Source organism: Cnephaeus nilssonii, assembly GCF_951640355.1.
Source record: "Cnephaeus nilssonii genome assembly, chromosome: 7".
Taxonomy (NCBI): domain Eukaryota; kingdom Metazoa; phylum Chordata; class Mammalia; order Chiroptera; family Vespertilionidae; genus Cnephaeus; species Cnephaeus nilssonii.
Window position 1 is genome coordinate 97,169,993 of NC_137078.1, and position 283,178 is coordinate 97,453,170.

General features: G+C 49.6%; 7 protein-coding genes across 12 annotated transcripts; 4 read left to right on the forward strand and 3 right to left on the reverse strand.

Annotated features, from left to right (window-relative positions):
* Positions 1-35,219: 35,219 nt before the first annotated feature.
* UBIAD1 (UbiA prenyltransferase domain containing 1) lies at positions 35,220-47,507 on the reverse strand. The gene is made up of 2 exons (XM_079777545.1): positions 46,671-47,507; positions 35,220-37,730 (listed from the first exon to the last, which is right to left on the reverse strand). The coding sequence occupies exons 1-2, from the start codon at positions 47,197-47,199 to the stop codon at positions 37,243-37,245; spliced, it is 1,017 nt and encodes a 338-aa protein (XP_079633671.1). The 5' UTR covers positions 47,200-47,507; the 3' UTR covers positions 35,220-37,242.
* A 5,722-nt stretch (positions 47,508-53,229) lies between these two features.
* On the forward strand, positions 53,230-165,071 carry MTOR (mechanistic target of rapamycin kinase). The gene is made up of 58 exons (XM_079776770.1): positions 53,230-53,346; positions 55,596-55,774; positions 56,393-56,501; positions 57,193-57,425; positions 59,131-59,331; positions 60,083-60,217; positions 62,299-62,574; positions 62,657-62,765; positions 65,425-65,611; positions 66,782-66,910; positions 67,833-68,077; positions 69,119-69,334; positions 69,667-69,872; positions 72,537-72,659; positions 73,299-73,388; positions 73,512-73,604; positions 74,226-74,360; positions 74,609-74,738; positions 76,240-76,490; positions 78,847-78,933; positions 82,114-82,281; positions 82,757-82,869; positions 83,184-83,346; positions 84,471-84,563; positions 85,338-85,484; positions 89,649-89,791; positions 92,467-92,629; positions 92,768-92,913; positions 119,225-119,300; positions 122,246-122,385; positions 131,619-131,719; positions 133,737-133,852; positions 135,066-135,143; positions 135,327-135,434; positions 138,563-138,688; positions 138,789-138,920; positions 142,873-142,988; positions 144,154-144,271; positions 146,424-146,672; positions 147,286-147,386; positions 148,085-148,181; positions 148,483-148,581; positions 148,846-148,968; positions 149,156-149,338; positions 149,730-149,864; positions 150,084-150,258; positions 152,133-152,268; positions 152,900-153,047; positions 153,664-153,786; positions 155,501-155,583; positions 156,884-156,956; positions 157,438-157,512; positions 157,876-158,011; positions 158,702-158,767; positions 161,319-161,399; positions 161,671-161,751; positions 163,426-163,531; positions 164,172-165,071. Exons 2-58 carry the CDS (start codon positions 55,610-55,612, stop codon positions 164,185-164,187), a joined length of 7,653 nt encoding a protein of 2,550 aa, XP_079632896.1. The 5' UTR covers positions 53,230-53,346; positions 55,596-55,609; the 3' UTR covers positions 164,188-165,071.
* ANGPTL7 (angiopoietin like 7) lies at positions 96,567-106,572 on the reverse strand. Its single transcript, XM_079776771.1, has 5 exons — positions 104,187-106,572; positions 101,974-102,074; positions 101,258-101,452; positions 100,500-100,698; positions 96,567-100,033 (listed from the first exon to the last, which is right to left on the reverse strand). Exons 1-5 carry the CDS (start codon positions 104,554-104,556, stop codon positions 99,864-99,866), a joined length of 1,035 nt encoding a protein of 344 aa, XP_079632897.1. The 5' UTR covers positions 104,557-106,572; the 3' UTR covers positions 96,567-99,863.
* Positions 165,072-167,215: 2,144 nt separating the features above from the next.
* Positions 167,216-187,241, forward strand: EXOSC10 (exosome component 10). Of its 2 annotated transcripts, XM_079777206.1 has the most exons (25): positions 167,216-167,348; positions 169,662-169,798; positions 170,595-170,718; positions 171,766-171,870; positions 172,178-172,343; positions 172,498-172,612; positions 173,906-173,981; positions 174,197-174,307; positions 174,517-174,660; positions 175,167-175,357; positions 176,463-176,619; positions 176,898-177,046; positions 177,278-177,328; positions 178,197-178,308; positions 179,445-179,495; positions 179,629-179,707; positions 179,797-179,906; positions 181,583-181,678; positions 181,954-182,028; positions 183,180-183,267; positions 184,239-184,312; positions 184,828-184,999; positions 185,781-185,842; positions 186,261-186,337; positions 187,104-187,241. In XM_079777206.1, the coding sequence occupies exons 1-25, from the start codon at positions 167,223-167,225 to the stop codon at positions 187,132-187,134; spliced, it is 2,679 nt and encodes an 892-aa protein (XP_079633332.1). In that variant the 5' UTR covers positions 167,216-167,222; the 3' UTR covers positions 187,135-187,241. The 2 variants fall into 2 exon arrangements, with proteins under 2 accessions (XP_079633332.1, XP_079633333.1); XM_079777207.1 differs by lacking the exons at positions 183,180-183,267; positions 184,239-184,312; positions 184,828-184,999; ... (1 more) ...; positions 186,261-186,337; positions 187,104-187,241 and adding an exon at positions 182,448-183,146.
* Positions 187,242-195,302: 8,061 nt separating this feature from the next.
* Positions 195,303-201,692, forward strand: SRM (spermidine synthase). Its single transcript, XM_079777756.1, has 8 exons — positions 195,303-195,574; positions 196,161-196,281; positions 196,685-196,777; positions 197,635-197,788; positions 198,281-198,364; positions 198,460-198,605; positions 198,695-198,817; positions 198,929-201,692. Exons 1-8 carry the CDS (start codon positions 195,408-195,410, stop codon positions 198,947-198,949), a joined length of 909 nt encoding a protein of 302 aa, XP_079633882.1. The 5' UTR covers positions 195,303-195,407; the 3' UTR covers positions 198,950-201,692.
* Positions 201,693-205,524: 3,832 nt separating this feature from the next.
* Positions 205,525-220,030, forward strand: MASP2 (MBL associated serine protease 2; the record flags this gene model as incomplete). Of its 4 annotated transcripts, XM_079777304.1 has the most annotated exons (10): positions 205,560-205,883; positions 206,009-206,186; positions 206,846-206,977; positions 208,731-208,927; positions 209,001-209,148; positions 210,494-210,612; positions 212,161-212,239; positions 214,799-214,933; positions 215,435-215,509; positions 216,714-220,030. In XM_079777304.1, 10 exons carry the CDS (start codon positions 205,560-205,562, stop codon positions 217,475-217,477), a joined length of 2,151 nt encoding a protein of 716 aa, XP_079633430.1. In that variant the 3' UTR covers positions 217,478-220,030. The 4 variants fall into 4 exon arrangements, with proteins under 4 accessions (XP_079633428.1, XP_079633429.1, XP_079633430.1 ...); XM_079777302.1 differs by having other exon boundaries at positions 205,525-205,564; positions 205,655-205,883; positions 214,799-216,765; XM_079777301.1 differs by having other exon boundaries at positions 214,799-216,765.
* A 130-nt stretch (positions 220,031-220,160) lies between these two features.
* On the reverse strand, positions 220,161-226,356 carry TARDBP (TAR DNA binding protein). 2 transcript variants are annotated; one of them, XM_079777306.1, is made up of 7 exons: positions 226,273-226,356; positions 225,088-225,336; positions 223,913-224,076; positions 223,227-223,367; positions 222,452-222,622; positions 221,944-222,070; positions 220,161-220,942 (listed from the first exon to the last, which is right to left on the reverse strand). In XM_079777306.1, exons 2-7 carry the CDS (start codon positions 225,323-225,325, stop codon positions 220,875-220,877), a joined length of 909 nt encoding a protein of 302 aa, XP_079633432.1. In that variant the 5' UTR covers positions 225,326-225,336; positions 226,273-226,356; the 3' UTR covers positions 220,161-220,874. The 2 variants fall into 2 exon arrangements, with proteins under 2 accessions (XP_079633432.1, XP_079633431.1); XM_079777305.1 differs by having other exon boundaries at positions 220,161-222,070.
* Between the last annotated feature and the right edge of the window lie 56,822 nt (positions 226,357-283,178).

Consider the following 283,178-nt stretch of genomic DNA (forward strand, 5'->3'; position numbering starts at 1 on the left):
AGCACTTGCCAACACTCCATTGCAGAATGTGGCATGGCGGGAAAGGCTGGGGTTGTCACATTCCTTCTCGTAAAAATATGAAGCCCATTTTGCAGATGAAGAGACTGAGACAAGTGAGCGGAGGGGGAGGATTTGAACCAGAACTTCCGTCTCCACTCAGTTATTCCACCTTGCTTGTTGCTCTCAACAAGCCCCGGAAACAAGGACTCGGGACCTCCAGGAGCCCATGGTAAAGTGAATCCCATATGCAAAGACCTTAGGGGTTGGGGGGCCTGCAGCAGAGCCCTGGGGTCTGGCCAAAGGCGGGTCACGATTCCCCTCACTCCCTGTTCTCCTCTGTGGGATCACCACCGCTCCTTGCCCTGGCGCTGTGCTTGATGAAGCAGCTCTGCTGGGTCCCTATCTCAGTGGTCGGCAAACTGCGGCTCGCGAGCCACGTGCGGCTCTTTGGCCCCATGAGTGTGGCTCTTCCACAAAATACCACGTGCGGGCGCGCATGGACAGTGCGATTGAAACTTCGTGGCCCATGCGCAGGAGTCGGTTTTCGGCTCTCGAAAGAAATTTCAGTCGTTGTACTGTTGATACTTGGCTCTGTTGACTAACGAGTTTGCCGTCCACGGCCCTATCTGATCCACGTACCTGAGCCAAGCCAGGGACTAGCTTTCAGGAGCCACGTCCGTCTCCAGCTCATTACACAGCAGATACCCGTGTCTGGGTCCACCCGTCACAAGCCTGATCCATGTCTGGCAGCTGGAACAAATCCTGTGAGAAATTAAAACAGCCCCAGCCACTCCGACACCTGCAGGGAGGGCAAGCAGGGCGCCCGGGGCTGGAAAGCCAGCTCTCAGGGCAGCGCCCTCGGTCTCCCGGCTGCCCTGATTCTGTCTCGGGGACTAGAATTGTAGTCAGTGCATCAACCCGGCAGAGAAAGTGCCACACGGTCAAGAAATGGGGCCCAGTGCTGCCCCCCACCGCCCAGGACAGACAGCTGCCTCTGCTTCTGGCAAATGTTGCCTTTTGTGAACCAAGCCCGTGCGGGCTTTCCAGAATTCCGAGGCGGCTCTGAGCTCAGCGGGAAGGCGCCCTGTGATTGATTAGGGATGTCTGCCGCGACTGCAGCCTGGGAGACGGTGGAGCGCGGGCCATTTGTTCACTTTTCCGATCGTGTGACACTTTTCCCGATGGATGGCCTTTCGGGGAAGGACCCTGGCACGGTGTCACTCTGGACTTGGAGGCTCTCTGTGTGCGCGCACGTGTGCAATTTTGAAAGATACCCGTTTACAAAGCTGAGCATACATCAATGGCCCTCGAAACCTCTTTCTTCCTCGCCACATGGCCTGCGTGCCCTCCAGCGAGCACAGGGCCTTCCGGAGCCACATTTACAAAACAAAGATGAAGCTGTCAAGGGACAAGGTGGAATGGCAATAGAGGATTTGGGTTTCTGTAAATTACTATTAAAAAGCCATACATTCTGCAGACCAGAAACAGGCCGTGGTAAGCAGGGGCTAGAGCCTCGGACTTGCTGCTGTCCGGGTCCTGCAATGAGGGGAGCAGCAGGAAGTTCAGCTCCCCCAGGATGTTAGAGCCCCAGGACCTCCTGGTGCAGAGGAACCCCACCACCAGGACTCTGCAAGAGCACCTCCTTTCCTCGGGGCAGTAGACAAAGTGCTTACAGCTGGCGATGTGTCCTCCTCGATGGCCTCTCCTGCTACTCTCCCCTCCTCCCTCCAGTCCTACCACTCTCACCTCCTTGCTGTTCCTCAAACTCAACAAACGCACTCCTGCCCCAGGACCTTTGCACTTACTATTCCCGTGCCTGTGTCATCCCCCCTCCCTACCCCACCCCACCCCCCAGATATCTTTGTGGCTCACTCTCCCACTCCCTGAAGGCCTTTGTTTCAGATGTTACCCTATCAGAGTGGCTGGCCCTGACCTACTATCTTATATAAAACTAGAGGCCCGGTGCACGAAATTCGTGCATGGGGGTGGGGGGGTCCCTCAGCCCAGCCTGCACCTTCTTGCATTGGCTCCTAACCGCGCGCCTGCCTGCCTGCCTGCCTGCCTGCCTGATTGCCCCTAACCGCCTCTGCCTGTCTGCCTGATCACACCTAATTGCCTCTGCCTGCTTGCCTGATCGCCCCTAACTGCCTCTGCCTGCCTGCCTGATTGCCCCTAACCACTCTGCCTGTCTGCCTGATGCCCCTAACTGCTCGCCTACCTGCCTGATCACCCCTAAATGCCTCTGCCTCAGCCCCCACACCAGGGACGCAGGCTGCCCTCCTCCGGCTGGCCGCAGGCACCCGGGATCTGGGCTTCCCTCCCTCTGGCCAGCCGCAGGCACCCGGGACCCAGGCCGGCTTTGCCTGGGCAAGCACCCGGGACCGCGGGTGGGTTTCCTGTCTCGGGACCGGGACTTGGGCAGCTTCCCCGACACCAGGGCAGCTTCCCCCTGGCCGGGCCCCAGCTTTATCTGGAAGGACATCGGACATCCGGAAGATGTCTGGTGGATCCAGTCTAATTAGCATATTACCCTTTTATTAGTATAGATAGCCTTTCCTACCCCATCACTCTCCATTACTCTTATTTTGTCTCATTTTTTCATATATTTGTCTCTTGTCTGTCACCCCCGCTTCCCCAATCCCTAGCTCCATGCGGTTAGCAGTGCTGTCTGTTGTGTGAATTGCTTTATCTCCAGAACCTAGAACAGGGCCTGGCCCAAAGTAGGGACCCAAAGGATGTGTGCCCAATGCGTGAATGACGGCTGGGCATTCGATTTTACGGATGAAGAAACCGGGGCTTAGACGTGTTGAGTGACTTGCCCAATAGCCATGGCTGTGCTCTCTGGAGAGTACCCGGTGCCAAGCCGTGCGCAGAGCCCGTTCCATACACTGTCCCTTCAGCCTCGCAGCAGCTCTGGGAGGCTGGACAGCCCCCGTACACAGGTGAAGACCGGCCAGGCTGAGTCTTGTTCAAGAGCACACAGTGGGTCAGAGAGGGAGCCGGGTCTGATGCCAGGCTGAGTCTTGTTCAAGAGCACACAGTGGGTCAGAAAGGAGCCGGGTCTGATGCCAGGCTGAGTCTTGTTCAAGAGCACACAGTGGGTCAGAAAGGGAGCCGGGTCTGATGCCAGGCTGCGTCTTGTTCAAGAGCACACAGTGGGTCAGTAAGGGAGCCGGGTCTGATGCCAGGCTGAGTCTTGTCCAAGAGCACACAGTGGGTCAGAAAGGGAGCCGGGTCTGATGCCAGGCTGAGTCTTGTCCAAGAGCACACAGTGGGTCAGTAAGGGAGCTGGGTCTGATGCCAGGCTGCGTGGTCTCCTACGCCCCCACGGGCAGCTTCTTGGCTCCACGGCCTCCCAGGGCCTGAAATCAAGGTCTTCTGGCCCCACTGGCCCCGCAGACAAAGCAAAGGCGTCTGTGTCGAGGGAACCATTTCGTCATCCCCTCTCTCCAGGCAGCGCTACGTCTAAATCATCAGAATCTCTCCCGATTTTATGAACTCCTTGCCAAAGGGTTTCACCATTTCCCAAGTCTTCCCTTTCCAATGATGTTCCTCACCACAGTATGTTCTTCTTCCCGTCTAACCTAAACCCCCCCCTTGCTTTCCTACTAGAAAGACCTCTTTCTTCTGGTCCCTGCCTTCCATGGAGCTGGGCAAGGCCGGCTCAGGAGCTTCCGACATAGGATGCTTTGTTGAACTGGGAAGGGAGAGGAGCCACGGGCTCTGGGTCCCAGGAGTCCACGCAAACCCGAGAACCCCAGCTCCCGCGGCTGGCGCTGCATCAGCAGTCTGCCCCTCGCTCCTTTGAGGCCGGCCTTGCCAGGGTGATTTATGGGCCCTGTCAATCTGCGGGCTGAGCCACGGAGACAGCTGGAGGAAGCGGGGATCAGGAGCAGCCATCCGTGGGGCCAAGCCAGGATGGGGTGGGAGGGGGGAGAGGCAGACCAGAGAAGGGCTGGGGTGGGGCTGGGGGTGAGGGGGTATTAGGACAGAGACCCCGACCCTCCAGCTGAGAGGACACAGAGCAGGATGGAAAGCCCAGCAGGCGGTCAGAGAGGCCACCGCCCCAGGCCAGGCCCAGTGGCTGGGGGACAAAGACACAGAGCAGAGTGAAGAAAGAGGGCAGGAGGGCGGGAGTGCGCGGGTGAGTCAGCTGGTAGAAATCCACCTCGGGAGTTTCTGATTCCCTTTATTCTGAAGACAAAAGCACAATGAGAATGACTGACGGTGAGAGACTTTGGGGGAGGGGGGGGAGTGTGCTTTTCTGCAGACCGGGTGGAAATCACAGATTTGCACATGTCCCCGCATGTGTCAGAAGCCCTGGCAGGGACCTCAGGGACCTGCCCCACCCACCCAGGTGGGGGCCGCTCCATCCTCCCTCTGTCTCTCACCCCGGTTTACGTGTCCGTCCCTGCAGCTTCACGTCTGCCACTCCCGTTAGCACCCGACGTCACTGCCTTAGATTGTCCTGCTTGATGCTTTGTGGCCTCTTGTTCCTCTCGGGTGTTCTTACTCCCGGGGAGCCGCTCAGGGTCAGCCTCCCTGCCCTTTCTCGCGTCTGTCTAGCTGCCCCCGTCACTCTCTACCCCTGCATGGTGTCTCTCCCTACTTGCCTCCCTCCTGGCCTGGCCCCTGGGCCTCACCCTCGCACTGTCCTTGGTCCCTCGATCTCTGATGGCCACTAATCACAGGCGCCCCTGACCCAGCCCTGGGCAGTGGGTCCAGGTGGCCCGCCAAGTGGGAGGGGAGGGTCTCCAGGCCAGGAGTTGCTGTGGGGAGGGGAGCCCCCACATCTGTTAGCTGGGCAGCTGGGCACAAAGGCGCGGCAGCACCCCTAGACAGGGGCAGCAGAACAGGCAGCCGGCAGCTCCCTTTTATCCGGAGTGGATTTGATACTCCAGGCTTGCACACACATGCGCACACGTGCACACACATGCACACGCAGGACACAGCACAACAGATATGCACTGAGCAGCCTCAGACAGCCTGGCATCCCGACTCCCAAAGTCACATCTCCTCCCAGAAACCAGACACCGCCCCCCCTCCAACTTCACCCCATCATCGGACCACAGAGATGTCCCCCACACGAGTGCACCGGAACCCACATGTCCACTGTCCCCAGGGGAAAGGACAAGGGCCCCAGACTTAAGTCCTACCCCCTCCTGCACTGTGGAGTCATAGCCTCTCTCCCCCCTCCCCCCCCCCCACCCCCACACCCCCATCCCCGGCAGGAGCCAGGAGCTCAGAGCTGAGCTGCAAGCCCATCTGTTCCAGGTGATCTCTTTGTTTCCCACTCCGTTTCCATCCCCTTGATTTATGAGACCATGGGAGACATCTCTTCTCATTTGTACTTTGAAGCTGATTCGAATTGTTTCAGTAACAAATTAGTCTAAATAGAAAGCAAAGTTTCCATCTGTTTCCAGGGGGTCTGCTGGGTGGGCGGCTGCTCCCCTGACGGTTCTGGCAGGGAGGGTGGTGCGCCCTCTATGGGCCAGCGTGGAGATGGCAGTGCCTGCCCCTGGAAACCAGGCAAAGGGGAGCATCACCAGTGAGCACTACGCATAGCTAGTCATATACTCTATGCACCACATATACCCGATGTACAGAGTACATGCATTACGTAGGCACTACGGATACACTCTGTGTACTTTAAGCTATAGACGGACTGCCCCCCTCCCCTATTCACACGTTGAACCGACCCCCAGTGTGATGGCATTAGGAGGTGGGGCCTTTGGAAGGTGATTAGGTCCCACGAGAGCTCCCAGTATCTAACCCCACAGACTGTTCTAGACCCACTTCTCTACCTGCACCTCTTACCCAGGCTCTGCCACCTAAAAATGCTCACACAGGGCCCCCCAATCAGATATGGGGCAACTTGAGCCCCGGGGACCCAGGCAAGAGCCACCCAGACCTCCACCCGAATCACAGCGCCGCCGGTGTTTAGTTCTGTGACCGTAGGCAAAGTGGCTGCACCTCTCTGAACTGCCACTTCCTGGGCTGACAACGGGGATCATGGCAGCTCCCACCGTGTGAGGTCACGAGGATTATCCCATGGTGGCGGGGGGTGGGGGGCGTGGGAGTGAGTGAAGGGGCTCAGAGAAGAAATAACTGATGGGAGGGACCTAGAGCTAACATGATGCTGAGGGCCACGCAAGGACACCCCTAGATACATACACCCCCACCCGGCAGAGGGAGGCGACGTAGAGGAGGTGGCTGGAAGGAGCTGAGGGCGGAGCTGTTTCACAGGTACATGCGGGGGCCTCAGGTGCCCCGTCAGGAGCGAGGTGCAACCAGGGTGCTGTTTCTCTGGCACAGCACACGCTGCCCCGACAGCCGGCCCGACCCCGGGGCAGCGTGGCCTGGTTAGGAACCTGTAACTGCATTCTCTGTGAGCGCAGGACCGCGTGAGCAGGCCCGGGCCTCCTGCCAACTCCAGGCTGCGCCGAGGGAGGGAGGTCCTGGTTTTGGGGGGCCTGCCTGGGGGGTAGGGGCAGGGCCCGGGTATGGTCGGAGTGGAGCCGTCTGCAGCACCCCGCCCCACTTGGCAGCCACTGAGAGCGCCTATCTGCTGGGGACAAGAGATGTCGTAGGAGGTGACAGGGTGCTGTGTTTCCCCTAAAAATAACAGTGACGGGGGTTCTTTTCTTGTCAGGAGAGACAACAGCTCAACTTGGCTTCTGTCAGCAGCTCTGCCGCTTCTCGAACCCCACCCCTCCCTGCTGCCCACTCCAGGGCTGGGGCTCAGCCAGGTGCTGGCTGGGGTCGGAATCCGGCCTTCCTGCCCCAGCCCCGACGGCCGGCAGCAGCCTCCACTCTTCCCGCCTCCCCTCTCCTCCTCCTCCCTCACCACCTCAGCTTTGTTTCTATCCCTCTAGTCCCACCCCCAGGGACAGGAATCAAGAGGAGTTTGGGCCAAGTGCACCCTCCCCAGTCCCAGGGCCCTGCCGGTCCCTCTCAGCTGTGGCCTCTGAGGTGGCCGGGCCAGCCAAGGCCAGAGCTGGGGAGGGGGCATCCCTCTGCCTCCCCCTGGCGTGTGGGGTCCCCCCAGCTGGAGCAGAGCTCTCCATGGAGAGCCGTCCGCGAGGAGGGCCAGGAGCAGCCACAGACCCATTTATAAGCAGCTCCAATAAAAAGTGACGTTCCTGTCTTCTAGAAAATATGGTGCCATTTCCCCACTCACGTCCAGCCCGGCTTTGTGCGGAGGGACAAGATTCGATCTCCCTTGCAGCCGCCTCCCTCCCACCACCTCCTGGCATGTGCTCGGGCCATAATGAATAGGGAGCCGCCTCCCAGGGCAGCCGCCCACTGCAGGTGCATCCATCTCTCTCGCTGGGGCCCAGCTCAGGCTGGGAACTCCAGGCCCACCCCCACTTCCCTCCCCACCCCCACCTCCCATATTGGTGTATCAAAGCCTTAGGGAAGGGGAGAGCTGAGTACCCAGAGGGATGCCCAGGGGAGCCTCCCCCTGCCCCCCCCCCCGCCCCGCCCCATGGTGCAAGGTTCACTTATTCACTCAACAAACACTATGGAGCGCCTACTACGAGGCACTCACGGGTCTAGGCCCCGGGGTGAGAGCGGTGAACAGACAAGGTCCCCGCCCTCATGGAGCTGACATTCTGTCGGGGGGAAGGGAGTGTCGGGGGGGCGGGGGGCAGACCTGAAATGAAGCAGCTCCAAGTCAACAAGGTCATCCAGATGGCAGACTCGCAATGTTCAGCGCGATGCGGCCAGGACACAGGAAGAGGCAGATGGAGACTGCCTGGGGCGCTCTCACAGGGGTCAGGGGGCTCTTCCAGGAGGCAGCCTTGTGCTGAGACCTGAATGATGAGAAGCAGGGCCTCGAGCCGAGGAGAGGGTGAGCCAGGCAGAGAGAGGGGCAGGGGCAAAGGTGTGGAGGGGGACGGAGCCCGGAGCCCTGGCAGCACAAAGGCGGCGAGGGCCCGTGTGGCGGGCGGAGCGGGGAGGGCACACGGGATGGGAAGTTGGAGAAGGAAGGAGGTGCGGGACTCCAGGAGCACTTGGGGGGTCTTTGTGGGTGGAATCAAAGCCGTTGGAAGTTTTAAGCAGGTTGTTCTTTTAGAATCACCCTGGCTGCAGGGGGGAGAGGAGCAGGCAGGGTCAGTGGAGAGGAGGGAGCAACTCGGGTTGTATTGGGGGGGGGGCGTGGGCGGGGGGTGATGGGGAACTGAACAGTGCGTGCACGGTTGGGGGAGTCGTCAGTTCAGGGTGTATTTCAGGCCCCGCTGACGCATGGGCAGGTGAACTTGGCCTCTCCTGCTTCCTCCGGCCGGAAGGAGGCACGCGGCCTGTTTTCACAGCCACCCAGCTGAGGGCCATGTCTTCCTGTCTCTCTGCCTCCCCGGCTTGAGGCCGGCCCTCACTGCCAGCTGGGGCACGAAGCCACATCTTCCCTGGAGGCCAGAAGAGAGACCTGGGACCAGAAAGGGTGCCTGGCGGCCAGGCCCCAGCTCAGGGGAGAATCTGACTCTGCTCCCAGCACCACTGAGCAGCTCCACCCATTCTGCAGAGCGGAGTGTGACGGCGCCAGGGTTTGGGATATTCTTGGCTTCTGTGCCGGGCCTGGGACTCAAGCTCCTCCCAGCAGCACAGGGAGCAGGAAAGAGCAGGTAGGAGCTCAGACCAGGCCATCCGCCTGGGTGTGAATTCAGCTCCACCAGACCCAAGCTGTGTGATCCTGAGAAATGACTTACCTCTCTGAGCCTTGACTAAGTCCTTCGTTGATTCAACAAATATGTAACGAGCCCCTACTCTGTGCCAGGCCTTGTAGTGGATGCTGGGGAGGCTGCGGCGACAAGAGGGATTTACAGTCTCAGGGGGAAGACAGGCTACGAGTCAACAATTAGTGCCATGGCTGTGATCAGTGCCGGGAAGTGGGGGATGGGGTGCGATGGGAGGTACTAATTAGAAGGAGGTGGTGGTGAGGATGAAAGGAGATCACACGTGGAAAGCCCTCCGTGCAGAGCCTGGCACGTGGTAAGTGCCAGTGCCCAAGAGCCACTAGTGCTGGGGACTCGGGGGGGGAAAGGGAGAGGGCGTCAGGACTGGCCCTCAACTCCAAGCCCAGAGCTGGCCAAAGGGGAGCCTGCTTTGGCCCCCGGCACAGGTCAGAAGTCAGGCCTGGAACCTCCTATGGGGCCTCGGGAACAGACCAAGCCCTGGCTCTGGGGCTGGCGTTCGTGCCACGTCACTCCTGAGCAGGACGGCCAGGCCCTCCCGCCGATGTCCCGCTCGCTGGGCCACTCGCACAGCTGCCCCTTGGGGGGTTCAGCTGCCCTTCCAAGGCTCCAGGTAGAATTTACAGAACCTCTGCCGCCCCTGGTCACCCAGGGCCGGAAACCCCTCCGAGAGGCTTCCTGGGATAGTCGCAGGAAGGCACGGCCCGTGGCTGCGGTCACACAGACGGCTTAGACCTTCCGGGTGGGGAGAAGGTCCCCGCACCCCCTCCCAGAAGCACCGGGTGAGAAGGCAGGAGGGAGGAGCACTGGGCTGGGACACCCCAACCTTTCTTGATCTCCAGGGTCCCCTCCACTGCGGACACCCCCAGGGAAGGGGCCGTGCTAGGACTGTGCGGGACAGACACAGAGGAAACACGGCCTCCCTCTGGTCCCTCTGACTTCTCGTAAGAAGTTAATAAAAATTGCAGGCAAGGATGACCCAGAAGACATGATTTACTCGGGCTGGGGAAAGCTTTCATAAGGTCCCTCCGTAAAAGGCCATTAAGGGAGCGGAATAACCACAGGCTAAGGGGCAAGTGTTATGGGTTCCAGAGTGGTTTAAGCAGAGGAATTAAAGAGGCATTCGGAGCCTGGAGACGCTATTAATAACCACGCTGGGCACTGGTAAAGCCCTTCGTCCCAGCTGGCTTTGCAGGCACCAACTCCTGGCGCTCAGGTCTCTGGTGGAGCCGGAGGAACAGGCAAGCTGGGGGATCGGCTCCCCCCACTTCTCAGCTGGACAAGTGTGGGCTGGGTGGGGTCTTGGAGCACAGGGGTGCCTGGAAGACTCTGGGTGACACCCTCTCTAGTGGTGCGAGTGAGACTGCAGAGGGAAGGGCCAGCTCTGTGGGGAGGGCAGGACCGTGGGGGGGGGGGGTGGTGGTGGTGTGTGTGACATGGCAGCAGTGGGAGCAGAGAACCCACACTTCCCCTCCGGAGGCTCCTCTCCCAGGCCTCCTCCAAGCTTGCTCACGAGCACCTTTCGGGAGCCTGCACCGAGGCCTGAGGAAGCTTGAGTCTCACCTCCTGTGTGGGCCGCCCCATCCCACCTGGGTCTCCTGGGTGAAAAGTCCAATGTCCATAAGGTCCCACTCCCACCTCCTCACCCACCTTTCAAGGCTCAGTTCAAGCAATGCCTCCTCCGTGAAGCCTTCCCAGCTCTCACCCTAACTTTGCCCCTCTGAGCTGCATCCTCCCCCACGCCCTGCTCTCAGTAATGCAGACAAAGACCCCGACGAAGGGTCACGGAGAACCTACCCACGGGGCTGCCTTCTGAGCAGAGCTGCCTGGGCCCTCCATCCCCGCCCCGCCCTGGCCCGTCCTCCTCTGTAATTTCTCCCTCCCAGAATTTATCTCTCCCGCTGAAATTAGCATTCCTTTTAAATGTTTTCACACTCTCCAATCATTCCTCAAATGTGCATATTAACTGGGAAAATGACTTGCCTGAGCTCCTTCGCCCAGCCTCACATTAATCTCCCCACAACCCCATCCCACTGAGCGCGCCGGGCCTTCTCTGCTCAGCCTCCAACACCCAGGGCCCCTCCAGAACAGCCCCCAGTGCCCCAGCCGCAGAGGGCCAGTGCCACCTGGAGGGCCAGGGGAGGAGCCCCGCCCTGCTGGGCTTGCCGTCCACAGGCAGAGATGGCAGGGGAGGCTGCCCCCCTTGGCACCCCTTTCTGAGTTAGTATCAGAGCTTCCCCTGGCGAGTGACTTCCTCGTCTTATGGGAGAGAAAGATGGGGGTGAGAAGTAAAGTCACTTACTCAAGCTGAATGCCCTGGGCATTCTGGGCTCCAAAGCCCAAGCCCTTGGCCGCCACTCTGCTTGAGGAACGGAGGTGATGGGAGGGAGGTGGTCCCATGATGTGGCTTAGCCACCTATCGACTGTGTGACCTTCGACAAGGACAGTTAGGAGGTCAGAGCAGATTTGCATTTATAGCTCTTCATGTACAACTAGAGGCCCGGTACACAAATTCGTGCACAGGTGGGGTCCGGCCAGCACGCCTTAATTGGGGCCAGGCCAGCCAGGGGGAAGGGACGAAGGAGGTTGGCCAGCTGGCCCCGCCCCCAATCGGGGTGGGGGGGCCAATTGGGCCACAGTGTACATCAAAGCAACCGGTTGTTCCGGTCATTCCGGTGTTCTGCTCGCTTGGCTTTTATATATATAGACAATCATCAAATCCTCATCACAATGCTATGAGGTAGATACTATGACCACCATTCTATAGATAAGAAAGTTGGTGCACAGAGAGGTTAAGTAACTTGTCCAAGGACAAAGAGCTAATACATAGCAGAGCCAGGACGCAAAGCCGAGGAGTCTGCCCTCTTGAGCTCCACATTATATGGGTCCCTCCATGATGACAGGGGAGGCCCATCATTACACCACTCTTTCAGGTGGCCTCCCAACCATTAAACCGGAAAGTTCTTGTCCTGAGTCCAGTGTACCGTTTAGCTCTGACCGCATCTTTAGAGTCTATGCAACCTCTCATTTGGCCCAAGTGCAGATGGCAAAGAGAAGGGACCCCACACCAGCTCTGCCCTGCACCCCACCCAGCCAACCACCACTTGGTGACAGCCTCAAGGGGGGCAATGGCCATCCAGCATCGGAGCCTGCGTGGCCTCCTCCTGCTTCCTCCTCACGGGGATTCTTTGGGACTTCCCACCAGGACTGGGGCTCTTCCTTGGCAAGTCCAGTCGTCCACTCAGCATCAGCCTACGTCCAGGAGGCAGGTGAGGGCAGTGTCCGGGGGGCTCAGGCCCATTCCTTCCAGGAAGACGCCACAGGACAGGTGACCCAGACATACCCCTTCCCCCAGGCCCCTCCACTGCTGGGCAAATGTTCCAAAGCCCCCACATCAGGGGCTGCCAGAGTGCCTGGGACAGAGATCTCTGCCTTCCAGAGTCTGTAGACTGTCCCACCCGCTGCCCCTAAGGAGGGTCCTCAAAGCCAGGTGAGGATCAAACAGACGCCAGGTTCCTGAGCCTTGGCGGGCAGGCGGGAGGCCGGAGGGAGGCGGGCTGGCCAGGGTGTCACCAGGTCAGGGACGGGGACCTCACTCCCTTGCTAGGATACGGCAGTCCCGGGGCCTCCCTGATGTGATTTACCAGACAATGACAACCTTTACTGTCCGCTCGGCTATAATCTCCTTTATCTTAATACAATCTCTTCCTGTTGAACTCTCCAGAGCCCCAACCGCTTTTTCAACGGAGAGATTTTTTTTTATTATGACTTGATACTATGATTACTGTCGAACTCTCAGTCTTTGTGGAGGGGAAATTAATAAGTTTTTCTTAAGCACTCGGCACAGCCCCTGCATACCGATGAGGCCGGGCCAGCTCCCCCGCTGTGGGAGTCGATTATCAATCTGGCCTCTTGCCTGCTGGGGCCCGGCGGTTCTCACATCCGCAGGAAGCCGGTCATTAGGGGCCATCTCTGGTGCCAACACCTCCGGCAAACGCTGGGCATCCCACGAGGGGTCAGGGGCCCTCCCTGCTCCATTCCTGGCCGTGTCTTGGGGCAGGAATCAGGGATATCGAATCCCAGAACCAGAAGAGGCCTTCGCTTTCAGCTCATTCAGATGGGGAAACTGAGGCCAAGCAAGATGTGACAGCTGGTGGCCAGGCGGGGGCCGTCCCGCTGTGTGACGTCTCGGTTCTTCTGACTCTCTCTCCTCTGAGTCTGGCTGCCATCCCTCCTGCTGCCCTGCTGCCTTTGTCCTGTTCCAATTAGGCTGAAGGTTGACAGGTGACGTCTCTTCTCCCCGCAGGGAGAATGGATGGAGACACAGCCCGATCCCAGAACCCCCTGCTCTCCTCCTAGCCTCAGCCATGCTCAGCCTGGGGGAGGGAAGGGCTCCCTTGGGCAGGCTGCCAGTCAGCTGCCTACTCGGGCAAGCGTGGCAATGAACAAACAAAACAAACACCGCCCTATTCTCCCCCGACCAACCGTGACCATTCACTGAGCAAGCTTGTCTCAGCCACCCTCGGGAGACAGGGGAGGGGAGGGACTAGACTGGTGCCGTGACCCAAGGCTAGGCCAGGCTCGGGCAGCAAAGCGGTCACAGTGCCTGGCCGTCCTAGGGGTCTCAGGCTTGGCCTGGCAAGTGGAAGGACGCTCCTAGGTTGCCTCTGAGAAGCCAGTCCCCAACCAACTACACCAGTGGTCGGCAAACTCATTAGTCAACAGAGCCAAATATCAACAGGACAACGATTGAAATTTCTTTTGAGAGCCAAATTTTTTAAACTTAAACTTCTTCTAACGCCACTTCTTCAAAATAGACTCGCCCAGGCCGTGGTATTTTGTGGAAGAGCCACACTCAAGGGGCCAAAGAGCCGCATGTGGCTTGCGAGCCGCAGTTTGCCGGCCACGGAACTACACTGATGGCGAGCAATATTGGGTGCAACCTGAGGGAGTCGGGTTAGACAGCAGGAGACTGTCAATCATAAGGAAAGTTTAGCCCTTCCCTGGGGTCACCAGAACAATGAGCAGTCAAAGGAGGGGCCGGTTGAGGCTTGAGCCCCCACTAGAAATGGAGACCTGGGCTCCTCTGGCTGCGTGTGGGCAGGCCGCTCTGGGCCTGACGTCCTGCTCCCCAGCCCCGGGGTTCAGATCAGCATGCTGGACCTCTGTTCCACCTCTGTGCTGGGTGACCTTGCATTTCTCAGGTGACAGGATGTAGACACCGGGCTCCCTGTCACCCATAGCCATCACCTGGGAGGGGAGGGGAGCAGGGAGACACACAGATTTGGAGAAGCCCCAGGTCCAAAGTCATCCTGCCTCAAGGACTGAGGCACACGGGGTGCGGGAGTGAGGCTCTCGTGTGTGCGTCTGGGGATGTGACACACAGAGCACCTGACAATGTCCCTGTCATCACAGATGCTCACGCTCCGGAGCAGAAAGATGCTCATGAAGCAGGGAACCAGGTAAGACGACGTCAGCCAGGGTGAGGGCTGCATGGGGATGAGACAGAGAGAGATGGGGTGGGGACAACTAGAGATCGGGGGCTCTCTCTGCCCTGTGCAGAGGTGACTTGGGGGGATGGGAGTGTCACCTCCCCAACTAGCTGAGTTTCTCCTTCCCAGAATGCATCTCTGCTGCTGGAATGAGCATTCCTTTTAAATGTTTAGTTGGTGGGGGACTGGCCTCAGCTCTCTACAGTGGGGTGGATAAGACCGTTCCTCCCTCCGCACCAAGGGGGCAGCAGAGAGGCCCCAAACTGACGTGGTGGTGGTGATGGCCAGGCAGGTGCCTGGGCTCAGGGGGTGCTGGGCCACCAGGGGGAAGGCTGCCAGAACCTGGATGAGCACCTGTAGGGGGAGAAGGGAGTGAGTGGACACTTGGGTTGGGTTCTGACAACAGATGACAGCACATTACTCTTACTAAGTAAATTAAACCCATTCATCATTGTAATTAGCACAACTGCTCCTCAGGCCTTCGACCGAGCTATTAATACATTGGCAGAGGCTCCCACCATGGACTGGTGACCTCCCCACAGCTGATCGGTGCAGGAAGGCTTGGCGGCTGGTTGCAGGCTTGGCAGGAGAAGGGTGGAGAATGGGGCCCAAGTACGCTGAGCAGAGGAGAGGCCGCTGTCCCTCCCCCAGGTCTCCTTGTGCCCGAAGATTTCTTTGAATGACCTGAATGGCCCTGTCCCACTGGCATGTAAGTGCCTTGGGGCGGGGACACTATCTGCCTGGTTCACTGCTGTAGCCAACCCCAGCACCTAGAAGGGTGCCTGGCACATAGTAGGTGCTGGAAAAGTATTTGTTGGTTGAATGAATGGATGCATGAACAAGTAAATTAATGAATGAATGTCTGAATGAATGAACGCTCTCTTGCTTCTGGGCATCTGTACACACTGATCACTGTGCTTGGAACACTTTGCCTAGCTAATACCTCAGATCTTTCAGGTCCCAGCTCAGCTGTCATCTCTCCCTGAGAAGACTTTCCGTCCTGCAGGTGAAGGTTATGTGCATCCGTTTTGCACCTGGAGTCTCCTAAGCTCACACCTGTTGTAGAATTTAACACACAACGTAATAATTGCTTGTTTATACATCCTCTGTCCCCCAAAAGACTAAATGCTCTGTTACAGCAGGGGCCGTCTGGGTCACTGTGGTATCTCAAGGCTTAGCCAAGTGCTCAACTAATATTTGTCAAATGAATGAGTCAGTGATTCAATGAGTAAGGAATAGGAAGCCAACTGCTGGGCTGCTCTGTCTCACACGCTCTTCCCTGACTGCGCTGGCCTGAGCGCAGGTGTGGACGGGGAGGGAAGGCGGAGCCTGAGCCCACAGTCCTGGATGCTGGGGCTCCTCCTCCATCCATTAGCATCTCCCAGGACCTGGGCTTTAATAACAAAGGTGCCCAGGGCCTCACAGACCAGGGCCTCCTGGTCTCCAGGTGGGGTCATCCTGTCAGGACATCCCTGTCTCCAGAAGCCTCTTGGCAAAGCATCCCATCCCCAGGGCCGGTCCCTTTCCCCGGGCCCACCCCTCAGCAGCCAGAAAGGCCGCACCCGGAGCGCCCTCTGGTGGCAGAAGGCCCTGAGGCTCGGCTCAGGCTTGGCCTTGCGCCTATGGCGGGCAGTCAGGGGTCCCAGGGAAGACGAGGTGGCTTCGGGGACCAGATGATGTTCACCCTTTGACGGTGAGAACCCGTGGACATGCTCAAGAAACTGGAAGCCGCTGCCAAGACATCAGTGGGAGCAGGGGACGTGGTATACGGTGAGGCTGCAGGGGGGCTTGGGGGGCTCTGGGATAGGTGGGCTGGAGGAGGGGAGGCCAGGACCCAGCGGATGAAATGAGATGCAGGTGAAGTCCCCCCACCCCGGGCGGGTGAGAGCTGGCTTGGGGCGACACTCTCCGCTTGGGGTGGGTCTCCGTGGCCCCCGGGCTCGGAGCTCAGGGCAGGGCCTTTGGAATCAGCACACCTGAGTGAGCATATTTCTGTTTACTTAACCTCTCTGAGCCTCCATGTCTTCACCAATAAAATGGGATACTAACACCTACCTGGCAGGCGTGGGGCTTAAATGAGACAGAGCAGGCGAAGCTCCCAGCACACAGCAAGTACTCGATGTTTATGTTACCCACGGAGCCCCCACCAACCCACCAGCTGTGGCCCTCCAGGCCCACACTGCCATATCCCAGGGCACGGAGCTGGGCAAGCAGAGCGTTGGATATATTTCAGCTCCCACACAGCCCCTTCGCTGGAGCCTTCGAGCAGCTGGAACTGACAACATCAGTAGCCCCCACCCTCCCTGTCACGAGGACAGACAGACCTGCTGGTGGATGAGGCCAAGAGAGACACACAGAGCCCTGGTGACATTTGATCCTAGATCCACCCCGGGACTCCCCTGTCACGGAGACAATAAAGCCCCTGATTTTGCTTAAGCCAGTTAAGTCGGGTTTTCATCGCTTGCTCTCTCCTTTCTTGGGAGCCTCCGAGCCTAGAGGCTGCAAACCTGGTCGTCTGGGCAATCTCGTGAGCCACGGGGGCTCAGGAAAACGGCTTTCTGGAAGGTAAAGAAACCGAAGTAGCAGCAGAGCAGACAGGGGGAGCTTTGAAATCTAGCTCTCACCAGAAATGAGAAAATAAGAAGGGAGTCCTTTGTTTGCTAACAAGAAAAATAGCAGTAATAACAGCACCTAGAACAGTACCTGCCAGAGAGACCGTTAAGACTGTGTATTAGCTAGCACTTTGAACATTGATGTGCCGTGTAGCTTATTAACGATGGATAATCATCACCCTCCCATTTGGCAGATAAGAAAACGGAGGCCCAGACTTGCCTATGATCACACAGCAGAAAGGGGCAGGGCTCGGGCCTCCTCATCCTAGGGCAGCCTCCCTTGGGCTTGACTTTGACTAAGTCACCTTCCCCTCCATCAGTCTTAGTTCCTTCATCTCTAAAATACAGCATCAACTTCAGTCCCTCTGCCCCCGCCCCACCCCCCTCCGCCCCAGAAACGCAGTGGGAGGTGAGCCAGCCAGGAAGCACCAAGTGGGGGGCTCTTGGGGAAGACAAACGCCCTCCAAAGGCAGAGAGCTGTTCATTCCGGACGGAGCGCACACCTGGGACTTCGTGGAGTCTTCGCCGTGTCTCACGGCCGACTTGGCAGAGGTTATTCACTCCGTTTTCCGGATGAGGGAATGCAGCCCTGCGCTCTCCCTCTCCCCCTGGTGTTGGTCACGTGGCTGGTCCAGGCAGGCTGGAGACGGGTCCTGCTTCACGCTGTGGTGTCAGCGGCCAGCAGACAGTTCAGGCAGCACAGACGAACATTCTGGGTGCCAGAGAGTGGGTCCCTGCTGCTCCCTTTCTCCTGGGCGGGGGTCCTCTCCGCTGGTTCCCTCTGCTTGGCTCTGCACCCCAGCCTCAGGTGTTCCTGCCCACCCACCCCACCTAACCCTCCCAGGCTGCCCTAAATGCTCAGACAGACTACCAGAACCAGCAGAGGATGGCAGAGAGCCGGGCTGCCGATGTGGCGGGCTGGGCCTCAGGATCCAGTGATGGTCACCTGCCGGCAGGCTCCCCACAAATCAGACTTGCCATTTCCTTCCCGCTTCTCTGGCCCCTGGAGGACGAGCCAGTGGGCGGGTGAGCCAAGAGGTGAGCAGCTGCCGCCTTGGCTGCGCGCTGGCTGTGGAATGAGGAGGCTCCTCGTGAGAAGCTTCCCAGGAGAACTCTCCCTCGGGAATGACACGCACGAGGACTTAGTTCCTCGTTGCTGGGCTTCCAGCTGAAGCGCGGGCTTATTTCCACTAAAGCTGGGGCAGGTGAACTCAGCTCACAGGTTTCAGCGAAGCCGCCCAAGACTCACATTCAACTGCATTTCCTGAGCACCTACTGTGTGCGAGGCCCGGTGCCCACGGCTTCGCCCACTCCATCCCACTTAACCTCATAACAACCCCATTCTACAGATGGCGAAGGACACAGCCAGCTGACAGCACTACATGTATTTGCCATGTGCCAGGTATACTCAACGAGGCCTACCCATGTTAACTCGTGTAATTCTCCCAACAACCCTATGAAGTGGATACTGCTCTTAGCCCCATTTTGCCGACGAGGAAACGGAGGCCCAGTGAGGTCCAGGAACTGTCCCAGGCTACAAACGTTTGTGAGTGATGGAACTACTCGGATCCAAATCCAGGCCAGCTGGCACCAGGGACCGTGGCAGAGCTAGAAACTGGGCCCAGTCCTTTGGGTTCGTGACCAATTCCTAAAAACCACAGTTATTCTTGGCTTGACACCCTTCATGCCCATGGGAGGGATGGGTACAGGGGGACCACGTCCAGGAACCTACAGGCCTCAGGAACTGAGAGGCAGAGTCGGCGGGACATTTCCCTAGCAAGCTACGGAACCCCGACTTAACCGGCTTAAGCAAAATAAGCGCTTCATTGGCTCCATGACAGGGGAGTCCAGGGGTGGATCTAGAGATCAAATGAGGTCACCAGGGCTCTGTCTGTCTCTCTCTTGGCCTCATCCACCAGCAGGTCTGTCTGTCCTCGCGACAGGGAGGGTGGGGGCTACCGATGTTGGCAGTTGCAGCCCTGCTCGAAGGCTCCAGCGAAGGGGCTGCGTGGGAGCTGAAATATATCCAACGCTCTGCTTGCCCAGCTCTGTGCCCTGGTCTGTGGCACTGTGGCAGTGCTGGCCCGGCGGGGCACTTTTGCTAATTCATCTGCAGGGGGTGGGGGGAGGGGCTCACCTATTCCTTATGCCTGTAAGACGCTGTAGAGGCCAGTGGTACCCCTTCTCCTGGTGCCTGAGGCCAGCCTCACACCAGCACCTGTCCCCACACATGTGACTCCATCAGATTCATCCTCTCAGCGAACATCTATGGGACCACTTCCACTGGCCCGGTAACTGAGTAACTCCCTGCCCTCCTGCAGCTCACATTCTGGTAAGGGATCCAAGGGGTCACAGCCACACTAGGGCCAATCACCGTTGCCCAAGAGGATTAGGATATACTGTGATTGGCGTAGCTAGCCATATGCCCACCCCTTGGGGAAGGTGGGACACTGGATTGACAGCCTCACCAGGCTGAACTGTGGCACAGGAGTGTGAGTGGGGGGAGATGGGGGGGGGGGTCCCAGGAAAATTGCAATCCTTCCCTTTCTTGGCCAATAACCTCCCCCATTGCATTGGGAGGTGCCTGGGTCACAGTACTGACAGGAGTGGGGCCAGGGTGTCCCTGAAGGGTTTAGCCATTGGCCTATCACAGGGGAAAACTCCCTCTGGCCCTGCTCAGAAAGGTCAGGGGTCAGGACTGTGTACCCAACATCAAGGCAGTCTTGACTTTCAGTCTGGGAAAGGAGAAAATGAGGGGGCAAAAGGGAGGGCGGGGAGCCCACGGCAGGGAGCAGGGAGTGCGTGGGCTCTTGGCACGCACTGCTAATAGAGAGGCACAGGAGCCCTGTAGATTCCAATCCTTTTCCTCTTTAATCTTGCTTTCACCTCCTCTGGTTCACAGGTTTCCTCATGCACCGCAGAGCTTCAAAAGATAAGCCCCACCACCAGAGATGACAAACTACCCTCCTCTGTCTCCAGCCGCAGCAGAATTCAGCCAAGCAGGGAACCCCGGCGTCTCTGATTGGCTCTGGGAGCTGGAGGAGCCTGTGGGTGTCAGGAACCCAGGAACCACCGCCCCAGGCTGTCATGGCTTTCAGCCACTGACTCGGTCCTGCCAAAATCCCACAGGACCCCTGGTGGTCTGGGAGCTGGGGGCCTGCGTTACCCCTGGAATGGCCGGGCCAGGCTGAGGCAGGTGGCCCAATGGGCAAGAGCAGGGCCTCTGAAGTCCGATAAGCCTGGGAGCAAATCTCAGCTCTGGCCCTTCCTCCATGCGCCCTCAGACAGCTGACTTACTGGCTGGGCACTCAGTAAATAGGAGTGGTCAGCAACAGGACTGCAGGTGACCCCTCCCTGTCCTCAGCCCTCCTCAGCCTTCTTCCCGTTAGACAAGGAACAAGAGCAGGGCAGGGCCACGCTGGGACGCTGTGCCACACCAGGACATGAAGCTATCCTCCAGAACAAATCCATGGTGTGCAATAAAGCACTTGGCTGCAGCCCGAATGGCTGCCCTGGCACTTCAGAGACAGAGAAAGGAGAGACAAGCTCAGGGTCTCTGGGAAAAGACCTTTAAACCTGCTTAGAAATCAGACTTGTCTGACTGCCGTCCATCTGCCCTCCAGGTTTGGATAAAGGGAAGGAACTCTGGAGTGCACAGGAAATAGTGGGTAAAAAGGGCAGAGTCTTGAAAAGGGGTGTGGCAAGGACACACAAACCTCTTCCCCTGACCCAGGGATGCTCTGGGGCAACGGGAGAAAAGAGTCCCTTGCTTAGGTTAGGATGAACAGACTTGAAACTCACAGACACAGGCCAATGAACAGCTCAGGCCCCTTCCATTCATCCAGGCCAAGCTCTGCCCTCCCCCCAGCTCTGCAGACTCCATATGGATCCTCTACCCCAGGCTGCCTTTGATGCTGGCTCATCTGTTCATATATTCATTCAACACCCTTACATAGAGCATCCTCTGGGTGCCAGTGAACAGGGAGGGACGGCAGAGTTGATTAATGAAATTCAAGTTCGAAACTACAGAGCTGATGGAACCCATCATTGCAGCTCAACATCAGGCATCTATTAAGAAATAGGGCATTTGGGGGAGACGGGTCCAAGAAGGTGACAAACACTGCCCGGGAGAGTCTGGGAAGGCCTCACAGAGGAGGGCACATTGGAGCTGGACCTTAAAGGCTGAGCAGGAGTTTATTGCAGATGAAAAAAGAGAAAGAGGAGGAGAAGCAGGCAGAGAAAGCTGCATATTCAAAGCACAGAGGTGGGAAGGGCAGGGAGTGTTTGGGAAGTGGATTTCACTTGAATTATGTGCAGAAGGTACATGGGGATGTCTTCCATCAGCTCCACACCCTGGTGTGAGATACCCCTGGCCCTGTCCTCCCATCTCCCTCCCCACCTGTATTAGTTATCCATTGCTGCACAACAAATTATCCCAACAAGGCCACTTAGACAGTAATAAACATTGATACCTATTATCTCTCCCAGTGTCTGTGGGCCAGACATTCGGGAAGAAGTTCACTCGGGGTCTCTCTTGAGGTTGCAGCCAGAGCTGTGTTCATCTGAAGGCTCAACTGGGGCTGGAGGATCTCCTTCCCAGATGGTTCACTCCTGTGGTGCTGGTGGTTGCCAGGAGGCTTCCCCAGAGTGAGTGACAGGAGAGGGAAGCAGGCAGAAGCTGCCATGGTTTTATGAACTGGCCTCAGAAGCCACATACAGTCGTTTTAGCAATAGTTTCCTGGACCCCCAGGTCAGCCCTTTTGGGTATGAGAGGAGACCACACAAAGGGGTGACTACCAAAAGTTGAGGTTTCTTGGGGGCCACCTTCTTGGGTAGCTCTAGGCAAGACAAAAGACCTAGTCTAGCCGAAACCGGTTTGGCTCAGTGGATAGAGCATCAGTCTGCGGACTGAAAGGTCCCAGGTTCGATTCTGGTCAAGGGCATGTACATTGGTTGCGGGCACATCCCCAGTAGGGGGTGTGTAGGAGGCAGCTGGTCGATGTTTCTCTCTCATCGATGTTTCTAGCTCTCTATCCCTCTCCTTCCCTCTCTGTAAAAATCAATAAAATATATATTTTTTTAAAAAGACCTATTCTACAGACTCTCAGGAAAGCAAACAGACTCCAAAGCAGACTCTTGCATCAGTTTCCATGAGGCTCTCAAGGGTTGGGTGAGTGTGGCATTGGGCAGAGCTGGTGCTGATCTTCCCTGGGGGAGGGCCTAGGGGTCAGGAGGACCATCTGTGTCTCTCAATTCAAGCCAACACATAAGACTGAGCCACCCCTGGCCCTTGTCCAACGGCACACACGGCTTCCGGAGCGGTTACCCTCCAAGGAGGCGCACAAATGCGTCCTCCAGAAAATCCCTCCCTGAGACATCGGATGGCCCACAGCTCAGCAGGGATCAGCCGTGCCAACGAGATCCATGCAGGGGCCTGGGACCTACTCAGGGGTTAGTGTGGAAGTTGGGGGATCCCAGGAGGTCTCTACATACCCAGCCCAGGTCCAGGGCAGCTCTCACCTGCCTGCCCCTCAGGCTGTGCAGACCTTATATAATTGGAATGCCAGGCAGCACCCACAGACAATTTTATCACACTCTGTATAATGTGTAAATACCATTAAGTTAGACAGATTTTCTCATTAATTCTCGGTCCCAGTGACAGACCAGGAATTAACACAATTGATTTTCCAGTCCCTACTCATTATCAATCATCCCCAGAACTTAGTCACATTTCATCTGTTCCACCTGGGCCCCGGCATCTATTTGGAGGCTTCAACATACATTAAACTAATAAAGAACAATGGGCACAGCTGTGTCACCCCTGGAATCTGGTGGGGATGATCAAAGAAACCTATCTTGGGCAAAAAGTGGGAGGACTGGGCAGACTATTTAAGGGCACAGTCCAGTGGGTGCTCAGGCAAGGGCCTTAGTCACTGTGTCAGCTCTGAATTGCTGTGTGACAAACCCCCCAAGCCTAGTGGCTTAGAACTAGTGTCTTATCTGCTCATGATTCTGTGGGTGGACAACTGGGCTAGTCCCTCCCGGATTCACTGGTGGGCATGAGCTGGTGGCTGGGATGGCCAAGGGGTCTAAAAGTGGCCTCGTGCACATGTCTGGTGGTTGGTGCAGGCTGTTGGCTGGACGGTCTGGGGACCTCAGCTGGGACAGCTCGTCTCTGCTTCCTGTGGCTTCTCACCCTTCAGGGGACTGGACGACTCCTTCACCTGGAAGTATCAGGTGTCCCAAGCGGAGGGAGCAGAAGCTGCAAGGCCTGTCGAGGCTGAGGCTGGGAGGTCATACAGCATCGCCTCTTGGTCAAAGTAAGTCAAAGTCCGCCCTAGCTGGTTTTGCTCAGTGGATAGAGCATCAGCCTGCGGACTGAAGGGTCCCAGGTTCGATTCTGGTCAAGGGCATATGGCCAGGTTGCGAGCTCGATCCCCAGTAGAGGCAGCCGATCAATGATTCTCTCTCATTATTGATGTTTCTATCTCTCTCTCCCTCTCCTTTCATCTCTGAAATCAATAATATATATATATATATATATATATATATATATATATATATATATATATATATATATATATATTTTTTTTTTTTTTTAAGTCAAAGGCCAAAGCAGGTTCACAGGATTGGGAAAGAGACTCTGCCTCTTGATGAGATGAGTGTGGGGTAAAGGTTATGCAAAGGGATATGCCACAGGGAGGGGGCTCCTTGCAGGGTACTACAATCACCAACCAGGCTCTCGGGCCCTCCTCCAATGGGCAGTTTCTTTCTGATCATTCATACTAACAAGAGCTGTCTCTCGCTCAAAACCCGACTCTGTTACCCATCAAAGCAGGAGAGAAATGTGCACTCCAGCGACCCGAGCAGCAACCACATCCTACAGGAGGGAGAGGGACAGGAGGGGGAGGGAGATGACCATGTCAGATTCGTAAGCCTCCCTCAGTCTGACTTCCCTGCCACGTGGAATGCTTCTGGGCCATCTCACCCCCAAGACTGAGTAGCATGTATTCAGAAATTGCCAATTAATTTTAATATTAGCAAGAGCACGTACACTTACAGAGGCAAATCTCTTGCAAACAAAGTGTGTGCTGTGTATAATGCCCTCATTCCAAGTCCAAGTTGAGAACAATGTGGATCATGCACTGCTTTCTGCAATCTGAGCCATCCCTCCCTGGCAGAGACGATTTCATTTCAGTGATATCAGTATGGAGGTATTAACAATCTCCCCTGGGCAAAGGGCTTCTGGGGTAAACATTTCACTGAGGTGTCATGCATGTTCAGAAGGGGGCACAGTTCTAAGTGTCTAGAGGTAAAGTCACTACACCTGTCTAATCTGTTATGAAACCCCATCTGGTCCCTCAAGGACAAGCACTCACCTAACTTCTGACACCATAGGTTAGTTCTGCAAGGTTATACAGGGAGGGGCAAAAGTAGGTTTACAGGTGTTTGTATGGAAAATAATACAATAATCCTTTAAATAAAAGCCTAATATGCTAAGTGTCAGGTCGTCCTGTTGGCCATTCAACCAATCAAGGCATAATATGCTAATGATATCCTAAGGCCGCTCAACCGCTCACTATGATGTGCACTGACCACCAGGGGTCAGATGCTCCGACCGGTAGGTTAGCTTGCTGCTGGGGTCCAGCCAATGGGGACTGAGTGAGACGGGCTGGATATGCCCTGGAGCCCTCCTGGGGTCCCTCCCTGGCTGGTCAACCTCCCGCATCCCTCCCGGGCCCCAATCGTGCACCAATGGGGTCCCTCGGCCTGGCCTGCACCCTCTAGCAATCCGGGACCCCTTGGGGGATGTTGGAGAGCCAGTTTTGGCCCAATCCTGCAGGCCAGGCCAAGGGACCCCCTGGTGCACGAATTCATGCACCGGGCCTCTAGTTAGTAAATAATAATACAAGAATAAACTGTGTTCACATACTCACAACTGTAAACCTACTTTTGCAGCATGCTGTATATTTGTAGGGAACATGCTTTAAGGAGGCACATCTGCCCTGCCCAGGTCCCACCTTGAGAGATGACTGAGTTGCTGTCACTGCCTTCAGGGCTACAGGAATCCCTGATCGGGGCAAAGAGATGGCCTTCCAACTTCTCAGGGCTCCTCTCCATCCTAAGTCCTCAAGTGTCGTCCTGAGGGCAAAGCCCTTCGCTCTAGAAACACCTCTTTGCCACACCAGATCTGAGCATCAGAGCAGGGGGAGTGGGGGCTAGGGGACCGAAGTGCAGGGGAGGGAAGAAGGGGCCACCACAGGTAAGCAAGCTTTGGGGGCTCCAGCCCATTTCTTTTCATTTTCTCCTGGATGCTGTTCCTCATCCAATCCCTGGTCACTGGGGAATGTGGGCAAGCTGAGGAACGGTGTGTTAATGCTGGTGTGGAAGTCAGGATTGCTGGCGGGGATGCAGTGAGGGGAGGGGGGGGGCTGGAAACATTGGGCAGAACTTCCTTAGTGCTTCCTGGAGCAGAACCAAGTGGGTGGGCCACAGGGCAAGGGGCACGTCCTCCCTCAGTTCTGGTACGAAGCCCGAGCTCACCTAGATCATCACTAGACAATAATAATCATTTTTATGGGAACCACTTCAGATGAATTCTAATGTGCTTTATGAGGTGACTTTTTTCGAAGTTCTACGGGAAGTGAAACAGGTTCTGAATACTAAGTAGGAAAAGGTTACGAAGGGCATCTCTGCCTGGTGGGCACTCCCCAATTAATTAGCTCCCTAATTCATGCCAGCTAAAGAGGGGATGACAGAATGGGGCCCCTCCACCCCCCACTCAATGATGAGGTTCTCTCTTCTCTCATCAAGGCTGTCTGGGTGGAGCAGGGCACCCTCTGCCCTGGGAAGCCCTTGCTGGCGGGGGGCCTGAGCTCACCTACAATCAGCTGCTCTGCCCCAGCGGGAGGAGGAGACAGGCACAGAGCAGGGTGAGGCGCCGTTAAGGCAGCCGGGTCATGGGAGATGGATGCGATGCTGGGGCCTCTGTCTCCTCCCCATCTCTGCCCCTGTACCCCACTGAGATGTGGAGGAGGACCTGTGCAGACGGAGGTGGCCCCATCTCTGAGCTTCTGGGGTTTGAAGGTCAGCAGAGCATAAAAAGCCCCCTCCTCCCACTCCAGCCAGGGGCAGAAAGGCTGGGATAGTCCTGTGCTCCTACACTGCCCGTCTCAGAGCAGAATGGGGCAACCAGTGACGTGTGGAACCAGGTCCTTCTCAGAACTAAAACTCCTAATTCTCCCCCTAAAATCCCTAATTCTCTCATACAGCCCCGCAGCCCCCTCCCAGGGCAGCAGCCCATGGGCTGGCCACTTCTCATCTCTGGGGCATCAAAACTTGCCCACTTTGTGTAGCATTCATTTTGGGCCCCATCCTCAGTTCTCCATGGTGACGGCAGATTTTTTCCCCCCTCTGTGAGTGCTTGTATATTAGCAAGGACCTTTGGGAAATGCAATGCCTTCGTTCGAAGGACTGGCTCATGAGGGAATTGGAGGCACCTGGGCAGGTCGCTGCAGAGCTATTGAGGTGCAGGACAGCCTCTGAGCTGCCGGTAAATCACAGCCACAGTGACCTGGTGTAAGAGCGTGTACTGTTCTTCCCGTAGAAAGTTCCCACCTGCAAACGAGCAAGCTGCTGCCAGGTGTGGGGCTACGGCTTTAAGAATGTGCTCAGCACACCCAGCCGGCATGGCTCAGTGGTTGAGCGTCGACTTATGAACCAGGAGGTCACGGTTCAATTCCCGGGCATGGGCCCTGATTGCGGGCTCAATCCCCAGTGGGGGGCGTGTGCAGGAGGCAGCCGATCAATGATTCTCAGCATTGATGTATCTCTCCCTCCCTCTCCCTTCCTCTCAGAAATCAATAAAAATATATTTTTTAAAAGAAAGAACGTGCTCAGCAGCAGACTGTTGAATGAATGCACGAATGAATCACAAACAAAAATGGGACTCAAGACCTTCATCTCATCAGCCCTTGACCTCATCCAACCTTCTAGACTCTGAAAGTCAAGGCGGAAGGCCCAAGGTCCCCATCATCCCTTCCTCTTACATCAGCTTAGGGTCCCCAGGTGGTGGACCTACGAGAGAACAAAGACCCCTCCTCCCAGAACCAGTCCTCAGCACCCAGCGGCCTGGACAAGGGGCCAAAAGGGTAGCTCCTCCCCCAGGCTGGCCCGGGACACTCAGAGCAGGCGGGGGAGGTCCCTCCCTGCACCCACTGTATCCCACACCCAAAGTCCCACAGGAGTGCCCGCTTCCGGAAAGAGCCTGAAATAGACACACTTCTCTGTCTCTCTAACCCCCTCCTGTGCTTAAGTGCCTGTTAGGGACAAAGGGACGGGAACAGAGGACAATAACATCTGTTTTTCCAACAAGCCAGGGACAATGCGGATCTGGGGGGTGGAGCTCGCATCAGCACTGGGCCCAGCTGCAGCCCTGCAGCTGCGGGAGCAACTGGCACTCTATCATTTCTCTGGGAGATTATCTCCCCATCAGCGGCTCCTCGCTTGTTTGCTTTATCCCTACCCGGGGAGCCAGCAGGATCAGGCCGCCTCGCTGCTGGCTGTTTACCTCTGGCATGGGCTGGGCGCGGGTTTCAGGAGGAACCTGGAAGTCACAGTCCTCCCATCTCGTCCTTCCCTCTCGAGGCCCGGACCGAGGTCGGGATGCTGGCCTTGCCACCGAGCATGGTGGAAAGAGCACGGGGTGAGGAGGCCACGCACTGGCTTCTAATCCCCCTTTGGCTCCTGGCTCTGCACCTTGGGCGGCGGTGTCTGCCTCGGGACCTTGAGAACAAGGGGTTCAATCTTGTTGCAAGAGCCTGTTTCCTCATCTGGAAGAGGGGAACTGTCATAACTCCAGCATGGAATTGCTGTAAGTCCCAAACGAGAAACCCACACAGGTGAGCCTAATCCATCCAGGTCAGATGGCAGAACTGAGGAGGGTGGTGGGGCGCTGCACTGTGGTTTCTATAGGCGACGCTGTGGGAAGATGCTCTCGCCTAAAGATGGTGTCCACCAGGCCCGGCTGGTGTGGCTCAGTGGTTGAGCATCGGCCTATGAACCAGGAGGTGACGGTTCGATTCATAGTCACGGCATATGCCTGGGTTGTGGGCTCGATCCCCAGTTGGGAGCATGCAGGAGGCAAGCGGTCAATGATTCTCTTTCATCTTGATGTTTCTATTTCTCTCTCCCTCTCCCTTCCTCTCTGAAATCAATAAAAAAAATATGTTTTTTTTAAAAAAAGGTGATGTCCACCAAATTTATAGGAGCTGCACTTCTGCTCTAGATTATTGATGGCTGAGGTGACCTCCACGTCAGACTGCACAAAGCAAACAGAATCACCCCCTCCTCAACAGGGAGGACCCTCTCTCTCTACCTCTTCTATCTCTCCTCCAACACCCAAGGCAGCCAGCACGAGAAGCCCCATGTGTAGGGGGAGTTCAGGGGGAGCTGAGGAAAGGGTGTTGGGGGGGGGGGGAGAGACAAGAAAGGGAAGAAAGGGGGAGGGAGACAATGACAAGAGAGGCAGCTGTGGTTCTTTCAACATTTTTAAAGAGATTGAAATTGAGATTTATAAAAACTAACCCATCATGCTTTCCCCCTTCTACAGAAAAGAGGAGTGTGAACATGGAAAGGATTGTCTACCAAATGAGTGTTGCATTCAGAGTCAGAGAGGAGAAGGTTTGGGTCGAGGTACTGCCATTCCGTGGCCAGTTGACCTTGAGCAAGTCACATGACCACTCAGCGTATGAAACGAGCTGTGCAGCGGCTCTCGGGGCCCTGGGGATGCCAGAATGAGAGGCTCTGGGAGAAGGGCTTGAAGCCCAGGTTGTGCCCGGACTCAGAAGACAGAGACTCTCACTGTGATCAAGGTTGGGTGATGTGGATGGACTCCCGTCCCTCCCTCCTCTTCTCCATCTGAGGACAGTATGGAGGATCATACTAGTTTTCTACCCTACAAGGCAACTACTCTCATCCTCCTTTGCAAAGAAGGAGTTGGAAGCTGATGAGGTTGCATCGCTTGGCTGAGTACATCCGGGTGAGGGACACAGGGAGGGAAGGACAGACACCTTCCTCGAAGCAGCCCAGGCCACCTCCAAGAACGGCCACCCAGGGCACGTCACCTGACCCACCGAGCGGGATTAGAAAACTAGCATGGAGGATCATGCAGGGCGGGCGGTGGGTCTCAGGGCAGGGCCTGGCCTCTCCTAGGAGACAGGGACCCTCCGGGGAAGCAGGTCTTGCTGGCTGTCAGGCAGAGCGACATTAGCTGAGGCCACGATGGCCCGGCCCGGTCACAGCACCCTTCCCCACTTGACTGATTTGGTTATCTGTGCCCTTCACCATCCCCTCACTGTCCCTTCCGGGAAGAGGAATGGCGCTTCTCAGCTGAGCAGCGGCCCGGTACCCAGCCTCTGCTCTGAGCTGGCAGGATAACGCCGCTCCATCTCCCTGCCTCTGCCCCAGCGGCTCCGGGCTCTCATGTGCTCACGGTCCCCGAGGTTTCCTTTTATCCTCCCTGGAATTGCACGGAGATTGGTTATCTGGTAATTGAGATTGTTTTACAAGGTGTCGCTCACTGCATTGGTTCCATTCATTTTCGGCGCTTTTGGTGCCCAGAATAATGACTGCCCTGTTGGGGAAGGGCTGGGGCAGGGGAGGGTGGGGGTTATAAGCGTCTCACATGTGCACGAGTGCACACACATGTGCACTCATGCCCGTGGGGAAAAATGTTTTTTAATGTGACAACCCTGGTCAAGCAGACTTCAGCCTCTGGCTGTCCCTTCCCTTGCTGGACTTGGCAGGACCCCAAGGAGCTGATGTTACCTCTCCCCAGGGCATAGTTGGGGACTAGGACCCCCTTAAAGTTCCCTTAACCTAGAGATTCCTGAAGCCCCTCTGAATGACAGGCCACCCACAACCATGGAGAAGCCACCCTCACAGTCTCTGTCCCCAAGGCCAGAGCCTCAGGGGGACTGGGCTATGGTGGGGAGAGGGGCCAGTTTGCCAGTCCCCGCACTGGGATTCTAATCCACACAACCAGGTCTGGCTCGCCCTCAGCTTCCTCACAGAACCTGCGTGGGCACCAGAGCAGACCCCCACACAGTTTCACAATGAAGAGTTCTTTTTCTTTTCCTTCTCCCTCACTCCCTTATAAGCTCCGTGAGGGCAGGGACCTGGTCTTGTTCGTCTTCTATTTTTAATTTTTTAACACAGTGACTGGCACTCCTGGGCATTCCATAAATGTTTGTTGACTGAGTGAATGAAGAACACCCCCGTGCCAGCCGTGTCCTCTGCCCTTCGGTGGGGAACCCTGAGATCACACAGAAGCTCCCACGTTCTGACATAGTCATCAGTGGGAGGGGGAAGGGGACTCACTTTATGAAGGGCCTGCTACAGACCAGGCACCATGCTAGGAACTCTATGAACAACACTTCACTTACACTCAGAACTACCCTACCAGGCAACTACTCTCATCCTCCTTTGCAAAGAAGGAGTTGGAAGCGGACAGAGGTTGCATCGCTTGGCTGAGTACATCCGGGCGAGGGACACAGCCTGGGCTTAAACCCAACGCTGGCAGCCTCCAGAGTGTTTCCCCAGACAAGCTCCATGAGTGGCGTGAGGAATGCCGGTTTGGATCTTTCCCCAGAGATTGCAAGATTCCAGAGGACAGGTCTTGTTCACCATTATACCCCAGAGGCTAATCAAGTGTTGTTAACATAATACTTGCTCAATTAACCGTGAATGGCAGACTGGCCTTGCAGCCGCCTGCACAGGGTGCCAGAGAGGATCAGAGGTCAGAAGACGAGGTAAGACAGGCCCTTGTCACCAGCAGTTTGGAACGATGGGGCCTGGAGAAATGCATCTCTGCCATCTCTCCCCAGAAGTCTTTCTCCCACAGCCCTTTGAGCTCTGCTATGACACTTGGGACGGCACCAGGGTAATTGATGGGTAGGTGATCTCTGCACAGCTCAGGGTGATTCCTTAGGGCAGAGGCGTGCCTTATCTTGAGTCCCAGGACAGAGATGGCCCAGAGCAAGCTCTCAGGAGGCCAGGGACCTTGGCCACGGAAAGCGACAGCTGAAAGGCCCTTGCTGCTCACAATTGGTGACAGAGGTGACCTCGAACCCCCCTGGCATCTCCCCTGAATCGGAACTCCTCCTCGCCTAGCATTCCCTGGCCTCGGTGCAGCCCACCACCGAGACCGTCTTCCCACTCCCCTCACAGGATGCTTCCCCTGGGCCTGGTCTCCCAGAGCCATTCATCTCGATTAGGTATCGGCAGTCTTGGCTGATGTAATGCCCCTCCATCCCTCCTGCTTGTTTCTCAGCAAGGAGGTGTCGGGGTTCTTCATTCTTCAGGCTTAGACCTTGCCAGTGGTGTGCTGGGTCTTCGCACACCTGCCTCAACGCCGAGGTTGCCTGTGCAGCCAGAGAGGTTAATTAAGAAAAACGTCCACGTTCTCAGGCAGAAATCAGGGATTTTCTCCAGCTGGGGGAACTGGAGGCAGCCGTCCACCGGCACCTCCGCTTTGAGGAAAGCAATCACCCTTCTGGCCATCTCTTCCTAGAAAAAGCCTTGATATCCCTGCTCATCATCACCTCTTCCTGGAAGCCTTCCTGATTACCTCCATCCGGCACCCTATCTCTAACCTCAATGCGCTGTGTTTATCAGTGTTTATTCCATAGTTAACATGTGCCAGCCCCCTCTCACGGAACCTAAACTGCGAGTCTTCTGTGCCCCAAACACGCATCACTATCACCTCCTGGTGCTGCTCCCCCTGAATGTGGGGAGGGGCTCTCCGTCTCCCCCAGGTGGCCAGCACAATCCTGATGCGGGCACTCTGTGGCCCGGTGAGAAATATAAGAAGCAGAAAAAGTAGAGGCAGAAAAAAGAAAAAATGGAGACAGGCCGATGGGGGAACAGGAGTAGAAATGTGACCTGGGGCTAGAGCTCCCGTGTCATTGTAGATGAGCAAGTGACCACTCTCTGTTGCTCAGGGATGGGCAGACTTTGACCTGAAACTTTAGCCCAGCCAGCCAGCCAAGGCAGGTTCGACAAGCGGGCTTACTGATCCCTATAGAGCCGGCCTCCTGGGGAGCTGAAGGGCAGAGGGCCGAGGGCCTGAGGGGCCTCATCTTGCAGACCAGAGGGCACAGAACCAGTGCCAAGGCTGAGGGCAGCATCCAGCTGGGCCCATGGCACCTCCTCTCCCTCCAACTGCTCATCTCCCCTGTCAGGTCTCAGGCTTGGGGTGCCCTGAGAGTCATACCACTCAGGGCTGCCTCTATGGACATGTTAGCATCATAGCAGGGCCCAGACCAACTTCCCTTTACCCCCGAAACCTGGCTGGGAGCATGTGACCAAGACCCTCACTGTCCCTTGCACACCTCCCCAGAGCTCCTGCATTCTGGAGGCAGGTCAGGGGCACTGAAGGGGGCTGAGCCTTCCAATGATAGCCTCCCCTCCCAACCCCCCAGGAACCTGTCGCAGGCCCTCCTGAAGAGCCCAGACTCGCTCCTCCTCACCTCTTCAGGCAGGAGGCCCGACTTGCTTTACACCCTGTTTGGCATCCGGGCTTAGTCACTCCCGGTGGGAGGGCTGTCCCAATTTGAAGAAGGGCAAATCACAAATGTCAACTGGCTGAGACCCGAGTGCCAGGTTCTTGCCAGAGGCACTACTCTTACACCAGCCTGCACAGTCTGGAGCCCGTAATGAAAGAGGTTGACAGTCCATTAGCAGCAGAGTGTCCGCGGGGCTCAGAGGCAGGGAGCTGTCATCCACCCCACTTCAAAGGCTTTTGACAGTGAAATCAACTGTGTGTGTGTGTGTGTGTGTGTGTGTCTGTGTGTGTGCAGGTGCACGTGTGTGTGCATAATCTAAAAAAAAAAAAAAATGGAATATCAACCACAACTGTGCCTGTAAAAATGGGCCGACAGACAGCAGTCTAAAACCAAGAAGAGGAAATGTCAACGTATTTCTTGTACTCTGTCCTCCCAACCCCTGGGGGCAGGTCTGAGACAATCCCTTAACAACAGAACGACCATATCGCAGGATCGGAAGACCCTGAGGTCTTCTCATCCACCCCTTCTCTGATGTCCAACTCTCCGCTGCAGTGTTCCTGGCAAGGAATCACCCTTTCTCTTGAACGCCTCCAGTCACAGGGAACTCACCGCCCACTGGGACGTGTCCAACATCTCACTTGGGATTCCTCTACTGGCTAGAAAGTTCTTCCTGTCCTAAGAGATTAAACTTGGGGCCATAGAACTTCCACCCATTGGTTTAGTTTTGCCTTTGAAGTCAAAGGCGAAAACATTGTCTCTTTTCCCCAAGACAGCCCTCTCGTGAGTCTCCTTTCCACACTGACATGGTTTTAAGTGCCCTCACCAGTCTGCCACGGGCAGTGGTCGGCAAACTGCGGCTCACGAGCCACATGCGGCTCTTTGGCCCCTTGAGTTTTTAGCAAAGGCCAGCTTAGGAGTACCCTAATGGAGTTAATAACAATGTACCTACCTATATAGTTTAAAAAACTTGGCTCTCAAAAGAAATTTCAATCGTTGTACTGTTGGTATTTGGCTCTGTTGACTAATGAGTTTGCCAACACTGGCCTAGGGCTTTCTGGACAAGATCCGGTTTGTTAATAACATCTTCAAAACGTGGCTCCCATACCAGGACATAAAATCTCTGCTGCACCTGTTCCCAGTGTGAAAACACATGCATGTGCACGTAGGAATCGAGTTCCCCTAACTGGATTTTCACTAATTCCACATTTCACATCATACTGGCAAACACCTTTCTGAAAGCCAAGTGTACTGTACCCACAGCATGCTCTTGGTCAACCACCATATTTGCTCTATCAAGAAAAGAGAAATAAGAAAGAAGGAAAGGTGCCCAGGAATGGATCCTGCTCCCCACCTGTGGCCCGACAGCACAGGGATGGGCAGGACCTGCGCCTTCATTGTCCTGGACACTAATCTATTAACTCCACCTCCGATCGCATTCATCTTCATGGAAGCCAGAGCTCACTGACTCAACTGAGCTTCAGGCCAGGTCACAGGCTCAGATTTTTGCTTGTTTGAATGCAGGGATAACAGAAGAGTTAGTAAGATAATAAATTATGTGTTTGCATCTTTTTCCTCACCCCACGCAAGAGGCCAGCACTGGGCTTCCAAAGGCACCCTGGGTGGGACTTTGTGCAAAGGTCCTGCAAGGGGTGGGGAAGGAGAGAAACACTGTGAATAGGGGAGGCAGACGAGGTAGGTCATGGAGACTGGGTGCTTCCCGGAGATGGGACAGAAATGGGGCTGGGGTGGCAGGGACTAGTGCCCTGCAGGCCCACGGTACGTGTCAGCAGAGGGCTCTGTCAGGGGCATTCTAACCCTTCCAGAGCAGAGTGTCCAAGCAGCAAGGGTAGGTTCCAGGGCTGAACCCCAGCACGGCGGAGCAGAGAAGCGACCGGAGAGATAGTGAGCAAATGGAGCAGGGCCCAGCCAACCTCTCTGGCTTCTTGCCCACAGAGGGCCAGGAGTCCTGGGATGGGGGCCAGCCTGAGAGGTGGCTAAGGTTAAATTTCCAGCCTCCCCACTGGATAAATCTGGATCACAGAAATAAAGGCATATGATGTGTATCCCAGAGTCATTAATAAAAAATCACACCCACCACATCGATTGTCATCACTCCAGGGATTTCCCCCTTTGGATGTTATACAGTTGATTTTTGGGATCCAAGTATATTGCTTCATATTTATTCATGCTAAATTTTTCCTTCGACACATCAAAGCAGCCTTTTGAGTTGTCATTTTATAAGCTCTTCCTCTAAGATTTACAAGACCTGCGATTTGGGCTGCCTAATTCCAATCAGTAACAACAGGTGTTGAACCCGGCCGGGCAGAGAGCAGAGGGCAGAGGGCAGAGGGCAAGGGACAGGGGGCAGGGGGCAGGCGCACACTTGCTGCCAAAGGCTTCCTTGCTGACAGTGACACGCTGATTCGTGAGCTCTCTCCCACAGCTTGTTCAGTCTCCCAGAAATTCATCCAACTAGACTGCTTTGTTCATAAAGATATATTGTCGAATGCCTCGCTGAAACCCAAATGTACTCTACCTACTACATGTTCTCAATCTATCAGCACAGACACCCTCTCAAGGAAAAAGAAACAGGAAAGTAGGGAAGGACAGAAGGAAACTCGGTTAATCTGGCCTGACTCTTGGTAAATCCATACTGGCTCTGAGTGGTCCCTACTGTCTTTTCTAAGAACTCCATCAAATCTGGTCCAATCCTACCCCAGCTCATCACTAAAGATCGTGTACCCCATCCCACCCCCACCGAATATCCCAATGCCCCTGTGCTGGTCTCCAGAGATTTATGAACCAGCGTTCACAATCAGACAATAAGACAAGAAGTAGGAGGAAAAGCAAAGAAAAACTGGAAACATAATTTTGATTTCATTTTATTAACAAGTCTAAAGAAAATTTCATTGAATTGGGGATACAATATAAATTATGGTGACCTGCATATAAAACCTGGCATCAAATTTGGCCTTTTAGAAACATTTATATATAAAAATATGCATTAAAATCTGCACCAGAACACAATGTGGAGGCTGACGCCCCAACAGGAGCGCCTACAAAGGTGGGTCTGGTCTGTGGACACAGAAGGTCTTGGTCCTACAGCCTCAGGCTGAGTCCGATGTGAAAACGCTCTGCTCTGAGGAGGGGCCCAAAGAGCTTGCCTCTGAAGGCAGGACCCTGTGAGCACCAAAACGCCACAAGCCTGGCATGACACAAAGATGGTGCTGGGGAGAAGGGCTGCTTCCCTAGTTCCTGGGCTCTAGGGTTCCAGATCTCTACACAAACCACCTTCAACTTTGAGGAACTCCTGCAATTTCCAGATGTTTTTCCCAAGTAAGCTAATCCCAACTCAAGGAGCCAAATCATATAATTAGCCTGATTTTCAGGACTAAGAACTAATTCTATGTCATTTTCTGCAGGTCAAGCCTCTGAAATAGCTAACAGAATGGCCATCATCACAACAGAAAAATATAACAATCTATTTCAGTCTTAGACCAAATGCAACTGAGCAAGTCTAGCCCAGAAATTATACTTCCCAGGCAATGAAATGAAAAGCAACCTTGACCCATGTTGGAATTCCCCCATTCTGGGTGCAAACTATCTTTGCACAAGGCAACGGGAGGCTCTGGGAGAGGCTGGGTCGATGATGCACATCTGTCTTCAAGGAGGATGATGCAGTTCCTTCCCTGGCAGGCCTGTCATCTGTCTGAACAGGGTCAGGTGGGAACTTTCTTTCTGCCCAGGGCCATTTGGGTATTTTTAACATCACTCGTGGGCCATACAAAACTACCAACTTAAAAATTAGCCCGCTATGTTTGGTCAAACATTTAATTCACTCATCCCTAATGCCTTGGCAGGGCCAGACCAAACAATTTAGGGCGGGACGTTCCCCACCCTGGTCTATTGGCTTATTCCTTCAGGGAGGAGCTGATGTCCCTGGCCTGCTCGCCCTGTGGCTCTGTGGCAAGTGGCAACTGTCCCGGACTCAGGTGCTGAGCTGCTGCCCACACGGTCAGGATGCCAGGCTGGGAGAAACACAAATGGGAACCTGATAGAAATGGAGGGTGGGCGTCAAGGAGCAACAGGAAAGGCAACTGGGTGGACTGTAAGTAGCTGGCAAGGGGAGCAGTTGCCTGTACAACCTCTTCAATTTCAGGGCTCCTAACAGTAACTGAAAGGGCTGAGAGTCGTCCATTCCTCCCCCTCCCCTCCCCTCATTCCCACAAAGGGAAACAGCGCCCTGCCCATTTCCATCTGGAAGCAGAGGTTTTCTCAGCTTCCTCCATGGGTGGGTCTTTTTTTCCCTTCCCAGTCCTCGCTGGGGTGTCTTGCCACAGGGTGATCTGACACTCTTCCTCAACTGTGGCAAGAAGTGAAAAGACAGATAAGCCTCTGAATCACAATTTAGGCAAACAGCCTGGAGGCCGTGAGGCTGTGAATGAGGGCTCTCTCAGGCTGTGTATTTCAGGGCCCCAAGGCTCCCAGGACGAGACAGGTGCTCTTGGTGTCACTGGGGCCTGACACCAGTCATTACCACGTGGCTCTTTTAGGACAGGCGGCCAAGCTAGGTGGCTCCTTCACAAAGTCTTAGGGCCTTTAGTCTACTTTAAAGTGACCTAACAACACCCTCTAGTGGAAATTATAAACAAAACAAGGGCCATGCAGCCAGTTCACCTTCTGATACCAGTGATTTCAAGATTCCCCATAACACAGAACAAGACATTATCTTTAACAACTTAATAATTTTAAAAAAGGCGGGAGTTTACAAGCCATCCTTAGGCTCCTCACTGTCAAATCACCTTCTCTCCTGAGAAACTGCTTTCAACACAGTCTCAGACAGGGCGGCACGCGGACGGAGGAGCTCCTGGTCCCCTTAGAGTTTGGGCAGACTGCCCGCTGGGGCCAGAATGATGCCAAACACGTAGAAGAGCCCCAGCAGGAGGTTGAGTTTGGCGGTCCTCTGGGGCAGTTTGTTGAAAGTCTGGCTCCGGAACTGCCTCTCGAGGGAAAAGGCCATGGGAATGGTGAGCAGGGGGAGAGCCAGGCTGATGCTGTAGTGCGTGGCCAGGATGCTGAAGATCAGGTAGGGCAGGAAGAGCAGCGTGTTGTAGAGCATGTACGAGAAGGTGGGGCCGATGAGGATGGCGAGCGTGACGATGCCCGCCTCCCGGTCGGACTCCATGTCCCTGGTGTTGTTGGAATGGAGAATGGCCTCGGTGCTGAGGGCGAGAGGGATGGCGTACACCAGTGGGAAGACCGCCAGGGACCCCACCTGGACGGCGTAGGCGAACATCACGGCCAGCGGGCCAAAAGTGATGAGGATGACGAGGTCTCCCAGGGCCACGTACTTGAATCCAATCCCTATGGCCAGAAAACCCAGAGAGCTGGTGTGAGATCAAGGACTGTTCATCCGTCAGAGACCAGCCACTTCTGGCCAGGACACTGAATTCTCAGGCGAGGAGAGTTCCTTCCCCTCCAGTGACCCGGAGGTACAGAGAATACTGACCTTTTAGCACTCAGTGTGGTTTCAGAGTCACACCCAACCTTTCCTTCCTACTGCCCCCAACTAAATCCTGCAACAAAGAGCCGTGGGTTCCCACCACACACAGCTCCACGGAAGAGCCGTGAGGATCTGAAAGGTCTCACAGTCCAGTTTTCGGCTTCTTTCACCCTTTACCAGCCCCTGCAAGACACCACCTCTGTCTGTAACACCGCGGGGCCAGGCCCTCACGGAATAGCCAGCCCCGTCTCTTACTCTTCCGCCTCCTTCCTCTACAACCTCTGCAGGCATCTTCTGGTTTTGAAACTCCCCGCCCCCGCCTCTCCCCCCCAGTGAATCTCAGTGAACCTGCAGGGTTCCCAAACTCCGCATAAAGAAACCTTCAGCTACACAATGAGTAAAAGAGCTACGATGATAAGTTACAAAGCAGCTTCCCCTCTCTGGTTCCCATCAAGTTAAAACTAAGTCATCCTTAACTCCTCCTCCTGTACTGCTAATCGACTTCAAATCCTGTCTAATCTACTTCCGTAAAACCTGCCCAGTTCTCTCCAACCCCAGCGGCACACTCCAGCCCACCTCACCCCATCTCCAAATCCAAGTAGTGGTCATTGTATGTCTAGAATACTGCAACAGCCCTAACTGGTTTGGCTCAGTGGATAGAGCGTTGGTCTGCGGACTGGGGGGGTCCCAGGTTCGATTCCGGTCAAGGGCATATACCTTGGTTGCGGGCACATCCCCAGTAGGAGGTATGCAGGAGGCAGCTGATCGATGTTTTTGACTCTCTATCCCTCTCCCTTCCTCTCTATAAAAACCAATAAAATATATTTTTTTAAAAAAAGAAATTTAAAAAAAAAATAGAATACTGCAACAACCCCCAAATGGACCCCTTGGCTTCCATTCTTATAACAACCTCCCCCCCCCCTTTCCTAATCTAATCTCCACTCTGCAGCCAGAGTGATCCTTTAAAACTATTCATCTTGCCGAAACCGGTTTGGCTCAGTGGATAGAGCGTCGGCCTGGGGACTCAAGGGTCCCAGGTTCGATTCCGGTCAAGGGCATGTACCTTGGTTGCGGGCACATCCCCAGTAGGGGGTGTGCAAGAGGCAGCTAATCTCTCTCATCGATGTTTCTAACTCTCTATCCCTCTCTCTTCCTCTCTGTAAAAAATCAATAAAATATATTTAAAAAAAAAAAAAAACTATTCATCTGACCATGCCCGCCCCCGCCCCCCCCCCCCAACATATACCTAAAAACCCTTATCAACACGTTGTCCTCAGGATAAAAGCCAGACCTTTCTCCTGGCTCCCCTCTGGCCTGCCCTGGCTCTCTCCTGCTCACCTAGAGCTCCCCCCTCCCCTCACACCTCTTTCAGTTCCTGAGGCCTGAGAACCATCCTCCCCCCTTTGCCTGGCTAACTCCTACTCACCCTTCAAGACTATAAAGGCCATGCCTCACCCCTTCCTTCACCCCTACACCACATTCCGTCCCCTTGCAACATGTCCCATGACCCTGACTTCTACTATCATAAACTTCATCACACTTCTCCTTATTTAATCTCTGTCTTTCCCAACAAACACTCAATTCCATGAGGGCAGGGCTGTTCACAGCTCGTTCCCAGCACTTGGCCCAAGGCTGAACTGAACACAGAGCTACAACAACAAGCACCTGGAATATGGGACCGAGGTCAGACGGACATCCCACTCAGAGTAAAGCAGCACGGAAAGGGAGAGAGGTGGCCCACGCATACACTGCCACAGGAGCTTGGGAAACCCCAGACCTAACTGCGGTGGGCAGTTAGACAGACATGAGCAGAACAGGACGATGGGCCAGGTACAGGTCACCAGGACGGAAAGCCCGAGGGGCCAAACAAAGAACAATTATAGGGGGGCCTCACCCCCAGGGTGGCCTTTCCTCCCTAGCATATGGTTGGTCATGAGGTTTGGACCCCCTGACCTTTCCTCCCTGGAGATAGCATTTAGGCCTCAGTTGTATTTCAGCTCCAGGCCCAGAGAAGCAGCCAAACCAGACCAGAGACCCCATGGCTGACCTCAGAGCAGCTGCACTGAGTAATGTCCCTACCCTGGGGCTACCAATCAACAGTGCAGATCCCAGCCCTGAAAGGACACCTGGGAAGCTGCTGGATATTCTACTGAGATCTTCCCCTGCAACCTCCCCTAAGATCACCCTTAACATCTTAGGATAAGGCCCTGGCTGGTTTGGCTCAGTGGATAGAGCATCGGTCTGCAGACCGAATGGTCCCAGGTTCGATTCCGGTCAAGGGCACATGCCTGGGTTGGGGGCTCGGTCCAACGTGCAGGAGGCAGCCAATCAATGATTCCCTCTCATCATTGATGTTTCTATCTCTCCCTTCCTCTCTGAAATCAATAAAAATATATATATTTTAAAAAAAAACAACACGAAAGATTGTTAAAAAATAATTTTAAAAAAATCTTAGGATAAGGACCCAGCACGCTCTCCCTCCCCTTCCCCTTTCCCTCACCTCCACCCAGAGTCGCCATTACCTCCCAAGCTCCAAGGGCCCTCCTTTACCTCCACAACTTGTGTCCTGAGCCCCTTTCTCTGAGGAGTTACTTCTCCTACCTCTGTGATTTATCAAACAAATGCTCTGTGACCGTGTGGGCCTACGGCACATCCACGCTGGGCCAGGTTACTCATTTCTGCGCACCCATAACCAAGCTACCAAGGCACAGCCTGCACAAGGAAACTGCTTTAACCACCGAAAACGACCAGGAACAATGAAGGTCTATAGAGGGTCTGAAGCCACGCAGCCAAAGAACAAGATTCAGCCCAAGGTCACCTTCACATAGTCGTTGGGCTTCTCTGATTTTTGTCTCCCCCGTCCCCCAGCTTTTTGCGATATAATTAACATATCACACTGAGTAAGTTTAACGTGTACATGTGTTGACTTGATACACTTATATTGCAACATTATTCAAGCTAACATCTCCATCTGTCACCTAACGACCCCCCTTGGTTCTTAAGAATGAAGCGCCCCAGAGGACTGAAGCACAGGCATGGCCCCTTACACCCACCAACACACAGCAAGCTAAATCTGTGCTCCCCGCGCAGCGCTTTGATAAATAACTTGGTTGTCTGAGGACATGCCCTCCAGGAGGAAGTTCTCTCAGGCAGAACATCAGCTCCGGTTCTAAATTAGTAAATCGATGTCTCCTGCAATCGCTCACATATTTAGAGGACTACAGTAATCCCCTTATCCTCATCCAAGACCCCAAGTGGATGCCTGAAACCACAGATAGTATTGAACCGTATACTGTATATACTATGTTTGTTTCATATGCATTCTGCACATACTTTCCACTTCACGGCAACGCTTTATGGCTTCTCTTTGGCACATCCCAATTGCCAGCATCACTACTCTTGTGATGTGAAATAAAGGTCACTTGAACACAAGCACTGCGCTATCTCTACAGTCAATGTGATAAGCAAGGCAGCTACTAAACAGGGCTAATGCGCAGGGAGCGCATACAGCGGGATATGCTGGACAAAGGGATGAGTCACTTCCAGGGTGGGACAAAGCAGACAGCACAAGATTGCATCACACTACCCAATTTAAAACATGAATTGGTTATTTCTGGAATTTTCCATATAATATTTTTGGACCACAGCTGACCACAGCAAACTGAAACTACAGAAAGTGAAAGCGCAGATAAGGGGGGACTGCAGTACCCCTGCTCAAGGAACATGAGGGCAGGAATACTCCCAGCAGATCTGGCTTCTCCACCAGCTGCCTGCTTCCCTGTGGCTGATGTTCTCAGCTCTCCAAGCAGAGTTAAGGGCTCTGACTATGAAAGAAAACACACAGCTCTAAAGCCCTGACCTCTGGCTTACCCAAGATTACCCAAGAACACCTCCTGAGATCACCGAGCAAAACAATGATGTGAGCAAGTTGAACAGAAACCTGTGCCTCCAAGCATAAGCTCCCACCTTCAACAGGCCTTACCCCAAAACCAACCGCAAACCCACTTTAGGGGTGAAAAAGTCTAGAACCTCCTACAGGATAGCTGACCCAAGAAAATGCCAGTGCCCTTAGGAGAAAGCCCAATGTCCTAAGTGTCCAACAGGTGGCACCCCTGCTCCAGAGATGTGGCCCACCTGGGAGTTTCCTTTAAGGCACACCCACCCCTCCCAACGCCGTTTTCCACAGTGAACTATTGGGCCCGATCTCCACATAGCGGCTGGAATGAATTTGTTAAAACATGAATCAAAATGTTGACAAGAATGTGGAGCAACTGAAACTCTTGCATATTGTGGGAAAGAACAGTACAACCACTTCAGAAAACACTGGCAACTTCTCATAAACATCATCTACCCTATGACTCAACAATTCCCTTCCTAGGCATTTACCCAAGAAAAGTGAAAACAAATATCCACAAACACTTGACCATGAATGTTCACGCATAATAGCCAAAATATGGAAACAAGTCAAAGGTTGATGACCAGGAAAATGGATAAACAAATTGCAGTATGTCCATCCGATGAACACTACTCAGCAATGCAAAGCAACTGCTAATGTACATCACAGCCTGGCAAATCTCCAAACTCTCATGCTGAGCACAAGAAGCCAGGCACAAGGACTCGTAAGGAATGATTCCATTTCTGTGAGGTTCTAGACCAGGCAAAACAAATCTGCGTAAAAGAAATCAGAACACTGGTTGCCTCTGGATAGGGATGGGGGGAGGGGGGTTGACGGGAAGCACCAGGAAACTTTTGAGGGTGATGGAAATGTTCTGTATCACGATTGGGTTTGGGTTATACAGCCATATGCATCTGTCAAAATTCATCAAACTGTAACACTTAAAATCTGTGCACTTCACAGTATGACTTTTATTGCTATGTAATTGACAGTGTTTAAAAAACCATAAAATCAGATTATGTTATTACTCTGCTCAATATATTTTATTATCTCCCCATTTGTTCATTCAATGAATACTAAGTACTGACTACATGCCAGACACAGTTCTGGGCACCATGGGTTCAGAGACTAAAATCCCTAACCCCAGGGAGTTTACAGTCTCAGAGGGAAGATAACTAACAAAGTACTTACTCATGTTAAAAGGTAGTATGTGCTGTGATGAAAAAGCAGAGAAGAGCAATAGGGCAGGTTTGGGGGGATGGGACACAGGGTGTATTGTATGTTTGTGTGTAATTTTATTTTTTTCTCAGCTGCTGCAAAAAGCATTGTTTTGTAACGTTAAGTAGGGTAGAAAGCAAGGCCTCACTAAACAAGTGACAAATGGGGAGAGCAGGTTAGAAATGGAATCATACACATAGAAGTGGGGGGAAAGTATTCTAAATCCAGGAAACGGAATCTTCAAAGGATCTGTGAGGCGGGAGCATTCCTGGTGTGTCTCAGAAACAGCCAGGAGGGCAGAGTGCCGGAGCATGTGCAGAGAAGGAAAGAAGGACAGATCAGAGTGGGGGGATTGGAGAAGATGGGAAGATAATGGCCCTGGGATCATTGTCAAGACCGCGGCCTTTACTCTGAACATGATGGGAGCCACTGCCCGAACGGGTGTGGAACAGTGGTTGAATGCTGACCTATGAACCAGGAGGTCATGGTTCGATTCACGGTCAAGGCATGTGGTCAGGGCACATGCCCAGGTTTCGAGCTCAATCCCTAGAAGGGGGCGTGCAGGAGGCAGCCAATCAATGATTCTCTCTCATCATTGATGTTTCTATCTCTCTCTCTCCCCCTTCCTCTCTGAAATAAAAACATATTAATAAAAAAAAAAAAAAAAGATGGAAGCCATTGGAGAATTTTGAGCAGAGGACTGATGTAACTGCCTGTTCTAACAGGATTACTCTGGCTGCTGGCTTGAGAACACTCTGACAGGGACAAGAGTGGGTGCACAGAAACCAGTAAAGAACCTGCCAAAACACTCAAGGGAGATAAGAGGGTCAGTGGTGAAAGGTCGTGACAAAGGTCAGATCCCAAACACATTTTTAAAGTAGAGTCCACAGGATTTGCTGATGGACTGATGCAAGATGCGGGACACGAGTTGGGATGATGCCTGTGAAGAACTAAAAGGAAGAAGTTGCCACTGAGTAAGCGGGGGAAAGCTGTGGAAGAGCAGGTTTCTTTGGGGAGAAAGAAGATCAGGAATTTGATTTCAGGCATGCTGAGCTGGAGATGCCTGGAGACCTCTAAGAGAAGTTACCGAGTAAGAAGCTGAGAGTCTGGAGTTTAGCGGAGAGATCTGGGCCAGAGGTATAAATTTGAGTCACCAGTTTAACAGATAGCATCTCAAGCCATGAGACTGGCTAAAATCACAAAAGGAGTAACTGGAGACAGAGGAAAGAGACCTAAGGATTAAGCCTGCACGCTGGGAATGAGGAGAAACCCACACAGAAGACTGAGGCCCTACCAGTAGTCGGTAAACTGCGGCTCAAGAGCCACATGCGGCTCTCGAGCCGCGGTTTGCCGCTCTGTTGACTAATGAGTTTGCCGACCACTGCGTAAAGCATTACCCTTACCCAGAAGTTTTGACTTCAGGTTGAAGACATTAGTACATTATTAAAATGTTTTTTAAGTGTTTTTCCCTAAGGCAGTGGTCGGCAAACTCATTAGTCAACAGAGCAGGAAACCACGGCTCGAGAGCCGCATGTGGCTCGAGAGCTGCAGTTTGCCGACCACTGCCCTAAACCAGCATGATCCAGCCCCCGCCTACCTCTCCAACTACATCTCCATTCTCCCTCTCGAACACATTGGCCTTTCAGTAGATCCTAAATGTCGAGCTCTCTCCCCCTCCAGTGCATTAGCATTTGCTGTTCCTTCAGTCTTGAAGGATTCGGCACCTGAATCAGACCCCAATTCTGCCCGAGGATGGCTCTGTATCCTTCAAGTCTTAGTTTAAGTTTCACCTTCACAGAGAGAGCCTTTTCCCTCCCTACCCCCTTATACATTCTGTTACAGCATCCACGATTCCCTTTACTGAAATTCCTACAAGTGGCTGCCAGGACACCAGTCTCTTGGTCTTCCTCTTTCTCCTCCAGATGCTCCATCACAGTTCCCTTTACCTGTTCCTTCTCTTCTCCCCACCTCTTTTTTTTTTTTTAATATATTTTTATTGATTTCAGAGAGGAAGGAAGAGGGAGGGAGAGATAGAAACATCAATGATGAGAAAGAATCATTGATCAGCTGCCTCCTGCACACCCCCCACTGGGATCGAGCCCGCAACCCAGGCATATGCCCTTGACTGGAATCAAACCCTCGACCCTTCAGTCCGCAGGCCAACGCTCTATCCACTGAGCCAAGCCAGCTAGGGCTTCTCCCCACCTCTTAACATCAGAGTGCCCCAGCGCTGTCCTGGTCCCCCTCACATCTCTATCAACACTCCCTCCTCTGCTGGTCTCACCCAGTCGTTCAACTTTATGTGCCAATGATCCCCAAATATCTTTATCTCCAGCTCAGACCTCTTCCTGAACTCACTCTTATATCCACTTGACATCTCCACTTGGAGATCTACTACATTAAGATGCTCTGTCAATTATCTCTCCCAAAACCTACCTTCAGCTTTCTCTATCTCACTTGAAATCAGCTCCATTATTCAAGTTGCTCAGGCCAAAACCTCTGCGTTATGCTTAATTCTTCTTTCTCTCCTGCCTCACATCCCATCTATCAGCACACCCTGCCTGACCACTTCTTCCCTCTCCACTACCAACCTGATCCAAGCCACCAAACATCTCTTGCCTGGGTTATTCAACAGCTCCCTTCTCCTCCACCTCCCTGCTTGTACCCTTGCTCACTCCCCTTTATCCATTCTCAATACTTTAGCCAGAGTGATTCTTTTACAACATTAAGGCCTACATAATCTTTGTGCCTCCCTGACCTCCCCAAACATACTTCTCTTACTTCACTTCCTTTCACTTTTTCTCTCTCCCTCACCCTGGACTCCATGCTGTTCCTCAAACTTTTCAGGAACATTCCTGCCTTAATGCCTTTGGCAATTGCCATTCCAAGATTTGGGACACGCTGCTCAGCCAACTCCCTCACTTCTCACCTCCTTCAATTTTTGCCCACATGTTACCTTTTGGATGAGGCTTTCCCTGATCAAACTACTTAAAATAGTCCGCTTCCTGGCTCTACTTACTATTTCTCTCCATAGCACTAATCATCTTTTCATATACTGTAATCAGGGTACCAACTCATCCTAACCTACCAGGAACTTTCCTGGTTTCAGCACCCAGAGTCTCACATCCTGGGAATCCTCTCAGTCCTGAGCAAACCAGGACATTGGTCAACCTAACTATAATTTACTATTTTTGCTTTGTCTCTCCTCATCACATATAAAATAACTTTCACCAGAGCAGGGATCTGTGACTGCTGTGTTCACAGGGAACAGTGCTGGCGCATAATAAATGTTCAATAAACAGAGCTTAGCCACCTGACCATCACCACCTTAATCAGCTGTACAATCGTGAGCTCTTCAAAGTTAATTCCACTAAGATTTGGAACTGTGGCATTGTAAGATATGGCCAACAAAAAGAAATTAGATACAAAGTTTCCATATATATGGAAATGACTCATATATATATATATGAGTATATATATAATTTCTAACATCCATAAGCCAAGCCAGGATCTTCTCAACCCACTCTTGTTTTCAAAATAACCCACATAACCCACAGACTATAGATTTCACATAAGTATACTGAGAAAAGAACTTTTGATAGCACTTTTTTGATACTCCCACACAAAGCAAGCAGTTTCTAGTACATGCAACTAAGACCTCCAGCACAGGGATCAGGCCAGTCCTTACCTCCTGTGTAGAGAAAGGAGCCAGACAGGCCTCCAAAGTAGATGAGAGCCAAGTGCTCCAGTTTCAGAGGGGACAGGTAGTAGAGGCAAGCGGCACAGACGCAGCCCAGAGTGTAGAGGAAGACTCCGAACCGGACAACATCCTGGGGCTCCAAGATCCGGTCCACCAGGGTCCGGTCATCACTCTTTTTGTGGTCAATGCCCTTGGAAAAGTCATAGTACGTGTTGACCAAGTTGCCAGCCCCATGCACAGCCAGGACTGCCACGGCACAGCCCACCAACAGCCTGGGGTCCAGGACGCCCTGGGATCTGTAGGCCAAGGCACTGCCCAGGGCCACCGGGGTGAGCGAGGCGCTGAAGCTCCAGGGGCGCAGGGCCAGCACATAGGAGGCGCACTTCTGCCTCCAGGAGCGCGGGACGGGCTTGTCCCACTCGGGACCGTCGTTCCCCAGCAGGTCCCTGTCCCCGGCCTGGGCTGTCTCTCCCGCCTGGATGCTAATCTTCTCCCCCGGGACCTGCGAGGCCGCCATGGAGGTGCACGTGGCTGAAGTCAACGTTGATAGTGAGCCACCCACAGAACAGCGACGGCGGTGGGAGCGGGAGGGGTGGGGCGACCAGCCCTGACCTTCCTTCGGTTCCGCCCCGGGGCAGGGCTGGGGAGGCAGCGGGGCCCCGGGGCAGGAGTGAGCGGGCCGGGCACCCCACGAGCCCAGTAGCACCGCTCGGCCTTCCAGTCACCTACGTGAAACCTGCCTCTGGACCCGGCTCGGCGCTAGAGCCCAAAGCCGAGAGGCGACCACCTCCCCGGAGCTACCGGGGCCGCCATCTTGTGCGCCCGCCTCTGGAGGCCGGCCGGGAAACAGGGGCCCCGGGCACTGGCGGGCCGGGCCCGGAGGGGCCGGGGCGGGGCGGGGCGCGGCGGGGCTGCCTTCTCTCCCAGGTGTGCGCCCCGCAGCTGCTCCCAGACTCGCTGGATGCAGCCTCGCTTAGCACCACACGATCCACCACAAATGCATGTGGCTTTTCGACTTACCAAGAGCTTTCAGGCACCGAAATAGAACGCATTCATTGTTCTCATGCAGTATGCGCACTACTGTACGCAGCAATTAACAAAACCAACTAAAATCAGGGAGCATATTGAGGAGACAAGAAAAGTATAATTATCCCCGTTTTTTCAAATGAGAAACTTGAAGCTCTGAAATGGAATGATGTCTAAGAGATTATTAGCTCTAATAATAATCACGACAGCAAAAACTCTCACTTTCTATTGTGCAACTTCCAGCGCCATAAACTGCCCTGCCTGTTCATAACACACAAATAACTGCCCTTCCCACCCTACTAGGTGGCCGGCTCCGTGTCTTCATTGCCGGCCCTCATTGCCCACCTTCTGGGAGCTTCGGGAGCTCCTCCTGACTGGGGAGAATTGGTTGTTAAATTTTTACGAGTTTTGTGAGCCAGTCACCAAACACAGCCATTATTAAAGATTAAACTACACAAACTTACAGTTAAGTAAAAATATATATATATATATTACCCTAATATGCAAATAGACGGAACAGCAGAACAACTGAACAACCGAACAACAGGTTGCTATGACGTGTGCTGACCACCAGGGGGCGCATACAGAACATGGTGGGCGTTGGCAGCAGATGGGATGGTGGAGCAGGTGAGCGGGGACACCAGACCAAGATGGGGCGCCGGTTGCTGTCATGGGGCAAGCCTCTGGCGGTTACTGAAAATTCTTTGCTCCTGTGCACTGCAGTCCTGCCTGGCACTTGCACCCGCTGACAGCACCGGCCTTGCTCGTACCTATTGCTGGCCCCAATCGCTCTGCATCATGAGCAGGATCGGCGCTGTCAGCACATGGGAGTGGCAGTGGTGGGAGTAGGGCTGCTGGCAGACAGGGGACCGGGGGCCGTGGCGGGAGGGGCCAGGCCGGGGCACGGAGGATGGGCGGAGACCTGCCCCTGAGCCCACCGCAGCCTCACAGCCCATAGTTCCTTTCAAGGTGCACGAATTCATGCACTGGGCCCCTAGTATTAAAATAAAAGTAACAAATACTCTAAGTTCATTACTTCCTCATTACTACATTTTACCATTTATGCTCTTTAGGTTATTCACATTTGTTTTTGTTTGTTTACTGTTTTTATTGATTTTAGAGAGAGAGAGGAAGGGAGCGGGATAGAGATATAGAAACATTCATGAGAGAGAAACATCATGGATCGGCTGTCTCCTGTACATCCCCTACTGAGAATCAAACTCAAAACCTGGGCATGAGCCCTGACCTGAAATTGAACCAGTGACCTCTTGGCTCATGGGTCCATGCTCAGCCACTGAGCAACACCGGCTGGGCTGTTCACATTTGTTGTCTCTGCACTGTGGAAATACTACATAACAGGATGCTACTGCTCGTTTACATCTCTTCCCAGCTTTCCATTCAGTGACATTCATTGGTAGTTTGGAATCTGCCATAGTGGGAATATTTATGCCATGCAAACCCGCAAATGCCTGATAATCGTTTTGTTCATCGAGACTACAATAACGGGGGGAAAAAGTTTATCATGCAGATTAAACTTAAAAGTGTCAACTCTATAGCCCTTAAATTTTGAATAGCAGCAAAATATGAGGAAATATTCTTCCAATATTGGCAAATTATTATCCAGTTCAGCAAAGAAGTCTTCATGTCATTGACAAACTAGTGAAATTTCAAGGTATCTCTTGATTGTCTCACTTTCCCCTTACTCATTAACATAAAAGAAAATATTGACCAACATTCATGTTGTAACTATACTCATTGGTCAACTGCAACCATAGGGAGACTACATGATATATATATGAATCCTGTTAGAATCAATTGGCTATATGTGATTTACAATAAGAAGTATTGTGGCTCAGTCAGTGTGGCTCAGTTGGTTGAGCATTGTCCCATGGACCAAGAGGTTGCCAGTTTGATTCCCAGTTAAGGCTCATGCCTGGGTTGCAGGCTCAATCCCCAGTAGGGGGCCTGCAGGAAGCAGCCAATCGATATTTCTATCTCTCCCTCTTCCTTCCTCTCTCTCTAAAACCAATAAAAATATTTTTAAAAGTATTGTATATTTTATTATTTGTAAGTTGTATGCTACATATCCTTTATACCAATGAAAGTTATACTAAAATATAACATATATGTACACATGTACACAGGACTGACTACATAATTTTGGTACCCAGTGCAAAATAAAAATGTGTGGCCCCTTCTTAAAAATCATTAAGAATTTCAAGACAGAGCATTATAACCTCACAGGTCACAACAGCCACAAAGCCAGCCCTGTATAGACATACATGGTCCCTCCCTTACCAGCTAGCTGGTTGTTAACTTGCAACTTCAGCACCCAGCACATACTAGTACTTGCAAACCCAAGTAACCTATACAGCCAAATGGGACACTGGGAAGAAGCAGATATTTTTTAACTCCTCCCTTACCAATTCTATGACCCAATCCTTCTATATGTCATCTTACTCATGGATAAAGTATAAAGTGGGGACAATACAGCCTGCCTTGTAGGAAATGTTCAGAAAGAACAGTAACAGCATTTATTGACTCTGCATGTGTCATGTAGTGTTTTAGGTACTTTATATGCAGTAGCATTTAACCCCTACAACTGTGCCTACCAAGGTAGTGTGGACGCTAACTAAGAAAAAAGATACCTACTAACAAGGGCTTTTGGTGGTCAACTGGGCTCAAATTTCCTTAAACACACACACACACACACACACACACACACACACACACACACACACACATACAGCCCAACAGCCAATTCTAAACTGAGGCATCTTAAGCAAACTGCACTTTGGGGAGAAGCCTGCATTAGGCTATCTGACTCCAGCACTGAACTGCCTGCCTGCAATATGCTCCTGTGCAGCTATATCCCCCATCAACATCTTCACTGATGAATCAGAACTGGTTCATTCTGACCAATCAGGACAGTGCCTTTTGGCCCAATCAAACTTTGAGGATTTGGAATCTTCATTTGCATGAGGACAGACCAATCAGGGACCAGAGGCAGGGACTTCTGTGTGTATGAGTTAGCTCCCCTCTGGCTGTGGAAGCACACTTTCCACTGAAGACTGTGTTTCCCTGGCTGCAGCTGAAACTCTGAAGATGAACCACTACTGAGCTGTTGGGCTGTTCGCACTGAATAAAAGCTCCTTCTTCACCACATGCCTGTTGACTGAATTGGTGCCAACAGCCATCCAACCCTTGGTTGTCGATGGGTGCATTGTAATCTTTCCAGTTCTTTAAGTAAGGGAATATGTATATAGACATTAAGTACTTGCTCAGGTAGTAAGTGCTAGAGCTAAGTTTCAGATTCAGTTAGTTTGACTCTACCCTGCTTTTAACCTCTATTCTATACTGCCCACCAGCCTGGTCCTTGTGGCTCAGTGGTTGAGCATGGACCCATAAACCAAGAGGCAATTGGTTTGATTCCTGGTCAGGGCATATGCCCAGGTTGCAGACTCGATCCCCAGTAGGGGACATGCAGGAGGCAGCTGATTGATGCTGTTTCTCTCACATCGATGTTTCTCTCTATCCCTACCCCTTCCTCTCTCTCTAAAAACCAATTTTTAAAAAACATAATGGCCACCAAAATGCCTGATACTTTGTAAACGCTCAATAAATATTAGTTATTATTTTAACATAATGGATAAGAAAGCTCTTTGTAAATTTGGAAAAGAGGCCTACAAATGCACTGGTTACTGTTACTATAAAAACATCTTTGATTGTTAATTAGAAAACAGCCTTATCATGTCTTACGGTGGCAAAAATCTCATATTGCTGGTGGAAATGAAAATTGGTACCTCCTTCATAGAGTTAAATTTGATAATACCCATCAAACTACACATATGTTGACCCTCTCTAATCCCATTTCTGGGTATCTATTTTGATCTAATGCCGGGGAATAAAATTATACATATATGAATTTACTGTAGCATCATTAGTAATAACAAGAATTTGTAAACAACACAAAGGTCCATCAACAGAGGACTGGAAAAATAAATGATGGTACATAAATGTGATGGAATACTATGCAGCTATAACAACTAAAGAACAAGGAAGCTTTCTATATACGAAGACAGAAAGATCTCAGAGATACACTACATTTTTTTAAAAGGACAGAACAGTAATATACTGTAACAAAATGGAAAAATAAAAATATATATTTATATTTGCTTACATTTACATAAAGAAATTCTAGGGAGACAGAAAAACTAAGAAAATAAGTGAAGGGACAGGGGTGAAGCAAGACTTGGTGATAAATACAATTTTATTTATTTTGAGATTTGAACAGTGAATACATTACATATTCAAAAATGTTTAGTGATTAAATATGGATATGTTGAACACAAGTGAGAAATGTGAAATTAAGAGGAACAACTATTTCACAGAAAAATCAATGCAATGAAGAGATCCTAAGCTTAAAGCAGTAATCATTATTTATTTATTTTTCAATCTGACAGAGTATTTTGTTAGCCACAGAATATTACCAAACCTCTTTAATTTGGCAGGTTAACACTTCAGGAAACTTCCATGTCCTCACAAAACATATATTTTTATTACACAAGTAATTGATGGTAATGTATAAAGAAAATAGTATGTCTTCCCCAAATTTCATTACATCTTAGTTGTACATGTTCCCCACGGTAACATAGACACCTAAGAAATACATAAATGTTTTTACTAGCAATGGTTATAGTATACTTACATTGTGTAATTTATATTTCTTAATAAATTGTGAACCCTCTTTCTTAACAAATATTCATCTACATTACCATTATTAATGGCAACATTTGTAATAAAAATGTGTTGTGTTTTATTTAATCAGACTCCAATTGTGAATTATTTAGGAATATTCAATATTTATTCTAATAGACGGTAGTTTTTTTAAAAAATTAAGATGTAGTCAAACTCTATTTTTGTTTTCTGAAAAGTTATTTTTAAAATTATGTTGAAATTATTGATTTAGGAGAAGCTCATTTAGTTAAAATTTGTCTATGGTTTCTCGTGAATTATCTTGGGAACTAGGTAATTTTTGGAAAAGTAGTAAATCTAAGTAAAAAACTTTTCAAATACATGTTAACATTTAACAAAAGAGAAATCACGGTCCCATGAACCCGAAAATTTTACGTCTTTTCCCCCAGTTGTGGCTCACACGGCTCCTTTCATAAATAAGCCGGGCGGGGTCGCGAACCTTCGCCTCCCACCGCTCAGTCCTATCCCGGGTACCCAGACAGCGGACTGAGACAGGGCCGCACCCCCAGTGCAGGGGGGAACTATAGTAGCGATGGACCGGATGTGTGCATGGAAGTGACTGAAGTCAACTCACGACCGATTGGTTCTCCCGAGTAGACCTGAGCCTCCTTTCGTCTGCCACTGGCCGCGTGGTTTGTCTATTTGAACAATCCCCGCCCCCTAGAGAAGCCGGGTCCCGAAGCTTCACTTCTCCTTCATTACTATTGGTCAGTGTTTCAGTCCATCGTCTTCTTACGCCTGTCGATTGGTCGTTAGGACTGGGAACCTGCCCTCCCTCCCGCGGCTTAGAGGACAGTAGGGAAGGCGGGTGGTAGGGCCGGGGGCCTGAGGCGGCGGTACCGGCGCTGTTGGCGGCAGCTGAGGCCTCGGCCGAAGCCGCACGGTGAGTCCGGAGCCTGGCACCGACCCCTCCAGGGCGGCGGAATGTCCAAACCCACAGCCGTTCTGGTCCGGGGTGGGGAGACGGGGAAGCCGCCCGCCGGGACGTGGGGTCCCCTCAGAGACGGCACCCTGGAGTTGAGCACCGCCTGAGCCCTTGACCTCCACCCTGTGAGGCAGCGCCCACCTCCTCCCGGGGTCCCGGGAGACCCCCGAACCTTAGAGTCCGCCGTGCGTCCGTGGCGCCGCGAAGGCCGGCCCAGCAGCCCCGGTCCTGCCGGGACGCCTGTGCGTCCCCGTGCGGATCAGCCACCACCTGCAAATTGTCTTCGGAGAGGACCAGCGTCGGTGTCAGCCCCTTGCCCTCCAGCCTGGAGGCTTCTGTAGGACCCACTCCCCGAGTCTGAGCTCGGTTCCATCCTCAGGTTCCATCCTCGCTGCCTCCCCCACTCCCGTCCCTAGTTCCAGCCACCCAACTTTCCCTTCTCCCTGTAAGCCTCCGCCAAGATCCTTAGGGTGTCTGACTTCCAGTATTTTAATGGAAATTCGCGTGGAACAGATGGCCCGTGGGCCTTAGACTGACAAAGATAGGCTGGCACTTGCCTGAGAGTGGAGATTTCTTGCTAGCCTCGCACAGGTGCGGTCACACACTCTGGAGTAGTTTTCTGGGTTTCCTCTCGCCTCAAGGATGACACTTCTTTTGCACTGGAGTATTTAAAAGCTTTCAAAACCAATTACTCCTTGTTTATTTATTTTTTTTCTCAGCATCACAAATTCTTTCAAAATAAGAATTTTGAAAAATTGGTTTTCTAATATAATCTGGACATACCTAGGAGATACGTGTTTATGTAGATATACATGTAACTATACACTGAGTGGCCAGATTATTATGATCTCTGAACACATAATAATCTGGCCACTCACTGTGTGTGTGTGTGTGTGTGTGTGTGTGTGTATTTTATATATATATATTTTTAGAGGCCTGGTGCATGAATTTGTGCATGGGTGGGGTCTGGCCAGCCTGGCCAGGGGGAGGGGACATGGGCGGTTGGTCCGCCTGCGTGCTGGTCGAACTCCTAGTCGAGGGGACAATTTGCATATTAGCTTTTTATTATATAGGATATACACTGAGTGGCCAGATTATTATGCATTCAGAGATCATAATAATATGGCCACTCAGTGTATATATAATACATATAATATTTATAATGCATATGACATATATGTAGATATATGTGATATATAATGTATATGAAGATATATAGATATATATATATGTTGGCTGAGCTCTATTATGGCTACTTCATTGCGGTTGCCTGATTATTTGAATTTACCCCTAGGTTGTAAGCTCATTGAGAGAAGAGACAGTACCTAATTCAGGAATGAATGAATGATCTCGGAATCATTTCGAGTATTAGTATTCTATAGAACTGCACTGTCCAGTGCAGCGCCACCAGCCACGTGTGGCTTAGAGTGCTTGAAATGTGACTAGTCCAAACTGAGATTGTTGTAGGTGTAAAATGCACGCTAGATTTTAGAAATTCGGTACAAAACAAGAATGGAAATATATCCATTTTTTATATTAATAACATTGAAATGATATTTTGGATATGTTGTATTAAATAAAGTTAATTTCACCCATTTCTTTTTACTTTTTTTTTACATGGCCACTAGGAAATTTAAAATTTGTGGTTTGTATTTTATTTCTGTTGGACAATGTTGCTATAGAATAATTACTCCCTTTAAATTGAACTCTTTGAGGAAAGAGGTAGTTGTAGGTATGATTTATTCTCTCTTACCTCCCCATTTTTAGTTCTTGGCACTATGCCATGTACATAGTAGTAATAATGATAATAATAGCTAACAATTTTAGGAACTTGCGGTGTGCCCAGCACTTTTTAACGTGTATTAACTTACTTAATCCTCACATCAACCCTATGAGTTAGGTTCTATTATTGCCCAGTTGCAGTTGAGGAAATAGACATTTTAAGTATTTTCTCAAGGTATGTAATTTGGGGTTGGATTCAAACTCAGGTAGTCTGGCTCCACGGCCCACAATTTGACTCTCTTACTATGCTGCCTCTTCTAAACAAGAATCGTTATTGAATAAATAGAGGCTTTCTACACATTCCTCAGCGAGGTCTCCCTACCTGACGTGGACAGGGCGGAGATCTGTGTTGAGGAACTGGGCCATAAATAAATTTATCGCCGTAGTTTGTTATCCAGAATATTAAAGGAAGCTTTTCTCCACAGAACCTCAGGGCAAGATGCTTGGAACCGGACCCGCCGCCGCCGCCACCGCAGCCGCCGTGGCCTCTAGCAATGTGAGCATCCTGCAGCAGTTTGCCAGCGGCCTGAAGAGCCGGAGCGAGGAGACCAGGGCCAAGGCTGCCAAGGAGCTCCAGCACTATGTCACCATGGAGCTTCGAGAGGTCGGGGCTTCTGGGATGTGGGGCCATTCGTTATGGATGTTGGGGCTAAGTGCACCATCCCTGGTTTAGGTTTCGTTTGACAGCTAAGTAAGGTTCTGTTTCAGAAAGGCACCCAGTTTCTCACGTCCCTAAAATATGCGGGTTCCTTTGCAGCGGTTACACATTTCTGTGGCCTCTCTGTGTTGGGACACTTTAGGAATCAGCTTAGAGTCAGCTGTTTTTTAATTTTTTTTTTCTTTTTCACACTGCATTCCAGACCTTTGAGTCTTTTTGCCTGATAACATTGGTTGGGGTGGGTGGGAAGAGCTTGGGGGTTTTAAAATAGAGACCACACTGGAGGTCAGGAATATTGTCTTGTTGGTTCTTACACCCGGGTACTAGGTAGAACGAAGGACAGGACCCTCGGAGCGTACTCAATAGTATTTGTTAAATAAATAGATGAATTGCGAGTTCAATTGCTCTGTAGTTTATAGAAATGGGCAGTTGCTTTGTTGTGTTCGGTTTAAACCGTACCTGCTGATACCTCTCCAGTCCTATTTTTTGGAAACCATGTCAACAACACCGTCACCATCATCAGGGAGACATCAGAAATTGTTCTGAGTACATCTTCCTTTGCAGATGAGTCAAGAGGAGTCTACTCGCTTCTATGACCAGCTGAACCATCACATTTTTGAACTGGTTTCCAGCTCAGATGCCAATGAGAGGAAAGGTGGCATCTTGGCTATAGGTAAGGACAGAGTCTCTGGTGACAATATCGACTGGGAACGATATTTGTGTCCACTGCACCCTGTATCTGCTGCTTATTAGATGCTTAGTTCATATTCGTTTATTGAATTTTAAGGAGCTCGGTGGCTTTCCGTGTTCTTATTTAGGTATTAATTCTAGCAACAGTCCTGACACGTAGGCAAAGCAGGTATTTTCAGATATGGAGTCTCAGAACCATTAAGCAACTTTTTTGGGCCAGACAGTGTGCCAGAGCTGAGACTAGAAGCCAGCTTTCGTTCCACCACCCCACGTAGCTGTTTGCAGGTTCTAATTTCTCTGAAGAGTATATCTGCCGTAGGGCTCATGAATGCAAAAGTAGAGTTGGGACAGTGAACAAAAGGCAGGTAATTTTCAACTCCCAGAGGTGGTCATCCAGCCTGCGATTTATTATTCAGTCCCAGTTTCTTCTCCTTTTCTTCTTGAGAAAACGAATTATATATACTAAAACGAAAGCATTTTGCTTCATGCAAATATCCTTGTACAAATATCAAATCTGTTGGTTAAAATGAAAATTATCTGCCTTGTTTACCATCTGGAAGTTACAGTGTGTACTCAGAATGGAAGGAAGGGGTCATGCCAGCTTTGCTTTCAAGGCAGCGTACTCACCTGGACAGCGTGTGTTCATCCTCACCTGTTGCCTTTCTCTTTTCCAGCGAGCCTCATAGGAGTGGAAGGTGGGAATGCCACCCGAATCGGGCGATTTGCTAATTATCTTCGGAACCTCCTCCCCTCTAATGACCCAGTTGTCATGGAAATGGCATCCAAGGCCATTGGTCGCCTCGCCATGGCAGGGGACACTTTTACCGCTGAGTATGTGGAGTTTGAGGTGAAGCGAGCCCTGGAATGGCTGGGCGCTGACCGCAACGAGGGCCGGAGACACGCAGCTGTGAGTGCCTGCAGGAGGAGCACAGCCAGCCAGGCCTAGAGAGCGATGGCACCGTGTCGGGATCCCTCACACAATGTGCTTAGGTCTCCGAGGGGCAGAGAATGAGAGGGGATGCTCCAGGCAAAGACCCTGCTTCTTGGTGGTCTTAGGTTCTGTCCTGAATTCCTTTCTGTCTTCACCCTGAGCTTTGCACCTGAAGAGGAAGCTTAAACGTTGTTTTTCATTGCTTGAGAGGCAGCCCTACGTGCAGTGTTTATCCTGAGCTCTGATTTTTTAGAATCAAAATTGCAAGAGCCATAGCAGGAGAAGAAGCCACAGCCAAAAGGCTACAAAGCCCCAGACAACTGTACTATCTGCATGATCCCTTCCGTGCCTTTGCCAAGGTCTCTGCATATACCGGGGGAATATGGAAGAACTGGGATTAAGAGAGGAGCCGGAGAAGTAGATACCTTCACTACCCGCAGTGGGAGAGTTGGTCAGCCTTTCCGGTTTATTTTGTAGACATTTGCTCATTGGTTGGTGCTTAGCCCAAACTTCCTCTTTTCCCATTGGCTGTTCTGCATTAGGGGGAGTGGTAGTTTATCCTCTTCTTTTGGGGGTACATCTTCCTTGGTTTTCGAAGCTTGTCCCTGAGGCTGGTTTGTTGGGCTAGGACGCCATGCTGTGAGATAGGAGAGAGTCTGTCTTCAAGAGGGAGAATTTGGACATGAATGTGTGGGGGTCACAGGTATCAGTCAGATCCTTTCCAGTCAGCTCCCTCGGGAGGAGGCAGCACCACAAGGAGGGAGAATGGTGTGGGGGAGGGGCCCACATTTGGACCCTGGTTCAAGTCTTGGCCTTGCCATTTTCTAACTCTGTAACTTGGGGCAACCTCTGATCCTTATTTTCTTTCACTGCCAAGTGAAAATAATAGCAAGGTTAGGTATTAAACAAGATTTTTCATTCAATAAATGTTTATTGAATACTTGCTATATTCTAGGTATGGGTCTAGGCCAGTGATGGCGAACCTATGACATGCGTGTTAGCACTGACACGCGTAGCCATTTCTGATGACACGCGGCCGCTGAGGCGGCCGCATGCCGAGGATGAAACATTTGCTGCTCCTGAGGATGAAACATTTGCAAAATAATGTTTTTTCCTCAAAGTGACACACTACCCGTGTTATGCTCAGTTTTTTGGCAAAGTTTGACACACCAAGCTCAAAAGGTTGCCCATCACTGGTCTAGGCTGTCAGTAGAGCAGGATACAAAACAAAACATGCCTGCCCGTCCAGAGCTTGTGTTCTAACATTACCAGCATCGTGTGTAAACACTCGAGGATAATGAACACGGATGTTTGAGCAGTTTTCCTTTACTTTCCTTCCTAGAGCCCCAGAATTTCCAAGTCTGCTCTTTTTCTAATGTATATAGGTTCTAGGAAGCCAGAAGCTATATTCCCGAGAGAACAAAACTGTGATACAGCTTGGCTGGTGTGGCTAAGTGGTTGAGCATTGACTAATGAACCAGGAGGTCATGGTTCGATTCCCGGTCAGGGCACATGCATGGGTTTTGGGCTCAATCCCTAGTAGGCGATGTGCAGGAGGCAGCTGATCAATGATTCTCATTGATGTTTCTATCTCCCTCTCCCACTCCCTCTCTGAAATAAACTTTTTTAAAAAAAGTTCCGTGATACAGATGAGAGTTCTGAGTGTGCCTTTTTCTCCTAGGTTCTGGTTCTCCGTGAGCTGGCCGTCAGCGTCCCCACCTTCTTCTTCCAGCAAGTGCAGCCCTTCTTTGACAACATTTTTGTGGCTGTGTGGGACCCCAAACAGGCCATCCGTGAAGGAGCTGTAGCCGCCCTTCGTGCCTGTCTGATCCTCACCACCCAGCGTGAGCCAAAGGAGATGCAGAAGCCTCAGTGGTACAGGGTGAGGAGATGGTTCCGTTCAACCACTAGCAAAGCACATGCTCGTAGAGTATCACGGGGCCTTGGGCAGCAACAGGCCCCTTGCCACACAGCAAGTGTCACGTTTGTTTTGGTCTCATGATTTTTTTAAGCTCGGTATAAATCAACAGTTAATTTATATCAATAAAGCAAAGATTCATGGATAGCATACCATTATTTCATGTTCCACCAAGACTGAAAACATGATGCCAATTAAACTGTGACTCAGTGCCTTCTTGTCAACAATGCTAAGATATCTCTTCTCAGATATCTTAAAATAGGGGAAAATGGATGTCTCAGAATCGATGAAATACGGTTGGTACTAATTTAGAAAGTGCCAGTTCTCTCTCTAGAACCCTGAGCCCTGTGCTGATTGCTCTTGACAAGAGGATTTACTAAGGAGCCTTGTACAACAAAAGGAGTCCTGAACATGGGATTGGAGACTTGGGTTCTAGTTTTGGTTTTGCTATGTGACCTGGGACAAGTCACGTAATTTCTTTGAGCCTCTATTTTTTTATTTATTAAAATAGGGCTGTAATGGTATCTGCCTCGTGGTATTGGGAGAGTTGAAGCTAAATTAAAGGCGAGAGCTTGGTGAGTTAGTATTGTCAATACTGGTACAAGGCACTGAGCAGGCACGCGAACCCCTCCGAACCCCCATATGGATGGGGTTTGCCTGTGTTCTCTCTGATTGTGGACAGTGGGTAAGTCAGGCATTCTCTGTCTCTGCACAGCACACGTTTGAAGAAGCAGAGAAGGGGTTTGATGAGACCTTGGCCAAGGAGAAGGGCATGAATCGGGATGATCGGATCCATGGAGCTTTGCTGATCCTCAATGAGCTCGTCCGAATCAGCAGCATGGAGGGAGAGGTGAGAAGCCACGTCAGGGGAGTCCAGCTTCTCCTCTGACACCCTGAGCAAGACAAAGCAAGGTCCTTGTCCTCACGGAGCTGACATTTTGTAGGGGAAACAGGCAGTAAACAAATTACTTTACCTCCTTTAGCCTCATTTTCCTCACTTTTGACAGGGATTTTTACCTCATTGAGTTCCTGGGAGGTTTCTTGATACATAGTGGGAATTCCTTAGAAATTTGCCCAGACATGTATAACGTGCTTTCCACGGTAGCCCAGACAGCTCTGGGATCTTTGTTTACTCCCAGTAAAACAGGACAATATCTCCTAACTCAGATTTAAATGAAATGCTCTTATTGTGGTACTTTGTAAATTACCAAGAACTATCCAAATGTAAGGTATTGTAATTTCCTAATACTGTAGGCGAGCTACATCATGTATATTAAGAGCTAGAGTAATGCAGCATGAATAAAACATTACATTCTAGCAGGGGGAGACAGACAATGCACAAATAAGTACATCTGTATAGTGTACCTTATAGCAGTGAATGCTATGGAGAAAAGTAGGGCAGGGAAAGGGAATAAAGATGCTAGCATGGAGTAAGGATTACCTTTTAAAATATGGTGATGTTTGAGCACAGTCATGGGAGAGGTGAGAAAAAAGCCATATGAGTACCTGGGGAAGAGCAGTCCAGGCACAAAGGCCCTGAGGAGACAGGAGTACGCCGCTCTATTTGGGAAGCAGCAGGATCACCATTGTGGCTGAGCAGAGTGGGAGGAGGGAGGTCGTAGGAGAGGGGGTCAGAGGAATGCCTGGGGCAGGATGGGGGCACATCACTTAAGGTCTCAGAAGCCACTCTGTCGACTTTGTATGTGAAGTGGAAAGCTGTTAATGGTTTTAAGCAGTGGAGTGGCATTTGACTCACATTTCAAAAGGATCGCTCTGGCCACTGTGGCTTATCAAAGGGGCAAGGGTTGAAGCCAGGGGTCTAGTTCAGGGAGAACGGCAGCAGTCTTAGCAGGGGACCTTTGTGACCTGGACCATAGTGGCAGCTATAGGGGTAACGGGTGGCTGGGTTCTGAAGGTGGGATTTGGAGGTCGATGGGAGAGGGAAGAGTCCAGGTGTTTGGCCTGGGAAACTGGAGTTGCCATTTACTGATGGGGAAGATGGAGATGGGAGGGGTAGATTAAACTGGCTACAGGGTAGAAGGGCATCTCAAGATGGTAGCTTCAACTAGCATTGGAGAAGAGAGAGCGTCTGAGAACCCGAGGTCGAGAAATGAGGAGCAACCATGGCGGGAAAGCTCTAGGTCCAAGAAGCCAAGTGAGGAAAGAGTGTCAGGGAGGAGGAAATAGTAAGTTGGATCAAATGCTGCAGGTAAGTCACATAAGTAGACGGCTGAGAATTTAGCAGCATAAGAGTCATTGGTGACCTTGACAGGAATAGCAGACAAGATTTGGCGAGGGGGGTGGAATCTGTTGAGAAAAGTTTGGAAGTTTAGAAAATGGTTTTATATCCTCATTTTGGACTGTTGAGGGTGAATTGCTAAGCAGCCCTTTGAATAGGGAATAGATGTGAGTTCTGTGCCAGCCAGCATATTGCACATCTCCTATGGAATTCCTAGGGTTCTTAGAAAATGATTTGCCTAAGTTTTTTTTACCTGGGTTTCCAGCCAGAAGCAAAGAGCAGACTGGCCTTAACAGGATGCTGGAGTGGGGCTGCCCCTCACCTTACCAAGAGACTTCCTTGCTGTGATCTTGGGTCTGTAGGCAAAGCAATTTGCAAATCAGCTTTCCCAAACCAACCTGGGTCGGGGCAGGGCGAGTCCTTGGCAGTTGCACCCTACTGCTTCTTTATTGTTCAGTAGGTGGTGCTCTTTTACCTAAATGAGAACAAAATTTTGTTCTAATTTGTTACCCCAGTAGGTGGCCTCCTGTAAGGGTCTGGGGAAACCATCATCCTAAAGTCGAAGAGTGGCCACCGTCCACTTTGGAGCTAGTTTCTTTTGGGGGAGGGCAGATGTGCTGCTCTGTAGGCTCACAGTGCCTATGCAAATGCTGCTTGTAAGTAAAGGTGGTGTTTTCCCCCCACATATGTAGCGCCTGAGAGAAGAAATGGAAGAAATAACACAGCAGCAGTTGGTACATGACAAGTACTGCAAAGATCTCATGGGCTTCGGAACGAAACCTCGTCACATTACCCCCTTCACCAGTTTCCAGGCTGTACAGCCCCAGCCGTCAAATGCCTTGGTGGGACTGCTGGGCTACAGCTCTCACCAAAGCCTCATGGGATTTGGGGCTTCCCCCAGCCCAGCTAAGTCCACTCTGGTGGAGAGCCGGTGTTGCAGAGACTTGATGGAGGAGAAATTTGATCAGGTGGGTGACAAGAGGCCCGTTCCCCCCTTCCAAGCTCCACACCTCCCTTTCCTTCGCCAACCCTGTACCCTTCCTCTCTCAGGTGTGCCAGTGGGTGCTGAAATGCAGGAATAGCAAGAACTCGCTGATTCAAATGACAATCCTTAATTTGTTACCCCGCTTGGCCGCCTTCCGACCTTCTGCCTTCACAGGTGAGGATGTCTGTGGAAGACGTCATTACCCACTGACGGGTAATTAAACAGAGAAGTGATTCCAAAAAGTTATGTCTGCTTCTCATTTGAAGCAATGCCAACTAGAGGCTAGTCTCTGGTTTCTTTGCCTCCCGTCCAGTTTCAGTCGTGTTCAGGTTTTCTACATACATCTGAGGTAGCAGCAGGTGTAGGCACAGAGGCAGTTCTAGAGCCGAGCAAGTTCTCATGCATGGAAGCCAACAGCAAGGTCCTGAACGGACTAAAAAGAGTCCAAAGGAAGGGAGTTTCGTTTTAGATACTCGGTGGGGCAGCGAGGACTAGGCGACTGTCCTGCTTCTGCCTCTGAGGAGGTCACTGAGATGCCTCTCCACTCAGGAAGCAAGGGCTGGCTGTCCCAGAGGCAGGTTTCATGGATCACAGACTGTGGGTTCCCATACTCCTGCCCTTTGTCAGCGGGAAGTGAATTCCTGGCTCCTGAAGGTGGCCCAATGCAGACACTGGCTTCCCTGAGGCCTTCCTGGATTACTCCAGCTAGAAATATTCCTTGCCTCTTCCATTATAGCCCCAGCTGTGCAAAGGCTTGTGGGTCAGACCTGGGGTGAATCCTGCCTGTCTGTAACTGAGGTTTTGGACAGTAATATTAAAACAGCGATCCCTGCATCACAAGATGAACTGCATTAATGCCTGAGCACCTGCTCTAAGTGCCTGGCTCAGAGTAAGCCCTCAAAAATGGAAGCTATTACTGCTGCCTCTAGGTACTTCAAATCCATTTTAGAAATTAGGTAAAGGTGACGATTACAGTACTGCTCCAGTTGCCTGCTCATGTTTATGTCCTGTTTCACCTCCGTATGTGCTGAGTGTAGAGGGCCCCTCCGGGACATGTCCTTGTACTTCACTGTGGTGCACATTGGAGCATTCAGGACCAAGTAAGAGACAGGAGCGTAAGTGGAAGGCCCGCCTGACCCTTGGCAGATGCCATTCCCTAGCACAGACTCATTTCACGCCGTCCCGCCCAGATGCAAGCAGGAGAAATATAGAGCTGTTGAGCTGTTAAATGTGCTTTGTGCGAGAACAGAACTGCTGCGTTGCGTAAGGACAAGACAATTAGCCACATAAAATCACTGAACCAGAGAGAAATGATATTAGGAAAATCACCCCTATTTTTTCAGCTTTCCATTCTTCCCACTTGATACCCAGCAGCTTTTTTTCTTTTTTAATGACCAGACATGCCCCTGTTCAGTAGAGCTATAAATGATCTTGGGTTGAAAGTCTGTGGTTCAAAAGAAAACCCGAATAACTAGGCCAAATTTGATGAAAGTCTGGCATGGCGTGGAAGCAGTTCCCTAGTATGTTCCAAAGGCTGCCGGCAGCAGAACACAAAAGCTCAGAGGGCCCCTGGGTTATTCTTTTGAAGTGGGTTTTTGTTGTTTTATTAAATAATATACTAAAATATGCCATTGAAATTCAGCCTGGGCAGCCTCCAAAGTACATGTCTCATCAGGAAAGTGCTGCTTATTTAAAGTTTGTAGTTTAGAAGTCATTGCTTGAATTTCCTGATGATGTCAGCTTTCTGAACATCAAAAATACCCTAAGATTGGGCTGGAATCTCTAACAAAGTCAGATTCCTAATCTCTTAGGGTGCTAAATCTAGAAAAGGAAATTCTCTTGAGTTAAGTCCATTTCCTACTGAAATGCTGTTCCCCTTTGCAAAAGCCTAGTTTTCCTTGTTGATATACTCTGGTTGTAGGGTCGTGTCACTGTGGTCTTCTGACTGTTTTCAAGCCCCAGCATGCTTTAATGTCATTTGCTCACAAGAGCTGTGGGAGAAGACGTGTCTTGTTAGAATAAATATAGTGATGTGCTGTTTGGGAGTCTAATGCACTGTCTCCTAACTGTGGCTCAGAAGCCCTTGACACCCCTAACTTTCTAATGGATGTGTGGTCCTTCCCTCTCTGCTGTTATGTGCTTCTGCTGCACAGACTTGGGGCCAATAAAATGGAAGAGAAGAAATAGAAGAGGCAAGAATCAAGAAATTCCAGCCTTCACAGGAGTAGTAACACTTTAGCCTAAATTGCCCAAGAATCACCTACCCATGCACATTGGCTTATGTAAACTTAATGAAAACACACATGTGGCTTTCCAAATTACAGACTCAATCTTGTTCTATTAAATATAACACTAACAGGAATCTCTAGGTAATGGCAGTGATTTCTAGGCCTAAGCTAAATGGAATGGTCTGTTTATTGCAAACAGTATTTAGTATTACTTTAAATTTTCAATATAATATAAAATAGTTTAGGTGATCCTCTCTTTGTTTTTAAACAAGATGTAACATATATTCCTTAAACAGGAGGATGTAATCTTTTCCTCAAAATATAACGCGAATGGAACAATTATGTGATGCTGTTTTTGGAGACCCTATAAGTTTTGTGGGTTTTTTTAATTAAAATTTTTATATTTTTAGTATTTCCAAAAGCTGTATTTGAAGAGTGATTATCAAGCATAAGTCTTTGGTTATTTAGTACATCCTCTAAGTTCTTACCATCTTTCTAACAGGCATTTTAAATTCTTAAATCTAAGTGATTTATGGGAACTCTGACCTTTGACATATAGACCAACCCTGACCTTGAGCCATACACTTTGTCTTTTCTGTGCTCAGATACCCAGTACCTCCAGGATACCATGAACCATGTCCTAAGCTGTGTCAAGAAGGAGAAGGAGCGGACAGCAGCATTCCAAGCCCTGGGGCTCCTTTCCGTGGCAGTGAGGTCTGAGTTCAAGATCTACTTACCTCGTGTGCTGGACATCATCCGAGCAGCCCTGCCCCCTAAGGACTTTGCCCATAAGTAAGCATCCCTGTTTTGATTTCCCCTGCCACCCTAGTTGGGAGAGGAAGGATGCACCATGCATCTCCATGGAGCTTAAGCCCGTTCTCTGCCTCCTTAACTTCCATGTCATAGCAAAATCTTATAAAGAACAGCCCTTCCTCATTTGAGCTCCAACCTTTTCCCAATGAAATGGCATTGATGTAAATATTTTGGGTTGGTTGAATACCCTGTGAGGATGTTAGGTGCCAGTGCTGTTTTCAGTATTATTACTTGGAATCACCTGGTTTTGCTCTTTTCTCTGGCTTTCAAAGGTCTTAATTTGATATAAGACTTTTTTTTTTTAAATATATTTTATTGATTTTTTACAGAGAGAAAGAGAGAGGGATAGATAGAAACATTGATGAGAGAGAAACATCGATCAGCTGCCTCCTGCACACCCCCCACTGGGGATGTGCCCGCAACCAAGGTACATGCCCCTGACCGGAATCGAACCTGGGACCCTTGAGTCCGCAGGCCGACGCTCTATCCACTGAGCCAAACCGGTTTCGGCTGATATAAGACTTTTAAAGAGAGACTCCTAGACTGGAACTTAGTTGGATGAGTTATTCCATCTCTTGAAACTTTCCAGTGAATCAGGCATGAAAACAACCATTAGCACCGTCAAGATGGATAGGCCAGGGTGACTTCTCTCAGTCTGGGGGGGTCAGTGTTAATTAGAATTGTGTCTTTATATTTTCCTGTATTACTAGCAAGGATTGTTCTGGTCAATTAATAAGCCTTACCCAATCTAAAACCCAGTAATCTCATGATAGGGAGAAGAATTTCTTTCCATATTATGGCTGCGCCCTGCACTTTATGGTCCCTAATGTACACATGTTCAGTTTGCTTCCTAAATAGGTATGTTGGCCAGCACCACACTAAACCATGTGGTGCCATTTGTGTGACTTGGGGAAAGGGGCCCCTTCCCTCAAGACACATTACTGCCATCTGCTGGATTGTTGTTTTAAATGCGTGGACAGATCTACGGTGACTCTGGTGTGATGGACCCCCTCGAATTGTGCAGTAGATAACCTGCACATGTGGTGTCCCTACCTGGGTAACTGGCCCTCCTTGCCCCAAGGCAATTTTGAGGTGGGACCTCACAGAACGTTGTTGTGTCTAAACTAGCCCCTCCCTGGTTCTCTGCAGGAGACAGAAGGCAATGCAGGTGGATGCCACCGTGTTCACCTGCATCAGCATGCTGGCTCGGGCAATGGGGCCAGGCATCCAGCAGGATATCAAGGAGCTGCTGGAGCCTATGCTGGCGGTGGGACTGAGGTGGGTGTCGGAAATCTCAGCTTCCCCTCTCTCTGGTAGGGTGAGGCATGAGCCATAGTATTGTGACTGTGTTGAAAGAGCGAGGCATGGTTGTTTGCACGTTAAATTGGATAGGTAGGATAATTCTCACTAAACACGTAGGCTAGTTTCAAATCCTAGTTTCAACACTAGCTAGCTATGTGATCCTAAGTTACTTTACTTCTCTGAGCCTCGATTTTCTCACCTGAAATGTGGGTATAATAGCATTTCCTGCTGTTTAGGGTTGTGGGGATTAAGTGAAAGAGTTCATGAAATAGTTACTCTTAGCACAGTGCCTTGCATATAAGAAGTGCCCAATTAATGTTGGCAGCTATCGTTTATATGTTTATTGGGAAAATTGCTTAAGATCTCTACACTAGTTCTCTTCATCTATAATGGATGGGGAACCTTTTTCTCCCAGGGGTCATTTGGGTAGTTTATAGCATCATTCGTGGGCCATACAAAATTATCAACTTAAAAATTAGCCTGCTATATTTGGTCAAATATTTAATTAAATCACCCCTAATGCCTTGGCAGGGCAAGCCCAAAGGATTTCTCATGCCTTATATGGCCCGCAGGCCGGACATTCCCCACCCCTGATCTATAAAATAAGGACAATGCTCTCAGTCTAACTCCCAGGTTGTTTATTGAGACTTGGTCTTCTACAGTGGTCGCATTATATTCAGCAAATTCTCTCATGGCAAAAACCAGAAACTCATTGTTTTGAAATCTGTGAGCAGGCCAAGAGAGTTCAGACCATTTATTCTGTAGTATCCTATCTACTTTAAAGACCAAGCAGTGAAGGGGCCCGATCCCCTTGCTGGACAAGGAGGATTGTTTCTTCCCAAGAACAGACTGAATGTCATGTATGCAGCCCATGGATAACTGGTGCCCTCCCTCTCAGCCCCGCCCTCACAGCTGTGCTCTACGACCTGAGCCGTCAGATCCCACAGCTAAAGAAGGACATCCAAGATGGGCTACTGAAGATGTTATCCCTGGTCCTCATGCACAAGCCCCTCCGGCACCCAGGCATGCCCAAGGGCCTGGCCCATCAGCTGGCTTCCCCTGGCCTCACAACTCTCCCTGAGGCCAGTGATGTGGGCAGCATTACTCTTGCCCTTCGAACTCTTGGCAGCTTTGAATTTGAAGGTAAGAAATTGCAATAGATCTTGGAAGATAGTGAGTGATGCTGGGAACCTTGAGAAAGGAATGCGGGTGTCTAGAATTCCTGGATCTTGCTAGGGGCTTTGGAGACAGGATAGCTGTGTCTGTAGCAGCTCGTCTTTCCTAGAGTCTTTCTGTATATTGTTAATTCCTACTGCTTGTTTCTTTGTCCCATACTGCGTTTTGGGGAAGATGGTGTTTCAGGAAAAGTGTGTTTTGGTCCAAGGAACTAATGCTTCAGAGATGGGAAAGTCAGAGATGGATCCCCTAGGCCCCCACCTCCAGGTAGCTAAGATGGTATTTAGTGCTTTAACAAGTGTGAGCATGGGCTTTGGGTGTTTGTATTCCTGTGGCTGTGTGATTTCTGAGAGTGCTATGCTGTGTAGTTCGGTTTAGAATTCCAAGCTGCAGGTAAACCCCACTAATTCCCTAGAAAGATTTAGTTCAGGAGAGAGAAAGGGATACTTTGAAATTTAAGATCGTGTAGGCGGTCTTAGTCAAGCCTATAGGGAAACAAGCAAGTACCAAAAGCCTGAACATGCCGTCTCAATACGGACAGCCATCTGTGTTTTCCCCATTGCAGTTCCTTCATCACATTGATTAACGTCCAGGACAATTGCTTTGTAATGAATAGAAAGTAGCTATATTTAAACCCAGCCTACATCAGACTCTCTTTTTGGTATTTAAATCAGGAACTAAAATAGACAAGGTAAATTTGATCAAGAATTGTTTTACTCTCTGGGCTTGGGTCAGAATAAAACAAAATGATTTATTCTCTGAAGGGAATAAAAGACAGTTAGGATCGGAGAATGCCTTTTTTCTGTCTCCCAGCTCCTCCGCCTCCCTTCTACCTTTCTAATGATTGAAGGCTCATTGTTAGGAAGAGTTCTGGGTCAATGTCTTGCTGATCAATATCTTGTTGAAAATTGAATTATAGCCATAAAGTGGAAAATGCAGCTAGCAAGTTGCAGACCTATTGTCTGAAGCAGCAGTGATTGTTCTGTTTTCTCTCTGCTTTATATCCAGGACACTCTCTGACCCAGTTTGTCCGCCACTGTGCGGATCATTTCCTGAACAGTGAGCACAAGGAGATCCGCATGGAAGCCGCCCGCACCTGCTCCCGCCTGCTCACGCCCTCTGTCCACCTCATCAGCGGCCACGCACACGTGGTTAGCCAGACCGCAGTGCAAGTGGTGGCGGACGTGCTCAGCAAGCTGCTCGTGGTTGGGATAACAGATCCCGGTAAAGTTTATTAGACAGAAGCAGTCTCGGAAAGTTTAGAGTTTTGGGGCAGTTTCATTGCATGGCCTCTCCAGAGACCTTCAGCCTCATGGCGTTCAGCTCTTTCTCTGCCAAGGCGTTAGGCTTGGCTGCTCCATCCTATTGTTGCAAGATAACCTGTCTTTAATTCTATTCTCTTTGTTTCTTTGAGTAGAGAAAAGAACAACAGGCTAGATGAGAGAAGGGTATCTGGAATCCTCTCACTAGGCTCACGGCAGTGGAGGGGACACTGGGGAAGGACTGGAAGGGTGAGCGCATTGAAGAGGTGTTCAAAGGCTCACTTGTTCTTGCAGACCCTGACATTCGCTACTGTGTCTTGGCATCCCTGGATGAGCGCTTTGATGCACACCTGGCCCAGGCAGAGAATTTGCAGGCCCTGTTTGTGGCCCTGAATGACCAGGTGTTTGAGATCCGGGAGCTGGCCATCTGCACGGTGGGCCGGCTCAGTAGCATGAACCCAGCCTTCGTCATGCCTTTCCTGCGCAAGATGCTCATCCAGGTAATGATATGACAGTCAAATCTAGAGGCACTGGGAGAGGACTTTCATCATGACAGCTGTTTGGAGAAAGAGAATTTAAAGATAAGATTGAGATACCTGGTAAAAGCCACACTTGGCTCCAAGGTCCACGTTTCCCCGGCTTTATAATTGGCAGTTCTAGTGTTTATCACCTCAATAAGTCTTTTGTCAGTATGACTCCAGGGTGCCTCTTAGTCCAGAGTAACCTCTCACACAGCTCTTTTTCCTGGCAAGGCACCAGCGATTCCATTTCTTGGCGCTCTTCGCTGCAGATGGTCTTCCCAGCACCTCTCTATCCTTCCAGGCTCCTGCTTTTCTTGCTGATGCTAGGTCAAGCACAGAGGCCAAATATGAGGTTCCAACATTGTTTCTCATAGTTATTGCTCCTGGTCTGTGGTCCCTGGCTTTCATTCTTAAACAGAATGAGATGCCAAACTAAGCTGCTTGGACTGGAGCCTGCGGTAAATTCAGATTGACATTGCTGGTAGATCCAGTAGGATTTTCTATTCTGGCTGAAACTTGTCTTGACCTACCCAAGTACGGTTTCTGGCCTCCTGTGAGCAATGCATGGTTCAGTCCTTCCTGCCTCCAGTTACTTCCACCCACCTTTTCTGGGTCTCAGTGTGGCTCACCCAGTCATGTCCTGTCCCCCCATTTCTACCCTGTCCCCACCTCACCCTCTGCTTCCTGACTCTCTCCCATGGTTTCTTTTGAAATAAACACTTTTCATAACATATAAAGAACTTAAACATAGAAAATCATTAATATATGTAATTTTTACCCTAGAGAAATGTCATTTATTCACAATCTGTCATAATTAAAGTAACCATAAATTATATCACCATTCAATAAATCAGAAGATTTTACAGTGGCACTTCTGTTTTTAGCCTAATTGTTTATGTATTTAACTGCTGGCTGGGCCTGTGTTAGGAATACCTACTGTTTTGTCTTTTAAAAATACTTAAGGTTTTGGGAAGGAAAAGAAATCATTGTTGAGCCTATAGTTCAAATCATGCTAAATAAGCTTGATGTAGAAATGTCTCCTAGTGAGAACAGCAGTGTGTTAATTCAGTTAACAGACCTTTGAGCACCTATGTGCTCCAAGATGTTCCAGCGTGCCGGGTGCTGGAAGCAGGGAACAGGCCAGGTGCGGCCTGCGTCCTCTGGAAGCTTACAGTAAGCAACCAGGCCGCCTCGCTGTCCTGGTACTGGGGAGCCTGAAGCACCAGCGAGTGCGCGTATCAGGACTGGACTTAGCCTCTGAAAGTCCAGAGTTTAAATAATCTTTCTTGTTTTGAAGATGCGAATTTTTCCGAGATGACGTACACATTTTCATGCCTTGATAGGGACATTACCTAAACGTGCTTCGGCCTTCCCTTGCTGCCTTGATCATCGAGGTGGGCATTGGGTGTTGTGATTAAGGTGCAGTGATGCGCTCTAGCTCTAGAGGTGGAGTTGGGGTACTTTGATTTGGCCCTGTGCTGCCCAGAGAGTCGTGCTCCCTTCACTGGTACCCATTTCTTCCCAGTCAGCCATCTCTCCTTGCTGTTGTGGGTCTGTTCTTAGTATTCCACTCCATCCTCTCTCAGTGCTGTCTGCTGTGACAGGAAAAACAGCCTGCTAAGGGGATCCAGAAAATCAGGATTAATCTTAAGTCAGTAACCAAGACAAAATATAATACCACATTGCAGACTCCTCTGGGTAGCAGAGTTAGCATGAGCTTTGTTTTTTCACTTTCCTCACTTTTCAGAGATTTCCTCTGGCAACTTCAACTCTTCAGAAGTCTGTCTATAATAAGTTCTTAGCCCAGCCAGCGTGGCTCAGTGGTTGAGCGTCGACCTATGAACCAGGAGGTCACGGGTTCAATTCCCGGTCAAGGCACATGCCTGGGTTGTAGGTTCAATCCCCATTGTGGGGTGTGCAGGAAGCAGCTGATCAATGGTTCTCTCTCATTATTGATGTTTCCTTCTTTCTCTCCCTCTCCCTTCTCTGAATTCAATTAAAATATATATATTTTTAAAAGTTCTTAATGTCTGTGTCACCATGAGCATAATGTGTGATTTGTTAGTGTTTGAAGGATGTCAGAACAATCATGTTATCTCTGTTCATTAAAGTCCTTGGGGATTGATTCTATTGCTATAATCCCTAACTATTTGGGTTTACCTAGATGTGCCTGAAACCACTACTGAATATCAGTATTTCTCTCAACATCATCTGTTCTGACTATTCTCTGATTCCTTTGTCATTATTTATAGGCACTCTTAGTAATTTGCTGTCTGGACAAAGGTTTTTCCAGCAGGGAGCCCTTCCTTTATTCCTCATTTCTGCAAAACACTGCTCACAGCTATCCCTTCTCAGTCTTTTGTGACTGTGCTGCACTGTTAAAAGCTGTGCTCTGGAGAGGACTGTGGGGCCTTGGATGCTGCCATGGGTTTATGGGCAGATGGGGCTGGTTTCAAACAGTTTGTCTTTCAGTCGCTGCTGTATCCCAGACTGAGCTGCAGAGATGTCCTTTACGTATAGAGTATCAGGCAGCTACCTCATCCACAGTGGAGTTCTGGTTCCTTCTCCTGTCCACACTTTCCCTTTGACACGCAGTTCCTCTCTGGAATTTCCTGTGCTGTACTGAGCCTTTCTTCCCCGCAGATTTTGACAGAGCTGGAGCACAGCGGTATTGGAAGAATCAAAGAGCAGAGTGCCCGCATGCTGGGCCACCTGGTCTCCAACGCTCCCCGACTCATCCGCCCTTACATGGAGCCTATTCTGAAGGTAACTCACAACAGATAGAGAAATTGGCACTTGCTCTGGGTTGTCTTATGCCTGCTCATTTGGGGTAATGAGAATGCTTCAGTGCTCACTGGTATGATGAGCAAACTGGACAGTTTCTTTGGTCCCAGGGACAAAGGCCACATCAAGTACCCTCAGTTAAAGAATACCAAGAAGCTCACAGATTACAGCAAAGGCTCTCCTTATAAGAGATATGCTTCAAGCCCGTCCTCAAATGTGTGCTTGGAAAGAAGTAGGTGGTTTGCAGCATAAAACAGCTCCCCCAAAATGACGAAAAATGAGCTTTAAAATCTGAAACAACCTTCCAATTTGAACATGTTAGAGCCATGTGTGGTCTTTCATAACTTACGTGAATCAGGGCAGATGATCACACCGATATAATTTAGAGGAGGCATGGGAAAAGTTTTTAAATCATGGCACTTCCAAGCTCTGTCATGTGTCAGACTTGTGCACAGTATGGAGAAAAGTTTAAAAATTCACTTTCCAGAGAAATCCTGGCTTCTTAGAAGTAATTTACCGATGACTGAGATGGTCTCTGTGTGAAGTTTGCTTTTACTAGTATAAAAGAAAGGTTTCTTGTAGATCTTAACCTGCATTGTTTCTCATACTTTGTTTCCATAGGCTTTAATTTTGAAACTGAAAGATCCAGACCCTGATCCAAACCCAGGTGTGATCAATAATGTCTTGGCTACAATAGGAGAGTTGGCTCAGGTAAGGAGACAACGGCTTTTTTCATTGGATGGAAAGAATACTATTTCACCTCTGAGGAAATCAAAATACTTGTTAATGTCATAATTTCTAATCTTATCTACCACCCTCTTTTTCATGTTGTAGGTTAGTGGCCTAGAAATGAGGAAATGGGTTGATGAACTTTTTATTATCATCATGGACATGCTCCAGGACTCCTCTCTGTTGGCCAAAAGGCAGGTGAGTATCACTGATTCCTGACAGCAGGTCAGAAGGACAGATTCCATGAGGCCAGGGCCTTGTCTCTCTCAGTCACCTCAGTGTCTCCAGCTAGCATCTAGCACATAATATGTACTCCGGAATATTTGCTGAATGAGAAAAGGGAAGAAAGACTTGGAGCCAGAATGAGCTGTCATCCTGGCTAGGAGTCACTTTCAGTAAGTACCATGGCTGACCAGTGCCATTTCCTCTAGACAAAAGAAAATGCAAATCGTCTGTCAGGGCCCCTATAGGGAAAAAGAAAGCCTTGGCCTTGGGCTGTGGATGCCAGCAGAGCTTTAGCCCGCCCTCCCCAGCTTGGCTTCCTGTTAGTCATTGAGGTCATTAGGTGACTAGACTAAAATTAAGGGCAGTTTTAATTTCCTTTTGAGTCAGACTTCTATTATTCAGTGAGGCTATGCAAAGGCTATGGATTTCCTTTGGGAAAGGTGGGACTGTTCTTTACTTTTTGATTTAGTGATTGTCATAATGGTTTATAGCCTTGTTTTTATGTCCCAACTCTCAGGATTTCTGTTCATGCATAGTGTCTTTACTGGAAATTCTTATTGGCTTAACTCACCATGTGAGCTTTTGTCTATCCAGGTGGCCCTGTGGACCCTGGGACAGTTGGTGGCCAGCACTGGCTATGTGGTGGAGCCCTACAGAAAGTACCCCACTTTGCTTGAGGTGCTGCTGAATTTCCTGAAGACTGAGCAGAACCAGGGCACACGGAGAGAGGTAAGGAACATGGCATGCTTAGTCTTCAAAGACTTTGCTGGGAAAATGGAGAGAGAGACACAAAAGTTTGTGGCATTAACATGCTCTGACAATGTTGATTAGACTTTCTGTCCCTCTCCATTCTGTTCATGTAGCTGGTCAATGGGTATGAATTGGGTATCATAGAACATGAGAAGAATACCCCTGAGAGCTGTTGTAATCAGATGTTTTGATGAATGTTTTCTTTTTCCCTCCCCTTTCCCACCCAGGCCATTCGTGTGTTAGGGCTTTTGGGGGCCTTGGATCCCTACAAGCACAAAGTGAACATTGGCATGATCGACCAGTCCCGGGACGCTTCTGCTGTCAGCCTGTCAGAATCCAAATCAAGTCAGGATTCCTGTAAGTTGAGGGGACCCATGAGAGACTTGCCAAGTGTTTACCTCACAGAGCCCTTGCCAGCTATGTTTAGAAAGAGCTGGATAACTATGAAATTAGAGCATATTGACTTGCTTTGCAACTTTGAATGAAAAGTCAGTAGTTTCCTCTTGAATCTTAGCAGGAATGCTGCTTCCCAGTGCTCCAGAGTCCCCATATCTATCCAGGTTCTTTGTCAAGGGTCAAAAGGTTGAGTCTGTACTCACATTTCTGGGGCCGATGAGAGAGACGTAAAATATCACCCCAACATTTCTGTTCACATCTCATTCTTAGTTAGTGCTTCTCTGATGTTGTCTATTCCCGTGGCACCCAAGGAGGAAGAGGGTAGAATTGTAATTGATAGGGAAATCTAGGCAAGGCTCAGGAGCCTGGAAACACTAGTAGCAATCAGATTCCAGGGCTGTTCTGTCCATCAAGTTGTCTGGCCTTAGAGCCTCTTTGCCTTCGGACATATTGCCTAAGAGCTTGGATAGGGTATGGGGATGCAGGCGAATTTTAAAAAAAATAATTTTTATTGAATTCAGAGAGGAAGGGAGAGGGAGAGAGAGATAGAAATATTAAGGATGAGAAAGAATCATTGATTCGCTGCCTCCTGTATGTCCCCTACTAGGGATCGAGCCTGCAACCCAGGCATGTGCCCTTGACTGGAATCAAACCTGGGACCCTTTAGTCCGCAGGCCGACACTCTATCCACTGAGCCAAACCGGCTAGGGTGAGAATTTCCTAATCATACCTATTGTTCATCAGGGCAGACTTATTTTCAAGTGTAGAAGTTCAGCAATGACTCTCCCACTATCCAGCAAAACGTTTTTTACCCAAAATAAAATAATTTGTTCCTAAGTTCTATGGATGGGATCATGTTGCTTCCAATTTGTTCTTCTGTATTATAGAAGTGTACCTGTGATGTTACCCTGTCAAGAGCAGAGCCTGAGCCATGTCCCTCCACATGTTCCCCTTACTCAGCAATGCCAATCATCCAGTCTTACCCTGTCCTTACTGTACCATAAACCACCCACCCCAAATCCTTGAGATCCTTGTTCAGGTCAGGTAGCATTTACCACTCACTTGTCTCAATTGCCGTTGGACCAAGCAGCTGCTGAATGAGGTTTGCCTAATTTAATTCCCTTTATTTTCATTTGGGAGAGTAATTATTTTTATAGATGGTTTCAGCTACAAAGTTGTGAATTGTACTGGTAAGAAGCAATTTAAAGAAAACCCATCATGTACTGTTTTAGGATTTAGTGGTTTAGGTAATAGGAAAGCCAAAAACTGTTTAGTCCTTGATGCTGAGGATCTATCCACTGGTTCCTACTATATCCTGTATTTCCAATGGTGTTGGAACAAGGGAGAGGATATGAATGCTAATGGCTGTCAGGAGGTTTTTTTACTGTTGTTAACCAAACCATGCTCTGCCTGAAGACAGTCATGTCACGTACAGCTCATGATTCTCATTGTTCTGTCCTAGCTGACTACAGCACCAGTGAAATGCTGGTCAACATGGGAAACCTGCCTCTGGACGAATTCTACCCAGCCGTGTCCATGGTGGCCCTGATGCGGATCTTCCGAGACCAGTCCCTCTCACACCATCACACCATGGTTGTCCAGGCCATCACCTTCATCTTCAAGTCCCTGGGGCTCAAGTGTGTGCAGTTCCTGCCCCAGGTCATGCCCACATTCCTGAACGTCATTCGGGTCTGTGATGGGGCCATCCGGGAAGTAAGTAGCTAAAACCTCAACTCTTGCTCCTCCCTGCTCTAAGCAACACCTGCATGGAAGGTCCATCTGTTCCTAAGCTTCCTAATAATGCACTCTGCTGGCTGTTGAACCTGATGCCTCTCCTCTTCCTGTTTTTCCTCCAGAGTAGATTTTCTCTCTTCTTTCAGATTTTGTATAACAAAAATTTAACTAAAGAACCACTATACTAAGAGGCTCATGTTCCTCAATGTCTATAATGTACTTTTATAGGAACCATTTCACAAAAACTGTCAGCAGTGATTCTGTGAGGAGGTGGCCAGGAAATAGGTAGGGATAGCTCTACTGAGTTGAACCTGTGCCATACAGTGACCAGTTCTAACTACCTTAGAATCCAGTGGTGTCCCTGTCATTAGAAACAAATCCAAACACACTTTGAGCCCAATCCCGTATGTCCTGTCAATCTCACCTCTTCAGTTAATGAGTTCTGTAATTTTGTTACTCACTATTTAAAATACTTTATTTATCCCCAACTTAGCCAGGTTTCGTATCCTATCTAATAAAAGGGTAATATGCAAATTGACCATCACTCCAACACACAAGAAGGCCACCCCCATGTGGACACAAGATGGCTGCCACAAGATGGCCAGCAGGGGAGGGCAGTTGTGGGCGATCAGGCCAGCAGGGGAGGGCAGTTGGGAGGGACCAGGCCTGCAAGGGAGGGCAGTTAGGGGTGGCTGGGCCAGCAGGGGAGGGCAGTTACGAGGGACCAGGCCTGCAGGGGAGGGCAGTTGCGGGGGACAAGGCCTGCATGGGAGGGCAGTTGCGGGGGACCAGGCCTGCAGGGGAGGGCAGTTGGGAGCGACCAGGCCTGCAGGGGAGGGCAGTTGGAGGGGGGACCAGGCCTGCAGGGGAGGGCAGTTGGGGGGGACCAGGCCTGCAGGGGAGGGCAGTTGGGAGCGACCAGGCCTGCAGGGGAGGGCAGTTGGAGGGGGGGACCAGGCCTGCAGGGGAGGGCAGTTGGGGGGAACCAGGCCTGCAGGGGAGGGCAGTTGGGGGCGACCAGGCCAGCAGGGGAGAGCAGTTAAGGGTGACCAGGCCAGCAGGGGAGGGCAGTTAGGGGTGACCAGGCCAGCAGGGGAGGGCAGTTAGAGGCAATCGGGCTGGCAGGGGAGCAGTTAGGTGTCGATCAAGCTGGCAGGGGAGTGGTTAGGGGGAAATCAGGCAGGCAGGCAGGCGAGCAGTTGGGAGCCAGCAGTCATGGATTGTGAGAGGGCAGTCGGGCATCCCTCGAAGGGTCCTAGATTGGAGACGGTGCAAGCTGGGCTGAGGGACGACACACCCCCCCCCACCCCCGTGCATGAATTTCGTGCACTGGACCTCTAGTTGTGAGTAAGAGTGAAAATATGTATGTTCATCACTAAATTATTCTTGATAATGGAGGGCAGCAAAGACACAAGAGAGCTATAAAAATCTTTTGGGGATAAAAATCTTTGGGGGAAGGGCATTTAGAATGTGATTTACTACTTACTATTGAAGATCATAACAAAATAAAAACTACACCCTGAAGACCTCTACTACCTGGAAAGTTCTTGGGGTTTCCCTTCCGTAAGTCCTCCTTATTCCCAACTTTATTTAGTGGATGGCATTTTTACTTAGAGTTGCAAGGTATCAACCTAAATAGACTCTCCTTATCCCATCCCTTCCCCAATTTGCTTGCTGTTTTAATTTCTTAGAGACAGTTAACTTAATAATTAAGACCTAATTAATTGAGTTAATTACTGAAAATGCATTTCAGTGCCCATAGTTGTATTATATAGCTGTATTTCTTTTAGAAAGTAAGTGGTAGTGAATTAGAGCTGAATAAACAAAAGGTACATTTATAGTTGATTAAGGTTTTTTGTTGACTTTGGAGTCTGGTGACTTTAGAAATTCTTCAGTGATAGCTGACGTTCATTGAGCACTTAGCAGTATTCATGTTCCTGTTCTAGTGCTTTCCAGGTATTATCCCATTTAACTCTTGCAGCAAGCCTATGAGACAAAGACTATTGTCTCAATTTTCCCTCTGAAGATGCTGGGCGCAGAGAGGTGAAATGAAGTTCACAAAGCTAATAGGTGCTAGAATGGCTTACACTAGCCATTCGGGCCCCAAAGCCCCTGTTATGCAGGAACTGGTGTGCCTGATGTATAAAGCCATTGACGGTTATTTCTAGCCCCCACCACCATTACTACCAAATGTTTTAAAACCTTGAACTTACTCGATAGAATAGTGTGGAAACTGATTCCATAGTTGTCTTTATTCATTCACATGGACTTCAGGTGAACCCGGGAGTTCTGCGTCCTTCCTGGTGCCAATGTGCTGACCTCTTCTCTGTTTCAGTTTCTGTTCCAGCAGCTGGGAATGTTGGTGTCCTTTGTGAAGAGCCACATCAGACCTTATATGGATGAAATAGTCACCCTCATGAGAGTGAGTAGAAATTAATGCCTTGGTCTGCTCATCAGTGTTGGGTCTATGAACTCAGAGCACGTTTGGATAAGGTGGACATTTTTCCATGGGTCCTGGTAGAACTCTTACAACCCAAGTATAAGGTGGAGGAAGGTGTCCCACTGACTTAGGAAAGGGGGCAGAGGATTATTGCTGCAGGCTCCCAGGCACAAGAGAACCGGTGTGAAGTCTGCAGAGGAATCCTGAGGCAATTGTTCTGTCAGAAATAGGCTCTTGAGTTCTTTGCCTCACACACAACAAAGCAATTTCACTTAATATCACAACAGTGGTTTACTATTCCCATGAAAGCCCTCTAACTGCCCATAAAACCCAGGGCCTGAGAGCTCTGGGGACTGGGTCTCCTGGGCTATTGAGTACGATGGACTCCTGTCAGGCACCGAGGAAGAAGGTGCTGCTTCCCCTGCTGCCTTCAAAGGCATAAATGCCGCCTCTGACTGCAGTCGCACATGCGGAAAGGCTCACGTCCCAGGTTTTATAACGTGCTTTCAGCAGGTGCAGGACTCCCCATTGATGGCAATAGCGATTTTCTATTGGAGTGTGAGGCCTGCTTCCTGCTGTTCTATATAATTTAAATGTCTCTGTTGGGAAGGTTGCTTGCCGAGATGGCTGTCCTCAAAGAATTAGAAGACAATTCTTCCATTGATTTCTGTTCTTCTATACCAGCCCTTTGTAGTTAGCTTGGAAGAAGCAGCAGGACTAAAATCAAAGTGGCTGGCTTCAAAATGGAGCTTCCCGAAACTGGGTCTCAGAACTGAAAACTCCTCCATGTGTGAATAATTAAAGCCGCTCTGTTCCCTGGCTGCTACCACAGCAGCTCTGTACATGGAAGAGTCGGGCAGAATGCTAAAGAGCCTGGCGATGGTCCTGGGTGAGGGGCAAGGGAGAAGCGGTGTATTTGTGTTTGAAGCCGAAGTGATCTGTGACTTATCCCCCAAAATACTAATGACCAAAACATAGAGATTTGAGGCAGGAGCCTCACACCTGAAAAATACAGCCTTTCTTTCTTCCGAGATAGAGAAGGTGCAACAGGGCTCCGCTTTTGGCTGTTGATCCTGGGGTTTTAATGAGCTCCCCTGAGCCCAGGAAGAGAACAGTCTTTGTGAACACTGATCCAGCCCACATCCCTGGGCAGGCTGCCTGGCTTCTTTGAGTAGAGCAACCCCCGTGAGGAGCTGAGAGAATACAGTGGGGAGGTAGGGGAGCTTTCTCTAAAGAAGACAGAGTGTAGTACAAGTGAATGAACATCAGAAAAACAGTGGAGACCATAAGATCTGTGGTGTTTATTTGGCAAAGCTTTCTTATCTAGAGAAAAAATAGCTTTTCCAAAGAGATTACTTCTCGCTCCAAGCAGAGAGAAAGAACGTTTTACCAGCATCTTTTAGTATGGTTTTTACTTTATAAACTATTATACTTTTTAAAAAATTTTAAGTACCTTATGCTTCTATATAAAACCTTTCTCCTGAGGAGTTATCCTTTGTCTTCATTGATTTCTACTCTGAATTATTTGGGGACCCAAGAGTATTAATAGGCATGTGTTACCATCATTACGGTTTCTATTATCAGAAGGTCTCCTGTGGAGGTTCCAAAGAAGGCAGGAGGCAGCTGTCTTTTTTAGTTGACTTTAAGTGACTGCTTTTCCTAGAGTCAGAGACTTGGACCAATTTGCCTTGCACTGCTGAGACAGAATCTGTGGCCAATTGACCAAGTTTTTATTTTAGTAACTTTTATAGAATCTATATATATAAAAGCCTAAGTGACTGTCCGACTGGTAGCTATGACATGCAATGACTACCAGGGGGCAGATGCTCAACACAGGAGCTGCTCCCAGAACCAGAGAGGAGGGAGCCCATGGGTGTGTCACCCAAGAACCACCCTCTCGCAATCTGGGAACCTTTGGGGGACGTCGGAGAGCTGGTTTCAGCCCGATCCCCACAGGCCAGGCCAAGTGACCCCACCTGCCGGAGGGACCTTGCTCACTCTGCAGACGCCCTTTGAGCCATGGCGCCACCCCAAGTGTGGCCGGCCAGGGAGGGACCACAGGAGGTTAGATCCAGGGTGTGTCCAGCCCATTCACCTAGTCCCGCCTCTCTGGCCACCTTCTAATTAATTTCCTTTCAATGTGCATGAATCCATGCACCGGGCCTCTAGTGTAATTATATGGGTGTAGAAAAGTGCTTCTTCTTTTTTTTTTTTTAAGATGTTTTAATTGACTTGAGAGAGAGAGAGGAAGGGAGAGGGATAGAGAAACAGAAACATTGATGAGAGAGCAACATCATCAATCAGCTGCCTCCTGCACACCCCCCACAGGGGACTGAGCCTGCAACCCAGTCATGTCCAGGAATCAAACTGGCGGCCTCTTGGTTCCTGGGTGGATGCTCAACCATTGAGCTACACCGACCAGCTAAAAAGTGCTTCTTTTCTGCCACTCTCCAGGCCTGAAAATGATACTGGACCATTGTCAGATGATAACTAACAAAGTCTAAATTCAGAAAGGGCAGGACACCTTGTTACAGTGGAATAGCCCTTTGGGAGAGACCAGGTGATACCCAAAGTAAAGAACCCACCCTGGACTCCTTGGGAGCTCCAGGTGACGTATACTTAGTCATTGGTTCGTTCTGTAATGGTGTGTTTGGCTGGCTGGAATATGCCAGGTGCTCTACTAGATTCTGAGGAGACATGGATCAAAGGGGTTCTTGACCTTAACTAGCTTACAGTCTAGCAGAGGAAGAGGAGCAATGAGAATTAAGTATTCCAGGTGCTAGAAAATAGGAGGGCAAAGGGACCCAACATAGGTAACAGAAGGAGAATAGGAAAGCCTTCATAGAAATGAGGCTTGAGTCAGGTCTAGAAAGAGGTGCTCAACTCTTGCTCAGCTAAGAGGTGGGATTCTAGGTAAAGAGCAGCATGAGCAAAGCACAGAAGAGCAAAGTAGACTTGTGCATTCAGAGAAATGCAGTTTTAATTTGTTCACTGTCACTGTGACAGGATACAAGGAGGCCCAGGGAGAGGAGGAGAGGGAAAGGGTTCATCTTGGGGCGGACCGTGCTCACTACATTTGTCCTCCTTTTGGCCATCTCAGTTCCTTGGTTCATACTTCAGCAGAGGTAAACCTGGCTTTGCTCCTCTCTCCCCACTTTATAGGAATTCTGGGTCATGAACACCTCAATCCAGAGCACGATCATTCTTCTTATTGAGCAAATTGTGGTAGCCCTTGGGGGTGAATTTAAGCTCTACCTGCCCCAGCTGATCCCACACATGCTACGGGTCTTCATGCATGACAACAGCCCAGGCCGCATCGTCTCCATCAAGGTGAGTACTCCTCTAGAGAGATTTCCAGCATCCATCAAGGTCAGCTAGGAGACAAGATCCTGTTCTGGGTGTCAGGGTGGTGCTTGATCCACAAGACTGCCTCCAAAGAATACTTACACCTGCTACACACAGCTTACAGTTTGCAGAATGTGTACTGTCCTTGATTATCCTTATATTTTGTCTCCTTTAATGGATTATTTTTGGTAAATGTTTTATCCCAGACCAGTTTTTTCAGTTGTCTAGCATCGGATTCCTTACCAGTTGAAATAAGCTCAGAGAAAGCAAAGTAATCTATAAGCACAATAAAATGAGGGGAGAAAATGCTGCCGAAAGAATGTAGTTCAAAGCTACTTAATAAAGGCTTTTCAGAGTCCCCACAGACATTTGAATTCCCCATAGCACCGCCCCTCCATGTACTTCAATACTTGACCCCTGACTGCGCCTGTCCGTTGCGGTGCTTTTGCTCCCTTTGCAGTTGCTGGCTGCAATCCAGCTGTTTGGCGCCAACCTGGACGACTATCTTCACTTGTTGTTACCTCCCATCGTGAAGCTGTTTGATGCCCCTGAAGTCCCACTGCCATCTCGGAAGTAAGCACCTGCTCTTCGGGACGAACAGTCAGCAGTCTTGTAGCATTTTGTTGAAAATGTCCTGTTTTAAAATTCCCAGTCCATCTTTTTTTGTTGTTGTTGCAACTCCCATTATTTTAGTCCAGAAATGTTTCAGATTTATGGAAATCTTAACTGTCCCCATCCCACTGAAATATATGTTGGATCCATGTCACCCAAAATACCTCAGAAGCCATCCCTCCCCATTTGGCACCGATTGTTAAGGTAGCCCTCAGCCACTTCGCTTACTTTGGGGTAATATGTTAGCAGTTACTGTATGTCAGCGATTGTTATAGGGCAGCTCTGGAGACAGTGGACCGCCTGACGGAGTCCTTGGATTTCACCGACTATGCTTCCCGGATCATTCACCCGATTGTTCGAACACTGGACCAGTGCCCAGAACTGCGTCCCACAGCCATGGACACATTGTCTTCCCTCGTCTTCCAGCTGGGGAAGAAGGTAAAGCAGTCTACACGGACGCAGTCTTCTGTCTGCCTTTGGGAAGAAGACTGTGAACTTCTCCCTTTGTTAGTCTGTAGGCCTCACACTCTGTCAGAAAACTAGGAATTATTGGCGCTTTTTTTCCTCTGCCTTTATTCAGCAAATATTTATTGAGCCACCTATGTGGTGGGTGAAGTGCTGCTCTGGGGATAACCTAATAAACAGAAAAATGTCCTTGTTTTCACAGAGCTTACCTTCCAATGAAGCCAAAGTTAATAGATGCAATTTGTCTCATAAGAGTGGCGGTGCAAGTGGGAGAGATGCTGTTTATTCAGGGTAGACAGGGAGGATCTCTGATAAGTTGACATTTGAGCAGAGAGCTAAATAAAGTAAAGGCCCGATCCCAGAGCGTTGGATGCAGGCAGAAGGAATAGTAATGCAAGTGTGGGAGATGGCAGCGTGCTTGAAAAGTCAAGGAACAGCAGGAGAGCAGTGAGACTTCAGAGAAGGAAACAGGGAACGTTCTTAGAAAAGGTCAGAGATAAGGCAGGGCTGGGTTGGGGCATGGAAACTTGGTGTTGAGGCTGACAATATTCAAAATGTAGTCCCAGATGAGCAGTGTCCTAATCTCCATAGCTGGGAACTGTTAGAAATGCAGATGCTCGGCTTCAGCCCAGACCCACTGAACCGGAAACTCTGGCTATAGAGCCAACAATCTGGTTTTAAAAGCCCCCCCCAACCCCCTGCGGTGATTCTGATGCCATTTGCACATGATTGTTGTAGCCATTGTACTTTGGATTTTACTCTAGGAGCCAAGACTGGGAGTCTTTGGAGGATTTTGAGCACAGGACGACTATGATCTGACCTAAGATTTTTAAATGATTACTCTCAATGCCATGTGGAAGTATAGACCAGGCCACAAGTGGAAGCAGAGAGACTGTTAAAAGGCTGTTGCAGTAACCCAGATGGAAGGTGATAGGGATAGATTTATAGCAGGAGAGGGTAAAAAGATTCTTCTGAATACCGAAGAGCTAGCCCCAAACTCAGAAGAAATAGCTATAATGTAGTGGGGGTAATGTTCTTTTCTCTACTTTCCACTCTCCAAAGTAATGGTTTCTGATCTCCTTCCTCTCCTGTTATAGTACCAAATTTTCATTCCAATGGTGAATAAAGTTCTGGTGCGACACCGAATCAACCATCAGCGCTATGATGTCCTCATCTGCAGAATTGTCAAGGTAAATTGCACTTCATTTTTGTTTCCAAGTCCCATGTGGTCTTTCCTATTGGTACTTTTGTCATCTTACCTATGGGAATATATATACATTTTAGTTCTCAACCAGGGATTGGCAAAAAAAAAAAAAAAAATGATAGTACATTTTTTCAGATTTGCAGGCTACTAGTATGTGGTCTCTGTTGCAACCACTCAGCTCTGCCACTGCATCCTAAAAGCAGCTATATGCACACATACGAATGAGCCTGGTTGCATACCAGTAATATTTTATTTATGGACACCAAAATACAACGCTCTAACAATTTTAATATGTCACAGAGTAGTAATCATCTTTTGATATTTTCAACCATTTAAAAATGTGAAAACCATTCTTGGCTCTTGGGCCACACAGGCACAGGCTGCGGACTCTGCTGCCCCTGCTCCTCATCACGATTGCTCACAGTTGCTTCCTGTGTGCCAGTTGCGTGCTCATACTCTTTTCAGGGCTTATCAGTGACCAAGAGTGACCAACACAGACTGGTCTACAGTGGGGAAAACAGCCTCATTTTGTCCATACTTGGAGCCATGCCTACCTAACCTTTTGCACTCGGATGTCAAGTGTGACTCGACACGGTTAGCATTAGAATAAAGGAATCGAGAAAAAAGCAAGCGAGTGCAAAGGGCTAAATCCTGGCTCTTCCAGAAGGTGTGACCTCGACCCTCGCAGAGCTTAAGGATGTTTTCCAAACTGGGAGCACCTTGTGGAGTTGCAATTTTGTCTGTCAATCTCTGGTTGCAGGGCTACACCCTGGCCGATGAAGAGGAGGACCCTTTGATTTACCAGCATCGAATGTTGAGGAGTAGCCAAGGCGATGCATTGGCCAGCGGACCAGTAGAAACGGGACCCATGAAGAAACTGCACGTCAGCACCATCAACCTCCAAAAGGCAGGTCTAGCGTTTCTTGGGAGACTTGGAAAGGAGAGCCCTGCTCTTCTCTCTTGTTCAAAGCTTTCAGTGCTTGCTACCTTTTGTTAAAAACAACCCAAGACCAGCCCAGGAATTTCTCTGAAAATCTAGATGCCATGAACTTAGGTCGTTTTGTCTTTCTTGGGGCATCTGAATTATAATCCTTTTTTATTAGAGGGAAAATAAAAAACAAAGGGGCCTTTTGTGCTCCCTTGGAGCTTTGATAATAAAACATTTTGTTGCAAATAACGTTTGTTACATGAATGAAACACACAGTGAGCCCCCTAGTTAGCACTGAGACTGATGCAGGCTTTTTAAAGTAGAGCTTCTCAGACTTCTCAGGCACATGGGGCTTACCACCCGCTGGGGAGCTTGTTAAAATGCTTGTTCTGATTCAGGCGGATTGAAGTCAGGCCTGATATTTTAAATTTCTAATAAATTCCCAGGTGATGCCTATGCTACTGATTCACGGACCACACTTTGAGTAGCTATACTGACCATAGCTTGGGACATAACCAGCTGAAGTATGCCATCAGTGTATGCCACACACTTCCAAACAGGCAGTTCCAAAACCTCTATAATGGATCTGAGCAGAATAATCAGTTATATCACTGGCTTTTAAGTAAATACACCAGGTTGCTTATTTTCCCCACTTTGCATTAGTCTTTACTGCTTCTGGGGAGTGTAAGCTGCTCGCAGTTCGGAATTTAACATGGTATTCCTCATTGTCTGTTAGCAGCTGACCCAAGGCAGCTGCACTTAGAGTGTAGCAGCAGATCAAGGTGAGGAACTGGGCAGCACTGGGTCCCAACTGACCCGATCTCTTCTTGGCCAAGCCCATAAAGATGTGAGCACGGACCTGTGGGCATGTGTTCACACACAGTTCAGCACATTTGGGGTTTATTACTGACTGTGGTGTCAGTCTTTACCCGCCCAGACAGCTTACAATGACCACTGCTGAGAGACGTGTGATAGTTTCAGATGGCCTGGTGAGCGATCCCTGGGTCAGGAGTGACAGTTTTCGCGCTGTGGGCTTTGGACTGCTGGTCCCAGACTCCAGGAGGAAGAGAAAGGTCATCAGTCACCTGGCATTCCCAGGCAGTTTTGAGGCCACCCTGTTGACACCTCACACTTAAAGAAGGACTGAGCAAGAAGGCCATTTCCACCGTGATGTTTTCAGCCTGCCTAGGTTCAGAATGTTCTTCCAACCAGGCAACTGTCCACCCTGCTTTAGAGCTTTGGTCTCTATTTTAGGAAATTCCCCAATAGTTAAGCTTGCTTCCAGGAAGTTTTGCTTTCTACCCAGGACTTGGAAAAATAAGCATAACCATTGCCAAATCAAAAAAAGAAAAATTCCTAGATTATGTACCCTGAGAGAAGAGATCAAGTTCAAAAACCTTGAGCAAAATCCTCCAGAGCTACTTCTCAGCTCCATTTCATCAAAAAAAGTAAATTGTGCTTCTACATACGTATGTGATGATAATTAGGGATTGGTATATTTACCAGTTTTAATCAGCTTTCAAAATAACAGCTTGCCACCTCAGTCACCTTTCTATTGGCTGTACTAATAGAGGATTTCTGTGGTACAGAAAACCATTATGTATACATGTTGAATACCTTCCAGGATTTTCAGCAGCTTTTACTATCTTATGATCATCTATTAGGCCTACCTTTAAGCTGACAGCCCAGCAACCTGCATCAGCATTACCAGTCAAGGCAGTCAGCAGGCGGTGGGCAGGTGGCAGAAGGAAACTGGTATCTAAACAGTTACTACAGAATGCAGAGAATTGAGAGTTGATTATGGTTTAAATTAAAAAACAGCAGGGAAAGGCCCATGTGGAGGACTTAGCCGTTAAGCTAAGATTTTTTAAAGACCTATTTGCTACCATTTATCAGGTAGTAACAACAATGAAATGACAGCTACCGACATTTGTTGAGTGCTTTCTATGTATCAGGCACTGTTGTGAGCCACATTATGTATATTGATTCATTTAATCTTCACAATAACCCTATGAGTTAGGTGCTATTATTAATGTCCCCATTTTACAGATGTGGGCAGTGAGGCACTGAAAGGTTAAGTAATTTGCCCAATGTCAGCTAGTAAATGGTGGAGCCAGGATTTGACCTAAAGAGTGCTATGCTGAATTGCCTCTGCCTTAGCCAGGCTCAGCCTCATGTTATTAAAGGGCAAAGACATTAGTAATACTTTCTTGTATATGTCCAGCTTTTAAAATGCCATGTACTACAGTGCAGCTCTCCGGAGACTGATTATGTAGGGAGGAACCCAGAAATCCATGGATAGAAAAGGACCGATGTTCCATTTCATTCAGCAGAACAGGGTCTAAAAGGAAAGTCTTTAGTATCTAGTTGTACTCTTCCTTCTAATTCAGGGGTTTTCATTGTGTGCTCAGTGAGAATGCTTCACATAATTTTTTAGTTTGTCTCTTCTAGTATCTCTACTTCAGTTTCTGACATAAAACAGTAATTTGTGTTATGTCACTCATTGGTAACTCATCAAAAGCAGCAGCAAATTGTACACCTGAAACCTATATAATTTTATTAACCAATGTCACCCCAATAAATTCAATTAAAAAAAGAAAAAAAGCAGCAGTCCCCAGCCAGTGTGGCTTAGTGGTTGAGTGTTGACCCATGAACCTAGTGGTCATGGTTCAATTCCCAGGCAAGGCACATGCCTGGGATGCTGGCTTGATCCCCGGTGGGGGGCATGCAGTAGGCAGCCGATTAATGTTTCTCTTTCATTGATGTTTCCACCTCTCTATCCCTCTCTTTATCTCTCTCTGAAATCAGTTTTTAAAAAATAACTTTTTTTCTAAGCAGCAACAAATCTCCAGTTTGTCCCAGGGAGGGGATGGACTGAATCGGTGGTGGTTAGGTGATGTAGCACCTAGGGGTCTCTTCACTCCCTGTTCCACTTCACTTGAGAACTTCTTCTGTAACTTCAGTGATTTCCCTAGTTCAGGGAGGATTGACATGTTTATTCTGCTGAAGAAATCTTTTTTAAAGTTTCGAGTTTAGTAGTTAGGACCAGGCCAATACAGAAGAGATGTCATTTTTATAATAATTGCAACCATTTTTTGCTCATCTTTTCCAGCTAGGCCCTTAAGATAACATTCTCCTCAGGTGAGGAAGACTGAGGCTCAAATGTAGCAAACAAGTAATTTGCCCAGAGTGCCAAGACCGCTAAGTTGCAGAACTGGGATTCCAACCAGGTGTTTCTAACCAGAGTAACAGGCACCCACGTGCACAGCACTTACTGTGCCAACCATTGTTATAAATCCGTTACACATATAAACTAGTTAATCCTTAAAACACCCTACGAGGTGGGAACTATTTTCCTTATTTTACAGAGGCGGAAACCAAAGCAGAGGGGTTAAGTGACTTGCCCCAGAGGAGGAAACTGAGGCACAAAGGAGTTAAGTAATTTGCCCAAGGTTAAACAGCCAGATTCACACTCAAGCCGCTGAGATCAAGGGTGTGGCTGTTGATCACTGCACTGTACCAGTACTGTCTGTATCCAGAGCCTGATTCTTTCCATCCACTGCCCTACGCTGCCCCTGGAGTAACTCTCCGTGCCTGGAAGGCTCAGAGTCTTGAGGAAAGTTGGAGGGCATGTACTAGAAAGTAAAAATGAAATCTGCTGTACGCCTTTTGTCTCATTCCTCTATGGTGCCATGTGCCTTGGGCTCACTGCTCACCTGATTGTAGCATGACTCATGATGCTGAGAACCTGAGCATTTCTCCTCTTCCTGTGTGACTCTACTGTCAGATGAGCCAGAGTCCTAATACAGAGAGGACCCAGGGCCCTTCCCACACTGCACAGGCCATTCGTTGAATGTACTCTGAATGTGACAGGCCCCATCCTCTCTGGGTCTGTAGAGCTCTCTGCTTCGCTGATAGAATCCAGCACAAATGAGTTGTAAACAGGCTTATTCTATACTGTGGTATATTCTAGAGGTTGCTGTTTTTGCTGTATGGCTTTTAATTAAATATTACTCTTTCATATTTGTGCTTTGGGGGAATTTTATAAATCAGAGAAATAGAATAATAATCACATGGATGAGGGCTCTTTACAATTGGCCCTTTGAAGCTGATGGTTTTCCGTTGTCACCTGTGGAATTACAGGCCTGGGGAGCTGCCAGAAGGGTCTCCAAAGATGACTGGCTAGAGTGGCTGAGGCGGCTGAGCCTGGAGCTGCTGAAGGACTCCTCATCACCCTCCCTGCGCTCCTGCTGGGCCCTGGCTCAGGCCTACAACCCTATGGCCAGGTATGATGTGTGGGCTCCTTCTGCACAGCCTCAGATTGGATCGAGAGGATTTACACATAGGAAATCACAGATAAGAGTTGGTAATAGTAATAGGCAATTGTAAAAGGGCTAGTAGTTTTAATCTTGCTAACTTCTGGGGGGAAAGTAAACAAAAAGGCAAATGGAAAAAGCTCATATTGCAGGAAAAGCATCCTTTTTAACCTTGTTGGTAGACCTTTCCTTAGTAGATTTAGGTCCAAAATTTTATTTTTATTTCTTAGGTCCAAAATTTTAATTAAAAGTCATTTACAACTCTGAAAACAACTATATAATAGTTTAATATAACCTGTTTCCAATAATAATATTTCCTAATTGTTTATTGCTGCATTACAAATACTCCAGAACTTAGTGGTCTAAAACAGCAACAGTCATTTTATTTTGCTCATGAATCTATGATTTGGGCAGGACTTGTGGAGACAGCTGACCTCTGCTCCACAAAGAGTCAGTGGGGGTGTTCATCTGGGGACTAGAAGATTTACTTTCAAGATGGCTTATTCATAGGTCTGGCAAGTTGGGGCTGAGTAGCAACTAGAAATTCAGCCCTGGCTAGGGGCCTTGGTTCTTCTCCACATGAATCGCTTGGTGGATTGCTCGGGCTTCCTAGAAGAATACTGGCTGGGTTCAAGAGTGAGTGTCCCCAAGGAAGTGCATGTATTTGTATGACCTAGTCTTGAAAGTCCCATAGTGTCACTTCTGCCACACTGTTGTCCAAGATAGTCAACAAAGACCCACTCACGTTCAAGGGACAGGGTTTAATTGACAGATAGGGATGTGGATGCCACATGATAGGGGAGTAGCACAATTCTAGAAGAGTACTAGTATATGCAATAGGAAAGTGTTTTCGCCATCTTTGGAAAATAGAATTTGCCATGAAAAACACTTTTAAATAGTAAATCTTAAACAGTTTTTAAAAATTTGGTTTGTAAAAAGTTATAATGTATGCAAAAGATTTATAGTATAATGTAAGTGAATAAAATGGAATGCAAAATGGTATAAATGTGTGTTTAAAACTATTAAAAACATATGTACATAGGGAAAAGATTAGAAAGTAATACAACAATGACTATCTCTGAGTAGGAAGATTTAAGCGATGATTATTTTCTCTTCATTTTTCCCCCCCCTATTTTCCAAAATTTTCTACAGTGGGCCATTATTATTTACACTGAGGCATAAAATGGTGGTTTAGTTGTCAGATAGCTCTTCTCATTCACAAGAAGCAGAGAGCACGCATTTCATTTCATTTCACTTTGGCGGCACAGCTGGTGTGCTGTGGGAGTGTATTTAGCAGGTGGTGGTGAGTTAGCAGGGTATTTAGTGATGGTCCCTGAGACTATTGCTTTGATGCCATGACTTGGTTCATCTCATTTCTTTCAAGTATTTTTATCATGCTTTAAAAATAGTTCCTAGGACTTCTCTGTTTCCATAGTGTGCAGATTTCGTATGTTTAGCTGGCGTGGCGTACCTCTCTTCTGCTCCAAGTCACTTTTGAGCATAATGTCATCCAAAAGAGACTTGTGGTAAATACACACATATGTGTTTATCTTCTTAGTGCCACATATTTTCATTTGGGATCCAATGTGGCCTCGGACCTAAAGCAGAAAGCGTATTTCTTAATTTGCATGGGACTTCTTCCCATCTTTATGTTATCCTTTGAATTTCAAATATTCTTCTTTCCAGCAGATTCCAAAATTACATACATTGGTCTGATTTAATCTTTTAATGTAACAAAAAGTGAATGCAGAGCCGTCAAATGCTAAACCTACACATTATCGGCATATTCTGTAGTTTCCAAGTCCCCTCCCCCCACATTCACCTAAAAAGAGGGGTAGGATTAAAGTCCAGATGTCAGGGGTAGCAAATATGTCCACCCATATGATGCTGTAGTGATTTTTCAAATAGTTTTAGTAACGTTAGAAATGGCACCTCTGGTTCCAGGTCTTCCTAAGGTCCCAGCTGTAAGAGACTGGCTCAGAGAATCCTTTAAGACTTACGGACTTGGATTCTGTTCTCTAATGCTTCCAGTTTCTTAAGTTCTGTTGTCATTTTGTTTATGACCATCCAAAAAAAGGATTCCGGTTTTATTTTGAAAAGAAGTAGCAGATGCTGCCTTTGCCATTTCCAATTTAGGAATTTGGACATTGTCTGAGAAACTTCCCAAGAACCATTGGAGGATTATTTTCAGAATCTGTTACTGCCAACTTCTGTGATAGAAGTCCCCTTTCTGTTCGTTTTTTCCAGTGAGAAGTGATGCAAAAGCTGCCAAGAAATGTGCCTTTTACTTTTCTCTTCTCTTCTGTCTCCTCCTGCCCCCACACAGTCCCTGTATATCACGGTGTCTTTACATGCACTATAAAATACAGTCATCAGTAGCCACAGATTATTTTAATTTAGTTGAAATGAAATAAAGTTTAACATTCAGTTCCTCAGTTGCACTTCATATAGTTCATGTCCTCAGTGCCCAATGGCTACTATGTTGGACAGGGAAGATACAGACCATTCTCAGCAAGTTCTGTTGGACAGCACTGGTCTGTATAACCAGTATCAGCGAGGCCAGGAGTAGACTGGTGGGTATGACTGTGCCAGGCAGAGGCATGAGAGGTGTTCCAACCTCTTTCTCCACTCCTCTCTGCCTTCAGGGATCTCTTCAACGCTGCCTTTGTGTCCTGCTGGTCTGAACTGAATGAAGACCAGCAGGACGAACTCATCAGAAGCATCGAGTTGGCCCTCACCTCACAGGACATTGCCGAAGTCACACAAACCCTCTTAAACTTGGCTGAATTCATGGAACACAGTGACAAGGTGAGACTTTTCCCCGTTGTTCGGATGGAGCCCGACAGGGAACCAGCTGGTGGGAGGGGGAGAAGCCCCCACGCAGCCCACTCTTATTTGTGCCCCGCCTGCCATTTTCCTATGCTGTGGGGTTCTGCTCTCCTCCAGGGCCCCCTGCCATTGAGAGACGACAATGGCATTGTTTTGCTGGGTGAGAGGGCTGCCAAGTGCCGAGCATATGCCAAAGCGCTACACTACAAGGAACTGGAGTTCCAGAAAGGTCCCACCCCCGCCATCCTAGAGTCTCTCATCAGGTAAACCCTTTTAAATTGCTGTCTTTATCTCCAATGACCTCTCGTCTCCCGCCAGTTCATCGGAGTCGCTTGGAGACTCCTGCTCTGTGAAATCTGCCTCTCGGGTCTGGTCAATACATTTAAATGAGATGTGATGCAGATGGCTCTCCCCAGTATTCCAGCCCTAATTGTCATTTCTCTTGATCCTTAGCACTGGGGCTCCTCTTGTTTTCCAATCTGTGCTTGCTTGTCTCAATGAAGTCAGTCTGGAAGCAACTGTTTCCATAGCAGCCTAGAAAAATAGCTTTTATGTCTAGTTTAGGTAGTGCTCTCTGGGGAAGGAGTGGGAAGTGCTGGTTCCTGAGCCTCAGGGGCCACCCAAAGGCAGGGCGGGCTTTATTGATGCATATGTTGGCGCCTGTGTTGTGCTCCTCTGGAGTTCTGTGATTATAGAAGGCAGAGCGATGTCTGAGAGTCAGTGATCCTTTCCTCTGATTTGGTTATGTTCTGTCCTCTCATAAGCTGGTACTGAGTCTTCTGGATATGGAAAAAATAGGTTGTTTAATAAATTTTCTGCTGTTACGAAATTACAAGCAGCCTGCAATGTTAGCTCCTGCTCTTGGAGAACTGCTCACTTCCCCTAATGATGACCAGAGAATATTAACCCTGGGATCTAATTATCTTCTTGTAAATGCCAACATGATAGTGTAGGAAAGATCACCTGGCTAGTCAGTGCCTCCAGAGCGGCTGGAACAGGCTGCTGTGTGTGGTGCTTCCCTCACTTGAGAGCGTAACCAGATAGCAAGTTCTCTGCCAGCTCTGCTTTTGAGTAGACACTAAAAGTGTTCCTGTACACACTGAAATGTGATAAAAAACACACACAGTACAGTCATGTTTTTTGCCCAGCTGAATTGGACTTGGAGAATGTTGATGTCTAAAATACCACATGTTATTTTAGAAACCTGCCATCCTAGGGGTAGGCTTCAGTTTCCATTAGGTACAGCAAATGTGAAAACCTGCGTTTCTTCCTCCCGTCTCTGCCTTAGGTAATGCAATCTTGTTTGGTAACTAATAGAAAACCCGGTAACTGAATATAATAACTTGAACATCATATAACTAGTTTTGCACATTAACTTCCCTGCTAACCGTTTCTGTTTGATACCTCTCCAAAGCCTTCCTCATCTTACCCCAGATTTCCTCCCACATTTGAGAAGTCATAGAAGCATTAATGTTTATGCAGATTTGTAGTAGAAAGATATAGTCAGGGGCCTGGAAATGTGTTAAAGAAGGTCATTTAATTGAAAATAAGTCCTCAGAATTCCCTACAGATTAATGTTGGCTTTAAGAAAACAAACACCTCTGTTCCCAGGTAAAGCCAAGACTGGAAGCTCTGTGGTTTGTTCCTAGTCTGATTCAGCTCAGCTGCCTCCCTTCAGTTGGTCTCCAGACCAGAAGGTCCACCTGTTTTTGTTTCCATTTATAGATTTTCCTACTGATTTTCTGAACTGCTTTTCCTAAGCACCATTGCAATGTTCTGGTGCCATTTTCACTGAAGAAAGTTTGAAGAAACAAACTACTGTTAAGGAAGCTTCTCTCAGCACTCCCCAGTCCTCTAGTGAGCCTCTTGGAAACTCCTCCCAGGGGTCAGACCAGTGGTGGTTGTACATCCCTGAGCCACTACGTTGGTCTGGTCTTGGGGACCTTGCTCTGCAGTAATACATGGAATTCCCTGCCTCACAGTAGCTACTGGAGAGCTTGCAGCTCAGTTACTGGCCCGCCTCTGACAAATTACAGATGTCTTACCTGTTTTGTCTATTGCCTTCCTTGCCTCCAGCTTTATTTTTCCTACTCTTATTTTCTCTTCATTATTTGTCCACTTTTTAAAAGCTCATCCACTATATACACTGAGTGAACTGCCTTATTCTTTTTTTTCTTTAATTTAAATTCTTTATTGTTTAAAGTATTACATAAGTCTCCTTTTCCCCCCCCATTGACTTCTCCCTGGCCACTGCCCCCCCCCCCAGCACATGCCCTCCCCCCCCCCCCCCAGCACATGCCTTCACCCTGGGATCCCCCGCCTTATTCTTTTTTAAAGAATCAGGTTTGCTGTACACAAGAACATCTTTGCATAGCTGATTCTTCATGTTTGTTTTAAAAAGCTGTGCTGAGGTGACAACGTTTTCTCTTGCTGCTGGATTGATCTATTGGTCTTCCTACCTATTGACATTTTCCTCCTATCTGCTCCAGGACAAATTAAATCCATGTGCAATCCCCAAACCAGAGCTATCATTAGACAGTGTAAATTATACTCATTTCCTCAAAACTCATATACATCAGCAAGTGTAATAGCTTCTTAGGGAAACAGAGGATTAAATGGATATTTGATTATTTAGACACATATACTAGTACATACAGACACATACATGGCTTTACTTGGTTAGCCCTTAGCATTAGGGTAAGGTCTGGTGGCCTACTAAGTTAGTCTGTTCAAGCTGCTGTAATTACCATAGATTGGGTGGCTTAAGCAATAAACATTTATTTCTCACAGTTCTGGAAACTGGGAAGTCCAAGATCAGGGTTAGATTGGTTGGATTCTGGTGAGACCCTCTTCCAGGTTACAGAAGTTTTTTCACATGGTGGAAAGTTCTGTGGGGTCTCTTTTATAAGGGCTCTAATCCATTCATGAGGGCTTCACCCTCCTGGCCTAAAGATCTCCCAAAGACCTCACCTCCAGCTACCACCACATTGGGGATTAGGCTTCAACATAGATTTGGGGGGGGGGGGACACACAGTCAGTTCATAGCACCTGTTTCTCTTTCTCTACAGTAAGTAGAAGAGAGGGTCTGATCAGAACTGGATGCTTTCATTGCCCAGCCCCTGACATACCTCATTTTAATAAAATGTTCTAATTGACACATCTGCAGAATTAAAAATAGAAACAGGAGCCAGTGCAACTCTAACAACTGTCCAACAGGCCTGTTCTTTTTCATACCGTTCGTACCTTCTTGTCTCACGTCTTAGAGGATGTGCTCAGAACAACATTGCTCTCTCCTTTGGCTGCTGGGGGTTCTGTCCTCTAAGATCAGAGACCGTGCTGTGCTCACCTCTGAGGCTTGGTGTCCATCAACCTGCACAGAGAGGCTTTAAAAGTGTTTACGGTCAGAGCCTGTACCCTGTAGGTGAGTGGCTGGGTGTTCTGTGCGTTCTTTAACAGCCGCTCTCCCTTTTCCCTCTGTCCACTCTCAGAAGTCTTCCCAGACGTGAATAAACCACAGACACTGGCTTAGAACCTCCGTCTCATGGTGGTGTGTTTTTTTTTAAGTAACTTTTTAAAAATTAAATGTTAATCTTGTTGCAAAAACTTTATACTTCAGTTACTTAACTGTGTCTATCTATATGGTATACTAGAGGCCCAGCATGTGATTGAAATTGCTCGAGGAGGCACCCTGCCTCTTGCCTCCTCCCTCCTGCTGATTGGTCATTATGGCATGACGGTCTCATGACCATTAGCATATTAGCTCTTTATTATATAGGATATAAAAACCTAAGCAACCATTCGACTATGACATGCATGACCACCAGGGGGCAGACGCTCCGACTGGTAGGTTAGATTGCTGCTGGGGTCCAGCCTATCGGGACTGGGCGAGAAGGGCTGGGCATGCCCTGGAGCCCTCCTGTGGTTCCTCCCTGGCCCCGATCATGCACTGGTGGGGTCCCTCAGCCTGGCCTGCACCCTCTCGCAATCCAGGACCCCTCGGGGGTTGTCAGAGAGCTGCAGGCCAGGCCAAGGGACCCCACTGGTGCACGAATCCGTGCACCGGGCCTCTAGTATAACAATAAGAGTAAATTTCAGCAACTGTAGGTTTTGATTAGCACAATATAGATACTTTCCTCCCCCAAATTTATTGAGGAATAATTGACAAATGTAATTATATATATTTAAAATATACAGTATAAGGATGTGATATACATTATGGAATGATTACCAAGATCAAGATAATACCTTCATCGCCTCGCATACTAAATTTGTGTATGAGTTTGTGGTGAGAATGCTTAAAATATACTCTCAGCAAATTTCAAATATACAATATACAGTACTATAGTCACCATCCTCTACATCAGATCCTCAGAACTTATTTATCTTATAATTGAAAGTTTGTACCTATACCTCCCCATTTCCCTATCCCCATTCTATTCCTGGCAACCATTCTATCCTCTGTTTCTGTAAAATCAACTTTATTTTTTTTAGATTTCACGTAAGTGATGCCATATAATATTTGTCTCTTTGTCTTATTTTACTTAGCATATTGCCCTCCAGATTCACCCATGTTGTCGCAAATGACAGAATTTCCTTCTTTCATACACTCTGTGTGTATGTAGGTTGTCTATCACATTTTCTTTACCCATTCATCTGTTGAAGGACATTTAGGTTGTTTCCATATCTTGGCTATTGTAAGTAATACTGCAGTGAACATGTGTGCAGATACATCTTCACGATAGTGATTTTGTTTCCTCAGATATATATCCTGAAGTGGTATTTCTGAATCATACAGTAGTTCTATTTCTAATTTTTTAGGAACCTCAATACTATTTTCCATAGTGGCTGTATCAAATTACATTCCCACCAACAGTGCACAAGGTTTCCCTTTCTTCACATCCTCGTCAATACTTGCTATCCCTGTCTTTTTTATAATAGCCATCCTGCCAGATGTGAGGTGTGAGGTGATACTGTGTTTTTGATGATTAGGGGTGAGCTTATTGGCCATTTGGATGTCTGCTTTGGAAAAACATCTATTCAGTCCTTTGCCCGGTTTTTAATCGCATCATTTGTTTTTTTGCTATTGAGTTGTCTGAGTTCTTTATATTTTAGTTATTAACCTCTTATTAGGGGTTAAGATTTGCAAATATTTTCTCCCATTCTGTAAGTTGCCTGTTCAATTTATTGTTTTCTTTGCTATGCAGAAGCTTTTTAGTTTGAGGAGTTCCACGTGTTCATTTTAGCTTTTCTTGCGAAGAACCTCAGTTTTGTTTTAGTTGTGGGGTATATGGGAAATGAGAGAAAATCGTGTACTTCTGCCATAGGCATCTTAGGCTCTTTCTTCTCTCGTCTCCTTCTAACCCCCTGATCTTTTTATCCTGTCTTTTCTGGAAGTATTGTGCTAGCTGCAAAGTATCTCAGATTCCCCTGCCTGCCTTAGGAAGTTTCTGTTTGGATGCCTGTCCCATAGGAAGCCCTACTCCAGTGTACTTTTCTATTCAGTTTATTTCTTTGAAAATCCCCAAGGTTCTTGTTTTTGAGGTTAAGTAGGTTCCCAACAATTAAGCACCATTGATAAAATTTAAAAATACTGAGTAGGAATCATGCCTTATCATAAATGGTTCTTTTTGGCAAGAAAAAACGACTTCCTAAAGGTCAAGACTGTCATCTGTTATGGCTAAAGATATTTTCCCTCTCTCAATGTGTTAGTTTGCTCAAGTAGAAAGTAGTTTGCAAAGTTTTTTGAAGCCAGGTGATGACATTGGCCTCCATAGAAATTAGGCGGGTAGGTCAGATCTGACCTCTTCTAGTGACTGTTGCCTTTTTAAAGTCCCTCGCCTTATCTTTTAATATGTTTTTATTGATTTTAGAGAGAGAGGATGGGAGAGGGATAGAAAGATAGAAATATCGATGAGAGAGAAACATCATTGATTGGCTGCCTCCTGCATGCCCCCTATTGTGGATCGAGCCCGAAACCCCGGGCATGTGCCCCCAACCGGGAATCAAACCAGCAACCTCTTCGTTCATGAATCAATGCTCAACCACTGAGCCACACTGGCCAGGCTCGCCTTTTGATTTTTGGCCTCCTGCTCATCCCATGGTTTCTTGAAGTCTGCAACAAACTCGGAGTCTCTTTCTCATTGTTCTCTGAGTTTTCACTTAAACTTTTTATCATGCTCTGAGTGGTAATGGTGATCATTTAAAAACGAACAAGTGATAAAAGTTTATTGTAGAAGAAAAAAGAACTTTGAAAATTTAAAACAATCTATATTTTATTTTTACAAAGCAAAATGCTTATAAACAGCATGAGTTATTAACTATAGTGCCATCTTCCTTCATTTTTCAGCCAGTTGTATAGACAAGATAAAAGAGGAAGCTCTTCAAGCTCTTTTTTTAAAGAGTAAATAAAAATAGATATATCTGTGGACTGAATCATTTCAGGCAGTGTCTAGACTGAATCATTTCAGGCAGTGTCGTGCAAGCATCCATGAGGGAACTTATCGCCACCGCCCGCTGAGCTCCCCGGCCACCACCAGACCCACTTCCTGCCTTCAGTGCTGTACCTTGATGGAGGCCGAGCAGGGGAGGCTCTCAGAGGCCACCTGCAAGGCGCATTGCCTGGAGTTTCCTCCAATCAAGTCCATCCTGGGTCAGCTCACCTCCAACAGAACAATTACTGTCTTTTTTTTTTTTTTTTGTCTCTTTTTTTTAAGTGTAGACTGAAGGTAATTTCATTGATTTAAAAATAGAAACTCTCTTCTATTACCCCCTTTCATTCCTTTCACACCTAGGTCTTCTCCTTGAGAATCAATATATATGGTTCTCTTTAGCAAAGGGACTTGTTTTCTGCCCTCACTTCACCTTAGAAATGGATAAAGTCATCTCACAATTTTTTTTTCATAGAAAAATCATGTGGAAAAAAGAAGCTGCTGCTTTGTCAGGGATCACGGCCACAAGAGCCCACTCAGGCAAGCCCCCCGAGAAGTCCATGTCAGGACCCATTCATTGTGTTCCAGTGCTTCATCCCGTTTACTGTAACATCCTGGGTCATATCATTGTATTGTGCTCCTCAAAGACTTACTCTCTCATGGAGACTTTTCTCATAAGCTCTTTTCCATTCATACCCTGTCTATCCTCTCTTCGGTCCTCCTCCGCCCTGCCCAGCCTCCATTGGTCTCCCATTTCTCCAGCCCTGCTCCACAGCAGGCCTCCTTTAGGGCTGGAAGTCTTCTGGGCGGATCTTCATCTCCACCCGTTTGAGGGAGTAGGTAGAGCCATGCCAGCCATACCAGGTGATGCCGTCCAGGTGCTTGTTGTGCTCCCCGAGGCGGTAGAAGACCCCGTTGAGGTTGGAATCTGTGCAGCAGTTGTACCAGTATCCACCTGGCACAAGAAACAGATCAGCGCTAGTGGGCTGAGTGTGTCCTCCTCCCCTTGGAAATGGCTGATAGGCTAGGCGAGTGGTCGGCAAACTGCGGCTCGCGAGCCACATGCGGCTCTTTGGCCCCTTGAGTTTTTAGCAAAGGCCAGCTTAGGAGTACCCTAATTGAGTTAATAACAATGTACCTACCTATATAGTTTAAGTTTAAAAAATTTGGCTCTCAAAAGAAATTTCAATTGTTGTACTGTTGATATTTGGCTTTGTTGACTAATGAGTTTGCCGACCACTGGGCTAGGCTGCAGGGATTGTTTAGTTGTTTTTTGACTAGTAGTTAAGCAGTTGGGGCCAGTATAAAAAGGAAATACTGAAGCCAGGATATCAGCCATGCAGTTATAGTTCACACTTTCTCTTTAAGTGGGACTCTGGGCTTTTATACTTGAACTCCCCCCCACCACCCCCAAATCTCACCTTTGCGGAGCTGTGCGCACTTGTCTAAGCAGTTGTCATTGTCCTTGTCCTTGGTGCTGAAGGCTGTATTGTTGTGATAGATGAGGGCGTCATTTCCCACGTTCCCACTGTAGTTCCCCAGAAAGAGGCGATAGCTGTTCAGTTCATTGCCCAAAACAAAGTGGCTGTACTCGGCGTAGCGCATGTTGCCTTCCCAGTCCTGTCAGAGGAGGCAGAGCCGGAGAAAAACTGCAGCAGGTAACATTTCATCCCACCCTGCACTGCTCTCTCCAGCCGCAGCCATACATCTCTACTTACTGCTGGGAGTCAGAAAACAAGGGTCCTAGACCAGACTGCTCTCCTGAGTCACCATGCACCTTGATTAGTCTCTCTGTATCCCCTCACTTCCTTGTTCGTAAGGGGTAGATGTGTGTTTTTACAGTCTCCCACTTAAAGATGTCATCAGAGTAATTTGAGAATATAGTGATGCTCTATCCTGTGTCAGTAGGTTTGCACATAGAGGACCTTGTGCCCAGGTCACTGACTGTTGGATTACTCTGCTCTGGCCTGAGTCTGGCTTCTTCCTGTGTACCTGCAGCCTCACTTTTCTGAAAAATAGGAATGAACCTATTCTTTCCCAACTGTACTGCAACCTGAAGGGAAACTGTCAGAATAAACATACAAGCCTAAAGTGAGTAGGAATAGGAATGTCATCCCCAGAATTGTGCAGTCACATGTGGAGGCCTGGTCCAGTCCTAGGACCCAGGCCTTGTGCTCACCTCCATCTCCACACGTAGCCGGGTTGGCCGTCTGGAGAGCCGGTGGATGTGTTCATTCCCCAGCCAGAAGTCCCCACGGATGCTGCCAAAGCCCTGCTTGTACTGCTTCCAGTCCCGGTAGAAGGAGACGAGGCCACTCTTTCGTCTCTGAATGATGGTCCAGCCACCACCTGCCATCTCCATGTCACAGAACACCTGGAGCAGAGAGGATGCTCTGGTCAGGGACCCGCAGAGGCAGGAGCAGGAGTCAAGGGGTGTGTGCATTTCCATAATCCCCCAGGTGCACTAAAGCACAACTCTGGCCAGTGTGGGCGAGCTGGGGCAGGGGTGGTTTGCTGAGGAAGATTTATTGAAATTTAGGATGGGGGCAGGTAAGTGCACGTGGAGTTTGAAGGGAAAACTCCAGGTAATTCTGATAGGCTCCCTCCATGGTCTCTCTTTTCTCTTCCCCCAAAGAGTAGCTGCTCTAGGACATGGCAAGAGATTTTAATTAGTTAGGTGGTGGTTCTAGAATTATCTAACCTGGTGTTTGGTTGATAATGGTTTGAAAGGGCAAAACAGATGCCTGGACTCCTCCCTCCCCATAATTGAGTGTTTGGATAGTCCCCTGGTGTGTTTGTTCTATTTTGAGTTTCCCTTTTGTTAGACTGACTAGCCCTGTTGTCCCTTTGAGGGCAAGGAGGACAGGGGCAGAGCATGGGTGGTGATGGCCTCACCTCCAACTCAGGGCTGCCCAGGAAGTCATCGGGAGGGAGCTTATACACTCCAGAGATGCGGTAGTTCTTCTGGTAGAGGGACGAGCAGTCATAGATGGCATCTGCAAAAGGGACAGACCACAGCAGTGAGCGTGCAAACCCCGGGTCCCGGCAGCCAGGCCTTCCTGCTGCATGGAAATTGAAAGTTTAAGCACAGACTTAATTTCTCACAAAATTGACATTAGTGTTCTTAACTAGGTAGTAGCTGCATGTGGCAGACCAAGAGCAGGTGTGTTTTGGCTTCACTGGTGCTGGGACTGAGGGCTGGGGAAGCCCGTCCCCTGGAGGGCATCAGTGTGACAATCAAACATGTGATCTAAGGTTTACTATGAAGTAAATTATCCTGTGGTAGGGCTAGACCATGAATTCTGGGATTACTACAGTGTGTGAGGGCCACATAACATGCTAATAGATCCAACTTCTGGGACAGCCAGCCTCTATTTCCAGGTAATCATGATTATCGTGGGGTTTTGTTGTTTTTTGGTTTGTTTGGTTGATTGGCCGGTTTCGTTGTTTTTCGGAAGTAATGGCTACTAGGGCCCTGATTAAGGGAGATAGATTTATAATCTTACCTGTCCCCTGCCTTAATCTCACACTGCTAGACCAGGGAAGTGCCTCTGAGGCACCCTTAGAGGCCTCCCCTGCACGGTTATTAGAACAAGGAAGTGAGAGCATTAGACAGGCCAGCTTTCATGCTGGGCTGATTTAAATGGGCCCAGGCTGCCCTGAGGCTACTGCTTTATACCAGATTTGTCTCCTGGTTCTAAATTGTGAAGACATTGTGGAAGGTTCAGCCTTCCCTGAGAGGAGGCAGAGAGTGGGAACTCACTGACCAGAGAGCTTCTGCCCTCTGTGTCCTGGAGCTTCTCTTGGTGACCATTGCACTGGGCCTTCGAGAAGAGCACACAGACGGCAGAGCACGTCGGGGAGGGGAGCCTGGAGGACCCTGTCCTTTCCTGAACTCAAAGGAGCTGCGTTTGACTTCAGGAAACTCCCTGCTGGGAGGTGAGAAACCCCATGTGGAGGAGCAGGGAGTGGCAGGCAGATTCATCTGTCCGCCCTGGTCTTCTTCATGTCTGATTTCATCTCACGGACCAAATCAGGACTCACTTGTCTGGAAAATGGCCTAAGAATACATTTCTAGTCCCAAACTGAGGGTCAGGATGTACATGCTTAGAAAGTGATTTACACACATTGGTTTAGACACAAAATTGTTAAGCTTAATTTCATTTGAACTGAGACTAACCAGTGACTTACTCTACTCTTAGTTCTTGATTTAAGTTTATAGTGTGACCAAAAAGCTTTTATATCAGCAAGAAATGACATATCTGTAGGATATGCTCCTAGTAACTAATAATTTTGGAAAACCAAATTTCTCTCTAATAAATTCACCTTGACCAGTCTGAGCCAAGCTAATCAGAAACTGAAAGTTATTTTGCAAGAGAAAATATTAAGTGTGTCTTATTTTTGGCCTCCCAAAAATCCAAATTTCAACATTATCTTTTCGTATTTTCTATATTACTAGGCAGAATTTTATTTTAGATAACGGGGGAAAATAGAAATATCAGAATTGAGGAACCTTGAGGACCCTGCCCTTTCCTGAAGACAGGAATTTTTCAAATGGCTTTGGGTCATGTCTGTACACTTCATTCTGAGCCATTGAGAAGACAGCTTGCGGAGAGATGATACCAAATTCCATTTATGCCCATTCCATAATGTTAGAGACATGAGAGAACTTCTAGAGCAACAGATGCTATGATTTTGGTGTTCGCTCCTGCTTCCTTGGGACCAAGGGTCCAGCTTCTGAACGGGACCAATGAGGAAACCGAGCCCTTTTTTTAAGACTTGCTGTGTGACTTTGGGCAAACTACGTAATCTCTCTGTGCTCCAAGATGGTAGTTCATACCTTCAGTGTGCTGAAACATTGTATTAATAAAAGAGACCTGTGAAGGTACTGGGTAAATTTACAGAACATTACAAATCAAAATAAATATTTCATAAGCCTTTAGTAAAGAGAAAATAGAGCTGGTAGCACGTACCCAAGAAAGTGTACCTCCAAAGAACCCCCCGCAATTGTTCTGACGACCAGGTTATCTAGAAGCAATGTACAGACAGGAGACACTGGGCTGTTTGAGGGCAAGGTGGTGAGAAACGTGAGGACACGTGTTCCTTACCTGCCGAGGTCTGCGTGACCGTCTGCGCTGCCTGAAGCTGCATGATGTCAATCTGGTTGTTCATTTCAGAGTACTTGCCCTCGGCCTCCGTGAGCCGCGACTCCATACGCTTGGTGTTGCTCTCCAATTCCATCACCTGCATGACCACACTGACCCAGTCCTTCTCCTGCTTCTTGCTCAGTTCACTCAGCAGGCTGCTGAGGTTGGCAATTTGGGCCTTGAGCTCCTTCACCTCCTCGCAGCAGGCGGCCACTTTGAGCTGCCCAGGTGTCTTGCGCTTAGGGGGCTTCTGTGGCCACACGGGGTGGCTGACAAAGACCAAGATGAAAATGCAGAGCCAGGTCACAGCTGAGAGAGGTTTTGTCAGCATCTTTCGTGGGTCTGGGTGAGGAAGGCTCTTCCTGTGGGGAATTCTGGATCTGCCTGGCTGAGGCTTGCAAAGCTGCAGCAATTAAAACCTCACACTTGCACTCTTGATGAGCTCGCCACTGGTTTCTCTTTCCTGGCTCTTTCTTAGCCTTTGTCAAAGCTTGAGCTTCTGAAAGTGCAGCGTAATTGGGTATCCTATAGCTTTCCTTCCCAAGCCCAAATGCTCTACAAACTCAGCATCTTAAATATCGTTTGCTGCCTGCACCTCCACCCCGTGTGCATGGCGCTTTAGCCCCTCCCAGCTCATCTGGGAGGGTCAGGTGCCTGTTGGGTGAAGTCAGCGTAAACTTAGGCCAGAGAAGGGGAGGAGGGAGACAGGGCAAGTCTTTCTTTCCTTGCCGGCACAGTCTCTGGGCCCAGACAAGAGGACTGTGAGTTTGTGTGCTTCTAGTTTCGCCTATTAGATTATGCCCTTGCCAGCCACTGGCTCAGCTCTATCAGCACGCAGAGCAGGGAAAGGGAATTTCCAAATTCCATTCTAAAGGTTATGTAACCATGGGGTGAGCGCAAGGTAGGCAAAGAGAATTGGGAATAAGATTCCACTCACCCGGGGAGGCCTGTTAATGTAATCCATGCTGTTTATAGGAGGGTCTGGCCTACTGAGTGTGCTTTTAACAGGGCTGCTGCTTCCTCCCTCTGGTCGTCATTCAGTGTTTCACAAAACTCCCATCCGACCTGGGTCTAACACCATCTCACATTTGAGCATTTACAACTTAGAAAAGCTCTAGAAAGAGGAAGATGGAGTAAATCTCTTAGGAAGCAAAAAAATGACTGTAGTTTGTATGCACAGGATTTGCTCTGTTACCTTTCTTTTTACATACTTTCTCCTTCAACAGTGCGGGCTTCTCACACTTGACTTTAGCAAGGAAATGTCAGAGGTGACAGTAGGAATGAAAACTCAGGAGTAATTAGTCACCCACATTTCCATTGGTCTTCAGGCAGAACAGAGAATCCTTGGCCCGTGGTTCCAAACTTGGAAAGTATATTAAGTCATAGAGAAAAGAATCCCCATCACCGAATAAAGCCATATCTTTAGTCTCATTTTCCTCTTGTGCCACATGGTTTGCAAATCTAAAATTATTCTGTATATATCCCTGAAAATAGAGATATTGTAATTTTTCATGTACTAAATTTGAAGGGCACACTTCCTTTGAAAACAAATGGAAAAACCCTGGGATTTTAGCAACCTTAAGTCCTTAAAATGAGGTTTTCACTAAGAATGTATACAAAGGTCCCTTTGTCCTTAAACAGTAACCCAGTCTTTGGAACATACTCTTGCGCTTTCCATGTTATGGCGCCACTGAGGCAGTTCCTGGTCTGCTGCTGTTCGGCCTGGGTCCTTCACACACAAGCCAAGCCGACCCCTGACAACTTTCCTTCCCTGCCATGACCTCCCAGAGTCCTTTCCAGTCAGGGCTTCTAGCTTCTCAGAAAGTCATTTCTGTCCAGGCAGCTGGAGTTACCAAACAATTTTTTTTCTCGAAATAAAAAAGCAGTAGAGGATGACGTGGATCGGGGTTTGTTTTCTCATGTTGTCTCCTTTGCCTGCTAAAGGGTGAAGATGTTGCTGGCACCCTATAGCAAGTTATCGTTCAGCCCAAAAGATGCTGTTTACAGTTGGCACTGTCAACTGGTCCCAGATCTCTTCTTGCAAATATCTAGCCCAGCTGGGCTCTGCAGTCTCAGCTCCATGGAGTTCATTTCACTAACTCGAATCTGACCCCAACTGCCAGCATCTGACACAGGGTCTGCTGAACTCCAAGATGATCTTCAAGATAGTCTGCTAGCCGAAACCGGTTTGGCTCAGTGGATAGAGCATCGATCTGCGGACTGAAAGGTCCCAGGTTCGATTCCGGTCAAGGGCATGTACCTTGGTTGCGGGCACATCCCCGGTAGGGGGTGTGCAGGAGGCAGCTGGTCGATGTTTCTCTCATCGATGTTTCTAGCTCTCTATCCCTCTCCCTTCCTCTCTGTGAAAAATCAATACAATATATGTATTTTTTTAAAAAAGGTAGTCTGCTAGCCATCAAATGACACTGAGCTAAAACCGTGTGCCACGGAAGTGGTGTGTGCCATACAGTCATGACCCTTGGAGCTCCCGTGTAGCAGAGTGTAGGGAAACCATCAGAGACCAGTGGAGCTTTGTGGATTCCCAGTCAACTTTTTGTTTGTTCTTCGTGGTAGCTGTTTCCCCCACTAAACAGGAAAGTGTCGTGAGTAGGTGTTCATATCTGGGCAGAAAATGAACCAGTCGTACATATTTGCAACCCATGTAGCAGTCCTTTCTAGGGAAGGTAGGAGGGGGGTTGGCTCACTAGCTCTGGCTTTTAGCATGAGTGCCTACTCTCTGACATGTCTTTTCTGGAAACCTATTTCTAACATAAGGCATACACTGGAGACAGGCTTTTCTTATTTGAAGATTTTCTAACTCTCCTAAGCTGCCCAAATGTCAATAACAACCCCCCTCCCCCCCCCCCCAATTTTTGAATAAAATAGCCAATTAAGAGTATTCCCTCTCCAGGAGATGATCTACCCTCCAGAACATCCACAACCCTTCGATGCCCTAAATTCTGAATTTCTGAAAGAAGGCAGAGTAAGCCCTTGTTTTGAGAACAGCTAAGCCCATAGAGAAAATATGAAGAATATGAGACCAGAGCATTTCCTTCTCTGAGAGGTTTTCACTCCCTTCTCTAAAAATGGGAATTAACTAGAAAAATATGGAGAACCTGGGTTGGAGAGCTTAGAGTTTTTCCTTTTCTCCCTTTTGCTGGTGGTGAAAAGGATCAGCTTGGTGCTCCCAGGGAAAGCTGGTTTTGAAAATAAAGCTTATATTCTTAATGAGAAAAGCCAGCGAGCTTTTACTTAGCTTGGAAGTTCTCACCGACCACAGTCCGGGCTGCACAGCCTTGGCTGGCACTGAGGACTGGCAGCATTCAAGCAGCCCGAGGGCAACCGCTGGGAAGGGCCTAGAGGAGGTCTCTCCTCAAATGGGACTGTCATGTCTCATTTTCTTAAAAATGTCCCCATTGGAGAGAAAGGCTTCTTTTCTAAGAATTCCTGCCCATGCCTACTCTTAAACCATTACTTTCAAAATTGGTGAGGGAGCCCTAGCCAGTTTGGCTCAGTGGATAGAGTGTCAACCAAAGGGTCAAGGGTTCGATTCTCTGTCCCTCCCCCTTCCTTCCACTCTCTCTAAAAATTAATGGAAAAAGATCCTTGGGGATGATTAACAAACAAACAGATTGGTGAGGGAGAGAAACAGCTGCCCTCAGAATCAGACTCCCTGTTTGTTGAAAAGTACATCTTAGAAGAACCTGCCTTGCTGTTAGTTAGTGTACTTCATGGGAATATTTTACTTCTGCAGCCTCTTCACGAGTCACAGCTTGCCTTGCTCTATGTCGTCATTTAATATCTGACCCTTTGATCACTCAGTCCTCTTTCTATCTAACTGGAAGCCCAAGTCCATCACAGAAGCTATTTCCATCTGTTCCCCAAGCCTTCTAGTTTGCCACTTCTACCAAAGAGTACAGCCTGGATGTCTTAGAAACCATTTCTCTCAGGCCTCCTCCTGGAGCCGATTATTTAACTAGAGCACCTAGCCCAAAAGCCAATCTCGGATCTCTCAGGACTTTGTAGCAAACACCTGTTCTGTTAGCCAGGATGCAAGCGGCAGCACCAGGCCAGCCTCAGGTGCCTCGCAGTCCAGTTGGAGAAGCAGACAGCCGAACTTTAGGACAGTGTGACATGCTAGGATAGGGACACAGAGGAGGAGGATTGTCCAACCAAGATGAGCTTCTGGAAGGCCTCCCCAGGGAAGTGGCAAAGGCACTGTGGGCAGAGGTATAGTCATGTGAAAGACCTTGGCTTTGGAGCATGCAGGTGGTGAGCATGCTGAGGAGTCCAGAGGCAGAGGACTCGGGTAGTTAAGGCTGGAGAGGTGGAGGGAGGCCAGGCCTGAGGGACTGCATGAGTCCACGTGAGGAGTGTGATTGCTATTCTGGAGACAGAGGGATGTGGGAGACATCCAAGAAGCTTTTACCTCTTGCTGCTTTGTTTTCCTGAGTCTTACCAGGAAAGTCGCTTTTGTCGCTGCCAAACAAGAATTTTAACTGGAAATGGGTGGCTTAGAACATTGAATTTCTTAAAATTGTAATGCATTCATATTAAATCCCCTGAAGGAGTCAGCTGGCTTGAGGCTTAAAGAAGTGGTATATGAAGGGCTTTAAATGCTTGGGTAAGAATCAAACAAATCTGGGTTCTAATCCTTGATTTAATTTGATAGTTATATCTAATCCCAGATATAACTTGATAGTTCTATTACTCTGGGCAAATTAAATTACATAATTTCTCTGAATCTACCAGTGCGAAATGGAAATAAAAATCGTAACTACTTCACCTCACAGGATTTTTGTGAGGATTAAGTTAAATAAAGCAAAGGATTAAAAATAGCTAAGGCATTTTTGAATAAGAAAAATAAAATTAGAGGAATTACACTACTAGAAATCAGATTTATCATAAAGCTACAGTAATTAAGGCAGGATAGTATTGGCACAGGATAGGCACATAGATAAGTGGAACAGAATTAAACATCCAGAAACAGACCCACACATATATGGACCCTGATTTATGACAGTGCAGCACCACAGAACAGTGAGGAAAGGACAGCCTTCAGTAAGCGCTGCTGGGTGAGTTAGATAGCCTCATAGGGGCTTACCTCACACCACACACAAAACTTCAAGCCCAGAGGAGATTTAAACTTTAAATGTGAAAGGTAAAACTGAAGCTTCTGGAAGATAACATAGGAGTTATCTTCAGCATCTTGGGATGAGCAAAGATTTCTTAAACAAGGTATTAAAAACACTAACCGCAAAGGAAAACATGCAGTAAACATAGTCATTTGTGTGCATTACAAGACACCATGAAGAGAGTGAAAAGGCAGTAAGATATCTTCAGTACATACGTGTGTATATTGTATCCAAAGTATACATAGAACTAATTTTTTTAAAGGTGGCCAGATGTGAACAGGCACTCACAAAAGAAGATATCCAAAAGGCCAATAGATGCCTGAAAAACTGGTCAAGCTCCTTAGTCATTATCGAAAGTCAAATTAAAACTATAAAATGCCACTACGTACCAGTCAAAATGGCTGAAATGGAAAACACTGAAAATACCAAGTGTTGACAAAGACGTGGAGCAGTTGGGATTTTCAGACACTTCGGTGGGAATGTAAATTGGTGAAACCACTTTGGAGAGCAACTTGTCAGTGTCATCTAAAGCTGAATATACCCTGTAACCCAGCACTTCTACTTCTAGGAATATTCCCAACAGAAATGTGAATGCGCCAAAGACACGTGCGAGAACATTTGTAGTAACACCACACACAATAGCCAAATACTGACAACAACCTAACCTAAATGTCAACAAAAAAACAGATAAATTGTGGTCTATTCATACAGTGACCTACTGTTCAGCAATAGTAAAAACTGCTGTGGCATGCAACAACATGGCTGTGTCACACAAACATCATGTTGCGCGTTTAAATCAAGTCAAACCCTGGCAGCGCTCACCCATTGTGTCAGAAGTCAGAGAGTTGTTCCCTCCGGGCATGAGGAAGGAGCTGTGGTTGGGAGAAGGCGCGGGTGCTTCTGGGATGCTGGCCATGTGTTGTGTTCTGTTCCTTGGACTGGGTATCGTCACTTTGTGTGATAACTTATCCAGCTGTTCACCGGGTATACTTTCCTGTATATGTGTGTGCTGTACCTCAACTAGGAAGTTTCTTTAAAAATAGATAGTGCACATAAAACACTTAGAATAGTGTCTGACACATGATCAGTGTCCAGCAAATAATAAGTATTATTATTTAGGTATGTGATTATCATCTGATCCGAAAAGCCTTCCCTGCCCACCCGAACTTAAATAAGTGTCCAAGCACTCTGTTTTCTTTGTGTTGTTTACCTCCACAGCACCTACTGCAGTTTCGTTTTTGTACATCTACTTCAGCCACCTGTAAGCTCTGTGAAAGCAAGGACTTGTCTGTCTTACTTATCGCAGTAGCTCTAGCATCTGGCACTTAGCACAAAGCTGAAGGCAAGAGATACTTAATTGGAACAAGTCCGATGAAAGACTGAATTCCCAGCAGCAGGTTCTGTCCCTCCAAATGAACATCTGTTATGGAGACTTAGCCTCTTTCTCCATGGCCAGTATTTTATGGTAAGGTCTTCATTGTAGGGCACTGCATGCTCTCCTGCTTTAAGTCCATTTTTCTTCCATAGATCAGAGTATTTTTGTTTGTTTGTTTGTTTCATAGGTCATAGTTAAAGAATCAAAGAAAGTGAGAACTGGAAGAGTTGAGATCTTTTTTAATCAATAACTTGAGGTAGCATCCTTATAGTATAATCCCTTTGTATCCCTGAAAACCATCCATTTGTGTCTCACCCCTCTTTCTTTACCTGTGAAGAAGATCAGCGAGAGGACCACAGAGCAATGGGTAGGGCTTTGTCCCTCTCCTGTTTGTTCTGGAGGCCTCTGTAAATGGCATACCTAATCACTTCAGCCTGCACGGGCCTATCAGTAACCTTCTTTACTGCCCAAGGGGCCACATGCAGCTGCTAATGTTGAAGACAGAACAAAGAAAGCAACATGTCCCCACAAAAACAGCCATGTCTCTGCGTAGTACAGTACATTCAGCATATTGTATCCAGGAACCTAACAGATCTCGTGGGCATCAAATGCCCATTACATTGTAATTGTAGACAATCACTGTCAACCAGAGATAGGACCCTGTCGGGGATGGGGGTGGGGCAGGACAAGATGACAAGCTGGGGCCCAGCCGCCCTGCAGAGCTACCCTTCGGGCTGCACCTCTGCCGCCCTGACTTAGACAGACTAACGGGAAAGCGGCCTGTAATTCTTTAAGAATGTTGGAGGATTTGAGCCAGTTGTGCCGGAGCGGCCAATTAATGGCAGAGGTGACTGGGCTTTACGGTCTGCAGGAGAGGCCTAGATGGATGAACAAAACCGCTCTGTGTCTTAATTCTGAACACATGTTCCCAAGGTGTCTATTGTGTTGCTTGGAAGTATGAGTCTTGCTTTTACAGTTGTTTCCTGGCTTCCAGAAAAGGTACACAGTCTCATTTTTTCCCTGCACCTCTGCTGGGAGAAAAAACACTCGGTCCAGAAGGGTAAGGATTTGCTCAAAGCTCCTTACTTCTCGGTAAAAACACATTCCAAACCTCTGGGCTCATGCTGACTTCAAAAGTGCCACTGTGCCTCTAGGAACCTGTACTCCTTGTAGCAAAGCTCCAAGCAGCGAGTGCAGAGCACAGCACAGGTTGTATCTTTCTTTCTAGCCCCATCTTTTCTGTAAAGCCTTTCCACAGCCAGCCACACCCCAGAGGTCAGGTCTGTCACCTGTCACCAATAGAGTGTGATTTATCTAGCTATTCTGAAGACTTCCTGCAGGGTCACTGTACAATAGCTCACTTTTGTAGAGCGTCTTATAAACCCCAAGGAAAGCTCTCTTCAGTGCAGGAAGCTGGTCCTCCATGAGGAGCTGCACAAAGGGGATGGTCCTAGGGTTTCTCCACAAGTTGACCAAGAGGGCAGAGGGTCCTTAATTGCAGCCCAGACCATTCTACAGGGAGGCGCTTGCTGTAGTTTAGTGGTAACGCTCTGCGCTTCCACTGCATCTGGCTCATCCTCAGAAACCCCTCCAGCCTTAGGACCACTAGTGGTGACTCAGAAGCTGCTGCTGATGTTTACTTTATGTGCCACTACGAGGTGGGGGTGGGGTGGGGTGGGGTTGGGGGCAAACTGCTGACAACTAAACGGTGTCACAGTGCTCTGAAACCTTGAATTGTGCGCTGCATCATGATTGCAGAGACGTTAAAGTGTGAAAAAAGTGTGTGTCGGAACTGATGAAATATAGGTGCTGGGTTCTGCCCCACGGCGCCCTCTGACAGTTTGTCCCGGTGACAAAGCAATGATCAGTGGTGACATATTGGTCTCCTCAAATTCTCTTGGACATTTCATTGGCTCAGAATGTTGACAATCCAGTCCTCTTCTGTCAGCTTTTCCTTACCAAGGAGTAGGCACATTCCCCCCCCCCCCCCCGATCCCAAAATGGGGATCAGTATTTTTACAGTGCCGCCTAACTCCTTAATGGAGTAAAAAGGCCAGCTCACATCTGCTTATGCAGTTAAATGTGGAGAGTTCGAAGCCGCCAGGTCCCTAGATGCCAGCTCATTTCATTTTTGTTTCCCAACTTCATCCACATAATAGACTGAGTCAGAGCTCTTGGACTTTGAGAAGCCAGGAAATCAGGATTTTACCCAAAGTATCAACTCTGCTTTGAGTCAAGGTAGTTGAAAATAAGCTTTGGATTCAGTCTATCAGCCCTCTCCCTTTTGTTCCTTTTCTCCCTCCTTTTCCTGGCAGCTTCTTTCTAATCATCTCTCAGAGCTCTTCATTTCGCTCTGGATGTGAAGAAAGGGCCAGGAGGAGAGAAACCTCCAGGCATCACCAGAAAAGGAGCAGAGCTCATTGTTGTAGAATAAAAAGATAATGGCCAATTTGTCAAGAAGTGTTGACAAGAAAGATAAAGTTGGAAGTAATTAACTGGCTGACATGCTGGGAGTGATGTGCCTGCCAATAGCTCCCTAAATCAGCCAGAGCCTTGGAGATGTGACAGCCATTCATCACTTTTACAGCACATCTCTGACAGGCCCCTGGGCTGCACAAATCCAGTGCTTTGACATTTCGGGGCTGTGCAGTCCTCCTGTGTCTTATGCTGGGTTGTGCTAGGGCACCCAGGTCCCGTGTCCACCCAAGAGGGGCCTGGAGGTGATGTGTAAAACGGGACAGCTTGCTTGGCTTATCGCTGAGCATGGTGCTCATTCTCAGGGGACGGGCACTGATGTCCAGGGCTGACCTTGAAGACTAGGACATCACTTAATGAGCATAGAGGTGCTGACCACGAGCTCCCAAGCAGCTCTTCTGGGGGCCTGGTCATCTAAAAGCGCCACTCCCAGCCAGCCAAGAGGGTACACCGCCCGCAATACTGGTTATATACACGAGATCTCTCAGCGGGATGAAATTAGTATGCAACCATTAAAAGTAATTATGAGGTAGGGAATGAATGAAAGTGCAAATGTCTGTATATCCTCTTTTATTTTTATTTTTTGTTAATCTTCTCCCAAGGACATTTTTCCATTGATTTTTAGAAAGTGGAAGGGAGGGAAGGAGTGAGAGGGGTGGGGAGGAAGGGAGGGAGAGAGAGGGAAACATCCATTGGTTGCCTCCTGCATGCATCCAGACTGGGGCCAGGAATCGAACCAGCAACGCTTCAGTGCATGGGCTGTCTCTCTAACCATTGAGCACACCAGCCAGGGCTGTATATCCTCTTGATATCCTAATTCATTGTGTTCTCCTCTCTGTCCCTCTTCATTGTCTTTCTAACACCCAGGTTCATTTGTAGGCTCTGGGTTTTAATATATGGATAGGCAGTTTCCATTTGTTCTGTAGAATCACAGCTATATAAATTCTCAACTGGATGTTCTCACAAATATGGAGTAGAATGTATACCCCTTCGCCCTTGTTAAGACAGCAATGGGAATTGGTATCCACCAGCTTAGAAAGTTCTTGCGAGACAGCCCTCTGTTCCTTCTGGTCTCAGTACACGTCGAGAGGAGATGGGAAATCTGGTCGACCTGTCACTTCTGCACACTGTTGTGGCACGTTGCTGCCCAGGCCTCTGTCTTGTTGAGCTTGTCAGTTGTCAGGTCTTTTCACACAGACCAACGTCAGTGGGGTCTGGTTTGTGTTGTTAGCGTTCATTTGCTGTCGAGCGGGGCTTTGAACAGTTTGCCCTTTGTAAGGCTCCAGCATTAACAGGGAAAGACTGAGGGGCACACAAGGGAGTGTTTATAGAACGGGCTGTAGAAGGCTCCCAGCTGCCCCATAAAACGAGAGCTCCTCATTAGGGGGGGCTTTTGAGCAAAGGTGATTTTTTCCCGTGAGCCAAACGTCATAGGCAGTTTCCATTTGCTCTGTAGATTCAGAGCAGTCTCTCCCACTAGTCTCATAAAACCACATCTGAGTTTAAAAGGGGAATATTTCAAAGGACAGGCTTGTGTCACCCAAGTAAGCAGGAGACTGGGGACTTAGTAGCTAGGAACTACTGAGTTTCCATGGAGGCTAATTTATCCCACACATTGCAATCTGGGCTTTGTCTGCCAGCCTGGCAGCCTTGAACAAGCTGCCTCGGAAAAGCTCGCTGTGGCAGCATGGCTGACTATTGCACTGGGAGACTTTAAGGCGTATTAGTACCTCCTGAAAGGAAATCAAAAACTAGGGGATGGCAGCTTACCGGGTGGAGGGGAGTGTTCGCCATAATGTCAGTGAGGACATTAAGATGAAGGTGCAGTAGGATTCCTTTCTCTTGAATGGCCAATGAGAGAGAGATAATCAAAACATCCCGTCCAGTGCTTTTATTCATTCATTTCACAATTATTTACTGGGTGCCTACTGATGCCCAGAGTAGAAAACGAAGACAGTGTCCCTCCCATTGCAGAGCTTACAGTACACTCGGCATTATTATTTAAGAGCCTTTCAAATGGTACAATTTTTTTAAGGGAAAGGATAACATCCAATAGCCTGTGACCTACTGGGCCACAGTTTCTTCATATTAAAATGGGAATATAAATAATAGTGTCTACTTCATGGGGTTGCGATAGCACATGTAAGCATTTAGCACAGTGAGCTCTCAATAAATTTAGGTATCTTTCTGTTGTCATTATAATACATTCTTGTCTCCCATGGTAGAGCGCCAGACGTCGTGGAGGAAGGGAAAAAAGCTAAAGTCCCAAACAAAACGACAGACTCTTGAGTACCAAGAGTTTTGTTCACTTACCTTTCCAGAACCTCCACGTCTGTGTTTGCATTCAACAGCAGCCTTAGATGCATTGGAGACCCCACGGAAGAAAAGGATAGAGAAGAGTAGCTTAGGGAGAAAGTCCTATGGAAAAGTAAAGTAAAAACAGGAAGGAGGAAAGATTAAACGGGTGATAACCGCTGGCTAACTTAAAAAGCTCTTCTTTGAGTAGTCAAAAGTGGGTGTGTACAGTCTTCTTCTTTCCTTCAGGTCTTCAAATGAGGAACTGAGAACTTAATATTTGAAAGGGACTCTTTCTCAGACCGATCCCACTCATTTTTCATGGATGTGTTTTAGTCCATTTCGTCAGGGTTGTAATTCCTGTGATTGCCTTGCTGAAGGCCTGGTCAGTAGTCCCTGGAAGGAGCCCGGCCCCTTTCTTCCTTTCCCCAGGGCTGTCTGCATCCTCGCCTGCCTCCACACACATTCAAGTGGGGAGGATTATGCAGATGACTTATTTGGCCTTTCTCTTAAAGAAGTGGGGCCATATGAGGAGTTTTCTTTTTTAATTTGCAAAGTTGTGGTGGAGGTATATCCGAGCCATAGCAACAGTGAAGTAAATTTGTATTTCTCCTCTGAGGCCTCCAGTCACTACTCCCTAATTTTCATCAGTTTTTGTAAAACTACTTTTAATGTGTAATGAGTGGGAGAGTGGCACGGGAAGAGACTTTCACTTGTTTTTGGTTTTGTGGTGCTTTATCCCTAGTGAGGCAAACTTTGCTAATACTTTTAATGTTTTCTTGAAAATAGAATATGTTCCAGAACACAAGATTAGAAGATAGTTGTTAGAACACCTAGATTTTGATGTTTCATCCTTAGAGATAACACCTTTCATTCAGGCAAAGAATACTTTATCTTCCTCATCAAAATAGTTTATATTCCTACCAGAACCATCCCAGTAGTCCACATTAGGACTATAAATAATATATAAAATATGTAGTTATTTATGTTTATATATGGTATGTTACATATTTGATTATAGTATAATAGATAACTGGTTTTCTTTTTCCTGCCTTCTTATGCTTCCAAAATCTTTACTTGGTTCAAGGAACTAGATAACCACAAATCTATACCCAGTGATATTAATTATCCTTAAAGTTCCCCCAGCCCCATGTGAGCGAGCAACAACATTGAGAACCTGACTTCGGGGCCAGGAGGAATGGGAAACTGCTTCACGATGAAAGTGCGGTGGTGTTAGTCCCTTTGGATTTGGCTTTTCATTCTCAGCTTAGAAAACCTCTATGAGTTCTACAGCAAAAAACTTGTGGAGAATGTTCTGGCTCACTGCTTTGCTTGGGCCAGAGCACTAAGGGGCCTGCCCAGTAGATCCCACATGGGGGTGCCTATCTATCTGCTCCTGTAAGTAAAAGAGAGGGACCACGGTACTGTGACCTTCACCTCTGGTTCCAGAGCCTGGTGCCTAGAGCTTGGACTATTTCACTAGCCCTCTACAGGATGAGTTTGGAACTTGATGATCTACTGGTGCTGGCTCCAGCCTCAACCTAAGATGTATGTTTTTTTGTAAAAAGCATAAAACTGTTTCTAACAACTTCTATTCTTGGACAAAAACAGATGAAAGAAAAAGCATTAATAAGGGCCTGCTTAGCAATTTTATATCCATTATTCCATTTAATTCCCTGAACCCTGTGAAGGAGGTAGTATTAGCCCCACTTTATTTTATTTTATTTTATTTTATTTTATTTTATTTTATTTTATTTTTAGAGAGAGAAGAGAGGAAGGGAGAGAAACTTTTATGTGAGAGAGAGAGAAACATCCATCAAGCATCAGTCGACTGACTCCTGCACGCCCCCAACCAGAGATTGAGCCCACAACCTGGGCATATGTCCTGACCAGGAATTGAACCGGCAACTTTTTGGTGTATGAGATGACACCCAACCAACTGAGCTACACTGGCCAGGGCTTAGCCTCATTTTATAGATGAGAAATTTGAAACTTAAAATTAGTGACTTGGTTATGGTCACCCAGCTTATAAGTAGCAGAATTGGACCTCCAGAAATGCAAATCCAAGTGTTTTGACTCCAAGTCCAAAGCTGCCTCACCGCCAACCTCGCCTTAATAAAGAAGAGGCACAGTATTGCTTTGGTCATAGAGGGGCTGTCCCCAGTCACTGAAGGCGTTGGGGAAAATCACTGCCCGTGTGGGCCTTAGTCTCCTCAGCAGTAAAACAGGATTGAAAATACCTTTTTCTTCATTCTCTTAGGGATGTGTGAGGTCAAGGCAGTGAGAGGTTGGAAAGATTGTTTGAAATGTGCTTCGTAAGAATGAGACATTAGATTATTACTTTCACAAATGTTAACTGCTCCAGTTCATCATATTTCTGGGCGGTTCCCTCTTGCTTTTATTGGAAGAAATGTAATGGTACTCAAATTTTTAAAAATAATATTTATGTGCTCACTTTGGCAGCACATATACTAAAATTGGAACGATACAAAGAAGATTAGCATGGCCCCTGTGCAAGGATGACACGCAAATTCGTGACCCGTTCCATTAAAAAAAAAGAAAAGAATAATAATATTTATAACAGTAATCTCTTGCCATATTACCACATTGAACCGAAAACCTGGAATTTCCCAAAACCACTTAAAAATGAATCCTAGTCAAATACTTTGTACTCAGGGCAGTAAACTGGATTCTTGCTTGTTAAACCAGTCTAGACTTCCAAGTTGGTCTGTCACATTTAAAAAAGTGCTCCCTACCTGTGAACAGATATAATCATATTGTCTTTGACTTGCTCAAGCCTGTGCCTTCCCTCCTAACTTCCTTTCATAACTCGAGCTTGGGTTTAGTGTTCTGTGGGCTGCTGTTCACCCTCTTACATAGGTTCCCACTGGAACAAGGTCCAAGTCCTGCGCTCTCCTGCTTTCAGGACCATTTGCAGCCTCCCTGATGAACTGATTCCAGCCACCAGGCCTTCCTGCATTACTGCTAGTTGCCCCAGTATAGTTACAGTCCTCCAGTCCCTATTGGCCACATGCTGCCCGCCCGTGACATCAGCAAAGAAGGTGGTGGTAGTGAAAGGCGTCTCTGCCAGAGACCAGGCAGGTAACGTTGGATGTGGTTCCTTCGCAGCCTGCTGCAGAAGTAGGTGAGGGGGCATCTGAACTCGGAGCAGACGAGATGTCAGGGGAGCAGGCAAGGTGGCTGCACAGCCATAGTCCCCGGGATTTGCTGTCATTGACGTGGGTGACCCAGCCTCACTGTCATTTCTGTGTTGCCCACAGAGCCCAGTGATTTTCATTTATTTTGGTTATTCTTATTACTGAAGGCAACTGGGGAGAAGAAGTAAGAGTTAAAAGTTCAAAGGTACCTCATCTGGTTCTGCTGTACAACAGGGACAGTTTTGGATCCAGAGTGGCTAGTTTTTAAAAGGCAGACATGTGCTGCCTGACCTAGTGTCTAAGAGGAAACCAGCCTGTGCCGGCTGGAGGAAGCGCCGAGCAGGCAAGCTTCCTGTCCACCAACTGTGCCCCCTCACAATGAGTATGCGATCAAGATGAAATCATTCAGGCTGAGCTTTCTGAGTGGTAATAGTAATTGATTCTCTGCATCTGCAAGACCTTGTCCCCAACATGCTGGTGAGCCACCTGCCCACAAATGACCCCACGCCTCCCATGCGCTGACATTTTGAGTATAACCACCTCATCCTTTTGTTTTCCCAGCATTAATAATAAGCTACAGCAGCCAGAGGCCGCTGCCGGGGTGTTGGAATATGCCATGAAACACTTCGGAGAGCTGGTAAGTGCTTCATTCCTTTTAGAAAAGTAAGAGGTGGCAACCTGACTAGGGATGCACTTGGCCACGACCTTGAGAATGTTACTCTCCTTGTCATTTTTCTTATTGGTAACAGTCTGTTGTAACTTACCTATACCTATACCTTAAGGACCAAGGAGACAGTGGCTATATGGACTCTATTCAAAGTGAACACATATCCTGAAGACAGATTTATCAAACTCTCAGCATGCGCCTAGCCCTTTGCTCAGTGCTTTCTATACTTCATCTAATTCAGTCCTCACAACAGCTTCATGAGTAGGTATTGTTATCCCATTTTACAGATGAGACTACGGTCCCGACAGGATAACAACCTCGCCTGAGCTGAGAGAGGGAATCAAAGGCAGAACCAGTACTTGAACCTGGGCAGTCTGGCATCAGAGCCCAGGTGTTTAGGCCTGACCTGATTTATCTTTATGTCATCTGTGGCAGCTGGCATTGCCACTGGCCCACAGTTAACACTCAGTACATCAGAAAAAAACCATGGCCAATTCTCCAGAAAAAATATACTATAATTTATACCTGATATTGAGTGATTGTTCCATTTCATTATTGCTTACATAGCTTCTTCTCTCCTGCCATCTTTGCCCTACCAATATTAAAATGTTTCCATTACTCTCTGTGGTCCTGGGAGGGTGCTTTGGTAACTTCCTAACCATATATAAAGCATCGACTTAATCAGCTTAGCATTGACTTCCTGGAAGGTCAGGGCGTTCTGGGTCCATATATTTGATAAGGAACCCTGCATTAGTAGTGTAGGTCACTTACTCTGGTTTGCTTTCATCAAGAGCCCAGTGTGTTAGAGTGAAGAAAATTGTGGCTACTTCCCAGGCTTTTGCTTCACACAAGGACTGAACCCATTATGGGAATATTTTGCTGTGTTGAGCATAGATCTGTAACTAGACTAAGAAAGCATCTCTCCAGATGACAAAACAAAAAGGACTATGTCTCATCCATCCATGCCACCGTCCTTGTTTGCAGAGGAAAGAAAGTTGGCAGAGAGGGCACTTAGGCAGTCCACCCAGACAAAGATGTACTCTTCTTTGATAGCCTTAAAGCTCTAGACCACAGTGAGTGCCAGTTTGAAACCAGGATGCCACAGTCATCTGGTATCAGGTGATCTCCCAACAGATGGTTTTTACCCCAGTGGCTGAGAATGCCAACCCTACATGAAAGTCCCTCTGTCTCCAGCTCCTAAACGTGTCCATTAGCTAAACCCATGGTTGCTTTTCTGATATATGTAGGTAGCTGAATCATATTAAACTTGACAATAGTTTGCTTTTTCTTGGCAGAGCCTGCGCTTTCTCAGCACAATTTATGTAACAGCAATCTCATTAGAATTTTGTGTGATGCATTGCTTAAACCTTATAGTTTCTGCAATCTATTGCACTTCAAAATATCCTGCCCCCTACCTGACCTGCTCCATATGCCGCTCCCTCTATTTTCTGCTTGTTCATACTGTGCGTGCCACACATTAGTCATTAGCCCCTCCTTTCTTTTTCCATCCCGTATAGAAACGCAAAACAGGAAATTCTCCAGTGTTACTTTTTAATTTAAGAGTTTTTAATTTCTCACTGTCTTTGCAGTCACTCTTTCTCTGTGAGTTTTCTCTTTCACGTTGAGGCATATTCTAAACAGGCTTGGGAAATGAAGCTTAGGTAGTTTTACCTGCCACGGAGCCAGAGATGCCATTTTGGGAACCCCACTATCCACTGACATTGGAGAAAGGGCTGTGGTGGAAGCAGGATTAGTTCAGGAGCAGCAGAGGGGATTGACTGCTGAAATAAACGAGGGGAAGTACAAGTTAACGACCGAAAATGGAAATGACCTCCTTACAGGGGTTCAAAAAGAAAAGACCCTTTCAGCGAGCTTAGAAGAGTTGCTGTGAGTGTATATGGTACTCAAATATCTGTTTTATTTAGAAAGGAGAGAAGGGCAATAGGGGGAAGTAATATGGGCAGTGCATTATATCACATAAATTCCACTGCAGAATCATACTGTTGTTAAAGAAATCCCTGGAGAGCCACTGCCCTGGTCTGGTAGAGAAATAGTCATTTACTAAGCTGGTGATGAAGCCCAGAAAACAAACTGAGGTGGAGGGCAGATGGAGGGCAGACTGAGACATAAAACAGCCCCCTGACCATTTAGAGAGCCACAGTCTGCAGCACCTCTTCTCACGTGGCCGACACTGCGTTTCAGCGTGGCACACCATCTGCCCAGTGCTGGAATCCACCCTTTGGCCCTGACACTGGTGAAGCTGCCAAGCACTGAGCAGGAGGGAACGTTGGATGGGAGACTTGAGGAGAAGGGGGAAAGGTTTTCCAAAGAATTTGAAGTGGTAGTATTATATTGTATTCTAAATTATTTCCTGGAAATTTAAAAATGCGTGAAGAGATGCAGTGAATCAAACGCCTTTAAAAAGTGAGCTGTTTTCCTCCAGTAAATATGCAGATGTGGCCTGACTTTCTGGCCCCATCAAGCAAGCAGCTGCCATCCCTGCCATGTGGCCGCCATCAGCACTCCAGCAGATCAAGGCCTTGGCACCCTGCAGGAGCTCTGTTCGGGGCTTCCTGCTGTCCCAGATGGTTTCTCCTGTCCTCGTATCCCTGCACACTGGCATTCTGGTGGCTTCTGTATCTGGGCAGGAAATGATGGGGGAGGACATGACCTGACATCTACTCTCAGATTATTCCAGGATCATTCATTCCATCGGTGTGCCAAGAACCAACATTCCTATCATCACCCAGCATACCTCAAACATTCCGGAGTTCTTTTCAGTCAAGGCCAAGACATACTGTGATAGGTGAAGTGTCATCCATACAACACAGCACCTTAGGAAAGAGTGTGTGGATTAAAACTGTACCCTCCTTGTTCTCCATGCCTCACCATAGTCCTTCTTTTCCACTTGGCAGGAGATCCAGGCCACCTGGTATGAGAAACTGCACGAGTGGGAGGATGCCCTTGTAGCCTATGATAAGAAAATGGACACCAACAAGGATGACCCAGAGCTGATGCTGGGCCGCATGCGCTGCCTCGAGGCCTTGGGGGAATGGTGAGCTGCAGCAGGGTGATGACCGAGTGGCTGCTAGAGAAGTCCTGTCTTTGAAAGGCCTCCCCCAAACAGAGTTCTCTAAGTTTGTTTCATTTGGTATTTTCCCATGAATATTTCTGTCTCTGTTCTGTCTCAGTGCTAAATAGAAGAAAAGGTTCTTTAAAAACAAAAACAACTTAGACTTTATCATGCTCTGGGACAGGACAGGCTTGGGTTGTGCTCTGGATCTGCTCCTTTCATCTGCCTCTCGACCTTGACTGACTGATGAAGACCGCCTAGGTCTTCTTTGTTAGCACTTGCCAGTGAGTTTAGGAAAGAACAAATGGCTGCCCTCTTCAGGTGCTTCAGCTTTACTGAATGCTTGCTTATATGCCCAGCCCCATGCCAGGCTCCAGGTGTAAAAAAGACAGAAAACAAGGCCTCCGTTGTGAGGTGGTGAGACAAGCACAAATAGATAGTTACTGAAGCCTGAGCGAACGGCAACCATGGTATGAACTCGTGACTTCACAAGATCGAAGGCTGATCATGCAGTTCCCCCTGGAGGAAGGGCCAAGGTTGGGAGGCAGGTGAAGGAGAGTGGGGAGAGGGAAAAGGGAGTTCTAGGTAGAAGCAACAGTGGTGCTCAGTTGAGAACACTTGCCTACGTCTTGGTTTGGGGAATTTATGGAGACGGTGAAGAAAAAATGGTTTTCATTCTGTTTTCTAGCATCAAGTGCAGTTTTTTAAATAATTAAAACAAGATGCCACACTCCAGTCATTAAATAGTTTAACTACAGTTTTAAATAGTTAAAATGCCATACCACTTTTTCTCATGAGCAGATTATCTGACCTTCTGTTGGACATAGAATGGTCCTCCATTCGTTCATTCAACCAGTAATTATTGAGCGCTTTTTCTTTGCCAGCGTCCGTGCCAGGCCCCAAGGACACAGCCATGAATGAGAAGGACATGACCCCTGCCTTTCCCGAGCTTTTGGAGCAGACAACCAGGCTGTTGTAATGCAGCGTGAATACGGTTACACAGGGAAGCCCAGGGAACTGTGGGAAATAAGACTCCTAATCCAGGCTTGGAAGGTTCAAGAAAGCTTCCAGTTGGGAGTGATATCCTACTTGGACCTGTGCAGTGAGGAGGAGCAAGCAATGTAGATTCAAGGTTCTGAAAGTTCAGTATGGCTGGAGGGTCAGCTGTGATGTGGAAAGAGGTAAAAGGTGAGCAGGAGAAGTAGGCAGGGACCGTAGCATGTGCGTGCGGCTTATAGGCCAAGTTAGGCATTGGGACTTTAACCTAAGAGCTACTGGGCAGCCATCCAAATATTTGAAGAGCCATAATCGACAGGTTTATTTTATAAAAAGACCCTTTAGGGGCAAATTGAAGAGGACTGAAGGAATGCCAGAGGAGATAGTAAGACAAGTTCAGAGGCCGTCCAAGGGGAGAGATGATGGTGGCAAACAGGGAGAGCTGAGGCAGTGGGGATGGAGAAAGGCGGGATCCAGAGATGTTTAGGAGGTGGCATTAGTGGGATTTGGAGACTTATTAGATGTGGAAGTGAGGAGGGTAAAGGCATTACAGTTTGAGCTTCCAGAATGAAGGTGAGGCTGGAACACCCAGCACTCCTCAGAGGCCTGATTAACCCAAAGCATAAGGTTCCCCTGAACCGGGCCTCCAAGGAGCTGTCTTGGGGAGATAGAATCCGTAGGCCTGTGCCCTTGCATTTGGATCTGCACAGGGAACCTCTGTCCCTGAAGGCTTCTATTTTTTAATGTACAGCTTTGTATTCGTTTTTTAAAGCATTATTTTTTGAAAAGGTAATATATATATAGCACAGAATTCAATAGTAAAAAAACAGTGATGGAACTGTGAAAACCAAGTCATCCCCTTGTCTCCCAGCCACGGAGACCAGGTCCTCATGTAGACTTCAGGGAGGACCCGTGCACGCAGGCATCTGTTTTGACGGTGCAGTCAACACACCGTTTTGCACCTTGTCTTTTTCATTTAACAAGTCTAGACCACTAGACTTGTGAGTACCTACAGGTGCTTCTTCATCTTTTCAATGACTGCATCACTAAACCACAGTCTCTTTAATATAGGCAAATTTTGATTTGTTTAAAAATTTTATACCTCAGAGTTTAAAAAATATAATTGAAAAATCAAAGTAAGACTTCTAAAAAGAATGATCTCTTGCTGCACATATTCTTTCTGTACCTAATTACAGATATTCTTTTGCTAAATGATTGCTATTTTTATTTCTTAATATAGAGTTATATTTCCCAAATAAAAGATGTTGTATATGAAAATTTAATGTCAATGAAATTAGCCTTAGGCATTGGATCACATATATATACAGATAATAGTCTGCATATAGTTATTTGAAATTGGTTTGTCTGACAGCCATTATTAGAGAGATTCAAGTGTTATCATTTATTTTCATAATTAGCATTTCACATTCATCATTTACCTCAATAAATTGAGGAAACATATCCTATCAAATCTGCTCCATCCGTTTGTGCAACTAAAGCTGGGGTGTGTGTTTTATGTCCAACAGGTATCTAAACTGCACTCTCCAATGTGGTGGCCACTAATTAAATTAATAATCCAGTCACACTAGCCACATTTCAAGTCCTCAGTAGCCACTGTGTCTAGTGGCTACCGCATTGAATAGGGCAGATACAGAATATATCCCTCACCATAGAATCTTCTATTGGCTGGTACTGATCAAAAGTAAGAGAAACTACATTATTTCAAAACCAATTTTCTTTAACTTTCAAATTGGTTATCATACAACTATATGTTAAGAAGAAGATAAAAAAACAATGTAAATATTCTCAAAATCTAACTCTAATCAATTCTTCAAATTATATATATATATAAAGAGCCAGGGTCCGTAATGTCCAAAACAACCAAATGGATGACCGAACACTGGAAGTCAGTCCTGCAGTCAGTGCTGGGTTGCCGTGGCAAGGGGGCTGTGGATCAGGCCTGGAGAGAGAAGCAGGGTCTGATCCACAGCCTCCGTGGCAGCTGTTGATCAGCCCTTGCCTCTCTTTCTCTCCAGGCCTCGCCAGCAGCTGCGGGGGCTGCTGATCAGCCCCGCCTCTCTGATCAGGCCTGGAGATAGGCCTGGAGACGCTGACTGGCATAGAAACCGACCACTCAGAACCAAATCTGGGTGAACTGCGAGGAGCCAATGGCTGCCTAGGATGCGGAGCTTTAGACGCTGACTGGCATAGAAACTGACCAATCAGAACCTAATCTGGGTGAACTGCGAAGGCAGAACCTAAGGTGGGGGCTGAGGAGGGGTTTTAAGGGCAATAGCTGTTTGGTGTAAGGTTCAATTTTTTAATGACCAGTTTGGCAGTATAGTGCATATGGCTGGCTATCAGTCCAGATATAGGGATTATGTATTTTTGTCTGCCAAGAGCATCTCCTCCTGCTGAAAAAGGCTTTCCCCCCCTCCCCCATTTAAGCAATCCTATCCTGTATAATCTATCTATACTAATAAAAGAGTAATATGCTAATTAGACTGGGTCGACCGGCCATCTTCCGGATGTCCGACTTCCTTCCAGACAAAGCCATGGTGGTGGGAGCCAATGCAGAGGCAGTTGGGCAATCAGGCCAAGCAGGGTAGGACAGTTGAGGGTGAGATCAGGCTGGCAGGGGAGGGCAGTTGGGTGTGAGATCAGGCTGGCAGGGGAGGGAAGTTGGGGGCGAGATCAGGCCGGCAGGGGAGGGAAGTTGGGGGCGAGATCAGGCCGGCAGGGGAGGGCCATTGGGGACAAGATCAGGCCAGCAGGGGAGGGCAGTTGGGGGTGAGATCAGGCCAGCAGGGGAGGGCAGTTGGGGTGAGATCAGGCCAGCAGGGGAGGGCAATTAGGGGTGATCAGGCAGGCAGAGGCAGTTAGGGGTGATCAGGCCGGCAGGGGGGAGCAGTTAGGGGCGATATCAGGCCAGCAGGGGAGGGCAGTTAGGGGCAATCAGGCAGGCAGAGGCAGTTAGGGGCAATCAGGCCAGCAGGGGAGGGCAATTAGGGGTGATCAGGCAGGCAGAGGCAGTTAGGGGTGATCAGGCAGGCAGGGGGGAGCAGTTAGGGGCGATATCAGGCCAGCAGGGGAGGGCAGTTAGGGGTGATCAGGCAGGCAGAGGCAGTTAGGGGCAATCAGGCAGGCAGGCAGGTGAGCGGTTAGGAGCCAGTGGTCCCAGATTACAAGAGGGATGTCTGACTGCCAGTTTCGGACATCCCCCAAGGGGTCCCTGTTTGGAGAGGGTGCAGGCTGGGCTGAGGGAACCCCCTCACCACCGCCCCCCATGAATTTCGTGCACCAGGCCACTAGTTTAGTATAAATGTCACAGCCTCACATCAAAGTCTTTTGTGTTGTGATCTCAGCCCACTTCTTCAGCCCATTTCTCAGTGACCTCTACCTCAGAATCTGTGCTCTGGCCAAACTATTTGCTCTACTCCAAACTCCACAGAATTTTTTCTCTGCATTCCTTCAGTTTCCTGAATTGCCTACCTTTTCTTCTGCTCCTTTGCCTTGTTTTTGAAACCCTGCCCCATCATTCAAGGTCTACCTGGACTGCCTTTTCCTCCTTTGAATCTTTCCTGGTCCCTTCCCCTCCCACCTTTTCTAAATTAAAGACAACTACTTTCCTTAGATGGGTTAAGTAGGGACAGCTTGGATATATGAGAAGAGATCTTAGATGCAATTTTGTCTAGTCCACCTATGTGACACTTGGGAAACTGAGCATCTTAGAAGTTGGCACAGCCAGCCTGAGGTCTCCCAAGAGCCCTGTGATCCAGGTCTCCTGACACTGCAGTACTCAGTCCCATTTACCTTGGACCTCTTGGGTTCATTCCAGTTTTATAATCACCTATAAAGTATAAGTGACAGTGATGCTGACCAAGGGATTTAAGAATGCAGCAGACTAAAAGATTTTTAAAAGAGATGAAGAAGCAGAATTCTCTTCCTGATTATATGTAGATTCCTTACATGGTTTATTCAGTCAGTTCATTTAGAGTATAATTTCTAAATTGCTTTTGCTTTGAGTATATATCCTGAACATGCCTGAGGCAGGTGTTTGCTAGAGGTGGAATGATCTAGGGCTACCACTGAGCTAAGACCCTACCCCAATGCCCATACTCATCTGTCTCTAGGAAGCAAAACTATAGGAGTCAGTCTCCAACCCCATAATGCACACAGCCACAGCTGCAGCCAAAGTGAGCCTAGGTAAACCCCCTCACCACACTATTCCTTAGATGGCCTCTGGATCCTTGAGAACAGGTTATTTGGGAGTCAGCCAACCACTTAGGTGTTCTAAGCTTTCTGCTGCTATACTGGGTAGGAAAGTCAAAGTCCTGGGATGAAGCCTTTACCTATTCCTCCCTGGTGTGCAGTGAGAGGTGTCAGAAAGCAGAACCTCATGTTTGTCCCACACACAGTCTCACATTTTTTATTAATTTGATTTTGTTCTCCCCCCAACCCCCCCCAACCCCGCCTTTGAGATTTAGGACTCAGTATATTTTGCATTCTTTTTTTTCTTTTTCTTTTTCATGCTTACTTGTAACAAATACTGTGGGAGAGGAACCCCATCTCCCTGGGTAGAGTTCTGACAATTGTTGACACAGCCGCAGCTTTGAAGGCGGTGCCTGTATCCACTGTCAGGGCCGCCTCCCCAGGATGCTGCTCCTGCACTGCTTCCTGCCTGGTCTCTTGGGGTAATCATTCATAGTGTTTCATATTGAACTTGCTCCCTGCCTCTAAATGAAAAGCAAAGCTAAACCCTTAGATTCGCAGCCCAGAAAGGGGTAGCCCTGACAAAAGGCTAGAGGGATGCTGAACTGTTTGTGACAACAAGCTTTGGATTCTGCTTTCCCTGCATCTTCCCTCAAGGCGTGTGCCTTTGTTCTCTCTCTCTCCCCTAAGCTCCAAGGGCCCTTCTTTTGCCTCTGTAATTTGTTTCCTGAGCCCACGCAGCCCAGCTGGCTCACTTTTTCTACCTCTTGAACTTTCTAAATAAATTTTTGGAGAGGAGAAACCAAGATGGTGGCATAGGTAAACACCTGAACTTGCTGCCGCGCACAACCACTTCAAAACTACAACTAAAACACAAAACGGACATCATCCAGAACCACAGGAAGGCTGGCTAAGTGGAAGTTCTACAACTAGAAGGGAAGAGAAAAGCACACTGAGACTCAGAGGAGCTGCGGAAGTAAAGTCCAGAGGTACGGAGGCGCACACATGGAGAGGGCTGGCAACTGAGTACACAGCTGGCTTTTTCAATCTGCAGGGAGACACAAGCTCCCGACTGCTCTGAACTCGTTTCGGGTGAGACTCTGGGGACCCAGACTCATACAGGGAGAAACTGGCCTGTCTGGCAGCGGGTGGAACTCAAGGGCAGCTTTCTCTCAGAGGTGCTTGCAGCAACTACCTAGGGACACTGAAACCCAGGGGCCTCTTAGGGCAGGGCTGATGGGAAGCCATTGCTGTTTGCTCCGCCCTGAGACTCCACCCCATCCAAGCTGTGCGCAGGGGCTTTTGCATATGAATGGCCTGGTCCTTTGAAATCTAAACCTACCTAACAAACTGCAGCTGAGTCAGAAAGACCCAGAACATCCAAAAGAAGGCCCAAGGCCCCAAAACATCTTGCATTGCTTCACAGCTGGGCCTCATCTGGGCACCTCCAAAACCCAAACAAAGAAGAGGAATCTGTAGATCTCTCCATAGCTCCTGCTGGGTGGCCTCAGGCAGAGGCTAAATTAGCACCTCCTTGGAGATCCAAGAGCCAGGGTACCCACGGGTCAGAGGGGGACCATCCAGATTACAACTCCTCAGATCCATAATACTCAAGGGGCAGACTCAGTGAGCACCAAAACCACACTGAAGCAAGTCGTGCCCCATAAGGGTTTCTCCAGCACAGAAGTTCTCCCATCGTAGACACAGCTGATGATCCTCACAACCAATTGACCCGGAGGTCATTTCCTCCGAGTGATACCAACAACAATCAAGGCTTAACTACAACAAGACTTGCACACAGCCCACAAAGGGGTGCACCAAGAGTGTCCACCTCAGGTAACTGGGGAGGCTGAGCCACTGGGCCCTATAGGACACCTAGCACACAAAGCCACTCTATCAACTCAGGGAAGCATCCAAAATGCGGAGTCAAAGAAACAGGTCACAAATTAAAGAAATGGAGGAAAGCAAACAACTGGATATAGAGTTCAAAACCACGGTTATAAGATTTTTCAAGAATTTTCTACAAAAGGCCGATAAATTTAGTGAGACCCTCAAGGATATGAAAAAGGACCAACTAGAAATTAAGCATACACTGACTGAAATAAAAAATAATATACACACTTTGTTATTTTTGAAAAGGCCACCTCAGGCTGGTCCACAATCAGGTACAAGCATAAGAGGACTTCCTCCTCTGATGCCCCCTGCCCCGCCCCTCTTGTCAATCAACGTTGTGTGCATCCACTCTGTTTAACCATGGTCTTTGGAAAGGATTTGTTTCCCTTCATTTGTCAATGTTTGCTGAAGACTTGGATAAATGCAGACGAGCATACATAATAAAGTGCTATGAATTTCAGCACTCAAAAAAAATAATAATAATATACAGAGATCCAACAGCAGACTAGAGGATCGCAAGAATCAAGTCAAAGATTTGAAATACAAAAGAAGCAATAAACACCCAACCGGAAAAGAAAAAAGAATCCAAAAATATGAAGATAGTGTAAGGAGCCTCTGGGACAACTTCAAGCGTACCAACATCAGAATTATGGGGGTGCCAGAAAAAGAGAAGAGAGCAAGATACTGAAAACCTATTTGAAGAAATAATGACAGAAAACTTCCCCCACCTGGTGAAAGAAATAGACTTACAAGTCCAGGAAGCGCAGAGAACCCCAAACAAAAGGAATCCAAAGAGGACCACACCAAGACACATCATAATTAAAATACCAAGAGCAAAAGACAAAGAGAATATTAAAAGCAGCAAGAGAAAAACAGTTACCTACAAGGGAGCACCCATACGATTGTCAGCTTATTTCTCAACAGAAACTATGCAGGCCAGATGGGAGTGGCAAGAAATAGTCAAAGTGATGAATAGCAAGAACCTACAACCAAGATTACTCTACCCAGCAAAGCTATCTTTCAGAACTGAAGGTCAGATAAAGAGCTTCACAGATAAGAAAAAGCTAAAGGAGTTCATCACTGCCAAACCAGTATTATATGAAATGCTGAAAGGTATTCTTTAAGAAGAGGAAGAAGGAAGAAAAAGGTAAAGATAAAAAATTATGAACAACAAATACTTACCTATCAACAAGTGAATCTAAAAATCAAGTGAATAAAAAATCTGATGAACAGAATAATCTGGTGAATATAATAGAATCAGGGGTATAGAAAGGGAGTGGACTGACAATCCTCGAGGGGAAAAGGGTGCGGGGGGTGCGGGAAGAGACTGAACAAAAATCATACACCTATGGATGAGGACAGTGCGGTGGGGGTAAGGGCATGGGGTGGGATGGGAAGCGGATGGAGGGGAAAAAGAGGAACAACTGTAATAATCTGAACAACAAAGATTTAAAAAGAAAAAATAAACTTTTGCTTTTATTTGGGGGGGGGGGAATGAGTACCAGAGTCTGTTGAGCATCACTCAAAATCTCAATACCTCATAGTCTTTAGCCACATTCATGGTAATTGTGCAAACTTCTGAGAATAAGCAGTGTCTACCTATGACCATTGAAGAGCCTTCTTCCCTCGGTGCAGATCGATTTCATTTCAGCCTGCAGCCATTGGTATAATACTTCGAAGAGCCAGTTCTCCCTATAGCTTTGAGCTAAAAATGAATGTCCAGATGTGTCTCTTCAGATTGCTTTCTCTCTAGGCCTGCCAAAGGGAATGAGCTGGAGTTCACTGGCATGCAAGAGAGGGTATTTAATATTTATGAAGGGGGCCAGATGTTCAGGGCATTTCACATCACATCAAGTTAGACATGGTCTCTATCTTTGATAAACTCACTGTCAGATAAATTATGCGTACCAGGCCAAAGGAACAACAAATTGCCAGTCACTTCTCTGTCATGTGACCCAGTTGAAAGTGCTTTTTATTTAAAGGCTCCTGCAGGAGTTCAAGGCAGGTCCCTATCATCCCGTTCCTCTGTGGCCCCCAGCTAACCCAAGAGCAAAAGAACAGCAAGTTACAGAGGTGATTTTGATTAACCCAAGCGTATAATTCTTTTCCTCCAGGGGGCAGCTCCACCAGCAGTGCTGTGAAAAGTGGACCCTGGTTAATGATGAGACCCAAGCCAAAATGGCCCGGATGGCTGCTGCAGCTGCATGGGGTTTAGGTAAGGCTTTCCTCATAGGCACCTAGTCAGTATGGGGAGAGTGAGGCTGGGTGCTCACATCGGAAAGCAAGGTACTGCAACTGTAGGTAGGATGTCAGATCTGCAAAAGTGTCAAACAGTCTGTGTGCCTCTGTCTTTTACATCTGTCCCCACTGGATGATTTTGACTAACTTGTTAGACTTGGATAAAAATGGCTTTGCACGGGGAAGCCAAGGGAAGCAGTGAGCAAGCATCGAAATTCAGATAATTTAGTGAGGTGTATTTGGTTTTGTTTTGGGTTTGCCTTTTGCTTTAAACAAGTTACTGGTTTATTTTCTCTCTTATTAAAGAAATCTCAAGGTAGGAATTCCCAGACTAGTATTCTGTCTCCATTGTCGTTAGCCTTTTTCCATATTTCTGCTTTGCATGGGGCCTCTGTGTTCAGTCTACCTCATGATCCAGTACAGTTGCTGGGGCTCCACCCATCATGTCTTTAACCCAAGCAGGAACAAAGAGAGAAGATAGCTGTCTGTCTCCTTTTATTTCTTAACTTTCCCAACATAGACCAGTATAAAAGTGAAGAAGATCATATAATGAGCCCCCATCAATGCCTTTCACTGTCTCTAACAATTACAAACATTTTAACAATTTTGTTTTCTCCCTTCTCCTCCTTGCTGCCTGCCTTACTCCCATTCTTCAAGTATTTTAAAGCAGAGGTTTCCTTTTAACCCCCACAGACTGTGGATTTCTGACATCAACCCCGGTTGAGAGGATTACCAGTGTCTGTTCAGAGATGTTAATGAGGGGAAGGGTCCATAGGGTGTTGCAGGAGAAGAGCTTCACCCATCAGTCCCGCGGAAGGTTACATAACCTTCCGCCCACATTCTCTCCCTCTAGAGGCACAGAGCTTATAGCCTTTCCTTTCATGAGCTCTGGGCTGGATCCAAAACATTTTTCAAAAATAAATTACTTCCTGAGGAGTCATTGTTTGCTATTTTGCTTTTACCCAGAGGCATAGAGAATGGATGAGCTACTGGGCTGGAGTGAAAGGCAGGAAAATGCCTTATGAAATTGGCAGCCCTGCAGTTTGCAGCTAATGAAGCTGATATCTTTTCTGCAGATGGTCTTGGAACTCCTGGCATTCGATACATGCTCACCCCACCAGGGGAAGCCATTCCGGCTGCATTCCTGGCTGCAGCCATTTTCCCACTCGGCCACGACACAGGCTACTGTGCCATGACTAAGCCCATCTTTCTATTTATCTCCTCCCTTCAGAGGCAAAGGTACTGCCAGAGTGAGACGGGCAAACTATTTGTCTAATCCCGTCCCCTTGTCTGGATAATGGCCATTTTCAGTTGTTAAGGGGAAAATGTAATTTCCAATGTACCATTGAACTGGGAGAGGCTTCACTAGTGAGGACGAAAGCCATTCCCTCTCACCTAGAGAAACCTGAGCGGGTTCTCCAGGTTAACGAAGTACTGCATCAAACCCTCTTGTCATGCGGGCTTTGCACTCGGGCCGTTCCTCCCATCTTTCATGGAGCTCCCTGGGGCAGCGTGGAGTCCTGTGTTCAGAAGACAGATATGGCTTTGTTTGTGGGATTGGCTTGCTCAACCTCACAGAGTGTAGAGCAGGGGTCCTCAAACTTTTTAAACAGGGGGCCAGTTCACTGTTCCTCACACCGTTGGAGGGCCGGACTATAGTTTAAAAAAAACTATGAACAAATTCCTATGCACACTGCACATACCTTATTTTGAAGTAAAAAAACAAAACGGCAAAAACACCCGCATGTGGCCCGCAGGCCGTAGTTTGAGGACGCCTGGTGTAGAGGGTTCTCTGTAGGATTTTGATACATCAGGCTCAAGTTTGTCTTGTTTGAACCCCAAGCTAAGTGCAAGTAACAATGACAGGGTCTCTTTGAGATGCTGCCTTTAGCCTAGGAAGTTGGCCACCCTAATGCTTCTCTTCTTTCCCTCCCTCCCCCCACCGTGTGTGTGTGTGTGTGTGTGTGTGTGTGTGTGTGTGTGTGTGTGTGTAGGTCAATGGGACAGCATGGAGGAATACACCTGTATGATCCCTCGGGACACCCACGATGGGGCATTTTACAGAGCCGTGCTGGCACTACATCAGGACCTCTTCTCCTTGGCACAACAGGTATAAACCACATGTGTACTCAGACCATCTAGCAAAAAAAAAGGTAATTATGCGTGGCCTGTCAGTTCCTAGGCACATGGTGCCCGTGCAAACAGGCTGCTGCCCTTCAGCTCTGGAGTCCGGTCCAGTGAGCTCAGAGAACATAACACTCAGAAGAAGCAGACTGCCAGCACATTAGCGGGGCCACTTCCCTTTAGAGAGGGACAAGCGTGTTCCGGAGGGACCATTTCATCGCTTTGGAGTTAACTTCTTGGATGCAATTTCATCACTGCATCCTTCTTACCACCTGGCCTTGGCGGTCCTTGTCATAGAGAGAAACTGTCAGTTTCCTCAGCCATCCCCCTCTGCAGCAGAAATCAGTCACAGGTTTCTTCTGGTTCTGTAGGTGTGTTGCACGTTGATGACCTTCCAGAAAAGCCAGTGCTTTAGTTGAAAACCCTGTGCTGACTTGCAGAATGACATAATGAAGTAATCACATCCACCCTGTGGGCACCAGGCTGTCTTAAATGAGGTGCTTGGGTAAATGACCTGAGCAGTTAAAGGATGGGGATGTAGTAATTAACCTTAAACATTCAAACAAGGAAAAGCTCTGCATGATGGCTTTTTAACTGGAGAAACAGAGGAGGCTGCAATTGCAGTCCCCTGGCCGTCCCTGGGACCTTGATTTAGTGACAAGAGCTGAGACGTGGGCCATCCAGTCACTGGCCCAAAGGCCCGTTTGTACATGGAGAGGCCTGGGCATTCTTCTCCCAATGTCAGCACTCTCACGAGGACAGGTGCTTCTCAGCCAGAGATGACCCCACCCCACCCCAAGCCGTGTGCGTGTTTGCACACTCCAGTTTCACAAATGTGACCCACAAGGAAAAGTTGAAAGCAGGTAGATACCCGAATTGTCCTCTTGATATGCAAGAACATGGTGATTCTAAGCATACATTTCCCCTCCCTCGTTGCCCAAGGTTTGGGGTGTTATCATAGATGTTAAGCTTTTGGCTGCCGTACATTTCTGTCTTTTCCAAGAAACCAGTACTCTTCTCTTGCCATTCAGCTCTAAGAAGAGGTTTCTTCCCTTCTTTGGTGAATTTTTCTCTTTATCATTGGAATTAAAGCGAGACAGGTAACTTCTGCAGCTCGTTGAAAAGCCTGGAAATAACAGCACTACCCTCAGCTCCCAAGTCCAGCGCTCAATTCCAGGGGCTCCCTGTTTCTCTCCTAGTGCATCGACAAAGCCAGGGACCTGCTGGATGCTGAGTTAACTGCTATGGCGGGAGAGAGCTACAGTCGGGCATACGGGGTGAGTATCGTTTTAGAGGCCCATTCAGCTCTTTTTTCAGAGTGGGCTACTGAGGACTCACGGGCTGCTGAGCACATGCCTGCGTGTTCTCAGCAGATACCCTGCACCAGGAGTGACTGAAGGGAAGCCTGGCTTTTGGATGTTCATGTAGTACTAAGTTGGAATGTGATTTGCTTTCGTCAGGCCATGGTTTCTTGCCATATGCTGTCGGAGCTGGAGGAGGTTATCCAGTACAAGCTTGTCCCTGAGCGACGCGAGATCATCCGCCAGATCTGGTGGGAGCGGCTGCAGGTGAGCCTGGTAGAAAGCCCTAGGTGGCCAGCCCGCCCTCCTCACAGGCTTGTTTGCTTCGAAGCAAGCCACTCAAAGGCTTTTCACCTGAGCCTTTAGCTATGAGGACTACCGCTTTCCAGCCTCCTTTTATTCTTCTCTGGGAATAGAAGAAAATGTCTTTTTTTTTAATATATTTTTTTATTGATTTCAGAGAGTAAGGGAGAGGGAGAGAGAATGAGAGAGAAACATCAATGATGAGAGAGAATCACTGATCAGCTGCCTCCTGCATGCCCCACATTGGGGATCGAGCCTGCAACGTGGGCATATGCCCTGACCAGGAATTGATCCATGACCTCCAGATTCATAGGTCGACACTCAACCTCTGAGCCATGCCAGCCAGGCGAAGAAAATGCCTTTAATAAGTGGCACTTAAGGCTAGCCAGTTGAGAATCTTCACCTCAAAATCAGTGGCTCTCAGTTTTAGCTGCACAATAGAGTGAGCTGGAGAGTTTTTAGGAATTCAGATACCCAGGCCACTTCCCAGACCAAATAAATCCAAACTTCTGGGGATAGACCCAGGAGCAGTATCTCCTTAGCCTACCCGGATGATTCCTGTGATGGCCAGCACTGAGCACCACAGCTCTGAACCCAGTCGCTGGTCACCTGCATCCAGCTCTTCCCATGGCGTTGCCTGATGTTCTCATTGACCAGGGCCTGCCGGGTACAGTTCCTCAGGTCATCGTCATCCCATGATCTCTATTCAGACTTTTTCACAGAAGTGTCCTGTCCTAGAGAAGCTTTTCCATGTCCTCCATCAGTGTTTTCATCGTACATTCTGATCATTTTAGCATGTGGAGCTGTCGATTCCAGGTCTGGGATTCAGCAGTCTTAAATGTTCTTGGAAAGGGCAGTTCTCCCATGCCTTGAGCAGGTAGGAGGGGAAGTCCATCGGCAAAGACAGCCTTTACCCTTCAGAAGCCACTTGTCCCCCTGCTTGTCATATTCAACCTCCTCAGTTTGAAACTGTTTCCTCTTGGCCCAGTCCACACCTAATGCCAGATTCTGTCTTCAGAATTTGGTCAATCCAGGTTGTGCTTCCAGGCTTTCAGTAGGCTGTGACAAAGCCTTTTGACTCCAGGCTGCATTCCTGCCTAAGCAGCTCAGGGCACATTCCACTGGAGAGGAAAGAGTAGCGGGCAGAGGATCGTCTGTGAATATAGTAGTCATTTATGCTCTGAAGCGAGCACATGTAGTTCCTTCACATGTTTTATTAGCAATTATGAAATGCCCAGTGAATGTTTTGATGGAAAATTGTCTGTTGGATACCAGAAAAGAGCTGCACAGAGCAAGCATTGCCCACTTGACTGGTACACACCCTGGTTTCTTAAGTGCCTGTAATGGGGCAAAGAGTTTCCAAACCAGAGATCTGGTTTGTGAATGTGCCATGCTAACAGCGGGACTTGATCCAGTGAGAGATTTGGAAGGGGAGTGGACTAAATGAGTCTTGGGGCGGGGAGACCCACGTCTGACTTTACTGTGTCCAAGATACCGTCATCGTCTTAAGCCTTCACCATTCCTATCTCAGAACAGCAGGATGTTTTTTGGCTGGCCAGGGCCAAATTATTTCAACATCTGGGAGAAACTAGCAGATGTGAGAAGTCACCAAAACACTCACTCAGTATACATTTTCCTGTTTTTCTAACTTTCCAAATCACTTGTTTCACTTAATGGGATAGAAAGATAATGGTCCAAGGCCTGAAAATAAAGCTTTAAATCTGTGGTAGAAATTTGGCTCTTGTGGATGGCTTGCTGTCAAAACACTCAGCCAGCTGCCTAGGCTGGAAGACTGTCATGTTGTGCACAAGTCATCTACGTTGAAATCCCCAGCCAGCATCTCCCTTGGGGCAGTGCGAGAGGTCAACCCTAGTGGCATTGGGTCTCTTCTTGCCTTGGGTTCTTTATTTGGGCTCAGCCTGTGTCCTGTTTGTCACATTGAAAAGCCTGCCATCATTGCTCCCAGACTTTTAGACGTATTTCCATGGAGAACAGCTCATTTGGCTTCAGGGAATTCACCGATGAACCGGTAGATCTCAAAAACCCATCTCTTCATCTCCCCTAATGGTAGTCTGACTACTTATCAGTGAAGGTGAAAAAGGAGAAGCTCACTTCACTCTCAAAGTGTTTGGATATAAAATTAGCTTAGCTCCTTTGATAACGTTAAGACACTTTTTTTTTAATTAAAAAGAATTTATATGTGTGAATGAATGAGGCACTTCCCCTTATATATGTAGTTTTCAGTCTGAGACAGACAAAAATGAAGAGGAAAGACTTTCGCCAGGCCAGTATGTCCCAGTGGTTGAGCATAGCCCTATGAACTAGGAGGTCATGGTTCGATTCCTAGTCAGGGCACGTGCCCATGTTGTGGTCTCAATCCCCAGTGTTGGGCGTGCAGGAGGCAGCCTATCAATGATTCTCTCTCTTCATTGATGTTTCTATCTCTCTCTCCCTCTCCTTCCCATTCTCTGAAATCAATAAAAACATGGGGGAGAGAGGGTGGCGGGAAGAGGAAAGACTCTAAGCATAAGCAAGGACAAAAGTCTTAGTGCCAGTTTAGGCTCTAATAACCAGAAGTATAAGTGCTACCAACTTGCAAACAACACCATGTGAAATTTTAATTATTTACAGTTCTTTTTATACTTAGTTTTTTGGACTTTGAATGATACATTTTAAATTTAATTTCTTTGTCAGTGATAGTCATCTTCAACTAGAGAGACTAAAGCAAATAAAAAAGTTAGCAATATATTTATAATTCAGAAAAGAAACTTAAATAATTTAAGTCTGTTAACCTTCACTGTAGCCCTATGAAGTCGGTACTGTTAAAGGTAAGTCACAGAAAGTTCAGTAACCTGTCCAAAGTCACATAGATACTATGTGGCAGAGTCAGGATTCACGTTCCAGCGTCCTGTTCTCTGCTTCTCGAGTTTTGAGGAGTCCCAGAGAGGGGTTTCAATCACAGTACCTGTCACTTGAGGAAGTTCAGATTATAAAAATGAATCTCTTTCTGTTTCAGGGTGGATCTCGCTGTTGTCGGGAGGGAAGGGGGTTTAAGTGAGGACATATGTAATCCTCACTTCTGAATGTTCCAGGGCTGCCAGCGTATTGTGGAGGACTGGCAGAAAATCCTGATGGTGCGGTCCCTTGTGGTCAGCCCTCATGAGGACATGAGGACCTGGCTCAAGTACGCAAGTCTGTGTGGCAAGAGTGGCAGGCTAGTGAGTAACCCCCACCTCCCTGGGATGGGGGAGGAAGCTAAGGGAGGAATGGCATGCTTGGTCCGGTTCTGTTTATACCCTGACCTCTCTTGTTTTTAAGGCCCTTGCTCATAAAACCTTGGTGTTGCTCCTGGGAGTTGATCCGTCTCGGCAGCTTGACCATCCTCTGCCAACAGTTCACCCTCAGGTGACCTACGCCTACATGAAAAACATGTGGAAGAGTGCGCGCAAGGTCTGTATCTGGATCCTTCAACGGTAGGCCATGTTCTCCAGAAGGCTCACTGGCTCAGCCTCACTGCCTCCCCAAGGCCCGAAAGGAAACGGCGTCCACACCATTGTGTCAGGGACTTTGCTCCTCTTGGGCAGCTATTTGGCCTGATTTCAAAAAGTAAATCATATTCAGGGAGATGCCTATATACCATTGGCCAAGCCAGTGAGTTTAATCACAGTTACATTAGCAAGCAGAATGTGCTGGAACCCAGAAAAAGCACACTTTCTATCCCTCAGACAAGATGGGCTGTTCAGTACCCAGAAGAGCAGCATGTTTGTGAAACACTCACGAGCTTTCACAAGACCAGTTTGGTGTTTCAGACTGCTTGTCTCCTTTCCTGTCAGCAGTTGGGGATCCAAAAGCACCCAGAGTGTGATGCTGAAGCCAGTGGGGACCGGAAAGTCATCCTGCAGCCAGTGCAGGATTCCTCCTGCTTTATGTATAGACAGGTCCTTGGGAGACGGATGTGCCTCCTAGGGCGGTGGCGGGGGGGGGGGGGTGCAGGGGGGCGCAGCTGTAGTTTCTATTAAGCAGTCTTCCTGCATGGTGGTGATGATGAGCAGAAAGTAGGCCCTGGAGGCAAAATGAGTATGTGCTGTGGCTCCTGCAGCCTCCCCCCTGTGGAGCAGGCGGGGGCCCCCACAGTGGGGCCTGCGGTGAGAAAGGAATGTGGAGCAGCCACCAGAGCCATGGCTGCCAGAGAGCTGGTAAAACCGCAGTCGTGTCTCTGCCCAAGGCGTACTTGGGAGATCCTTGGACTGGGTCTAGAAATTGACTTCTTTTGTGGGTTGTTGACCCTATGACTGTGTCAGCCACCCAGAGTGGGGTGGACAGCCCTGCACCCAGGCACTGAGTCTTTGGGGTTCACTTCAGTAGTAATGGCCCAAGTTTCCTTTTGTTTTCTGTTCTTGTTGTCCTTTGGGTTTGTGTTTTTTCAGTCTCTGTAAGCCTCCCAAGCCAAAGCAGTTCTGATTCAAAGCCTGACCTTCCTCCAGGCAAATGAGAAAAGCAGAAGGTGCTGGATCTGAATGCAGTCTGGTTTCTTTCCTATGTGTAGCCTCCAAGTCTTTGAATGTCTTGCCGAAGGCAGGCAGAAGGAGCCTTTGGCTAATATATCAACCAGGGAGTGGCTTCTTTCAACTTAGGACCACAGCCCAACTTCTCCAAATTAAGGCTTTTTCTTACGAACCCACGTTCTGGTGGGAGACCATAAAACCACATGGATAAAATTTAGAAACCTATTTAAAGTTAGGTGCTTGGACCTCAAGCCCAGAGCTAGAGATGTCACGTCTTCATAAGAGTTCAGGAGTACCCAAAGAAGACTGCCTTCTGAGTAACTGTGCTATTGAACAAGGCACCTGTCTTGTGTGGGCTCTACTTTCCTCCTGTAAATAAGGACTCTCTCTGCCTGGCCCGAGGCAGATGCAAGTGTTTGGGGAAGAGCAGCCCTGTTCTGCAGGAAAGCGTCAGGCACCGGTGTATGTCATGTACTGTTTTCTCAGTCAAAATGCTTCACAGAATTTAGCAACAGTGTGCCCTTTCTTGAAATTTCTATCGTCTTGCCCAGAAACCCCCAGGCAGTCCAAGACCCAGGAATACCATGCCCAGCTTAAAGCTTGGACCTGAGAGAAGCCCCTTCCTCCAAGTGACAGTTCTGTATCTGTAAGGAGAAAGAATCATTGTTCTCCTCGCTTCCTGGATCGGAGAAAAGAAAGCATTTTTAATTCCTTGCAAATAAATTGTCTTCATGCCACAAAGTAGAGAAATATTATTCTCCCACACGGGACAAACTCACTAAATATAATATTGGGCTTCAGATCCAAACTAACACCCAGCCGCTCCAGAGCATCCTCAAGTAGTTGGGGCAGTTTATTTTTTGCTCAGCACCTTGTTGCATCTCCCAAACAGTGTGTTAACCGTGGGCTCTGAAAGCACCTGGCACCAGTTTCCAGTTCAGTTCTCACTTGCTTGATGTGCATCCTAGTCACACGAGTGATGTCACCTTGTAGTGATTGATCTTTTCAGTACTGTCTCCCAATTCTTTGTTTTTTCTTTCAAATATGGTCAGTGTAGTTCTCATAGAAAGGAAACTAAAGGAACATTTTATCACTTCCCAGGTGTGGGATGCTAATGTAGTTCATTTTTCAAAGCCAGTGGTGAGTACTAGAACTCTGCAAAGGCAGCTGTCTGAGGGAAACAGGTGTCTTGTTAGCTTTTGGAACATCTGTGTGTCTGCCCTGTCCTCATGCATGGATTCACTGCCTGATAAAGTGTTTGTCACATCATTCTGGCTCTGGGTTAGCCCTAGCTCTTCTTTTATTTTCATTTTTTTATTTTGGAATCTCTTGAGTCAAGTTTCCAGTCTTCCTGCTTAAGGGGTCATTATGCAAGTTTAGGTAAAGTGCCTGACACATGGCCCATCACACATACTTCACAAATGGTATGGTTCCTATAGGCTGGAACCATAGGTTGGAGGCCAATATACGAATTCATAGTCAGGAGTTATGGTTGATTCCATTATTCCAGAGCACACGAGTACTAAGTGGCTCATCTTGTTACCCAACTATTTCCACACCAGAGACTGGCCCTGCCCCGGGACCTTTCATATATCAGGTGACCTCCAGGTTCTTGATTCGCCCAGGAAAGATTTCAAGGACAAATTGGAGTGAGAACAAAGCAAGTTTTATTCAGGTAGAGAAAAAGAAAGAGGCCAGGGCACGGGTGCCACTGTGGAAAAAGAAAACGAAAAGTAGGTCCGGGTGGACGCAGGCCAACTTGCGAGGGAGTTGTGCCAGCCCTAACTCTTAAATCAACGCCAAGTACTTCCTTACGTTGAAAAGTATCTGAGGTTGGCCCTGGCCCCCAAGCCAGGGAATTTCATTTTCCTTCAAGCCATCATCGCTGACATGTTTCTTTTTTTTTTTTTTTTAAAGAAGACTCATGATTTACTATAAGATCATTCTGACCTTGTTTATTTGAAATGTTTATTCTTTTCCCTCCTCTTTTGCAGCCAAGAACACATAGCCTGTTTTTTACATTCCCACATACTGGGTCTCCTCCCTACGTTAGTAGATTGAACTTTCACGATTTTTTCCATTTGTGGGCTCATGTGTGGACCCAATTTATCAAGATGCTGTGTGTCTGGATATGGTGGGCTTATACAGATGGCTTGTAACTTACTCGCAGATCTCTGACTGGCTCTACTCTTCCCTAGTTCGGCTACCTGTTCCTAATGTCTGTTTTCCTGTTTACCAGGAACTTCTGTTCTAACCCAAATGCCCCCTGCTCTCTTGGCATGAAATCCCATTGCATAAAAAGATTTAACTGCTTGAGGATGCTCTGAAGATACTGCTACTAAGCCACCCTGTTCAACTGGGTGTCTGCTTAGCTAGTGACCTTCTCCCCGTGGATGCACGGAGGGTTCACCTGTCTCTGTGTTCTGATTTGGGTACTGAGGATTCAATCAGATTTTTTTAGCTATAGTTTTTGCTCTGCTGGAGTGTCCAAGGTACCACGGTGTTTTAAACAAATACTAAAGTTTTACTAGCTGAAATAATTCCCCATAAGCCTAATTTTCCCCAGGGCAATATGTTGATAGTGAAGTAAGCAGTTATTTCAAATTACTTCATATGAATTGTTATTTCGGGTAGCCAGGCAAGTAGCTTTTCCAGGCTTATTAAAGTAGTAATTACAGTTGGCAAAGGAGAGCTGAGACTTGGATTGAAAAAATATGAATCTTCCTGAAAAGCCTAGCCATCTCCCAGCATCATGCCCTGCTGGTCCTCTGTCCAGTAAGTTCTTACCCTACGTTCTAGGTGCTCTGTTTAGAGAGGGGTTGCTCCCATGCCTGTTACATTTCCCATGAGGTTGGGCCCCATGCCAAGTGGCTCCCTGTGCCTTTGTCTTGCTGCAGATCGATGCCTTCCAGCACATGCAGCACTTTGTTCAGACCATGCAGCAGCAGGCCCAGCACGCCATCGCTACCGAGGACCAGCAGCACAAGCAGGAGCTGCACAAGCTCATGGCCCGGTGAGGTCCCCACTGGCCAGGGCCAGTCACACTCCAGCCCTGCCATGCCAGCAGCCTCTGCAGCAAGGGGAATGTTCGAGGCTCCTTGGGCAGCCAGTTGCTTACATCTCTCACCATTTCCTGTAGGGATCCCAGGCAGCTGTCAAATTGTGCTGCTCCCAAGCCTCTGCTACTTATTTCCACAGGATTCAGCAGCCCCAGAGCACCCAGGTGGTGTTCCCCTCCTGGGTGTCGCGCTTCAGAGAGAGACTCCTTGTTTCCAAATGCCAGATGTGCTGCTGATTTGATGTGTGACTTTAGCTAAGTTACTTAACCTCTCTGTGCCTCCAGTTCCTCATCGTATAAAAAGGGGATAGTGAGAGTTCCTATTTTTCTAGGGTGGAATTAAGTAGTGTGAGGATTAACGAAGAGAATACATTGTCAAGCATTTGGAGCAGTACCTGGAACAGAGTGGCAGTCAGTAAATGCTAGCTGTGAATATTGTCACTATGAAGAATGGAGGAGAAGGGAAAGTGAGGGAGAAGCCATATGGCATGCGGCAATAAGAAAATTACTCTCACTGCTGTCACCCACAAAATTGGATTTGGGAAAAATAGGTCCATACAAACCCACTGTCCCTGATCCCTGGTTTAAGCTAGAATTGAAGGATAAAGGTCAAGAAGAAAAGATCTATATATATAAAAGCCTAAGCGATTAGCCAACCCTTCCACTGGCTGACCGGTAACTATGATGCACACTGACCACCAGGGGGCAGACACTCCACGCAGGAGCTGCCAAGCTGCGGTGACTTGGCAGCGGTGGTTCTTGGCTGACGCACCCAGAACAAGAGAGGAGGGAGCCCAATTCCAGGGTGTGTTACCCGAGAACTGCCCTCTTTCAATCTAGGACCCCTTGGGGGATGTTGGAGAGCCAGTTTCGGCCCGATCCCCACAGGCCAGGCTGAGGTACCCCACCAGTGCACGAATTGGTGCACCGGGCCTCTAGTAATACCATAAAAATGTATCCCCAAACGCCCATCTTTTCTCTCCCGACTAGTTTGCAATTCTGTTGATTCTATCATGTTGGCTTCCTGAGAGCAAGTGTAACCTCAGAAAGGCTGTAGTTCTCTCCACATAACTCCTTCTCCTTGGGAGCAACTTGAAGGGGCTTGTTTCTCTGTTTCCAGGTGTTTCCTGAAACTTGGGGAGTGGCAGCTGAACCTCCAGGGCATCAACGAGAGCACAATCCCCAAAGTCCTGCAGTACTACAGCGCCGCCACGGAGCACGACCGCAGCTGGTACAAGGTAACCTGACTCAGGGCGCGGGGCCCCAGCCCGGCCTTCTCCAGATGGCACCCCAGCACCCAACAGCCTGCGGTGCTCCTTCGTGCTTATGGTTGGCAGCTGGTCTGATACTGTGAATTGGCTTCTTTGAGTGCCGGGAGCCGGTCTGTCAGGCCCCTTAGAAGTATAATCGGTGTAGAAAGATGGATTCTTTTATTTGAGAAAGATTTATTACACCTTTGTTACGCACGTGGCTGCTGTCTTCCAGCCCCTTAGCTGCTTGTTTTCCTAGGAGCATCTGGACACATGGTTAATCTCTGGAACTTTATCTTCCCTTGGGTCATCTGTTCCTTCCCAGTTCCTTTCTGACTTCCATTCCTGCCTGCTCTTCATCTAAGAACTTAACTTTCTCTGTTTTTATTGGAAAGCTCTGGGTAACATCCTGTTATGCTGTAGGAAATTTTTCAAGAAGATAAACAGAATTAGGAAATGCATAAAGGATACGACTGACAATAGAAGAGCAGTTCTTGGAAGTGTACATTGAGGGGCCTTCTGGTAATAGCTGCTTGGCGTAGCAAATGTCACTGATTTCTTTCCAGTATCTTCTTAACCTGCTAACACTTTGTGAATTAATCCCCCTGGGCTCTAAACTTGTATCTGAAGATCACTGAAGCATCTAAAACAAAAATCTTTATTAAAAAATGCCCATTTCATGCTATCAGCATAATTACTCTAGGACAACTTCAGTCCAGGGCTGGAAAAATAAATCCAGTAAACCCTTAAATATCTGGAACCGTACTAATTTGAGCTGTCTCCTAACCAGATGACTTTGCTTCATTCAACTTTTAGGAAAAAAACAAATCACACGAAAAAAAACTGCTTCTAGAAATTTTATATTTTTCCTGCCCAGTATGGGTTTATTCTGTCTTCTCCATCCGTCGTGTAGTCCTTTGTGCTTGCAGGGACTGCTTCTGTCTTGTCACCGTGTCCCCCAGCTCAGGCCTGGTGCATAGCAGATATACAAGAGGTATTTAGTGAGTAAATGAGGATGTGGGAAAACTGAACCTGGGTCATTGTAGAATTCTTACTCATCAAATAAAGTTCAGTTATGATCAGTCTCTCTGCTTAGGAGAAGAAATGGACACGTTTTTATTAAAGGAAGGTTTTAGCAAGGAACACAAAGCAATTTCATGATTACTTAGAAAGTCTAATTGCAAACTTACTAGGCGCCCAATCCAACTCTGCCTCATGCTTCCTGCACCACTCAGTGCTGTGCCATAGCATCACTGCGGCCCAAACCTCAGGTGTGATTAGTTCCTCCTTTATCCAATAAGCATTGAGGTTCCTTTCCGCAAACAGCCATTGAGCTGCCAGGTGTGAGGACTAGACGATGAGGAAAGTTCACCCTCCACAATGTCCCAGTGCTCTAAATGTGTTCCTTTTCCCACTGTCACATGACCTGGTGAAGGCCTTCACCATCACCTTCACCCTGAACCTGTGCCCTCTGAAATCATCTGGTGTATGCACTGTTGCCAAAGTAAAGCTCCATCTCCTACAGAATGAAACGGGACCTCCTGGGCCTGATATGCAACCCCTCTGTGACCCCACCACTTGGCTAGCCTTCCCACCACCACTGTCCTGCACACACCCTAAGCTTCAGTCACACCAGTTTCTTTGTTTCCTGTGCCGGCCCCACCCGCATCTTTGTCCCTGTTCTTCCCCCGCAAGGAAGTCCTGACCACTGCTCTCGTTTGTTCTCTCCTTGCCCATCAAAGGCTGCTCGAGACCTACCCCAAATCCCTCTGTGAAGCTAACCAGGCCCTGCCCCTGGCATTCCCATTGTCCATCTCTAATTGCCCCTGTCACATTCTGCCTGTCTTCAGGTTGTGAGTGAGCCCCCTACTCGATTAGAAGGTCCCTGATCAGGACCAGAGCTTGCTCCTCTCAGATGCCCTTCCCCCACAGCACTCACCACAGTGCCAGATACAGTAGGTGCCACAACATGAGTGAGCCACATCGAATGAGTTGAAGTTTTGCTCCACTGACCAATGAGGAAGGGCAATCACAGCGCTCCTCCTCAGCTTTGTCCTCAGGCTCTCAGCCCTTGATGCCCAAGCCCCCTCCGCTGCTGTTGGTCACAGCCCGTTGTCTGTCCCCACTCTGCCCCACCCAGGCCTGGCACGCGTGGGCAGTGATGAACTTCGAAGCTGTGCTCCACTACAAACATCAGAACCAAGCCCGCGACGAGAAGAAGAAGCTGCGTCACGCCAGCGGGGCCAACATCACCAACACGACCACTGCCTCCAGCACAGCAGCTGCCACCACCACCGCCACCAGCACTGAGGGCAGCAACAGCGAGAGCGAGGCTGAGAGCAGCGAGAACAGCCCTACACCCTCTCCTCTGCAGAAGAAGGTCGCTGAGGTACCCAGCCCTTCCTCCTCCGGGGACCGACTCAGGCACCAGGCACTCTGAGTGGACACGTGGCTGGGCTTATAGGAATCAGGCTTTCCTCCAAAGTGCCAGATGGAGCTAGAAAGCATTGCTTATTTGCCATGAGGCATCGTTGGAGCTTTTGTGTGCATACTGTGTTTGGGGAGCTGACATAGCCCCGAGCCGAAGAACGAGTTCCTTGTCGTTCTTCCCGTGCATGAGCTCATCCTCCCAAGGCCCTGGCCTGTGTGTGTGGGTGGCCGTGCACATCTGCCGGTCCACTCTGAGGACAGCCTGGCGGGATCCTCCTGTCTTTGGGCTGTCAGTTCAGAATGTACCTTGGGCTGTTCAGAGATTCAGCCTCACCTCCTCTGCCACCCTGTTCAGGAAGCCACCATTACCCCAAGATAATAACAGTTATGACACCACTGCCATTTATTGAGTGCTTGCTATGTGCCAGGTACCGATTTAAAGGCTTTTTATGCATTACCTGACTTCTTCCTCACTACCCACTCTTGGAGGTGGGTACAGTTAGTATGCTTTCGCCCATTTTACAGATGAGAAAGCTGAGACAAGAGTGTCACTAACACATATGTTCCTACAGGATCTATCCAAAACCCTCTTGATGTACACTGTCCCCGCCGTCCAGGGCTTCTTCCGTTCTATCTCCTTGTCACGAGGCAACAACCTCCAGGATACTCTCAGGTATCAGGGACGGGAAGGGGAAACTGTGGTAGGCCATGGGAATGACAGAACACAGAAGTTATACATAAAGTCCTTCTCCCTTCCCCACCCTGATCAGTACATCCAACAGTAACAGCTGACCAGGCCCCACCCCTGTGGGTGAAACCTGCAAAGATTGAGGAGAAGTGGCCTGAGGAGTCTCCCTGTGGTTTGTTACACAGAGAAGAAGAAACTCACCTGTTTGTTGCAATATTGGTGAAACCCCCTCAGCTTTTAGAGCCAACTCTGAGAGGCTAAATAAACGGCATGGGCCAGCCAATCCAGCGGCTGCAGGGGACAAGGGCGGCCTCCTTTTGTTTTGGGATATCCAGCCGGCTAAGCATCAGCTTTCCGAATTGCCACTGGTGTCTAGGCGACTTTCTACCTGTGCAGAGATTATCCCTGGGTTGCCCGTGGGCCCATCTGTTAGATTTCTGAGCTTGTACCATGGTGATCCCTCCACCTTATCTGAGTGAAATGACTTTTCACTGGGGATGATCCTGTGGTGTTAGTCGAACACTGCGGCCTCCACCACCCACCCACTCGCAGTGGTCCTGAGAGCGAACACCTTGGAGAGCCACGGATGTGAGGCCCGGCCAGTTCTCCTCTCAGTCTTCAAGGTGAGAAACACAGACAAACCGGGGAACATTTCCTGTGACTTTCTCACTTTTCTTTTCCAGAGTCCTCACCTTGTGGTTTGATTATGGTCACTGGCCAGATGTAAACGAAGCCTTAGTGGAAGGGGTGAAAGCCATCCAGATCGACACGTGGTTACAGGTGAGGACACTTGGTTACAGGTGAGATGGGTCAGCTCTCACTCCTCCATCTCCTCTTAGATCCAAGCAGCGTTGGGAGTAGCAGGTGGCCTGCGGTATACAGTGGTGAGGAAGTAGGGATCAGTCCCAAGGTCAAGACTTCATATTTTCATTAGTTTCTTTTAGAGAACTGAAGGGAATGAACCATTTCCGTGCCCAACAGAAGCTACCAAAACAAGTGACAAGAGCTAGTCCTTGCCCAGAATAACCAGCGTTGTTTCCATGTCTCATATGCTGCATAACTGTGTCTTTTTTAATAACAGGTTATACCTCAGCTCATTGCAAGAATTGATACGCCCAGGCCCTTGGTGGGCCGCCTCATTCACCAGCTTCTCACAGACATTGGTCGGTACCACCCCCAGGTATGTGGAGACCTTGGGCAGGTTGCTCATCTGAGCTGCCTTTTGCTTTGGTGCTCAGCCTTTCCTAAAGCTGCTCCCGAGACAGTGAGGAAATGGGGCCGGCCTCCCGTCCTGCAGTCCCAGCAGCCTTTGTCAGAGAGCGATGGCCCCGCCTGGTCCTCAAACGAGCATCAGGATCATACAGTTTCTTTTGTCCTCCTCCTTAAAGTTAGTGTCAGGCTCCTTTCACACATGTTTGCACAGCTTCCTCTCTGTTTGCTTCAGGCCCTCATCTACCCCCTGACTGTGGCTTCTAAGTCTACGACCACAGCCCGTCACAATGCAGCCAACAAGATTCTGAAGAACATGTGCGAGCACAGTAACACCCTGGTGCAGCAGGCCATGATGGTGAGTCAGGAGCAGTGCGGGCTTCCACTGACCCTGGTCACCGGGCCAGAGGGCTTGAGCTGTTGTTTATCTCCCTCTGACAGTGCTGCATGCTCCCTCTGGCTGCCAGAAAGAGCACCTTCTATTTCTCCAAGACATTCTGAGTTTAGTTTATCCTTGGTCTTCTCTCCTCCCCTTTGGGATCCAGGTGAGTGAGGAGCTGATTCGAGTGGCCATCCTGTGGCATGAGATGTGGCATGAAGGCCTGGAAGAAGCTTCTCGTTTGTACTTTGGGGAGAGGAACGTGAAAGGCATGTTTGAGGTGCTGGAGCCCCTGCACGCGATGATGGAACGGGGACCCCAGACTCTGAAAGAGACATCCTTTAACCAGGTATGGGGTAGCAAAGCCTGATAGACATGGCCCAAAGCATTTGTCAGACCCCTTTCCTTCTAGCCTTTCCACTGACTTGAATAAAATGTACTGTGTCAGAGGTCACAGGATATAAAAACACCAGAAATTTAATTGTCATTAAATTTTAAACCCTCCCAAAATTTTAAGTGGAAAACCACAAGATCCGTCACGAGGTCTTACTTTACCTAACAAGCCATCCTGAAATTGGCAGCTCCAGGAATGGAGAGCTGCAGAGCGGCCCTTGTAAGCCCTCCATGCCACTGCCTCCCAGCCAGTGTGCTCTGAGGAGCGCTGCTGTCTTCTGGGACTTAGCCTGTGGCTTAAATCAACACCCGTGACCATTTGCGAATTTCCCCTGCATTCCTCTCAGGCATATGGTCGAGATTTAATGGAGGCCCAAGAGTGGTGCAGGAAGTACATGAAATCAGGGAATGTCAAGGACCTCACCCAAGCCTGGGACCTCTATTACCATGTGTTCAGACGAATCTCAAAGCAGCTGCCTCAGGTAGGATCTTCAGGTTCTAGCAGGATTAACTGTCATTATAGTCCTTTCTGTTTTACTACCTACAGATGTTCTAACACTAATCCCAAAGCACCTGCTTTCACTTGTACTTGCACATTTGGGACAAGTCATTGCTATTAGCAATTCATTAAAAAATACTTAAATTGCATTTTAGTTCCTCCCTGGAGGCAGAAAACTAATCCCTGTGGTAATTATTCACAGCTCACATCCTTAGAACTGCAATATGTTTCCCCCAAACTTCTGATGTGCCGGGACCTTGAATTGGCTGTGCCAGGAACATATGACCCCAACCAGCCAATCATTCGCATTCAGTCCATAGCACCATCTTTACAAGTCATCACATCCAAGCAGAGGCCCCGGAAGTTGACACTTATGGGTAAGGACCACTCTGTGCATCTCCTTCCCACCCTGGCTGAACCCCTACCCCTTCTTGGAAAGTACTGCTTGCTGTTCACACTGATTTTTCACATGCTCTGTCTCTCCCGTGTTTACTGTGAGGGGGATAGAGGACAAGTGGATTTCTCCTTATTCCTTCCTCCTTGGGACTCCTAGTCCTTCATAAAGCTGCACTTGTGTAAGTGAAGCATAATGATCCTGCACACAACCAAGTGGGGGCATTGTGAGGCTTGCAGCATGGAGGAACTGTGAGGCAGCGGTGGGGGAACTGGTGAGGCCGACAGAGCCATCTGGGCGAATGGACGTGACAGGCTACATTGAAGGAAGACCTCTGAGCTCTGGACTATTGTTTTGTTTTTTTTACCATCACAGCCCGTCTTTGTGGGAAATGACTGTGTAAAATCCAAACAAGTAGGAATGAATCCTCACAGTGAGGTTTGCTACCTGTCGGGATAGTTTTGGGAGGCCTAAGTACTCTTGTGGCACTTTGAGGTCTTTTGCCTTTGGTACTAATGCTCATGTTTTCTAAATGCAGCGATTATTCATCAGCACCAATTCCTTGTCCACAGTGATTGTCTCTCCACAGACTGGTGTCTTCTAGTACTAAAACATGTGTCAGTTAGGTTCCCGGCAATATTTAGTTAGAGAGACCTAATGAAGGAACTGTTTCCAGAGGTGTGAGCAGAGGAGAACCAACAGTGAGAAGCTATTACCCCCACTCTCCAGACCCACCAAGGGCTTTTACCACCAGAAGCTATAGCCCAGGTAGAGGGCCGTAGCTGCTTCTAGAACTGTGGCCAGGCTGGGTGTCGGGCAAATACCCTGACCTGTCTCTTCCTGCATTCTTACCTCCTGCCAGTGCCCTCATTGGCCAAGCCCAACTGGGAGCCCAGGTGATACAGTCTGGAGAGGCCAGGCTTCTCAGGTCAGAGCAGGACAGAGAAGGCCAGAGTGTGTTGGGAAGGGAAATATTCAAGAATGACCATTTCTATGCACAATCATTCCTGGTCCTGCCCTGGCTAGTGTGGCTTAGTTGGTTGGAGTATCATCCCATGCACCAGAAGGTCACAGGTTTAGTAATCCCCGGCTGGGGCTCATACAGGAGGCAGCTAATCGATGCATCTCTCACATTGATGTTTCTCTCTCTGCTTTCCTCCCTCTCTAAAATACAATAAAAAATCATTTCTGGTCCTCAAAGACAGAGCTTTTTAAATTTAATTCATTCATTCATTTTGATTAATCCTCACCTGAGGATATTTTTCCATTGATTTTTAGAGAGAATGGAAAGGGGAGAGAGAAACAGAAACATCGATGTGAGAGAGACATCAATTAGTTGCTTCCTGCACGCGCCCCGACAAGTGCCAGGGACCCTGCAACCCAGGTATGTGCCCTTGACCAGAATCAAACCTGAGACCTTTCAGTCCACAGGTTGACTCTCTATCCACTGAGCCAAATTGGCTAGGGCTATTTATTTATTTTAAATATATTTTCATTGGTTTCAGAGAAGAAGAGAGAAATAGAAACATCAATGATGAGAGGGAATCATTGATCAGCTGCCTCCTGCCTCCCCCCTACTGCAAATGGAGCCTGCAACCCAGACATGTGCCCTGACTGAGAATCGAACCATGACCTCCTGGTTCATAGGTTGATGCTCAACCACTGAGCCACACCAGTCTGGCTCTTTTTAAATTGAACATCACATTGAGGGAGCATCGAAAGCAGGGCTGTTCTTTTTATCGATTCTAGGGAGTTTTATATGCAGTCTGTAGGCTCTTTTTAAGACAGTGGTGGTCTACCCCCTGACAGGTTTAAGACCCTCTGATCTCCACTAACTGCTCCTACCATTCTTTACAGGCAGCAACGGGCATGAGTTTGTTTTCCTCCTGAAGGGCCATGAAGACCTGCGGCAGGACGAGCGAGTGATGCAGCTCTTCGGCCTGGTTAACACCCTTCTGGCCAATGACCCAACATCTCTTCGGAAGAACCTCAGGTATTCAGGATGCATGGAAATGGCAATGATTTGAGAAGTCTGCTAGTTTTTTCCTACATCTCTCCCATGTAGTCACGTACTTGTATGAATAAAAATAAGAAAAATACATACCTGACAGGAAGCCATCGATAGCCACGGTATCAAACACAAAAAGAAAAATCCTCCATATTTTTAGAGTGTTCGCATGTGAAATGTCTTTAACAACCTCCGAAGGATCCAGAATGGGACTTTGTGGCCATTAGACTGGAGATTCTGCAAATTTGATGTGTTGTAGCCGAGGTGGGGTTCCAGCTGGGCCAGACCTTTCCTGTCCTCAGTACTCTTACCCCTCTTTCTATTAAGATTATGAATATTTACATTTCTAAGCTGAGTTGGAACATGTGAGAGTTTATTTTAGGCTTAGAAATAATCACTGAATTTCCCCTCAAAGCACTGAGTTGGTTAGGCTGGTTGAGAGTCTGCTGTGCTTCTGCACTATCAGGGCACCATCTGTATGTGATACCTTAATTCTTTGCACACACCTCACAACAGCCCTGTGCAGGGGTTCACTGAAACTAGTTTGCATGTGCCATGAGCGGCGAAGGTGTACTCTGTTTACTGTACAATAATCCTGCTTTCCTGTGGGCACCAGCATCCAGAGATATGCAGTCATTCCTTTATCAACCAACTCGGGCCTCATCGGCTGGGTCCCCCACTGTGACACACTGCATGCCCTCATCCGGGACTACAGGGAGAAAAAGAAGATCCTTCTCAACATTGAGCATCGCATCATGTTGCGGGTATGTGATGAGGCTGCCAGACCCAGCCCTATAACGTCTCGGAGGCAAAATTGACCAGTTGGGAAAGGCTATGCAAAGCTGTTTTTCTGTGCTGTTCTGTATGTCCATCACTGAAAAGCCGATTTGAGGGGATTAACCATTAAAGAAGTTTAAGGAAGTGAGTCCTAAAGAAGACAACCTTCTCTAAGAAACAGGACCCTAAAGCCCAAAATTTAAGGTTTCACCATCCGAGGTGAGACTGGACAGTATGACTCATCAGTACCTAATGCATACAGAGCCCTGGCCTGTGGAGCAGTGATGAGAGGAGCTGTGTAGGTAATGAGAAAGAATTGTTTGTTACCCGGAAACGTGACCCCTCCAGTGCTCTCGTTCTCACCAGTGGGCTTGTGCTGCTGTGAGGCCTGATGTTTTACCCTCAGGCTCTGGCAATTCCTGTGGTCCTAGGTGAGAGTGGCCCCTCCCATTTTTTCCTTTGCAACGTTCTTACTTCACTTCTCCTTTTGGCTGTGGTGGTGAAATTGGAACCCAGCTCTGCCTGGACCTCAGCCTTATTTCCTCTTGGGTTTAAGCTGCTTGTCTTGGGCTGCTCTCTCAGAATGCTTGTGTCCTGATACAGATGGCTCCGGACTACGATCACCTAACTCTGATGCAGAAGGTAGAGGTGTTTGAGCACGCCGTCAATAACACAGCTGGGGACGACCTGGCCAAGCTGCTGTGGCTGAAAAGTCCCAGCTCCGAGGTACGGCACTCGGCTCCATGCACTCACTGCACTTTGGCACACCCACCCTTGTCAGGATGCTTTCTCATTTGTTCATGCTCCTGTGGGCGAATTTTGTCATGGTTAGCTGGAGATTATGTACAATCTTTTATTACAAAGATTAAATGGGTAAGCCGTGCACTTTAGCAGATGTAGATTTAGTACTTTAATGTTTCTCTTGTTACTTATGATAGTATTTGAGTTCTTTATATATTAAGGTGATTAAATCTTTTTCATGTGTGTTATAAATTTCCTGTTTATTTGCTGTTTTAATTTTGTTAATGGTATGTTTCTTGGTTTTGAATTTTGCTTTGTTTTTTATATACAGGCATTTTTAAAGTTACAAATTACCAGATTTTTAATTATTTAAAAGTTGTGCCTTGGGCTTTATATTTAAAAAAAACCCTAATAATGCCGAAACCGGTTTGACTCAGTGGATAGAGCGTTGGCCTGCAGACTCAAGGGTCCCAGGTTCGATTCCGGTCAAGGGCATGTACCTTGGTTGCGGGCACATCCCCAGTAGGGGGTGTGCAGGAGGCAGCTGATCGATGTTTCTCTCTCATCGATGTTTCTAACTATCACTCTCTCTTCCTCTCTGTAAAAAAATCAATAAAATATATTTAAAAAAAAAAAAACCCTAATAAAAAAAGGGGGGAGAAAGGAAGGCCCTCTGCACTTCAAGATTATATCTTTTAACATATATTGTAATAATTATAAGATTTGTTTTTACATTTAAATCTTTAACCCAATTTGGAATCGAGCATTAGGATATACATTTTATTTTCTTATGATGACTAGCTAATACCACAATATTTACCATATAAACCGTCCTTCCCCTATTTAAAAGATTCTTTTTTTTTTTCACTTAAATATATTTTTATTAATTTCAGAAAGGAAGGAAGAGGGAGAGAGGATAGAAACATCAATGATGAGAGAGAATCATTGATTGGCTGCCTCCTGCATGCCCCACACTAGGGATCGAGCCCGCAACCCCGGCATGTGCCCTGACCAGGAATTGAACCGTGACCTCCTGGTTCATAGGTAGATGCTCAGCCACTGACCCATGCCAGCCAGGCCCCTTTTTTGTTATACACTAAATTCTTACATGCCTTGGGATTTATTTCTAGAGCTTCTATTCTCTTTCATTGATGTTTCTGCCTGTTTCTCTTCAAGTACCTTACTCTTAATACAAGTCTCATTGGCTATTTTCCAGATACATTTCTCATTGGCTATTTTCCAGATACATTTTGGGAACATTTTGTCAAGGTCCCCCAAAAAAGTGCCACTGAAGTTTTATTGGAATTCCATTAAACGTACCTAATAATTTGGGAGGATATCTTGACAATCTTAAGTGGATATCCTTAAATGGATATTTTCATTTATTCAAGTCTTTACATTTCTAAGCTGAGTTTAATTATTCATCTAAGTTCTGCACATTTTTTAGTTTATTCTGAGCATGATTTATTATTTTTTGTAATTGTGAATGGGATCTTTATTCCATTCTACATTCTAACTGCTTATGATAGAATATAAGCAAATAATTGATTGTGTACACTTATTGTGTACACCTTGTTTAGCCTTCCTCTTGTGTACACTTATGATAGAATATAAGCAAATAATTGATTGTGTACACTTATTGTGTACACTTTTGTTTAAAGTTTCCAGAGCCTGGTTCACTCGTGCTCCTGTGTTCTAGGTGTGGTTTGATCGAAGAACCAATTATACCCGCTCTTTAGCTGTCATGTCCATGGTTGGGTATATTTTGGGCCTGGGAGATAGGTGAGTGAGTTTACTTTGTTTCTTTAAGTCTTCTTTCTCCATTGTGGTGGTCTTGAATGGTTTTATTTTGTTTTCCAATGAGATTTCTGACCATTTGGTAAATGTTTGTATTTTGTACTTTAGGCATTTTTTGCGGCATCAACCTTAGTCTCCTATTTATTATCCATGCCTGCGAGCAACACATCAAACTAAAGGAAAGGAAAATCATAGTTCAAGGGTACTACTTTCTGCATAGGTTGGTTTCATGTATTAAAAAACCATATTAAATCCAGTTGATTTGATTGATTCAATAAACATTTATCAATCACCACTATGTTAAGATAAATAATTCTATTTCTGTAATTGAAACCAACCAAAGTAGATCCTGCCAATATTTCTTCATAATAAATTTCATCTTAATGTACTGACTGGAGTGGTTAAGGAATGTTCAGAAATTGACTCAATAGACTTTTTAAAAAAACTACTTATGTCCACTATTTTTTCTCCTGGGATCATGTCTCATACACTTATTTGAGAGTAAAGATAATTTTATCACACAAAATAATAAATACTTTAAAAAAAAAAAAAAAGCAGAATGCCTGTTTACAGAATTCAGGTGGTCCTGCCTGGATGGGCTCAGGGCGACGAGGCCCTGTGATGGGTCCTGAGCAGTAATGACAGAGCCTGTCCTCTGAGATGCCAGCGCTGCCAGCAACAATTATTATCATGGTATCGTGGGCAGCTTGTGATTCACACAGATAAATCCTGTTTCAGGCCTACGGCAGGGGTTGGCAACCTTTTTCTTAAAGACCAGATAATATTTTTGGCTTTGTTGGCCATACGATCTCTGTCACAATTGCTCATGTCTGCTGTTGTAGCACAAAAGCATCCTGAATGCTCAATACTTTAAAAAATGAGCATAACAGTGTTCCAATAAAACTTTTATTTACAAAAACAGGTGGGGGCCTGGATTTGGCCTGACAGCTGTGCTTTGCCAACCTGTGGCCTAGAGCAGTGGTAGGCAAACTCATTAATCAACAGAGCCAAATATCAACAGTACAATGATTGAAATTTCTTTTGAGAGTCAAATTTTTTAAACTTAAACTTCTCCTAACGCCACTTCTTCAAAATAGACTCTCCCAGGCTGTGGTATTTTGTGGAAGAGCCACACTCAAGGGGCCAAAGAGCCGCATGTGGCTCGCGAGCCGCAGTTTGCCGGCCACGGGCCTAGCGTATCACATACTTGTTGATTTATTTATCAGAGTTGCTCTCTTGACCCTCTCCTTCCCCCGCCCCCGGTCTCTATTTCTGTTTCTCAAAGACACCCATCCAACCTGATGCTGGACCGGCTGAGCGGGAAGATCCTGCACATTGACTTTGGGGACTGCTTTGAGGTGAGCACATGTTCCCGGATGGCCAGTTTTCACCCTCCTCTGACCACTTTGGCAAACTCAAGCTCACCCTGCCTCTCCTGCCAAGGTGCTAGGATGTCAGTCTAAAAAATGAAATCCATGCTCTTTAATACTTGGTTTACTTGGACTCAAACTGCCCTTGGGGTAAGGGCCACTCACTCACTGAGCCTCCTTGAATGGAGGACCCTCATCCTCCGCACGGCCTGCTGGTCCATGGCCTGAGCATGATGCACACTTTTTCTTTTTGTTTCTTCTTTCCCTCTCTCTCTTTTTTTCTCCTTAGTTGTCTTTTAAATCCCTGTGATAAGTCCCCTCACTAAACTCAAGTTATTTCATTTCTGTGCTTAATTGAAATAGAAAGGAAAGGAAACTCCCCCCCCCCCCCCCCCCCCATTTACCTGGCATTAGCCAAAGAAAACAATCTAACAACTGGACTTGGGTTTTTCCCTTTATTACCCTGTAGGTGGCTATGACCAGAGAGAAATTCCCAGAGAAGATTCCGTTTAGACTGACAAGAATGTTGACCAATGCTATGGAGGTGAGTAGATATTGGTAACAAGCTGCTTTGAAATGGGGGCAGTACAGTCACAGCCTTCTCTGACAACAGACTTGCTTGTTAGAGCTCACCAGTTTCCCAGAATGCCTGGAGTATTACCATTCTTTATGTCACATGAATCACAATGTTTCATATGAATCACAATTGTGACCTCACTGATCCCTTGCTCTGAAGACATTCCCAGCCTGATACATGGGTATTGGCCTGTGTCTGCTTCCTCAGTGGGGCGGGGGAGGGGTATGGGGGTGGGCAGGGTGAACCCTCTCACTGTGTGACTTTTGGTCCTGAGGCCTTAAGGGCCAGTATCAGTGACTTGTGTGGTGAGTGGCTCTGGCCCTTGTACAGGTTACTGGTCTGGATGGCAACTATAGAATCACATGCCACACAGTGATGGAAGTGCTTCGGGAACACAAGGACAGCGTCATGGCTGTGCTGGAAGCCTTTGTCTACGACCCCTTGCTGAACTGGAGGCTGATGGACAGTGAGTATTAGCAAGTGCCTGGGAGCTGGAGTCCGCACCCTCCCCAATTAGGAGTATTTGATTTCAGTACATTTCACTAGCCTATGGCCCTTCAAGCCTGGAGCCTGAGCCATATTACTGAGCAATTGCATTACATTTCACAAAGTAGCTCTGGTGTTTGCAAATGAATTTCAAGTATTTTTATTAGCCAGAACATAAAACTCCAGTCACCAATTTGCATATTAACTAAAATATTTTTCATTATAAATGAAGTACCTCAGTGCTTTTTGTTTGTTTAGGTTTCATATAGAGTAACAAGCTGGAATTTTGATAGGAAATGCAAACAGCTGTGATTTGAGTCAGCAGTGTCTCCATCTGCCCTTTGTTCCCACCTTCTTAGTTTATTAACAAGAAGAGTTTACTAACAAGAGGGGTCTGATCACTGCGATTAAGTCATGCTTTCACCTTAGGGGATCTGGTTTACATTATCTAAATCCAACCTGACGATATAGAGTCCCTCAGGATTGGACATCCAGGCTAACATCCACCCACAACTCCTGAGTGATACATCTTTGGTTCTGTCTTAGAGGATATATATAGCTTTTGGAAATACCGTATTTTTATGATTGTAAGAAAATGTCCCATCAACCAAGTTTCTTTCAAGTCAAAGTCTGAGGAACTCTTTAATCGTCCCTTTACTTCTTTCTCTAGCAAATACCAAAGGCAACAAGCGATCCCGGACAAGGACAGATTCCTACTCTGCTGGCCAGTCAGTAGGTGGGTGCCCCCCCGTGGGAGACTGCACATTCTGTTCCCTTCTATCCAGAGTGTTTCTGGAGCAGGGTGAGCTCTGCTACTGCCATTAAGAGGCATGACTTACAGTAGGAACGGATGCTGAATATGAAGGAAGTCACCCTGAGGGAAGGAAGATTCTATCACTGCTAGTCTCACCTCAGAGGCTTTATTTAACCTCAGTAACGTGTATAGAACTATCTACTGAGCACCAAGCACCTGGTATATGTTTTTTTATTTAATGCCTCTCAGGATGGAGTGGGTACCTAAAGCTCAGAAATTTTTTTTTAAAATATATTTTATTGATTTTTTACAGAGAGGAAGAGAGAGGGATAGAGAGTTAGAAACATCGATCAGCTGCCTCTTGCACACCCCCTAATGGGGATGTGCCCGCAACTAAGGTACATGCCCTTGACCGGAATCGAACCTGGGACCCTTGAGTCCGCAGGCCAACGCTCTTTCCATTTAGCCAAACCGGTTTCGGCTAAAGCTCAGAAATTTTGATCATCTATCCTATCTTAATGTAGTTATAGAAATAAAGTTAAAGGTGTGTCTGAATATTAGTTAGTATTTAGCATGCCCTTTTAGCAGTGTGTGGATTGGGATAGTTGTTAGCTATACCAGTGGTCGGCAAACTCATTAGTCAGCAGAGCCAAATATCAACAGTACAACGATTGAAATTTCTTTTGAGAGCCAAATTTTTTAAACTTAAACTATACAGGTAGGTACATTGTTATTAACTTAATTAGGGTACTCCTAAGCTGGCCTTTGCTAAAAACTCAAAGGGCCAAAGAGCCGCATGTGGCTCGCGAGCTGCAGTTTGCCGACCACTGAGCTATACTACCTTGATCCTAAAGCATTGTTAACAGCTCAGAAGTGGGAAGGTGGAAACAGCAGAAGTGTACTCACATTGCTGCCTCAGGAGCCAGGAAACCAGGCGAAACATTGTTTCCAAGAGAGTGGTCCACAGAATAGGGCCCCAGGAAGGTAATGCCCCGCAAGGGCCAGAACCCCACAGGGTTTGTGCATGAACACTCTTCAGAGGTCTTACAGTAAAGCTGTTTAACCTTGTTTAGCCTTCCTCTTGTCCCCAAACCCCAGCCTGTCCCTTCTTTCCTCATAAAATCTAATATCACACAGTTCACATTTTGGGAAATACTGTTGGGGATATAAAAAAAGTAAATATTCTCTTCAGTCATTTATGGAACATTTGCAACTAGTTACTTAGCTAAGCCAAATAATGTTTAAGGATGCAAAAAGAATGTAGCATAGAGATTGCCCTAAAGATCAGAATCATATTATAGAATTGACCAAAATATATATTAAATAATAAGAGACCAGTACATTGTGTAATCAAGTATCACGTGATCAGGTTTGGAATAGAACGACTGTGGACTTAGAGAGCAGAGTAACCAATCTGCACTGCAGTAGGTAAGGGAGCTCTTGGGTTGGTGGAATTTAAGCTGAGACTTACTGATCGGATGGAATCCAGATGGGTAGAAGGGAAAAGGGTGTTCTGGGCAGGAAATTAGAATCCTGGGTTACATCTCTGCACATGTGTAGACTCTACCCTAGACACATGATAACATCCTTAAATACCTAAACCACACACGGGATCTGGGGTACCTTGTGCAAGTGACTGGTCTCATCCAAAGTATGTGAGACTTATTGTTGAACTCTCAGGGCTTACCTCTTCACTACCTCATTGGGTGACTTCTACATGCTGCCTGGGGCACGCAGAGGGGAATTAGGCCAGCCAGCTCTGATGCCAGCAGGTGGGAATAGACCCGGTTGATTTTTGTGCCTTAAAAGTTAAGTTCCAGAGGCTCATTAAAAAGTATTATCATCACTGGGTTCATTTTGAAGGTGCGTAGTGTACAAGGGCAATGTGTAAATAACTTCATAATTCTGACTCTAGACTCTTTCTTCCTGAAGGCCATAGTCAGTGGAGGGTGACCCTAAAGCCTGAGGACTTTTTCTCCCCAGAATTGATGTATAAGTTCCTCCAAAGAGTAATACTTCAGCCCTGGCCGGGTGGCTCAGTTGATTGGAACATCATCCTGTACACCAAAAGGTTGCTGGTTCAATTCCCAGTCAGGACACATACCTAGGTTACAGGTTCAATCCCCAGTCAGGGCCCATATGGAAGGCAACCAATTAATGTATCTCTCTCACATCGATGTTTCTCTCTTAACATATTGAGAATTTAAAAAATCCTTAGTCATATGTGTAACCCATTGAAAACTGGTTTTCTTTATATTATTGCCAGTATCTGTCGAACCAAATAAGTCACCAGGTCTTTGACTCATACTCCTATTCTCTATGTCAGAACATTTCATTAATGCTATTCGCCTGAAAAGTCATGCTTTGTAGATTTAAAAGCTTTTAAGTACATAAAGAGTAACATAATGCTTTCTTTCCCCTTAGAGGTAGGTAGGGCCAGTATCAGAGGGAATATAGTGTGTGAAAAATTAGAGCTAATAGCTCAGAACAATGGCTTTTTAAATTTTCTGCTAATTGATTGTTTTCCTCCTAGAAATTTTGGATGGTGTGGAACTTGGGGAACCAGCCCATAAGAAAACGGGGACCACAGTGCCAGAATCTATCCATTCTTTCAGTAAGTCCAACCTCTGAGGACTTGTGCCAGTAACTAGCTCATTAAGAAAATAGCAGCTATGTTTTACCACAAGAGGGTCAATGAGATGAAGCAACAAAGCCGCCTTTGAGCAGAAAAGGTTCCATGAATTTCTCATTATGTTCTGAGGACAAAGGTAGACACAGAGGAAGAATTGCTCAACACAAGTGAACATTTGAGAAAAGCAGGGGTGTTTATTGACCTGTTGTGATGATCCAATTCTTACTGTTACTTCTACTTTTGTGTATTCCAGTTGGAGATGGTCTGGTCAAACCAGAGGCCCTAAATAAGAAAGCTATTCAGATTATTAACAGAGTTCGAGATAAGCTCACTGGTGAGTATGTGGACATGTTTACTTACAAGGACATAACATCTGAGTGACTTTCTCTCCTGGAATGGTGGTCACCCCCATTTTCTAGTGGTGTTGGTGCCTAAACTATGCTGTTAACCGGAGTGTCTCTGAAACCATCAATTAAGAACCCTCTCTGATTCTCTTTCTAATAAGTTTACTTCAATATAATGTGCTTAATCTCAGCTTAACAGAGGTAAGTAAAGTTATGTTGGGTTCAAAGTCAGCAAAATTCAGGGAAGTTTTTTATCGTGACTGATATTAGAGCAAATCTGACCACCCTGATCGTTGCCAATATGAACTTTGGTAGCTGTAATCGAGTGGAGACTCTGGAAGGAGAGAAATGCGTGCTTGTGTAGAGGAGACATGTCACATTGACCAGACAGTGTGACATGGGGGCGGGAGTCGGGGAAGCCAAAGACCCAGCTGCACCGCTTCCCGTGTGTCTCTTGGTCTGAAGATGACAAGAACGCCTCTCAGAAGACAGTGAGGCTCCTATGAGACATGGGGTGCCAGGTGATTAACATTAGGGCCTGGCACGTAGAGTGGTAGTCAAGGTATATTTATTTATTTATTGAGAACCTACAAGAGCTAGATGCTGAAGAAACAGAGTGGGTAAAATGGACAGATTCCCTGCCTCTGCGGGGCTCGGGGTCTAAAGGGGAACTCTCACTGTGTTAAGTGGAAGAAAGGGACTTGGGCTTTGCTGCCATTGACAGAGGAATGTAATCTGATAGAGAGAGAGAGAGAGAGAGAGAGAGAGAGAGAGAGCTTTGCCCGCTCAGTGGGGATGAATTCAAGAGATCATTATTAGGAGGTGGAATCAAAAGGATTGATGATGCGGAGGGCTCAAAGGTGGCTCCAAGTCATTGGTGACCTTCTGAGAGCTGGGCTGAGCCTGGCAGAGAGACTGAAGCAATTGGAGGGAACATGAAGTGTGAGAGAGAAGCAAAGAAAGCCGACAAGTTCAAAACTCGTGAGAGGTCTGGCTGTGCAGGGATGAGAGGACATACCTAGAGAAGGAGTAGTTGCATGAGAAGGTGTGTTTTTTCTTTAATAGAAAAGAGGAACATGTTTACAAAACAGAAAAGGGCAGTTGAGAGGGAGGGTTCGAGGGCACAAGTGAAAGGAAGGGTAATTGATATTGTAAGGCTCCAAAGCACAGGTGAACTTGCCCTTGAATGGGAGGAGGGACAGCTCTCCAGGGTCATGGGAGCAAAGAAGAGGAAGCGCATATCGAACAAATGCAGCACCTTGAACACCGCCTAACACATCAGGGATCAAAAACTGGGTGCCACAGTTCAGTAATTCAGGAGATGAGGGCGAGAAGCCAGAGGAGAGGTTTGGACATTTGGGGAGAATAGAGGACTTGAAATAATCCTCATGGAAACGGAAAGGCATGTTGCCAAAGAAGCAGCATGAGCTGGCCAGGCAGTGTCACGTGCCTGTTTGAGGTTCGAGGTTATGAATTTATAATGGAAGCAACTGTCCTGTGGGAGGAAAGGCTCAAGTCACGTGGAGGTGAATTTAAAATCCAACTCTCGTATAACCTTTGTACACCTGTGTGAGGATAAACTGATTCGGGCTGCATAGAGAGTTCAGCCAAACAGGAGTTGAAAACCAGGGACAGATTAAATGTTCTCATTTCTCTTGTCCTAGGTCGGGACTTCTCTCATGATGATACTTTGGATGTCCCAACACAAGTGGAGCTGCTCATCAAACAAGCGACATCCCACGAAAACCTCTGCCAGTGCTACATTGGCTGGTGAGCAGGCGTCTCCAAGTACATACGCAGTCAGGACCTACTCTGTGTCCAGTCGCAAATATGATTTGGGGGATACCCATGAAGTGTAATCATAGTTTCATGTCTCTTTAAAAGTTATATTCACTGTGTGTGCTCATTGCTCTAAAAAGAAGAAAATTTTTAAAAAAGGATATATATTTGGAAGGCAAACACCAAAATAAGTTAAAAGTACATTTAACATGGTTTAGAAGAGAGGCCTCCTTATTTTCACGGGGTGGAGGGATCTTTTTGGACTTTTTGCTGTCAATTCTGAGATACAGGAAGGGCAAAGAAAAAAGAAACCAGAGCAGGGACAGAGAAGATGAAAAGACACATCTATGATCTGGGATTGTAACGTCAAGGACCACTTGGGGTCTGCTCTGATTGATTGCCTGAGGCACGCTTGAAGGGAGAGATGAGAGGGCTATAGGAGGTGTCCTGGGAGCGCAGCAGGCTCGGCATTGGCTGGAAAAGATGAGTGCGTCCTGCACGGTTAGTGGTGGGAGATCTCAGGCACTGCCCCAGGGGTTGTCAGACGTTGGTGTTTCCTTTTTCAATGATCTGTGTAAAGCTTTGAAGAGCCCAAATTATTAAAATATTCCTTTTCTTTCTGTCTTCTTAGGTGTCCTTTCTGGTAACTGGAGGCCCAGACGTGCCCACAGCATTTCTCTTGAGCCTTTTGTACTTTGGTATATGCTTCCACTAAGCTGAAACAGTGGTCAGAAAGTTCAGCTTTGTTAAATATTTCAAAATGTAAATGAAAAAAACTACTGTATATTAATAGTTGGTTTAACCAACTTTCTAGCTGCTGTTGAAGAATATATTGTTGAAACACAGGCTTGATTTGGTTCCCAGGACAGTGATCCTACAGAAATCAAGCCATTGATTTTGGGGAACAGAAGATCATAACTTAAGAATTACGGGTTTTGACTTAACTCACAACTCATCGTAAGCATTTGCTGATAGCAGAGTGGCCTAGTCTCTCCTGTCAACATGCACACAGCAAACTCAGCGCAGTCCAGAAACCTCAGATCACGGAGGACACGTCCTAGGATTCTGGACTGTAAGGAAGTGGGAGGAGCCCACTTCATCACTCACCCATCCCAGTACCTCACTGGTCCAGCAACAGCATTTGCAAGATGGACCAAAATGGGTGGGAAAGGTCTGTCTTCTGCCTCACCTGTGATGCTGCGATGTAACACTTCAGTCCAAGGCCCAGACCACTAGGACGGGGGTTTCTTCAGAATGCTGGCGGCCTCGGCTGAGCACAAGCACAGAGGGGACCCCGTGCAGAGGAGTGGCCCGCACGGTCCTGGGATGTGTCTGGTGAGGTCTGAATGCTCTGTGTTTAGAGCAGGGGCTTGGAAAACAAGTGATGTCATGGAGGTGCTGAGCACAGGGAAGGCCTCACCTCCTACATGTTGGGAATGATGAGCAAAACAAATACTAAGTGCACAAAGTATAGAGCGTACCATGTCTAGACTCCATGTTGTATCAGAATAATTTTTGTGCCAATAAATGACATCAGAGTTTTAAAAACGTGTATGAATAACTATTTTTTTCCTTTTGCTTTTTCCCCTTTTGATTTTGTTGTTGTTATTGTTTTTGCTTTTTCCTTTGTTTTTTGTATGAATGGCTTTTTATTCATAATTATTAGTTCATAAAGGAAGCAATTATTCCTTCAACATTCATTTAGCAGTTAGTACTAGGAACTATGACAGACTCTAGATCTACGCGACCTGGTTCGTTTCCTCAGACTGTTCACCAGGCCGAGTGGACCATAACCACCATGCTAAGTGGTAAGGAGCCACAGGTGGGCTCTGAATTCACTGATTGCACTGGGCGGTGAGCCATGAAGGTCATGGAAAGGGGGGCATTTGCCAAGGGTCTTAAAGGATGAGCACGAACTGTCAGATGAAGCAAGTGGGGACATTCTCAGCAGAAAACGGGTGCGGAAATGGCAATTTGTTGTTGTTAATCCTCACCAGAGGATATTTTTCCATTGATTTTTAAAGAAAGTGGAAGATGAGGGGGAGAGAGAGAGAGAAACATCGATGTGAGAGAGACACATCGATTGGTTGCCTCCCACACCCTGACTAGGGCTGGGGATTGAACCTGTAACAGGTACAACCTTTGACTAGAATCGAACCCGGGACCCTTCAGTCTGCAGACCGATGCTCTAGCCACTGAAAAAAACTGGCTAGGGGCAGAAATGGCAAATACTTAACGAGTTATATTAGATTGCACGTATGCAGCCATGTTGATACATAAAATGGCAGTTTCACACAGTTGAACCTCATAGTTCAGCACAGCTGCTTCAGTGGCCAGTGGGGAATAAAATGACCAATAGGAAAAGGACTAATAGGAACTGCAGGGAGGCTAGAAGTACCGTGGGGCAAGACTGGCCTGCCTCACAGTTCAACAGCCAGGAGTTGATGCTGTGGACAACAGGGAACCATGTGAGGTTTTAAAACAGGTAGAATCTGAGTCTTGTTTCCTCTGAAAGTGCAGATAATAGTAGGGTCTACGCCATAAGGTTGTTTTGAGGATGAAATAACCCATGTAAAGCATGCAGTGCAGCTGGACACATGGCATTAGATTGAACCATGTGAAATAAGTGCTCAAAAATATTGTTAAAATGAATTAGACTCGGCCTTTGTTCTGCCAGTGGGGGGAACAGTGAAAAACAAGTATCCTGTTAATAGGATATCCTGAATAATGGTTACACCTAACACTTAATGAACACTAGGCCAAATGGATTGTATTAAGGAGGTCCCAGCCCTGGCCTTGGAAAGCGGACACACCCACAGAGCTTCCCAAATCCATCTCCTGAGCTGCCTAATAGTGCCTCCCTCATAACAAGAGCTCTTCCAGACATTCAGCAAATGCTCCGAGTTCCCACTGTGCCCAAGCAAGTGGCTCCAGCAGTGTAGATGGGGAGGAACGTGTGACTGGAGGAGTTGGAGGCATTGCAAGTAGCATATAGATAGAGGCCCTTTCCAGTGCTTTGCCTTCAGGAGCAAGAGAAATGAGACGGTGACTGGAAGGAGATGTAGGGCAGAGTGGTGTTTTTTTGTTTTGCCTCTTGTTGGGAGAGATGCCAGCAGACCAGTAGGCTGTTAGGAATGAACCAGTAGCCAGGAAACAGCTGATGCAGAGAGGGGATGACTGCAGAGGAGCCAAGACCAAGAGCGTGAAGGGGGCACGAACCAGAGCTGGGGAGGAGCTGGCTTTAAATATAAGGATAGCCCTGGCTGGTTTGCTCAGTGGTTAAGTGTCCACTGAGGGTTGGATCCCTGGTCAAGGGCACATACCTGGGTTGCAGATTCCAACCCCGGACCTAGTATGGGCGCATGTGGGAGGCAACCAATTCTTGTGTCTCACATCGATGTTTCTCCCACCCTCCCTTTCACTCTCTCTAGAGAGCAATGGAAAAATTATCCTCGGGTGAGGATAAAAAGCAATAAATAGGATAATTGGGTCCTACGGGTCTCACGCTAAATCACTGGGTTGTTGGGATGATAAAATATGAGGGTAAAGAAAAAAGTAAAGTTCACTACGTGGAGAGCGCCGGGATGATAGCCCAGCTCACACTCTCCTAACTCCGGCCCCCTTTGCACATGCGCGGTACGCCTAGGTCGCGTCGGCACAAGTCACTCTCGCGAGAAGAGCCATGCAGGCATTAAAGATGGCGCCTCCCAGTCCCGCGGAGTCTAAGGCCCCATCCCCGTCGAGCGCGGCCAAGTCCGAGGAAGAGATGGTGCTGCCGGGGTTTCCGGACGCAGACAGTTTCGTGAAGGTGAGTTCGCGGGGCCTTGGGAAGGGGTTGGGGGAGCACCGGAAGCCGCCCAATCGAGAGTAGGCTTGGGCCCTCTGGGCGGCCGCGCGCGCACCTCAGCGGAGTCCGAGCGCCAGACAGTCTCTCACTAAACCTTCCGGGGATGGGGTCTCACGCGGACCACTGAGGGTCGCCCCGCTTCCCAGAGCCCTCGTTCTCCCAGGAGAGCCCTCTCCACAGGGGTACGGGCTTCCTTGTCACCCCCATGTCCCAGCCCTCGGGATCTCGCCCCCGCCCCGCCGGAGACACTCAACCAAGTGTCCGGAGGGGCTTGGCTGCCTGATGTTTCCCACACCTGCCTGCATCCTCTCCTGCACCAGGGACCGCTCCCCTCCCCTCTCCTGGGCTCCAGTCCTACATAACCCCAAAACCTGGGCTTACTGTCACCTGTTACAGCTGCCACCGAATCTGCCTCCTCTGGGTACCATGGAACATTGACTAATGCCTTCTCGAAGGCACACAGAGAGGGTTCATTTAAATGATTGGTGCAATGCTGCTCAACTAGGAGCAAACATAAAACTAGGTTTAAACGCCTCCTGCATGGCTCTTACAAAACCGTGAAACTAAAATAATTTGTAAGTTAGCACTACAAATTCCCCAGAACTCCACCCACATTATATCCACTTTATTTTTAGCAGATGCTATTATTAACTCATTTATTTGGCTTTGAATAAGTTCCTGGACCTCTAGCCATGGTCCTGATTGGAAGCTTTCATGCTCACCAGGGGCTGCGTACCCCACCATAAGTCAAGCTCCCACTTCCTTCGTCTTTTTCTTTTTAATATATATTTTTATTGATTTCAGAGAGAGGAAGGGGCTGCAGGAAGGGAGAGGGAGCGAGAGATAGAAACATCAATAATGTGAGAATCATTGATCGGCTGCCTCCTGCACGCCCTCTACTGGGGATGGAGCCCACAACCCGGGCCTGTGCCCTTGACTGAATCGAACCCAGGACCCTTCAGTCTACAGGTCGATGCTCTATCCACTGAGCCAAACCAGCTAGGGCTCTCTTTTCTTTCTTGGGAAACATCTATTTCACAACTCACAATGAAGTCATTTGCATTATCTATGATAGCAATGTCGGGTTTTTCCTCTCATTATCACACAGTTAAAATAGAGGACTGCTTGGCATGAACTGAACCATAAACAAGTCCAGTTGTGGGCAGTAGCCGTTATCAATTGGTCATCCGAAAGATATAGACTGTGCTTACACTGGTTTTAAATGCTTAGTGATCCTAAGTGATTTTATGAGTTTTTGTAATCCTCTCAACAACTTATGGGATAGGCACTTTTGTGATGCCTATTTTTCAAAGGAGGAAACTAAGGTCCAAATAAATGAAATAACTTACTCAAGATCGCAGTTAGTAGGTAGCAGAGTCAAGATTCAATCCCAGGCCCTTTGGAATACTAGCATACTAGTGTTATATATGTACTGGAGGCCCAGTGCACGAAATTCATGCATGGTTAGGGTCCCTGGGGGCTGCTGGCCGCTGGCCAGGGCCTCCCTTCATTCCGTGCCACCCCCTGGTGATCAGTGCACGTCATAGCGAGTGATGGAACTCCCAGTCAGTTGAACTCCCAAGGGGACGCTTTGCAAATTAGGCTTATATATAGATAGATAGATTTGTTCTTTCATTCCCCACTCTTCCAAGAATGTAAGCACCAGAACCTGGTTTCATGTCCACCATTGTATCCTGAGAGCCTGGGGTAAAATCGACACCAAATGAATATTTGTGAGATTGTATGTCTTCATCACCTAGCACAGGTGGGGAACGTCCAGCTTGCGGGCACTATAAGTCCCGCGAAATTATTTGGTCTGGCCCTGCCAAGGCATTAGTAGAGAGTTAGTTAAATGTTTGACCAAATACAGCAGGCTAATTTTTTAAAATCTTTTTTAATATATATATTTTTTTATTTCAGAGAGATAGGGAGAGGGAGAGAGAGATAGAAACATCAATAATGGAAAGAAAGTCATTGATCAGCTGCCTCCTACACACCCCTTACGGGGGATGGAGCTCGAAACCCAGGTATGTGCCCTTGACTGGAATCGATCCTGGGACCCTTCAGTCCATAGGCCGACGCTCTATCCACTGAGCCAAACCAGCTAGGGCTAGCAGGCTAATTTTTAAGTTGATCGTTTTGTATGGCCCACAAATGATGTTATACGTATCTAAAAGGCCCTTGGCAGGAAAAAGGTTCCCCACCCCTGATCCAGCACAATGTGTTGTGTATAGTCGATGTTTAAAACATGCTTGTTTTTCTGGTTTTTGGCAGTTTGCTCTTGGGTCAGTAGTGGCTGTCACCAAGGCATCTGGGGGCCTACCACAGTTTGGCGATGAGTATGATTTTTACCGAAGTTTTCCTGGCTTCCAGGTATTTTGTGAAACACAGGGAGACAGGTTGCTTCAGTGGTAAGTACTAAATACTGTTGTTGTTTTTCATGTATAAAGAAATGAATATCGTTTTCTGAAATGTGTGTGGGTTTTATTTACCATAATTTCCTGTGCTATAAAAAGCTAGGAAGTATAAAAATGATACAGTGGATTTTGATTTTATATAGGACTTGGAAACTTGGATTCAGGATTCTTTCACACAAGTCAAAGAGTCACAAGACTTAGCTTTCTGATAAGATTTTAGGACAGACAATACACAAACACTGGTCTAGCTGTTGCATGACAGATTTAGAAAATGTTTTAACTTTTATGTTAAAACAATGACTGCAGAATACATTATTTACATTGTATTATATATTTTTTAGAATTCAAAGGCAGCTTTGAATAATTTCTTCCACCCCTTCAGTTAACAGATGAGTCTTAGTGAGATATAGTGAATTTCCCAAGGCCACACTGTGTTTTTGTTTTTGTTTTATTTTTTATTTTTAGGAAGAGAGAGAAAGAGAAACATCTATGTGAGAGCAGAATTCAATCAGCTGCCTCCTCCATGTCCCCCTACAGGGGATTGAGCCCGCAACCTGGGCATATGCCCTGACCAGGAATTGAACCAGCAACCTTTAAGTGCATTGGATGATGCCCAACCAACTGAGCCACACTGGCCAGGGCCACACAATGTTTTTAATAAGAGTGCAAGTTTTATTAGTTCAATCATAAAGTATTAGAAATAGTCTGAGCCAAGCCTTTCAAGCTTTCTCCAAGACTGTAAACAAACGAATAAAAGTATACAAACTAATCTTGGTTTTCTTGTCCTTAGCATGAGCAAGGTAATGCAGTACCATGGATGTCGAAGCAACATTAAGGATCGAAGTAAAGTGACTGAGTTGGAGGACAAGTTTGATTTGCTAGTTGATACCAATGATGTTATTCTGGAAAGAGTGGTGAGTATTACACCTTACTCTTAAGATAACTAACAAATAAAGAGCTTTTGTATTATCAGAAAATGAAAAAAAAAACACACAAAAAAAAACAAGCACCTTAGGAAATGAAAAGAAAGTTTAGCATTTCTTGCCTATACCATTCCTTTCTTCTTGTAGTTGGCTTTGTCAAAAAAAAAAAAAAAAATTGCAATTGTGTTCAAGTATATCACTTCAAAATACCACTGCCCAGTGGAACCCTATTTTTAAAGTGCCTTATTATAAACCTACCTTCCAGATTTGCAAATCTTGTTTGTATTGTAAGAGAAGTAGTCTCTGGATGCAAAGCCCAACCAAAACTTAGTCTATTTTTACTGTTATTCACAATCTACTAAACACTCTGACTCACCTGATTGGAAGGGTATGTGGATCATTTGATCTAGCTTGCTGCCTTTACCCAGAATTCTACAGCAGAATATTATTTACAGAAATACACAAGAGATTATCCAAAACAAATCTAGCCCTGTGAAGGTGCTTCAGACATTTAAATCAGACTCTCCTGTCTTTTGAAGTCCTCTCTTCCATAGCCTGAATGCCCACAGGTATTTCCGTGGTTTCTCGTGTCTTCTGATTTCATGTCCCGCCATGCTACCATTTGTCACCTGGGTGCACCTCTGTTAGTGGTGTCCCAGCTAATACTTCACATCTGCTTCCATAGTACAAAGTAGGTCAGGACACGCTTCATCCTCAGCTTCATCCTCATTGCAAATACCGTACTTCTGTGTTTATTATTTGCAGTCTAAGGTATTTTTAATTATTTTGGAGGGCCACGTCACACTATTAAATCAGCTTTGACGTTTCGGCCCAATTCAGAACTGTAAAAAGAGTTGAACAAAGGTCCGGAGTGGCTGATTTCTGCCCTGTCTTTGAGCAGATAATGCTTTAATTATCTGCTCTTATATGTATCTATTCTCACATATAATTCTCTGAATATAGTTCTTAAACTTTTGGGTAATTAACTCTGTTAACCCTGAAAAGAAGATACTGAGCTAATATCTCTTCCACTCTTAGGGTATTTTACTGGATGAAGCATCAGGTGTGAATAAGAATCAACAGCCTGTCCTCCCCACAGGACTTCAGGTCCCCAAAACAATCGTGTCCAGCTGGAACCGTAAGGTGAGGGCTTCTCTCACATTCACTACAGCATCTAATGTCAGCTTTTGCTTATTCTGGTTTGCATTTCTGTTATAATTTGGATGCGGAACTGGCCACTACCTCACTCATTCTCATAAACAGATATACCTTTATTACACCCTCTTCTCTACTTTGCACACTGCCCCCCGTCCCCAGTCTCACACACACATTCATTTTTTTCCCCCCACACGTTCTTTAAATGAATGACTCTTGGAAGGCATAAATTGGAATTTATTCTTCTAATTTATTGAGTTGCTATGTTATAAAGTATTGTATTCGTTGATCATAGGCAGGAGAATATAGCAAAAAAACAAAATCTGAAACTTTCCGGCTGCTTCATGCAAAAAACATCATCCGACCTCAGCTTAAATTCCGAGAGAAGATTGACAATTCCAACACTCCATTTCGTCCTAAAATCTTCATCAAGCCCAATGCCCAGAAACCCCTCCCTCAGGGTAAGTAGTGCACACTCTGCCTAACAAAACTAGTAAAAGGGAAAAGGTCGCCCTCCCACGGTCCTTTCTTCAAAGGGAGCCAGTAACCCTCCACACCTAGACGAGATGTAAATGTGTCTGACTGGGATGTGTGTGTCACTGCTTGGGTCTCCAGCACTCTCCAGAGAAAGGCGGGAGTGCCCACAGGATCGTCCTGAGGACTTGGATGTCCCCGCTGCTCTGGCAGATTTCATCCATCAGCAGAGAACGCAGCAAGTGGAGCAGGACATGTAAGTGTTTGCCTATCTGAACTTTATGCCACATTTGCATTGCTGTTTTTAATTGAATTTATTGGGGTGACATTGGTTAATAAAATTATATAGGTCTCATCTATATATTGTATTTCTATGCCATATTTTCTTATGTCACATTTATCTTTGTGCCACATTTTCACTCTGCTTTACTTTTGTAAAATGTCTAAATGAACACACAGAATTTTTCACCTTCTCTGTGATCCTTGGTGCAGTCCTAAGAGGGGGCAGTGGCTCCCCTCGCCATTGTACGGATGTGAAAATAGAATTAGAGATGCTGACTTCGCACAGAACTTTGACCCAAGTTTTCTTAAATTGTTCTTTCTCTGTAACACTCTGCTTTTCTTGTTAGGTGGGGGTTCGAACAGTAAGCTAAGGTTCACTAATAAATTAAGGAAAAGGCATTTTTCACTGGCAGAATAAGCATTTTGGAAAACCTTTGCTTAAAACAGACAAAAGGACTTTGTCCTCAGAATAAAGAAAGAGGTGATGAAAACTGTTAGTATTGGTCTTTTTCTCACATATAGCCAGTCTGTCTGGGCACTCCTTCAGCCTCTCCGTTGTGAGGCCACAGGTTAAGTGCTAAAGAAACAAAGGTAATGAGAGATGGCCCTGCCCTCAAGGAGCCCAGAGACTCGGGATTTTCATACAAGTAGATGATGGAGGAACAGAAAAAAGACATCATTTGATACACAACCATATTTGCCCCACCCTCTCTCACTTCACAACTTTGTTATTCCAAACCACAAGGAATTAGATACTTCACATTGTATCATCCACAACACTGACCATACAGTCCTTTGCAAATAAGTGCTTAAATATTTTTAATAGATTTAATTGTCCTACTTTAAGGACAAGCGAGTATCACCTGAATTTTTTTTTTTATGCACTTCAGTTATCATTGAAATAATGATGCTTTTGCCCAGCCAGTGTGACTCAGTGGTTGAGCATCAACCTATGAACCAAGAGGTCTCTGGTTCCTTTCCCGGTCAGGGCACATTCCGGGTTGTGAGTTCAATCCCCAGTAGGGGGTGTGCAGGAGGCAACTAATTGATGTTTCTGTTTCTCCCTTCTCTCCTTTCCTCTCTCCCTAAAAAACAATTAAAAACACGTTTTAAAAAGAGAAATAATGATACTTTTTATATAGAGGAAATATTTTCACAATGGTCTTTTTTTCCGTGTATTTTTACACATTGGAGTAAAACAGTTTTACCTTGAACCATGGAATTAGTAAAAAAATACTTTGTTTGTTTGTTTGTTTTATTTACTCAGGTTTGCACACCCTTATCAATACGAACTGGATCACTTCACTCCACCGGATTCAGTCCTTCAAAAGCCACAACCCCAGGTTAGCACCCACCTTACTTTATGGCTGGTATCTGAGTAGCCCAGGAAGAATTAAACAACGAGATTAGCTGATATAATTTTGGCTTTCCCTAAATATCTTTAAAATAGTAGGTTATGACTTCGTATTATTTATTGAACTCTTAATTCATTGTGTGCTTCAGTGAAGGATGATTCTTAACATTCCTCTCTTTTTCTGCCTGGACATTTGTGACCCAGTTATATAGGCCTGTGGGAGAAACACCCTGCCATTTTGTATCTTCCCTGGATGAACTAGTGGAACTCAACGAGAAGCTCCTGAATTGTCAAGAATTTGCTATAGACTTGGAGGTAACTTGTAAATGGCTTGGAGTGAAATTTTTACATTTTCTGTGAGTTCACCTACTCGAGAAATATAAAATTAATACTGGTTTAAATCTATGCTTTGGTAAAAAGTAATTAATCCTACAACTGTGTTTCAAACTGACTGTTCAAAATCAGTAGAGGAACGCCTAGTAAAATCCGTTTTTCCTGTTCTTCCTTCTTCCCGTGTGTTTTAGCACCATTCTTACAGGAGCTTCCTGGGGCTGACCTGCCTCATGCAGATTTCCACCCGGACAGAAGACTTCATTGTTGACACCCTGGAGCTGCGAAGTGACATGTACATTCTCAACGAGAGCCTCACAGACCCAGCTATTGTCAAGGTCAGCCAGCCTTTCTCATCTCCTGCCTGTAAGCGCAAGACTTAAGTGCTTTTCAGTTTACTATTTTATTATTTCAACATAGGCCCAATAAAATTGAGAGAAATTGTTGTAATTTCCTACACTAGGGTACACACACTAAACTGCTTTTGTTTCTAAACCTCTGTTAGAACAGCTAAGACTTAGCTCATTACCACCCAGAAAAATGTTAAATCATTTTAATGACTACGGCAATGAGCCTGTGCCATCAAGATTGTTTGAACTTAATGACTACCCTTGAAGCAAGCAGAGCCGCTTCCTTAGAATCATTGGCTGTTAGCAGACTTTTAAGAGTGTGCAATTAGGAGTGTAGAAGGCTGGGGCCCAAATTAAAAGAAGCATTTAGAACGCAACCCATCTTAATCTTCCTTCTGGCATCTAATTCCATGTTCTGATAACGTAGAGGCAGAGTTCACTTCAGAGCACCGGTGTCTCCACACTGTGCTGCATGGCTCCGGCTTTGTTTGCAGGTCTTCCATGGTGCTGACTCAGACATAGAATGGCTGCAGAAAGACTTCGGGCTGTACGTCGTGAACATGTTTGATACCCATCAGGCAGCACGCCTTCTTAACCTGGGCAGGCACTCGCTCGACCATCTGCTGAAACACTACTGCAATGTGGAATCCAACAAGCAGTACCAGCTGGCTGATTGGAGAATACGGTCAGTTTGCTCCTGGCAAGGAAATAGGGGTGTAGAAGAAAGTGGGTGTTCATTAACTTCATCCATGGAGACCTGTGTTCAGCCTATAACACTGTTTGAGTCTTGAGTTGAGCTGTTTCCATTGGCATAAGTGAAACTGGAATTGTAGAATTGTGTAGGGCTGTGTTACTCTATGCTCCATGGAAGAGTGGTTGAAAGAGATGTGCCATGTCAGCATTCGTCCATGACATCTCACCTGAAACTCAGATCTCCTAATAGGGATGGTTGTATATGTGCGAGATGACCTCCCATAGGCATGAGAGTTCTAAGACACGTGGTTCGTTGAGCCTGGCCAGGCTGCTCAGTTGGTTAGAGCATTATCCCGATAGGCCAAGGTTTCGGGTTCGATCCCTGTTAAGGTTACATGCAAGAATCAGCCAATGTATGCATGCATAAGGGAAACAACAAATCAATGTTTCTTCCTTCCTCTCTAAAATCAATTAAAAAATAAGTCAATAAGTAAAAATTTAAAAAGTAAAGATAGCCTTATAATAAGTGTTTACCACAGGTTAGGGTTGTGATGGCGTTCTGCCACATTTTTTGGAATTCTTGCTCAGCTTGATCCTTTTCAGATGACTAGCTTTCTCCGTAAGTTTGCAGGGCTGTTGTATGAAGAAGCCACTAAACTTTTCTCCAATTCTGCATGTCAAAATTTATAAAGAGAATCTAAAGTCTGAGTAGAAGGTGAAAATTGACGAAATCTAAAAGCCACTACCTGCTAGTTAACCCTTGCCGTGTGCCACACACCAAGCTAAGAACTTTAGGGATGTTGTCCTGTGTGGTCCTCACAATAGCCTACGAGGGGCCTTTCCATTTTATAGGTCCGGAAAGTGAGCTCAGAGAACTCAGGTGACAAAGCCCTTATTTTCAACATCATTGTCTTGCCGCCTTTTCTACCCGGCTGTGAAACAGTGGCCTGTCCTTAGCTGTGAAAGCATCTTTGACAGCAGAGGGGGCCAAGCAAGTCTTAGCACCCACCAAGTAGACACGTTCAGTTGCTGCTGCTGCTGCTGCTGCTGCTGCTGCTGAGGGAAATGAGTGAAAGTTTCCTCTGTTGCGATTCTAGACCTCTGCCCGAGGAAATGCTGAGCTACGCCCGAGACGACACCCATTACTTGCTTTACATCTATGATAAAATGAGGCTGGAACTGTGGGAGCGAGGCAACGGCCAGCCCGTCCAGTTGCAGGTGGTGTGGCAGCGCAGCAGGGATCTCTGCCTGAAGGTAAAGCCACCAGCACATGAACCCGGGCTTCCTTCCTTCTGCTGAGGTCCCAGTTCTTTCCTTGCTCTTTACATTTATGAAGAGAGCCAAACGTTTGAAGAGCCCAGGGCACAGTTTTTTTTTAAATCTTTATTGTTGAAAATATTACATATGTCCCCTTTTTTCTCCGATTGACCCCTTCTAGCCACCACCATTTTCCCCCTCCTCTCCCCTCCCTCCCGCAGGCTTTCACCACCAGGGCACAATTTTGATCGTGAATATTGTGAAACATTTTGCAGAAATTCATCAAACCTATCTTCACGGATGAGTCCTACCTTGAACTATATAGGAAGCAAAAGAAGCATCTCAACACACAGCAGCTGACAGCCTTTCAGCTACTGTTTGCCTGGAGGGACAAAACCGCTCGGAGGGAAGATGAAAGTTATGGGTAAGGGATTAGAGATTTATTTATTTTTTTCTTTATTTTTAAAAAAAAAATTTTTTTTTAAGAGATTCTTTTAACATTTCTCTTAGACTGAGCAGATCCGGTAACAAGGAAATAATGGACTTTTTCTCTTTTTGCCATGAAAGCTGGTTACATTTTCCCCTGGGTTATAGCATTTAATGGAACTTGCTGGCTGAACTTAATGTAATTCACCCATTGTGTGTTTTGTTCCAGATACGTACTGCCAAACCACATGATGCTAAAGATAGCTGAAGAGCTGCCTAAGTGAGTCTGAGCACCTATGAACACGTTCCGACTTTCTCAGCACAGAATGTTGTCCTTCAGAAGCAAGCTTCTGTGATTTATTCCCTCGAGGCTGACTCAGAGATTAGCCTCTAAGGAAGTGCTCAAGTCCAGGAATGTAGAGCTTCTGCCCTCGGGCTGCCATTCAGGAACTGACACTTCTGAACTGGAACGTCTCAATGGTTATGCCTTATGTTGAGTCCTGTGTAAGCCTCTGAGCCTGTGGCATCGGCATCCACTTTCAAGGGATTCTCTCCAGACTAAGGCATCTCATGGTTTTAAATGTCTTATGATCTTAATTGAAGTATAAGCACAGAATCTAAATCCATAATCTTCTGTTCATCCCGTTGTGGAACTGCAGGTCAGCAGGGCTACGGTCCTGTCTGCCTGCCCCGAGAGCAGGAGGCAGGCTGTGAGAGCACCTGCTCCAGGCTCGTGCTGCAGAGTGTGTGGGAGCGGCTAGCCCCGCTTCCCTGCCATCAGTGTTTTATTTTTTTTTATTTTTTAATATATATATTTTTATTGATTTCAGAGAGGAAGGGGCAGAGAGGGAGAGAGAGAGATAGAAACATCAATGATGAGAGAGAATCACTGATAGCAGGCCTCCTGCACACCCCCAATGGGGATCGAGCCAGCAACCCGGGCATGTGCCCCCGACTGGAATCGAACCTGGGACCCCCCAGTTCCCAGGCCGACGCTCTATTCACTGAGCCAAACCAGCCAGGCCATCAGTGTTTTCTTAGTCTTCCCCTCTGCCGTAGCGCTCTGGCCCTCCCTGATCATCGCTCTTGTCTGGAAGCCTTTGAGGCTGCGTTCCTAAGTAGTGAGTTGTGTGTGTTCTTGTCTTCAGGGAACCTCAGGGCATCATAGCTTGCTGCAACCCTGTACCCCCTCTCGTACGGCAACAAATCAACGAGATGCATCTTTTAATCCAGCAAGCTCGGGACATGCCCCTGCTGAAGGTAAGAGCCTTTCTGCTGAAGGTTCCCAAGCCCGCAGGCCTGTTCTGTCTGTCAGCGTCTTACTCCTTGTAGTCTCCTACATAAAAGAGCTCTCCATTCTAAAAAACAAGGAAATAACGGGGCTTACAGTGGGAGTGTCTTTTTTATGATAGTCACTGCTAAAGCTTATCCTTCTTAGGATCTTATTTCTGATGATCTAACAGCAAGTAATGTCTAGTGACTGGGCTGGTTACCTGTTCGGAGGCAGTTAACCTCATGAATAAAATGGAAGAGGCTCTCTGGTCGGGGAGCTCAGATGTGAGTGGTAGTGCCCTGACGAGGGTAGTGGTCACAAACAGGAAAGGAAAGGGCAGGTACAAGAAGCACCGTGAGAAGAAAAGCGGATGGTGAAAACAGCTGCCGTTTCTCTCTGAGCGCTGCGCTAAGGACTGCCGAGGGCTCTCTGAATGGCAGGTGGATTTGGGTATAATGGAAGTGGAGTCAAAGACAGCTCACTCCAAACCTGAAGCCCAGGGGACGAGGACGCTAAGGAGAACGGGTGGTTCCGAAAGAGCTGCTGTGTGTGCGTGTGCTGCTCAGGTGCCAGTGTGTGTGCGCTCCTGTGTGGTACCTGTTCACGTAGGTTTGCATGTTTGATTTGTGTTGTGTTGTGTTGTGTTGGGACAGTTTTTAATGTGTTGCCTCAGTAGCATTATAATATGTGCTAAATCATGTTTGTAAATTTTTGGACGATTATTGATTCAGGAAGACTTAGAATCAGCTCCCTGGAGGTGAAAAAGAAGAGACCCTGAAGATAAACACATTTGAAGTTTCATGTTACTAGTAAAATGTCTTAGCTCCACAGTTTGTCCACGTAAAGAGCGAAACCCGGGTTCCTAGAGAAGACTCTTCTTGGGCTCTTTGGAAACCTTCTCTGTGCCTCGTCATGATAGAGGGCCTACTCTTTCATCCTGCAGATAACGGTGGGGCACTCAGCAGTGACAGTGCCAGGCACTGGGACGGATGAAGGGCTGAAGGAAATCTCTGAGCTCTTGAAAAGCACAGTCTAGTGAAGGGACACAGTCTGTGCTGAGGAACAAATGTGTGTGGCATCGAGTTCAGCCACTTTCCTAATTCTCTCTGTTTCTCCTGTGTAGTCTGAAGTAGCGGCTGGAGTGAAGAAGAGTGGACCGCTGCCCGCTCCTGAGGTACAGTGACGTGTCTGCTGTCTCGTCCCCCTGGAGGAGAGTGGTCCAAGCCAGTGCAAAATAAACGTCCTGACAGGAGCGCCTGCGTGCTGGCAGGCGTTTCATTGCACCTGTTGGTTTCTTTTCGATGCAGAGATTGGAGAATGTTCTCTTTGGACCTCATGACTGCTCCCACGCCCCTTCAGATGGCTATCCTGTCACCCCAGCCAACGGTAATGTCGAGGCCTCTGGAGTCTGGAGAGGCTGGGAAGCGGGTACACAGCCCCGTAGGCTCTGACCATGCTGCCTTCCTTCCCTCTAGGGCCTGTGCCGGTGCAGAAACAGGCAAGCCTCTTCCCTGCCGGAGGAGAGGACGAGGCCCTGCTGGACTCCAAATGCCTTATCGCTACCGCTGTCATCACATTATTCAACGTGAGTCATACAGCAACGTCAGCGAGGTGACGTAGACCCACAGAAATGTACTGCGTTTTTATGCCTGGCGGGTTGCTTCCACCCCTGAAACTAATGCCAAAAGTAAGACCCAGCAGCGGTGGGGAGAGGCATGGAGGCAGATCACAAGGTGGTTTGCTCCTCTGGACAAGGGGCTCCATGAGAGGTGGGTAGAGGATGCTTCTTGAGTGAGCTCCGTGTGAAGAAAGTCGCAAGGAAGGATTGGCATCTTGATGCTCACTGATGCCTGGGAGGGAGGAGGGCGTGGGCCAGTGATGCACAGCAGGACTATTTCCATACTGCCACCGATTCCCGGGAGGGACGGAGTGAGCTCTCTGATGAACCGCAGAGTGTCCTGCGCATACCTCCCTGCCTAGTGCCAGCCCACCGGGGTGTGTGTGGGATAGAGAGAACTTTGACAAGCTTTCCTCCACGGTGGCTCCTTAGACAGTGAGGAACAGGATACACAGGCACCAGTAAGTGGGGTGAGATTCGTTTCCCGTTCCAGAAAGAGGCTGAGTAATGGTAGGTAGTGACTCTGTTCAGTCTGCAGACAGTATGGCCAACCCGGCCAGGCTGTGCTTCTGGAATGTACACGGTTGTGACAGAGCTTATCCCAGTCTGTCCCACCCAGCAGGCTTCTTGTTCCTGCCAGTGACTTGGCTACAGGTTCTTTGCAAAAGAAAGTTCAAGGTGCATTTGTTAGTCAGGATGGATGATCCCTGGAATGACCAGGATAGACGGCTAAAGCTCTAAATGCTGCAGGCAGCTGATGTGGCAGAAAGGAAACATCATAATTTCTAGAAAGAAAGAGCCAAGAAAGAGAAGCATAGTACAGTCCACTTAGATAGAGACACATATTAAGCTTAACGTACGTTCCGATGGCAAAAAGCTGCTGGCTCAGCGGGTTTCAGGATCCCAGTTCGCAGCCATGCTGTCACACTGGAGTGCTGGGCCAAAGCCAGGAGGGGAAATGCCGCCCGCAGAGCGTACTGCCTGGGAGTTAGCTTTCTGTTCCCTTAATTACAAACATTTAGACCAGGTCTTGCTTCAGTAATTCATGAGGAAAGAAGTCTGGAAGCTTTAGCTGACCACAGAGGTAATGAGCCGTCAGGGTGATGAGGCAGCGCACAGTGTGAGCGTGCCCTGTGGCCATGGGAACATGGAGGTGCCCGCTCGGGCTGAAGGAGGCCGTGCTCTCCCTGTGCTCTGAGTGGCGGGGACTGACAACAGGATAGCACACGTTTTATGAACGTACTTGGAAGCAGCAGTCTGCTGCATAATGTCATTGATTACTCAGAAAGGTGTATAATTACAAATTTCAGGTAAGTGTTGGGTTATGACCTGAAGGTCTAGAGCAGACAGACCTGGGTTTACACCCTTGTTCTGCCTGTTAGCTCTAAGGCTCTGGAAGTCTTACCTCTCCAAGCCTCAGTTTCCTCATCTGGAAGATGGTGAGAACAGCACCACCTACCTCCCAGGTTGTAAGGGCTTTTCTAACTATATATTAAACACTACAGGGTGCTATTACAGGCTAGTATAGTGGTTCATAAATGGGAGGGGCTCTTAGACATTAGCCATTATTATTCTCTTGCTTGCATCTTAATGTCACAAAATGATTACAGTTATAAGTGATTGTTTTCTGTCTGTTTCTGCAGGAACCTAGTGCTGAAGAAAACGGAAAGGCTCCGCGAACAGTGGCACAGAAGAAAGCCCAGAGCATAATGGAGTCCTTTGAAAACCCATTCCGGATGGTAAGTGTTAGGGCTGACAGGGGCTGTTGGTCTGGAAAGGAAGAGAGGGTGCAGGGTGTGGGTTGTCCCCAGTGTCCCGGTGGGGAGTCGAGGTCTTCTGACACGAAACCAACAGGAATACCTCCTTTGAGTGCCAATGAACTAAGGCCAGGTTGACGCTTTGAGCTGAGGCCTCCTGAGATGAAACTGACCAGAAATCCCCTCTGGGTACCCTGAAGCCTGGGTCCGGATTCCATTTTTTACAGCATTTAACATGATTGTTTCCATTTCTCCAGTTTCTGCCTTCGATAGAACACCACGCTCACATTTCTCAGGCAGCAAAGTTTGACCCGTCATCAAAAATCTATGAAGTAAGTGGATTTGTCATCCTTTCTAAGACTGACTTTCTAAGAAAGGGAGACTCCTTAATTATTTGAACCAAGTTTCTGTTTTAAACAAACCCATCTGCAAACCCCCTGAAAATGAATGCGAAACCCTTTTTATACAAGCATTTCTCCAGAGAGAGGGCCAGGCCTTTAATCCGGTTCTCAGGAGCTTTGGGGAAAACCCTTTAAGAAACAGGTCTTCGTGGGGGAGGTTTTGGTTTGTTTTTATTTTTTTGTGCTTTTTTTCTTTTCATTGAGGTTTAATTTATATGTAGTAAAGTGCCCAGATGTTAAATGTACAGCTTTATGCATTTTTATGTGTGAATATTAATTTAAGGCTCTTAAAGGTGACAGCTTAAATTTTAAAACACTCTGTTTTATATTGTTTGGTTTGTTTTTAACAGCATTATGAATAAGAATAAGAAAACACCTTCCCTGGATCCCCATGAGATGTTCCTGGGAGCCAGCGTGTTAATTGCTAACAGCCTTCTTCCTCCCTGCAGGAAGTGCCTGCTCTGATCAGATGGGTGGCCTGGCTCCCTCTGCTCACCAGCACCGCCCGAGAATCAGGCCAAAACCCTGATGGGCCTCAGCCCTGTCGCTGGTTGTTAGCTTGTTGTTTTTAGAAATGGGGAGTCAGGCAGAGGTTTTGCCTTCTCTCCTCTTCCCCCTCTGGGTGTGGCACACTCAACAGCCCTCCATCCCTTACCGCGCTTACATCTCCCACCGCCTAGATGCGCTCTCAGGCCGCAGGTAAATGTGCTGTCACAGAGGAGCACTCAGGCCTGCAGAGGTCCTGCCCGAGTTCCAGCTCCACCGTTTACTAACCGTGTGTGTCCCTCCGGACAAGTTACTTAGCTTCTCTGAGCCTGTTGTTCCCAGGACGGTGGAAGGGGTTGAATGATGATATGAAAGCCTCTGGCCCAGTGCCTGGAACAGTTGTATCTTGTCCTTCTTAATAAGTATTATAAATAAAGCCAGCATGAGATTTTATTTTTGTGTCATCAGATTTGGAATTTATGACTTAGAATGTGTGTAGTGACTAGGCTAGCATGCCCTGCATCGCCTCATTAAAAAAAATAAAGCATTCCTAGGTGACTGAGTTTTGGAGTTTTTTTGTTTTGTTTTCATTATAGATCAGCAACCGTTGGAAGCTGGCAAGCCAGGTACAGGTACAAAAAGAATCTAAAGAAACTGCCAAGAAGAAGGCAGCTGAGCAAACAGGTAGCATTCACTTCCTTGTAAACCCAGCCACTCAGATGTTGGTTAAAGAGTAGCCCCGGTGCATCATTCTGTTACTCAGTCATTCGACAAAGTGCCAGACACAGCAGTGAACAAGACAGACACAGCCGCTGCCCTGTGGAGCGTGCCTTCTCCTGGGACAGTGGACAATAAACCCCTCAATGTATGTTCTGTCAGATGGCAGTAGGCATTACACAGAGAGAGAGGTAGGAGGTGCCGGGTGGTGAGGTGGAGGGGACTCGGGAGAGAGGCAGGGGCTGAGGACGTAGCTGAGCACTCCCGGTGAGCTGGGCGGCCTCGGAGGCGGGGAGCGGAGGAGTGCCAAGAGCTGACTTCGCTTTGGAAAGGGCACTCTGGCTGCTGCGTAGGGAGCAGAGTGTAGAGGGCAGGGGCGGGAGCCCGGTGAGGAGACAAGGTGGTCATCCAGGTGAGGGGGTGCTGGCTGGGCAGTGTGGCAGCAGAGGAGGGGGTGGAAGTTGTCAGAACTGGAGGTTCCTGTGGTAGAGCCGACAGCACTTGGTGATGAGTCGGATGTGGTATGTGAGGGAAAGGAAGGCGTAGTGGGTGCAAGAGGGTTCTGTCCTGAGCAGCTAGAAAGATGGGGTCTCCATCAGGAGGAGGGAGCCTGTTTGATGCCGAAGAGGTTTTGGTTCTGGTCCTTGCCATGCTGTGGTTGAGAGTCGTATTGACATCTTCAGAGATGACAAGAAGGCCGTTGGTGTTGGGTGTGGGTTCTTGGGGGAGAACCAGGTCTGGGCGGGGGGTGGTCATCATCGTGTCAGATTGAGAACAGTGGCCCCCCCTGCAGAGGCTGGGGAGCGAGGTGGAACCAGCCCAGGAGGCTGAGCAGCAGGGAGGGTGCCCTCCACTGGTAACCCGTGGACGGGTCAGGCAGGTGGGGATGGAGCCCTGGCCTGAGTCGGCAGCTCCATAGACAGTTCTCTCTCTTGCAGCTGCCCGGGACCAGGCCACCGAGGAGTACAAAGTGGCGGCGGAGCAGGCCGTGTCTGTCCGGCGGCAGGCTGCCGTACGTGCTGGCTTTTCTGCTTGGTCTTTTGAGGAACGAGATGCCCCGGGTCATTGTCAGGATTTTCCTCAAATATCAGGAGGACTTACCCTCTGCCTCGAATTAAATGCTCGTGTCCTTCCAGTTCATTTTGGCTTGCCAATTAGTGCCTGCCTCATTTCCCCTCAAAAAAGTTGACTTGTAATGCCGTTGGGTGGTTTCTTCCCCTGTGCTTGTATACTAGTAAATAAGCCACCCCGCCTGACCAGCGGTAGATAGGAATTGAAGCCCACAGTGTCCTCTGCCCCCATAAATACTCTTCCTCACCCCAGAGTGCCTGGAAGGCTGGGCCCCGGCCTTTCTTAAATGGCCCGTGTTGTCTCTGCTCACTCCCCGGCCCACACCCCTCTATCCCTGCTCGATCTTACCGCACAGTAGGCACCTGAATCCCTACAGTGTGCTCACAGCAGAGGCCCGCAGGGCTGCCTCCTCTCATGTACCTCCCTCTCCTTCCTGTGGGTGTGTTCAACCTACAGCTAGAAAACGCCGCCATGAAGAGAGAGCGAGTAACAAGTGACCCAGGGACCACAGAACAGAAACAGGAGAAGAAACGGCTCAAAGTTTCCAAGAAGCCGAAAGACCCAGACGCGCCGGAAAAAGATTTTACCCCTTATGACTACAGCAAGTCAGACTTCAAGGCTTTTGCTGGTGAGGCCACACCTGCTGCCCGGTTGGGTGTCTGTCCAGGTCAGATGAAGGGCGGCTGTAGAGGAAAGACAGCAGGACTCGGTCACAGACAGCCTTGCCCAAGACATGCACAGCCCACCCTTAGGAGAGCAATCCAGAGAAACAGCAGTGACAGGGAGAAACCCATCCCCCACTACCACCACCTGCCACCGGAGTGACTTGCACCAGCCACTAGAGTGGTTTAGCAAGAAGGCATCCATTCTACAGTGGCTGCACCCTTCCTCACCGTAGCCCGTGTCCAAAAACAGTTTCTTACAGACACACAGTTTCTCAAAGCTCTTGTTTGTGGGAAAAACCCGATGCCCATGGTGCGAAGCTCTGGTTTTGGAGCCTTAGCCTGTGAGAGCCCATCTACTTTGAAGGCTGCGGATGGCATTCCTGACCATCAGCCTCCTTGCCAATGTGTCCCTGTGAAGAGAGAGAAGGCAGGGCTGATGGTCACCTCAGTCCAAGTTAGGGACACTGGCACCATCCAGCACACACGGACCTGAACGGGTTTCCTTGATGTAAAAGTGGCCAGTGCTTTAGCATCCGCCCTGACCCCTGAGGACAGGTCTGTGAGAAAGCCTGGCCGTCCGCTGCCCTTTTCTCCTGGGAACCTGGCGTGAATTGACATCAGCCATACGTCCCTTCTCATGAAGGGCAGCAGCCGACAGCCCACACTTGCAGTGATGAGCGCCCAGCCCAGCAGTGAGCCTGCCATGTGTGTTAACTCACTCACATGATCACTCTTACCTTTCAGGAAGCAGCAAACCCAAACCTTCTTCCCAGTTTGATCCAAATAAGCAGACCCCGTCTGGCAAGGTAAGAAAGACACTTGCGATTTCCAGCGAGTGCCTGCTGCTTGTTTTTTACTGCTTCTATGGCTGGGAAGACCGGTCCATCCAGGAATCCTCTTGCATGTCTTTTCCCTCACCTCATTTCTTCCCAGGCACAGACAATACACACCAGTGATTCCAGCAGTTAAAAAAAATTTAAGAGATTATAAAGGCTGGTGTGTGGTTTTAAAGGGTGTTTTTCTGCGTTTGCTACCATGGGAATTATAGCTGCAGGCCAGAAACACCCCTGGTGCCGGCACAAGCCTGTATTTGCCCCGTGTGGGTGTCGGTGCCAGGCAGAGCCAAATGGGGCTGAGAATTTGGCATGTGGAGCATGAGGCCCGGGAGGAGCCCTCCAGTTCCTTTCATAGCTCATCTTGTCTTTGTGCTTCTTACCTTTTCAGAAATGTCTTGCAGCCAAAAAACTGAAACAGCCCATGGGAAACAAAAGCATGTCCTTTCCGACTGGAAAGTCAGACAGGTATGTAGTGGAGGCTCCGATGGCTCAACGGGAGGATGCTCAGCCTCTCAGGACCACGGCCCCCCTTTGACTTTGGGAAAACGGAGATGGCAGAGGGGAAGTGATTGTGGGATGCCACCTGTCAGTCTCAGCCACCGTCCCAGGGCCCACATGCCCGTCCTCCTCAGCTCTCTCCACCCATTACCAGTTTCCCAGGGCCACCTCAGAGCAAATAGGATTGAAGTTTCCCTAGATGAGCCTGTTTCAGAGGAAAGAAAACAAACCAGATGTTGAGAATTTAAATCCTAATCCTTAGAGCAGACCCTGAGATCAAAGGACCCCTAGGTGGGGAACCTCCTCTCCCGAGGGCCATTTGGATATTTATAACATCATTCAAGGGCCATACAAAATTATCAATTTAAAAATTAGCTTGTTACATTTAGTCATACATTTAATTAACTCACCCCTAATGCCTTGGCAGGGCCAGACCAAATGACTTCGTGTGGCCTGTGGGCCGGACGTTCCCCACCCCTGCCCCAGGTGTGCATGATGAAGAAGGAACCTGCCTTTAGATCTTGGTCAGCTCAGCCAACCCCTGTTGGGCCAGCCCACCCACACATGGAGGAGGGGGGTGGGTAGTTGCTGCCCTTCTCATTCTCCTGGATGCCAAACAAGCTATTCTCCCTCAGTTCTGCATCATCAGTGTCCGCAGCATTTTATAAATCAGCTGAGAACAAACATCCGTCCAAACTGAAAGAAGTAACTTGTTTTCATGCTGTCTCTGCAGGGGTTTCAGGCACAATTGGCCAAAGAGATAGTGTTGGAAGAGAACCTCGGGATCCCCCAGTGGACTGGAAGCACCAAATGGTGGTGCTGGTTTTGTACAGACTCATTTTTAAACCATTAAAAATAATTCTTACTGGAAGGAAACTGGTTCCTGGCTTTTCCTTTGCTGCCACCACAGCGCTGGCAGGAGAGGGCAGATCCCACCCTGTTCAGATCAACACCTCAGCTGTCTGTGGGTAAGTACGGCCTTGGGGGCTACTGTGATTTCCGGAGAAATCCCGAACCCCCCCCCCCCCCCCAAAGAGGAATGAACGAGGAGACTCCCCGGACTCTGCAAAGGGCGACATCCACAAGGCAGGGAGCGCCATGCTCAGCTGGCTCCGTGTCAGGAAGGTCCGGGGCCGTTTCCTCCCTTCACACGCCTCCAGGTGAGGTGAAGGAGGCCCAGTGGTAACAATGCCAATGGGAGGCGGAGCTGGCAGGGCGAGGCAGAGCCCACAGGGCCCCGGGCGGGCCTGCTCCTTCCCTGTTCCTTTCTGTTGTTTGTTTGTTTGTTTTTAACTTCGTTTATTGCCAATTATAAAATCATAGCATGTTCATTATAGGAAGTAAGGAAAACAAAAAAGGAAAGAAAATTAAATCATTTATAATCCTACCACATGGAGATAACTTACAATATTTTGATATAAAGGCTTTTTACTATGTGTAAATATATTTAATGCATAAACTTGGATTTCTGTATCTACTGGGGCTTTTTTTACCTGTAAGGAGTCTCACTATAGAATGGGTTTTAGCTAACCCCCTTTATTCAACATACAGGTTTCCATTTTTGTACTCTTAAAATGATACTGCATGGAACTGGTATACATTTGTGATCCAGTCTCCAGTTACTTCTTTCGAATATTATTTGATTTTCGTCCGAGCTGGGCAATTAAATTTAAAAAACCACACAGAATAATACCATTTTTCCTCCCTCACAAATACTGAAACAAGGAACCTATTTTCTTGGAACTTTTTTCCACGAATTATCTAGAGGGCTGGCTGCCATACCCTGTGGGCTTCTGGGCCAAATCAGACATCACTCTGCCCCGGAGAGGGACCCATGGAGCAGGACAGCCCTGTCCCAGAGTGGGCTCGGCTTTGTAGTAGCTAGGACTCCAATGGTTGAAACTGATAGAAAAGCCAGGCTATCAGTGGCTTAGCAAAATAGATGTTTCCTTCTCCTTCTCTTCTGTAAATATAGTCAGTCCAACTTGCAGCCCTCAGACTCTGGCTCCCATCTTGTTGCTTGAACACATTGGATTACCAATGAGATCCACCTCATGGCCAAGTAACAGTCCTAGCTCCGTCCGTTCATCCTCATTCCCGTCAGCTGGAAGGAAGGGAGGAGATAGCACCCAGCCTCCCTTTAAAAGGATTCTGCCCATTTCCACTTCCCACTGGCCACAACTTAAGTCGCAGGACCACAGCACAGGATGCTGGGAAGTAATTTCAGTGCCCACATGCCCAGCTAAAAAGCCAGAATTGGCCCAGCCGGTGTGGTTCAGTGGTTGAGTGCTGACCCATGAACCAAGAGGTCACAGTTCGATTCCCCGTCAGGGAACATGCCCTGTTGCAGGCTCGGTCCCCAATAGGGGGCATACAGGAGGCAGCCAATGGATGTTTCTCTCAATGATGTTTCTCTATCCCTTTCCCTTCTTTCTCTAAAATAAAAAAATATATATATATTTTTTAAAAAGCCATCCCAGCCGGTATGACCCCATAGTTGCACGTCCACCTATGAACCAAGAGGTCACCGGATGGATTCCTAGTCAGGGCACATGCCCAGGTTGCAGGCTTGATCCCCAATAGGGGGCATGCAAGAGGCAGCCGATAAATGATTCTCTCTCATCATTGATGTTTCTGTCTCTCCCTCTCCCTTCCTCTCTGAAATCAATAAAAATATATTTTTTAAAAAAAAGAAAATATAACCCTAGTCAACATATAGGCACCCAATACAGGAAGACCAAAATATATTAAAAAATCTTGATGGACTTTAAGGGAGAGATAGACAGCAATATAGTCATAGTAGGGGACTTGAACACCCCACTGACATCACTGGGTAGATCTTTCAAACAAAGAATAAGGAAACAGTATCCTTAAATGATACATTAGATCAGTTGGATCTAATTGATATTTACAGAACATTTAATCCAAAAGCGACAGAATAAACATTCTTCTCAGGTGCACATGAATCATTCTCAAAGATAGACCATATGTTAGGACACAAAATAAGCCTTAAACAAATTCAAGAAGATTGAAATCATTTCAAGCATCTTCTCAGATCACAATGGCATGAAACTAGAAATCAACTACAATTTTAAACCTCAAACACATGGAAGCTAAATTAAACAATGAATGGATTACCAATAGCTCAAGGAAGAAATAAACTTCCTGGAAACAGGAAAATGAACATACAACAACCATAAAAGGAAATAATAAAGATTAGAGCAGAAGTAAATGACATGGAGACGAAAAAACAACCACAAAAAGAGCTGGTTCTTTGAAAAGAGAAACAAGATTGATGAACCTTTTAGGCAGACTAATCTAGAAACAAAGAGGACCCAGATAAATAAAATCAGAAATAAAAGGCAAAGTAACAATTGACACAATAGAAGTTCAAAGGATCGTGAGAAAATACTATGAACAACAAGCTGGACAATCTGGAAGAAATGGAGAAATTTCCCAGAGAAATAATCTTCCAAAGTTAAATCAGGAAGAATCAGAAAGCCTAAATAGGCCAATACCAACTGATGAAATTGAAGCCATAATCAAAAAACTTCAGCAAACAAAAGTTCTGGATTGGATGGCTTCCCAGGTAAGTTTACCAAACATTCAAAGAACTAACATCTATACTCCTCAAACTATTCCAAAATATCCCAAAGGAAGGAACATTTCCAAGATCGTTTTACAAGGCCAGCATTATCCTAATTCCAAAGCCAGACACTACAAAGAAAGAATTACAGGCCAATATCCCTGATGAACATAGATGCTAAAATCCTCAACAAAATATTAGCAAAATGGATTCAGCAATACATTAAAAAGATCATGTACCATGACCAAAGTGGGATTTATTCTGAAGATGCAAGGCTGGTATTATATTCCCAAATCAATAAATGTGATACATCACAAACAAAACAAAGGATAAAAATTACATAATCATATAAAATCCAGCACCCATTTTTGATAAAAACTCAGCAAAGTGGGAATCATAACATTATAAAGGCCATATACGACAAACCTACATACAGCCAACATCATACTCACTGGGCAAAAACTACAAGTTTCACTTTTAAATGAACAAGACAGGAATGTCTGCTTTCACCACTCTATTTCAACATAGTACTGGAAGTCCTAGCCACAGCAATCAGACAAGAAGAAAAAAATCAAAAGCATTCAAATTGGAAAAGAGGAAATGTCATTATCTGCAGATGATATTGTACATAGAAAATCCTAAAGACTCCATTTAAAAAACTACTAGAATTACTAAATGAATTTGAAAAAGTAGCAGGATACAAAATCAACATCCAGAAATGGATGGCATTTTTATACACCAATAATAAACAGATAAACTAAAAAACAAAAACAAAACCCATTTACCATTGCAGCAACAACAAAAAATAAGATACCTTGGAATAAACTTAACCGAGGTAAAAGACCTGTACTCGGAAAACAACAGGACATTGAAAAAAGAAATAGAGGAAGACCCGAACAGGTGGGAGCATAGACCTGTTCATGGGCTGGAAGAAGTAACATCATTAAAGTGTCCATACTACCCAAAGCAATCTATAGGTTCAATGCAATTCCTATTAATATTAAAATACCAACAGCGTATTTCACAGATCTAGAACAAATATTCCAAAAATGTGTATGGAACCAAAAAAGACCCTTAATAGCTGCAGCAATGCTGAGAAAGAAGAACAAGGTTGGAGGGACCACAATACCAAATCTCAAACTATACCACAAAGCCACTGTACTCAAAACTGCCTGGTACTGGCACAAGAACAGGCATACAGACCAATGGAACAGAAACCCCAGAAATTTACCCACATCTTTATGGTCCATTAATATTTGACAAAGGAGGCAAGAGCATACACTGGAGTAAAGACAGACTCTTCAATAAATGGTGTTGGGAACATTGGACAGGTGCATGCAAAAAGAAATGAAACTAGATGAACCAACTTACACTATACACAAGAATAAACTCAAAATGAATAAAAGACTTAAATGTAGCCCAGCCAGTGTTGCTCGGTGGTTGAGCATTGACCTATGAACCAGGAGGTTACAGTTGGATTCCTGGTCAGGGCACATGCCCAGGTGGTGGGCTCGATCTGCAGTGAGGGGCGTGCAGAAGGCAGCTGATCAATGATTCTCTCTCATTATGTTTCTCTCTCTCTCCCTCTCCCTTCCTGTCTGAAAGAGTAAGGGAAGACACCCAGAGAACCTTGCAGTCAGTGCTACTCGGGCTCCTGAGTGAGACCGTCAGGAAGCTGGTTAGAAAGACAAGCCCAGGCAGCCCAGACCTGCCCGGTCAGAGTCGGGGTGGGCTCAGGACCCAGGTCTGAACAAGCTCTCTAGGTGGGTGCTACTCCTGCTTAAGCCCACGACCACTGTTGTTGGCAAGGCCGTGTGCCCCAGACTTTGCTTGGTGGGCCGCAGTGGACGTCCCGCTGACCCGGGGTGAGAAGAGGACAAATGTGCTAAGTTCTCATAGAGGTAAAGTGATGCCTGGTCCTTACTAGTGTTGCTTTGTGGCATGTTTGTTTTCATTTTTCAAAAGGATGGGGACCAAATGAATAAATAAATAAATAAATCTAAAAAGATGGGGACCAGAGACATGAGTTTAAGGTCTTCTTAAATGCCCTTTCTTGCATAAGAAAAAGTTAGCAACCCAATGTCAGTCCCCAAATGTGTCTTTGAAATTTTCCTAAGCCATGGAACCCTAAAGCCCAGGAGTGCTGAGCCATGGGATGGAGACAAGGGCCTTGGAGTGTGTGAAGAAGTGGTGGGGAGAGGGCTTGGACCCCCTCAAGGGCGGGGCAGGTCTGGGGAGTTGGTGGGGAACTGCTCAGTGAATGTGAACGCGGAGAGGTGGCCGGGCCTGCACTCTGGGGAGAGGGATCTGGCAGGGTTTTGTGGTTGCAGGTGGAGAGGATTTTTGAGCAGCAGGCTCTTTGCTCAGGGAGGCACGCTGCTGTTTGCGGCACCTTGGGGAGCTTGCCTTGAGCGTTTTCAACCAAGTAGCACCACGAAATGGCCAAATCCATCCTGCTCACAATCACAGCTGTCTTCCTGGCTGAACACAATGCTTAAAACGTGACTCTCGCCCTGGACGGTGCTAAATGGTTAGAGTGCCGGGTTCAATTCCCGGTCAAGGGCATGTACCTGGGTTGTAGGTTCAGTGCCTTGGGGTGTGGGCAGGAGGCAACCAATCAATGTGTCTCACATTGATGTTTCTCTCCCTCCCTCCCTTACACTCTTTCTAAAAATCAATGGAAAAATAGCCTCAGGCCCTAACTAGTTTAGCGCAATGGATTGAGCATCGGCCTGCAGACTGAGGGGTCCCAGGTTGGATTCTGGTCAAGGGCACATGCCCGGGTTGCAGGCTCGATCCCCAGTAGGGGGGTGTGCAGGAGGCAGCTGATCAAGGTCAAAGATTCTCTCTCATCAGTGATGTTTCTATCTCTCCCTCTCCCTTCCTCTCTGAAATCAATACAAATATATTTTAAAAATATATCCTCAGGTGAGGATAAAAAATATATCCTCAGGTGCTAACTGCCAGAAACTGTCTCCAGTGACAGACACACTCCCTGTGGCAGCCCCATGTAAACCATTGCCTTGGTCATAGCCATCGCCCACCTTTCCCTGCTCCCCTTTTATGGATGGTCTACCATTAGGAGGTTGAGGTGGTGGACCCACTAGATTGGGCTCAGCTGAGCAGCACCTAGAGCCGTGGTCGGCAAACTTCGGCTCGCGAGCCACATGCGGCTCTTTGGCCCCTTGAGTGTGGCTCTTCCACAAAATACCACGGCCTGGGCGAGTCTATTTTGAAGAAGTGGCGTTAGAAGAAGTTTAAGCTTTAAACATTTGGCTCTCAAAAGAAATTTCAGTCGTTGTCCTGTTGATATTTGGCTCTGTGGACTAAGGAGTTTGCCGACCACTGACCTAGAACAAAGACAGCTGATTCCATAAGGTGCCTGCCCGGGTGTTCTGGTTTCCAACTTTGGCTCAGCCTCTTACCCAGTGCTGCCAGCTACACACACTCTCCCTAGTCTGCTCAGGGCACACAGAAGCGAACAGGGGCACCAGTCAGAGGCATAAATGTCTTGTTGGAAGTACAGGCTGTATACAGGGCTAGAGCCAATGAAGCCTACAGGAACTGTACATAGTGGTTTACTGTATCTTTTATTTATTTTTTAATGTGTTTTTATTGATTTTTAGAGAGAGAGGAAGGGAGAGGGATAGAAAGAAACATCAATGAGGAACATCATTAATCGGCTGCCTCCTGCACACCCACTACTGGGGATTGAGCCTGCAACCCAGGCATGTGCCTGACTGGGAGTTGAACCAATGACCTCTTGGTTCATGGGTCGGCGCTCAACCACTGAGCCACACCAGCCGAGCATATATGTTTTTTTTAAAAATGTTTTTCACTTTTGAAAAAAATTTTTTTTATTGATTTCAGAGAGGAGAGGGGGGGGGGAGAGATAGAAACATCAATGATGGGAATCATTGATTGGCTGCCTTCTGCACACCCCCTATAGGGGATCAAGCTGTGGGCATGTGCCTTGTCCAGAATCCAAGAGTGACCTCCTGGTTCATGGATTGATGCTCAACTACTGAGCAACACAGGGCAGGCCTGGATGACTATACTTTATCTGCTGTGTGAGCCCTTTTCTGCATGACCTCAGGTCCAGTAACCGTCCCGAGGAAGCTACCATCTCCTAGCAATCTTGAACTGCCGTGGCTCACCTTCCCTCTAAAGAGTTTAAAGTAAATTGATGCACGTTGTTGCTGTGAGGCGTGAGGCTTGCACTAACGGGTACACACCACTGTGTTCTTCATTTGGGGTTAATAGATGGGGAACAAGCTTTCCACCTCCAAGTGGGAGGCTGCAGAACTTGTGAAAAAACATTCCTGTCATCATGTCACCAGCAGGTTACACCAGGCTCATCTCCTTTACTTGTCGTGGGAAGAACTAGCTTGCAGAGCAATTAGCATTTAATATTTCGTAATTAGCATGCTTAATGTGATTCTGAGAAGCTCCTTGACATTTTCATAAAAACAGAAAGCACATTCCCACCCACCCTTCCAAGAGCAAGGCCCAGTTTGTTCAACTGCGTGCCACTCTTCCTTGGTGCTGAATATGCATGTGTTGGCCTCTTCCCAGACACTGCTGGTAAATTTAGAAACTCGTTCTGAAAAGAGTTTCTTATTCGGCAGCCATACGCTCCCGGCTCAGGGGATCTAACGGGAAATGGCTAAATCCAGCTCCAGTCGCGGGCCGGTGATGGTCCTTTTCAAGTAAATAAAAACCCTCAGTGCGCCCCAGACAAACTACACACTCGGCTCAAGTCCAACAGGGAGCCGAATTTGGGGGCAAGTCGAGAAATACATTTACTCTCGCTCCTGCGCAACAACAGAGCTCTTCGCGGGACAGAGCAGCCGCCAGCTCCCATTTCTCCGGCCCCAGAAAGCGGGCGGTCTCCGCGCTGGAAACTCCGCGCGGAGCCGAGATGTCATCTCGAGTTTCCCCTCCCGAGTCAGACACCCACTCGACCCCTCGGCGGCCGAGAACGGCCCTCGGTACCACCCCGATCCAGGGAAGGGAGCAGGGGCCCAGGGGCTGCCTCGCATCGGCCGGCTCCGGGCCGGGTGAGGGACCCCTTCCGCCCGCCCACCCCGCCCGGAGGCCAGACCACTGCCGCGCTGCCCCGGCCGCGGCCCCACGTGGCCACCTCGGAGCGGGCCGCACTACCCTGATGAGGCCGACAGACAGCCCGCCCCAGCCACTGGGCGCCGCTCTGCGGATCGGTGGCCAATCAGAATGCTAGGAGTCCGGCGGGGGCGGTGCCTCTGATTAGCCTCGCTCCCGCTCCCGCGCCACCATTGGAGGGATTGGGCCCCGCCCCTGCCGTCAGGCTCCGCCCCCTTTGCTGTTAGGTTGCGGCGCGGGCGGCGGGCGGAGCTGGTCCCGTTGTGCTGCGGCTCCGCGCGGCCTGCAGTCCCGGGTCCGCGCCCCGCGCCGCCCGCCAGCGCGCCCGCCATGGAGCCCGGCCCCGACGGCCCCGCCGCCTCCGGCCCCGCTGCCATCCGCGAGGGCTGGTTCCGCGAGACGTGCAGCCTGTGGCCGGGCCAGGCCCTGTCCCTGCAGGTGGAGCAGCTGCTCCACCATCAGCGCTCGCGGTACCAGGATATCCTCGTCTTCCGCAGGTAGGACTCCCGCCGGTGGGACTCCCGCCGGCCCGCCCTGCACCCCGCAGCCCTCGCACGGCTCGCGGTCCAGACCACCCGCCGCCCACCCCCCACGCGAATCCACCGGGACTCCTGCCATGCCCTCGGCCCAGCCCACCCTCTTCCTGCCGGACCCCTGTCCTGCGCCCTTTACCTCCGATGGCCCTGGGCCGCCTCCGCCCGCCCCTCCTCCTGCAGAACTGTCAGAAGTTGCCGCGAACTAGGCCCGTGCGCTCCCTCTTCCCCTCCCGCCCCAGCATCCCGTCCCCTGGGCGGGGGGCCCGCGTTCCGGGCGGTCCTCTGCGGCCGCGGGGAGCCGGAGTCTGCGCGGACCCGACGCGCCGAGCTCCACGTGTCAGTCTGGGACACGTCAGAGTCGCACCCGAGTCTCACCCCAGCCTCCGCGCAGCGGGCCTGCCTGCCGGTCCCCGCCACGTGTCACCCCCAGGACACAGCCCCTGGGACCCCTTCGCGGGGTGGGGAGGCTTCTTCTCCCCCGGGGCGAGGGGAGGCACGTTGCCCCCGCCCCAGGGGACCAGGTCCCTGACTGTCACTCCACCTGCAGCAAGAGCTACGGCAACGTGCTGGTGCTGGACGGGGTCATCCAGTGCACGGAGCGGGACGAGTTCTCCTACCAGGAGATGATAGCCAACCTGCCGCTCTGCAGCCACCCCAACCCACGCAAGGTACCCCTCCCCCCAGACTCGGCCGTGGGCGCAGAGATAGGAAAGCCACCCCTCAGCATCCCACGGGGCCGTGCTGGAGCCCACCTCCCCGCTGGGCCCCGTTCAGCCCAGAGCTTCCTAAAGGGGTGTCAGGGGAAGTGCTAGCAAGGACCAGGGGGTGAGGGGGAGAGGGGCCCCCTTCGCAGGGCTGGGGGCTGAAGCTCAGGAAGGAGTTTTCAGGAAGGGGGCACGCCTGGGGCCAGGTTCCTGAGAGGAGGGGGTAATGAGGTCTGTGGGTCGGAGGAGCCAGACTCACCCTGGCTCCCGGTGATTCTGGGTGCGTGCACCTGCCCGTGGAGCCTGCTGGGGCCTGTTGGGTGGGGCTGGCGCTGGTCCCTGCCCCTGACTGCTCCTCCCCCTCCAGGTGCTGATCATCGGGGGTGGGGACGGCGGTGTCCTGCGGGAGGTGGTGAAGCATTCCTCGGTGGAGTCCGTGGTCCAGTGCGAGATTGACGAGGTGAGTGCCCCGAGCAGGGCCAGCGCCTGGGTGCACGTTCCCGCTCCACGTTCCCGCTCCCCCCTGAATTGGCTGCGTGACCCTGGGCACGTCACGTAATCTCTCTCCAAGTAATTTAGTGACGTAGTCGGTGTGCCATCCGTGCCAGTTCTTAGTAAGATGGGGTGCTGGTTTTTAATTGAAGTCCCAGGCAAGGCCCACGGACATGCCAACCATTAGGGCGCCCAGCGTGTCTTTTGTGACTGTAGCTCAGGCGTCCTCAAACTACGGCCCGCGGGCCACATGCGGGTGTTTTTGCCGTTTTGTTTTTTTACTTCAAAATATGTGCAGTGTGCATAGGAATTTGTTCATAGTTTTTTTTAAACTATAGTCTGGCTCTCCAACGGTCTGAGGGACAGTGAACTGGCCCCCTGTTTAAAAAGTTTGAGGACCCCTGGTGTAGTGTGTAGCAGCCATTGCTCAGGTGCTGGGGTGCCATGGTGCAGAGGCACATCAGCCCCCATTGGAGCTGATATTCTAGTTAAGAAGAGACGAAGGCATGAGGCAGGCCTCTGGGAAGAAGCTGCAGCCTGAATGAGAAGCATCGACACGTGGAGGCAGGGACCGGCTCTGATAGGAGCTGGCGTTCCCCCTCGGAAATAGCAAGAAAGCCCCCAGACCGGACGCGTGGGTCTAGGGAGGGAACGGGAAGAGTGGAGATTCAGCTGAGGAGCTCCCGGAGTGCTCCCCATTTTACAAATGTGGAAACCGGGGTGCCACGAAGTGGCTGGCCCAAGGTTGCAGGGCCGTGAAAGGGACGGCTGGGAGTCCCACGCGACTCCATCCGGCTCAGCCTGGTCCCGCCCGCCCCCACCCAGGATGTCATTCAAGTCTCGAAGAAGTTCCTGCCGAGCATGGCCATTGGCTACTCCAGCTCAAAGCTGACCCTCCACGTGGGCGACGGCTTTGAGTTCATGAAACAGAACCAGGACGCCTTCGACGTTATCATCACCGACTCCTCGGACCCCATGGGTAAGCAGGGAGGGGCCCGGGGCCCTCGCAGCTGCCACTTCAGGAGCCAGCCTCCTCCTTGCTCCCCAGTTGCAGAGTAGAGGACAGAGGGTCCCCCAGAACTAGCGCAGTCCTTTCCTTCTCAGTTGTCACCCCCCCAAAAAACAACAGCTCAGCAGAGTAGGGGGACCAGGAGGGGAGTGGGGCGCTGGCCTTTGGCCCACTGAGGCCCCAGTTACCTCTTCAGCCTCCTCTCTGCTCCGGACACGCCGGCATTGGGGTGGGGTAGGTTCTCCATTTAAACCCAGGCCCAGGGTGGAGATGCCACCAGGCAGTGCCAATGAGAATCCCCGGGGAGTGGGGTGAAAGTGCCCTTTCGTGGTTGGTTTCTGAGTTCCACAGGCCTGGGTTCAGGTCCCGGCTCTGCTCCTCGGCCGCTCTGTGGTCTGTGCAGCCCAGGCTCAGGAGGTCTCAGCCAGAATGTGCTCATTGTCGCTGGTCTCCCTCCTGCAGGCCCCGCCGAGAGCCTCTTCAAGGAGTCCTACTACCAGCTCATGAAGACGGCCCTGAAGGAGGACGGGATCCTCTGCTGCCAGGGTGAGCGCCCGCCCGCCCGGAGCAGCCAGAGATGCTGAGCTGGGGGGGCGGGGGGGGGGGGCCGGCCAGCCGCCAACCGCTGCTGCCTCCCCCAGGCGAGTGCCAGTGGCTGCACCTGGACCTCATCAAGGACATGCAGCACTTCTGCCGGTCGCTCTTCCCCGTGGTGCGCTACGCCTACTGCACCATCCCCACCTACCCCAGCGGCCAGATCGGCTTCATGCTGTGCAGCAAGAACCCGGTGAGCTTCCGGCGGGCCGGGCGGGGGGGGGGGCAGGGGCAGGTGGGCACGGGAAGCACTCCCCTGACGCCCCCTCGCCCCCACCCCAGAGCACCAACTTCCAGGAGCCGGTGCAGCCGCTGACGCAGAAGCAGGTGGAACAGATGCAGCTGAGATACTACAACTCCGACGTGCACCGGGCGGCCTTCGTCCTGCCCGAGTTTGCCCGCAAGGTGAGCCCCTGGTGGGGTGGGCCTGGTGGGGGGACCCAGGGCTTCCTGGGGCGCCCGCCTCAGCCCCCAGGCAACCCAGCATCCTCCTGACCAGGCCTCACGTCCCACCAGGCCCTGAATGATGTGAGCTGAGTCCAGATGCTGCTGCCGACGCCGCCCTGGACCTCGGGCCAGGTGGCCCCGGACAGGACCCCTGCCGGCACCCCAACAACCAAGTGTTACAGGCCCCAGGATGCTGCCCGCCTGCCCCGCTGGCGGACTGTCTGTCTCTGTGGTGTTCCGCCTCCAAGCCTATGCCAGCTGTGTACAGCCCCCTCCACCCTCTGTCACCTCACGCCCCAAACACATGTATTTATAGCAAACTTCCGAATCCTGTGTTCCCAGACCTCGGATGGGCCCAGGCCGGGGCTGCAGCAGCCATTGCTGGGCGTCTCTGTGCACCGGGCTCTGAGCTGGACCCACGTCTGACCCGTGTCTGTGATAGGCAGGCCTTGCCCTCCTGGCAGCCTCGCACCAGCCCCTGGTCCACTCGCACCAAGAGGCACAGCAGGCACCAAACTGCACTCCAGTCTCCCCGGCGAGCTGCCCACGTTCCTCCGCCCGCCCCACAGGCCCCCAGCGGCCAGGGCTGGGGGGTGACAAGATCGAGGTGGGCTGTCCCGGGCTGCGCTTTCTCCTGGGGCTGCCCGGGGTGATGTGGGCGGCCTGGGAGGATTGTTAGGCCCCAGCGTGGGGTGGGGGCTGGAGGTGACTCCAGAGGGTTTGGGTGCCGTTACGTGGGCCTGTTGGAAGCACATCCGCTGCCCTGACTTGGCTCAGGGTTCAGACGTGGGTTCCAGCCCTGCCTGCCCTGCTCCTGGATGCCCTCTGGGAAACTCCTAGAAGCTCCCCCAAGTGTTGAGAGGTTGAGAAAGCAGGTGTGAGTGGCCACTGGGGACCGTGCCCTCTCCATGGTGCTGAACGCCCGCCCAGCCTGTTCCCCAGGCGCCTCACCCCTCCCGAAGGCCCAGGCTGAGACTGGTGTGGGGAGAGGAGCCACCACAACTGGGTGCGGATTCGGGGAGAGGCCTGAGCCCACTCCTGTCTGTCAGCATTCCAGAGGCACGGCCAGAGGATGGGCTATCCTGGGAGCTTGGGGGCAGGGAGTGGGCCCAGCCTGGGGGTGTTGCTAGAACCCTCCCCAGCCACACCCCCACCCTGGGCAGCTACCTGGGACCCATGCAGCAGGTTCTGGGACTGGAGTTTTGGGGGGAGTGAGGGGAGAGAGCAGGCATCCCGATTTGCAGCCAACTCCTGATAGCCCCAGGCCAGTCACTCATCCTCTGGGCTCCGCACACGTGGACCGCACCCCCAGGAGCTCACTGGGCTCGGCACCCGTTGTGACCTTGGTCAGCAAGTCTGACCCCGAGCCTTCCGCATTCCACCTTCCAGTTCCAGGACAGTCTTGACCCCCTCAGAAGCCAATAGCACATGTGCCCCATGGTCTTCCGCTCCCGGGGAGGCCCCGTGACCCCATCTGGCTCCTCTGGGCTGCAGTTTGTGCATCAAAGGAACACACAGTGGCTGGTGAGAGAGCTGACCCACCAGGTCTAATCCCTTCAACCTTCGCGCCATCTGTGGGGCGGGCACTACTCCCCCGCACAGGAGGAGTAGGTAACCAGCTAGTAAGCGGGCTCGGGAGGACACGTCCGCCTGAGGGCAGCCCCGGGGGGTAAGGTGGACAGGGGGAGGGCCCATCTCGGCTCTAGCTGGGCCTGTATCTCAACTCCAATGACTGGGTTACCCCACCTGTAAAAGAGCTATGGTCCTCACCTGCCTCAGGCCTCATTGGGAATTCTGCCTCTGTCATTCGGTGCGTGCTGAGCTCTGGAAGGCCCATGGCCTCTCAGGGCGGAGGACAAGGGGGCAGGCCGTGTGGTGGAAATGGCCGGAGCCATTTGGGAAACAGTGCCCCCCCCCCCCGGGCAGTGGAAGTCTGCCATGCCACCCCTCCCCTGCCCCGCTCCTACTCAAGTCCCCTGCGCACGCACGCACCCCTTGAAGGGGTTCCCGCGTCTGGGGGGCATGACCTGCTGAAGCAGAAGCGGGGGGTTTGGTGAGGACACGACCCGAGTCCCCTAAAGTCCCAGAAGTCGTGGAGAGGGACCGAGACGGGCGCGGTTTGTCGCAGGGAGATTAACCCGAGTCCCATCTCAAAGTTTGAAGTTTAGTTCTTTCTCAGAATCAGCTGTGCCCCTGTGAGCTCCACGCAGATCGTTAGGAGAAACGGCAGCCCGGTGCCCACTTCCTCCCCGGAGGCCGGCCCGCTGGCCCGGGAGGCTGCAGTGTCTGCTGAGCAGGCTTGTGCTGCTGTCCAACCTGAGCTCCCACGAGGGACGATGAGAACTTGCCTTTCCCTCCCCTGCTCCCCCTCCACACACACTCCCCACAATTACATGACGACCTGGGTTAGCTCAGTGTCGGCGTGACACTGGCAGCTACATGACGGCCGTTGGCAGCTGAGGCAAGGAGTCAGGTCACTTTCTCTTCCCCACAGCTTCCTTTTTTTTCCTCTGGAGGTTTTTTGGGGACTTTTTCATATGCTTAGTTTGCAATACATTTATCACTTGTTTAACCTCAAACTTTTTTTTTTTTTTACCAATTCTCTAAAGCTTTTAACATATGTGGACACAACACACTTCATGAGGGTCTGAACAATATGCTAATCAATCAGTTTTTGAATAGGCGATCTTAGTATTTTACTTAGCCACATTTTAACTTATAATTAATTCGTGATCATATTGAATGGGATATTCAGTAACTGGAAATACTAATAAACACAATGTGCACTGCTTTATTAAAATGATTTGTACCATAATGTATATATCACTTTCATTTAGGGGGGAAAAAAGCGATTACTAAAAAAATTGTTTTAAAAGATCTTCGGACTCAACAGGTGTCTGTCATTTTCCTCTTCCTGGAGGGTCTGTCTAGAGCTTTCCGACTACCCCTAATGGGATTCCCCATTGGAACTCTGTCTGGGACCCCATGACATCCTTTCTTGGTTTGCTCCCTTGTTTTGATGGGGCATATCCTAGAGTAGCTTTGAGGAGGGACAATTGGATGCAAATTTGTAAAAATCTGACATGCCTGAAAAGGTCTATCCCACCTTCCTGTGTGATGGATGGGAATAGAAGACTTAGAAATAATCTTCCTTCAGCATTTTGAGATGTGTTCTTTTCCATTTTTATTTTTTAAAATACTTTCCTTTTTTTTTTTTTAATCCTCACCCAGGGATATTTTTCCATTGATTTTTAGAGAGAGGGGGAGACAGAAACATTGATCTGAGAGCATTGATGCTGTTGCCTCCTGCACGAGCCCTGACTAGGGCCCCAGTGGGGAGGAGCCTGCAACCAAGGTACGTGCCCTTGACCAGAATCAAACCCGGGACCCTTTTGTCTGCAGGCCGACGCTCTATTCACTGAGCCAAACCGACTAAGGCCCATTTTTATTTTTAAAAAACATTTTTTTATTGCCCAGTAGGCATGGCTCAGTGGTTGAACATTGACCTATGAAGCAGGAGGTCATGGTTTGATTCCCAGTCAGGGCACATGCCCGGGTTGCAGGCTCAATACCCAGTGTGAGGCATGCAGGAGGCAGCTGATCAATGATTCTCTCTCATCATTGTTGTCTCTCTCTCTCTCTCTCTCTCTCTCTCTCTCTCTCTCTCTCTCTCTCTTTCTCTTCCTCTCTCTCTCCCCCCCTTCATCTCTGAAACACAAAATATATATATATTTAAATATTTTTATTGATTTCTGTTTTGATTAGTTATCTATTGCTGTCTTTAAAACGAGCCCAGGGCCCAGTGTGGGCTCTCGGGAGCATGACACCGCGTCTCTGCTCCTCCCAGGCGTGCATCTTTACCTTTCTCTCCTAGACTCTAAGGGTCTCCATGAAACTTGCAACCAGGGAAGCAGGGGGCGGCAGCAGCTCGTCCCAGGCGTGCCCGCTGCACCTGTCTCCAAGGCCCCTTTCCTCTGACTGCAGGGAGCTGACAGCAGCCTCACCTTGGCTCCCTTCTTTCCTGTAACATTTCTGGGGATCCAAAGCAGAGCCCGGCCTCAGCTCTCTCCTGTTGCTTCTTCTGTCCGAAGCCCTTCCTTGGTTTCACTGTCCCAGCTTTAATAAATGTTCTCTCAAAATTAAAATACATATATATAAGCCAAGCGACCGGAATGCCAGAACGACCGAATGACCTGAACCACCAGTCGCTATGCACACTGCGGCCGGCCAACCGCCCGACGGGGGGCGGCTCCTCCCCCTGGCCGGCCCTGGCCAGATTGGGAGGGGGGCTGGCGGCCAACCTCTCACATCCCCCCACCCCACCCCACCCCCGGCCTAGCCCAATTGGCCACCATTGGGGCGGGCCGGCCGGACCCCACCCGTGCACGAGTTTGTGCACCAGGCCTCTAGTAAATAAATAGTATCCTGTTCTTTCCTCTCTTTTTTTCTCTGAAGGTAATAATGATTGTTTTGCTTGGGTTTGGGTCATTTTCTTTCTTTTTTTTAAAAAAAAAATATATACTAGAGGCCTGGTGCATGCCATTTGTGCACTGGGCAGGGGGGATTCCTCAGCCCAGCCTGCACCCTTTCACAGTCCAGGAGCCCTCGGGGGATGTCTGACTGATGGGGGGCGGGCCTAAGCCACAGATGGACATCCTTAGGGCTGCTGTGGAGGTGGGCTGCTGTGCTCGCCAGCCATCAGCTGAGCCATCAGCCCAGCTTGTGGCTGAGCGGCACTCCCCCTGTGGGAGCGCACTGACCACCAGGGGGCAGCTCCTGCGGTGAGCGTCTGCCCCCTGGTGGTCAGTGCACATCATAGCGACCGGTTGTTCCACCGTTTGTTTGATTTGAGTATTACCCTTTTATTATATAGGATTTTTTAAAAATATTTTTATTGATTTCAGAGAGGGAGAGAGAAACATAATTGATTAGTTGCCTCCTGCACGCCCCCCAACACCCCCTACTGGGGATCAAGCCTGCAACCTGGGCATATGCCCTTGACCAGAATCGAACCTGGGACCCTTCAGTCCACAGGCCGATGCTCTATCTGTTGAGCCAAACCGGCTAGGGCTTAAATATATTTTTATTGATTTCAGAGAACAAGGGGGAGAGAGAGAGAGAGAGAGAGACATCAATGATGAGAGAGAATCATTGATCAGCTGCCTCCTGCACTCCCCACATGGGATGGAGCCTACACAACCTGGGCATGTGCCCCGACTGGGAATCAAACTGTGACCTCCTGGTTCATAGGTCGACGCTCAACCACTGAGCCACGCCATTCAGGCAGGGGGCATTTTCTTCTCCCTGCTTGGTTTCTGTATTCTTCAGTTGCTTGGTTGATTTTTTTATTATTATTTTTTAAAATATATTTTATTGATTTTTTACAGAGAGGAAGGGAGAGGGATAGAGAGTTAGAAACATCGATCAGCTGCCTCCTGCACACTCCCTACTGGGTATGTGCCCGCAACCAAGGTACATGCCCTTGACCGGAATCGAACCTGGGACCCTTGAGTCCGCAGGCTGACGCTCTATCCACTAAGCCAAACCAGCTAGGGCTGATTTTTTTTTTTTTTAAGTCTTTCTCACATTTGAGGTATTCCTCAGTAACCCTTGAATGCTCTGCTCACTCGTCAGCGTGGGGACTAACAAGCTCTCAGCCCCTGAATGGGGCTTGTCCATTGACCTTCACTGTGGGTGATGGAGGCTGAGCCATTTGCCTGTGGAACCTTCAGAGTCAATATCTAGGTCCTAGCCCCTGGGCTGGTCACACTTCCCGGAGAAGAGGGAGGAGCCTGGATAGCTGCCAGGTTCCAGGAGCTGAGTGAGGAGGAAGGCTGGGCCCTCGGTGTCAAGTCTGTTTGCTTAACGCCTTTGTTATCTGTCTCCCGCTCCCTTCGGCTGGGCCCGGGGCCCTCCACTGCACCCCTTTTAAGAACCAGTTTCCTGCCCTGGCCAGGTGCTCAGTGGTTAGAGTGTCCGCCAGCGAACCTCAGGATCACAGGTTCGATTCTCAGGAGTGCGGGTCTCTGGCTACTCGCACGGGTTCCCGTCCACATGCACCTATTAAATCTGTTTCTTTCTCTTGCCAGAAAGAAGGAATCGCTGTCCGAGTTTCCGCGGGTCGGGGGAGGAGCAATAGGACTCAGCTGGCTCCTTAACGCTTCCAGGTGACTTGCTGCTCCCAAGCTGTGCCTTCGGGGGAAGTGTTCCCACCTGTCCACCCGCTTTTCCAGCCTCCGGGGTGCGGGTGCCGCCCCCTCCGCCGCGCTCCGCCCTCCTGCACGCGGGTGTTTTATTTTATTTTATTTTATGTGTTTCCTTTCAGGTGTTTCACGGCAGGACTTCGCGGCGGCGGGGGGGGGGGGGGGGGGGGAAGCAGGCGGTGGGTGCGTCCCTCCATTCCTCCCTGGAGCGTCATGGAGACCTGGGCAACCAGAGAATCACACCCTGGGGGGGAAGCACTAGGTGGAGGGCGAGGGACAGAGCCGGGACCCGTGCCCAGGGCTGGCTGCCCACAGGCCAGCCTCTGGCTCCGGGACTGGCCTGGCCTCCCTGCTCGCCATCTGGGCCGGCACAGTCACCGGGTCGGTTCCCAGAATTCCAGGGGCAGGACGCCGGGGGCAGGACCCGCTTGGACAAACAGATCAAAGGTGAGGCTGTGCGAGTTCAGACCCGGCCTGGCCAGCGGGACGGGCGCACCATGAGGTGGGTGGGGGCCCCCCGCAGCCTCCCCGGCAGGGGCGAGGGGTGGCAGCAGGTCCCCAGACCCTCACCACCCCCCTGTGCCGCCCCCAGGCTGCTGATCCTCCTGGGCCTGCTCTGGGGCGCGGCAGCCGCCCCCGGGGGCACAGGGTGGCCGCAGCCCGTGTTCGGGCGCCTGGCGTCGCCCGGCTTCCCGGGGAAGTACCCCGACAACCAGGAGCTGCGCTGGACCCTGACGGCGCCCCCGGGCTACCGCCTGCGCCTCTACTTCACCCACTTCCACCTGGAGCTCTCCTACCGCTGCGAGTACGACTTCGTCAAGGTGCCCACCGGCCCCCCCAGAACTGGCTGGGCTCGGGGACAGGGGCCCCTGGGAGTGGAGTCCGGCCTGGGAGGGAAGGCAGGCCTGGGTCTGGCTGGCCCTCCCAGTGACCCCCGACCCCACAGCTGAGCGCGGGGACCAAGGTGCTGGCCACGCTGTGCGGCTGGGAGAGCACAGACACGGAGCAGGCGCCGGGCAACACCACCTTCTACTCGCCGGGCCCCAGCCTGAACGTCACCTTCCGCTCCGACTACTCCAACGAGAAGCCGTTCACGGGCTTCGAGGCCTTCTACGCAGCAGAGGGTGAGAGGCCGGGCTCACTGACCCCTGGGTCCCACCTGTCAGGCCAGGCCCCCCTCCAGGCCCCCTCCAGGCCCCCAGCCCCCCGAGGCCGGATTCCTGCCAAACCAGCAGGAGCGGAGTCCTCCTTCCTCTGACGCCACCAGCCATGCCGGTGTGAGTGACAGCCTGGCCTCCCCTCGGACCCAGCCCCCCTCTGTGCCAGGTGCTGAGTCGGGGACATCCTGGCAGGCCCCCTGTGACTCCAGGGCCGAGGATGCACAGAGCTGGGTGCCCTCTGTAGGTCAGATTCTGGCTCCTGCAGGGACCAGCTGTGTGACCTCGGGCCGGGGGCTCAACCTCTCTGTGCTCCTCACCAGCTGCTTTAAGGGGTGGGCGGACCTGTGTGGTAGCCCCGCCCACTGCCCCCTGGGTTCCATCGCTGGCTGCTTCCATCCTAGCTGGGGACCTTGAGCAGGACCACAGGCCTTGTCACTGGCTTTAGGAAAGTGTCCTTTCCTCCTCCCTCCATGTGCTTGGGGGGTGGCCATGGCCCCGGGCCGCCCGGGTTGGCTGGGCAGGAGGCGGCCCCTCTCCGGTCCCCCTGAGGCCAGAGGTCCCGGGGCCCAGGCCTCAGTGCCGTCCCATCTCCTCTGAGTCCTGCCTGCCCACCCCTCCCCCAGACATCGATGAGTGCCAAGTGCCCCCCGGAGCGGCCCCTGCCTGCGACCACCACTGCCACAACCACCTGGGCGGCTTCTACTGCTCCTGCCGCGCCGGCTACGTGCTCCACCAGAACAAGCGCGCCTGCTCAGGTGAGCCCCGGACCCCGCGCCCAGGCCGCCCAGCCCCCCTCCTTAAAGCCATGGCTGTTCTGCCCCGGGGTCTGGAGGCTGCACCCCTGCTCTGCTTCTCTGTCCCCTCACTCCATCCCCCCATCCATCCCCCCAGCCTCTAGCCCTCCCCTCCTCCCTCCCCTCCTGGGCTCATTCGCTGGTCAGGCCCCCACAGAGCACCTGGCCCAGCGGGGCTCTGGGGCCCCGCTCAGCTCCCTCGCCCTCCAGAGGCGGCTCCCTGTGTGGAGGAGGGGGGTCTAGGCCCGCTCACCCCAGTTCCCCTCCACAAGACTTCAGGGTGGGGAGTGAGGCCTGCTCAAAGCCACCAGTTCCCGGCCCCGGCTGCCGACCTGACTCCGGGGCCCCACAGCCTGAGGGTGTGCGGCTCCCCCAACCCCCAGAGCCTCCCCGTCGTGTCTCTCCCCGTGTCTCCTCCCTGCGTCTCTCCTGCCTCTCTTCTCTCTTCCAGAGCAGAGCCTCTAGCCTCCCTCCGCTCCGCCCGCAGAGCCCGCCAGCTGCAGCTCCGGGCCGGCGAGATTGCGGCTGCCTGCAGCCCCATCCACCCCCATCCACCCCCATCCACCCCCATCCACCCCCATCCACCCCCATCCACCCCACGGAGCTAACAATAAACCTGGTCCACCTCCACCCGCTCTGCGTGTCTCTGGGGGCGGGGCAGGGCAGGCTGTGGGGTGCGTCTGGTCCCTCTTCTGGAGGAGCCTCCTGGCTTTCTTGCCGGGAGGGCTCCCCACCCCCGTTTTGAAGAGGCCAAGAAGTGCAGAGACTTGCCTGAGCGCACACAGGGGAAGGGAGCTCTCTGCTCCCCGCCAGGTCCCCAGGGGCTGAGCTCTGAGCATCTTGGACCCCCTCCTGCTCTGAGGGCAGCGCAGGTCCCGGCTGTGCTGGGCTGGGGATCCTGACCCAGAGCAGAGGCCCAAGGAGGTGTCATCGGTGGGCAGCCTGGTCCCCATGTCCAGGGGCCATTCCCTCTGCCCTGGAGGGGTGGGGAGCAGCCACAGGGAGAAAGGAAGGCGGAGCTGGTACTCCACTTTGGAGAAGCCCCCTCCCCCGCTCTGTGCCGCCCATGAATGGCGGGGTGCTGTGCTGGGGGGGAGGGGGGCTGAACTAGCTTCCCAACTAGGAAAGACACCAGATGAGCCGTGATCAGTGTGGATCTGAGCTCCCTCAGCTGCCCCCGGGCAGAGCCCAGACCCAGGGAAGGTGGGCAAAGGGAGCCCCTTCGTGACCTTCTGACCCGTCCAGGCCGACACCCAGGGCCCTGGCTGGGCGTGGTGGGAGCCCCATGGTGGATGAACTTGGAGGTTGCTGGGGTCAGGGTGGGTCTGGGGCCCTCAGCCAAGGAGACTAGCTGTCCCCCCCACCCCACCCCCCGATTCTTGAGAAATGAGGAGAGCCCCTCCTCCCTTCTCCGGTGCCTCTGCCCTCAGCAGAGGGGACCTCACTCCCTCCCCTCTGACTCTGGCCCAGGACTCCACCTCCGCCCTCTCCGGGGTGTGAGGGGGTCCCTGGAGGATGTACATGCGTGTGACGCCCATTTTAGCTAAAGCCTGGGCGCTAGAGACACCCCTCCCTACCTTGTCCCTTCAGCTGCTGCTGGGGTCCTGGGCCTCCGGAGCCTCTGGGGCGGCCAGTGCAGGGCCTCGACCCAGACCAGTGCCTGTGGCAGCCAGGCCGCCAGCCCAGGCTCACGTGCCCTCTCCCCTCTTCCCAGCCCTGTGCTCAGGCCAGGTCTTCACCCAGCGGTCTGGGGTGATCAGCAGCCCGGAATACCCACAGCCGTACCCCAAACTCTCCAGCTGCACCTACAGCATCCGCCTGGAGGAGGGGTTCAGTGTCATCCTGGACTTCGTGGAGTCCTTCGACGTGGAGACGCACCCCGAAACCCAGTGCCCCTACGACTCCCTCAAGGTCTGGCTCCCGGGCCCCCACCTCACCCTGGCCCCTGCAGGTCCTGGGGTGACCGGGGCTCCCCTCCTTCCAGATTCAGACAGACAAGAAGGAATTCGGCCCATTCTGTGGGAAGACGTTGCCCAGCAGGATCGACACCAAGAGCAACTCGGTGACCGTGACCTTTGTCACTGACCAGTCGGGGGACCACACAGGCTGGAAGGTCCACTACACCAGCACAGGTGAGGGCGGGCCCAGGCCGGAAGCTTGGAGCTCCGTCTCTACCAGAGCGTCTAACCGGGCGGGGACCGTCCAGCCCGCGGGCTGTAGAAGCTCTGAGAACTCACTCGGTCTGGCCCTGCCAAGGCATTAGCGGTGAGTTAATTAAATGTTTGACCAAACATAGCAGGCTACTTTAAAAAATACATGTTTTGATTGATTTCAGAGAAGAAGGGAGAGGGAGAAAGAGAGAAACATCAGTGATGACAGAGAATCATTGATTGGCTGCCTCCTGCACACCCCCTAAGGATCAAGCCCACAACCCGGGCACGTGCCCTTGACCAGAATCGAACTCGGGACCCTTCAGTCCCCAGGCTGATACTCTATCCACTGAGTCAAACTGGCTAGGCCAGTGGTCGGCAAACTGCGGCTCGCGAGCCACATGCGGCTCTTTGGCCCCGTGAGTGTGGCTCTTCCACAAAATACCACGGCCTGGGCGAGACTATTTTGAAGAAGTGGTGTTAGAGGAAGTTTTAAGTTTTAAAAATTTGGCTCTCAAAAGAAATTTCAATCGTTGTACTGTTGATATTTGGCTCTGTTGACTAATGAGTTTGCCGACCACTGGCTAGGCCATGCCTGGCTTCCTCCCTCCCTCCCTCCCTTTCTCCCTCCTTCTCTCCCTCCTTTTCTCCCTCCCTTTCTCTCTCTCTCTCTCTCTCTTTTTTTTTTTTAAATATATTTTGCCCTAACTGGTTTGGCTCAGTGGATAGAGCATTGGCCTGCGGACTGAAAGGTCCCAGGTTCGATTCCAGTCAAGGGCATGTAACTTGGTTGCGGGCACATCCCCAGTAGGGGGTGTGCAGGAGGCAGCTGATCGATGTTTCTCTCTCATCAATGTTTCTAACTCTCTATCCCTCTCCCTTCCGCTCTGTAAAAAATCAAAATTATTGATTTCAGAGAGGAAGGAAGAGGGAGAGATAGAAACATCAATGATGAGAGAGAACCATTGATTGGCTGCCTCCTGCAGGCCCCACACTGCAACCCGGGCACGTGCCCTGACTGAAATTGAACCGGGGACCCTTCAGTCCACAGGCGGACGCCCTAGCCACTGAGCCGAACCGGCCAGGCACGCCCGGCTTTCTGACACAGCTTTGGCTGAAGCCCGGCCAAGCAGCACATCCTAATCTGCACAACATGCAACCGAGGGTGCCACCCGCCCCTGGCTTTAAATCTGAAGGGCTCTCCCGGACGCGTGGCGAGCTTTCTTTCCGTGTGAAGTGTCTCATTATAAACCAAGAACTTCAAACGCTCAGTTCAGACTCAGGGCCATAGACCCTCAGAACCCACAGCCTGGTTTCCTCCGCGCAGCTCAGCCGTGCCCTGATCCGGTGGCGCCACCTAATGGCCACATCTCTCCTGTGCAAGCCAAGTACATCCTGAAAGACCGCTTCTCCGTGGTGTGCGAGACGGGCTACGAGCTCCTGCATGTAAGTTAGCACGAAGCTGTGAGCGCACGCGATCGTGGTCGTTTTCAAATGTGCACACATTCATGTCAGCAGATACGTAGCAGGAAAACGGCTGATGTCAGCCTGGGTGTGTTTTTTGTCTATGACTAAAAAAAAAAAAAAAAAAAAGAAAAGCAATAGAAGTTTGCTGAGAAGAGGGATGGCTACGGAGAATTTTTATTCTTAGGATGACCTAACGGAACAACTCCTGGGCCCACAAAAAATTAAACGGCGCTGGGAAGTAGTGTATCCCGCAAAGGCATAAATAGTGGCCACTGTTAAGGGAGCGGGAGGATAATTTTTAAAAATGCTTAGTGTGCTGCTTTAGGGGCACAGGTAGGAGATTAGCACGTCCCCTTTATGTTCTTCAAAACGGTCACTGAGTCCCAGCGGTACAAAGTAACAGGAAACGACAGCGAGGTGTGCAGTGCAGTCCTGGGGGGGGGGGGGGGGGGGCGGGGCGGGGCGACACCAGGAAAAAAAGTGACACTTTTCCACCTTGCAGACTTGTGGGGCGGGCTCTTCTCCGCAGATCCTTGGACTGCAAACCTGCTCCGTTGCTGATTTTTTTTTTTTTATAATATTTTATTGATTTTTTACAGAGAGGAAGGGAGAGGGATAGAAAGTCAGAAACATCGATGAGAAACATTGATCAGCTGCCTCCTGCACACCCCCTACTGGGGATGTGCCCGCAACCGAGATACATGCCCTTGACCGGAATCGAACCCGGGACCTTTCAGTCCGCAGGCCAAGGCTCTACCCACCGAGCCAAACCGGTTTCGGCCGTTGCTGATTTTTAAAAAATCACCCAGCTCTCCTTTGAAGCATCTTCTCTCACCGAGTCTGGTTTTAGAACGTTACTGCAGTTGGTCAAAAAGGCGTCTCTGCGCCCTAGCAACCGGGCTCAGTGGATAGCGCGTCGGCCTGTGGACGGAAGGGTCCCGGGTTCGATTCCGGTCAAGGGCACAGACCTTGGTTGCAGGCTTCTCCCTAGCCTGGGCCCTGGTTGGCGCACATGCAGGAGACAACCGATGTGTTTCTCTCACACTGTTATTTCTGTCTGTTTTACCACCCCTTTTCCACTCTAAAAATCAATGGAAAAATATCGTCCGGTGAGGACTTTTTAAAAAACGCTTCTCTGTAAGCGCGATCAGCATGAACACTGAGGGGCCGCAGCTAGAAAACCCAGACACATTTGCTCAGTGTCACCGAGGCCGGCCTTCCCCCCCTTCTGACCACCTCCCCATGGCACTTCGTATAAAATAGAGACGGTGGACAATCAGCAGAAGTCAGCATTTGATCCTAAAATGCCAGGGCACCGTGACAGGTGGCGTACGCAGCGGCCCCCCTGGCCCCTGCACACCTGCACGGAGCCAGAGTTGGGCTGTGCGTCCGGTCATGGGGGTGTACCGCCCCCTTGGGAGGATCTGCTGAAACACCAGAAGAGGAACTAACTCCTGTGGGGGCGTAGGTTTGGGGAGTGATTTTCTGATGTGAACAAGGAAATTAATCTTTTCCCTTCCTCTTTAGGGTCTTTTGCCCCTGAGGTCATTTACTGCGGTCTGTCAAAAGGATGGATCTTGGGACCAACCGATGCCAGAATGCAGCAGTAGGTCACATGACAACCCGGAGCTTCTGCTGCTTCACTGCTTCTATTGCTGCTTCCGGCCCTTTGTAAAAAGGACGCTATTGAATCCCACATTTGCTTCTCTTCCCCAGGCTCTCAGCGCACTCTTAAGAGGTTAAAATGAAACCAAGCTAGTAGGATAATTATTTCCTTTTAATTGATTTTAGGGAGAGAAGAAGAGAGAGGGAGAGGGAGAGGGAGAGGGAGAGGAAGAGGGAGAGGGAGAGGGAGGGGAGAGAGAGAGAGAGAGAGAGAGAGAGAGAGAGAGAGAAAGAAACATCATCCCGAGCAGGGATTGAACCCGAAACCTGGGTATGTGCCCTGACTGGAAATCGAACCTGACACTCTTCCACGCATGGAGCAACACTCGACCGAGCCACACTGGCCAGGGCAATTATTTGCTTTTAAAAAGTGTGATCTTTAAAAATATTTTTTCTAAGTATAAAATACGTGTAGAAGATGGGAAATAAGAGAAAATGACATTGTAATACCCATATTCCCACAGTACAACTATTATCACTAACTATTTTGGTGTATATCCCTCCAATTTGCCTGGCTGGCAAGGCTCAGTGGTTGAGTGTCAGCCCATGAACCAAGAGGTCACAGTTCAACTCCCGGTCAGGGAATACTAGTATTTCGGGTTGCAGACTCAATCCCCAATGGGGCATGAAAGGGGCAGCCAGTCAATGATTCGCTCTCATCATTGATGTTTCTCTCTCCCACCCTCTCCCTCCCTCTCTGAAATCAATAAAAATCTATTAAAACAATTATAGAGAGGAAGAAGTGATCCGTGGAAGAAATGGGCTAAGGAAATGTTAGAGGCAGAGGGCCCTTGGAGCTTAGGAGAAAGGCAAAGGTAACATGCTGGGGCGAGGGCAGGCAGGAAAACAGGGGAAGGGGAAGGTGAGGGTGTGCTCCTGTGTGGGTTTCGGTCTTTTTTCGTGGTTTTTTTTTTTTTTTTTTTAGAGTGGGAGGAGAGACAGAAACATCGATGTGAGACACACACATCGATTGGTTAATCAGGGCTGGCTGGGGATGGAGCCCACAACCCGAGTATGTGCCCTTGACTGGAATCGAACCTGGGACCCTTCAGTCCACCGGCTGACACTCTATCCACTGAGCCAAACTGGCTAGGGCTATTGTGTGTGTTTTTTTTTTAACCAAAATGGGATAATGATTGCAATTGCTTTTCTCCATCTTGTGGGTTATCTTTCCACATCAGTTTAGGTATTAATAGAGCCTCTCATTCTTGTTAATGACCGTATAGCATTTCATCACACCATGCTTTTATTTAATCTAACTTCCATTGCCCCCCCCCTTTTTTTTTTTACTGTTACAGGCACTTGCTGTAGTTAACACCCCTGTATATGTATTTTTGCATATTTTGCATAAGGGTTTCTACAAAATGCCTGGGGGAATTAAATATTTTTATATCATAAATTTACATTCCCCCCAATTCTTTTAAGTAAGGCAATCTGTTCTTCTTCTTCTTTTAAAATACATTTTATTGATTTTTTACAGAGAGGAAGGGAGAGGAATAGAGTTAGAAACACCGATGGGAGAGAAACATCCATCAGCTGCCTCCTGCACACCTCCGACTGGGGATGTGCCCACAACCAAGGTACATGCCCTTGACCGGAATCGAACCTGGGGCCTTTCAGTCCGCAGGCCGACGCTCTATCCACTGAGCCAAACCGGTTAGGGCCCCACCAATCTTTTAGTTGAAAAAGCAGCAGAGAAGTACTGAAGGCAGTGGAAGCCAGCGGCTGGCGCCCTGCTTGGGCTATTGTTGGTTGGGTAGTTAATGGGCGTCTCATCTACAGACAATTAAGCAATGAAGGCAAAGCACCTGGCAGAGCCAGGCACACACATATTAACTTGCTGAAAATTATTTAAACGCAGCCTTTGAATACCCCCGGATATACATCAATAATTTTTATACCTCTACTGTGTGGAGAACTTTTAGCACGGTCTCACAAATTGGTTAGTTACTTCATATTAGCAATGTCCCAAGTGTGAATTCTAATCCAAATTCAAGGACTTCCAGGTCTTCTAAGAAGTTCAGTTTATGAGCCGTGGCCTGTGTGGCTCAGGTGGCTGGAGCATCGTGTGTACAACAGAAGGTGGTGGGTGTGACTCCTGGTCTGGGCACACACACAGGCTGTGGGTCCCATCCCGGTTGGGGCGTGCAGGAGGCAGCCGATCCATGTTTCTCTCTGTACCTTCCTTTCTCTAGCAATAATAGTAAGTTCACTTTAGGAAAGGGTAAGAACAAGCTGAGCCCTCTGAGTGCCCCTTTGGGCGGAGCTAGACAGTACGGGCGTGCAGGCTGTGCCCTCCCTCTGTGGCTGCAGACCTTCCTGTCAGAAGTGAGCGCATCGAGGAAGCCGCGGGCTTCAGACCCTTCCTTTAGGAAAGGCCTCACACCACCCGGCGGGGACTGCACCTCAGCCAGCACCGCAGGGCCCACTATCGGGTCCACGTCTTTTCAACGTTAGAATGAAAAGTAGACACTGACTCCTCCCTCTCCCTTGTTCTTAGTTGTCGAGTGTGGCCCTCCCGATGACCTAGCCAATGGCCGAGTGGAGTACCTCACAGGTGCTGAGGTGACTACGTACAAAGCTGTGATTCAGTACCGCTGTAATGAGACCTTCTACACAATGACAAGAGGTGATGGTAAGCACGCTGCTCCGAGCTGGGGGTGGGTGCTGCTTGGAACTGAAGCCCTCACCATCTGAAAAGAAACTTTAGCCAACATTTTGGCTAAGGCTAGACAAAAGATTAAAAGGCACTTCTCCCACCAGCTAAGTGAAATATTACAGCTGAAGTGACTTTAATGTCAATTTGTAAGAATCTGAAAACAGATCTTATCTAGTAAATGACTACTACAAACACACAATATATTCCAAATGGTTTAATTTAACAAGTCAAAACCTTATCATTAAGCACTTGAGATCTTGATACATATTCAAGTTACACATCTAAAAGGTTTCCACTTTGCAAGCAAACATGGTAATGCAGAGACCTCCTATTTATGAAATCATGTAAAATGGTTATTCAGACACCTCTATTTCCCACTGATGCTCAAGAATCAACATTTTTTAAGGGGGTATTCAAGCAAATGACAACCACCTTATACATGCAGTTAAACATTTTTGCTTTTCCAATGATTTGCAGGTAAATATGTGTGTGAGGCTGATGGATTCTGGACGAGCTCCAAAGGAGAAAAATCACTCCCGGCCTGTGAGCCTGGTAATGGACACATTTATACAAGAGATTCGTAATTGATGGAAAGTAGAATGGGTCGGAGACAATAAGTAGAGCTTTAGCTGTGGTAGGCAGAAATGTAACTTCAGTACTTGGCTCTTAGACCAAGTTATTATTTCCAAATAATACGTTCTCATTATCCCCTTCCCATATGGAGAGGTTGTTAGGTGCTGACTGCATCAGTCATTTGATTATTTTGGCCTTACAACTAGGCAAGCATAAAAAATTAAATGATTTTTTAAATTATCTTGAACCATTTATACATTTATAAACTTAAGTTCCTCTGTTGTTACTTTTCTTCCCTGTTAAAAATGCTATTAAAACCCAAAGCTAATAACTTCATTATTTCCCTAAGCAATTGTTTCCAATGACATCTAGTTTTTAAACATTAATGCAATTTGCCTTTTAATAGTACTTAAATTTTTTTTTTACCAGAATTGGCTTTGAAGATATAGTTGAATAGATAAAGGTAATAATATATTCATTACCCCTGTGTTACTTGGCTTAAGTTAGTTATTTGATTTTAGCTGACACCACGTTTACAAGTTTCAATGCAAGTATTCTGCCACAATAGGAAACATTCGGTACGTTAATGAGTGTATTTCCTTAGTAATAGAGAGTAAAACTTAGTGTTTGGAAGAATCAACTGGATGAAAAACAATTTCTGAACCTGAAGGTTGCTGGCTATAGCTGCGACATTCTAATTTTTAAAGCATTTAAATGTTCAAAGGTTAAATTAATTTTGCCAATCCTATGACAGTGACCTTAGTTCCTGCTTTCACAGAACTACATGGTAATCACCCCATTTTAAAGCAGGATAACAGAAGCAATGAAAAGGTTATTTCCTTTCACTTCCTATTCACATCGCCCAGTGCATCAGCTCAAGACAATTCCTGCTTGCCCTATTAAATAATCCCCCCAACTGTGTAGATCTTTCATTTTGCAAAACAAATCTAGTTTCTAAAAGAAATTTTACCCACCTCCTTTTCGAGGAGCTGAGAACTACCCACTGGGCCTCTGAACTGTGCTGTTTTAAGGTAGCCTCACTTGCCTGTACAGGTGGGCACCCACCAACGGGGATACCATTTGGGGTTAACATGAAATACTAACAAGTCCAAAGTGGTGAGTGGAGAAAAGCACCACTGGGTTTCTACAAAGGCTCTCTCTACCTATCTGCTTCTTTCCCCAGTGTGTGGAATATCAACCCGTACAACAGGAGGTCGTATATATGGAGGGCAAAATGCAAAACTTGGTGACTTTCCTTGGCAAGTCCTGCTATTAGGCGACACAACAGCAGCAGGTGCACTTTTGTATGACAATTGGATCCTAACGGCTGCTCATGCTGTATATGAGCAAAAAGAAGATGCCTCCTCCCTAAACATTCGAATGGGTGCCCTGAAGAGACTGTCACCTCATTACACACAAGCCTGGGCAGAGGCCATTTTCATACACGAAGGCTACAGGCATGCTGCTGGTTTCGATAACGACATAGCACTGATTAAACTGCAGAACAAAGTTGCAATCAATAGCAACATCATGCCTATTTGCTTGCCAGGAGAAGAAGCTGAATCCTTCATGAGGACAAGTAACATTGGAACTGTATCCGGATGGGGATTAACCCAAAGCGGTTTTCTTGCCAGAAATCTAAAGTTTGTTGACATACCAATTGTTGATCATCAAAAATGTGCTGCTGCCTATGAAAAGCTGCTGCATCCAGGGGCAAAGGTAACTGACAACATGCTTTGTGCTGGCGTAGAGAGTGGGGGCAAGGATAGCTGTGGAGGCGACAGCGGAGGGGCATTAGTGTTTCTCGATAATGAGACACACAGGTGGTTTGTGGGAGGAATAGTGTCCTGGGGATCCCTTAATTGTGGGGAAGCACAAGTGTATGGGGTCTACACAAAAGTCATTAACTATATTCCCTGGATCAAGAAAATAATTAATAACTTTTAATTTGTATGTTTTCAATCAGTAAAAAAAACGCCTGTAAAAGATTTCAGCAGCAATGTGACCTGAGAAACAGTAGCTCAGCCATTGTCGCCCCAAAAATCAAAACCCAACTCCAGTGAGAGGCTGGCCAGTGTGTCACCCCTTACATTTTGGTTCAAGGGGGTATAAACCACAGTGATGTTTGTCTTTGCCAGAGCAATAGAAACTCACTGGTCAGATTTGCACTGCATTACTTACAAAGTCCAGTATCTTTCGATACTGGCTTTTTTTATTGCATTTCTGGAAATTGCTTGTACATGCTCTTTGAGTATTTTTCGACTTATTCTTACTCTAGGAGAGCTTTATACATTACAGCAGTATTGGTTCAGGATAACCTTGAATCATGGACTTTTGTAGATGAACTGGAAACATCAATACTTTAGCCTAGGTACTAATTTCCATGTTAAAAACCAGTATCACAAAAACAGTGATATAATTTTGCACTTATCAAATTGGTAGACAAAATGAACACGGAATAATAGCACTATTCACATTGTCAAAGACAACACAAATTTTCTAGAGGAAAATTTTGCAATGTATTTCAAAAGCCTTAAAAACATGCATAGTCTTTAACCTAGTAATTCCAATGCTAAGAACTTAATTCAGCCATGCTCCCAGCACTTGGAAATACCCTAATTAATGTTCAAATCCAGAAGACAATGGAATTAAATGTGGCATTTCCATAAGATGAAATATGACACCAGAAGTAAATGGTGATATTATAGATAAACCTGTATATTTTTTTCCTTCTTACGATGAACATGTAAAACAGGGTCACACTTAGCCAAACAATAGACCACAGATCACAAAATATCTAAGTATAGAACCCGAATACACAATTAAGAGCTATTGTCCTAGTACTCAACAACAAAAAATTATTCTAATTATCACATACATCTTCCGAATTAAGTGGTTAACTTCTTTTTCCTAAGGACAAAATTTAAGCTCTGACTTAACCTTAAAAATATTTCATTTTAGTTGGCTAGTCCTTCCTAAAAGTTTTAATAGCTAACATCTAACAAAGCTTTTCATTCTAGCCAGAGTTACCGTTGTATTTAAAAATTCATTGTGAGTTTTGTCCTAATTTCTCTTGCGCATATAAAGTGCAACTTCTTGAGACTCACATTTTAAAGGTAACTTTACAGCATCTTTGTCACATATAAAAAGGAAACTGTGTTTTTCCAGTAAGACTCCAGACACTAAACTGGTGGCAACAAAAATTTTTATTCAACTGGTTCAAAAATGTTTAGAATGAATGCATAGATGACCAAATAGATGTTAAAAACAAATCTTTGCCAAATAGTTTACTTCTAAACTTCAAAAAAAAAATAAAAAAATTTAGGGTAGAATTAAATGCCCATAGCTATTACCACAAACATATTAACAGAAGGCTACTCAACATTGAAAGCCTTCTAAGACCAATTACTAGATTTACACAAGTGTAAAGAGGGATTAAAACCATGCCATTGACAAGTTAACTTACCCCTGGGCTTCTTGAAGGCTTGTCAGTTTAGTCTTTGGAGGTCCCCGAATACCATTTTAAGTGTTACCATGTTACTGCTGCTGAGTAATAGTGCAAGTGCTAAAATGCAAAATTCAGATGGTACAGGGTTTGGAAATCATGCAATTTAGATGCAGAAAAAAAATTAAACAACTGCAAGATCCTTTTACAGAGGAAACTGAATGAAACAATGTGGGGATCACAAGTCTAAAGGATGACTTTACTTATAAAAGTTTAAAACATGTAACTTGCAAAAATCCTATTTATCATAAATCTAATTAGATAAGGGCATTTAGGTAAACTATCAACACAAGAACTGTTACATTCTTCCATTAGAAAACAAGCTCAACTCTCATAGCAGTAGTTACATAAAAAGCACAACAATCCATATATTATTGCTTTTACATACTTAACAATGCACCGTGAGAGTCTAATCTGAGTTTTGTAAACGATTTTATTCAGCATGACTGCATTACCCCCACCTTGGGAGGACAAAGCCCATTTCACTTAACACTTTCACAGACAACCCACCACACCCTGATAGTTCTTAAAGCTATCAAGCTTCTTAATGGATTTCAGGCACAAGATAATTTGTGGTTTCTTCTACTTTTATCCCCATTGCAATTAATTCCACTTTTCAAATACCAAACTAAAAAGGTGCTAATATTCCCTTTCAATTGATATGCTTTGCTACAAAGCATTTAAAAAGAATTAACACTGTTTTGCCCACTCCCCCCAAATAAGATTTTTAGGAGGCATGATTTTCCAATGGAGATTTATACAGGCCATGTAAACAGAACATCACCCAAATGCACAGAGGCACTAAGGAAAAGCTGGAGGGTACTGCTTACCATTTTAGGTGCGCTCACCCAGACTTATTAAAAACTAGGTTTAAAAAGAAAAACAAAACAACTTTTCACTTTGGACAATGCAAGAACAAATAGCAATTAAGTCTGGGTATCAGGTGTCAATGCATGACAGGTGATGAATCCATTTGACTTGAGACAACTTTTCAAATAAGTTTATTTGAAGCAAAATAAACTATTGCCAAGAAACTTTATGAAAGTTCCATCTCAAAAGGGTCAAAAAAGGGGAATTAACTGCTATGAATTCTTTGCATTCAGGGCTGCAAAACAAAGACACATATTATTTAAATCAGTTTTATTTAAGAATTTCCAACATTGACAACTCTTATAAAAAGCATCCAGGCACAGGACACAGAACTGCAGCAAACAGCATTCTTAGGGGTGGCTAACAGACATTAGAACTTCCGCCCTTCTCTGAGACACCCCCAGCTCACTGGTGAACTCTGCTTCCAAGTACTCCTGCAAAGCACACCACAAGCTCAGTCCATGTTCTCAACCCATCAGCTTCAGTTCACATGGCCACACTTACAGATCAGTAACAGAGGGGAACACACACCATACAGCATTCACAGCAGTTGACAAAGGGATAGGGGAAATACAAGTATCGTTTCACTTAACACATTCAACTAATGTGGGTTATCTAAGAACAAAACTCACTTCAAGTCTTCCAACAGATGTGGATGTCCTTTGAATGCAAGAAACATTCGTACGTTATTTGCTATCATTGCTCTCTGCACACTCTCTCACCAAAGCCACAGGATGGAGAGACACATCTCGCCAAGTTAAAAAATATCCATTTTGCACCACTGTCTCTGCACGCGCTCTCTCCTTTTCTCGCTCATACTAGCCTTTCATGCCTCGGCACCACCATCAATCCCACACAAGGTTTCAAAAGTTCAAACAGCCTTCTGGTTCCATATCACAGCCTTGCGTTCATAGCGTTGATACGACTCCATGAAATAAAGAGTAGCGGATAAAAATGGGACACCCACCGTCAAAGACGCAGCCTGTGCAGTGTGATGACGAAATCTTGAATGAGAAAGCATGTAGACAGAAGTATTCCTATGGCAGAATATTTACAGCACTACTTTCAATGAAGTGCTTCTTCCATACACATTTGAAATGAGATGAACTGCAGAGATTAAATGAAGGCTTCATATTGTACTTTTGCATATGAAGGGAGACAAGTGTTAAAAAACAAAAACAAAAGAACCAAACACTGTGACACCATGATCTCCAAAAAGGAGATATTCCTAAGGAAAAAATCCATATGGTGGGGTTCAAATTAAAAGAAAGAATGTAGTTCTAATTAATGGTTTCCATTTTGAACATGCAAAGAATTCACTTGACGAGTCCAGGGATAAAATATTACAGGAGAAACCTTTTGATATCAATTGTAGTGTGTCGGTTTACCAATCAGGCAAACAGCAGTTCACTTTCAAACACTCAGTATTTCAACCCTTTATGTAACAAAACTTATAAAATTCCTTTAACTCTTCCTCTTTTTCTAAAGAAAAATGTCAAAAATACTGCTGAATATACTCCACACCGAACAAACCAATTTTGAAAATTCTTAGTACATATGTATTTTACAATATACTTACCATGAGTTTAGAAAAATTTGAATTCCCACCAGTCTATACAACCGTCATCCACTGTCTACATTCCCCAGCTAGAAGGTTTAGAATCCATGCTTGAGCCAAAGCCTCCATTAAAACCACTGCCTGACCCTGGATTTGAAGCTGATCCCCAACCAATTGCTGCCCCTGAATTAGAACCACTATAAGAGTTATTTCCAGACCCAAAGGCCTGATTTGGCTCTCTCTGCATGTTGCCCTGGCTTTGGTTATTACCTGATGGGCCTGACTGGTTCTGCTGACTGGCTAACATGCCCATCATACCCCAGCTGCTCTGCAGCGCTGCCTGGGCTGCAGCCATCATGGCTGGATTAATGCTGAAAGCACCAAAGTTCATCCCTCCACCCATGTTACTACCTTGATTATTTCCCAAGCCAGCTCCGCCCCCTCTACTGTTACCAAATCCACCCTGATTCCCAAAGCCACCTGGATTACCACCAAATCTTCCACTTCTTTCTAACTGTCTATTGCTATTGTGCTTAGGTTCAGCATTGGATATATGTACGCTGATTCCTTTAATGATCAAGTCCTCTCCACAAAGAGACTGGGCCACCTATAAGAAAATAAGGGGTGTAAATAAAGGCGATTAAACCACTGACTTGTACTTCAAAGTAGCAATAAAACTTAGATTTCAAGCCATTATCTAAACTGAAGGAAAAATAAACAATGAATGCTCATTTCATTTAAACTCAAAATAGCCTTTAGCTTTAGTAATGGCAGTAAGAATTTTTCAGTTTACTTTCTCAAGATATATAACACTCTTGGTTAAACACCACATACTGAGAAGTATTAAAAGGTTTATCACAGATATCTAGGTCCATATACCCTGCACAGCTTACAAGGTCAGAAAGCTTAGTTACGGATGGCAATTAGCTGGATGGGAAATGTTCAAATTACCCAATTAGCTGGATAAAAGTTTTAAAGAGAAAAATACCTGATCATCTGCAAATGTAACAAAGGCAAAAGCCCTGAATGGTTTGGGAATGAAGACATCTACCACTTCTCCGTACTGGCAAAAGAACTGCCGTAGCTCATCAGCGGTCATGTCCTCTGTACAACGCCCAACAAACACCTTTCTGCTTCTCAGAGGCTCGTCTGGGCTTTGCTGAGCAAATTTAAAGGCAGGAAAAACAATCAGAAGTATTTTATGAGCAATGGAAAAGGCACTACGGTGGAGGATTTAACAGAACCTATCTGCCTTTTACTTCAGGTGAGTCATTAAAATAAGTACAGTTTATTTTTTTGCATTAGCACTCCTCCTTCTTGTAAGACTTCGATGACAAATACAATTTTAAAGTTTTAGGTTCATGAAAGTATATTTGGATCTAGGAAAGTCAATGACTAATCAATGTCCTGGCAAAATAATAATGTTCCAAATAAGCAAGTCTTGCTTGGAACAAGTTAGGCTTTTCTAACAAGGTTACTGCACTCTGATCATCTTCGTGTTTTAACATGTAACTGTGTAAGATGGTTAACAAAGTTTAGTTTAGAGGGATATTAAACTAAGTATTTCAAACAACCATAAAATATTCAGCATGCATTAAGGTCCCAAGGCTTTAACCAGCCAAGAGGTTTCAAGAAAACATCCTGACACTGACTTTCCAAGTGTATTTAACATTTTATTTTATAGTGTCTTCTACAGGAAGTTTGTCAGCAAGAGTTCCCAAAGCAGAAATAAAAAAAGCAAAGAAATAAAAAAAGCAAAGTACCTTAGAATTAGGAAGTTTACAGTCACACCATCGTCCATCTATCATATGTCTCTGTGACATTACTTTCACCTGGGTTTCATATTCCGTAAATCGAACAAACCCAAACCCTTTTGAATGACCAGTTTTAATATCTTTCTTGACCTAGAAAAAAAATCATTTAAATTTACTAAAACAACACAGACACATAACCAAATGAAAAATTCCTTGACAATGTGAATGGCTTCAACTGGATGCAGTGGCTTAATTAAAATTTAAACCAAGAATAAAACCCCAAGAATAAATCTATGTTGAGTTTAGATCCTGTTTATAGCAGAGTAAGACTCTTTTACATATCAGAACTTCAACAAAATGTTTTACTGTTATTTCCTGTCTAAGCGCTATGGGTGTTTTCCCCATAGCCTCAATAAAAGGGATGGCAGGGCCAGAGCAAGGAGTAATTCTCCCGCTAGAGTTGGACTACCGTCTGGCCCCTCATATAGCCAAATAAAAAAACAACAACAAACAAACAAACAAAAACAAACCCAACAAAATGTTTTAGAATGCAAAGATAAATTAGATCTAATGTTTACGAATCTTAAATTAAAAATACTGTCTGTGGAACATGAAGGGCAGTGTCACTAAAACAGGAATTCTGGGTGCTCATTCACCCAGAAAAAGAAAAACTGTTAAATGAAATCAAAGTTTACCTGAACCATAAGAACTTCTCCAAAGGTACTAAAGTATTCTTTTAGATCCTGCTCAGTTGTTTTCCACGGCAGACCCAACACTATTAAATCAGATGTTTTCTGGACGGCTCTTTTCACTTTCACTGCTGATGAAGCATCTGTTTCATCCATTTTCCTTTTGTTATCTAAACAAAATGAGCAGAAACCTTTTAGAACTCTTCATGTAACACGTCTCAGAACACGCTGCCTCCTACATCTAGAAGTGAGAAGCAAAAGGATTCTAAGAACATAAAGATGTTTCAACTTTTGGCAAAGAGTAATGTCAGCTCTCAAAGACAGAATAAAGGATTGAGTAAGTGGTTGAGGTGCTTTTCTGGTGCAAATCCAGGGGCTCATACCTTTGGTTTTGTAGTGTCACAAGATTACAAATATATATTCTCCCCTCTCTGAAGGCATATCAAAACATAAATAATTCTACTTCACTCAGACTTTGAAATACATTGAGGGAAAAAAAAAAAACAGGTTAAAAGAGAGTAATTACCATCTTTTTGCCTGTTAAATGTATTTGCTTAATTATTTTAATGCTTATAACTTAAAGGCTATCTGCCAAAAAAAAATCAACTTTTATTTCTAGCTGTAGATGTAGGGTGATTTCAATTTTCTAAACTTTCAATAATAAAGGCACATTAATTTTTGTAATATTAAAAAACCTTAGATTATTTTTAAAAACCAAAATTATAAAGGCAAGAGAAGAACTGAATGAAAATTAAAAAAAACACACAGACATTTTGGAACAATTTCAGCTTCACCGCAAAACCGAGAGGAAGGCAGAGATTTCCCATAGACTGCCCTTCCTCCACACAGAGCTTCTCCCATCAACATCCCTCCCACGGTGACACATTGGTTACAAATGACGGACCTACTTGGATACATCATTGTCTAAATAACATGGCGACATTTGTTCAGATATTTAAATACACAGTTTTCACTTTTACAAAAAGTTCTGTAACTTGCAGTTTTCACTCATTTAAACTAGTGGTCTTACAAACTAGTCTAATAGTAAGTAACATTTAAAGAAATACTTGGGTTATAGGAGACGTTGCACCATGAAAAGAGGCCACCATCCAAGACGTACAATGAGACACAAACACGACTAGACATGAGCGTTACTGCTGCAAAACCAAGTGGCCACGAACCTTTGGGGTAGTTGACAACATACACCAGGTTTCCCCAGCCAGCATCCGGGGCATGCAGAATTCCTTCCACCAGCCGGACACCTCGCATGCACTGGGACACCGGGTTGCGGTAGCGCAGCCCACAGGCCCCTGGAAACTGGGCTGTGACTGTGGACAGCAGCACTGTCCCATCGTCTTCCGAGGGTATTTCAATGGGCTCGTCATTCTCATCTTCCGTTACCCGAATATATTCCGACATCTTCTGTTTTTCTTAAATGGAAAAGAGAGATGAATGACTCACACTTGTGTCAAAGGAACCGTTTCCTTATAACCAGCTGATGAGTCTCACTACCCTGCCATTGTTCTAGGAACTTCCAGAAGAATCCTTGCTGTCTGGATTCTTATACATCTTGGCTATCCCTGAAACTAAATATTTAGGAGGCAAAGATCGCAACTCCTATTAAAATGGGATGCCTCGTTCGCTCATTCATTCAATGAACATCTGCTGAGTGCCTACTATGCATCTGGTGCTGCAACTGGGAAACCCGTAGTTTCGGGTGGCATGCTGGTGACAAGGGGTGCGGTAAGCAAGAGGAAGACAGCAAACGAGTCACTATCTCATTACGATCGTGATGTGTGTACTGGAGAGCAGTCGATGATGTTGGGGGCCGGGGAGAACCTAGGCTGGTGGCGGCGTGTGTGGGAGGAGCGGGGGGGGGGGGCGAAGTCGATTCCCTAAGAAAGCGCTGAGCAGCTGAGTCTCAGGACCGAACGGGCGCCGTGAGCCAGGTGAAGGGAACAAACAGGGAACAAGTTCCTCTCTGTTCCTCATTCTGGGACTTCGGGGCTCTCCCAACTTGAGCCTCAAGGGCAGCGGCGACTGGTCCTGGGCGACGCGGGCCGCAGCCTCCCAGAAGCCCGTGCGTGACAGCTGAGGTCCGAGCAGCTCAGCGCGGCCCACGGGGCCGCAGGGCGCCAGGCCTAAGCGGGCAGTGCCCCCCGGAAGGCACAGTACCGAAGGCACCAGGCACTGCCCGGGTGCCCAGGCCGGAACAAACCTCGGCTCGGGATGCGCGTCCCCGCTCTGGCCCCGCTGACAGCCGCGCCAGGCCGGGCGGGGGCCGCAGCCTCGGAGTCCGTCCCCGGCCAGCCGGGCCGGAGCCGAGGCTCCCGGGCCGTCCTTAGAGAGAAGCGGCCGCGACTCACCCGCTAGGCCGCTGACAGGAGGCCCGACAGGGAGAGTCAAGCAGCCGCGGATCCAGGAGCAGCCCAGCGACCGCTTCGCTCCCACAAAATGGCGCTGGGGCCGCCTCCTCCGCCCGACGGCCGTCGCCGCGCCCACGGCTCCCCGGTTGGAGGGGGAGCGCGCCGTTAGGAGACGCCACGACCCGCTCCCCGGGGAGCGCGATTTCCCTCCTGGGAACCTTAACAGATAGAAGAAAAGCAGAGGCTCAAAATGGACAAGTATCGGGGTCCGAAAATCTATAAAATGGGAAAATATGGATGCGTAGGTTTTTAACTCCCCCCACGTAGCGGGACAGATGGTATCTCCCAACCAACCGCCGGCCGGAGTCCCGGCCGGAAAGTGCGCGAGACTAGCGCGGGGCGGGAGCCGTGAAGGGGGGCGGGGCCCGGCGGGGTGGACAGGGCCTGGCGGGGAGGGGTGCGGGGGTCCCTGTGCCTCCTGACTTTGGCGCTGCTGGAAGGGCAGGGGAGGCCAGGACCCTCTGTCTAGGAAACGAGCTGGGCATGCCCCCTTCGCCCTCCCCTAGCCATGCTCCAACCTGGAAAGGATAACTTTTACATATTAGCAACCATAGCGCCTCCTCTGTACCAGGTGCCTTGTAAGTTCGGTAGCACACATTCCCCTCGTCTTGTGAGGTGAGTACTAACGATGCGATCCGCATGCGCCGAAGAGGAAACCGAGGCACAGAGAGGTGAAGGATCTTGTATAAGGTCACCCAGGTGGTGGACTTGGGATTTGAGCCCTAACCCTAATGCTAACGTATTTTCGCTCCAGGCCTCCAGTGTCATATTGTACTTCACCCATGTTAAGGCACACCTGTTTGTTTCACATTTCTGAAACCAATATGTGTTTTCAGTTCCAGTTCCATCGATGAGGTGTCCTACTTGAACTGGCAGCAGTTTCAATTTCCTGGTGTATGGATGTATCAGCTTCTGAGATGCAGGAACACCCAAGTGCTCTGCATTTATGCATTCACTCATTTAATTCTCAGAGCAACGCTATGACGTCGATGCCATTGATGTCATTCCTGGTTTATACATGAGGAAATGGAGGTGCAGAGATTAGGTAGCCCTGCCCAAGCTCACGGGGCTAGTAAGGGGCGGAGCTGGGATTTGAACCAGGCAGCCTGGCTCTGTAATGGGTGTCTCCTGCTCCTTACAGCCTCCTAGGGAATCAGTATTAAGTCCTTCAAGTCCATCTCTGATGCCTGCCGTTCATGTTAACCAGATTGTGCCTGAGTCTGTTTAGGGATTGGGGGGACAGACTGGAGGCATTCAGAATGGATGACCTTCCCCTGCCCCCCAGGGGTAGCCCTGCATCTAGGGGACATGGCTGGACAGATGGCCCCTGGTGGTCACTCATGTTTCAAAACATTGGCCAAAGCAGGGAGGTCTGTGTCACCCCAATCCACCCATTTGTTTGGGGGAAGAAGTCAGTTTGTTTTTAAAAAAATATATTTTATTGATTTTTTACAGAGAGGAAGGGAGAGGGATAGAAAGCTAGAAACATCGATGAGAGAGAAACATCGACTAGCTGCCTCCTGCACACCCACCACTGGGGATGTGCCCGCGACCAAGGTACATGCCCTTGACCAGAATCGAACCTGGGACCTTTCAGTCCGCAGGCCGACGCTCTATCCACTGAGCCAAACCAGTTTTGGCAAGAAGTCAATTTTATTATCTGCATTTTTCAGAAGAAACTGAGGCTTGGAGGCCATGTGCCTTGCCTGAGGTCACATACTTGCTCCAAAATGTCACCTAGCCTGTAAATTACTGTCCCAGCTTTATCAGACCCTGAAGCTCCGCTCCATCCACCTCCCTGGGCTGTTCTCTGGGACAAGACTGAGCCTGAGGCATTCAGTGTGGGCAGCTCTGGGGACGTGGATGCCTGCTGCAAGTGGGCAGGGCTGGGTATGCGGAAACTGGAGAGGGTCACGCAGGGACAAAACCACAGAGGCCGTCCCTTCTCCCAGAAGGGTTCAGGGGAGTTGGGAAGACCAAAAACACAATTTGAAGATGTAATATTCTTCAGGAAGAGAATCAGTAAGGCCAGAGGGAGGCTCCCAGCTGAGGGCTTCCGGCTTTCAGCTTACGGTGCTGATTGTCAAAAGTTCTCCTTGTTTGAAATGTGTTTTGTTAAGTCCTCTTGGTTTGTTTGCTTGTTGGTTCATATCCCTTACACATTAAGCCCAAAGATTGTTAGAGGGCCCAAAAGTATCTGTTCTCACCCATCTCCTCTCTTCTGGGCATTTGTTAAATCTTTCTGAAGATGATGGGTCGGGAAGATTTTGCTGAGGTCGGACGCCTTATCCAGCGCTGTGCTAAAACTCCAGTGTAGAGACGGACAAGGAAAACGAAAGCCAGTCGAGGATGGAGGGGTCTAATCCAGAAGGAGGTGGGCAAAGAGAACAACTGGAAAACAGTCCCGGGAGGCATAAAGCACGTGGGTGCCGTGCGGGGCAGAGGCTGAGGGACCGAGGGGCTCCCCAACAGCTCTCTTTGCAGTGGGGAGGGGGAGTGGTCTGGCTTTCCGCATAAGGATAAGGATTCTCAACCGGAAAGAAAAGGTCCTGGACAGAGAACCAGAGCGTCTGGGAGGGGCCCCGTCTGCAGCAGGTTGCTTGGGGTGCCTTCTGGTCTCCCAGCTCCGTAAAGTAAACATGCATTCCTGGAACTGGAGGGAATACCCAGGCACTCAAGGTATTTAAATGCAAGTCACTTTATCAAGATTTAATTTTCTCTTAATTTCTGTATTTAGCTCCCATCAAAATTAGGAGCTGCCTCCTCAACTGGTCTAGGTCTAATTTAGATTTTTCTAATTATTTTTTTTTACTCTGAATAATTTATAATTGCACCAATAGTAGAAAGGACTCCTATGTGACCAGATGCACCAACTGATAACATTTTGTCACATTTGCTTTATCACTCCTTCTCTCTACACAGTTGATATTATAATAAACTAGAAGCCCGGTGCACGAAATTCGTGCACGGCGGGGGGTTGTCCCTCAGCCCAGCCTGTACCCTCTCCAATCTGGGACTCCTGGAGGGATGTCTGACTGCCCGTTTATGCCCGATCCCAGTCGGACATCCATCTCACAATCCAGGACTGCTGGCTCCCAACTGCTTGCCTGCCTGTCTTCCTGATTGCCCCTAACCACTTCTGCCTGCCAGCCTGATCACCCCCTAAACACTCCGCTGCCAGCCTGGTTGATGCTTAACTGCTCCCCTGCCAGCCTGTTTGCCCCCAACTTCCCTCCTCTGCCAGCCTGGTCACCCCTAACTGCCCTCTCCTGCAGGGTTGATCACCTCCAACTGCCCTCCTCTGCCGGCCTGGTCACCCCTAACTGCCCTCTCCTGCAGGGTTGATCACCTCCAACTGCCCTCCCTTGCAAGCCTGGTCCCTCAACTGCCCTCCCTTGCAGGCCGGGTGCCTCCCAACTGCCCTCCCCTGCTGGCCATCTTGTAGTGGCCATCTTGTGTCCACATGGGGGCAGGATCTTTGACCACATGGGGGCAGCTATATTGTGTGTTGCAGTGATGATCAATCCGTATATTACTCTTTTATTAGATAGAATAGAGGCCTGGTGCACGGGTGGGGGCCAGCTGGTTTGCCCTGAAGGGTGTCCCGGATCAGGTGGGGGTTCCCTTGGGGCGTGGGGCGGCCTGAGCGAAGGGCCTGTGGTGGTTTGCAGGCCGGCCAAGCCCCCTGGCAACCCAAGCAGAGGCCCTGGTATCTGGGATTTATTTTCCTTCTACAATTGAAACTTTGTAGCCTGGAGCAGAGCCAAGCCTGCTGCTCCCTCTGGGGTGGGGCGGCAGCCATTTCTGTGGCAGTTAATTCACCTTCTACAATTGAAACTTTGTAGCCTTAAGCGGGTAAGCCCGGCCAGGGTGCGCAGAAAGCTTTGCTTCCCCTGTTGCCGCCGGCAACCCTGGCCTGCTCTCTCAAGCTCCATTCTGCCGCCATTTGTTTGAATTTGTTTACCTTCTATAATTGAAACTTTGTAGCTTGAGTGGAGGCTTAGGCCTGCAACGGCTATGGAAAGCTTAGCTTGCTCTGTTACCTGGGAAACCTTGCTCTCTGTGGCTGTAGCCATCTTGGATTGGGGTTAATTTGGCTGGTGGGCGTGGTTTATGTAGCGGAGTGATGGTTAATTTGCATATTACCATTTTATTAGAGAGATACTAGAGGCCCGGTGCACGAATCCGTGCACTGGTGGGATCTCTCATACTGGTCACGATCAGGGCTGGGGAGGGACCATGGGAGGGCTCCAGGGCATGTCCGGCTTGTCTTGCCCAGTCCTGATCGGCTGGACCCTAGCAGCAAGCTAACCTACTGGTTGGAGCATCTGCCCCCTGGTGGTCAGTGTGGGTCATAGCAACTGGTTGAACGAATGGTCGGACACTTAGCATATTAGGTTTTTATTATATAGGATGTATATCACAGTACTGTACCATTATCAAATTAAGGAACTTTAACAGTAATATTCAGGCTTGAATGTTTGGCAGGAATACTCCTCAGGAGCACATGAGGAGGCACAGGGCGTCTGTTGGTCCCATGACTGATGACGTCAGCCTGCATCTCCTGCTTAAGTGGGGTTGGCTGCCATTCTCCACTGTAAAATTACCGTTTCCCCCTTTGGAACTAATTAGTAATCTGGGGGTAAAATTACTGAGACTATCCCACAAATCCTGCTGTCTTCAGATTTTTAAATAGTTTTATAATCTGCCCAATTGGCATGGCTCAGAGGTTGAGTGTCAACCTATGAACCAGGAGATCAGGGTTTGATTTCTGGTTGGGGCACATGCCTGGGTTGTGGGCTCAATCCCCAGTGTGGAGTGTGCACGAGGCAGCCGATCAATGATTGTCTTTCATCATTGACTAGAGGCCTGGTGCCCAAAATTTGTCTGCGGGTATGGTCCCAAAGCCTGGTCTGCGATCAGGGCCATCTTCCCTGCCTGCCTGCAGCCAGCCCCGCCCCCGTCCCCACCCACCCCGGTTCCCTGGTTGCCATCGGGCGATTGGAGCCTGATGGCTGGGGGAAGGGACTGAGAAGTTAGCCATTTCCGCCTGCTCACTGGCCCTGCCCCTGCTGCGGGTTGCCCTCTATGTGTGGGGTGAGGTGACTGGCGGGATGGGAGCCTTGGCCTGGCGCCACCCACATCCCCCACCACCCACCCCCCGGTTCCCCTTTGGCCATCAGGCAATTGGAGCCTGCTGGCCGGGGTCGGGACCAAAAGGTGGTCAGTGCACCTCATAGTGACTGGTCGAGTGGTCGTTCTGATCGTTCCGCCGTTAGGATCAATTTGCATATTACCCTTTTATCATATAGGAGTATTATATAGGATGTCTCTCTCTCTCTCCTTCCCTGAAATCAATAAAAATATTTTTTAAAAAGAATCTATTGATGACTCTTGCTGAATTCACTATTACTAGAATGGTTGCAAAATGATGATTTTCTGGTTCTCTTTGACAATTAATGTTTAAACTTTTTATTTTGAAAAATTTCAAACTATGACAACGTTGGTTAACAGTATAATGAACATCAGCATAGCCACTACCTTAATGCAACAATTGTTACTGTTTTGCCATATTTGCTTTATCTATTTTTCTATCTATCTATCTATCTATCTATCTATCTATCTATCTATCTATCTATCTATCTATCTCTCCATCCATCCATCCCTCTATTTTTTGCTGAACCATTTCAAAGTAAGTTACAATGGTCATGGCATTTCACCCCTAAGTACTTAAACTTGCATCGGCTCAGAACAAGGACACTCTCCTACCTACTCACAATACCGTTATCACATCCAAAACACTGAACAATTATTTCCTAATGTCAAGTCCATATTCAAATTCCCACAACTATTCCCCAACATGTCTTTATAGCTATTTTCTTGAACCAATATCCAATTAAATTTCACATATTGCATTTTGTTATTATGTTTTTTAATCTTTTAAATTCTAGAACCATCTCCCCATCCAAGATGTGGACTTTTTAAGAAGACTGGGCCGGATAGCGTATAGAATGTCAGCCATCCTGGATGTGTCTGATGGCTCCTCGTGGCATCATTAGTTCATGCCTTGCTTCCCTGCTTTTCCTGCATCCTGTAAGTGAGGTCCAAAGACAGGATCACATCCGGTTAGACATGATGACCAGAACATGGTATGGGTGAAGCCAGGTACATCTCACTGTACCCCATCAGGAACACGAATGCCTGGTTGTGTCCCTTTCAGCGATGCTGAATTTGATCTCTTGGTTAAGATCCCTCCACCGAGAAGATATGTTTTTCCTCTTTATAATTTGCAAGTAATCTCTGATGATGCTTTGGCACGTATCCCGTCTCCCTACAACCTTTCCACCTTTCACTTCATGGTTTCAGCATCCACCAATGGTCCTTGTCTGATACATTGGGGGTTGCAAAATAGCAAATTTTAAAATCCTATCATTCCTTCTATATTCTTTTGTAAAAAAGAACTCCAGTTCCCCCTAAATGCTTAACTTCTTATCAGTTCTTTAAAAATAAATCTTTGAATATGTGCATAGTATCCTGTTTTATAGGTTTGTCATAATTTACTAAATCAGATATCCCATTTTGGGATATCAAGATGCTATTTATGTTTGTTAGGTTTTCTTTTTTTAAAATATATTTTTTATTGACTTCAGAGAGGAAGGGAGAGGGAGAGAAAGATAACAACATCAATGATGAGAGAATCATCGATTGGCTGCCTCCTGCACGCCCCACACGGGATCAAGCCCGCAACCTGGGCATGTGCCCTTGACCGGAATCAAACCTGGGACCAGTCAGTCCGAAGGTCAACACTCTATCCACTGAGCCAAACTGGCTAGGCCCTAGGGCATTGTCCGTTTTCAGAATAAGTTGACACAATAGTCACCTCCAATGGCAACTAATTAAATTAATTAATTAATTAATTTTACAGAGAGAGGAAGGGAGGGGGAGAGAGAAACATTGATTGGCTTCCTCCTACATGTCCCCTACAGGGGACGGAGCCTGCAACCCAGGCGTGTGCTCTGATTGGGAATCGAACTGGTAACTTCTTGGTTTATGGGTCAACGCTCAACCACAGAACCACATTGGCTGGGCTTTTTCCTTTTTTTTTTTTTTTGATAATCACTAAGAACTCTTGGATTTTACTTATTCAATGTTTTGCAGTAGGTTACAGTCATTAGTGTTTGTACTGATCAAATTGTCCTAATTATGGCCTGGGGAAACCCTGGCATAGGGTCCTGTGGGTGTGTCCCCATTAGTCTTGAGCACGTTCTTGCTTTCTGGCACAGATGCTCCAGGCTCATCTGGAATCAGCCCTGGAGGCAGGCTTTCCCCTGGAGAGCTCTCGTTCCTTTCCGTCAGAGAAGGCACTTAGAAACCAGAATCTGGCACTAGGTAAGCCCATTGCTACACCGGTTGTCACAGGCACTTTTGAAAGGTAAAATACTACAATACCAAGCAAGCTATTTTATTTCATCATGATTTACTTTATTTATTTATTTTAATTATTTATTGTTACTTTCCTTTTTTAAAAAAAATAGTTTTATTGATTTCAGAAAGGAAGGGAGAGGGAGAGAGAGATAGAAACATCAATGATGAGAGAGAATCATTGATTGGCCCCACATAGGGAGCCCGCAACCAGGCATGTGCCCTGACCAGGAATCAAACCGTGACCTCCAGGTTCATAGGTCTATGCTCAATCACTGAGCCAGGCTGGCTGGGCTACTTGCCTTTTTTTAAAATATGTTTTTATTGATTTTTAGAAAGAGAGGAAGGGAGAGGAATAGAGAGATAGAAATATCGATGAGCGAAACATCGTATGCTCTAGCCACTTAGCCACACCTCCCGGGCTACTTTCCTTTTTTAAAAAAAAATATATTTTTTTTATTAATTTTTTACTGAGAGGAAGGGAGAGGGATAGAGAGTTAGAAACATCAATGAGAGAGAAACATCAATCAGCTGCCTCCTGCACATCCCCTACTGGGGATGTGCCCGCAACCAAGGTACATGCCCTTGACCGGAATCGAACCTGAGACCCTTCAGTCCGCAGGCCGACGCTCTATCCACTGAGCCAAACCGGTTAGGGCTACTTTCCTTTTAATTTAAGTGTTACATCTTGCCAAAATTAAGCTATGCCTCCCCTATTTGGCCTAGGCCTTTGGTTTTAAAAATCATTTTTGTAAGAAGCCAGTTAGTGCAAAAACACCAATAACAACAACAACAACAAAATGCAGTCCTGGCTTTCCCCAACCTTTTCCTATTCCTTTCAGAGGTAACCGTTCTTTTAGTTGTTGCTTATAGATTTACCTACAGATTTTAAAATAATAAACCTATTCTGCAATATTTTGGCTTGTCTATTTTAGAGATTATCTATTACGATCAATAAGGATTTTTAGCTCACACACACTCCATTATCATTTCCTCCCTCCCCTTACTATACTTGCATCACAATTTTTGGTTAAATACACATTCAGTGTTTTGATTATTATGTCCACATAAGTTTTATACAATACTGAGCCAATCAGTATACTTTCTCTTGCAACTTTTTATTTTTCCCGATGTTAATAATTGCCTGTTTGTTTCATTTGTTTTGTTCTCTTTGAACATCTAAATCTCCTTACACCCTCCAAAATCTATATAAACCTCTCAAGGTTTTACCCTATTCAAATCTGTCAGATAATCAGCCTTTCTATTTTTTAATTTCCTGGAGCCTTCAGACCGCCTTTCCTGGGACTTGTATCAGCTACCATCAGGGACTTCCTTACAACTTTGAAAATAGCTTGATTTCACTCTCACACTTGACTAACAGATTATATGTAGATTTTGGGGTTGAAAGTCATTTTTTCCCCAGCACTTTGAAGATATTTCCCCATCGCCCTCTAGCTTCTCTTGTTACTTTTGAGAAGCTCATTGCGTTCTTGGCCATTCACATAATCTGCGTTTTCTCTCCGGAGTCTTTCATAATCTCCTTATCACTCGTATTCTGAAATTCAAGATGGCGACTTCATCCTCCTGGAGATCTTCTTTCATTCACTGTCCTGGGCATACGGTGATCTTTCCATCCTGGATATTCTTGTCTGTGGAAAAGTTGGTTTTATTACTACCTGGACAATTTCTTCCCCATTGTTTTTCTCTTCCTGGAATTCCTATTAGTTAGCTATTGAATCATCTGCAATGACCTACCATTAACAATTTTCTTTATTCTGTTGTGCAAAGTTTTCTTTTAGTTCTACTTTCTGTGAAATTTCTCCAAACTTACCTTCAGTTCTTGTAGTGGGTTTTTATTTTAGCATATATGTTCTTATTTTCCTAAAGATCTTTCTTATTCTCTGATTTCTCCTTGATTATAGCAACTGTTCATATAGATAATTGATTTTTAGAGAGAGGGAAGGGAGAGAGAAAGAAACATCGATGTGAGAGTGGAACATTGATCCACTGCCTCCTGCATGTCCCCTACTGGGGATCTAGCCTGCAACTCGGGCATGTGCTCTGACCGGGAATCGACCTAGGGACCTCTTGGGTCATGGGTTGATGCTCAACCACTGAGCAACACTGGCTGGGCTCTCTTACGTCATTCTTTTCCCTACTTATTCCCAATCCCTTTGCCCTTCCACCTCCCTCCCAAACCCTCATTCAGGTGTTTCTGTGTCCTTTAAGCTGTGTGTGTCCTCAGCAAAACCTGGCATTTATGCAGCATGTACCACATTATTCCAGAACAGGCATGGACAAGCCCCCGGCCAAAGCCAGCCCATTACCGGATTTTGTACAGTCCACAAACTAAAAGTGGTTGTGACATATTTAATGAGTGGAAAAACATCAAAGGACTAATATTTTGTATTATGTGCAATGTATATGCAACTCCAGTGTCAGTGTCCATCACTGAGTTCCAGGGGCCGCGGCCACGCTGGCTCGCTTACGTATTGTCTGTGGCTGCTCTCAGGTGGCAGCGGCAGATCGTATGGCACAAGGTCTGAAATATTTACCACCTGGCCCTTTACAGGAAAATAATTGCTGGCCCCTAGATGTTAGGGGCACACTGGTGAACACATATTTTTAGTTTATATAAAAAGAATGATGGTTTAACTTGGGGAGGTGCATATACTTCACCATTCGAGCTGGAACTTTTGAGAGAAAAAGGGGGCCACTAATTATGGGGACAGCATGGGGCAAACTCGTCTGCTCCTGGAAAACTGGGTCGTATGTCATCTGCCCTTAACCCTCATCCTGCCCACGATCCTGTGTTGGCTGTGTTTTAGGATTTGTCCATGGGGGTGACAGACACCTTTAGGGCCCGAGGGCCAGATCTGGGCCACAGCAGTTTTTGCACAGCCTGTCAACTAAGCTTTTTAAATGGTTGGGGCGGGGGGAGCAAAAGGAGAATAATAGTTTGTGATACAATAAAATGGTATGAAATTCAAATTTCAGCATCCATAAACAGTCTTGTTGGGGTAGCCACGCCCCTCCATTTGCATATAATCTAAGGCTGCAACAGAGACCCTGGAATATTTGCGATCTGGCCTTCTACAGAACGGGGTGCACGCCTGCTCTGGGTGATTCGACCTGCTGAGGAGCATCCTCCCGTGTGACTCCCACAGGGGCTTGCTTGTTCCCTGTGAATGGTCCTTGTCGGTCCCTGGTTTACCGGGCGACCAGAGGGAGAATGTCTCTGAGATCCATCTAAGCGAGTCGGCTGGCGCATGGAGGGGACACACCTCATTTCCTTCCTGTGTCGTCACCATTTCTAAGCCTTTTCCATTGTTCACTAGACCTTCCTCCCCACACAGTTTGTAAATGGTTCATTTAGGCAACAAGTGTCAGCTTCGCGTCCCCAGCGCTCGCGCCTCGGCACTGGGGCCGCAGCGAAGGGGCGGAGGAGAGGCTGCGGGGGGAGCTCATGGTGGCCACCCCGCTCCCAGGAGCCCTGCGTGGGCACAGGCGGCCTTCCCCGCGCTGGGTCCTCAGCACCATTCTCTGGTGTAGATAAGATCACCTCCACTTTGCAGGTAAGAGAGCCAGCTCCGAAACAGAAACAGGGTGGGTGTGAGCTCCAGCCCGACCGGTTGGGCCCGGCTCTGAGCGCCTCGCTCTCCTGTGTCTGCAGTTTTGCCAACACTCCACCTCTCTCATTTCCACCTTCCTAATTTTTTGCTATTCTGATGAGCGTAAAGTGCTCTCATGATGTCGTTTTAATTTGCATTTCTCTGATATCTAGTGAATTAGAATATTTCAGGAATCTGGGCTCTTCACTCTTAATTTGCTTCTCGAAATCAAGCTAGTAGATCTTTTAAACGAGGTAGGTGAAAAAAAGTTTCAACAAGAAATTGGCAGACGCACACGTCTGCCTCCCGTGTTGCCACTCGAGGCTTGTGTTCTAGCAGGGACACACAGATCGTGGCGTAATGTGCTTCACGCAAACCACCTGGGGTCAGAGTTCAAGCCACTCACCAGCCATGTGACTTTTTGCAAATTACTGGCCCCTCTGGGCCTCTATGTCCTCCTCTGTAAAACGGGGCGGTACCGGCCCCTGCTGCTTGGGATTGCTGGAGACTTAAAGTGCTTGGCACATAGAAGGTGCCATTGAATAGGAGCTACTGGCATTAGCCCCGGTGTATGGGTTAAACCAGAGGGCCTCCCAGGACCCCAGGTAAATAATGTCGGTGCTTAGTTTTTCAGAGGGAAATTCTGCTGGATGAGAGCCACCACAGGACCCAAACGTCTACGGCAGGAGAGAAGCATGTGATCGATCGTCAACGTGACTTCCAGAGCAAATGCTATCAGTCAGAAGTTTGAGAAAGGAAAGATGTAACCCACCCCCTGCCCAACCAAATTTAAGAGCCTCCCAAATTCTGTGTACCTTCGGGTGGGCCCGTGGTAAGGACCCCCACATTGGATGCTAGGTTCCCTAAATGGTGCTTCTCAGCAGCAGGAAAACTGCCCCCTCCCCACGCTTGAAGGAAGACGGTGAAGATTTGCATTTTGGTCCAGAGGGAGAGGGAATGCCTCCCTAAAATGGACTAAGTCAGTCCTAATGGAGCCAAGAAGACAGCCATGTCCCCATAGCACGACTCACTGGCCACTCATTTCCTGCTTCCCAGGGTGCTGAGTGCTCCGAACTGACCAATCAGGTAGCTTTTCAGCAAGGCTGGCCCAGCTCTGCTTCAATGTCGGTCTCCTCGCCTGTCAAGTGGTGCCAGGTCTCGCTGAGCCGGGAGAGTGTGAGGGCCCTGACAGCTGCAGTTAATCTATTTTATTCATCTTTGATCTCTGACTATCAAAGGAACCCGTGAGTGGGTCAGTGGCTTCTGCGTTTGAAGAACCGGCTTAGTAGGTGTCAGAGCCCTAAGTTTAAAAAGGATTTCACAATTCCTCATTTGAAGAGAGGGAGGGTGTTAATAAACAAAGCCCTGGTGAAACTGCGGGGGCTGCGGTTCGGCCAATCCCCAGGCTTCCGATCAATTGAGTGAAAGCAATTTTGAAAATGTGATTTTCCCAAATGGAGAAGCAAAATTTGAGCTCAATGGGAAGATCACAATGAAACTGCTTTCTCTGAGACTTTCCATGACAGGAGCCCCTGCTGCGTGTGTGCGTGCGTGTGCGTGCGTGCATGCGTGTGTGTGTGTGTCAGGGTGTGTGTGCAAAGGTATGTCTGAAGGGCATATTAGTAAGGGTTTTAAGGGGTGTGCATAGGAGTGTGTAGCCATGTGTGTAGGAGGAATGGAGTTTTGGTTTTCAAAAAAGAGAAGAACCTGGCGGACGTGGCTCAGCGGTTGAGCGCCGACCTATGAACCAGGAGGTCACGGTTCCACTCCCGGTCAGGGCACATGCCCGGGTCACAGGCTCCATCCTCCATGTGGGGCGTGCAGGAGGCAGCCGATCCATGCTTCTCTCTCATCATTGATGTCTCTATCTCTCCTCCCTTCCTCTCTGAAGTCAATAAAAAATTTTTTTGAAGGGAAGAAAACCTACTTTTCAATTCCTGTTTCCTCTTCTTTTTTTAAAGGTTTGATCAAGAAAGAGGTTGGGGTGGTCCTTGCAGGCTGTCTGAGTTGAGTGGTTGTGCCCTGGCCTTCAAGGTCCTGTCTGAGGCCTGTGAAGAGGGCCTGGGGGCCTGGGGGCCTGGGGGCCTGAGTGCCTGGGGGCAGGAGTCCCCGCGCAGGCTTAGCCAGCTGTGCCCGCTCCTTCATTCTTCTGGGTGTCCCGAGGGCCTCCCATCTGCGCGTGACAGACCCTGCTGACAGCCACCGTCACACCCACACGGGGGCCCGAATCCCAGCCCCACGCCTTCTCAGGCAGCCCATGACAAGCCCAGCGCAGCATGGGGTTAAAGGACATGTTAACCAACAGAGGGAGGAGTTAAAAAGAGAAGCATCCTGAACAGAGAACAGACGGAGCACTAACCCAACACGCTAAGTCGGATCCGGGTGGTGGGTACCCGAGTGCTCCGTGTACGCTTCTGACTTCCTCTGTTTGAAAACTATGGTGAGGAAATGCTGAGCAAGGGGAGGCCCGACGGGAAATGTCAGTCCAACACCCCAACATTTTGATTGACGGGGTCCTGGCCACAGCCAAGGCGTCGTGAGGACAGGAGAAACCCCTTTCCTGGAGACAGGCCTGCCCTGCCTCCTTCCAGCCCAGGCCCCTGGAGGAAGCCTTCGGAAAGCTCCCGGGAGGGGGCGGCGACTGGCCGAGTCCACAAGAGCTGGTTGTCAGGGCAGGTCATGCGGGGCTTTGTCCCAGGTTTTGTGAGGTTTGTCACCTGATGATAATGAGGGCGAAGGAGAGGATGAGGGGCCGGGAGGGCGGCCAGGAGACGGCCTGGGCACTCACCCTCCTCCAGACCCCCTCAACCCCGGGGCCCCACCCATTTCTCATGGATGTGGGGGTGCGTGTGGGGGGCTCAGCTTCGGGGATGGAGTGCCATTCCTCCCAGGTTCAGGGGTGTCCCCAAACCCACATCTTTCAAATCCTAACGGTCTGCCAATCTTCATGGCCTCAGGCTCACAGGCCTCAGGTACGGAAGGAGGGGGCCACCCACCTCCCAGGTCCCTTTGCCCAGCTTCCCTGAACGTGACAGCAGAGGCAGGAACTCCCCGGCTAGGGCGGTGCTAGCTGCCGGAGGCCGCCCCTCCTCCCCTGGTCTATGCCTCTGCTGGGAACCAGAGGAAGCCCCCAGCCGTTCGCAGGTTAGCATCCTGGTGAGCAGGTTAGCATCCTGGTGAGCAGGTTAGCATCCTGGTTAGCAGGTTAGCATCCTGGTGAGCAGGTTAGTATCCTGGTTAGCAGGTTAGCATCCTGGTGAGCAGGTTAGCATCCTGGTTAGCAGGCAAGTTAGCATCCTGGTGAGCAGGTTAGCATCCTGGTTAGCAGGCAGGTTAGCATCCTGGTTAGCAGGCAGGTTAGCATCCTGGTGAGCAGGTTAGTATCCTGGTTAGCAGGCTAGCATCCTGTTTAGCAGGCAGGTTAGCATCCTGGTTAGCAGGCAGGTTAGTATCCTGGTTAGCAGGCTAGCATCCTGGTTAGCAGGCAGGTTAGCATCCTGGTGAGCAGGTTAGCATCCAGGGAGCAGGGGAGGAGCCCCATCAGCCTGCCCCCGGGGAGAGGGACACTGTGGCTTTTGAATTCAGTGAATGCAGTTAGGCCACAGGCAGCCTCCTGCTCCCCGCCCCTCCCCCTCAAGGCTGCAGGCTCAGTCAGACTCCAGCCTGGGAAATGCCGTCCTTCCCACCAACCCACGGTGGGGAGCCCAGGGCCGTGGCAGCTGTCCTGGTACGTCCCACGCAGGAATTCAGGGCCCGATGAGGGCAGCCTTAGAGTAAGGTGACCAGATCGTCCTGCTTTTGGCGGGACAAAACCGATTTTTAACAATTTGTCCCGCGTCCCACGGCGTTTTAAAAAAGTCCCTATTTTTGGAATCTTGGGACACAGGACAAATTGTTAAAAATCGGTTTTGCCCGCCAAAAGCGGGACGATCTGGTCACCTTACCTTAGAGGGAACCCCAGACACCTTTCCCGCCCCTTTAAACTCAATGTTTCTTAACATTTTTTAAAAATTGAAGTCTAACACATACAGAAAAATATATAGATCTTGATAAAGGAGCATTGACTACCATATAAAAGGAACAGGTGTCAGAGATTCCATTTAACTCAGTAACTAAGGAGGGAACAGTGCGACATACAATCTGTCACAGTGGGTTGGAAGGGTGATCAAGAGTAGACACATAGCCGAAACCGGTTTGGCTCAGTGGATAGAGCGTCGGCCTGCGGACTCAAGGGTCCCAGGTTCGATTCCGTTCAAGGGCATGTACCTTGGTTGCGGGCACATCCCCAGTGGGGAGTGTGCAAGAGGCAGCTGATCGATGTTTCTCTCTCATCGATGTTTCTAACTCTCTATCCCTTTCTCTTCCTCTCTGTAAAAAATCAATAAAATATATTTAAAAAAAAAAGAGTAGACACATAGCCATGGCTGGTCTTGCTTAGTGGTTAGAGCGTCCGCCCACAGACTGACAGGTCTCAGGTTGGATTCTGGTCGAGGGCATGTATCTCGGATGCAGGCTCAACCCCCAGCACGTTGGGACGTGTGTGGGAGGCAACCAATAGATGTGTCTCTCTCATCTCTCTCCTCCTCCTCCTCCTCATCCGCCTCCTCCTTTCCACACTCCCTAAAAGTCAATGGAAAAAATATCCTCAGGTGAGGATTAACCGCCAAAAAAACAGCAGACACATAGAGCCCACCAGGAATGCTGGGATGAATTCGCTTAATGGATGCAGAACTGGTCGGCACCTGTCGGTCAGTCACCGCCTGCAACTCCTCCGGACGCAGTGTGCATTCTCTGGACTCGAGTCCCTTGCAGCACCATCAGTGCAGTCAGCAGCGTGCGGCCTTGTCCAGTAGCTCAAAGGTGGTGAGAGTTTCCCTGAAGAGAACCCTGGAGCGCGCACCAGCCACCAGGTTCTACGGGAGAAACCTCGTGGTTTTGGAGATCCGTTTCGGAGCCTCTCAGCTTCCCCTTCACCTCTAGTGTTCGGCCCAATTCCAAGCAAACACCCCTGTCATGCCCCCCGGAGCGAGAGAGACAGCATCGCTCCTTGGGGGCCCTTCTTCCCATTCATTTGTGTTTTTTAAAATATATTTTTATTGATTTCAGAGAGGAAGGGAGAGAGAGAAACATCAATGATGAGAGAGAATCATTGATTGGCTGCCTCCTGCACGCCCCCTACTGGGGATCGAGCCGGCAGCCCCAGGCCTGTGCCCTTGGCCGGAATGGAACCTGGGACCCTTCAGTCTGCAGGCTGAGGCTCTATCCACTGAGCCACACCAGCTGGGGCCCCATTCATTTGTTCCTCTTGCCTTCTCCCCAAAGGTAACCACCAGGTTTGCAAACCCAAAGGCTGGCTTTGTCTGTATTTATACACTCTCCTGCGTCCGGCTTCTTCCACTCAATCGGAGTGTTTCTGAGATCCACCCGCGTTGTCGCACGTGTCCGTCATTCCTTCCTTTTTATCCAAGTCCGTGCTCCCCTGGGCGAGGAGACCGCGTCCGGGCGGCTGTGGGTGCGCCTTGCTGGCTCCCGGTTTTAGGAACCAGGGGTGCCGCGGGGAGCCGCCCGGCACGTGGTTCGGTGCCCACTGCGTGGCTTCCTGTGGAGGAATTCCTGGAGGTCGTGGAGGGCGGTGTGCTTAGCTGTAGCAGCTCCCACCAGGTCCCACCATTGCCACCAGGAGGCGGGAGTTTTCTCCCTCTTGGTGTCAGGCCCTCCTTCCGGCTTCCGGCTCCACGATGGCTTCCTGAACTCCTCCCCCAAGGACACTTGCTTCCAGTCATTTTTATGTGTTTTAAAATTTATTTTTTGTTAATCTTCAGCCAAGAGTATTTTTAGAGAGTGGAAGGGAGGGAGGGGGGAGAGAGGAACATCGATGTGACAGTGATGCATCCATTGGTTGCCTCCCAAATGCGCCCCCAATCAGGGCTGGGGATCAAACCTGCAGCCCAGGTACGTGCCCTTGGTCGGGAGTCAAACCCGAGACCCTTCGGTGCCCAGGCCGACACTAACCACTGAGCAGCACTGGCCAGGGCCCTACGGATGCTTCTAAAGTGCAGGTGAGAGAGATCAGTCCCTTGGGGCTCAGAGGCCGCCAGGGCTCTAAGTAGTCGAGAACCTGTAGCGACGCAAACAGTCTTGCCTTTGGATGTGCAAATGGAGGGGAGGGTCCGCTGACTTAAGTCCCCTTCGGCGGAAGAAGCCAGTTGCTGGCTATTTGCAAACCCATCTCGACTCTCCTCACCTGCAAATGCGTCTGTCCTGGGATTTCTCCTTTGAACTGGCTTCCCTCGTTAATAATGAGCTGAATAAAATCTTTACTACCGGTTCATTTAAAAAAATATTTTTATTGGTTTCAGAGGGCAAGAGAGATGGAAACGTCAGTGATGAGAGAGAATCATTGATTGGCTGCCTCCTGCACGCCCCCTACTGGGGATTGAGCCCGCAACCCTGGCATGTGCCCTCGACTGGAATAGAACCCGGGACCCTTCGGTCCACTGGCCGACGCCCTAGCCACTGAGCCAAACCGGCTAGGGCAGTGGTCGGCAAACTGCGGCTCGCGAGCCGTGGTTTGCTGCTCTGTTGACTAATGAGTTTGCCGACCACTGGGCTAGGGCAGTACCGGTTCATTTTGTAAATCTATATGAGAGTCATGATGTTACTTGAGAAAAATCTTGGAACACTGACCTTCCCCAACCCACCCTGTCTGTTTCCCATTGCGGCGTTCACGTCCCTCAGGGCTGGACCGTCCGTCATCTGAGAAATGTTTATTTCTTACTTGGTTTTCGTGGCTCTTTCCCTCCGGTCCCGGTCACTGTGCGGAGCAGGCCCTGCAAAAGATGGTGGGCCGAGGGGAGGGAGGTAGCAGCCGCCGCCGGTGCGGTGATACCACCCTTCCCTGGGCTTCTCTCCTGCAGGCCGTCCGTCCGTCTTGTCTGTGTTCGCCCCGTGGCGTTCCCATGATCCTCCCGGCAGGTCAGACGAGGCCAGGCCAGCCCGCACTTGATGTTCCTGACAGGTGAACAAATCATGCTTTTATGGCTTGCGTCAGGCTTTGGGCCCAGCAGGCTGATAAGCAGCCGAGCGATGTTGGGAAACTTGGGAAGTGAGAGAGCCTTCTGCAGGAGCTGGCTCTCGGTCCCTCCTCCTCCCGACAAGGAAATGGGCTCGGGGAGGCCGAGCTCTGTGCCAGGGTCCGGGTTGGGCCCGGGCTCCTCTGACTCAAGAGTAAAAGCCCTCGTTTCAATAGTAAAAACCGGCACAGAGCCTGTGGCGTGTGCCAGGCCTGCCAGGGATCTGTGTCGGCGAACTTACCCTGACGACAGCACGGCTTTCGGATGAGGAGGCCGAGGTCGGGGGAAGGGGTGACTCAGCTTCCACAGCAGCGAGGCAGGCGGCTCCAGCGTCTCTGCACCAAACAGAAGACATAGAGGAACCGCAAGGACTTGCTGGACATTTATTCCAAGGCCCTGAGCTGAGGGCTTTACATCCATCATCTCATTTCCTTTCCTTTTTTATTAAAAATAATATGTTTTTATTGATTTCAAAGAGAGAGAGGAAGGGAGAGGGAGGGAGAGATAGAAACATCAATGATGAGAGAGAATTATGGATTGGCTGTCTCCTGCACGCCCCCTACTGGGGATCGAGCCTGCAACTCAGGCATGTGCCCTGACTGGGAATCGAACCGGCCACCTCGCAATGCACAGGATGATGCTCAACCAACTGAGCCACACTGGCCGGGCTCATGTCCTCTGCCTGATACCTGATAAGGGAGGTGCTGGCACGTGCAGCAAGGCTCAGGCAGTTCAAGACCACCCGTGCTTTTGACACCAACTTAAAGTTCAAAGGTTTCCAAGACCACACTCAGGTTCAGTAATTCACTAGAAGGGTACGAAGAACTCAGGAAAGCCATCCCACCCATGTTTATGGTTCAGTGAGGGGATGCTGATTCAATGGGCCAAGGGAAGAGGTGCCCAGGGCCGGGTCCAGGAGGGGTCCCGTGCCAGCTGCTGGTTGTCCTCTCGCCGTGGAGTCGTGCCCACAGAGCTGACTTCTGCCAGCAATGCTGAGTGACAATACACGGTTTTGTTGCTCTGTGAACATCACAGCGTGCGCTGCCACAGCCCTGATGCACGGCTTACTACACACCCAGGCTGCACGTACAGCCCACCACTCCCAGGCTACAGGCCTGGGCAGCATGTTCCTGTACAAACAACACGAGATTAAATCAAGCACAAGGGAAAAGGATGCCATCAAGAGGCGCGGTAAACGCGGGATGCATGAGGCTGCTGGTGCCACACAACTTACTGTTTTATAGCAAACTTTAAAAAAGGGAGAGGGAGAGAGAGATAGAAATATCAATGATGAGAGAGAATCATTGATCGGCTGCCTCCTGCACACCCCCTACTGGGGATGAGCCCGCAACCTGGGCACGTGCTCTGACCGGGAATCCAACCCGTGCGTGACCTCCTGGGTCATAGGTCAATGCTCAACCACTGAGCCACATCGGGCCAGGTCTTGTTTACTTTTTTCTTTTTGTTAATCTTCACCCGAGAATATATTTTTCTATTGATTTTTAGAGAGAGTGGAAGGGAAAGGGGGAGACAGAGATAAACACCAACGTGAGAGAGACACATCGATTGGTTGCCTCCCACATGCTCCCGACCAGGGCCAGGAGCCTGCAACTGAGGTACATGCCCTTGACCGGAATCGAACCCGGGGCCCTTCAGTCCGCAGGCCGACGCTCTACCCACTGAACCAAATCGGCTAGGGCTGTTATTCTCCCACTTTTATGAGTTAAGGGACTTGTAACCAAGTTTCTACCCCGCGGCCTGTTCATATCTTTTTAAACTGCACGTGGCTATCGTGTCTCTGCTGTGCAAACTCAGCCCCGAGTCCCCATGTTCTCCGCGGAGCGGCCCTGAGGCCCGCCAGGGGTCAGGTGTCTCTCTTTTACCAACAGAGGAACATTGGGTTCAGTATTGACTCAGGGTCCTGTGTGTTCCAACATTTATCCGATTTCTCTGACGCTCTAATTAGTTCGACTGTGTGAAGAGCTGGAAAATGATGGTGGGGATGGTTAGGCACCTGATGGCTAGGTTCCTTCTCAGAAGTGTCTTCTTATTCGACATCCGAGGCCACGTGCTTCTCAGACTCTATGGCCCTGTGGGTCCCCAGGAGCCACGTGGAGGGGTTGAGGCCGTGTCTGAGCAGAATCCTGCACTTGCAGGTAAGGGACAGTGGTTGGCTGGGTAGGGCCTCCACCTAGGGAGAGACGGCCTTATGTACACCTCACCCCAGGGCCTTTGCACGGCCTTTGCCCTGCCTTTCCCCTGCCTGGAAAGCTCCTCCCCCATTTCTCACAGCTGATTCCTTCCTGTCACTCAGCTCTCTGCTCAAAGGCTAGCTCTCCAAAAGCCTCCCTGACTCTCTGTCTAACGTAGTCCCAACCCACCCCCAGTCACAATCTCATCCTATTCGCTTCTCAGCCTCCATCACTACTTAACCTGAGCTACAATTGTTCGCCTGCTTGCCATCTGCGCTCCCGCACAGAAGGCAGCTCTGTGAGGGCGGGGCCCAGGAGTTTCTGGTTTATTGCTCTCTCTCCAGAACCAAGAACCGCTGCCTGGTACATAGTAGACACGCAATAAGCGTTTGTTGAATGAACGAACATGTTCTTGGATGTGGGGCTACAGGGGTGACTCTTACACGTGTGAGGTGGGGGGCCACCTCATGCTTGGTGGGGGAATCGCACACCTAAAATAGCAACACACTAGGGGATAGAAACCTTTCAGCAGGGACTTGCAACAGAAAAAGCGGAAGGGGGTGGGTGTTGCCACGTGATTACCTGGAACCTTCCGGAGGGAGCAGGAGTAGAGAGATGAGCAAACTACCTGCATCCCTTGTTCTCCATCCGGGCAGCAGGACAGGCCCCTGGAATGCCTCTTCTCTTTTGCTCAGAAAGAGAAATTGAGGAGAGGGGCTTTCCGACCTCTCCCCGAGGCCAGGAAAACCTCCCGGAGCCCCTGTTCATTCCAGAAACCCATGCAGCGCCTTCAGGGACTGGTGGGGCCTACATCCGTCTGGGAGGGTCAGCTGACCGATGGCCAGCCAACCTGTGACGCCCGGGGAGCCGCGGTTTTTTTTCATATTAAAAGGCCACTTTTCTCGGAGAAACGCTGGGGATACATTAAGCTGTCGCCTGTTCTTTGGAGAGCGTTATTAATGGAAAACAATAGATTAATAGTTTTAAAACGCGTGTTCAATAAGTAATTTTTATGGCTCTGGATAGAGCCCATTAAACATTTCTGCGTGTTATTATAAAGAAGTTTTAAGCGCAAAATCATAAAGTCAATAATCGGAGAATTAGTCACAGCGGCCAGCCACAGGCCATTAGTTCCCGGCGCTGTCAGGGACACCTGTGGCTGGGCCGGCGTTTCCTTGGGCGCCAGGTGGGGACAGGGACACGCAGCGCCGCCTGCCGCCTCCCGGAAACTGGAGGGGACGGCAGGCAGGTGTGAGCAGCGGGACGCCGGCAAATATTTACAAAGTGCCAACGGGAATGCAAACCGAGAACGATCCAGGTCAATTTGCACATCCAGGCGCAGACGCTTTATTTCCCCAGCGACGGCCTGAATTCCCAGGCGCCTGGGCCAGAGGCGAGCCCCCACCTCCTGCTAAAGATAGAGACCGAGGCCGAGCGCTTTCAGAAGGAGAGCGGGGCGCCGGGGACGCCCCACAGAAAGGCTTCCAGATCCGTTTTCTGAAAAACGGCGCTCTCCTCCCCCAGCAAATACACCACTGAGTCAAGCATTTGCAAACGAGACGGTGGGCGTTTAACAAAACGACTTCTAAAAGTCATGACAACAGCGATACAACCAATACAAAATAATATTGAATGTAAAGAGTAATTTAACGTTTAAAATTTTTTTTAAAAAAAGTAAAACAAGATAATTAGGGAAGCTTGAGAAAATCCAAAGAAGATAATACAACTACCCACAATCTCTCTACCCAGAGATGGTCTCTTTCTATGTCATCCAGCAAATGTTTATTGAGAATGTTTGATGCCGGACACCGCTCTGGGCACTAGGGAGGCAGTGATGAACCAAACAGACACTCCTGGTCCCATGGAGCTGGCAAAGGGGTGGGGGGATACAGCAACAGATATAATAAGTGAAGTAGAAGGCGGGCTAGAAGGTGTCAGTGCTAGGTAAGCAGGGCGTAGGATAAAGGCCATAAGAGGGTGGGCCTCACTGAGGAGATGCTATTTGCATGAAGACTTGAAGGAGGTGGGGAGTGAGCGTGCAGGTTTCCAAGAAGAGGGAGCTGCAGGCAGGGGAAGGGCAGTGCAAAGGCCCTGAGGCAGGAGTGTGCCAGCAGGCTTGAGAAATAGCTGGGAGGCTGGTGGGGCTGGAGCAGAGGAAGGGAGGTGAGGAAATGGGAGAGGGGGTCAGGGAGGTCAGGGGCAAAAGCAGGACTTTGGCTTTTCCCAGGCGTGAGAAATGGAGAGGTGTGAGCAGAGGAGGAACACGATCTGCCCTGGGTTTGAAACCGATTCCACTGGCTGCTGCATCCCCAACTGCCTGCATTCTTTTCTTTTCTCTCCTCTTCTCTTCTTTTCTCTTCTCTTCTCTCCTTTCCTTTCCTTTTCTTTTCTTTGGCAGGGGCGGCGCGGGTGTGTGTGTGTGTGTGTGTGTGTGTGTGTGTGTGTGTCAAATGTGACTACTTCTCCATCCTCATCCCCGATGGTGACTTCATTTTTTAAGCCGGATACTCTGCCTGCTTGGTGCAGAAGGAGGTGGGTTTGGGAAATAGTTCCTGTAGGGACACCTGGTGTCTCTTGGGAAGCTCCCATGCAGGGAGGGTAAACGAGCTAAGCCTGAGCACAGAGGCCGAGAAAGGCATCTGTGGGAATGGAGCCGAGAGGGACAGAAGACAGGGGGAGACCCAGGCTCTGTGCTCTAGAGGTTGCTGGGCATAGAGAGCGCTCAGACGACCATTAGGTGTGTTAACCTAGCTCAGATGCTGCCTCCTCCAGGCAGTCTTCCTGATTGTCGATCACTCCTCCTCTGTGCATTGTACCTGCCTCTATCTTTGCAACTGCCACCCTGATTCCGAACACAGCCACCTCCTGCTAGATCTGGGAGTGTCTGTGTGGGGAGGGCGCACCCAGTGTTTGCCTTAGGGTCTGGCACACAGTAGGTGCTTAGCAAGTGCTTGATGCAGTGAACACATGGTGCTGCCAGATTCACAGAGGCTGACCGACCTTGGAGCTGATGGAGCATAAGCTTCAGGGCCCCTCCCTTGCACTCTGGCCTCTTACGTGCTCACAAGACCACATGACTGGAAAAGTAGCAAAAGTAAGGTGGTTTTTTTGTTGTTTTTTTTGAAGATGCCCTTCCCCCAAACTATAGGAACTTCAGGCCCCACACAACCAACCAGGGAAGGCTCAGAGAAGCAGGTTTCAGAGCTAGTGTTCGAGGGGTGCCCATCAGAGGGGGAGCTGACGCTTCTTTGGGGGCCAGGGCGCCGCTCTGACTCAGGCAGCAGCTGATGGTCTGTGGGGTGGGGTCAGGGGTCAGGGCTGTAGCTCCCGGGCAATCTAGTTGCTTAAACTCACTGCCTGGCTCCTGAGGGGGCGCAGACTGCCCCACGGACCCCTGATATTCCCCCTTTCTCTTCTCTTCTCCTCACCTCCATTTCCTCTTTCCTTCATTTTTTTTTAAAAAATATGTTTTTATTGATTTTAGGGGAGAGGGAGAGAGAGAGAGAGAGAGAGAGAGAGAGAGAAATATCGATGAGAGAAACATCGATCAGCTGCCTCCTGCACACCCCTTACTGGGATCGAGCCCGCTTCCTAAGCAGGTGCCCTGACTGGGAATCGAAACAGTGACCTCTTGGTTCATGGGTTGACGCTCAACCTCGGAGCCACACCGCTGGGCTTTCCTTCATTTCTTTGTCCTCCATCCCCTGACCAAGCCCAGAGTTTCTCCCGACGGGGGTGTGGTCCACAGTGGGGGGAGAAATCTCAGGAACCATCCTGTCCCTTCTCTTTCTCTTCCTGTCTGCAGTTGCCTTCCTCTTTGACGCCTCCACAATCCCCATCCGCACATTGGCTTCGTCATTTACATAATCTGAGCCTCAACTGCCTCATCTGTGAAATGGGCATAAAAAAGCCCACCTTATGAGACATCTGTGAGGGTCAAAGGAGACAAGGGGTGAACACGTTTGTCACCCATCAAGGGACATTCAGGCACCAGTCCTTGTTCTGTCCGACAAATGTCCCCCAGCCGGGAGGGCTTCCCTGCTGGGGCTGGACGGCCAGAGCCCGGAAGCCGGACCCAGGCGATGCGTCCCTGCCGCTCCCTCCCGCCCCTCCGAGAGGGTGGCCAGCTTCCCGTCAGCGATGTTCATCCTATTGCTGTGCGGAGTCACTGACCTCTAATTGCGGCCCATTAACTCTGCCTTCCTCTTTCATTTGCACGTGGATTTGCCCCGCTTCCAGAAAGCAAATGGCAGGCTGGGAATCAGAATATTCCAGAGAGGGGTGAAGGGGTTGGAGCAGAGCGACCGCTACACAATGAAGTGCCCAGTGTTAATGTCCAGGCCGGGCCAAGAGAGCGGCCGCTGCCGACCCACGTCCACGCAGGTACCGGACTCGGGGCCTGGGGTGGGGGTGGGGCATCCCAGGTTGGCTTCTCTCCAGAAGCCCTGGCTCCTGAGCCTCAAGGTGTGGCCGGGCCGAGCAGGGGCAGCTGGGGGTGAAGAGGGCACCACTCCCCTGTGGGCACTGGCTGGGTGTCCATTCCACTGGGCTTTTGTCTGAGCAAGTTGGGAGGAGGGGGCATGGGGTGGAGGGATATTAAAGGTTTGACTTCCCATCGTAGCTGGCCCGGGGACAGCAGGGGGCCGGGGCTATCACCAAAGCTGCAAAGTTGTGTCCTCGTGTTCTTTCTCTCGGGGCTGAAGAAAGCTGCTCGATGCTTCTCCTTGGCCTGGGTGATGGGAAAGGATCATAGACTTTTAGCCATAAGAGGGCCTCAGACGCAATCAGGTGAAGTGTCTCATTTCAAAAGGAAACAGAGGCTTCTCCCCAAATCCAACAGTGAACTCCTTCACTGCCTCCCAGATCCCGCTCCTGCCCTGGGGGTGGGGTGGGGGTGGTGGGGCCGGGGGTGGCAGGGAGCTCTGTGAGCTAAACAAGACTTGGGTGGGGGGAAGGTTACAAACCCAACTGCCTACAGGGACCACACCCGCAGCAGAAATGAGGGTGCCAGACGGAGGAGGCAGTCAGGACTTGTATTCATGTCTTCATTCATGTAGCAACCTTTATGCCACTCACTCTGTACCGGGCACTGTGGTACCCGCTTTGTAAATGTCAAATATCAAGATGCAGTGGGTGCTATTATAATCCCTAGTCAACAGTGAGAGGACTAAGCAGAGAGAGAGACTGGGAGACGTGTCCGAGGTCCCTCAGCTGGTAAGTGGCAGAGCCGGGCTGCGAGCTTCCCCCAGCCTCATCTGGCCAGAGTTTCAAACGTTTCAAGAGAAATTAGAGCCCAATCGGCGTGGCTCCGTGGTTGAGCGTCGACCTATGAACCAGGAGGTCAAGGTTCCATTCCCAGTCAGGGCACACGCCCGGCTGTGGGCTCCATCCCCAGTGTGGGGCGGGCGTGCAGGAGGCAGCCGATCAAGGATTCTCTCTCATCATTGATGTTTCACTCTATCTCTCCTCCCTTCCTCCCTGAAATCAATAAAAAAAAAATTTAAAAAAGAGAAATTAGAAATCCATAATTGTATGTAAAATCTCCTAATTTAAAAAAGTTGACTTATAGTTTTGTAAACACTGTGTGGCTCACAGAAAATACTGAATTTGGCCTGGGCAACCTCTGCCCGGTACAAAGAAGATGGACCCAGAAGAGAAAGAGGAGAGAGAGGGGGAGGGAGAGAAGAGGAAAGGAGAAATCAAAGGAGTTTGGAGCGAAAAGCCTGCCTATGACAATCACTGCGCATTCAACAAGCATTTATTAAACACCTACTATATGCCAGGTGCAGTGCTATGCCAAGGGAACAGGTGTGAGGAGTCACGGGAATAGCCTGCGGTTGCATTCCCACCTGGCCCCAATTTTAAAGCAGGTACTGAGCAGGAGGAGTGCTTGGGCAGGGGGCGGGCGGCCCCTCTGCTATTCCCTAGTTTCCCAGCCTCAGGGAGCAGGTACCAGCCGGCGGGGATTTCTCTGCCCCCTGGCCTTTGGAGTGGCGCCGTGACCACGCCAAGCCTGCTGTTGTCCTTCCAGGAGCCGCAGGGCCCTCCTCCCCAGAGGCCCAGGCTGGCCGCCAGGTTCGTGGACGTGCAGGGGCTGGTCCCTGTCCCTTCGCCCGCGGCCCTGGGCCTGCCATTCTGGGAGCTGCCGCCAGGGGGCCAGCGTGGCCGGTGTCCTGCGACCCCGGGGCCGAGTTGCTGAGAAAAGCGGATCCGCTCGGGGCTCCGGCGCCTGCTTTGTCTCCAGCGACCGGCCGCGGAGGCCTGGACGCCCAGCGTCCTTCACCAGGGGAGGCGTGGGAGCCGGCGGGGGCTCCCCGCGCCCCGGGACACAGACGCAGCGAGCGCGCAGCCTGCAGGCGACAGAAGAGAGGTCCCCGCGGCCTCAGCCCCCTCCCCGCCCGCCACACACACACGTCCCCCACCCGAGAGCCTCATCGAACTGACTGATTCATTCCCGGCGACTTCTGCAGCCGCTGCTTCCGTGTCTGCACCTTGAACTTGCATTAAGTTTTAATTAAAGCCGTTTCCCTGGCCTTGCCCTTGGCTAAACGCAGCCGCGGGCACAGGGCACAGAGATATTTAATAGTCTGGCCCTCCCCGCTGAAGGCACAGGGCGCCCCAGGGTGTACCCGAGCCGTGCCCGCTCACGGCGATCCGCACGCTCGCTTAAGTGTGCCCACAGGCCCTGAGCGGGAGGCGGTGCAATAACTATTCATTGCCCTGGGTTAAGTGTGCCCAGGGGCACCCGTAAACTCAATGCAGTGATTAGCAATTGCTCCCTGTGAAGGCTGCCCGGGGCCCTGCTCAATGTCCTGGCCCTAAATATAGCCTCCACGTGGGGCCTTAAAGGGCACCGCGTTTTTGCTGGCTTGGTCGCGTCTTCCTTCCTTCCCTTCTTTAAGCAGAATTGCTTCTCTCCTACGGAAAGCCGGGCCGCCCCACAGGGGCTCGCCCGCCTTCCTCCAGGCTGCGGGCAGACGGGTGTGGGACAGAGGGACGGGTGTGGGACAGAGGGACGGCTTCGGGGGCGTCTGGGGGAAATGCCCCACCCTCTTGGTCTTCTCACCAAACCTCAGGCATCCCCCTTTCCTTCCTCTTCGCTCCCCAAGGCCCCGATGGCATCCGCACCCCGCCAGCTGTGCCCGGACCCCAGCTGCCCCTTGTTGGGCGAGGGCAGCAGCTGAGGCAACCACATTTCCCTGGGTCTGTTGACACTCCAGTCCCAGAACATAAATGATTTTCTTGTCTTAATGAGCAAACAACCCCGCCGCTCGGCTCTCCCGCGGCCTCCTGCTGGGTAATTGCCGCCTAGCGCTCTGGCAGCAATGTTTACTCACTCACCTAGCCTACCGCTCGCCTTACCCAGAGTGGGGGGGGGCTTCCTTTTTGTTCTGCGGTCCGGCCCTGGCCCCTGCCCCTGCCCCTGCCCCAGGAAGCGCCAGTGGACAGGGAGGGCAGGAGCTACTTTCTGGAGAATTCTGCCAGCCGGTGCTTGGGGACGTGCGTGCGCAGGCAGGACTGCTGGAACCCTCTGAGGGTGGTGGGCAGTGCCAGCGCTCTCGGGCCCTTGTCTTGGCAGCCAAAGCTGGAGGCTTCCCCTGTGCCCTGGAGGCAGAGGCCTGAGGCCCTCCGAGGGGCCTCCGAGTCCTCTCAGTGGGGGGAGCCCACTCCTTTGCACAGCCCCCTGTTCTTGCCCCGCTCTTTCCCCAAACTCTTCTGCGGGTTCCCGGCAGCCTCCGAAGGAGGTGTCCTCTCTCCATTTCACATTTCTTTTTCTGTTTTTAAATCCTCACTCGAGGATATGTTTCCATTGATTTTAGAGAGAGTGGAAGAGAGAGGGAGAGACAGAGAGAAATACCGATGTGAGAGAAACACATCAATTGGCGGCCTCCTGCACACACCCTGACCAGGGCCCGGGCCGGGGAGGAGCCTGCAACTGAGGTACGTGCCCTTGACCCGAATCAAACCTGGGACTCTTCAGTCCGCAGGCCGATGCTCTATCCACTGAGCCAAACTGGCTAGGGCCACATTTCTTTAAAAATTAAAAAAAAAATAATTGATTTCAGAGAAGAAGGGAGAGAGAGAGAAACATCAATGATGAGAGAATCATTGATCGGTTGCCTCCTCATGCCTCCTACTGGGGATCAAGCCCGAAACCCAGGCTTATGCCCTGACCAGGAATCGAACCGTGACCTCCTGGTTCAGGTCATCGCTGAACCACTGAGCCACGCCAGCCGGGCCATTTCACATCCCTCTGAATATTTGAGGGATAAGTCAGCTTTGCCTTCCTTAAGTCTCCTCCTGAATTCCTCCAGCTAGTCCTCCTAGGATGGGGTCTGGGCACCTCTTCCTGCCCCCCCCCCCAACATCCAGGCACCCACCTTTACTCAAGGCCCCAAATGCCAACGTCCCGCTCAAGCGTGGCAAATGGAACCGAGGCCAGGACTCCCGATGCGCCTGGCCTGGGTGGCACTGGCGGCCTGGGTGGCTCTGCTGGTGGGTGACAGCGCATTCATGCCTTCAGCCACAGAGCGTGCCTGCCGCGTACCAGCCCTCCTGCAGGGGGTCTGCTCCCCCAGTGCCGTGGTCGGCAAACTGCGGCTCGCGAGCCACATGCGGCTCTTTGGCCCCGTGAGTGTGACTCTTCCACAAAATACCACGGCCTGGGCGAGTCTATTTTGAAGAAGTGGCGTTAGAAGAAGTTTAAGTTTAAAAAATGTGGCTCTCAAAAGAAATTTCCATCGTTGTGCTGTTGATATTGGGCTCTGTTGACTAAGGAGTTTGCCGACCACTGGGCTAGTGCATAGGGAGCACGTGTCCAGTCTGCTTCCTCCCTGAGTGGCCGTCTGTCCTGCCTCCTTGTCCTGCCATCCTCCCCTTGGCCCTGTCACCCTCCCGAGTGTCTTCTCCTTGACCCCCTGGCCAGACTGTTTGAGGGGAGCTGGTGGCTTCTCTGGGAGACGCCGGCCTGATGGGATTGAGCATGGACACCACCACCACCAGGGCCACTGTCAGAGGCAAACCTTCAGCGGCCGGAGGTCAGGGTGGGCAGCAGCCCTGCCGGGGGCCCCCAGGGGGGTCTCAGGCATAGACCTTCGGAACTGCTGTTGGGAGCAGCTCCGAGCAGCTTGCTGCCCTCCGGGGCTGATTCAAATGTCCACCTGCGAGACCGGCCAGATTTAGGCAGGCGGCTTGGAAAATTGGGCCCCATTAGCGTCAAGTGCTCCCGCACGGCAGACGAGGGGCTCCTGCAATCACGCACTCGGCGTCCTGATCATGGCGGCAGGAGGTAATTACATCTCTTTAAATAGCCCAAAGTTGCCGTGTAAGAGAAGACGGCTCACATGACATTTGCTCCCAGCTCGCTTCCTGCTAAAAATATCCCGGCGAAATAATATTTCCTGGCTGCATCGGAGCAGCAGCACCCCCTGGCCCGGGCTCCCTGACACTTGGCGTCGGGTCCAGAGGCTGGTCCGGAGGTGGGAGGGGTACACCCTGCCTCCCCGGGTGCCCAGTGTCTCCCCAGAGCTGCTTCCGCTCTGCCTGGGCAGCAGTGATAGGTCACACCGCTTGCCCACCGGTCCGAGCCAGGAGCGCCTCGAATGCCCACCCTTCCCAGCTTCACTGCTCTTTCGTCCCCTCTGTGTTCCTCCTTCTCCTGGGCACCTGACCCCCATGGGCCCACCCACCCCTCCTGTTCTTAACCCCAATCTTGGCCGCGCATTTCCGAATTGCTTGGGACAAAGAGACCTTGGCTCTCCCTGGGGGGGGCATGCGTGTTTGGGGTGTGGGTGGGGTGTGCAGTGTGGATCATCCACCAGAGGCCCCCAACCCGGGGTCTTCGGACTCCTGGGAGGTTCCGAGGTGGGCGGGGGCCTGAGAACCAAGATGGGAGGAGCCTGCATCCCTCTCAGGCTCTCCGGGCTCTGGGAGCTGACAGCGGCTGAGACCCCTGACCCAGACCCTGTCTGTGTTAACTGTTCCGTTCAGCCCGGGGCGCAGCACCGAGAGAGGCCTGGAACCCGAGAGACCACTCCCTGCCTCCGGGGAATGTGAATGCCAAGGAGCTCCGCATGCTGCGTTCGGCGGATCAGAGGCTTCATCCTGTGTGGGTAGAGCAGAGATGACTAAGGCTTCGCAGTGCATAGAATTGTAGCACGGGCCACATTTCAGGATCGGGGTTCTGGTGGGTTTAGGGCGTTGGAGATGGTCTTGCTGAGCCCCCAAACATCCTTTCCCTTATTCATGGTGCTTGAAATCCCTTTCTGTGGAGACAGATGCTTTCATTTAGCAACTGCAGAGCTGCCTTCAGATGCCCCCACCATCCCCCGCGAGAGGGCTGACACAGTGACGTTCTCGCTAAAGTGTAAACAACTGCTATGAGCTTTTTTTTTTTTAAAAATATTTAATTTATTTTTTTTACAGAGAGGAAGGGAGAGGGATAGAGAGTTAGAAACATTGATGAGAGAGAAACATCAACCAGCTGCCTCCTGCACACCCCCTATCAGGGATGTGCCCACAACCAAGGTACATGCCCTTGACCGGAATCGAACCTGGGACCCTTCAGTCCGCAGGCTGACGCTCTATCCACTGAGCCAAACCGGTTAGGGCTCCTCAGGGGCCTTCACACATGGCAGGGTCCCCTGGGGGGTTGGGGTGGCCTTTCTCTCCTCTTCATTCCTGCAGCCAAATCCCCGTGCAGGCAGCGATGCCAAGCACCAAGTAATCTCACGTCACCCATTCGGAGAGCGCGCTGCGCTGGCCGTGGGCGTGGCCCCTGGCGAAGGCCCTGCCACCAGCCTTTTGTCCACGTACCTGCCGAGTGTGTCCTTCTCTGTGTCCCGTGACCTCTCCCCTCCAGCGTCGTCCCAGCCAGATCCAGAGGTCTTGGCTCCTCATCCCAAGCAGAGACAAACGAGTTTCTGGTCAGAAGAGGCTCCTGCATCCGGGGATGCCTGAGCCTGAGCTCCGCCCGGCTACCAGTCCGGAGCCTTCCACGTGGAGGAGAACAGGAACTTCGAGGCGGTCAGCATCCCGGTGGCTGGGTGCTCCGGGCCCAGGGCAGTGTCCTGATTTCAGCATCACCCGTCCTGCCCCGCCTGGAGGCCCTTCTCCTCGGGCCACTGACACCACGGGGAGCAAGTGATGAGGAGAGCAGATGTGCAGGGCCGGCTGACATAGGACCTTTGCTCCGTATGCCCCTGAGGCCTGGTACCCTTGCCAGGCGGACCCCGTGGGAGGACAGCCTCCGGGCACAGGATGCATCCTGCCACGTGCAACTCATTCTTTGTTGTCCCGCCAGGCGGTCCGTAGGGTAGCCCTGAGCCTGTATTGGCTGCGATGGCTGCTCCCTCCTCTGGTCAGCAGAGAGCCCCTTTCAGGGTGAGGGTGAGTGAGTCACCCCCCCCCCCCCCGCCGTGCCCTATTTCCCTAGCCCCATGGCCCTTTCTCTTGAGCCATGGCTCCCCTTCCTGGGCCCGACAAGGCCCCACACCCAGCGGGGGAAGCGCTGGTGTCGGGCACAGGGACTGGGGCGGGCCTGAGGTCTAAGTGGAGGCGGCAAGCGTTTGTTTGGGATAAAAAGAAAAAAAGCATTGCAATCGGGGCCTGGACGCAGAAACCCACATGATGTCCTGGTGACGGTGACAGTGACGGGTGAAGCCGGGGGCTTTTAGGAGGCACGGGAGTGATTACAGGGAGAGGAAGGCATTGCTCCGGGGCGAATCCGCTCAGCTCTCCGGCCCGCCCTGCTGCTGCTGCTACAGAGCTGTCCTCGGCGGCCAGTCCCCGTGGCCAGGCCTCCCTCCCGGTCCGCTTTACACTTGGTTGTTGGAGACAGTGGGCTTGGCCCAGCTCACAGGCCCTTGGCCCCGTTCCAACATTCCAAAGGGTCCGGGAGCCAGGCGGGCAGGCCTTCCCTGGGTGGGCGGCTCAGGCTCCCTTTTGAACCGGTTCCTTGATGTGATTTCTCTCAGGGGTGACGTCACCGACGGGAGGGGCGGGGGCACATCAGCTTGCTCGCAGCGGGACCCGGTGAGCAGTCACTCACCTTCTGGACCGCAGTGTCACCTGCGAGGGGAACACGGGTACCTGTCGTGAGGACGGGAGTTGACGGCGTCAGGAGCTCAGCGGAGCTTCGGACACGAGATGAGCCCTTGCCATTTGGACCCGCCCTCCATCTGTGTGGGCTTGGGCTCCTCGGTCACTTACCAGACGGTTAGGCTCCTGGCAAAGAGGACTGCGCCCTGCAACTTACTTTTTTTTTTTTTTTTGGGAGAGTGAAAGACAGAGAGAAACATCGACGTGAGAGAAACACATCGATTGGTTGCCTCCTGCAGGCGCCCTGACCAGGGCTTGGGCCGGGGGAGGAGCCTGCACCCGAGCTACGTGCCCTTGACCGGAATCGGACCCGGGGACTCTTCAGTCCTCAGGCCGACGCTCTATCCACTGAGCCACACCGGCCTGGGCTGCACCTGGCTTTTTAACCTGAGACGAACCCTCTTCTAAACGTGGTGTGTGTCCTCCCGGCTGGGCTGCGGGGATCCGTGAATGAAAAGGGGGTTTTCAGTGAAAGCCCGGCTACCAGACAACCCGGTGTTCGCAAAACCACCGGGAGCAAAACCCATTGAAATCCAGCGCGAGGAAGTACACATAATTCACAAATGATGTCGATCACTTTCATCTCAGACTTCCCCACTGTCCTCAATGGAAGACAGACGCGGGGGAGATTTAACTCAGATGTGAAGGGCGCGGGAATGCCCCGTTACCAGGATGTGATGTTTCGGTGCTGCAGAAAAATGTAATTGTGTTCAGGACTATATTTAAAGATTAAAAGGGGACTGCCTACCACATCTAGCCCCCAATTCACAATTAGAAACAAAGTAAAAGGCGGTGGGGCTGGGGGGTGGGGGTGGGGGTAAGTTCTAACAGCCTGCTAAAAATGGAAGTGTTTTTTTTTTTTAAGTTTTTACACATTTCGGCGGTTTTTATTTGAACCGTTTCCTGCAGCGATGACACTGGTTTTGACAAGGGAGGGCCAGAATTTTATCCGACAATAATTCACGGAGGCCCTGGCGTGCGGGAGGCCCCGTGGGCGGCACAGGAGGGACCGGAGGCCACCGGATGCCTGTCCCGCTTCGGGGTCGGTTCCGGAAGGGGATAGAAGAAAGGTCTGGGGAGTTATCACGGAGAGCAGGGGGCCAGGGGGAGAACCCAGGGGGCAGACGACCTTTGTCCTGGGCTTTGAAGAGAGGGTGCGTCCTTGACAGTAAATAAAACACAAACATAGCTCGGCACTCGCAACAGGGACACTGCAGGGAGGCTTTTTGGCCTCTCTGGGAAGATTTAGGGATGTTCTCTTCCTCGTTAATGAATTGAATCTCAGCAGCCAGAGGGAACCTCTCCCCCCTGGTTCCAGCACACCTTCCCGGCCCTCCCTGCAGCCCGTAGCTCTTTCTGTCCCCATTATAGTTAGGGGTGCACCGTCCTGCCTCTCCCTCCAGTTGCTGAACCCCTCGCCAGCAGGGGCTGCGTCTTGTTCAGGCTTTTATTCTTCACGGGCCTTATCGCGCGGCCCTGCCCTTGGTAAGCACTTAATACACGCGGGTTGGACTGAGTGTTCACTAGGAATTCTTTAAAAATGTTTTAGGCAAAGAACATGTCTCTGTGTAAATAGGTGACTAATATGCTGGAATATTAATGCGCCAGGATTGCCTAAGTGCTGGGTGGTGACAGATTTCTTTTCTTTTAATCTTTTCTCCACCTCTCCCCGCCCGCCCCTCCCGCCCCCCCAAGTGGTTAGAACCTATAGGAGATATTCTGATTATTTAAGGTCAGAGGCGTCAGGAACAGTGGAGGCAACCCAGAGTCCAGCCTGGGAGGGCGGTTTAGCTACAGCGGCTGAGCATTTTCAAGTGGGGGCAACGGGACAAAATGCCTCGAGGGGTCAGGCAGGGAGTGTGAGTGAGCGGGGTAAGAACACGCAGGGCCCGAGGGCAGGAGGGTAGGAGGGTAGAGGCGGAAAAGCTCAGGGCAGGAGACCCTGGGGAGTGTTGGGGACTTGGCTAAATGGGCAGCCACCGGACCCGCCAGCGACAGTCCCCCCCGCTGAGCGGGGGCTGATTCCCGCCTGGTAGAGAGGCGGCCAGTGTGCGGCCAGATCGTCTGTATTTCCAGGAGATGCTGGCCATAAAATGTTGTCTATTAATTAAAGAGAATATTTAAAACCCTCTGCAGGCCAAGCCAAACACGCGTCAGGGCTGCCTTTGACCCGGGAGCCAGGATTGGCAAGCTCCGACCTAGCGCTTCTCAGCTGGAGGCGTGTCTTTGCCTCCCAGGGGAGGTTCCTCCCTGTCCGGAGGCCTTTTCAATGGTCACAACTCGGGGGGCTGCTGCTGCCTCTGGTGGGCGGGGCCAGGGGTGCTGCTCAGCTCCGGACAGTGCCCAGGAGACCGCTCTCCGCTCAACAGAGGACCCTCCGGCCCAGAGCGTCCACAGAGCTGAGGCCACTCTGGCTGCGTGGTTCCTGGGGCCGGGCCGAGGTCTTCGGCCTCAAGCAGGAACGGCTCAGAGATGAACCTGCTGGTGGCATCCGCACGCAGGGCCGTGAGCCAGGGCCGGGGCTCTGTGCAGAAACTCTGATTCCCTTTCAAAAACAGCTTTGGATGCCACAGGCTCTCAAAAAGCGCCGCAGGCCGGAGATCTGAAATGTAGCCAGTGAAAACGGCTCCTAACCCAGTGCTCGAACTTGACCTCCCCAAACCTCTGTTTCCCCACCTGTACCGGGGACACCCGTGGCCCAGTCAGCAGGGGCTCAGAGGATTTTGCTCCCGTAGGAGGAGGGCTGACTTCTGCTTCCTTCTGGGAGGTTCGGGACAGGAGTTGCCTGCCTCAGCTGCCGCATCGAGGACTGCTCCCTGCCCACCATCCCCAGGACCCGAGACCACCCAACGGGAATGCCTTCAGCCGCCTCTTCCCAGTTCCAAACGGCAGGACCAGCCGCCATGGAAGCTTCTCGGCGCTTCACTCCCCAACCTCTCGACGGACAGGCTGGTGCAAGGCTATCGCCCTTCTCCCACCCACAGTCTCCTCTGCAGGGCCTCATCCTCAGGAGGCCTCGGTGGACTCTCTCTCCCCACCGTTCTTCCAAAGGGACCCCGACTCTGACCTCTGGCCATGTCTCCTCCTCTTCCAGTGCAGAACATTCCTCCGAGAAAGCGGGGGCCCCCCAGGACTCCCACCCAAGGGCAGCACCCCCTCCCAGCTGTCCTGCCTGGCTCATCGCGTCCCAGGGCCTTGAGACCCAGCCAGAGGAGGCGGTGGGGGGAGTCAGGGCCTGCAAACAGAAGGAGGGAAGCTGAGGCCCAGGATCACATCTCTGGGAGAGGATCCTCCGCGGCCGAAGTCCCCGTCCTCTCACTTCTGAGGCTCTGTTCTCCCTCCGCTGCTTCTGTCCTGAAGAGGAGCGTGGGCCATTCCTGCAAACAGCCAAACCCGTGGGAGGAAGCCGGACACCGTCTCCCTTTCTCCCAGAGCAAGGCAGCGTCAGCTTGGCCGTAGGCTCCCTGGGGAAAGCGGGGTCACCTGGACACCCTGCCTTCGGCCACGCGGTCCTCAGGTGAGAGGACCTCCTCCGCAGCCACCTCCCCGGGGTCCGAGCCATCGGCAGTGTTCCCGGTCTCGAGGCCATCGGTCCCCCTAACTGATGGTCTAACTCTCAGGCCAGAGCAGGACCCACCCAGCCACCAGGAAGTCCCCTCTGCTGGGGAGGCTGTCACGGGGGTTGTGGCTGCCCCTGAGCCCACGCAGAGGAGGCCTAGCCAGGCCAGCCAGGAGGAGCAGCCATGGGGGAGGCCCTCACTGACCAGCCTGGCGGAAGAGGTGGGGGCCCCCCTGTTCCTTCAGCGAGCCCAGGGAACATCCTCCACAGTGGAGGCCTGGCGCCACCTGGGAAGGGGGCCAGAGGGGACCTGGGCCTGTCATCCCCAGAACCAATGAGGACAGGGAGGGGCCAGGACTCACCCTTCCGCTGGGGACACAGTCACAGCCCTAACAGTGCACCCTCCCACGGTGTGGTGGCAGCAGCCGGCCTCAGTGCCCATCCGAGGGCCTCGGGACCATGGGGAGGCACAAGGTGGGCCCAGCAGCGCCCCCTGCCCCCCCCCCCCCCCAGTTCTTACTGCTCAGCAGCTGCCAGCAAAACCAGCCGCCTGGCACTCGTCAGGTCTCCACCTCCCAGGAGCCCCCAGCCTCATCCGTGGGAGGGTCAGAGAGACCCCGAGCCTCATCTGTGGGAGGGTCAGAGAGACCCCAAGGCCTAGAGTCACCCCAGCCTCATCCATGGGAGGGTCAGAGAGACCCCGAGCCTCATCCGTGGGAGGGTCAGAGAGACCCCGAGGCCTGGAGTCACCCCCAGCCTCATCCGTGGGAGGGTCAGAGAGACCCCGAGGCCTGGAGTCACCCCCAGCCTCATCCGTGAGGGTCAGAGAGACCCCGAGGCCTGGAGTCACCCCAGCCTCATCCGTGAGGGTCAGAGAGACCCCGAGGCCTGGAGTCACCCAGCGAGCTGGTGGAATAGATGGACTGGGGGCCGCACTCACACCCAGCAGACCCGCCCAGCCTGGCTGAGCCTGGATCCCCTTCCCTGCTGCCCAGGGGCCACTCAGCGGGAGCCGGCAGAGCCCACACTGGCAACCAGCCCTGGACATCTCGGACCCCCTGAGAGGCCCCGTGCCAGGGTGAGTCCTGGAAGTGCCCCAAGGGACCCCACGTTCAGAGGAGTGGGGTAGGCAGGGTCCGGGCGTGTGTTCCGCCTGCTGAGTGCACAGCCCAGCGTTTGCCTGCCGCCCCCCTGGCTGTTAAGGGGGGAGGTGTAGGAGGCGGGGGAGGGAAAGGTCACTGGCTCTGCAGCCAGCAGGTGACGTCCCAGTCCCTTCACTCTGTAGCTGTGTGACCTTGGGCAAGGCACTCACCTCTCTGTGCCTCAGTTTCCTGATCAGTCAAGTGGGGGAAGTGAGGGGTAGGTGAGGAAACGGACACCAAACCTCTAGTGCCGGCCCCACATCAGCATGTGCTCCGACCCGTGAGCCACTCTGCGGTCACGACTGCTGTGTCCAGAGCGGCTGAGCTGTGGGGGCCAGGCCCAGGGGAGGGAGGGCTGTCACTCCAGGGGCGTGTGGAAAGCCTCAGCGTGGCTCAGATCTGGGGCCCTGGCCCAGGTGCCGACAGGACCCCTGGGAGGAGGATGGGTGTTCCTGCTGTGTCTTCATGATTCACCCCTCCTTTGCCTGGTTCCCATGGCAGCAGCTGGTACCCGGTTGGCTTGGACAGCTCCGGTGACCCCACTGACCCCTGGGGGTCGCCAGCGCTCTCAGGCTCCCTGGCCCAGAAGCCCAGCCGCGGCCTGAGCCGGGGTGGCATTAGGTGCTTCCCTGGGAGGTGGCTTCCCCCCTCTCCCAGCCCCTCCTCCTCCCGCCCCCCGCCCCCCCCCCCCCCCCCCCCCCGCCACGCCCGGGGCGGCTCATCGCTGGAAGTGGGACTTGAAACGCAGCCAAGGAGAGAGGCCTTCCGCACGCCCGGCCCGCGAAACAAACAAATAAATAAATAAATAATCAGGGCTGTCTCGGCTGATAAACGGTCTCTCCCTCCAGGACGCGCCCCCCCTGCCCGCCCCCCCCCCCCCAGGCAGATCCATCCCAGCAAGAGCTTAATAGCCCCATTTAAGGCTTTTCCTTTTCAGCACGGAATTGAGCTGCTCCTGCCATTACGAGGTTTTCAGCTTCTCCCTGAAATCAAATTACTGACTCCATTTAATTTTTTAAAAGCTCGGATGATTTCCCTTCTTGAATCGGAGCCGTGACTCCAAGGCCAACCCCCCTCCCCCCGTAGAGCCCCCCCCCTTCCCCCCAGCAAGGCAGGTCCCCTGCGGGCAGCCGCTGCCCAGGCCAGCCGCCCCCATGCCAGGGCGAGCCTGACACCTAGAGGGGAGCCAGCAGGAGGCCCAAGACTCTGGCCGCTGCCCGGCACCTGGCTGTGGCCTGGGCTGGGAGGAGAGAAGGCCTTGACCTCCCCTCGGCCTGGGTCAGCTCCCAGGGGCTTCGGCACTTGAAGAACCTCGGAGCTGGAGGGGAAGGAGGCTAGGGCCGGTGCTGAGCTGTGGGCTCCCTGCCGGCTGGTTCCCAGGGCCCCAGTTACCGCCCCGAGTGCGTATCCTGGACCCCATCTCTCGGCAAATGTTCACGGAGCGCCTCCTCGGTGCCAGGCCCCGCTCTGGCTCTGGGAAGCGAAGGCGGAGTCAGACAGAGGCCCTCCTGCGGGAGCACACGTGTGAGTGTGCGTGTGAAGGCGGATGGAGACCGGCATAAACACGTGCACGGACAATTGCCGGGAACGCCACGTGCTCTGGAGAGACCCAGCACGCAGCTGGGTGGGGGTGGGGGTGGGGGTGGGGGTGGGCTGCTTTGGGCGGGACTGTCAGGGCGCCCTGCTGAGGGGTAAACCTGGAAAGAGCTGGGGGGCCTCCAGGCAGAGGGGCAGAAAGGAGGCCATTGAAGCTGGAAGGAGCAGGAGGAAGCGGAGGGCAGGTGGGCCTGCAGGGCCTGAAGGCCAAGGCGGGAGCCCAGACTTCGTTCTGGCTTCAGAAGCCGTCTGGAAAGCGGACATCAGAGGGACAGGAGCAGCAGCAAGGGGGCCGCGGGAGGGAGTCCTGAGCAGACAGGCCAGCCCGTCCCGCTGGAAGGATGATGTTTGAGACAGGTCACTGGCCTGCAGCCGGCCTGTCTCCCTCCTGCCCCCCAGGCCCCCCCTTTTCCAGCAGAGCCACCCAGCTTGGCGACCTCATGGGCCGGGGGCGGACACACCGAGAACGTCCTGGAAACCAGGGCTGCCCTTTACCAAGTCGTCCTCACGTTTAACCACCTTGGAGAGGAGACCAAGGGGATGATGCAGTTAATGAAATCGCCAGGCTTCACCTGGCATAAAAGGCTCTCGCCCCCAGCGGGCGGCGATGCGCAAGGCGGAGCGGGCCGGGCATTAACTGTTCTGGGCACTCTTCCCAGCCCTGCGCGCGGCAACAGACCGCTTCTCTGCCTCTCCCCGCTCCCCACCGACTCCACGCCCGCCCCGGACGGACGGCTGTTAATTAGAAGGTGTGCAGGCTCCTTCCGTCCTTCCGCAAGGAGGGACCGGGCTGTGAGCAGGGCTCCGGGTCCGCCAGGGCCTGGGTGGGACCTGTGCCTGGTCCCGGGGTCCTGGGTGCACCTGTGCGAGTGTTTTCCCCGCCTCGGGGACCTCCAGGTCTCCGGTCATTTGTTTCCGGCCGACACTGAGCGTCTGCGATGAGAAGTCCCGACAGGAAGCGGCTCTTCCCCTCCTGGTCAGCTCCCTGCTGGGCGGCTCTCAGACTATCCGGGCTGTAGGTGCTTAGACATCGGTGTCTCCACACCCTCACAGCTGGGATCCGCGTCTCCCCACTCCCCCCCCCTCCCCCGTCACTCAGGGTGCAGTCCAGGGTCCCTGATGCACCGTCACCCTTCTCCTCCGTTACCCGGAGCAGCCAGCGGGCCATTTCCCTTCGGGGTTTGCCTCCTTGAGCACAAAGCCCGTGTTCATGCCCGACCCCCGTGGTCGACAAACTCCTTAGTCAGCAGAGCCAAATATCAACAGTACAATGATTGAAATTTCTTCTGAGAGCCAAATTTTTTAAACTTAAACTTCTTCTAACGCCACTTCTTCAACATAGACTCGCCCAGGCCGTGGTATTTTGTGGAAGAGCCACACTCAAGGGGCCAGAGAGCCGCATGTGGCTCGCGAGCCGCGGTTTGCCGACCACGGCCCTACCCCATCCAGGCTCATTGCTCTTCCCTTGTGGACGGTCTGGGATGCCCAGATGCTGGATGCTGCCCACGGCAGCCTCCCTCCATCGCGACACGCTCTCCCTGCCTCGGCTGCCCGTCCCCACTGGGTGCTGGCGTGTCACCTAACCTGGAATTGGAGCCACCAACTCCGTGATCCTCCAAATCATTGCCTAAGCAGAGGGGCCGCGGTGGGGAGAGCCTTCTGCGGGGGGTCCTGCCAGGCTGGGTGACCTGGAGCAGGTGGGTTCACGTCTCAGCCGGTTTCGGCACGGGGCACCTTGGGAGCAGGAGTAAATGGCCAGGCCGCCTCTGCTCCAGGGTGACGTGGGTCCATCCTGTGAAGACAGTAAGCTGAGAGCCTCCTCTGCTGCGAGAACCCCTCACCCCTGAGCACCCACTCTCCCCAGCTCCGCGCCCCTCCTGACCCCTCGGCTGCTGTGGTCTCTGGGGGTGCGGGTGACCCAGGCAGCAGCCCAAGCCACTGGGGGGCAAGATGGGCTGATATGGACGGACGCTCGTTCCCACGTAGCCACCCGACCCTGCTCCACAGGTGACCTCCCATGAGCTTCTCACTCCTCTCCCGAACCCCGGCATGAGCCGCCCCCCATCCCAGCTCTCAAAGCTCCCAGAAGAGCGGTTCTCAAAGTGGGTTCCTCCGCATCAGCACCACCTGAACTCGTGAGAAATGGGAGCTCTTGAGCTCGAGCCCAGACCTCCTAATCCAGGAACGCAGGGGGTGGCCCAGCTCTCCAGGTGACCCTCAGACATGTGAGAGTACAATTCTTCCAGAATTTCAACCTCTCCCCTCCACCCCAAGTCAGAGAGTTCCTGCCTCCCTGACAATAGCAACACCCGACAGCTTCCGGTAACGTCCCACCTCCATCTGCTCGCCGCAGCGAGTGCCGTCTCTCTGAGGAAGAGAGGAAGAGTTCGTCCCAATTTACAGACGAGGAAACCGAGGCCCAGGGCCTTGCCCACGGCCACAGAGCGAAGATGGCAGGACCAGGGCCCCGACCCTGGGCTCCTCAGTCCAAGGTGAGGGCTCTCTCCCCGACACCTTGAGTTTCTGGGGCTCCTCAAGCCAGAGGAATTAGCACGTGTCCATCCGTCAGGAAGGAAACCCCCCTCCAGCTCTCTCTCCCCCATTTCCAGTTGCAATCCCAGGAGACCGCATCCAGGAAACATAAATTTTGCCTGGTGGCTGAGTAAGAGCGCGGAAAGGAGTCACACGTCAGGGAGATGGGACTTTATTTCTCAATGAAATAGCCTTTTTATGGTTGGAATAAAAGTGCCAGCGGGAGCCTAATGCCAGGAAGTAGAGAACACATTTGATAAACTCCTCCAGCCAGGGGCGGGGCTGCTTTAGAGGGGGCTGCTCTGGTCTCTGGGGGTGCGGGCTGCCAGAGCGAGGCCCCCACGTTCCTACATGCGCGTTTCTCTTCCGGTTGGAGCCGGGCAGATCCCGGGGACCTTCTCCTGGACCCCGCAGCTGATGGAGGGCTGACCCAGAACCATGCGAGCGCCTTTCGCTCGGCCACCGGATCCCAGGAGCGGGGCTGCAGTGCGGAGAGTGGCCAGCAGGGGGCAGCATAACCCATCGTTCCAGCCGGAGAGAGTGGGCGCTTTGGGGCAAGGGGTGCGAGTACTGGGGGCGCGGGCAGGGGGACCCTGAGCCTCAGCCCTCAGAGGGGGTCCGCAGTAACCCAGCCTCTGGGACCTCTTCCTTCGCCCTTGAGCCCTTCCCACCCCCAGTCTCTTCGCAGCAAGGACAGCCTGTCATCCTCACTCTGGGTGCAGTGCCTGCGGGTCCAGATCTTAGTGTGGTCGGGAGTGGGGAAGTGGGAGGGGGCTTCTCCATCCCTTTGCCTACCCTCTGGCCGGCTTCTCCATCGGCTGGGCTTGGCTTGGGCCTGGATTGACCCCTTGGCTTCCTTCTGAAGGACCCCTGGAGGGGGCTGAGTGTGTGTGTGTGGGTGGTGGCTCGGTGTGGGGGACCACAGCCTTCATGGTCGAGGGGTGAGGGGTGGGGAACGGGGTGGGGGGTGGGTGCAGGAGAAAGTCCTGAAGGACAAAGAGAAAGCGAGGCAAGTGCCTCGTCTGAGAATGCGAGTGATTGGCAGGTTTACGGCCTCGGGAAGGTGCGTGGTATTCCGCACAATCAAGTCATTTTTAAAAATAATCTCCCTGCTTAAGTCGTACACGCTGCTAATTGCATTTTAATAAGTCTCTTAAAATCTTGCCATATTTTTTAATATCCTAATATTAGGTAAGTGATTTCGGGGGACACTGGAGGGCACGGGGAGTTTAGATGGAGGAGGGAGGGCTGCGAGGAAGCTGGGGGTGGTGGGGCCCCCACGTGGCCTGGGATGTGCCTGCGTCTGTTTCTGTCTGGTGCGTGTGATGGAGGGTGGTGGGTGTCTCTGACACGTGTGTGTGTGTGTGTGTGTGAGAGTGTGTGTGTGTGTGTGTGCATGCGTGGCCATAGACCGGGCTTCACCTCTGACCCAGCCCATCCTCTCCTCTTTGTCCGAGGAGGCGGGTCCTGCGCCCAGAGAGGGCCGTGACCTGCCCAAGGCCATGGAGCAGGAGGGAGACCAGGGGGGCTCTAGTCCCGTCTCGTGAGGGCAGGGAGAGCCACCTTTGCCCCGTCTCGGTCACAGCCTCCTGCTCACACAGTGACAGGAGGAGGGAGAGGCCGGGCGCACCAAGGGCAGCTAGCTCCCCGGCGACCCCCTGAACGAGTGGCAGAGCTGGGATTGCAACCTCAGGCAGCGCCCGGGGAGGCCCTTCACCACACTGGACAGGAGGCCGAGGGGGGCCCAAGCTCTCCCCGAATCTCCACGGGTCCAGGGCCAGTGGGGAGCAGCTGGGAGCAGCAGGGGGACCTGCCAGGCCAGGAAGTAGGATGGTGGGTGGCTGTGGCCTCTTTTGTTCCCAACCCCTCGGTGACTCTACAGCAACGTGGCACCTTCTCCTCAGAGTCCTCCGAGGTCAGAGGCCTGGGAAGACCACGGACCAGGCTGTCCGGCCTTGGGTTCGAGCGAGCCCTGGACTCCTGGAGGCCCCCCGAGCCCCCCACTGGCCCTGCCTCCCCCCTCCACCCCTTCCCCTTGCTCCGAGCCACCAGCCCGGGTGGGAGGCACATGGTGAGCGAACTTCTGAACAGGAAGTCAGCATCCAGGTCGTCCCGAGTCCCTTTTCATGTGGTTTCTTTAATCCCCGGGGCTGGGTTTCAGAAGCATTTTACAGTTTCAGTTTTACAAAGCTACGCTCCCTTTAATGTCGGCGTTTTCCAGGAGGCTGGGGGGAGCGGCTTCAGTCAAAACATGTGTGTTTTACATCAGCCAGCTGTGGGCTGCGCGGCCCGGGCGGGGAGGTGGCAATGTGGCCTCCAGGCTCCGGTGCGGGCAGACGCCGGCCGGCCGGGTGAGCCCTGGGGCTCCGTTGGCCTCTCTCCCTCTTGCCCAGCACCCTCTCTCCTGTCCAGGCCTCAGGGGGGTCCGCCACCGCCAGTGGGTCCAGGGCACTCTGCTTCCAGCCCCCTGGCCCCCGGGGGCCCCTTCTAGCTGCTGTTGATCATTGCACCAGCGCAGGCTTCGCGGACGCGGGCATGCTGCGGGCCTGCCCCCCTCCAGCCACCTGTGCTCGGCTCACTCAGTGCTGCCCCCTCTTCAGTGCGGTGTGTCCCCTGAGCAAGAATACCCAGGAAATGGCGAGTTTGATGTGCCAGTTCCCTCTGTCTGCTCTGAAACGCCAGCAAAGGAGCCTGTGCTGCTAAGGAAGGCCGTGCCACGGACAGTCGCTCGGGGACCCCTTCTCCGGGAGAGAGACGGAGGTCTGGAGGGGAGGGGACCTGCCCGAGGTCACAGGGTGGGTGAGATTTCGGCCCCTCTGTCTGTGTCAAGGCCCGTGGCTTAAGCATCCGGCTTCAGGGCCGGCTTCTGGGCCCTGGAGTTCCAGGCTTCGGAGAGCCGCCTGGGGCCGCTCTGAGCCCAGGAGCAGAGGGCTGCATGCCTCCGCAGTGTGGTCGAGCGGAAAGAACATAAACTTTGGAATCGGTCAGACCTGGGTCGAAACCTCCCTCCTGAGTGTGGCTGTGGGAGAGCCTCGATCTTCCCATCTGTGAAATGGGGATGACCGCGTGCGAGGGTCAGACACATCTGGGATGTGCGTTGGCACCTCTGCAGACCCAGGGGTCATCTGTGAGCCCTTGGACCTGGTGTTCTGCTCCCGTCTCCAGCCCTGCCCCCCCCCCCCCACCTCTCCTCCCTGACCCAGGAGAGGCAGCAAGATGTCGTCTACAAGGGGAGGACCGGGCGTGTGGGACACACCGAGCCGTGTGAGGGTAGAACAAGCAACGTACGACAGGGAGGATGAAGGTGGTCCTCCCTTAGAAGCGGGGTGACCGGGAGACTCAGAGGCTGTTTGGACGAGGGTTAGGGCCTAAGACACGGGGGTCCGTGCTGCTGGGACCAAGTGGGGTCCGGATCGCAGAGGCCACACCCCTGGTACAGCGGACGCCCTAACCCCTGCCGGCCCCAAGCCTGCCTGCTGCCCCGTGGCCTCCAGCTGTCTGAAGAGGGTCTGCAGGCCACAGGCTGGGGCCAGGGGAGGGGTCTGCCATGGTCCCAGGTGTAGCTTGGTCTCCTTTATGGCCACGGGGTCCCCAGAGCGTGTGACCTCTGGTCTGGGCTGCCATTCTTGGGCCACAGAGGTCAGTGGTCAAGGTCAGCGGTCCTGCCTCCCCCCAGGCCGGAGGCTGCTCCCAAGGCACAGAGGAGAGAGGAGGAAGCAGCGCCCTGGGGGGGGGGGACACTGTCCAGCAGCTGCCTGTCTCCCCCGGGGGCCGGGGGTGGCCAAGACCCTGCAGGACCGCCCAGCAATGCTGCTGCTGGTTGACATGTACTGAGCACAGCCATGTGCCAGACTCCACGCTGAGCATGTTACATCATTTCATGCCCCCTGCTCTGGGAGACGCTCTGGGAGGGCACCTAGGACAGTGACGGGCACACAGTAGGCCCTCAGGAAACACTCGTTGAGTTCAAGAGGCTTAGAGCTCGGCCGGCGTGGCTTATTGATCCCCAGTGGGGGGTGTGCAGGAGGCAGCTGGTCAATGATTCTCTCTCATCATTGATGTTTCTATCTCTCTCTCTCCCTCTCCCTTCCTCTCTGAAATCAGTAAAAAAATATTAAAAAACAATGAAGAGGTGAAGCGACCCCTTTACCTCTCACCGCCAGGCTCACCTTCCGTGTTTACTCCTCAGGACTAACGGCCCGTGGATGTCCCGGCCTGGGCAGAGGGGCGATTCGGGCCGTGGGTTCCCCAAGTCCCACACCACACCTGCTGCCTTTTCGGGGGGGGCGGCTGCCTCTGTCGCTTTAGGGTGCGTCTGTGGGAGGGCAGGTCCCCAGGACGGAGGGTGTCTCCTCTGCGGATCCCTCAAGCCACCCAGGGGAGAAACACCCTTGGCCTGGGGCCTGCCTGCTCCCCGGGGCAGCGAAGGGCTGGGCCTGGCCGGGCTGCAGCTGCGTGGGGCCCGGGGAGGAGGCAATCAAAGGCAGCCATGTGGGCCCCACTTTCATCTCCCGGCTTCAAAGAGGTGCAAACAAACTCTGTCCCCGTGCCAGGCGGCAGCTCCCTCCTCGAGGCCCCAGCCTGCGTCCCCTCCTCCCTCCCGCTTCTTCCCGGAAAACCAGCAGCGCCTCATCTTGGGGCGCCTCAGAGGGGTCCCCACTCCTGGGAGCACCAGGCCGAGGGGAGAAGGGGCTGGGACCCTCACCCCGTGCATGTGCCCACCATGGGCGGGGCTGGGCGCTGGGGGCTGAGACACCCCCAGTCCCATCTCTGTAGAGCCTTCCAGGCTAGATCCTGCTGTTGCGGGGGGGGGGGGGGGGGGCCTCCCTCGTGGCTACCGAGCAGCAGCTATGCGGCCAGTCCCCGGGGAGCTGTGCCCGAAGGGTGTTCTCAGACCTGGTGTGGAAGCCTGGAAGGGTCTCGTTCATCATTTTTACAATGACTACATGCTGAAATGAGAATATTTTGGTGGTATTTGGTTTAAAAGGTGTGTTGTTAAATTTAATTTCACCTGCTGCTTGGACGCCTGTAAATGTGGCCACGAGGGGATTTAAAAGGACGCACACGGCTCGCTTTCCTACATGGGGATGCTCGGCTCCAGGCAAGACTCCCATTTTGCAGGCGAGGGGCCTGAGGCTCAGAGGGGTTTGGCGCAGGAGCCCAAGTGGAACTCAGTGCGAATCCCAGGGGATGTATGAATGAATGAATGCGTGTGTTAGTGGCCGTGTGGAGACACAGGTGACCCCATCCCGGCCCTGTCCTCAAGGAGCTCCTGGCCCAGAGGCTAGCCTCGCTGCGGGGAGGGTAGTGCTGGGATCAGAGGCCCCCGCCCTCTGGGGAACCCTGGGACCTCTGGGCAGTGGGGAGATTGAGAGGCTCCGGGCCCAGATCCTGGCTTCACTGCTTACCAGTGGTGCAAATCGACGGCTTCACCCTCAGCTTTCTCGTCTGTAAAATGGGGACAGTGGTGATAATAGCAGCGCCTTCACAGAGTCGCTGTGAGGACGAAAGGAGTTAACGGGCTCGGCCAACAGTAAGTACAGCGTGTTAAGCAATTAGTGATGACGTGGGACAAATGCCACGGAGCCGGCGCGTATCACAGGCCCAGTCCCGCACCAGGAAGAGCCGCACTCCGGCTGATCCGCGTCCCCACTGCGGGAGGTGGGGCAGAGGGAGTTCTCTTTCCCTTCAAATCACCTCTCTGGGCCCACCTGGTTGGGTGCTGGGCCCACCTGGTTGGGTGCTGGGCCCACCTGGTTGGGGGCCGGGCCCACCTGGTTGGGTGCTGGGTGCCTGCTCTCTGGGGTCAGTTTCCTGCCTCTTCTCCTGTCCCATCATCACTTGGTACCCCGACCCTCTCCCAGGTCTGTCCCTGAGGTCATCTTACCCAGGACCCCCCAGGGAGGGTGGGTGGAGGAGGAGCCCCGCACAGCCCCGGCACTGGAAGCTGCCCCGCTGGAGGCGAGGGGACCGGGCGGAGGGGCGAGTGGGCTCCTAGAGGCCTGGGCCAGACCTGGGAGGATGTGGGTGGGAGCCACCAGAGCCCGGGGCACCCCAGGCGGGGGTGGGGGGTGTGGGGGCGGGGGCAGCCAGAGTAACAGCCAGGAGGCTGCGGGATGACCCATCCACATTCGGGGCGCAGGACTTGCTGAAGGCTGAGGGGGAGGGGCGCCAGAGATGGTAGCAGGAAGTGAGATGATTGGAACCAAACTGGGCCAACGGGAACCAGATGTGATGAGGGTTGGGGGCTCTCACAGGAGAAGGAGGGGGACGAGGGAGGAGGAAGGAGAGCGGGAGCGAAGCGGTCTGTTCCCACCTCCCTCGCCCCTCCCAGGTGCCCCAGGTCCCAGGCCCGTGTGGTTCTGCAGCCTCTAGTCACTGAAGGGTAATGAGAGCCACACCAGCAGGCGATTTTCATATTGCTCCCACGTTGCACTGTGGCCCATCTGTGGGGAGGGGGCTGGGCAGGAACTCAGCCTCCAGCCCAGGAAAGCTTGGGGGTCCAGGGGCTGCTGCTGCGGTTCAGCCTCATACACTCCACGCCCCTTCTCCCAGGAAGCCCTCCCTGGTTCTCTGGTTGGATCAAACACCGTTCCGGGGTCCCCAGAGCTCTCAGCGTTGCGGTGGGTTATACTGCTTCCTCTAGGGAGCTGCTAGGACGCCCCCTCCTCCCAGCACGCAGCACACGGAGCACGGAGGAGGGGAGGGGAGAGAACCCCTTTTCCTGCGCCCCTCAGCCCGGGCCCCTCCACAGCGCCACCACTGTCAGGCGTGGAGTAGGGCCTTCTAAGTTGTGTGATAAGGACACATAACAAAATGCCCTTCTCTATGAGTTTAGCTCCTCTAGGGACCTCAGGTGAGTGGAATCCCACAGTGAGTGGAATCTCTCGTGGCTGGCTTATTTCGTTTGGCATAAAGCTTCATCCATGTTGTAATGTGTGTGGAAATTTTCTTGTAAATCTTAAGAAGGTGCCCACACGTGGGCTGTACCTACACACAGGCAGGTGTGCTTTGTCCAAAACTGGAAGCCAAGCACACATCTGGCTCCATGACTTGATTTTGTCTCTCCTCCCTGGATATCCCAGAGATCTCTCTACAACAGAGACAGCCTCATTCTTTTTTTTTTTAAAATATATTTTTATCAATTTCAGAGTGGAAGGGAGAGACAGAGAGATAGAAACATCAATGATGAGAGAGAATCATTGATCGACTGCCTCCTGCATGCCCCTCACTGGGGATGGAGACCCGGGTGTTGAGCCTGCAACCCGGGCCTATGCCCTGACTGGGAATCGAACCGTGACCTCCTGGTTCGTAGGTTGATGCCCAACCGCTGAGCCACGCCGGCTGGGCCGACCTCATTCTTCAGAAGGGCTGTGTAGTATTCCACATTGAGTTGCTTCTAGTTTCTCCAGTGAAGCAGCTGCAGCAAACATTCACGCCCCACTCGCTCCTGGGCAGGAATTTCTCTAGGCTGCATCCCTGAAGTGGAGCTGCTGGGTCAAATGTTAGGTGCATTTTAAATATTGACAGCTGGTGTGTACTGTTCATGTCTAATCACCAGTCCACACGGGACCTCTGGGCCCAGGAATCCACGGGGCAAAATCCAAAGGCTGTGGTTTGGTTCAAGGCCCTCCACAGCCCACCCCTGCTTCATCCCCCAGTTCTATGGCCCCTGCATCTGTGACTTTCAAACTGCAGGTCATGACCCACTGATGGGTCAGGAAGTCAATTTAATGAGTGAAGACTGGCATTTGGGAAAATAGATAGTAGGAAAAATTAGCGTAGAAAACATTAGAGTGCATTGCATGTAGCAGGGTAGGTACTGCTTTGTGCAACATTTCATTTATATACAGGTGTGTTACGGTGTAAAATACATTTCTTACTTCTGAAGTTATGATCAAGAATTTTGAGAGCCCAGTCAGTGTGGCTCAGAGGTTGAGCGCTGACCTATGAACCAGGAGGTCACGGTTCGATGATTCCCAGTCAGGGCACATGCCCGGGGTTGTGGACTCTAACCCCAGAGTGGGGCGTGCAGGAGGCAGCCAATCAATAATTCTCTCTCATCATTGATATTTCTATCTCTCTTTCCCTCTCCCTTCCTCTCTGAAATCAATAAAAATATATATATAAAAAAAGAAATTCACCTTCCCAGCCTCCCTTGCAGCTAGAGTGTGGTCATGTGACCTTGCCTTCACCAATCAGATACAGACACAGGGTTTTGATTTGGAAGCAGCACAGGCAGGCTCAGTGCTGATGAGAGCGCTGGAGCATGACGGAGAGACAGACAGATGGCAGGGGTAGCAGCAGTGGGATCTTGGCAGGGGCATCCGGGCCTGTTGGGGTGGTTCGAACCTCCATGCCTGCGCTCAGTGACGGCAGCAGAAGCCTGGGCGCTGGTTCAGCCTCCACATCCGACTCCATGGTGCCTCTGGAGAGTTCGTGAGTTACCAAATACCCCATCACTTCAGGTTTGTTAAAGTATAACTTACATACAGTAAAAAGCACCCTTTTATAGGTGCAGTTCTGTATATCTTGACAAACATATACAATCGGGTAGCTACCACCACCATCAAGATATAGAACACTTCTGTCACCCTCCCAAGTTCCCGGGTGCCACTTTGTAGTCAATCCCAGGGGTGTGCTAGAGCTGGCCAGTTCCAGCTTGTGAGAGTCAATTGTTGAATTTTCAAGGACTTTGTAGCTGGTTGTTAAACATAGCCATCATTTATTAAATTATATAAGCTGGCAATTTCTATCAAAGACAATAAACCACCCCTTCCTCATTCTTTAGCTGCATTCTACTGTGTATGCTCTTGAGACCATGTCATGACGTCTGTGTGGTAGGAATACTAGGTAATGGCGTGCTGCTACGACTCCTCCACTCTGGGCACGGCGGTCTCCTGTCGGGCGGCTTAACATGGGCCGTGGCGGGAGTGTTGACATCAGAGACATCGGCAAGCGTTGCCCATCAGAGTTGGCGTTGTTGTTTCGTGGATTGTCTCGCCAGTGACGGAGAAAATGTGAATAATGCAGATGAAACTTAAAAGTGTGTCTTGTCTGTAGCCATTACGTTGTGCATCACACACAAAACATTAAGAAACGGTTCTTCCAGTATTTAAAACTAGTATCCGATTCGGCAAAAACAGTCAGTGACATTGGATGAACAAAGGATGTTCTGACCTATGTCTTAGTTTTTTTTTGTTTCTCTCTTACTCTTGTCAAATGATGGCTCCCCGGATAGCACCCCAATACAGCCTCTTGATAAGAAAAAGCTGAGTTTATTGCTTACTGTGATAAGGGAGACCACCACATTGACAACAGAGCCTCAAGGGGGGAGGGGAGGCAATATTGGAATTTATTGAGAAGCGGAGGTTTGGTTTAAGGAGGGTCTTTCACTGTAGGGCTTAATCACAATTGGGTTGGGAACACAATAAAACAGTCCAGAATTGGGGGGACAACAAGGTAAGGATTTAAAAAACTATACATTTTTTATTGATTTCAGAGAAGGGAGAGGGAGAGAGAGAGAGAGAAACATCAATGGTGAGAGAGACTCATAGCTCAGCTGCCTCCTGCGTGTCCCCCACTGGGAATCGAGCCAGCAACCCAGTCATGTGCCCTGACCAGGAACTGAACCATGACTTCCTGGTTCATAGGTTTACGCTCAACCACTGAGCCACACTGGATGGGCAAGGTAAGGATTTTTGAGGCAAGGGAGTAAAAGAATCTTAGGGTGCAAACTGTCTGTTGATGCTTTCCATTGAAGAACTGGTAGGTGTTTGGGGAAGTTCCTATAATGAAAAATCAAGGCGTTTGCCTGGGCAGGAGTCTCCTGGAATAGCACAAAGACAGTGGGTCGTGAAGTCTGGTTAGTGTGGACTGCAACTTGTGGGGAGAGAGCTTCAGTCTCCAGCCTTTAAACCGTGTGAGAGGAAGTGGCTTCAGTTCTCACCCTTTCATGTTAAGAAAAAGATCAACAGTGTTCATGTTGGACCTACACTTGTTTGTCGATTGCAACCACAGGCCAGCTGCAGATACGTGAGTTTGGCAAAATTAACTACAGCATTCTGTGAGGATCAATTGGCTATGTGAAGTTTATAATTTTATTATTGATAAGTTATACACCATAAATTTAGCGAAGTTGCAGGGAACAGGATCAACACACCAAAATCAGTTGTGTTTTCTTTTTTTTTTTTTTTTAAATATGTTTTCATTGATTTCAGAGAAGAAGGTAGAGGGAGAGAGAGATAGAAACATCAATGATGAGAGAGAATCATTGATTAGCTGCCTCTTGCATGACCCCTACTGGGGATCGAGCCCGCAACCCAGGCATGTGCCCTTGATTGGAATCGAATCCCGGACCCTTCAGTCCGCAGGCTGAAGCTCTATCCACTGAGCAACACCGGCTAGGGCTCAGTTGTGTTTCTATAAAAGCAATGAACAGCCCAGCTGGTGTTGCTCAGTGGTTGAGCATCAACCCATGAACCAGGAGGTCATGGTTCAATTCCTGGTTAAGGTACATGCCTGGGTTGCAGTCTCGATCCCCAGTAGGGGGCATGTAGGAGGCAGCTGATCAATGATTCTCTCTCATCATTGATGTTTCTATCTCTCTCCCCCACTCCCTTCCTCTCTGAAATCAATAAAAATATTTTTAAAATATTAAAATGGTTAATTGTATGTTATATGAATTTTACCCAAATAAAAATATATGTGCTATACATACTTTACATCAGTAAGATTCATAATAAACATGTGCATGTGTATACATATATATGCATATATACACATATACACACACATGTACTTGTATATACATATATGTATATATATCTTCCACCTCCCATGAGCTGGTTGTTAAACATTAACAACACATCATTGATGCTGTTGAATCTCCTCCTTCTCTCCCAGTTTCTTGCAGTTATTCATGTGATTTCTGTTGCTATGGTTTTGCCTTTTCTGAAATAAGTCATGTACATTGAATTATACAACCTGTAGCCTTTGGAACTGGCTTCTTTAATTTAGCGTGATGCTTTTGAGAGTCATATTGTTGCATTACTCAGTAACTTGCTCTTTTTTATTGTTGAGCAGTTTTCCATCGAATGGAGGGACCATGGCTTGTTTATTCACTCACCTGCTGATGGACGTTTGGGTTGTTTCCAATTTCTGACGATGAGTCAAGTCGTTACAAACACCCACGTACAGGCTTTTGCGAGGACATAGATCTCAGTTTCTCTTCGGTGGATAGCTTAGATACCGAGGAGTGGAGTTGGTGGGTCACATGTTAAGTATATGTTTAACTCTATAAGAAACTGCCTAACAGTTTTCCAAAGTGGCTGCACCATTCTGCGTTCCCATCAGCCACGTATGGCAGTTCCCGTTACTCTGCATCCTCGCTAGCATTTCATACTGTCAATTTTTTTAGAGAGAGAGAGAGAAAGAGAGAGAGAGAGAGAGAGAGAGAGAGAGAGAGAGAGAGAGAGAGATCAGTGATGAGAATCATTGATCGTCTGCCTTTACTGGGGATCGAGCCTACAACCTGGGCATGTACCCTTGACCAGAATCGAACCCGGGACCCCTCAGTCCGCAGGCCGATGCTCTATTCACTGAGCCAAACCAGCCAGGGCTATACTGTCAGTTTTTAAAATCTGAGCCATTCCAATAGGTGTGTAGTGGTTTCTCATTGTGGTTTCAATTTTCATTTTTCTAATGACTAAGGACGCTTTGCATTTTTCCATGTGCTTATTTTCCACCCATATATCTTCCTTGTTGAAGTGTCTATTCGGATCTTTAGCCCATATTTTTAATGGGTTGCTTCTTGTTTTTGAGTTTGGAGTGTTCTTTGTATATCTGGTTACCAGCCCTTTATCAGATATGCATTTTGCAAATGTTTTCTCCCTGCCTGTGGCTTGTCTTTTCATTCTCTTAAGAGTGTCTTCAAAGAGCAGACGTTTTTAATTCGGATGAAGTTGAATTTATCAAATCTCTTATTTTATGGTCCATGCTTTTGCTCTAAGAAATCTTTGCCTGACCCAAGGTCTTAAAGAATTTCTCATATGTTTTTTATTTTTTTCCTAGGAGTTTTATAATTTTAGATTTTCCATTTAGGTGTTTGCCTCATACCTTTTTAAAAAATAGTTTATTGATTTTTATTTTTATTTTTTTAAATATATTTTGTTGATGTTTTACAGAGAGGAAGGGAGAGGGATAAAGAGTCAGAAACATCGATGAGAGAGAAACATCGATCAGCTGCCTCCTGCACACCCCCCACTGGGTTAGCTGAGGATGAGGAAGGCAGAGGAGTAGTTCTCAACAGATGGCGTGGGGGCCACCTGCGCCAGTATCCCCTGGTAAGTGTATAGAATGCTGCATGCCCACAACCAAGGTACATGCCCTTGACCGGAATCGAACCTGGGACCCTTGAGTCTGCAGACTGATGCTCTATCCACTGAGCCAAACTGGTTAGGGCAGTTTATTGATTTTTAGAGAGAGAGAGAGAGAGAAACATTGATGTGAGAGCATAACATAGATCCATCAGCTGCTTCCCACACGCTCCCGACCGGGAATCCAGCCTACAGCCCGGGCGTGTGCCCTGACCGGGAATTGAACCGGCAACCTTTCCGTGCATGGGACAATCAATGCCCAACCAACTGAGCCACACCGAGCAGGGCTGCCGAGTACCTTTTTATAGCCCCTTTCCACTGAAATCACACGGGTCTTTTTGTCTGCAACTGAGAACACAGGCTGATGTGGACATCAGGGTGTTGGTTACGGTGCTGGCACTGGTGCCAATGGTCTGGCTGGTGGCACAGTGGGTGCCTGTAGCCACGAGTTGATGCTAGTGCTGATGCTGGTGATGATGATGGAAGCAGGAGGGGGAGGTGCGGTGGATCCATTTCTAAGAGAAATCCTACGGCGGCGCAAAATCCACGGCGGCCCTGTCCTCCCCGGGCAGTTACTGTCTGTCACCAACGTGTCCCTTCTCCTCAGGAGCCGCGCACACTGCAGACTCCAGCCCGTCCATCTCTCATCGCGCCGTCCCCAGGCACGCACGGTGGCCACACTTGTGGGGTTGTTCACAGGCACTCGTAGAATGGTGTCCATCGTATTACTGTCCATTGTCGGGCGGACAAAAGGAACACAGCCTAACCGTCCACCAATCGAATGGCTTGAAAAAGGGTATCTCCCCACACTGTGGAATAGCACGCAGCCTTCAAAAGAGCGAGACAGATCTCTATGGACTTCCATGGAAGGGAGGCCGGGATGTATTGCTAAGTGCCAGAAACCAACGGCAGCAACAGATTCAATCCCATTACTGGAAAGGCATACAGGTGTGTGTTTGTGCCGGTGAGGAAATGTCTGGGAGCACAGACACGACCCTCTGAGCAGTGGCACCTCCGAGGGAGACTCACTCCACGTGCTTCTGATCTGCTGAAATTCATTGCCTTGAGCAGTTACGACTTTAATCTAAAAAATGAAACACACACACACACACAAGAGGAGGTGGGGCGAGGTTATTCTTTTTATTTTAGAAATGCGGGAATGGAGGCGCGGAGCGGGTGCTGTCCTGACTTGCCCAAGTGGGTGGCCCTGGGAGCCAGAGGGAGGAACTGGCGAGACAGGAGTCCTCTTGTCTGGTTTTCCAGCCTCTTGGCCGCACCCCCCCCCCCCCCCCCCCCGCCTTGCTTGGAAGCCAGGAGTCCTGGCTCCTCCCCTGCCCAGGGTGAAGCTGCCCTCTGGGCACCGGTCAGCACAGCGATGGCACCGAAGGCCCGGGCCTGGGCCAGTCCCTCGTCCCCGAGCCTCTGGCCTCCCTCTGTGTCTTTCTCATCGCCCATGGGGGGTCCTGGAGCACTAGGGAACCAAGTGGAGGACGGGCCCTAGAGTGGGTCCTGGAGCCCGGGATGCAGTCCCTGTTGGCGGGGGTGGGGGTGGGGTGGGGTGGTGGGGTGGTGGGGGGATACTGAGTAGAGAGGTTAGCTGAGGATGAGGAAGGCAGAGGAGTAGTTCTCAACAGATGGCGTGGGGGCCACCTGCGCCAGCATCCCCTGGTAAGTATATAGAATGCTGCATGCCCTAGCTGGTTTGGCTCAGTGGATAGAGTGTCAGCCTGCAGTCTGAAGGGGCCCAGGTTCGATTCAGGTCAAGGGTTGTGGGCTTGACCCTTATTTGGGGGCGTGCAAGAGGCAGCCGATCAATAATTCTCTCTCATCATTGATGTTTCTAGCTCTCTCTCCCTCTCCCTTCCTCTCTGAAATCAATAATAACTCTATCTAATAAAAGAGTAATATGCAAATTGACCATCACTCCAACAACAAGATGGCTGCCCCCATGTGGTCAAAGATCCTGCCCCCATGTGGACACAAGTTGGCTGCCACAAGATGGCCAGCAGGGGAGGGCAGTTAGGGGTGACCAGGCCGGCAGAGGAGGGAGGTTGGGGGCGACCAGGCCTGCAGGGGAGAGCAGTTGGGGGGGACCAGGCAAGCAGGGGAGGGCAGTTAGGGGCAAACAGGCTGGCAGGGGAGTGGTTAGGGGGTGATCAGGCTGGCAGGCAGAAGTGGTTAGGGGCAATCAGGAAGGCAGGCAGGCGAGCAGTTGGGAGCCAGCAGTCCTGAATTGTGAGAGGGATCCCAGATTGGAGAGGTTGCAGGCTGGGCTGAGGGACACTTCCCTCCGTGCACGAATTTCGTGCACCGGGCCTCTAGTAATAATAATAAAAGAGAATGCTGCATTGAGCCCTGGTTCCACCCCAGAGCCGATGAGTCCGAGCCCCTCAAGAAGAACATCAGAGCCTGGGTTTGGCAGCATTTGGCTGCAGCAGAATCCCTTTGCTGACATCAGAATATCTGGGCTGGGACCCGGCACGGACGTTTTTCAAACTACGCAGATGATTTCAATGTGCAGACAAGCTCGAGAGCCATCGATGTGGGGCCTCGCCACTCCAAGTGTGGGCCTCAGACCCAGGAGCATCCTCAGCATCACCAGGAAGCTCCTGAGAAAGGCAGGGTCGGGACTTAAAAAATCCCATCGTCCCGGCAGCACCCAGGCCACTTCACACCTGGCGTGAGTGGTTGACAGGTCCCCAGGTGGATGCGGCGTGCAGGGCTGGGAGCGTGTGGGGGGCTGAGCGGCGTGCAGGGCTGGGAGCGTGTGGGGGGCTGAGCGGCGTGCAGGGCTGAGAGCGTGTGGGGGGCTGAGCGGTGGTAGGGCTGGGAGCGTTTGGGGGGCTGAGTGGCGGCAGGGCTGGGAGCGTGTGGGGGGCTGAGCGGCATGCAGGGCTGGGAGCGTGTGGGGGGCTGAGCGGTGGCAGGGCTGGGAGCGTGTGGGGGGCTGAGCGGTGGTAGGGCTGGGAGCGTTTGGGGGGCTGAGTGGCGGCAGGGCTGGGAGCGTGTGGGGGGCTGAGTGGCGTGCAGGGCTGGGAGCGTGTGGGGGACTGAGCGGTGGCAGGGCTGGGAGCGTGTGGGGGGCTGAGCGGTGGTAGGGCTGGGAGCGTTTGGGGGGCTGAGTGGCGTGCAGGGCTGGGAGCGTGTGGGGGGCTGAGCAGCGGCAGGGTGCAGGACAGGACAGTGATGGTGGAGAGGGTCCCGTGGCAGTTAAGGGCTCCTCTGGGGTCAGCCCGATTTCAT

Excerpts from the sequence above, each read along its gene's own strand:
- ANGPTL7 (XM_079776771.1), bottom strand. The coding sequence starts at position 104,556 with ATGCTGACAAAACCTCTCTCAGCTGTGACCTGGCTCTGCATTTTCATC. Across the intron at positions 102,075-104,186 it reads GGTCACGCAGACCTCGGCAG|ATGCCATCTATGACTGCTCG; the intron begins GTAAGGAACACG and ends TCCCTTTTGCAG. Across the intron at positions 100,699-101,257 it reads GGCTACGTGTGGAGATGGAG|GACTGGGAAGGCAACATGCG; the intron begins GTGAGCACAAGG and ends CTCCTCTGACAG.
- SRM (XM_079777756.1), top strand. The coding sequence starts at position 195,408 with ATGGAGCCCGGCCCCGACGGCCCCGCCGCCTCCGGCCCCGCTGCCATC. Across the intron at positions 197,789-198,280 it reads CGACTCCTCGGACCCCATGG|GCCCCGCCGAGAGCCTCTTC; the intron begins GTAAGCAGGGAG and ends TCCCTCCTGCAG. Across the intron at positions 198,818-198,928 it reads TGCCCGAGTTTGCCCGCAAG|GCCCTGAATGATGTGAGCTG; the intron begins GTGAGCCCCTGG and ends ACGTCCCACCAG.
- TARDBP (XM_079777305.1), bottom strand. The coding sequence starts at position 225,325 with ATGTCGGAATATATTCGGGTAACGGAAGATGAGAATGACGAGCCCATT. Across the intron at positions 223,368-223,912 it reads GAGAAGTTCTTATGGTTCAG|GTCAAGAAAGATATTAAAAC; the intron begins GTAAACTTTGAT and ends TTTTTTTTCTAG. Across the intron at positions 222,071-222,451 it reads TTACATTTGCAGATGATCAG|GTGGCCCAGTCTCTTTGTGG; the intron begins GTATTTTTCTCT and ends ATTTTCTTATAG.
- EXOSC10 (XM_079777206.1), top strand. The coding sequence starts at position 167,223 with ATGCAGGCATTAAAGATGGCGCCTCCCAGTCCCGCGGAGTCTAAGGCC. Across the intron at positions 179,708-179,796 it reads TCCTGTCACCCCAGCCAACG|GGCCTGTGCCGGTGCAGAAA; the intron begins GTAATGTCGAGG and ends CCTTCCCTCTAG. Across the intron at positions 185,000-185,780 it reads AGACTTCAAGGCTTTTGCTG|GAAGCAGCAAACCCAAACCT; the intron begins GTGAGGCCACAC and ends CTTACCTTTCAG.
- UBIAD1 (XM_079777545.1), bottom strand. The coding sequence starts at position 47,199 with ATGGCGGCCTCGCAGGTCCCGGGGGAGAAGATTAGCATCCAGGCGGGA. Across the intron at positions 37,731-46,670 it reads CTCCTTTCTCTACACAGGAG|GGATTGGATTCAAGTACGTG; the intron begins GTAAGGACTGGC and ends TTCTGGCCATAG.
- MTOR (XM_079776770.1), top strand. The coding sequence starts at position 55,610 with ATGCTTGGAACCGGACCCGCCGCCGCCGCCACCGCAGCCGCCGTGGCC. Across the intron at positions 68,078-69,118 it reads TGGCAGCTTTGAATTTGAAG|GACACTCTCTGACCCAGTTT; the intron begins GTAAGAAATTGC and ends CTTTATATCCAG. Across the intron at positions 135,144-135,326 it reads GCTACAGTCGGGCATACGGG|GCCATGGTTTCTTGCCATAT; the intron begins GTGAGTATCGTT and ends TGCTTTCGTCAG.